Genomic DNA, 288,358 nt, shown 5'->3' on the forward strand with positions numbered 1-288,358 from the left:
GTTTTTTTTTTGACAACAATACATCACTCAGTAATTAAAATGCATTTTTGTTTTAAGTTGTGTCTCCTCGATTCGTCTGCCATAATTCTCAGTCATTTCAAAGTTTCAGTTCCATTCTTAATTGTTGATCCAGCTCGACTATAAAAACAACACTGTACTGCTTTTAATTGTTTACTTTTTCTCGCAAACATCGACACTAATGATATCCCATAAAACAACGTTCAAAATGAAATCAATTTCATCGCGAATAGCAGCAAAAAATAGCAGAAATATGCGAACGAGAAAATAAAACGACACAGCTCACACATAGACACCCTTCATCCCACAAACTATAACTATCGTGTAAAGTTTTACTACCTTTGAGTTCCGAGCTTGTTGAACAGTTTCGACATATCGCGCTCCCGACCAAACGACGCTCTATCCAAAACCCATCCAAGCTGACCGGGGATGCTCGCGTTCCGCTGTTCGGCCGGAGCGTTAAGAATGATGCTTTATCGCGGATCGCCACGAACCCACGGCCCTCGGCACGATAGCGAATGACAACTTTTAATGCCATCATGATCATAAAACACGATTATTCCCACCGTTCATCAAAGTTTCATTGTCGGTGGTAAAGTTTACCGAGCGAGCGAGCGAGCGAACGGGGCTGAACGCTAAATGATAGAACGATTTCCTCCCTCTCGCCCGGGGAGGTAGGGGAGCTTCGGACAAACGGGTCATGGACGGGTCCCCACGTTGCCATTAGCCGGTTTAGCTGGCGGGCTGCGGGGTAAAAATGATCAACTGCGAGCAACATCCCGGCTCTCCGCTCCGGAAGGCAAGGACATTTCTAATTATCCGCCCAGCCCGTGTCGGTGGTGTTGACCGTGATTTGCATAGCTGCAGGCGCTTAGCAGCTGCCTACTGCGCTGTTTATTAGTAGTTTATGCAACTCGCATGCATCGCAGGGACAGGACGCCGGAGCAGCTCGCTCGAATGGCGAAAGTTTGATACCGAGGGTGGAAATTTGTCCCTATCGAGATTGACATTTTGTGGGAGGGGGGAGCTATGAGTTTGACCGTGTGTGAGGGATTGCAATTTGCACTTTCTGCACATCAGTGGAAAGTTTCCCCTGTTTTTGTTGCTGCTGTCAACTAACTCCAACTCTCATGGCACATGGTCAGGGATCGAAAGGTTTTCGGGATAACCGGTTGAGCTTTCGTGTGCTTTTGGAGAGTGTTTGTTGGTTTTACGTGTGAGTGCTGTGAGTTGTAAAATATTGGCACGACCACTCGGGGACATGTGTGTGTGTGTTAATGTTTAATTTGTAGGATGATGAGGTGCTTATGCATCAATAATCCGTAACTTCAAGCGCTTTATAGACGAATGCTTTAGTGTGGAGTTGTTCGTGCGAGTTAAACATCAAGTGCCAACAAAAATCAATGATCGCAAAAGAAGAAGAGAAGAAGATGAAAAAGATCCCTGACAGAGTGTGAGTAAGAAATATAAAAAATCTGCCCCACCCTTGCCTCATCAATCCACCCTCCCGCGGAGTCACACTTTTGCCACCGGAAATGGCTTTTTCATTTCCTGCCGATGAGCTTTACCCGTGCTCGGGGCCCTGCGTTTCCGTTTCATTGGTACGGTGCCGGCACGATTTCCCCCCTCCTCCCTCCCCTCTCCCCCTTCCTCCCACCCCTCTCAACCCCTTGCCCTCGTCCTGATCGGCTCATTTACCACGGACAATCGACAACGGAACGCGCGTTGCAGACATTTGGGCGGCTCACAGTCAGTGTGTGTGTGTGTGTGTGTGTGTGTGTGTGTGTATTTTGCCCGTACACCACAGGAAGACACCCGGTTACTGGGTCTCCCGTACCCCACCCAGAGGCTGAACCGGATATCGGTGTCATTAAATCGGCTCGCAACCTCGCTCATCCTTGCCTATCGCCGTCACGCTAAAGTAGGTCACCTGACCATTGGTTGTACCCCGAATTGGGATTGCGGTTGGCCGGCTGTGGGGCCAGCGGTGCCAGCGGTGGAAATCCGCTGGCCGACATTTTATGAGTAATGTGCAACAGCGGCAATCAGCCGGAAAGCGGAAATGTCGTTCGGGGTATTACGAGCCAGCCCGGCCGGAACGGCATACAGACACACACACACACGCTGGGACCCTGACCACGGACAGGATCTTTTTCGCGTGCAGACCAATTAAAATGCCGTCTAGGGGTAGGAAGGGAAGGAGAGTGGCTTTTTATATGGCTGCACCCGAGCCCAAATGGCTGTTTGCCGAACGCCGCGTAACGTAAATCAATATAATTCGCTCATAAAAACTGGAAGCCTGTTCCTGCGCCACACCAGGCGTGGGGGAGTGGGACGATTTAGCAGCGAACGACCTCACTCGGATTCGGGTGTGTTTGATGACACGGGTTCGTGAGGTGCCCCCCCACACCCCTCCCCGTTCGCCACCCTTCTTTTTTTGTTTGCCTTTTCGCTTAACTGCGAAACGGTTAGCCGATGGAGAATTGATTTCAATTTACACAGGCGCGGCCACATATTGTAAGGCAGATCGAATTCGCATCGACGGACCAATGTTGTGCTTTGGTGCTATTGCATCGGGTGTGTGCATTAATAGCACAGTGTGGCGATTGTTTCCGTTCGTGCACGATTAAAAAGTGTGGCCTTTAATTGCACCCTTTTGCGTGTGGTGCATTCTGTGGTGCAGCGTGTTGGCGCCAACAAGGTGAAACTGTCGGGATGGGTTTGCGGCACAGTGGGTGCCCTTTTTTGGATGGGATTATGCATTTGCAGTAATGCTCTATATTTTTTGCTTTGAAGCAAATTTGAATCTTTTTTTTAACGAATATTTTATCCAATATCAAGCAACGATCCAACTACGTATGGCGCATCCTTCGATAAACCTTCTCCAGACGTACGTACCGCGCCATTTGGTCGTCTTATCATTGTGCATCCTTTCATCTGCAATATGCTGCCTGTTTACCACCTCTCTGCACCTAAAAAACCTCTGCACCGAAAAAAAAAACAAAAATTCGGACCAAATTTGATTGAAGAAAGCAGAAGCAAGTGGCGAAAAATTAATAATCCCCCGGTCGCTGGGTGGCGCAGTGCAAATTGCAGACATTCGGGCGATAAAATCTCAATAAAATATTCACGTTCGATATGGAAATTCGGAACAATTCGGAGCCCCACCCTATCTCTCTCTCTCTGTGTGCCATCAAACTTTACACCCTTCGATCCTGGGGCTTGGGCCCGGGGCTTGACCCATCCTTTTCGTTCGATGATGCATCGTGTTGATTGTGAATTCAGTTAGCATTTGGCAACGGAAGGGCGCTGAAAGTTTCCCTCAGCAAACAGCATACACACACACATACACACACAAAACAGAAGCGTGCTCGATCCGAAATAGTGGTGCCAAGAAAGTATGAGTTTTTTTTTTTGTTTTGTTCCTGGGTCGGTTTTGAGTCGTTACCGACACTCACCGACATTTGGTCGATCGATCCGGTGTGAAAGTTCACAAGAAATACTGTTTATCTGCAGCCGAGAGTCGAGAGAGTAGCAATGGAATTTTCTTCTTTTTTTATATGATTTAGTTAACGTGCCACCTCTCACACACTCCCTTTTTTTCTCGTGCAGTGCTGTGTGGACAAGTGGTGCGACACTCCGAAACTCCATTTATTGTTTTATCCGTTCCCGGCATTTTTTGTGTGTTGTACCAACCCTCGAGTAACATGACTAAAAAAGAGGGGGGGGGGGAGGAGATGGGACTAGTGGCTGGTTGAAGTGATTTTTCATCATTTTACTGCAGTGCCACTTCTCGCCCGCGGTCCCGGGTCCACTCGAAAATGCGGACATTTTTGGGACATTTACTCGTGCCGAAATTGCAATCAGAACGGAGAGGGTGCATTAGGTCCGAGGGGGGGGGGAAGTGTGGAAATCGCTTTTCCGTTCGTGCCAATATTGAAAAATGCATTTTGATAAATGTTGCACTGTTGGATGAAATTCAAAAGCACGCCCCGTGAGTACACTCGTAGTCGTCGTCGTCGTCGTCGTCGTAAATGTCACTTTTGCTGGTGTCACTTTTGGCGCCAACAACCCCTGCCCTTGCGTTTGTTGACAGCTGGCGTTTACTTATGCAAATTGCGGGGTGCAAAATTGTTGTGTGTTTGGGTCCAAGTGTGCGCTGGCTGCTTTGGCGGTAGAGAGAAAATTGAATCTCGCCGTTGTCCCGCAGTTGGCTCGTCGCCATCTTGGCAGGCTGTGGAAGTTTGTTGCTCCTTCATCGGTCGCGTCCTCTCCCCCCGTTACGGCACTGCAAAACATCCGCTGAATGCGGTACGAAGGCAAGGACGGTGGTACGTGCGTGCCGGAGCCGGATCCACGGTACGGTGGCCGCTTTCCGTGGCCGTTCACGTGGACGTCGGGCGTCCGGCAGCCGCCCCTGAACCCGGGCGACATGGCGAACCTGCACGAGCGCATCAACCACCTGCGGCCGGTCTGGTTCGAAGGGTTCCAGCTGAACGTGACGAAGGGCTGCGGCGTGAACCGGACGCTGGGCGCGAGCTGGAACCTTAGCCACGTGACGCCGAGCGGCTTCCGGTTCGGTGGACACTTCCAGCGCCGATGCAGCGATAGCGTGCTGGTAAGCCCTTTCTCCTCGCGCATTCCCGCGCGACCGGTGGCTGTGTTTTAACGCCCGGCTCGAAATTAATTTTTGCAGACCACACCACTTGTAGCGTTCGATGTGAATCCGACGACGCTCTGCACGAACCTGCTGCTGCTGTACCGGCCGGTCCGGTCGGTTGGACTCGAGCTAGCCCTGCAGCTTCGGCCGGGCGCGAAACCGTACGTGGACGAGGTGTCGCTGCAGTACACCGGGGCGAGCCGGACGTCCACCGTACGGTGCAGTACGCCCGACACCACGCTCGACTCGTACCGGGTCAGCCTGGATCATCTGGTGAGCGTCAACGATCGGCTCTGCTTCGGGGTGGAGCTGCTGTGCGAATGCTACCGGGGCGCTCAGCACACGAACGTGGCCTTTGCCGGACGGTACGTAGACTCAAAAGCAAGCTAGAGAGCGATGAGGATGATGATGCTGGTTTGCCACCGGGGTACTTTAGAGATAAGTGCGCGCTGCATGCGGATACGGGCAGGATTAATGCGGTGTACGGACCAAAGGCGGCAGATAATTGCTAACCCAGTGGTTGTTAATTATGGACGGAAAATGGTATTCCAAGTGTTGCCGTTTTTGCTGCACACAGCCACGCACTTAGCCGCCGGCTTAAGGTGTTTGCATTGTTGCATCCGCGCGTTGTTTTGCAATCGGACAAGGCTTTTCGCTGTAACAAACGCTAACAACAGCGTTCCCTTCGTTCCATTCCGTTCTCCGCGCAGTTACAACCGGGAAACGTCCACGCTGGCCGCAACCGTCTCGCCCGAAGCGTTCGATTTGAGCTACTGGCAAAAAGTGTCCGGCACGCTGCAGATGGGCTCGTCCATGATAGTGAACCAGCGGCAGAACCGGGCGCTCGGCACCGTCTGCTATCGGCTCGAGCACGAGGACACGGTGATCCGCGGTTCGTTCGACTCTGATTGGACCGTCGGCTTCACGTACGGCAGGTTAGTAGCAGTAGTAGTAGCAAGTAGGGAAGGACAAAACAAAAAAAACCCTCCATTGCTGCCCGACACAAAAAGGCTCAGGCAAAAAGGCTGGTGGGGCCTGATAAATTTCGCAGCAATTAAATCGGAAATCGAATCCCTTACCCATTCCCTTCCTGCTGTCCTCCCGCACATCGCCACTTATCTGTCACGTATCTCTTTTCATGTGCACCGGGTTGGAAAAATTCAATCCACTGTCAACCTCCGCCCGAACCCGAACGCACACGCCCACGTTGGCCATGCGGATGACGATGATGTTAATGATCGCACACCGACCGACCGACCGATGATGGATGGCTGCCGGTTCGAAAATGCAGAAAGCTTACGCCGGCCGCATTCACCGCCCGGTTGAGTTTGTTGTTTTGCGTGCCGAAAAACACGTTCCAGTGTGGATTTCGGATTGATTTGGATTCTAATTTGCTGTGAGTCTGCGGGACCGCTGTGCGGCGCCGACCGGTGCACGCCATCACCCGGATCCGCTTGATTTCGCGCAGGCAGCTACAGCGGTTTGGCGGGGCTTTTGCGTGCGACCTCAATACGCGCGCGCGCGCGCGATCGATACGAACCGCAGAATGGGAAAGCGAATCAACCTAAAAAACGGAAAAAGGAACACATGTGCTCAGAACAGTTGTGGGTTTCAGGTGACGGATTGGCGCGGGGTAAGGATTAAATGACACTCTACACGGGACGGCACTGCGCATTCACACACACTCGCTCTTCACACCTTGAAAAGGGACCGCAACCGAGCGGACTGGACGAGTGTGTATGCCTGTGGACCAAATTAGTCCGATAGCTCATCCGATTCGAAACCGCGTCCCGTTCCCGTCCGGTGTGGTTTTTGTTTGTACGTGTGTGTGTACGGAGACCGAGCTGTCCTGAAGCTGCCCTTATTACCCACTGTGCATTTATGTATTTGAATGATTCTGTGGAGATCGATCGCAAATGCAGCTGACCGATAGTGCGGGGACATTGCATATTCTTCTCTCTCGAGTTTTTTCTCGCGTTTTCATGGTATTTTCTACTTTTCCAGAAAGGGGAAGCTATAGAGTTGGGCAATTGTATTGATTTAATTTTAAATTCTTTCCTCTACCACGAAAAAAAACAGGGGCCGGGGCTTAAGGTGGAAAGCGACAGGTGAAAGCCACAAACAACGCACACACATTTCATTTTATTTTGCTAATTTTTAGGTGCAATATGGTGAAGTAATTTGAAGCTGATTTGAAATAGTTTTTTGGTGGAATTGGACGTTTTTATCCCGTAATAATAAGGTCCTGCAAGCAACTTATCGTTCAGCGTGCACCACGATCATGTGCGATAATTGATTGCAGTTTGTTCCGGCGGGCTGCATTAGCTACGATTGATTAAAATTGAATAGAAAGGCAATCCAATTTAAGGGTGACATCACTGTGGATGGTTTTTGTCTGTTTGTGTGTGTGCCTATGTGTGTCCCAATCTATTGATTTAATGAATAGTTTTTGTTTTTGCCTTTATGTGCGTTTTGTTGAAATATTTCGTTCACAAGTGCAATTTAAAAGGGATCCCGCGCTCTCATTCTCAATCGATTAGTGCGCCATTTGGGTAACAAAAAAGGGTAATGATGCATCCATCAAACGCATGGTTAGGAGACGATGAAATTGACACTCATTCTCGGATTTGCAATTGCGAATTATTGTATGAACGGTTGAATGAAAACTAACTATCGACACTGAAAGGTTCCTCCTATTGGATCTCGGACCAGTTATGATGGTATTTTACGACGAATAATGTGACTCACCGCACTCATCACCAGCGCCACATTTACATGAAACCAGGATTTATAGCTTATCAGCTGTGACTAATTAATTATTTATCTAAATGCCGCTAAGCATTGGATGATTGATTTGATTGCAAGTTATTTCGAAAGGATGAACAAAAAATACAAGAGAACACATCAGCTTTGGGTATGTATGGTTTCGGGTCCTTTTAAACATCTCTATCATCTACGCTTGCACTTTAATCATTAATTTAGTAAAAACATTTCCCCCGATTTTTTTTTACTTTTAGCTCGGACCACTACAGCTGAACGCTCGGCTTTGTGGTGTGACGGTGATTTGCTACGGAATTTGGCCAGAAAACCTCGGAAAAGGGATTCATTTTCCCCTTTGGCTCCCCATACCCAGGGTAGAGTTTTGTGGATTGAAGCGATAACTTTTGCGCCTTTCGAGCGCTCATCGTGTGGGTGTGTGTCCTAGCATGTTCCGGCAAATAGGCAGGTCAGGGGAAAAAGTTTGCCCATTTTTGGCTTGGCTTAGAGTTACACGCCGCTCTGTGGCTTTTGTGAGGCAGCGTAAACGAGCCAGTTAGGGGAACGGATGCCAGACCGTCGTCTAATGTACGGATGCGGAACGCTGGCCGTCGTCGGGGCTTAGGTTTCAGCGGTGACGGTGACGTTCGCTTAAACTTTCCTCCCGAAAATAGAGACAGACGACATGTGTCACTGACCACGGTTTATCGTGCCGGGGCGTTACGCAGGGTGTGGAAGTTGTTGTTGGAAGGGGAGGGAAGGGGGAGTGAAAGAAGAGAGCTTTTGCTTTCACTTTATCTCACCACTTGAAAGGGTTTTTGCCCCCCCCCCGGTCGGCAGGGTGGTGGCCCACTGGTAATATTATAACCTGCCAATATGTCATCGGTGGGGAAAAAGTTTTCCGTTCGCCAGCCTGTGCCGGGCAGATGCGGGTGTGTGTGTTTTGTTCTCTGTTGTTTTCGGCTCAATTTTGGGTTCCGGGAAAAGAATGTTTACCGAATTGTTGAAGAAATTGTTCTACGTATCGTAAAGCGGAGATGGCACAACGATTAAACCTCTTGTTTTTATTGCTGGGTGTTTCGATATAATCGTTGTAATCGTTGTGCGGGCATTACTCTGCCGGTAGAGGAAACGCACAAATAAAACCATCCGCCCCGCGCCCATCCCACGACATCATTACCGTAACCAAACATTATTGTTTTGTTTTATTTGCCCGGTGTTTCAGCCACGCATCGCGAGATACAGACACAGTGATGTGCGCGGCAAATGTCAGCATAATCGCGTTATGGCCACAATTAAACCCCCCCCCTCCCCCCCCCCCCTGGCCAGCAAGACGGTGCGTAGTGTACGGTTCGGTTTTCTTAAGGACAGTTCTATTCATCCTTTACCCCTTTTACCATTTGCCGGCTGACGCGGGCTAAGAATTATGGGGCACCGTTATTTATGCTCCGGTTTGCCCCTCTCCCTTTCCGACCCGTGTTCCCTTTGGCTGCTTACTTTTCGCCTAGTTTCCGCACTTGTTATCTGGGCGAGCGTTGCGCGTCCCGCGTGTCGCATCTTGCAATTCCGCGCGTTCCAAACAACCATTAAAGATTATACGTTAACGCGTTTTGGTGGAGTGAGGCAACTGACAGGGGGAAGGGGGGGGGGGGGGGAGAGTTTAATATCTTTTTTCCGTCCTCCGGGAGACAGGGGTGGCACGGCACGGGAAGAAGCTGGTATCCATCCGTCCGAAATGGTGTAAACCGAGCCACCCAAGGCCGCCATGTGTTTCATTTCGCTTTGCTTTGTTTGGTTGCAAATGTTTTGTTGTTCTGTGGGGACGCGATTTTTTACTCTCGCATTTTTTTGTTAAACTTCTTTTGAATTAGGCTGTTGAAGAAAACTTTTTTTCCCGAATGCCCCCCGCCCCCCATATAAACAGTGTTGGATTAAGTTTTCTTGCCCGGGAAAGATTGTTTTCCACCGCCATTTCCCTTTTCGGCACAAACTGCTGCGATGCGAGGATGATGATGATGGAATAGGAGATGCTAGGAAAAGGGGTGGAAAAACAAAGCGCAAGGAAACATAAAACCGACCCCCCGTCCATCGTTTTTGGTTTAGCAGCTTGCGGGGAAGAACTGTGGGGGTGGGGATGGCGGGTTGGTTGGGCAGAATGCTTTAATTACTCTCATTGGTGCGATTAAAAAATTAAACATTTATTATCTTCATTAATCCTCTCGCGGGATGGATGGAGAGCTGAGAAGTGAGAAGAGTGTGGTGAACATTTTCCCCATTCTGTGTGTCTCAGGAGGTCCCTCCTGCCTGGCCTGATGTGCAAGTGTTGGTGCGTTTTTAAGCTCGGCGCTCCGTACGCGTCGGAAAGTGTTTTCTTTCGCGCGATCGCTTCCCTCATGGTTCATGGTTCATTTGTTCGCTTTTATCTTCCCGGTTACAGCGTTCTTTTTTACTTTCTCTTTCCTTCTCTCTCCGTTGTTATTCCTGCTGTTTGCTACATCTCCGTGCCAGTTTTCCTCACATCACTCGGGGAGGGAACACGAACAAAAGAAAAGATTGTGCACAAAAAAAAAAACAAGAACAGGCAAACTTTGGCGTCTCGGAAAAAAGCACCTGCTCTTGACGGTTGAAGAAAACACCGCGCCCCTCCCCTCCCGGCCACCCGCTTGCCGACGGAAGGTTTGCTCCATTTTTCTTCTGGTGAAAATTTAATGAAGCGATAAATTTCTTTCCCCGAAAATGCAACCCTGTTGTTGTACCCAGCGCGCCCCCGGTGAAAGCGAATTTTCGCTGCCCGGGTGATAAATTCGGTTTTGCGCACCGCTCCATGAACGGGCGAACGTTTTACGACTGACTAGGCGGGAGAGGGGAGGCGGGGGGTAAGAGGAAGTTGTGGGGAGGAAGGAAGTGGTGTGTTGCCTTACGGTGTAGCGTTTCGTCGGTAATTAAATTTGATAGAATGCCGATAGCAGGAAACAAAATACCCGCGCGGATAAAGGCTTGCTAATGGGTGGGAGTCGAGGAAATGGGGCGGGGAAAAACAGGGGGCGAACGTAAAAGTTGCCACCGGAATTGGCCAGCTAATGGGTCATTGGCAGTGGGTGTTTGCTTGCGCTTAAAGTGTGCGGGTTTTCCCGCGGTTTATCCTTCACTGTGGTGCGCTGAAAGTGTAAAACGCCGGAAGGTATGCAATCGTACGGCACTGTCGTTGGCATTGAAACATTCGATGACTGGAAAAATACCATTATTAAAACCAGTTTGTCGTAATAATCGTGATAAAAGCTACAACACAGATATCAATTCGAAAGAGAGTCATTTTCTCCCACTCACTGGTTAACCATTGCATACCATTTTATTTCAGTTCATTTCTTGATGCTCGCATTAATTTAAGAATGTAGCTTTTCTTGTCCCTAATTTAATAAAACAGTAATTTATCCGGTTGAGGAGCATGCTTTATTCCTCCGCAAGTCCTTTATTCCCCGCTACGTCTTAAACAAACCAACGGGAATGCAATCAATACACCAAATTAGCATGCAAGACTCGTGCTGTAAGATTGTGTGATCATCCTCTCTACTTTACTCCCGCTGCAAGCGAAATGCATTTATAACCCGGCCCGAGCGTCCCGAGACGTTGCACCCGAGAGCGTGCTGTATCGGGCGTAACAGATACTGCGTCGGTTTGTACTGCTTTCCAGCGCGACACGGCAGGGCGATGTACTATTTCAATCCCGCACGGCCACAGTGTTCGACAGCCCGGAAGCACGTAGACGATATAAATCCTCCCAGCTTGAAGTACTTTTATGAGTAATGGTACCGACGGCATCGCATCGGTGGCAGTGCGGCAAGCTTCCGGCTCCGGGTAGATACATCTCCACATATTATTATTCAGTCACAAGCGGGCATCTGTGTAAGCTTTTGCGTGGAGGGTTTGGAAGGCTTCAGGAATCGAGCCCAACGGGACAACATTCTCTCCTTTTGACAACGGTGGTCCGTGCGCGTGTGTTGTGTTATGATTGAGGTTTTGCTCAACCGTACATCGCATCAACGGCGGATAAGCTAATAATCGAAGCGTACACCCCTCTCCTTCCTCCCCCTGTCCCACACATCGCACGAGCGATTCCGTACAGCGGTGGGCGCTTACTCGTCATGCTTCGGCGGCACAATTATGCTACGTCGCGGATGGTTCATGTTTTGGCCCGTTTGCGCTTTCTTTCTTCCCTCGAGCGTAAACGCGCCTTCAAAGGAATCGGCCGTTCACTTCCTTGTTCTTGTGTCGTGGGAGTCTTGTGTGTGTGTGCGTGTGTGAGCCCAGCTTTTCCGCCCACAAGTTTTCTTCGCGAAGTCTGTCGATAGGGCGAAGCCACCACGAGTGCTTGTGCCTCCCTTCGGTCGGTGGTCGGTCCCGTGGCTAAGTTCAAAGAAACAGTCAGCCGTTTGAAGGCTCACGCCGCACACTCGGCCGCGGATGAATGCCCCGAGTGTGCGCCGGGAAGCGGAAAAATTTACGACAATCTCATCAAAATAAGAAGAAAGATGCTAGATGTTAAAAATTTTCATCCGACTGATTCGATGGATTTTTTTTTTGCTGGTGGAACAACGGCACCGAATGGATGAGCCACAGCCGATGGATGAGGAAGCTGAGTACGGGCTCGTTAGCGGGACCTCGACACGCGTGTGTACGTTGGTCTTAGGAGATCAACAGGATGTATAAAATGTTTTTGTTTGTAACAAGCGAAGTAAAACGACCAGCGCGGATGAAATTTCCTTTCGCCAGTGCACACTTTTGTAATGCTTAGAATAAAGTCTAAATCAACTGTAGAAACTAAATTTTTTCCCCCGAATAAACGTAGTGAAGAGATTGCAGATTTCCGCTGCGTTATTCATGCTATGGCGCCTAAAGTTATGCAAATACCTTTCAAAATGTCTGTATTAAGAAGAGCATACGTCGTGTGGCACAGAACCATCCATTATATAACATGATGGTCCATTCATGGTGGTTGATAAAATGGCCGCAATGAAGAACTGACGTGAATGAATATATAAACACGTCTTCGTTATTGGATCGGTACTACAATTGTGCTTTAACTTTGATTTTTGCTCGAAATCAAAGCCTACATTTAAGCTGGATCATATATTTGCATAGGCGCTTGTTTTTATATTTACCTTTGAAACGCCTTGTTGGCTGGCGATTATACATTACATACTAGCTAACATCATCTTTAAATTAATTCTATTCCAAGAGATTTTGTTTTTTTTAATTACATAAAAGCTATAGAATATGTTTCAAAGGTGTTTTCATCACTTTTTTAAACAATGTTTTCATAGGTCAGATAAATCCTAAACTTAAAAAAAAACATATAATATTCCATTGCCTAGCTTGCGTTCACCGATGTCCCACCGATTGCCCCACTTGAACGCCTTCACTTGCACGCTATCACTCGACCATCATGGTGGTTAAAATCGTTTTTTCGCCTTTCCAAAACAAGCAATCTCCTTACTACCCCTCTTAAAATTAGAGCATCGAAATGAAAATGTCAAAAATTGTGCGAATAAACATGTGCTAATGTGTGTGTGCCTGGGCTGCAGGGGACGAGAGCGAATGGTTCGAGTGTTGCCACTTCCTCGCGTCGCTGGCAGAGCTTGGATGGAGCGTGAGTACACTTTTTAAAAGAGCCACTTTTCGGGACCGAGAGCTCGCCCGTCACCCGGGCTCATCGTGCCATGCCACTGCAGCAAGGGTGCAAAGTTTGTGTGTGAATCTGTTCATGGCTCGTGCCCGCGTTGAATTATGAATGTACTTTCAAACCGGAGCCGCTCGGCAGCCGATTCATCACGCGGCGGATGTTTTGTGGGGGAAGGGGGGAATGGGCATCGTAAGAGCGGCAAGGACTAATTATGTTGCCACTCGACGGTGCGATGCGATGTCCTTCATCTCTGGCGACACGTTAAATTCAATTACCTTTCCCTAATGTGCGTTCGGGCCGTCGGTGAGCGAGGAGGTGTGGACGCTCGGTTGTCCGCTTTTCCGTTCGCCCTAACTTAATGCCCTAACCGAAGGGTAGCTGCGGGAGCGGGCAGTGGTAGTGTAAGAAGGCGCATTACGTCCTGCCATTTCCGGGCGCAGGCGACGCTTGCGCGGCATCGCGGCCGTCAGACAAAGTTAGCTGATTAAATGAATGGAAAGCAGAGCGGCGGAGCAGGATTCGGTTCATTTGTACGATTCACACAGCTACGTGGCATCGAGCGTCTGCGTGATTGTGTGGGGCATGTGCGGCGGTGTGTTTTCACGTCCAACGGATAAATTGAATCTAATCCGAAGACATTCGGCACTGTCAAAAAGTTTCCAGCCTCTGGTGCGTGTCGCTCCGGTGCTGCTAACTAATTCATCTCCAGTGCGAAGCGCAACGGTTTGCGGCGCAACGAGCAGGTGGGGAGAGAAAGTTTGTGAAATTTCCACCGAATCGGGCCGTTTTCCCCTTCACGTACAACAGATTTCGTTCGATCGGCACGGTGCGATTTGTTTGCGCACGCCGGCAAACATGCTGTCTGCATGCGGGTGTAAAACTAATATTACTGTAATGCAAATTGCATGACTTTAGGCGCTTTTGCCTTCGATGGATTAAGTATGGAGTGCTGCTTCGGAAAAATAAAAATCCCATAAGTAGTGCAATACGCATAACAATATCATGCTATTAAAACTTTAATTACAGCCTGTTCATCGCAACTACAGTGAATTTCGGCTGTCGATTGTAATATTATGGCGAAATTTTCTAGGAAAAAAAATATTATTTTCCATTTCCATTAAACTGGCTTGTTCCATTTTCGAAGTAATACATCCCGACGGTTAGCCCGTGACTGTGGCGAATTAAATTTTAATTAAAATGCCAAAGATTTATTGACTAAAGCGCTTCCGAGGCGTACCTTCCAGCCGCGGAGGCCATAAATGGTGGCTTTTATTATTTCAAAAAATACCCCTCAATCCATCCGCTGCTTCTCCTTCTTTCTCCTTGCTCCTCTACCGTACACAATAATAATGGACGCATAAATATGCTTTATTCATCGCGCGCGCCGGCTCGGGCCCTCTAAATAGTTTGCCGAAATATTAGAACAAATCCCCCGTCTCGGGCAGCGGGCGGATGTGGCTGTGGGCAAGTTAATTAAAAATTAATAACTCACCTGAAGCAGCAACCCGAAGCGGCTGTTGCTGCTAATAAATTGCATTTGATCGATGAGACCATCCATCGGGATGGTCGTTGAAATATGGCTTCCGTGTTTAGGGCGGTCGGTGTGAGGCATGGGATGACCCTTGTTTGTGAGGTTTATAACTGAAAAAAACTGCCACAAAACCCCCCAAATACACAACCTGAAAAATGCGTTTTTGCTGCGTGACGGTGTATCATAGGGAAAATGGGCGAGAACGATGTCAGATAGATAAATGTAAATAAAAAGCAATATTGTTGTCCGCTTTCAAACCTGCTTCAGATGTGTACAATATGGTGCTCTTGTACCGTTGCAGGGGATTTGGGAAGATCGAATGTTGTGGCCAAACAGACGGTGCGCACGCTCGTAATGCGATTGGTCACACGGCGGTAGCTCATTTGTAGCCTGAAACAACGAGCCTCGTTTCCTCGTTTGGCGAGGGTGGTTTGTACGTCACGAATGTGTGTATCGAATTTGATTGCTAATGAAAACAGCCACACAATCCCTTCGTGTGTACCCAGTGAGGGAAGGACCAAAATGGGGGCAGAATTGTTCCTACTTTTATTATGATAATGCCCGTTTAATGGTGTTGCCATTGGCAGTGGAAGAAGAGACTGAGAAGGGCAGAACGCTACCTTTTCAGCATCCGTCTCAGACCGGTGGTGGCCACGTAGGTGGTGGTGGTGTCGTATCGCTGGGCGGGTAGGATTGGGAAGCATTTGAAATGCAAATCTTTTACTACTAAATACACTCACACACACACACACAAACCACCCAAGACGGAAGGAAAGGCAAAAGTTGGCCGCTGTCGTGGTATCTTCATTTTTACACGACAAATTACTTTTAGAAGCAGAAGACAAAAAAGAATTCGTTCGTTGCACAAACTGCTGGACACACTGTGAGAGTGGGAGGGAGGCAGGGGTAGAAGAGGGGAGAAGAAGACCGTCAGGTGTTGTACTGTCAAGCGAAATGTTGTGACATAATTTATGTAAAGTAGATTAAAATCTTTTCACTTCACTTCTCGGTTACTCGGTGCTGTTTTTTTGCTTTACTTGTGTACTGTGTGCTTTATTTTATTTTACTTTACTTTTCTTATTCTTTTGCCTTGCCTCTCTGCTCCTTCCACCTTGGTTTCGGTTTCAGCGCGATGAGGATTCTGATTTTTTCCTTTTGCCGCTCTTTCCTTTTGCCTTTTTTTGTTTTTGTATTATTCTTCCCAGCCACCTACTAAACGTGACGGATTTATGTGGAATTTTTGTGCGCTCGTTCTTGTTTTTTTTTATTTTATATTTTCTGTAAACTTTTGCCCAATGTTGCAATGTTTTAAAACGCCCCCCTCCCGGAAGTGTGGGAAGTGTGGAGCATTAACAAAAAAAAGGACAACGACGCAGAGGCTACTTACGCCCGAAGAAAGGGAACGGGTTTTACCATAAATTATGCAAAAATACAATAGATAATACCCCGGGCGGCGGCAGAAGACATACGGTACATTTTTGGTGGATGGTGGGCGTTGATACGTTTGTGTGTGTGTGTTCTTTTCTGTATGTGAGTGGACAAAACTAAAGGGACGCTTCTTTCAGAGAGTATTTGTCTCTTCTCTCACTCACTTAGTTTGGCGTTAAGAAGTGGAAGAAACTTTTCTTGACGAATTTGGCCCCGCCGCTGTGTGTCCTTTTGGCTGCATTTTTTTTTGTCCAAACCATTAAGCTGAAAGGAAACTTAGGGTACACCGAATTCGTATCACAGCGAAGAGAGGAAACGAAGCGAAAAAAGGGTTTTGGGTGCAGTTTTAGGTAAGAAAATCAAGACACATCACCAAACTCGGCAAAGCAAAATGGCCCTCACAGTGTGCGTTAGATTCACACTCACCGACACACAGCCACGTTCACGCGTAAAGTCTGAAATTACAGGCTCTTACCGCCCTCTGCGAAGCTCGACAGCTCACTCGTAAGTGATCTTAACATCGTTTCATCGTTTGCGCAAAGCGGTCCCGTTTACAATTCAAATCGGTTGCTTCTCACCGCACTCCCACCACCTTACCTGGTATAGGATGCGGCGAAAAGTTGTCGATTCGAGCGACTCTCTGTATCGGTGCTGTATCTCGAAGCCGAGGCAAAACGATACTGAAGGAAGCACCGTGGGACGTTCGAGTGATGGAATCTCTATTTTGTTTTGCCACGTTGGCCATAGTACACCATCGCCCTACCGGAAAAATAAAGGATGAAGGTGGAAAGCGCGAAAAAAGCGAACTTTTACCTACCGAGTTGATTTGCATTTGGATTTTCGTGCCCGGACCGCTTGCCCGCCCGTTTGCCAATGTGTGTCTGTGTGTGTGTGTGTTGCTTCACTCACTTACTTTCCATTCTTTTTAGAGCTGGGGAATGCTTCGCGTAAACTTCTTGTGTCCGCCCTAATCCCATTGGACAGTTTGGGTGGGCGAAAAAGCGAAAAGTTTTACCCCAACGAGAGCGAACCGTTGGGGGATGGTGTAAGCGGTTTGGGGCTTTCCGAGAAGTGATGGGAAAATCATTTACATTTTCGCCGTCACTCGCTTCACGCACGTGAACCAACCTTTGCCAGGTAGAGTGTCTGCAGCATTTTGAGTCTTTTGGAAACTCTCCTTAAATCAGTGACGTTTCGAACTTGCTGTCGCCAATGTTCGACACTTTCGCTGTTTCCAAACAGACCCAAACACACTCTAAATGAGAAGGAAAACCATACCGAGAGCACAGCGAAACAGTCACGCGGCACAATATGATGCTACACCGATCTGGATGACGCCTAAGAGGATCGGCCACCCCAAAATGCGCCTGTTGGAGTTGCATTCATTATCGAGGCTGTAGAGCGTGGCAAAGATCTCCTCAGACACAATCTCCTCACGATGGTAATGGATGGTAAACTTCCCTTTCGGCTGAACTCTGGTCGGTAATCACTGCGTGCGGTGCGGAACGGAACCGAATCCCGCACATCCGACAGATCCGTCTGATAATGAACATTAATTAGTAGTCCCGTGTGCTTTACCCCCATAGCATGCGCGCTCCGTACGTCTTTCGTGCTTCGAGCGGTTTTGAAACATTCGCTCGCTTCGCAGAACTAGTTAGTAACTTGCATTTCGCCTCGCAGCGATGGTACACAATGCACAAGAGAGCATCGGAAATGCGTCCGACACTCTTGGGCAGAGGAAAAAGAGCACCACCCCGGAAGCAGTGGATGACTTGATATCCATGAGTGAAGGGCACGGAAATGTCATCTGTGTGGGGGAAAAAGCAGCATCGTCTGAGAGGATTGTGGTTCATTTAAATGTTGAAATGGAGAGCGAGCAACGAGATTGAATGTCCTTTCTGCCGTGGATTAACGAAAAAATGGTTTTAAAGCAGCAGCTCCGTCGTGCCTGTGGGCGGACGTGAGGTTATTTTGACGTGTTTCTAGTTACAAGAATGTCTACAATAACATTTACCTTCAACACGAGCTACGTTTTAGCGTTGCTTACAAAGTAGTTCCCCATCCCATCCCTAAAAGCAGAAGAAAAAAACCCTCCCACAGGGAAATCCAGTAGATTGTAAACTATTGATAATGCGATCATTAAACAGCACCGGGAAGCGCCCAGCTTCGCCGCAAGGGAGGGCCGTAAAGCGTTGGCGGAAAATAAACATTTGACACCTTGTCCAATTTGTTTGCTCTCGAGCCCTCAGGGCGGGCGTGGGGATTTACTGTGCTTCGTATGCTTCAAGTTTGTGTGCAATTAATTTGCATCTTTGACGTTGGCGGTGCAACCATCGGATCGTACGTAGAGCCCGAATCTCGCGCTAAACGCTGCACCCCAGCGGCAGCGGATAAAGTTTCTCTGTGGACCGTGGAAAAGTTCTTCCTTCCCCAACAGCTTCATGGACCGCAGCAACAAACGCACCAAACTTTTGCCCAAGCGGAACTGGAACTGGGCCAGTGACCGTGGTACATAGTTTACTTCACTTTTCATACAGCCTCGGTGGGGTTTACATGCAGGAGCTTACACTAACGAGGCGCGCGCACACGTACACTATGACTAGGGGTGGGCTAAAACATGAATGAAGGGATGCTGCTTAGTATAGCAGCACAGCCAGCAGCATTCCCAGCAGGACGGCGAGCATGCTGAGGGCGGTGCGAGTGCCCGCGCCCGCGTACATCGGCAGGTCCTCGACGGACGTGGGCTTACAGTAGTCGGCCGTATGTATCGTCGCACGCCACTTGTGATCGGGCCGGGTGAAGCGCGACTCCAGGAAGAGGTTCACCAGCTCGACCACATTCTTCGCGAGTGCCGGTTGGCGCGACAGTACCCAGGCCGATTCTGTGGAGGGGAAATTACGCAAAGGAGAGGTTATGTTGTGCTGTGCGCCGGTGGACCCTTTGGCAGGGCCTTTTCGTTTGGGGGCCTGGGTCTTACCGAGATGGTGCGTGGAATTGATCGAGGTGCAGGAGTACACGACCGCGTAGCTGCTGTAGTCCGTCGCTACGATGTCGATCGAGATGTCTGCAAAGCGGAAAGGCGCAATTAGTGTGAGTGTGCCCTTATCAAGCCATTCGACTGTGCATCGTCGCCATTGCTGCTATCGCTTCAAGCATCCGCCGACACTGACAGAACTATTGTGCGACTGAGTGTGTGTGTGTGTATGTGTGTTTTTGTGCTTGTTATCGCCTATCGATCATGGGAAAGCCCGCGCAGTCACTGTCACCACCAACACCACTTACCCGGATCGGCCGGATCGGTCGTGTTGAAGCGCTCGAAAAACTTGGGAATGCGAGCGTCCTGGTAGACCTTCGGTTCGGCCCTGCCACTCCGGTAGATCGGTTCGCTCTCGTCGCCCACCTGGTACGATTGCCGTATCTCGAAGCTGCCCTGCTCGCCGAGCTTGTAGTTCATCACCACACAGTCCTCGTGCTGGGTGGCGCTAGGATCGCTCAGCCGCCGCACCTCGTACCACGTACCATCGAACTGAGGCGTGAGAAAGAGGATAAAGCCGCGTAATATTACTCCCGCGTTCGGGTGGCTTCAAACTGCTGTGCCCTACTTCCCACTTACCTTATCCTCTTTAAAGTTGTAATCCTCCTCAAACGTCATGCAGGAGAGGGTGAGCAGACCTCCTTGATTTCCATCGACGGCACACCAAAGGCACGCCATCGCGATCATCCAACAAGGGAACGTTTTCATACTGGCTGTGCGCTGTTCACTTTTAGCAAGTTTGGCAATTAGACGCCCCTTTTCTGTTCGTTTGAAGGTCACTAGGGCCCCGTTTGGCTTAGAAAGTGATAAATTCGGGGGTAAAATGTAAACCACTGCAAGCACTGTCACACTGCGCGCCACTGAACACCACGAACTGATTTGAGCCGCTCTGGACACTCCCGACAACCCTACATTGATCTAGCGGGAAGATCACAAAGCGTTGCATCTCACGTTTGTTCTATCGGCTCTGTACAGTCGCTCTCAAATGTTTGCGCCCAGGGGTGAAAAACTCTTTTTAGGACATTGTTGTACTTTGTGGATGAATAGTGTATGTAATATATTTAATATTTTTTCGGCAGTGACATCCATATTCAGTAATTTACTTTATTTATCTAGAGAATATTCCAAAGAAATCTGGAAGTAAAGAAAATAATTCTTTTTTTTTTTTGGGACTCATTGTCGCACTACAAACTAAAAACCTTTTTGAGTAAGTTGTTTCTCATGAACAATGGCTGGCAAAACAAACGCTCTATTATTGGATATTATTCAATCAGGAATATACTGGCGATCGAGTAGAACATTTACTGTTTTAACGGTAGAGTCCTATGAGACCATCCAACCACACTTTACTCTCAATAATACCTTTCCGCGAATTCCTGCCAGATTAATTCTATGTTTTCTATAGTTCGGTGACCCTCTAACACCTCACAATAGTTTATTAAGCCAATGTACTCACTTAAGCTTACTTTTGTTCAAGCCAAGTTGGAAGCTAACCCTTTACTTGGAGCAAGAAATGGTTTGGACCTACGCTCTCTCGCATTACTAGCATATCAGCGCGGTGGCAATGTAAGGGAAACATACCGGTCGAGTTCTAATCGTGCTGCATATCGAACTGATCTGGCTGGCTCATTGACCAATTTGACCGTCGGCAATTGCACTAGCCTTACTGTGAACTATTTAGTATTGGTGTTGTGCACACAACAATCATGATTATTAATACTGATACTATCGTGTTAGTGGTGTTCGAACAACAAGTTAACTATCTTAATCACAATCAAGCAGCAAATGAAACGTTGGAATATAACACTTGCTAAGATTATGTGGTAAAACCTTACTCATTAAAATTTACAAGATTTTTGGTATATTTTGGTAAATGGTTTAATAAATGGATGCAGGCTTTGATTAGGTGCCTTGGTGAATTTAGTTAGAATTTTAGTCAGTTTAATTTCCATATTTTTGTTGTAGAGGCTTTTATTCAATTTATTAATTCTAATCTTAAAACCATTTACCATAGCAGTGAGGACTAGACTGAAAGCCTAGTCTCCAAAAAAACTAAATTTGCTTTCTTGTTTGTGTGTGCTTCTTAAAGTAAAATACTTTTATCATCGTTCATCAAAACAATGTAGATACAGATTTTTTTTTTAAATCTACCTGCAGTTAAAAGTTAAACCACATTTTTATTAGAAATGTAGTTCATAAATTATGATGATATGTTTTTAATTTATCAAATTCTTAGAAAGTCTGTGTTTTTTTTTCTGTGCATCACTGTATTTTTGTTCAGAGCGCGGAGAGAGCGAGTGATCTTGAGTGAAGTGATCGTTTCTACTCTCTCGCTCTCTGGCTCTTTCTTTTTCAACATTTCTGCCCAGTTAGCTTATCAGTGAAACGTGCTGGAGCTACCGCCGACTCGTCTCTGATACATTTGCTGCCGTATGCAGTGTGCAGATACTCTGTTACCAGGTCAATAAAGTATCCCTAAGGGCTGGGGAAGAACACAATCCATGCTGTACTGTGTTTGCTACAACGCAGAGTAACACTTTAAACATGAAGCAGGGTGATTGGCGCAGATTGAATCTTCTCCGAATCGATTAACTCTTAGCCCCAAGTGACTTTCAAGCTCATTTCAATGGAATTTAAGAACACTACATTTTTACTCCTACTGCCTCGTTTTTCCACTAAATGAAACCCTAATGCTCGTCGCTCGCTCGCTCGCCTGCAGGGCAGCAGAAGTGGGAAAGCAACCAGAAACTAAAACACTTCAAAATAATCCAAAAAGTGAAAGCTCCAAGCTGGCCAAAACACTGCTAATTATCAACAAAAGTGTGAAGGGGAGCGTGCGCAGCGAGAGTTTTCAAAGTCCTAGGAAACTCTCCATCCCGCCCTTGCAGTTCCTTCCCTTGCTGTACACCTCCTCCCCCCCATTGGCTTTGATGGGGTTCGTTTTCACCAATTCACACGGCACAAGAACTGATTTCATAAACTTTTCATTTCTCGTTCGAAACTTTTTCCCTTTTGCCTCTACAGTTTATCCAGCGATCAGTTTCGCGGTTTTTCTGACGGACCAGAGGAGAGGGGGGGGGGGGAGGGGGGAAAGCACACAAGTTCTGCTCGTAAAAATTAGCCAAAGTCATCCGGGAGTCTGTGTCGGGTTGAGCTCCAAATTGAAGATGCTGGGTGGAAGGGCGAATTTTTCATCAGTTTTGATGATGATCTGCGGCTGTGTTGAAGAAGTGTGGAAGAGACCAGCGGATAGATCGAAAGGGGCGCGGTTGGGCGACGGGATTGCGCAATGTGAGAAACAATGGTTTATGTGCTACAACGAGCTGGACTGCGAGGAAACCCGTTCGGTCAAGTACTGCCAATTAGGTGAAACTTTGCTCGAGAAGTTAATTTCTGCTTTTATTTCGCTTGAAAGTTTAGATTTTTCCCTCCTCCCTGAATAGTTTGAAGCTTCAGAGCATTAATCTGGAAACGTCGAGTATTCGATTTATTCTGCAATGTTAGGTTGAAGATTCATTTACTTTTTGGAAGAGATTTCTAAACATCATTTGTGTCATATTTGCATCTAAAAAAAGAAAATGCCAAAGTTAATATTTGTTGGTTTTCTTATAAATCCCAAACCCCTTGCAAGATGCTTACTTTGCCTGACTTTGCTCCGTGATGCGCATATCCTGTCGCACAAAGTACTTGTCCACCAGCCCGTCGACAGTGGCTTGCACCGACGAATGGATCGTTCGCTGCTTCGACAGTACCCAGGCCGCTTCGGCCGACTTGCTCTCGGACAGATTCTTGCAGTAGTAGATCAGCGCGTAGTTGTCATAGTCCGTGTCCAGGATCCAGTAGTTGGAGTTTTTCGGTGCTATCAGGAAACGAAACAGCAGTTTATTGTTCGGATCGTAAACCCTTCCCTTCCACCACTCCCCCTCAACCGTTTCAAACTTACGTCCACCGAACGTGACATTAAACCTGCCTTCCAGCGGGAACACGTCCGGGTAGCTAACCACCGCCTTGCCGATGCTACACTTGACCGTTGTGTTGGGCAACCGTTCGCAGCAGTTCTGCACCCGCACCGACCCATCCGCCTGCGGTGTGTACGTGGCGTACCCGCAGTCACAGTCCTTCTCGAAGTGTTGATCGTACCGCGAGATCTCGTACCATCGGCCGTCAACGTACTGGCGAACGAACGCAAAAATGCCAACTATAGCAGCGAAGCAAACAGCAACCGAAGAGGCTTTTTTGCAATACCTACCCTTTGCAGATCGAAATACTGCACGACCGGACGGTTGGCCGGGTCCGGGCACGGTTGACTGACGATCCGTTGCGCCAGCGCAATCGAGCCGGCCGCCAACAGCACCACAAACAAACACCGTACATCGGCTACGAACGACATGATGTCCAGTTACACAGCTCTTATCGCTACGACAGCTACCGGCAAACTGGCACGACCCGCTGCCCTGAAGGTCCCTCGCCAAACAAACCACACTTTCAGTTTCTGTTTTTATTCCATCTTTATTGTGTGCGCGCTTGTTTACAGTACGTTACTAGATTAGGCTGACTTATCTGCTGATAATGGTTGCACGCGCCCGCACATACAGACACACTGTGAGGCTGGAGTGCTGACCGGGGGGCGTTCACTCGGGGATGGGGACAGTAACCCCGAGAGCGGCAAGGGAGGGATTGGCACCACTTAACCTAATTGTGGTCGGGCGTCCCTACGTAACTACAGTGGTGGCAAAATGACTAAGCTCGGTTCGGTGGGCAGCTTTTCCTCCTCTGGGCAGCTGTGGGAAAGTGGAAGAGCGAGAGAGAAAGAGAGATAGAGAGAGAGAGAGATAGAGAGAGAGAGAGATAGAGAGAGAGAGAGAGAGAGAGAGAGAGAGAGAGAGAGAGAGAGAGAGAGAGAGAGAGAGCGAATGTGTGCGTTTGATTAATAATGAACCTTCAATTGGCATGCTTCTTGCTTCCGGTGCAAAAGCACTGCACACCACTTACAGTTCCTCGGTGTGGTTTGTGAAGCGCATGTGCGACACCTGGAAGTACGTGGAGCGCAGGTATTTGACGCGCTCGATCACGGTCTGGTTGTCCGGCAGGTTGGGTGTGCGTGCCAGCAGCCAGTAGCCCTCGACGGCCTGGCCCATCTCGGCGAACGTCACGCAGGAGTACACGATCGCGTAGTTCACGTAGTCCGTATCCACTACCCAGTAGTTGGTGGCATTGTACACTGTGGGAGAAGTAAAGGGCATAAAACTAGTGTGGATGGATGCAGCTTTTGCAGAGGTTTGTCATATGATCCGATAAAGTTGGCACACATTGTGGACTCTGTGTAACATTAAAACATGTATGCCTTGTTTGGGATATAACGGCACCAGGTGACGTCCAGAAAGTGTACATTAATTATCCGATGCGATCAAGAACTGTCTACTAACCTCTGCCAAACGATACGAGCAGCTTAGCAGCCGTGGTAGGTGCCGTAGTAGTGTTAGCGGTTTCCTGCGCCGGCTCCTGGCTGAATACACCGCTACCGGTGAAGGTGTTGACGGTACCATTGTGCGGCAGATAGCCACGATAGTTCACGTCGAGCGTTTCGAGCGGTTGCTGCCATCGGTACACGATCGACACGCACTCCATGTTGCGCTCGTAGTCCTGCTCGTACCGTTCCAGCTCGTACCACTTGCCAAGATACTGCGAAAGCATGTGAAAGAGATATGTAGTGTCGCGTTTTTATCGCTTTTAATTAACAAACGAAACGTGTCGTCGGAATCGTAGAGAAATAGCCGAAGTCGAAGGTTAGAATACAGCCACCTTATTATACAGAGCCAGCCAGCCAGCGGTCGTATTGGCGTCGGGCTAACGCCATCATTAGCTCTACCCAGCAAGAGCCCCTCGGCCCCTCGTACAATGAAAAAGGCTTTTACGAAAGACCTCCCAAACGACCACCGCACATTCGCGAAGCGGCGCCCTTCTCGATGGATCGATCCGTCGTCTATTCATCTCCTCCTCTCGGGGACAGGGCATCGGGCGGTAATGGCTAATGTCGTCGGTGTCTTTATAAATCACCACCGCTAAGGCTGAAGTTCAACACACACAGCACGGTTAATCGTTAGCGCCACGGTAACAGCGGATGAAGAGAAAAGTATGGACCCGCGGCTTAACTATCTAACGATGGGATGAGGCATTCTTTCGATCTCTAGCCCGTTAATCAGCTGTACAAGGGAGAAGGCCCGGCTCAAGGCAGGTTATGCAAATTTTATGATCGAATGCCGGCCTTGAAACTGCGCCGTAGCTCTAATAACAACCGGGCCAGCGTGTGCTAGCCACGCATCCGATTTCAAGAGGTCGAGTTCGCCTAGTTGCCTCGGTTTGGCTGGTTCACTCGGGTTCAACCAGGTAGGCGGCTTCCCGTAAAGATGTGCTCCCGGCTCGAGATCGATGAATGAACCGGTACGGCATCGGGAACACTGGCCAATCGTTCACCGATGGTACGATTATGCAATTTTCAGCGACAATCGAAAGCTTTTTTTGTGGAGAGCAAATGGACGACGACGAGCAGGGCCTGAAACACTGCAGCATAATTAAGGCAGAAGGCATCGGTCGTTTGGTGGAGATGGCTTTTAACCGCGAACCCCGAACAATGCCGGTGACATGGCGAGATGGCGGGAAAATACGCCGTAATATTTATGTAATATGTGTGGTAAATTCGACCCACTTACGGCAAAAGGTTACCTAAACGGGATGACATTTTGCGGTGGAACTGTTTTCTACTCTTTTTTTTCTCTTTTTTATGATTTATTCACACTCACGGACACTCGGAGAAAGAGAAAAGTCTAGAGCCGGGAGTGCTTTCCTCTGCTCTGGTTGCCCTTTCGCGAACTCGCTTACCTGTTCCAGCTGAAAGTCTTTCACAAATGGCAGATTTGCCGTGGTCAGTGTGCAGTTTCCATCGCGTACCACAAATCCCACTGCCACTTGCAGGCTGCTGACGATCAGCACGGCTAATGCGACCATGTTAACTGTTTTACTGATCATAGTCAATGCTTTATTAACACTAATGTAAACAATACAAAACTACACTTGCAGTACCCTTATGGTGATAACTAAGTTAAAAACAAATCAAACAACACAAAGCTACGTGCTGTTAAAAACAAAAGCACTGTGTACCACGTGTGCCGTATGCCGTTTCGGACCTGATCCGATCCGATCGAGCTCTGAAAGTAAACTGAAGATGGGTTGGCGAATCCACCGTCTTAAGATAAAACACGATTACGACAGCAGTCTTCGGGCGCAGGAATGATGCTGCCCTCCCCAGTGTGGCTGTGTACCAGGAGCTGGCTGTAGTATTAGGATGAACATCGTTGCATTGTTGTGTCAAAGGAACGGAATTTAAATTAGTTTTTCTGCGGTGTTGTTAATAGCATTCAACATTGCTTCCTGGATTGATATTGTGTTAAATTGTTTTCATTTTTATTATCGTTCTCATAATAGTTTTTTTTTTGGAGAATTAGTATTCTATGAGCTAGAAGATTGGATCAGTTTCAGAAGCAATTTTTCATTTCCATCAATTTCAATAAACGATCTTGTATACATATGTCCACTATGCTGCGTCATGTGTAGCACTGTGCGCTATTTGGTCATGCCGATTGCATACCTTCAGGCGGCCTTTTTTTCTAATTCGAAACGTTCAAATTAGACTGTTGTGTTGTTTAATTGTTTAATTACACACCAACCCGCGTTAAATTGGTGTACAATTTATAATTATTTGTTACTATTATTGATTTCTTTACAAGTCATGCCATTGCTTGGTTTTACAGTATCGTCCATCATTTAATTTACGATAGAGGTTCATTACAGTGCAATGCAATAATTATACCATTATAAGAGCATGGTAGTGCAGTAAATAGAGATGGTAACTCTTACAAGATCGGAACCATCTCCCGGCAACAAAAATTATGGCCGCGTAGATCGTGATGTCTAAAAATTGCTTATCGCACCGGAATGAAGGTTATCAGTACTCTCTCAGTAAAATAATATAGATTGAGTTTTTTCTTATTTATTTTAGTATCTTTATTCGCACCTTATTGCTCTTCTGCTCTTCACCTTACTGCTCTTCACTGTGTACTTCGCTGTGTTTTTTACAATAAACCGTTTCGCTTAATGTTGCAACTGTGCAGAGATGAAATTCAAGCAAACGGAGACAAAAGGAAAGGTTCTTATTATTACAACCAATGCAATGCTAACAATCTGCACTTACCCTTCGGCAAAGTGTTCCGTAATGATGAGCTCATCGTCGATGATGCCGTTCTGCTCCTTGAGCATTTCAATCTTCTCCCTCAGCTCTTCGTCCTCCGGCAGCGCTGGGGTGCGGGAAAGCAGCCAATAGTATTCTGTTTCCATAGAAAAAGGAGCAAACAATGAGAAACCCAGGATGTCAAATGAAGCATACAATTATTATGATTATGTCTGCCCCTGGTCAGGTCGGGCTTAGGGGAAGGTGGGGCGCCTTACCGAGCGATCGTTCCTCTCCGATCGGTTCGCAGCTCCACACAATCGAGTAGTTCTCGTAGTCCGTATCCAATATCCAGTAGTTTGATTCATCATTCGCTGCTCGATGGAAAAAGGAGGGAAATTAGAGCTTTAGTTCCGGGGAAAGGAAAAAACTCCGTCACACCACTCACGTGCACCGTAGAATGAAACGTTCAGCTTTGCCTCCAGCACTTCCGCCTCCGGGTAGCTCAGCAGTGCCAGTCCGTCCACGGCGTACAACAGCCCGTCGGTGAGCCGGACGGCCGAGTTGAACACCCGGATCGAACCGTCCTCGTACCGGCTGTACTCGGCCGTTACGCAATCCGTGTTCTGCTCGAAGCTGGCCTCGTAGTGTTCCAGATCGTACCACAGGCCGAGATACTGAGGGGCGACGTCGCGTGATGTGAATGTGTTTGATTGAAGCGATAAGGAGGAACATATCACTCCCGTTCGACACTTACCTGATCCACCTGGAAGTCCTGCACAACGGCAACATCCGTACGGCACGGTCGCTCGAAAATCGTCCCCTGTACCAGGGTGGCCAGGAAGAGGGCACCACAAACCAATTGCTTCAACATTTTCACCGATGTAACTTTAAACCGTCGTGCCAAAACTTGCTTTCAGCTAATGTGTCTTCGTATCCCATGGCCGGCGCTGGTGGCACATCTCCTTTTTATATCATTTGCATAGATAAGAATGTGTTCCCCGTCGAAAGACAAACACACAAGCCACAAATCAATGGTGCGATAAGATTCATCTCCGTTCGATTCATATGCAACCACTATGTATCATTATCACCATCATCAACGTCATGATCATTGCCCTGGATTGGAGGGTGCGTTGTGTGGTCGCGGTGCAAACAAACAAGCTGGGTAGGGGATCGTGGGGCATAATGGCCATGAGTTTGGTCTGTATCTCATGGAGTAAATCAGTGGAGTAAAGTGATTTTGAGGCAGTAATCGATACTGTTACTTCTTCTTCTTCTTTTTGGCTCAACAGCCGTTGTCGGTCAAGACCTGCCTGTACCACTTGTGGGGTTGGCTTTCAATGACTGTTTGGATTACCCCCCATAGCAGGATAGTCAGTCCTACGTATGGCGGCACGGTCTATTTGGGGCTTCAACCCATGACGGGCATGTTGTTAAGTCGTGCGAGTTGACGACTATACCATGAGACCGGCACAATCGATACTGTTACACTTCAATTAAATCTGAAATATTAAAGCGTTATATTGAGCATTATTATTATTATTGAACGTTTTTTACACGTTTTTTTTTTTATTAAAGCCTCTCGGCTATGAAAATGTAATGCTCGTCAAATCGCCGTGTTTTGCGAGCATTATTCTCACCAACTCTCTCAAATGCGTTTTTCGCCTTTCTCTATTGCTGTTTATCTTTCTCGCTCCACGTTGGATTTCGCAATATACTTGAAATGATCTAAGTAACCATGTTCAGAAAACCATAAATGTTATTTCACAGTACAATGTCTGATGATATATGTCTGATGATATATGATATGTATGTAGTAGGATGAATCTATTTAACAAAATATCAAAGAAATTAGATATAACATACAAAAAATAACTTAAAAAATTAAAAAAAAACGCGTTTGAATGCACTAAAGTCAAAAATATTTTTGAATGAAAACGTGTTTTTAAATGTTTTAATTTTAATTTTTTAATATAATAATTTCCTCATTTATTTATGAATCATACGTTGCAGTAAGACATTTTAACCGTGTAACCAATAGACGCAGTTGACCATTTCGCTTGATCAGACCGTTTTGCCCCGCATTCCCCTTACAGGTGTAGGTGTAGCATGATTGGGAACCATCCCACCCACTCGGCAGAGGGGGTGGTAAGTGTGTGGTGACAAACCGTTGTGCTGTTTGTTCGAGAATTCATTTTTGACCGAGTCATGGCTGCCAAAAACAAACCCTTTCCTCCCGTCCCCCACTCCTACCGAAACAGCCAAAAATTGAAATATCATTCAACCGGAAGCCATTAAGGCAGGGCGGTTTCGAACTCCGAACACCGACGACGAGTGGGGCGACATTCCGGCTGAAGGCTATCTCCGTGTTTTGGGTGAGGTATGATAAACGAACGTTACATAAACTTGGTCGTGTCACTCTACCCACCGTTTCGGGGTTCTTATCGATAACCCCGTACACACATGCCACCCCTCCCGCACCCCACTGGGATGGGTGAAGGTGTAGCCGGGGTACAGCCGAACCGAAATTGCATCGCGTGTCGGAACCAATTTTATGCTTCGCTGAGAGCGAAAGAAAATTTCCGACGTCTGGCCGGAACGGGTTTGATGTGTGTCGCCGGTGTGACAAACACAGTGTATCGTACAGCGGACCCAAACCCGGTGGGTTGGGTTTTCTGAGAACCCAACGTGAGAAATGAGTAAGATTCTAATCACGCCATGTTCTTCCGCTGTTTCGTTCCCGTATCTGGCTCAAGAATGGTTAGGGCGCTTATCAATCGTTGTTGTAAGATATATTGCACCGGTAGGTGGTGGTAGGGTCACTCGCTATAAAGCCTTTTGCCGGTGAGTTGACCCACCACACAGTGTACCTGGAAGCGTACAGGAGCTCCTCTCTCCAAAGCAAGCAAGCGGACGACAGACCCGTTTTCACAATGCAAACTGTTGCACTTTCGGTGGCCATCGTGTGCCTGTTGGCCGGTGCCGTGTACGGCGGGCTCATGTTCGACCGTCCCTGCCCGACCAACGTGCCTGTGAAGCAGTACTTCGAGGTGGACAGCTACCTTGGCAAGTGGTACGAGATGCAGCGCTACGAGAGCGAGTTCGAGGAGAACTTTGACTGCGTGCAGGTGCGGTACACGCTGAACGAGGACGACTCGGTGCAGGTGTCCAACTCGGCCTACAACCTGTTCAACGGATCGTCGATCAATGCGCTCGGCCGGGCGGTGCTGTCCTTCCCGGACGAGGAGGTCGTGCAGGGCAAGCTGAACGTGTCCTTCTTCGGTGCACGTAAGTTGGCGGTCGGAAGGTTGTGCTGCACTAGCACGTTGGTGTGATGTTGACGTGTATCTCTGTTTGATCTCACAGCAAATGACCTATCGAACTACTGGGTGCTGGATACTGATTATGAGACGTTTTCGGTCGTCTGGAACTGTCAACCGCGTGGCGAGGAGCAGTCGGAGGAAAGCTTCTGGGTGCTGTCGCGAACGCCAACGCTGCCCGCCGACACGGACGTGCTGTTCCGCATACACTACATCATGCGGCGGTACATTGATCGTAGTCTGGTGCGATTCACTAGCCAGCTGGACGAACGGTACGTAGAAAACGTGAACGTTACGATCTTTGGGTTTTAGATCGGTTTTTAATATAACGATCTTCTACCGACTATCTTTTAGGTGTCCTGTGTTTTAAGGATGATCTTCTCCAGTGGGATCAACAGTGGATATAAACTTACCAATTAACTGTACAATCCAAGGTCTGTTTTTGGACAATAAACCATAATCAACTACGTTTTACATTCATGTGCATGTGATACCTTGAAAGTCCCATAATCTGGCTTTTTTGTGTCATACTTTATCTTATCGACACGTTATTGAGTTTAAGGCAGAAATCCAAAGCTTATCAGCTTGTTTTAAACCAATTCTCAAAAAAAAAAAAGAGTTTCGTGAGTTTTACCGCCTTACAGTCGCTTTATTGTTTTTTTATGAGAAAATCACTCCAATTACACACTGTTAGTACCTTGTAAGAGTTTCTAGTACGATCGGGGGCATCGTTCGTCCGATTGGTTCGGCACTTCGAACTTGGACGCGTCGGCGTACTTCTTCACCAGCTCGTCCACGCGCTTCACCACGGCTTCGTCGGTCGGGAAGGTTGGGTTGCGCGAGAAGATCCAGAAACCGACTAGTAGTATATTGATAGGATAAGATGTCAGTTGTGAGTGAGAAAGATCGTTCACTTTATTCGTTTGCCTTCCTCGATACTTACGGACATTCTTGGAGGGATCGCGGAAGAACGGCTCACACGACCAAACGACGGCGAACGAGGTGTAGTCGGTGTCCAGCACCCAGTAGTTGCTACGATCGGCCTCTGTGGGTTGATTTGAGATAAAACAGTAGCAGATTTGTTATACGCTCGCCCTGTCTCGCTTCCTTCTGGTCAGCTCCACTCACTTGCTCCGAAGAACGCGACGCTCAGCTTGGCCGGATGGGTCGTATCGTCCGGGTAGGATACCACGGCCGTACCGTCCGCCACCACGCGCGTATTGTTCGCCAGGCTGAAGGCACCATTCTTCACCGAGATGCTGTTGTCGCCCGTCTTCTGATACTCGGCCACCACGCAGTCCAGATCCTTCTCGTAGAACTGCTCGTACCGCTTGATCTCGTACCAGCGGCCGGCGTAATCGTTCAGCGAAAAGCCACTCATCGCCGTCACATCCTGTGGGCAGGCCTCGTCCGTCAGCAGCCCGGCAACACAGGCCACTAGTCCCGCTAGCAGCAGTACCGTCGGTAATGCACTCATACTGATTGTGCGGAGTTGGTTGTTTTGCTTTCCCGGAGAACCTTTCGCGCTGCGATCAACAGCAAGACTGACCGGGCGATCGTGTGCTGGCTGTGCAAGAAATGACCCTTAACGCTTCGCTGCTCACTGGAGCTCTATCATGCCGGACGGTTGTGACTGTATTTATTTGTATTTTTGGTAATGGTGAGAATGGGAAGAGAACATGAGGAGGAAGGAGGAGCTGATCAGTAAATAGAAGCATTGACCGTCGGACGGACGACCGTTCTGTGGTAGCTTCGAGAGAACGATCGTTTCTGAGTCGCGATAACCTCAGCACACCTCAGCACACCTCAGCACCTCAGTCTCTTCGTGGCACCCCAGGGCGCAAAAGAAACACAAAGCTGTTGTCCATGTACAAAGAAGACGATCATGTTGGGTGCGATCGTGAGAAACGACTAGAACAACGTATGACAGGTGTGCTAAAACGAATCGGATGAGAAGATTGTTTTCGATCGGCAAACAGCTCCCCCCCCCTCGAAAACAAAATAGAAACCATCTAATCATAAACACGATCGTATCAGCAGACGAGAGGGCAGACAGGTCAGCAACCGGTTTGATGGCACTTTTTTGGATAGGATTAGTGCGATGTACACAACCACTTGTCGTTTCCGCGCGCGTTTGTTTTGTGTGAATTGATCGCTCTTATCGCCCTTTGCATACTTTCGCGTAAGTGAGTTTGCCAATTGAGTGCGGTATTATGCCGGGTTGCCTGCTGTCTTGCTGTCTCTCGGCCTAATCGCGCATTTCGTGACCGCTGGCTGGGGGTGAGCATGGGAAAAAGGTTGGGCTGATGCGATTATGCAATGTATGTGTAGGTGAGGAAGCAGAGCAGCCGTTTTGAGGCGTTCGTGTGGCAAGGACGACTCCCATTAACCTTGGCAGCATCTGATCAACTCGCCACGGAACTGGGTGAGACTTATTCCGAACTGAACGGTGATTGATGGAGAAACTATTGGAAATTTTTTGAAGTAGCTTTCAGTGATTTTGTGCAAACACATGTTTTCGTATTTCATCATTGTCATTCTCATTGTCATATTAATTCTTCCTATTCAACAATTCGGCATAAACAATTATGATTTCTTAATTCAACGCTAGCTTATATCCAGTTCTTTACTAGTTCCCGAACAGTTTCTTGATTGAAAATGTGTTTGCAATCTGTTCCAAGACTGGTTCTGTATGAATTACTGGACCCAGCTTGGCTCTCTGTATCTGTTGCTGAACTCAGAATGGTTCGTTATCAGTTTCGTGAGTTCGTATAGATGTGAGGATTTACATTTACGGCTAGAGTATATTTCTGATCAATTTCTGGAACGGTACACAGCTTCTGTAACTGATCCTAGACTGTAAGAGGTGCATCAAAATCCTCATATCAGTTCTATTTATAGTCTTTATCAGCTCTTCTTGTTCTTCTTCTTCTTTTTTGGCAAAACAACTGTTGTCGGCACGGTCTATTCGGGGCTTGATCCCACGACGGACATGTTGGTAAATCGTACGAGTTGACGACTGTACCAGACCGCCCTGATCTTTGCCAGCTGCACATTAGGTCCTATGAAACTTTTTAGGCTTCGATAGGTTTATCTCTCTCTCTTTCTTTCTCCTTTCATTACCAGATCCAGCCAACAAACTTGCAGTGCTCCTCTGGAGCTGGAAGTCGCTGTCATTGTCCATCACTATCATAACAGGCACCAACCATTGTATTCCGCCGGCTTTCGCCACCGTCAGTAGGCCGTATAACTTAGCTTATAGCTTACAGGATGCTTATAGCATAGGATAGGATGATTAACTTATAGCATGCCCATCGTTCATCCTTCGCCTCCACACATCATGCCTGAACACACCGCCAAAGATGGTCCGGTGGATGCGTTGCTCAAATACGCCCAGAGTGTTTGCTTTCACCTTGCTTGCATAGCCCAAAGGCTCGGGTCCATACAGGATCACCAAGTCACTGTGCGGCATATGTTACATTTCGAGCAATCTTGAAGTCTTTTGGATCTCAGCAGTAGCTGAAGACCTTGGTGCAAGAGGCCTTAGACCTTAGACCTTAGGGACAATAGGCTAGAGTTGCTTAATCTTTAATCAACATATTATTAAAATCACATAAAATCACAGTTAAAAGCACTTCCCAATGCTTCGAAAATTAGCCCCCGATTAAAACTCATGCTTTAAATTTTACTTCATCTAAAGATTACATTTTATTGTCTTCCGGCATTAAAACATGGGATTCTTATTCATGGAATAAATTCTGTTGTTTTTGCTCAACCATCCAAATGCCCTTCTTACTGTGTTGGGCACTGCGGGTAAGCGGTAACTTCGGGATCGATCGTGCAGCAGCTGTGTAACAAGATAGAGAGCGAAGGTAGTGCATAAGACAACTGGTGGTTGCTGATATACAGTGGTGCTGAGCGCTTGGCAAGATTACTTACAAGTCCAAGTTCTGGACGGTCGGACGAAGGTCATCCTCGCTCAGGTACAGGTCGACGTAGCGCTGAACCTCGGCCTCAGCCTGCGGCGTCAGCGTGGGCGTGCGGGACAGGATCCAGGCACTTTCGGCACGCAGCGTCGTGCCCACTCCGAAGCAGCCCCACACGACGGCGTAGCTGTCGTAGTCCGTACCCAGCACCCAGTAGTTGGCGGAGATGTCGGTGGCAGCTGGAGTAGAGTTTGGGATTGGGTGCGATCGAAAGCGAAGAATTAATATCTACCGTAGCTCTTAAGGGAGTTCTGTAACTACCCCGATGGTGTACTTACTCGCATCGAAGGTAACGTTCAGCTTGGCCTCCAGCGGCGACTCATCGGGGAAGGCAACCACGGCACGGCCCACATCGGACTGGCGGACCTGACCGGGCGGCACCAGCATCGAGTTGAAGACGCGCACGCTGCCATCGTCGTTCAGCGAGTACTCGGCGGTAACGCACTCACCACCACGCTGGAACACCTGCTCGTAGCGGCGAATCTCGTACCACAGGCCAAGGTAGCGCGGCACATCGAAGTTCACGTGCACCGGAAAGTTCTGGCAGATGCCGGGCGAGACGAGCTGGCCGCTGGTCAGTCCGACCAGGCCGAGCACGAACGCTGCTGCGAGCAGTTGGATGGAGTTCATTGTGGCTGTATGGAGGTGGTCGTCTTCTCTGCTACGGTAAGGTACGGTAGTTTGTGATACTTGCCTTCCTCCAGTACAGCACTTTTATACGAACTTCCGCACAACTTGGTTATCGCATGGGTCCTCACAGTTCCCACCCTCCAAAAAAACCAAAAACATTTGGGTCCACTCGACTACCGGCCCAGGTTACTCGATCTTGATAAAACAGGGCGTCCTATCGTAAATCTGCAATTAGAAAAGCAAGATAAGAAACACGCGTTGCAGTTCGCGCCAGTCGCGGCAGTTTAGATAGTGAGCTTCCAATCGATTTCGGATTGCTGTTTTTGCGGTCAGCTATCTGATGTGCGGGAGAATCCTTCTAGAAAGTTCTGCATGTCGTACCACGGCCACCTACCTATATCGGTTGTTGTAAATCAGATTTTCCGGTATCGGAGAAACTGCCGGCGTTTTGGGGCCGTCATGTGTGTGTTGTCTTCTTACCTGGCCCGCCAGTGGCAGCAGTAGTTGCTCACTGTTTATGCGTCTAGTGTGGTGCGTACGTATGGTATGGGACTTTCAGAATGTCTGCTGTTATTGTTGCTATCATAACCTTTGGATCAGGTTCCTATCAGAGCGTGTGCAGGCAATAAACACCAGTCACCTTTGGGGATGGTGGTGCATTGGGTCGGGGGAATTTCGTTGCTTTGCGAAATCGATTTCTGATCATGGGCACGTGCTTAACCTAGTTCGATGCGATTTATTGTTACCGGCGATGGAATTGCGACTGAGAATTTCGGAGGTTCAATCACCTGCAAATGGAGGCGGCATGCATGGTCAGCCAAAGTGCAGTTTGTTAGACAATGAGCAATCCCCTCGATTTGATATCAATATCGTCGGATTTTGCATTTGACGCCGGGTTTAAGGCATTGTAAAAAGTATCTACCCAGGTGTGGCTTTTGATCAGAGTTATGGGAAAAGCCTAACAGGCTTTCTTGCTCTATAACAGGCGCTTTTACCGCTATAACTGCTACCGCTATAACTGTGGGTGTTCTCACTGTTGAGGGTTTAGCTTATTCGTTTGCATGGTTTTACGATTATTGTTCTGGAATGTATGAGTAATTGGTGCTGTGATATACTGTTATCTTCGCCGCAAATGATTGCTATTTCCTTTGCATCCCAATGCAGCTGGCAGGAACTGATAAACTTGCATTGGACAGGAAACCTTATCTAGCATAATTGAACGACAAGTTGTAAAGCTGTATGCACATGCGCAAAATTGTGCGATCTGAATGATTAAATTATGGTGCTTTTTGTGTTTCGCTATTCTGAAAAAAAGGTTATTCGAAGATACCATGAGCAATAGTGAATCATTTCACGTCGAGGATTATGAATAATGGTAATTGATGCGGAAATTGTGCAAGATCAACTGGTTGCACTTGAAATAGATGATGTGTATAGCAACGTGTAGATCAACGTTGTATTGTACTTTAAGTTTTGCCGACTATGGCATATTTTCAAACAGAAATTGAATCGTTTCGCCCAAATGCGGATGCCAAACAAATGGTCTGTAGAACTCGAATTTACACAAACTAGTTAAATAGCTCTCAACCTCGCGCTAGAGAGGCCTATCCGCGACTCGAGGGTGGAGACTACGGGAACCATTTTCTATAAGTCAACCCAGATCCTGGCATACGCTAATGATATAAAAATCATTGGTCTGCGGCTCTCCTATGTAGCAGAAGCCTACCAAGGGATCGAGCAGGCGGCAGAGAACCTCGGATGGCAGATAAACGAGGCAAAGACCAAACTGATGGTGGCAACATCAGCGGACCTACCAATAAATAGTCCAAACCTACGTAGGCGTGACGTACAGATAGGTGAACGCACTTTTGAAGTCGTCCCAGAATTCACCTATCTTGGGTCAAGGGTCAGCAGCTACAATAGCATGGTAGCTGAGTTGCGCGCAAGGATGCTGGTTGCCAACCGGTCATTTTACAGCCTGAAAAATCAGTTCACCTCAAAGAACCTGTCGCGATGAACGAAGCTGGGACTATATAGTGCCTATATAGTACCGGTACTCACATACGCCTCTGAGACATGGACACTGTCGAAATCTGACGAAACCTTCTTAGCCGCGTTCGAGAGGAAGATGCTCAGAAGGATACTTGGCCCCGTTTGTGTGGAAGGAAAATGGAGGAGCCGTTATAATGACGAGCTATACGAGATATACGGCGACCTCACTGTCGTGCAGCGTATCAAGCTCGCCAGGTCCCGGTGAGCTGGTCATGTTGTACGCATGGAAACGGACGACCCAGCCCGTAAAGTCTTTTTAGGCCGTCCACAAGGACAGAGGAAGCGTGGTAGGCTCAAACTGAGGTGGCGTGGAGGCGTTCGCCATTACGGCCGGGATAACGGACTGTGCGAGACCGTGAGCGGCATCGGACACTCATAAGGCAGGCCAAGGCCGCAGAGTATAGCTCTGGGTCAGAGACTTATCCTCGATCCATACCGATCCTTAACTTATACCGAACTCATACCAGATAACAGATACTGAGGCCTTACGGGTTGTGTAATGAACCCATCTTGTATATCGCACCAGCTGCTGTAACCGTGCGCCTAGACATACCGAGACAATTTCAAGACCGGAAAGGTGTGAAAAATTAGCCAAAATAAACAGGGTGAAATACTTCACGCCTAAATGTATGTACCCAACTGTCATTCTGTATGACATTCCTGCCCTGACATTCCTTAAAATGCAAAATTGTTCACAAGACGGGAAACTATTTCTTGTCGAATTTCTTCTCATTGAATATCATCGATTTTGGTTTCATGCTTCACGGCGCGACGTTATTTGGCGTTATATTTGGGTGCATGGATGTATGCGTGAATGTAGTGCGCTTCTTCTTAGTGCTTCTACCCTTGCTTGTATCCAATACAGCCTCTTGAACCATGTTTGTGTATCAAAGTAGAGCACACTTTGAGGCCTAAAGTTTTGCCGATTCTCGTTTAGCATGTTTGGGATGTTCCTTGGGAAAACTTCCTAGGGCCATACAAGAATTTGCATTACTAAGTTCGAATGCAGCGATTTTTTTAAAAACACTAAATACTTATTGCAAATAATTATTTTAGGTACTCAATTTGCTCAAATTTCTAATTTTCATATAAATGTACATTTATTTTTCATACATTTGAAAACATACTGTTTCGAAAATTTAAATTTTAAAGTAAAATAATGTGGTCAAATGAGCTACCGCGCACCGGCTAGTGTTACACGCATTACGCCTAAAGGTATGCAACACAAGCAGGGCGCAGCAGGTGGTTTGCTTGTGTTTAACGATTTTTCGGCGAACAAGAGTTAATAAAACGAAAACGATTAGCACAAATCATTAGGCCAGTGTAGGGTAAAACCTACATTCACTACGCAAACAACGCGTAGTGCGATAAACTAGCACCAATAATATTTATCATCAACATGCACAGAAAGGTGCAACTGAAATCACACTGCGCGATCAATATAAAACATTATTGATGCGTGTTTGTGTGTGTGTGCGTGAATCCTTTTTCCTTGAATCAGTAACTGTGACCCTTTTTTCATCCCTCAACACCCGCAGCCCTTCCACGAGCTGCTGCATCCTCATTAATTGTCCGGCATCCATCGTTTTTATTGAATTGATAATACCACCACCACCACCATCCATCCTCCTGTACTGCTATCTCACCCTTTCACAAGCCTATTAATTCCTTCCACCTCACCTAGCACACTGGCACTGGTTTTCCTTTTCGGCGGAATTTTGGCAACTCGCCTCCGCAGCACCTCCTGCCGCTAAATGGAAGTTAAATCGGATCAATATTAATGGGGCGCCCACTTACCCTCATGTGCTCTGTGTACTCTCTTTGTTCCTGCAGGAGGCTTACGTACGCTGCTGTGCATGGTGCGCGTACCCGGTTGCCCTGGGTAACCCACTCAATATTTTCCGAGCTACCCTGTTTGTCCTCTGCACTTTGCCCGAAACGTTAATGTACAACGAAATCGATTTAATTATTTATTGTCTTTCGTTTTGTGGGGATTTTGTTCGACTTTATTTTTACTTTTCTTTTGCATGCTTTCACTGGTTTTTTTGGTTTGTATGGTGTGTGGATGAAAAGTTTTCACAGTAGTGTGAAATGCAGCTGTTGCATATTTTTGTTAGATTTAAATACTTTCGAACACGCTTTGAGTGAAGCTTTGTAACTATAGCTTTCCCATAAAACTTTTTTCAATAACGAAATATTAAATAATATTAAGAATTTGTTTGCTCGTCATGCCGGAAAATGCTTACTCACATGGAAAATAATATTATAATGGGTACCATGAGTGTGGACTGTGCAATTGTTCATGTTTCATTATAATGAGCTTTCGTTCTTTATGTTTCGTTGGAACAAAACAAAGAAAAACTACATCATTTAAAAGCCGGTTATGGAAACGAACGGTCTTGTTGATATAGTTACAAAAACTACAAATACAATGCTACATTTCTTTCATGTTGATGAATAATTAAAAGAAAATAAATACACACAAACGAGCTATTCGTTTTATGTTATTTCATTTGCATTTTATCAATTTTATTAATTGTTTTCCACTAGAGTTTGTTCGTTTGTTCGTTTGTTGTTTGTTTCTGTTTTTTCTACACTGATAGGGTTTTTGTTTGTTTTTCACGACCGTTTTTTTTTACTTACTTTACTTTACTTTTTCGCTTTATGCTTTTTTCCATTGTAAGATGTCTTTGTTAGTTTTTTTTTCTTTTAATGGGAGGAGTTTGTTTGGTTTTCAGGGGGAAAAAAACAGATCGATGATAGAAAGAGAGGGACGCGAGCGAAAAGATTGATAGGGCTGGCTTGTAGTAGTTGTGGGTAGTGGTTTTTGTTGTGGTATTTTGTTTGCGATTAGCGAGCCTCTCTTCTTTAGAGAGTTTGCAATATTTGAAGAAAACTATCGCCCTTCTCCGAATGATTAGCGTTCGATTGTTTCACTTTTGCTTTATGGTTTTTTTGTTTCACTTTTACACCTCACTATGTACACGTAATCGACCTGCTGTTCCTTTATGCTTATCTTTCAATCGTTTATTTTCTCTCTTTCTCTCTCTGTTTCAGTTCATTTGGTTTTGATATAATTCCTACCTCTCTCTCTCACTCTCTCTCTCTCTCTCTCTCTCTCTCTCTCTTTTTTTTTCTTTATGTCTTTCGCTCTATGTTGTTTTGTTACGTTATTACCTCTTTTTGTTTGGCATTAGGATTGCTTTCGAATCAGGAAACTCTTCGTTTTTCTCGTGTTTTGTTTTCTTCCTTCCCCTGTTTAACTTCCCTTTTGCTACATGCTAAAATGATATGGTAATCTTTCTCTTTGCTTGTGTGTTGCACAGTTCTTTTCCACCGTTGTTGAATTTCCACTACTTTACCAGTTTCAGTTTTACCCACTCTGCTCACCGGCTTCTTCTACACACATATGTTGTATTCCCTGTGTTGTCTTGCTGTGAGTGGTTTGCTGTCAGTAATTTCATGTACACATTCTATTTAACCATATTGTGTTTGCTTCATCTGTTCGCTTGCTAGGTTGTAGTGATTTTTGTTCACTGTTTCGCAAAACACTCAATCACGACGATTTCGTGACAACACTACACGGTGTAATTTCTACTGAGGGAAGAACAGGGGGAAGGGAGAGCTAAGGTCGGAGAGGAAAGAAAGGTCGTTTCCTTTAGTCTTGTTATGTTTTTTTTCACTTACTATGCTTTCGCTAATTCCTTCCTGCTCATCTTAGTGGTAGAGGGAAGTGTGTGACGATAGGAACAGGTACAGAGAGTTGGTTGATTAAAAAAAAAAAACAGTTAGGAGGTTCCTGGTTCTCGAAAGAAAAAAAAACTCTTCTTCAGGGAATGGAAAGCAGAACTAAACAAAAAGAACAAAGGAAAAAAAAACAATAAAAAGTGAAAAACTTGAACGAAAACAATACAAATATTTCCATTACCGATTGAAAAGGAAACAAGCGCAAGAGAAACAAAGAATTTCCAAATCGGTCCAATCGAACAGAGCGAACAATTAAACAAAATACACACATACACAGAAACGGTTGCAGGAGTTTGCTTTTGTCTTCATTCATTCAGTGTTTAGCTTGTATTCTTGTTGACTTTTGTTTTTATTTTTTATTTCATTATTACGTTCTAGCCGCACTGTACAAGAGTATTTACACAGGGTTTTATTCTATCATAGTTTCATTATGTGTCGGCGCCATTTTACAATTTACCCGCGATCCCGCGTCGCAGTTGTAGGGTAGAGTTGTCCATTTCTGCGTTTCTTCTTACTTTCCACTCAAATTCTGCATAGTTAAAAAAAAAACACACAAAATCCATTTTAAAATCCACACATTGAACTGAAAATGTTGGGATACAGGCAAGCATCTCCAGAAAATGGTTAAAAGGCGTGGCTTAAAACACAAAACCCGTCATCAAGTACGCCATCATCATCATGCTGGCAGCAATTAGAAAGAGGTGTACGTGTAAACAAAAAAAAAAACAACCCAATGCATCATTATTTCGCTGTGACCATCTCCATTCAAGGAGGAGCTTCTTTGTCACGCAACCAACACAGCGGCTGCAAATTGGAATTGCGCAGTGAAAACAGGGGGGTAACTACTTGACAAAACGCAAGCGATGGGGTTTCCATCAGTCCTAAACACCAGATGGAAACAAATACAAAAAATAAAGTCCAAGTCCAACCACGTAATCCAACGTAATGATGATACAGAAATGTAGTGTAGCACACGAGTACCAGCACGAAAAAAAAACAGAAATGCAAGCGAATGTACGATCATCATCGCAGTGTAAGCGCCTGAAAGTATGCAACCCGCAAAGCAAAGCTGCTTTTAACAGAAAAAAATGCTAAAATTGCATAAAAAACACACGCTTAAGTGAGAAGAAACAGACGCAGCATGGAGCAGCAGATCGATCCCGCTTCCGATCGGTAAGGATCTATCGGCCCACAACAACAACAACGGACGCGGGGGAGGGGGAAGGAGGGGACAACCACCCTGGGGCACCGGGCGCCATTTTGCGTAATTACGTACAAATTACAACCACAAGAGTAAACTCACCGAAACCGAACACCGAATGTTCTGCCTAATTCTCTGCCCTACTGCCCCCGTGCTTTACAATCTGATCTGATCTGACCATGTGATCGTCAGACATTAAAAACGCGAAACAAAATGTTCTCAATACACGTGGGAATTGCTTTACATTCCCACGCTGGCTGCCGCGTTTTCTAAGACTAGGAGGGTTTTGTCTGAAAAGGGAGGGAAGGAGGGAGTGTGTAGTAAGACGTATATGTACATGACACGTGGTGTATGTGCAGCAACAACCACACAAACAAAAACTCCTTCCTTTCCCTAGTCACTTCGCTGCTGCTGCTACTACTACTGCTACTAAATGCTGCCTTTTATCTTCTCGCCATCGGCCTGCTTTTTCTCTCTCTCTCTCAGTTAGGATACGTGGACTGTGCTCTCTCTCTCTTTCTCACACAAAAAGTGGGGTTCACTTGTGTGCGCGGTGTGAGCGTCTAATGCGAGCGAGGACATTTGTGTGTGTGTGTGTGTTTCTTCTGTTTATAAGATACGATTATGTGTAAGAAAAGCTCTCATTTTGACTGCCATTTTTAAGTACCTACCGCACACACATACACGTCCGCACTCACTCACACAAACGACACTCACGCACATAAGTATTTCCCGTATCTGTACACAATTATTGCATCCTGCTCTGGAAGGAGCATAAATTACAAATATCTAGTAACTTTGACAGGACAGCATCCGGACATCGGGTCTTCCTCACACTATTCCAGGTTGTCTTCTTTTCCCGGGCTCCCATGCACACTCTGTCTCTCTCTCTCTCTCTCTGAACAGGCCGGGCAGAGCCTGTTTGCTCATTGAAAACTGTACACAAACGAAGCGTCTATCACTCACTAACCTCTCCTTCTTTACAAGCTATTAATTCTTCTCCTGACTACTACTGCTACTGCTACAACTACCACTACTACTACCACTACAAAACACCGTCCAATAAAGAGGGCGGCATTAAGAGAGATTGATACTAAAATTAAAATCACATTCTTGGTTTTTTTCTTCTTGTCCTTTTCTGTCTACTACTGCTCTAGCAACACATCCGCTTCGACCACCCCCTCCATCGGTTCTACTCAGACACTCAGAACCAACGCCTCTGCCTCTGTTTCTATTTGTGTGTGCATGTGTACAGGCGCTCCCCGCCGTGTTTTAGCCAAGTTTGACTTGTCCGCACACCTCAGAGCAGTATCTTGCCGTATACAATACTGGATATGAACGGTCGTCCGGGTAATACGGTAGCTTTCTCTCAAGAATCGACCACCATCGTTGATTGCGGTGGCTGCTGCTGCTGCTCGGTTGCTGTCGCCGCTACCTTCGGGTTGGCGACGGTGCCGGTCCCCGACTGTCCGCCAGCCGGCCGCCGATGGCTCCAACCGGCCACACTCCGGTTGGACGTTTGCGTGTGCTGACTGTAGCCCGAGTCCGACCCGAAGCTGGAATCGCGCGAGTAGATCGAATGACCACCGTTGGTACCGGCCGGATGCGATGAAGGTGGTACTCCCGCTACACTTCCACCAACACCACCACCGCCACCACCATTCCGGAAGGTGGTAAACTGGGGCAGAATGTAGGGATGGTGGTAGGCAACGCCGCCGCCGGTACTGCCGGTGCCGGTGCTGCCGCTGCCCCCGCTCCGATCGCTGTACGTGTGCGACAGGCACCCATCGTAGATGAGGCCCTCGTGGAAGACGGGCTCGTGGTAGATGTACTGCGACGGGTCCTGCGACGGTGCCGATATCACGGCCAGCGGTTGCTGCTGTTGGCTCCCGCTGTTACCATTTCGGCCGTGCCGGCGTGGATTCGTTCGCGAACGGCCACTGCCATACCCACCGATCGGTGCGCCTACAGTAGTTCCCGGCGTCCGGTGCCCATTGCGGAAGATGGTGGAGACGCCGCCGGCCGACGCGGACAGCTGCGCGTTGATGCGATTCCGCCGCTCGACCGGATCGAGCGGTTCTGACGCTGGCCCGCCACCATCGTCGTCGATCGTGCTGTAGTAGTTTGACCGATGGTTGTGCTGATTGCCGAGCGAGTTGTTATTGACACTGTTCAGGTGATGATGGTGCGGATGATGGTGCAGCGGCTGGTGATGATGGTGACCCCCGGTCCCCGTCGTCGTCGTGAGCGTATGGGCGTAGGCGGGCGGCGGTAACGTCATCATGCCCCGATCGTCGTACATTGGCGGCAGTACGACCGGCTCCCCGAGCGGTCCCCCGTCCAGCGAGCAGCTGTTGAATGCCGGCGCCGCCTGCCTCCGTCCGGAGCTGCCCAGCGTCGCCGCCGGATGATGCTTGCGCGACCGGAACAATCCCAACACACCACCAACACCATTGCAGTGCGTGGTGCCACCGGTTCCGTTGGGCAGGCTGGAACTGCCGCTGCTGTTACTATTATTGTTATTATTATTATTGTTGCTGTTGTTGTTGTTCCCACAATCCGTGCTGGAGTTGGAGTTGCGGTTGCTGTTGCTCGCGCTGCTGCTGCCGCTGCTGTTGCCACCACCGCTGCTTCCATTATTGTTATTGTTGTTGTTGCTATTGCCAGCTCCGTTGAGGCCGCCGGCGGACGAAGACGGTGGCACTGCCGCCGTTCCGCCCCGGTGGTGGTGGTGGTGGTGGGGGTGTGCCAGCGGATGTGTATTGTCATTCCCGGACGAGGACGAGGACGACAGGAGCGAGTTGCGCTCGGTGCGGTTCCGCTCCAGGTAGGCGGACGATGGGCCCGAACCCGCCGCCGTTGCTGGTGCTGGTGGTCCACCAACACTCCCCTCTACACCCGCAGCACAACACCCGCCAACGCCGCCGCCGTCCGTAACGGGCATGGTCGAGGCGGAAGCGGTCGTGACCGCACTGTTGCTGCTGCCGCCCCCGTTGCTCCGGTCGTGGTAGATGGTAGCGACCGTGGTGCCACCGTCCGACGGCGACTTGTGGAAGGACCGGTCGCCCGGCAAGCTGAGCTCGTCCTCGGCAAAGTCGTCGTCCGACTGGATCGGCGGCTCCGAGTCCGTGTCCCGGCCCGGCCCATGCTCCAGCTCCTCGTACACGTTATCGTGCGACCGGTACGGATCGGGGCCGGGCGACGAGCAGATGAACAATGGTGGCGACCGTGGCATCGGATATCCGCTCGGATAGTGGATCTGCTTCGCGTGCAGCTGTCAAGGGAGAGAGAGAAAGAGAGAGACAAGAATTAATGCTAAGTAATGTGCTTAAAAAACACACAAATTGAGATTGAAAGAAAAATGAAGAGGTCCGCTCAAGATGCGCAGCGCACTCACACGCGTTTCACACTTCCAAACAAAAGCGAACCACCTCTCCTCACAGGCACTCATTGTTGTTGCTGCTGCACCGCGATAAAATCACACAAGAATCCTTACAATCACACAAACCCTTCTTCCCCTGGGTTGGGCTCTGCTGTCGAACGCAGACGATGTGTGTGTGTGTGTGTGTGTGCAGAGGGCCCTTCAGAGGGCATGAAATGGTTCACACTTAGCGGGGCCCTGTGCATTTTCACACGCACACACAATGGTGGTTTTAAGAGTGTTCCATTTGCGGGTTTCTTTTTTCGATTTCATATGGTACAAAAAAGCCGAATTGTTATCCGATGCGGAATGCGTTTGTCCGGTGGTATGGCAAAGTGCTTGACAAACTTGTTCGTTGCTTCGCCTGCTTAATGGTGTATCAATTCAGTTTTCCCCCTTCCACATACACACACACACACACACACACACACACACACACACACACACACACACACACACCATATTATTGTGAAGTGCATTGTTACTGAAGCAAACGTTACTGCGATCGTTCGCAGTGTGTGCCAGCCAGCGCCAACTAAGAAAGATAATCGTTTGCAGAGTGAAATCGATTGGAGCCGCGCGTACGGTGTGTGACATTCCAACCACACACACACACACACACACACACACTAACCCTTTTGGGGACAGTTTCTAATGTTTGTTAACCCAAAACAGGACGAAAAGTCAACGCTGGAAAAGCTGGGCATTTTGGGTAAATATTCCCCACGGGGTTCGGGAGGATTTTTTTGAGCGTGGAAAAGGATTGCACATGACACACCACGAAGGTCCGCAGCGCATTTTCCCAGCGCCATTCCATTGTGCACTGGCTGTCGTCGTCGTCGTCGTTCGAAGTGGACACGAGGCTCAAACAGCTCGAGAGCGAGCGAAGAAAGTGTAACTGAATTTACCGTCCATTCTGAAGCCCGTGCCACAAAACACACAAGGGTGGATTTTGCAGCAGCCGCTCCACACTTCCGGTCCTTCTCGCTGGGGTAAGTGTTTGCCAGAATATGGTCCTGTGTGTGTGTGTTGCAGGCAGGATCTAGGTTTTTTTTTGCCTTAACAGTTAGAATAATGGCAACCATTCTCGCTCGAACGCTCTCTATCTTTCCTGCTTTATATTTCCCAAGATACCACACATGCACACACACACACACTTGGCTTGAGGGGGGGTTTGTGTGGCAGTGACGTTTGCAAAGTGTCTTACACAAAAGGAGAGAGGGACAGTCGTGAGCTGGCAGGACCTTTGCTGGCTACCAGGAAGGAGGGGCACACACAATTGTAAACTCGTCACGTTTGCTCTTGTGTTGTGTGTTGCGCCTTGCTTCCCCTCATGCTTGTTTGCTTATGCATGCACTTGTGTTTCCCTACTGCTACTGCTACTGCTGTAGTGGTGATTGGGAAACTATTCTTAAAAATCCACCAAACCGTGATGTATCTATCCGTCCCGTACGTTTCCTTTTCCCCGGTGTGCAGAGTGGTGTGCTCACGATTCTGGCATTACATTTGCAATTTACGTACACGTATGTGCACAAGAAGCACTGCAGCAGCAGAAGAAAGCAGTACAGGGGTTCGCATCATATTTGTGGGACACTTCCTTGACTCTTTCCTATTGGAAGTGAACTTTATACGATGGAAATTGGACTCTATGGCACCTTTATAGGACAGGCGCCTCGGAAATTCATATTGGGATTTGCCCACAAGGGTGCTATAGAGTCAAATTCCCATTCAGTTCATCAATAGAGTGTCTCACACCTATGAGAACGCCTAGAAAACCCTGTAAAGGACAGTTTGATGGCAGAAAAACACCCCTTAGAAAACGAATAGAAATGCAGAAATGGTACATCTCTATATATTTTTATGCACCTTTTTCCACTCCGCTGCTCTTTGGCGTACTATCGGCGCGTGTGTTTGCTAGAAAATGGCATACAGCAAAAGTGTAAAGTGTATGTGCCACACCTCGGTACAGCTAAAGTGTATGTACATATTAAGAAGGATCTGCTGCTGCTGCTGCTACACAAATGGCCGCACGTTGCTCGTACTGCTCGCTCGGTGGAATGGAATGAATGGGCAGGTTGATTGTTCGCACCCCATTTCCGGATATCATTATGCGCCGTAAACGAACACACGATGCCACTGATTTCGCTATGTCCCAAAGGGATAGAAAAAAAGCAGTAATCCCTCCCGTGCGCATTATTGTTGAGACCCCCGTGAGTCTCTCCATCAACAACCAAAAAAAGGGTCGAGCACGTTTTGTTCTGTTTTGTTTTTGGAAGACGAGCCAAAGATAGTGGCATTGAATCGCGGAGCGTTTGGAAAGCATTATGATAAGTGTATCTCTACACGGTACACCAACAACAACAGCGGTACTTGGCACTCGAGAGGCACTCTTCACGCCAAAAGAATGGAAATGATTACAATAAGAAAAAAAAGGAGGAAGGCATACGCGCGTAGCAGGCAAAACATGATCATCCACGATCAGCTAACACACATCACACGTGTGTCTCTTCAGTGCGAAGACACCACCAGACTGTGTTGTGTATGTTTGGACAGCAAACAAACAGGCGTATCGGACATTACCACTGTACAAATAATAATAATAGGGAAGCGAGCGCGGTCGCTGTTCGAGGCGCGTCTGTTGTGTTGTAATGTTTTCTACATCTCTTCAGCGAAATGTTGAGAAGAGTGGTGCGTGCGTGTTAGCTTGAAGCTAGATTTGCAGCAATCGCTTGCGCCGTTAAGCAGATGGCCATTTTAGGTGGCCAACGAATACACACTCTATCCTCTATCCGCCTCAGCGCCACCGTCGACCACAAGCAGGAGCGTCAAGGGGCACATGCTGTCCCAAACGTTGTGTGTGGTCCCTTTTGCTGTGTGTGGACGAAGAATCGGAGGGGAGGGACGCAACACGTAATAATGCCACCCAAATAGCTCGGACGCGCGCGCTCGCCCCCGGGAAAGCTTGTCCCTTGTTCGAATGCTGCGGTCGGTGCGTGAGTCCGAAGGAGAGGTCGAATTCTTACCGCTGAAGAGGAATCGCCGAGCCGAGCGCGGTCGTTCATCATAAGAGGCAGTAGTGAAAGGGGTGAAAGGGAGGGGCTCTCACTAGAAAAAAAAGAAAAGAACAAGAAAGATACAAGAAAACACACACACACACACCAAACGGCCGAGGTGTTGTGTTGTGGTTGCTGCTTATGTTGCGCGCCTGCTTTGTTGATATTAAATGCGCCTCCTCCTCCTCCTCCTCCTCCTCGCTGAGAGTGCAGGGGGTGTTGTTTTGCAGATAGGTAGGGACAGCTCCCTGACAAGATTTCATCTTTCTCCCACCGATCATCACACAACGGGAAAGGAGCAACATCCTCGCCAGCGCTCGCACACCACACACCATATTGCTTTACGGTCTAACGCGTACGAGCGAAAACAAAAAAAAAAAGCTGTGCGTCGATCAGTGGCCAGTGACCGCAAGGAAAGCTGCGCCGGATCGAGGTTAAGGTTTCGGATGAAACTAAATATTGTCCGCCTGAACCGAGTGGACAGGGTAGTGGTGTGGGGGCGTGTGAACGGTGTTCCACCGGTGCAGAGAGATAGAGAGAAGGCAAGGGCTGTGTGCTGTGTGTCTATCAAAGTGATATCGCTCTGGGCGGTTCGTTGTTGTGCCGCTGAAAATATGCAACCTGATGTGCGAAGACGTTGAAAGGTTTCACACACCGCGGCAGAACCCGCTTCGTTTTATTTTATTTTTTTTGTGCTGAAAAAAAACAAAACTCCCCAAAACTAAAGTGATTGTAGACGGAGTGGCTGTGAGTGAAAACAAGCCATTGTCTGAAGGACCTACTGAAACGAAACGCGGGAGTGTGCCGTTAACCTTAAAGAAGCTCATCTGCTCCTACGATTGGAAAACAAAATCCAATTAGATTTTATGATGCTCTTTTGCGCTCCATAAGCGTGTTCGACGGGGACGGAAAGAAGAGAAAAAGGCCATTTTGGTATGGTTATCAATTTTTAGCTAATTTTTACCGCCTGTCTAGGAGCTCCACAAAACGGCCAACCAGCTGGCTTGATAGAAAACACACACACACACACGTCTATCGCTAGCCGTACCTTTGCGGTGTTAAACCTCTTCTTCTTCCCATCATTCGCATCCACAATTTCTAATCGGAATAATTAGGAGTGATAAGCGTTTGAGTCGGATCCTTCGTCTTGGCGGCGGCATCACCGGCAATCACCCTTTGTAGAAAAATTCCATCCATCCAACATATTTCGAGGCGTATACAGTTGTTAATTAGCAGGCAACACAACAGCCCAGCAGGGGCAGAGGACAGGGCAGGGTCAGGACCGCTTGGAGGAAGACCTCTACAGCAACACCGCGCGCATGTACACTCCCATCGAAGGGGGCACACAGGTTCGCGCAGCATGACAGCGCGGACATGGCAGACAGACGCGGGTGTGCGAGCGCGCGTTCGACGGATAAGCCGCCGCGCTGCTCTCTGCCTTCGGAATAAACATGTTTGACAGCATTATTACACAGACACGAAATTTGATCATCACACGCCAATCATAATTCGCTTCGCACTCACCCCTAAACACGATGCGACACACACACACACACACACACCACAGAGCCAGTTTCTTGTGGTTTCGTTGGTAAAGAGGCTTGGCTGACCGGAGCAAAAGGAGCAGAAAATACCTTTTTTTTGCCTCACACAGCGAAGGGAAGCAGCGAACAGGAGAGTTATGAGCAGCGTGCCTCTAAAAAACCCCTTCGGTGTTCGCTTGCCACCTTTGCGCGAGCACAGACACACACACAACGGGGCGGGAAATACAGGATTATGTGTCTGGTGGCTCCTCCTGGCGATCCGGAACGATCTTCTTTCCACCGGCGCGATCTATTCACGGACAGACGATCTTCGCGTCTCTTCTTGCTGGTACGACGCAACACTACCCCACCGCACACACGCACGCGCACAGGGGTCAGTGCGCGAGCCTAATGAAATGTAAATGGAAACATATAAATTATCCCCTCGTGAGAGGCAGAAGGCTCGGGCGGAACACGAAGACGACCGTTTGTGTGGTGTCGTCCCGAAAATTATTGAGAAACAAAACGTCGCCCGCTATGCGAATGGCGCTGGGCCCAAGTGCCAGTTGCCGGTGTGTGTAGTAGGTCCCCCGTGATGAGATATCTTACTCATTGGAATAATTCAAAAACTGCTGGTCGCTAGGTCGGAGGTTCCCGCGAGGTTCTAGGCAAAAAGCGCGACACCTGAGCCAGCGTGGCTTTCAACAGCAACAAACGGGCGCGCACGCACGCACATTGTGGTTTCGTGGAATTCCTCCCCACCGAAATAAAAAGCTATGCTCACATTTCTATACCAAAACAGTTTTGGGGTAGGAAATATGATATGGATATGGTTAAACTTTCATTCCCAACAAAAAAAAAACCCCAGTGAAGTTCGGCATGGTGAAGGAGGATAGGACGAGGTTCGGGTTTGTCGTCATTTTCCGGCTCGATTATTATATTGTATGTCGCTCTTCCTCTCTACGATATGATTGAGCAATGGAAGCAACATCTTCTTAAGCTGCTTCGCACCATCTTGAGCATAAACAACAATCCTGGGCTGTAGTGGAGGAGGAACCGTTTTGATTATAATTCTACCACGGAAAAGAAACCCAACAAAAACGGTTAAGATTTCAGAGGTCTCTTTTTGTCTACTGCTTCGAAACCTGCAACGAACCACTTCTGCGCTTTTGTGTGTGTGTGTGTGTGCATTAATTTTGAAGATTTCATTCAGTTTGGAGAAGATGGATGCACATTCGGTACAAAGGATGCATGGCAAGGATAGAGAACGAGCGACAACCGTTGTCGTCTTCGTCGTCGTACGAGGGCTTCAGGTTTCAAAAGCCTGTGTTTGTGTTTGTGTGTGTGTGTGTGTGTCTGTCATTGATATCCGCAACAACAGAGAATTGGAATGTGTGTAGATCGTAACGAAGGTCTAAGAAAACGGTTCTTGAGCACGGTGCTGTGCCGGTGTGCAAATTCCACCCCGAAACCGCCACAAGCAAGCAGGATGTGTGTGTGCAGAAGAAGGGAAGGCGAACAAACCACGACCAAAATACACGGCGTCGCTATTGTTCCCCGTGAAACTGGGAGGGAAGGAACTTGAGGCTTTGACATGGATTGTCGTAATATTATGACAGTTTATCCCGCTCTCCGGACACCAAGCATTAGGACGAGCATCAGTGCTTTTGTTTGTGTGAGCGCGCGCGCGCAAGCGCGATCTTGCGCCATACACTTCGATCCTTTTTTTCCCACTGGTCGTTTGTCATTTCCCGCGGACTAAGATTTAACACACGCGCATAGAGAAGATCATGTGATTTTGTTTAAGTTTTTTTTATGTGTGATATCAAATCCCTCCCCATTGAGATGCATCCGGTTGTTGGGTTTGCGGTTGTGCCAGTTGACAGTTGTTGTGACAGCTTCAGATAGAAGGACATTTCCCCTGTTCCTGATCTGTCACTCAGGCAGGCAACTAGCTAAATCAGTTGAAGCCTACTATTGTTCAATTGTCTCTTAAAAACAAACTCGACAGCAAGACACGATCTCAAAATCCCAATCGGCGATGAGTTTGTACACACGTGAACAGTGAACACGTAACAAAAAAAATGAACAAACTTCCTTCAGTTCCACTTTTGGGCAGAAACTAAACGGTACACAGCCCGCTTTTGGGAGGTTCCGCGGTTTTGCATTCCAACGTTCAACACCACCGCCAGCAAGACAAGAAGACGAGCCTGCATTAACAATGATCGATAGGGAAGGGAAGACGTTCGATTACGTTTTCCAATTCATCAAAATTGGACATATTTCTGTTGTTGTTTTTTGGGCAACTAACTTTTTGCGATGATGGCCAGGAACAGAGAGACAGATGAGACTGCCGATGGGTGGAAGCGGTGGAATAACATTAATAATTAAAAGAGAAAACCGAAAACCAGTCCAAACACATGACACATTTTGACATTGTACGTACACGTTTGGACTTTTTTTGCAGACACTTAGGACCGTTTTGGGACGAGAACCGAGAGAAACACCGGGACGCACAGGACACACCGTCATTGCGGGATACGAAGTGCGCTGTTTTGAAATTAAAAATTGATTACTGTAACCCAAAACCTTGCGTTGCATTGCTCAGTCTCTTTTAAAATTCACTCAACACACACACACGCGCGATTGCGTGATTGGCTCAATTCCCAACGGTTTGCGGGATGATGTGTGAGGTGAATTTTTAAATGCTCTTAGCCGCCGCCAGTGAAGGGCGAAACCACCAACAAACGCGCTCCCTTTCTATGCTCTCCCACCGCACTCGGCCAAAAAATATGTCACTTGGAATTATCCAATTTAAAATGATTCAATGTAATCTGACAGAGCGAATTAATTTTGACAAGAGCGATCGAAGAAGGGTGCCCCCCGCAGCCAGTTCGGTCGTTTTGGGAGGAATTTTTGAGGAGTGATTTTGTCGAAGTTAATGAATGAGTGCACAAGAAAGAACCTCTTTTCTTTTCATTTTAAACTTAATTTTAAAAAACATGCAACACACACACACACACTTACCTCCATGTTATGATGATGGTGATGATGATGATGGTGCCGCATAACGAGCGGATGGTGGCCCAAGTGTACGTCCGGGTCTTCGTACGTCACCGAGTGCCCGGTCGGTACACCTGTCGCATCGAGATGGGGCGGACCGCGGGTTGGCGTCTTGCATGGCAGGAAGTTTTGAACTTTTCGTTTGTGTCTGTGGATGAGAAAAGGGACGCGAAAGATCGAATTAATAATACTGTCAAACCAAAAAAACACTCTTCTCTGAGAGTGCCTTCACCAACCGAAGAGATCGAGTTAATTAATGTGCACGACGTGGGCACATGGGTGTACTGTGCGTTCGCATGGAGAGGTTCGAACATCTCCCTTGGGACCGTAGCCCCAAGGCAACCCAAGAAGTCTGCTTTTCAAAATCGACCACAAGAGCCGAGAGAGCATTACTGCATTTAATTTCAACAAAACCCTCCCAAGTAGTATAACCCGCTGAACCGTTTCTTACAAGGCAAATGTCAAACGCAGCCCAACACAACGCGTAAACAGCACATTAATTTCTCCTCAACCCTTCTTAAGCGCGGAAGGGCGACCAAGTGTGGCACTTCAATCTGTGGCGTACGCTCCGTATGGAGAGCCACCATGCCACTACTGCTTGCGAAGAGGGATATAAAGTAGTTTCCTTCGCGTTGAGAGTTTACAAGGAATTGTCGCACCGGGTTGTCGGCGGCAGCAAGCAGCAGCAATTAGAGCTGTAAATTAATTCCACTCACACAAATTCTCCACTCCCGCAGGGGACCGCAACCGCTCGGGGGGGGGTTGAAGTTGTGAACGCGCGACGTGTAAAGATCCTTTTGCCGACCCCCGCCGCTTAGGATGACGACGGTCGTGGAATCGAATTCCTTTCGATGGGTGTCGTCGATGTGCAAGCGATGCAGTCCTGTTTTTTGCTTTGGTTTTGGTGCTGTTGCTGACTTCAGGAGGACTAATTAACATTCTAATTATCATAAGTATGCAGCAGCAGCAGCAGCAGCAGCAGCGAAAGCACGCTAAAATGCGGTTCTTGGTTACTCCAACACTCACTGCCCCCGCTTCTATCATCGCCCCCCTCAGCTACCGCAAAAGAAAAGTGAACTTTTAACGCTTTTCTGCCCCATTAGGCATTCAAGTTTGCTTAATAATGTGCAGCGGGATGGATGGGGTTATGTTTGCTTACTTCAAAGCACTGGCAAACAGGACATCTTCCAAGTGACACCGATGTGTTGTTGTCCACACGTTTCACTCTTGTTGTCCTTCTCGCAGGCAAACCATATGAATGGGAAAATATCGATCGATAACAGGGCAAAGGAGCAAAACGTTAATCTTTCAAAATCCCCTTCTTCTAAGCCAATGCGTCCGTCGTCCCTTGTTCCATGCTCGTTCCAGTGCGTATGGCGAAGGAACAGCGTTGACGGAACGATATAGTGTGGCAGCAGGTTGACGCAACCACCACCACCACTAACCCATCGACATCACACGCATCACTGTCGCTCAATCTCCGCTCCAAGGGCTTCATGCGATCGAACACGGTTCAAGTTAACGAACCAGCCTTCATCTTATTTAACGCTTGACAGAGTATCCTTTTCCCGTGCTCTACTCTCTCTCTCTCTCTCTCTCCCCGATGAATGGCCATGAATGGCAGCGACGTCATCTTTGCGTGGCAGTCATATCGCGTGTGTTTGTGTGTATGGGTGTACGACGTCCTTGCCGAACGTCCTCCTGAAAAGTTGCGCTGGTTGATGGGCAACCGAACGCGGCTCAACAAACCGACAGCCGAGCAAGGACATGCTGACAGCACACCAAAAAAAAAAAAAAAGAAAAAGAAGGCAACACATAAAGTCGGAAAAAGTCACAGAAACACATAAAAAAAACATCAAATCAAATTCATATCACTGCACCCCGCACCGGTTATGAGGTCAGGCGGAGAGCAGCAGCGCTACAGACGCGATTTCGATTTCCCCCGGCGACAGATATGAGGACAGATATCGCGCGTGTCGTGTATTTTGTAACGGACTGAGTGTGTGTGTGTGGAGCGTGCCCCGGAGTGAGATTGATGGATGATTGTGAGTAGCAGCAGGGAAATAAAGTCACCATCAATCCATACCAGTTCCCCACCATTCGGTAGTGTCACTGTGGAGGCACAACATACAGTAGTGGCTCCCATCTGTCGCCCGGGTCGTTGTGAATCGTTCCAAAGCGGACACTAAAACCCCTGTTATTGATTAGCAAGTAGTAGTCGGATCGGGTTGCAGCATCGGTTGAACCTACTCTTGCAGGTGATACTTACTTTTATTGCTACTACCCACTGACCCTGCGATATATATATATATATAGCCGCGCGTCTATTATCCAGAGCTATTGCTGCTAATGAAATGGTGTTACTTTACACAATTCATCGTACGTATCAGAGCTCGCTGCGATGAAGTGCCCGGTTTAGATGAACCCGGTTGAAGTGTGGCGTGTAAATATTTGATTTATCCCTATTACTTACACTTGACGCGTCCTCACGCGTCTTCGGGCGCCCACTGCACGGGAGAGTCTTTGCTTGAGATGTGAAGTGTACGAGAGCGATCGATCGATTAAGGTCAAATGTCAGCAGGTCGAGAACAAGAGCCTATCAGTCTAGTGGCTTTGTCTAGAAACAGCGAACGCTTTGGGGACAAGGATTAGGAGGAACTGTGTGTGTACACAGGCCTCGTCTCGCCGGAAGAGCCTAAACGGATGGAAAAGGTACACTCTTTTGTCCGGCTATTAACACACCGTTGACTTTTGACGCAGGCGACGAAAAGCGACTGTCCAATCGAAATAAATGACACAAACACACCGTCACCGTCACCTTCAACCCCCCAGGACGACAAACTGACGCTGCTAACACACGGGTGGTAGCAAACGGTGCTGCTGCTGGAAGCAAATAAGAACCAACCTTGATTGCAAGATACGCATCTCGTCGTCGTCCTCCGTCGGTTATGGCGCGTTTTTTTGCTCACTTCCTGTCGCACTCGGGCGCGCACAGTAATCTTGCTGTCACTAAAAACTGCCTGCCTGTCTGACCGACCGAAAACTAAAGAAAAGGCTCCACCCGTGTGACGGACCCGTGTTGTCCGGGAAGGTGTCCGCGAGCTGCAACGGATCCGTGAAGGATTTATAGTGCAATTTTCCTGCCCCGGGGGCGCTACCAGTCACGGTGAGCGGAGAGATCTCTCTTGCCAAAGGAGCGCCCGGTGTCCGCGTCCACCTCCAAGAGCCCAAAGCTTTGGTCGGGTCATTTGACATCTTATCACATTCGCTGCTGCTACTGGTGGTGGAAAAACACTTTCCCACCCCGGAGGAACCGAGCAACACACCGGTCGTTGTCGGGGAGAAATTTAATAAAGTTAATTTATCTACCGTGCGACAGGAGGCAAGCTTGAATGTCGGGGATTCGCAGTCGTTTTTACTTCACTTCCGTTGTGCCTTTCCCCGTTTTGCCAGCTCTAGAGCGAGAGAGAGAGATAGAGCGACACTGAGATGCCGAACGGAAGGAAGGTCGGTCCAGGGGTGCGCTACAAGTTTTCTGCCAGAGCTTTTCCCTTCAATCTGATTTTTTCTTTCTCTCTCGAGCGATGATATCACGTTGGGTTTATGTGTGATGACCCAACGGTTCCCGGGTCTGTGGGTGTGTGTGTGTGTCTGTTGGCTTTTATTAAACTCGGCACAAACTTTCCCAATTTTGCCACCTTTTCCATTTGGTCGCTTTTTTCCCTCCCACTGTCCTTCCCACAGATGATGAAAGGGGGAGAAAGGATGCATGCTTTTCCGGCTTTGCTTGCAGTTTCTAGCAGCGGCAGCTCTCGTTCACCTACGGAGCACACTGGTGCCGATGCACCGGCGAGCGAGCTGCTCGAATCTTTTGTGAAGAAACTTGCACAAACTTAGATGTATCGTGTGGCCTTTCCCAACCCAAGGTTAGCGCCCCGGAAGCAAAGGGTCAAAGGACGCTTTCTTTTTGTGCCATCACATTGCCAACTGTACGCCAGGAACCGGTACGGCACCGACCGAAAACTGCCCCCGTTTGCCGTAAAAAGTTAAACTAAAGTCAATTTTCTCCTTGGCTCAGTTACGTCCGGTGTGGTGTAGAGGGACGAGTTGCAGCCCAAAACACAGCGAGAGAGAAAGAGATAGAGCGGAGCAGGAAAGCAACCTTCCGGGTGGGGAGAGGCGAGAGATTCAGTGTTTGCTGTAAGTATTAAACCGACCGGTCCAGTCCACATCCGGCCACCTGAGTGTGGGTGTGTGTTTGGGTGTGAACAACGTCCGGTGCAAATCCGAACTTACCGGCGGGCGTCGTGTACTGTCGTGGCACCAAGTGTAGGGAAGGTGTGTATATCATGGACCGGATTTTCCTTCCAACCAACAAAAAAAGGACCGCCCAAGACAAGAGGAAAACCTCGGGAAACCCGAAATCAATGACAACTATTTCGAGCTGGAAGTTTTTCCACCCCGGGCGGCTTTGATTCCGGATGGGGTGAGAGTGGGAGTGGGGGTGGTTTTTATGGTCGGCGCCAAAACTTTTTGCACCGAACAAACCCGACGACAACACACACACACACATGTATAGCCGCTGTTAGAATTGTGTGTCCTGTGTGAAGGAATTTCCGGATGAAATTTTCATCAACCATGATCCCTTTACCTTCTTTCCTGTTACCGTTGAATGTGTATACAAAAAAAAGAATACACAACCCCCACGCCGCCATCGCTAAACACATCCGGAATCCCTTCCCCCTTCCCGAGAAACCGATATATTGAGACGGATGGAGGGCAAAGAAAAATTGGATGAAATTGGTCGGTAAAAGGTAGGATGATCCATTTTATTTTACGTCAAATCGTAGCATTTTCGGCAGGGAAGGGGGGGGGGGATGGTTGAGGAAAGCCTGAAAACATTCCAGCCACAGCATAAAAGGAATAGAAAGAAAAAATTTCTCCAAAAGAACGCACCACCGAAAGAATTCGCCACCGCGGGCGAGAGGGAGAGGGATATAAATGGCCCGGTGTTAGCTTGCTAATCCTTTAAAGCCGAAACGGATACAGCTTTAATTGTGTGGCGGTTGGGCATTTGGTCGCCATTGGTTGACACATTGAGCAGCGGACAATTTCTTGCCCTGAAACTAGACATTGGCCAGGAGGAGAGGTAGGGTATACACTTCATCACCTTTTTTTTGGTTGTTCAGAGAGTTTTGGGGCTACATCCGGTCAGTTTCCGCTTGGTTTCGCTGGACAGAAAAGGGGATTAGTTGTGTCTGCGCCCTGCCCTTTCCCCACCACATCTCTGAAGTGGGTGGGAAAACTGTGTGCAAACCCTCCCAATTCATTCGCGACAAGGGCCGGCGGCGTTCATTTTTGTAAGGCCCGGTGGGTTGGTTGGTTTCGGGGGGTTTTAATTTCTCGCCAACAAAACTCAACCAAAAGACAAGGGTTGACATGTTTCATGTGCCCGACAGCGCACCCGGGTAACAGCTTGTGCACGACGACGATCACATTTCCACAACACCGGAGAGGCCGGGCCATTCCTTTTCGTTCGGGGGGGGCCACAAAAGCAAACGCCGAAAATGTGTTGCAAAGCGTAGGAGAAACGTCCTTGGGTAAACGAATTTTTACGCAGCCGAAAGTCACGATGAACGCATGAATGCGGGGGCGGGAAAACAATAGAAAGTAAAGGAGTAAAAGGGATAGTGCGCACACAGGAAACCAACTGTCGAGTACTGTAACAAATATTATTCCAAGTTTGCAATTAAGTAAAGCGCTCAGTAAGAAATGAGATGAAAGTAATTTGCATACTGCAACAAGATGTTGCTCCGAACGGGAGGGTTGCTGCTGGCAGAAATTTTGGCGCACCCGCCACCCCCGGCAAAAGCCAAAAGATTCCAGATTTCTCATCCACTAAAAAAACCACAAACACACAGAGGAAGAGGCTACACAACCACAAAGCAGCGGCAGCTCTTTATCTCTTTCGCTCCTTTCGCTTCTTCTCCGGCACGGCAGCTGTCATCTGCATTTGCGTGTCGCAAGTTTTCAACCCGATTTTGCAGGGGGATGCTTTTCCATTACTCTTTGTGTCAGTGTGTGTGTTTGTGTGAAGGCGAGGGGGAAGGTAGGGGCGCCTACAAGATGCACAAACGCCGGCAATGACGGCTGGGCGTATCAAATCCGCATACGAAAATCCGTTTTAACGCAGTCGATTGCAGCTTTCCTTTCGAAAGACACTGGCGCTGCTGCTGCTGCTGCTATGGAAACCACATCACACTTTTATCGTCTGATTTTCACCGAAAATGTGTATGTGTGTGTGTGCAGCAGGCAGGGTTAGAGAGCTAGTAAACACGCAGCCACGGCGGTGATGGTGCTGGAGTCACCCACCGTCACCCGAAAAGGGTTTATCTTCATTAAATGGATTTGAGCTGCTGATACGGTTCTTATACGGAGTGATGGTGGCTTTTCCCCTCCTTCTTTCTTTAGTCTTAATCAACGTGCCATCATTTTCCATCCCTTCCGACTTGGGCAACAGACTGTGTCACACGACGAGCGTGTCATTTCGTTTGCGCCGCGCGGTGTGCTTCGGAGCAAGCCGCAGCAATACGAGCGTGATGACAATTTTCCTACCCATTTCCCAAACCCTGTTAACCCCTGTTTGTCGATGCAAATTTTCAAATCGTGGTGGTGGTGGTTGATTATGGCAAAATACCATATAGTTTTGTGTATATAAAACCATCTGTGCTAACCAAACCGCCGGTGCGTTTGCAGTCAAGTGGGGTGGGGGCGCATCCTGTTAACACGACGCCCAACCGCAAAGAGCGTGCTGAGATTTAATAGCATGGGAAGGCTCATAAAAAAACGGACCGAAACATACGATTTGTTATTGGATTTTCCTAACGTGAAAATAGGGCTCATAAAATTGTTTTGGATTAAATTTACGTACGGCGCGAGGAAAGGATCGCACTGTCGCTGTTTTAATGCTCTTCCCAATAGGTCGAGCAGCTGCTGCTACTGTTGCTGTAAGCAAAAAAAACAGGACCTCAATTCCTTTACAGCGTATACAGCGAAAAAAGAAACGTTAAGGGGAAAGAGAAGACGAAAAAGAGGTTTATTACATCGATAGATTCATAAATTAATCACAACGCGCGCGCGAGCGCGAGAGAGAGATAAGCTCAAGATATACCTTTATCCCATAAATTATGTGTTCCCGGCCCGGGAGAGAGAAGATTGGTGCCCACAAGCATAGATGGACGGCTAACTTGCGTGCAGCAGAAGCAGATAGATGAACAGTCAAACGATCAGGAGGAAGTAAATATATCATGTGGGGAAGTGTGATCGCGAGAGTGAGTGCTACGAACGAAAATGGATGATCATTATTTGAGCGTTTCTTTGACTGTACCTACAGAGATTCGTAACGACGATTACGCGAAGGGAAGTTGCGCAAAATTTATGGAACCAAACCGTCCAAAAACACAACTGCGCTCGATCGAGTTGTCGATGGTTTGAAATTATGTAAATGTCTTCTGCGCTGCGCTTATCAGCCAGCTCGGGGCAGGCTCGAGACAACACCACAGCAACCACTTGTTTTAAGCATTCTGCTGCTGGGCTTCAAAATCGGCCACTTTGGTGATGGAATATTATTATTAGGCAACACGACAGACGCACCACACCGGGAGCGTTTGTGTATATATTTATGGAAATTATCTCGTCCAAAAGGAAATAACAATAAAGCCGCCAGAGCCGGGCAAGCAACAAAACCCCCGTCGTATTTTTAAGTGTGATATCGATCAAAGTGAAGACATTCCCTTTTTTGAAAAGGGGGAAACGCACTCTCTATTAGGAACTTGTTCTTAGTATGGGAAATTTTGTAAGACGGATGTGCGAAATGTTTGTGAGTGTTCCAGTATGTCGCACTACCATCCCTATTGGAGAGTACAAAAAAACGAAGATGCAATCATCGCCCTTCTTTCCATGCCCGTTTATTGCAAAATTCCTGCAGGCCAGCGTCAAAGCATCGGGGTGATGTGTGTCTGTGAGAAAACATAAACAATGAACGTCTGCACCCCAAAACAACGGGTATAAAACGTTAGACGCGGTAACACTCAAATTCCCCTCAAATCCACCGCGTTTGCAACCAAAGTCGGAAGTCGGACGAAACTTCCCCCCACCCCCCAAAACACACGCTCGATGAAATCGCGAACTACTGCTACTGCTGCTGCTGCTGCTGCTCCAAAGTGATACCACGCCAAAAATGGCTATTATGTTTAATTGACCGAAAAGCGAAACACGCCAAACAGCAGCCGGCGGGCGGACGGGCGAAGGCGCAATTGGGAGTGACGACGAACCCGACGAACTGGTTGGTCTGTCTGTAATTTATCTTGTTATCTCTCGGATTTGAGCCACCAGAACAGAGCGGCTGTGGGATGGGGACGGTCACCGCTTCCTGTGTGCAGCGCACACGAAAAAGGCTTCGCAGCAGGCTCCAGCGAGCGAGCGCGCGCGCGCCTGGAAAGCAACACAACAATTCGTAAACAGGCGAACAAATCACCGAAAACCGTCGTTCGTTGAGTTCGCTCCCGCTTTTCCAGCCGTGATATCCACAGCAGCAGCAGCAGAGGTTGGCAGGCAGTTGATAAATCTTCTTCATCACACCACGGAGCAGCGTGAGGAGGAGTTCGTGCGTCTCACGGAAGGAACTACTGTAGAATTTTGATGAGTTACCCAGTGGAGGTACTGAAGCTGGTGAGGAAACTGGCGCAAGATATGAAACCTTTTCCACCCCTCCGACAGTTCAGACAGGAGTGTTACTGTGTTTGTGTGTTTCTGTTGGATAAAGGCATACATTCACATACACACAACATTTTCCATCACATTTAACTCGCCCAATGAGTCGTGGGGTGATTCACGACACAGCGCAGATATGGCTCGCGCAGATAATGCTTGCAAAACCGCGCTGGCAAACATGTTGCTGGCGCTCCAGGCGCCAGCCAAGCCGCCGTTTTCTCCAGCAAGAAGTTGGCAGGTGCAGTGTGTGTCCAAGCGTCTGGACGCGTCGAACCGTATCCGTGTGTCATAAATTCTCCTTCCGCCCGAATGTTCTCTGCTGTCTGAACCCCGGAGCCTTCTCCGCGACAGAAAGAATGCACCGAGAGACATCGGTGCATTAGGATCTGTTTGGTTGGAAATAAAAGTGTCACATTTGGCACACCATAACTGCCGTTGGATGCGATGTTGGATGCTGGAAAAAGCGTTAGCGCCGAGAGCAAAACATCTGTTGAAAATTATGCCCTACAAGAGCTTGGAGATGAAGTAACGAGATGATCTTTAGAGAAGTTGACTGATCCTACACCGATCTGCTATTAAAAACCACCCGAGATCTTCCATGATTCGTCGGGATTGTGATCTGTTTGCGTTCATGGAACGTAGAAAACAAGCTGGAAATTGAAAACAATGCTCTTCCCCAAAAAAAAAAAAAACTACATTCCAACACTTCCTTACGAAGATACAGACACGCGTTTCTTCCGGAAGTTACACAGTGCGGTAAATAAAAAGGCACAGTGTGCACAGTCCCAGGTTCCAAAGGTTCATTCGGTTCAGTTTTAATTACTGATAGTCAGAGTCGGAAAAACGGAATGGTGACAACGGACAGCGGTTCGTTCGCCCGGTTCGTTTCCACTCCATCAAACCCCTTTACAACGGAAGCGAAATGGTTTCTTCCGCCCAGTGCCATGCCAGACTGGTGGAAACTTCCAGCCGTACGAAAATGGAGCAAGGATTCCCGGGAGCAAAAACGGGAACGGGCTCTCTCTCTGGTGCGCAATTTTCCGCTTGATGTGGTGAAAGTAAAAATCACACAATGGTCGCAAAAGAGCGACCGGGGCAAAAGTTTTCTACAATGTCTCTCCCCCCCGGGATGCGCCCTTGTGCCGGTGCTGCTTTTTTTTTGTTGGTTCAGGACAAACTTTTCCGTTGTCAATAGAGAGGGCGACGACGACGACGAGAACGGGAAAAGATGATTCCTCCCTTTTTTTTTTGAGGGAAGAGGGTAACTGAAGGAAAAGTGCCGCCACATTCGCTGCGGAAATAACGCTGAAATCCTTACAGCATCATAAATTAGGCCGCCCCACATCGCCGACCACGGACGCCAGCTTCCTCCCGGGGAAACTTTTGGCGAGGAAAAGCGAGAAAATGGGATACAAACGCTTCCATTGTCCATCCTTCTCGTGTGCTTTCGTGAAGCGGCACACGCTTGGGGCTTCAAGTGGGTGGACACAAAATCCATTTTGCTCTGTGTGTCAAGCCATTCGAGAGTGGCTCCCCTTCGTTGGCCCTTCTCCTCGCTCGGTTTAGCGTACTTTGTCGCTTGACCATGTCGTCGTCGTCGTCGACGTCGTCTACCGTCCAATTGTAAACCCGTCTCATCATGTCGGGAAAGGTTGTTGGTTTTGTGTGCACACGGGAGAGAATGGCACAAAAAAAGGATGTAAGAATGGCTATTATTCGCGTATTTGTACGGTGCTGAAAGAAGGGCAAGGACGGGGAGGGCGAGGGCTAGAGAATTTAAAAGAATGTCAGCTCTTTTTTGTTATTATTGTGGTTTTTGTAGCGCTCGGTGTGGCACCCGAAGAAAAGGTCGGTGGAAGGGGTTGACGAAAAAGTAAATGTTGCACTACACACCGTAAGGGGTTGGCGGCGATCGGTGGACAAACTGCTGGCGTTTGCGGCGCACACGAAAAAGGGTGCATAGTCGACGATGAAGATGACGCTGTCACTTAGTTTAAAACAGGCGAACAAGTTAGACAAGTAACGTGGTATGGCAACGTGCTGCTTTGTTCATACTGGCAACTCGTCAAACGCTGTTTGCAACGCTTTGAATTAAGTACAAAACATTGGTGGAACTTTTCCGTTTCTTCACAAAAAAAAACACTTGAGTTTTCAATTTTATCGCCCAAGGCCCGGGAATTGGCGTTTCAAGGTAATAAAGAATTAATGTTACTACCAGCAGCATCACAACCGGATATTGAATTCTTCCCACGATGCTGCCAAGAATCCTCGAACCACACACATACACATACAACTTGCAAGATCACAGCGAGAGACTCCCATCCCAGGTCGGAGTGGAATGCTTACATGTTTGCCAAAATATGTGTCATTGTGCCAAAGAGAAAAACAAATCAGCATCAGCAACACAACTCATATACTGACAAGAGCCCCACAGGAGCGCTCTGTGGAACGTCAATAAAGAGCATCTCCCATGACAACCCCTGCATCAAAGTTTGCTCCACAAAACAAACTCCACAACGGGGCACAACGACACCACAGAACCAAGCAATTGCTTCTTGATGGAATCACCCAATTCAATTTCTCAGCCAGACATATGTCAAACTGATCCTGCCGAGGAACTTGTGTGACAGTCACTGTGTCTGTGTGTGTGTGTATGTTGCCGTGTGATGGCAGAAAGTTCGTGCCTTATCGCTTATCACTCCAGCCTCCACCATTCTGTCCGAGTTCAACCCCGCTGCCGGTTCGTGGCGGAAGAAGTAGCAGTAACTGGGCAACCATGTTCTACCATTCTTGCTTCCGGAGTAGGAGAAACAGGCACGGAGATGGCTCAGTGCATGAGTGACTGCGGTCACTAACCACCATGGATTGTTGTTATTAAATTGGGTCCCCGGGTTTTCCAAGCCCCGGGAAAGGAATATTAATAAAACTGGGCCAAAGGAAAGCATGGAGGTTACTCTCTCCGATCGCCCCAGCAAATAGCGCGCCGTTTGATTGTTTTGGAGGTCCTTGGGGTGGTGGTTTGTGTTTCACGTTTCTCGCTGCCGAAGAGATAAAAAGAGACAATATCCATCATCAGACAGGATGGGGGGCGAGGTTTTGTCCTCTCAACCCATCCAAGGGTTGATACCGGGAAGGGACGTGACACAAATTCTTAACCAGCGAGTGAGATAGACAGACAGAAAGGGAAGAACACCACGCAAGCGATAACGACACCACCGATCCTGCTCTCGTGGTTTTCCCTCGTCAGCGCCGACGAGAAACGCGTTCGAAATTAATAAACAACGAACGTGAGAGAGTTTTTCCCTCCCAGGGATGCGACAAGGGTTGCAGGAGGGTGGAAATGAAGAAAGATCCTTTCCAGCGACCGTAAACATGCACTTGAAAATTAGGATGGCTTTGCCTAGACCGAGCTGCTTTACTCGAACGTTTCTCTGGAAACCATTCCACACAAAGCCAGGCACATGTGCAGACGTATTGGGTGAAGAGTGCTTCTCCAGCTTGTCCTCTTCTAGCCTTTGTTAGCGGATAGTTTTTCAAACACATCCAATTCAAAGATTAATTGTCAACAGCTTTGTCGTTTTGCTTTCCCGTTCGGTGTGTCTAGCAGCGAGCAGGATTCGGTGGATGACGGAAAGAAGGACAAACACGCTAGCATAGCTGGGAGGGACGAGTGAGATATGGTATTAAACGGGAAACTTATGTTGAGTTTCTGTGAACTTCACTGCACAACATCCTGGATCGGTCGGGTCGGGTGGACGTGAGACCAATTATCGGGTCGCGCCCATGCTGATGACAGCAGCAGTAGCAGCAGTAGCAGCAGCATCGAGGTTCAAGGATCTACGGCACCATGGGAGTGAAGAAATGCCATAAATCACCAAACCAACCCCAAAAAAATCAAGACAATGCGGCATTTTAGGCGTTTGGCCGTGTGCAAGCAAACTTATTAGAGAGAGAGAGTGCGCACCAGACGGCAGGCAGTCGGCGAGCGCACCGAGAGGTTTGTTTATTTGTTTGACCAAGTAAATCATCTGCCATTTTTGTGCCGTTTTCTGTGCCGTTTGTCCGCGCGACTTCCGGTGTGTTTGTGTTTGTGTCTGGCGGCTCCAGAAAAAGCTGGGCTCTGCGCAGAAAGAAAAACATCCTTTCTCTTGCTCCGTTTGCGTACCCTACCCTCTTGACGATCATTTGTTCGGCAGAAGCGGAGGATCATCATCGTCCCAGCTTTCGCTCGGTGTCCTTCCCACAGTCGCGCGCGCGTCTCGTTTGATTGATGATGTCTTGGCGCACTGGAAATTCAAAGTGAAAGTGCATTCCACCACTCCGCGCCCGCTGGTCGGTCGGTGCAGGATGGAAAATCAATTAGAAACAATATTTATGCTTCGTGTCACCGCTCATCAGCAACTGGCTTGGCGGGGTTTCCCCATTTGCAGTGCCTCGCATCGTTAGGCATTGGTGGTTTTACTGGTTAGGTCGTGAAATTTGGCATTCGTTTTCTTATGCCGCTTGGAAACCCACGCCAACAGGAGGCAGTAGACTGTATCAACACAACAACACACGCTGCATCTCTTGCTGGTGGGTGTGTTTGTTTACTTAACAAACCTTAATACACAAAGCACAAGCAGAAAGTTGTTGTTGGAGGACCGTTTGGAAGACGTACAGTGGCGTTTATTATTATGGTATCTGCTTTTCCCTTTATCGATATATTTCGAGAAGAGATCCAGAGAATGTTTCATTGTGTTTAACCACAAACAGATTTGACAGATGTCAAATTCTTCCATTACAAATTGACAGTTGGACACGCTTTTTGAAGATCACTTGTTTGTTTTCGTTGAAATTCACACAATAATATCCTTTCAAAGCATTTTAGTACATCACAAAATCTCATTCTTATCCATCATACCATTCCACAAGCTAGTCACAATGCCAGCGAGCAGTAGAAACGTTTTGTAAAGATATCCATCAAAAGGGCCACTCAATGTACTTCACACTTCCTCTCACACTGATTGTGCCGCAATTCGAACGTGCACAGTTAGTTATTATTATCTGCAACAAAGATTTATGCTTATGCAGTACACCGCCCCCCCCATGCAAACAATTGTTCGTGGGCCACTTTTCAGCTTAGCTGTCAGGGCGTGCATAACAGGCACCGAGGCACCGAGCACGGAAAACAAAAGCAAACACAGAACTATGGCACAAAAACTATGGTACAGGAACCACCACCGCCGCCGGAAGTGGTTGGGTTAGAGCGACTTTTCTCCTCTTCCACTCCCACTCCCTAGTACACAGAGTGCTGCCGGCCGCTTTTATATCGCCCGGAAGTAGATCGTTTTCCCTTTTCATCGGGACCGCGGTGCCAAAGTGATGAACGGTGTTGTTGTTGCTGGCTCAAAGCGAACACATCACACACTCCCGGCTGCATCATCTACCTTTTTATTGCAACCGGGGTACTACCACCCCCGTCGCGAGTGCAACTACTACTACCACCGCTTACACAATATGCAGGAATGCATTTCCGACTCTTCCACGGGGCAGGATTCCGCCGGCAGGCAGCGGAAGGAAAACAACTACTGTCAACTTCAATTGTTTCACCATTCCAGCAGTGAACCGCTATCGCGCGCGCCGGCAGTAAATCGTCTGACTCGCCGGGGCGCGAATAACGACTGACAGCTGATGGAGTGGAGAGAGTAAGAGTGTTTTTGCTGGCTTCTAAACCTTACGAGAAACCTCAACATTAGGGTTGTGTGTGTGTGTGTGTGTGTCCCAACAGTCAGGAGTCACAACAGCCGGCAGGGTGATTTAATGAACGGTGTAGTATGATGGTGGCAGAATTTGCAGATTCGCGAGAAATGGCACGATTGTGTCTGCACAAAACGTCACTCTTTCTCAGGGCGCGCACAGGATTCATTTCCTACCCAATGCTGCTCTACGCGACCAGAAAGGCAGCCCGAGCATTGCAATTGCACCCGGAGTGCTGCAGCATGCAAAGCACACACCGTCGTCATGAATATTCATAGCCGATCAGTTGTTCCCATGGTTCCTTTCCCGCCAGCATGTTGTTGTTGTCCCTAGAGTAAATCCCAGCATAGCCGGGCGCTGTTCGACGACGGTGCAATAGATTCTAGTCCCGATCAGTGCCGTGTGCTAGGAAGTTAGACGACCTCAAACCACCTCCACCCAAACCAAAGTCAAGCTAGAGCATGATCGTCCGGCCACGGGAGGGCAGAATGTTAAGGTGTTAGGGTGCATTTTGCGGAGGAGCGGAGGTAATTGAAATATCTCAAATATCTTAATTCGTTTAATAAACATGTAAAAAGATTTAATTAAACCCTTTGCAGCTAGCGCACTGCCGGGCGAGAAAGAATCTCTTTGGTCAAGAATGCGTGCCAAGCCCCCGTTGCCTTTGAGGAGGGGGTTTGGGTGGGTACATAGAGGTAAGCCCCAAACACGCGGCAACCAGAACGCGAAATATGTATGCGGATGTGAATTGAATTGCAACGAGTGCGCCATCATGACCAACTACACCGACCGACACTATCGCCTGGAATCGACTTTAAGCCGGCTCGGAGAGAGGGAGAGAGACACACACACGTAATGGTGATGGGAGATATACACCACACTCACACACACACACACACACACACACACACAATCACACCAAAGTGGGAAGATTTATGAAATCGTAAAGTATTGGTTCATTTAAATAATTGAATATGCAAATCAGGTGCATGTGCGAAAAAAGCGTTACACCACCACCCGACCCGACCGATTTGGAATGGGTTTTTTTTTCTTCTTTTTTTATGTGTGTCAAAGCCTCATCCCCTCGTCCTTACCAGCCCACAATCTTCGAAAGAGAGAAGAAGGAGGGAAGCAAAAAAAACCCAGGTGAAATTGTTTGTTTGTTCACTCTGTTTGCGCATTGCATTTCTGTTGTCGTACAAGTGCAGTTGTGCGCAAAACGTTACGCAAATATGTTTTTTGACTGTGTGCGTGTAGTGTGCATTACACTGAAGGCTCGGGGGATAAAAGGTGCGTTTATAGAATTGCATTTTTTTCTTCGTTTTCTTCTTCTTTTTCTTATTTTTTCCATCCCTCTCCTATTTGTCGTTACCATCGTTGCATCCAGGTGCGCGCTGCTGCTGATCCTGACGCACGCTCTCTCTCTGTTTTCTCTTCCTGGACACACATTGTATGAGAGAGAGACAGAGAGGAAGAAAGGAAATGTGACACGCGGGTTTTACGGTAAAATCCGCTTGCCTGCATTCATCCGGACACGGAAAACACACTCCAATGCTCGTACCACAACCTTTCGAGGCACTGATTGCACCCAAACCCGGCCGAGCGCGGAGCAATGGCCAACAGAGCACAGCACTTCAAACGATTGCAGTTCAAATAAATCTTCCGCAGAGCAGCAAGCTCAGCAAAAAGGAAGCCCCGCGCCTGTACATACACGCGGGAGGGGATACGGTAATTGAAAAGGTAAACATGTCGCGTCGATCTGGCGACCGATTCCCGCTGCTCCGACGTTTTAAAACCGGTGGACTGGAGTCGAGCGGGGGAGGCCCGGGGACCGTAATCCATCTTAGATGGATGGATTATTCATACCCTACCACCGCGGGCCTGCCGGTCGGACGACAGGTCTGTGCATTCCGAGTGGCAACCGTTTCTAACCCGACCGTGGAATGTTGTGGTGCGTGTGGTGCATTTGTGGCGCGGTTGGCTGGCGAGGAGTCGTAGTGATTTGCGAATCGTCCTCCAATCTTGACATGTTGTGAGCACGAGAGCGCTGGGTTACACACACCACTAGTAATCCCATCACTCTAAATGTGCGGCCCGAGAAGCACGGTAGTAGACAACAAATCAGTGCCACCACGGCTCTGTGGCTGGAGGAGAGCAGGAGGCCGAGGATCGGGTGGAAGTGTGATTGCATATTTCACGCCGGCTGAAGTTTGCAATAAATAATTGCACATTATCGTGACAGAGGGTTGGCCGGGTCGACAACACAAAGTCGACATTTCCACGTCCCACCAGCAGTCGCTGCTGGAATCAAAGGCGACGGGCGCTGGCGTATGGACACAATTAGGTGCATTTTAGATTTGATATGGAATCTTACATTCGAAGCTGTGGCATCAGAGTGTACACGTTAAGATGACTTTGATCTGTGTGAGTGGTGTCTTTGCATAAATGCATCGGACATTGGGCAAAGAAGAGAGAGTTTATGAATATCTCACTCCCCACCTGTATGTCCTGCCAGCCAACCAACTACCCCAAAAACGGTGGCAGACGGCAGATGGACATCACTGCACACTTCGCTTCCGATCATCGTTGGGCTATTAATCAAATGACCGGTTCTGCTTTTTGTGCCAACCATCGTCCGGAGGTTGTACTCTCTCTCTCTTTCAAACCATTTCGAAATGTCATGTATTTGGCTGCAGCAATTGCTTCCATACACACACAACACAGAGAGAGAGAGAGTATGGGGAATGGATTTTAAAGTGCAGGAAATCCCGGCGACCACTGGACTGGGAGAGTGACTCGGGAAATGATTACAAACGAGCAACTAACTCCAACACAGCATGGGGGCGCCACCCATCATTTGCCTCCTTCACCTCCTTCAGGCTGGCAACTAAGATTATTAAACTGCTTTAGGGGGAAGGCGTAGAGGTGAATGGGACCATGTCACGGTGGTCTTTCTATGCGATCGATTAGACTAGAAAGAGAGAGAGAACACGAAGCACTACAACGGTACAACCTCATCGCATGATCATCATCATCTTCATCATCATCGTCGGGGGTGGTGTGTCGTTACGGTTGGGGGAGATATTAAATTTATACTCGTGACTTTGTCTATCGAAGTTCTTCGTCTTCTTCAGCTGCTACTCTTACTTCTCTCTCTCCCTCTCTCCCTCTTCTCCATCCCCATGGTGCGCCTTAATGATGCGATTCATCGATCGATTCTTTACCGAGGTCGATCGAGGGTGCGTTCGACCTTTTCCTCCTGGTCCCTTGCCGGGGCGGAGAAGAGCTGCAGCAGTGCACAGCAATGCAAATAGCATCAGATATAGGGACGCACCATCGACGCTCCAAGGCATGCGAGAACATTGGCGAACGAGGCGAATCACACAGAGGCGGAGGTCATCGCTCATCGACCCGGACGGGGGGTCTGCTATGATGCGAATTTTTCCCTTTGCCAGCAATCCGGCTCGAAGGACCAAAACCAAACAGCATCGTCCTCTCTCGCACTCTTCTCTCTCACTCTCTCTCTCTGTCTCGGTGAATATACCTACGGAGTGGACCTTGATTTAAGATTTGTTTTCCGTTCCCTTCTTCGTAATCCACGCAATCCAACAGTGGGGTTTGTTGAAACAAAACCCACCGCTACAGTGTGCGCTTCTGTGGTCTGCTTCCAGAACCGGCCAGCCACTTCCCTTTCCCTGGGCATAATGTTGTGGAGAGAGCTGGCCAGCACCAAACGCACCGCTATGAGGATGGATGGATGATGAATCCCGATGTCGTAAGATTCATCATCTTTTGCGATTCTCTACCCTGAGATGGCAGTCCCGGCAGGGTGTAGAGAAAGCGGGGTTACACAACACAAGCCACTCGGTAGTCGTCAACCGGCAGGCTCTATTTTTTTTGTTCGTTTCCCGCTGGAGGCAACGGTGCTGCTGTGTGCAGTAAGTGGAGAATAATCATGAAATATGAATCGAGCAAAATGCGTACTCCGCTTATTAATGCATATTTGATATTGATATATTGTTCCGTAATGACGTTACCACACGGCCCTGTGGCGCTTCCGAAAAGGGTAGCCGGGCGCGCAATGGAGGGAGAGCACTGATGTAAAGAGCGATTGTGGTTCTGATTTTGAAAGAAGAAAGTACACACCGAAGCAGGGCAGAAGGAGGTTGCCTTTTAAAGGGCTATTGTTTTTTTTTTGGGGGGTAGTAACATTTCCTTGCCGGATTTACTTCCACACCAGCAGTACGAGATGGGTTAAATCATTACACAAATATGAGGGGTTTTATCCCCTTTTCGGAAGGAAACGAAACGAAAAAAAAGATCACAAAAGTGTGCAAAACATAATAAGAAGTGTGAATCCTGAAAGGAAACCGAAAGTGTTGGATGTGGGGTGGGCAAAATCCATTATCACACCGGAAGTTGTGTTGCTCAAATCATGGAGCAATTTAACCAACCAAACCCACCCGCCGCGTGTGTGTGCCGCAAAAATGCTTCCACAGCTCCAGGCCCCACTCATTGAATCGTCCCAGCAACTTCTAACTTTACGCCACATATGCTCCCCTCTTTTCTGTCGTCACGATGACTTGCGCCGTTGATCCTTTCTTTCAGCAATACACACAGGCAGTAGAGTACACAAAACAAAACCGGAGGAAATCGCTTTTAAAAAGGCAAGCGCTACTCCCCCATTTCGGACCTCTCGTTCTTCGTTTGGAGGTGTTTTTTTTTTACTACACAGAACGCATTTTATCAATCTCAGCATCCTGTATCCTAGCTTTAGGAAGGGGAGTAGTAGGCCATCTCCTACCCTATGGATTTAAAATCTCAGCAGTAAGCGCACATCAAGCGCAATGGGGTTGTGTTGTGAGCGCGGCGGCATGATGGTGCAGTTAGTTTCCAAATAATAAAACGTCAAAAGATCCTCTCAGCCGTTGCCTCAGCCGGTACACACCGATGATTTCGCAACACGAACGCAACCCACCACGGGCGCGCACGAGAGGAATCGTCGTCGTATTATTTTCATTTTAATTCAATGGGAAAGCATAAAATTTCCAAGCAACAAAAAAAAACCCTTTTTATTTCCCAAAGCCTAGCTAAGCAGCAACGACACAGCAAGAGGGAGGGGTTCGGTGTGTGTACTGACGGCAAACAAACGGTCCCCTGCCGAGGACACACGCACACACACACAGAGTGCACAAGTGTGTCGCCTTGCCGTTGTTGGTGGCTCTTGTGAAGCCTTGGTAGGTTCTACAGCCGTGCCTCGCTGCAAGAAGCACATCAATGTGTTTATGAGAAGGATGAGGCTTTGCGCTAGGCTGTACTGGTACCGGGGTTCGCCGAGAAGCGACGTTCTTGACTCAAGCAAGTACAGCGCCGGGGATGGATTTTATGCGCGGCTGCCTCCTCGCTTGGCTGGAAATTGGTACGAGGGTTAAGGCACACACACACAAACACACAAGCTGGTGGGCAAAACCCTTTTGGGTTAGGTTCCGGTACTCTCTATGCATGCTTTATGTTGCCCTTGTTTCAAAGCAAAGGACGACTGTGTAGCAGAATAGGTCGCTGCTAGGTCCGCTTTTTAGATCAAGATTTGTCCGGCAGGCGATGATGCGTTTCGTTTTGATTTGTTTTTTTTTTTTGCTTCTTCCCTGAGCACACTGTTGATTGTTCTCTTCCTCGCATTGTGTGTGCCATCGTGATGCCATCAGTTTATTTTTACATTTTTCCCGAGCAATTCGTCTCTATAGCCCTTAGTGTCGTCTAGGGCACAGGACATCTTCAAACCCAAAATAAAAGTATCCTAATGTTCTCCACTCTTTGACGTTTTGGGGTAAATCACGGACGTCGGGCGTGTTTGTTTCCCCGTTTATTGGTACGGAGGACAGGGCGTGCAATTGGACTACTTAACGCCACTGTCGTGATTTTTCGGACCGCGTAGCCATTGTCCCGACCTTAGGGACGTTAGGATGTGTTTATCCCTGTGAAACGAATTTATGGTCCTGCGGCACGGGACTGTACTGCTTTTTTTACAGGCTTGTGCGTCTGTCTTTCGTTGGCAAAATAGATGCGTGGTCTGTCTATTCTGTTCATGTTTCAATTCCCCCCTCATTTCGAAACACCACACCAATGCGAAACGGGAAATAAAACCTACACCATATCTCCATCTCCGAAAGAAAATGGGATGAACTTTGGTTTCGTTTCTTTCGCTCGCTTCAATAGTGAACCTTCGTTTGTTCTGGGATGTTTTCCTCCACAACGCGACCCTTTTCCCGCGTGTCCTTTTCTGCGTACTGTACACAGGGGCAATCTTTTGCCCGGTACTTAATTTAAATTCTAGCGCACGCTACAATGCACCACACACCGCACAAAAGGGGTGTGAAATTGAAACCTCGGCCACCTTGGAAACCCTTGGAAGAGTGGGGTGTTTTGTTTCAGGGGTTTTTTTTATGCGTTCTCCCCCCTACGGATGGGTTTTTTGATTAAAGAACAACAATCGTAAAGGAGCATTCTGCACGCCGCGCTGTTGGGTTGCTGAGTGTTTTCCCAGTTTATGCGGATTTTTCTTTGCAACGTTGCCCAAAGACGTGTTAATCATAGAACTACACCAGGCGAAGCTGTTGCTCGGGACTTTCTGACTAAACAGAAACACGGCAGGCATTAGCGGGTTTGGCTTTTCGGAGATAATAATAATGAAGCCGCAGCTACTGGCAACAACGCCGACAACAACAAAAGCACTGCGTGAAAATAAAACAGGGGAACAATGACGAAAGACGATCGTGTTTTTTGTTTCGTTGTTTTGCTTTCGAAGGGGTCCCCTTGCACATTTATTAAAATGTAACGGGTTTGAGGGTTGAAGGATAAACAAGGACGTGTCTTACAAGTGGAGAGCGGTATTAAACGAACGGATCTGGTTACCGTTGTGCCCTGCAATTCAGTGCTGTGTGCACACGCATACGCAATTGTTAAAAGGACATTTGAGCACCGCGAGCAGGGGGAAAAATAATGAGCGAAATAGTAGTAGCAGCGCTCCAGCATCCATTGAGATTCACCTGAATTGTGTCGTCGGGATCGTCGGGACTGCTCACTAAGAAACATTGCAATATAAAATACACATCATTGAAATCATAAACCATTGCAACCAACTTTCACAAACGGAAAATGAAAAAAAAGGGTTAAACTTGATAATTTGTTCACCAACTACGTGCGAGCACACAAACCGGCTACCGACCGATGGTTAAATTATCAAAGCAAAATGAAACCCTTGTTGTCTGCTGAAAGGAAGGCAGCAAAATAAATTATGTCACGCGCGTTTGACAACCGGAGTGGTCTCGCCATACGGTTCAGTGCTTTCCTTCCCAGAACAACCGCCAGCCACTTTTCACCATTCGGCACGCCAAGAAAACCACCACTTGGCAGAAGAGTGGCAACAACAGCGCTCCCACCGATGCAAGTTCCTCCCTCGAAGCCTTCCTTCATCGTGGAAATGAGTGTGTCTTTAACTTTGGACAGCATTTTCGGAAGCAAAAATTTAAGAAACCAACACACCCATCACAACGCAGTCAGGCGACGAGAAGTTGCGGCACGTGAAAAATGTGGCTTTTTCCAAAACCCCAGGCCCGTAGGCGGCACACGAAGTGGAAATACCGCCGCCCAGCACAGTTGCCGGAAGGAAGGAAGGAAGGAAGAACGGAAATTGCTTAGCATTACAATTTTGTGCTGTGCCGCAGAATGTGGTGGAGGATTTTGGGGGTCGAGCGAATATCATCTGCATCATTCATATTCTCCCCCAGCAGTCGAAGGGCGCTTCTCCACTAGGCCCGACAAGAAAAGGACGAGGACGAATTTTTTAAGTACCTTCTTCTTAATGACATTTCACATTTTGGCCCCGCACGCGCGCACGGAAGGAGAGTGTTGTGGTAAGGAAAGTTTTCCATTTCTTTCGCTCCGCGGCGCGACGTGCATCATAAAGGCAAATCATTTCCTTCCATACGACTCCATCGAAAACCGTTCCGTTGGTTTAGCGCGTTGAGGGCTGTGGAGTGAGGTGCTCCACTCGGTGAACGATAGAAACCTGAGCAAAATGATTCTTAAGAGTGGAATTTATGATTTCCGGAAATGCAAACTGGAACCGACATCGCGTGCCGTGGCGAAGACTGCTTCCATCATATCGGGCTATAGATGATGCTATGTACACCTAGTCATCATCCTAGTGCACAAAAGGGTGGTAAATGTAGCAGGAGCTAACAGTGACAGGTGGAAGAGTAGGAGCAACAAATACACTGCGAAGCTTCCTGTTCCATAAGAAAGAGGACACGAAACCAGGATAATGACTTCAAATGCTGCTCCGATCGAATCGGAAACGATGATGATGCGTTTGTATAGCACGGCCGTCGTCGTCGTCGTCATCGATAAGTACCTTCCAATTTACTACCGACAGTATTAATATTATCACAAGCAGGGATTAAAGAGGAGTGAACATCTTTTCATCCATCGCAGCGTATTGGTGGATAGGGCGTGGTGAGTGTGTTTTTTTTGTTGCTTCTTCGTTGATCTCATCTCGGCACACGACATCCGACAACAGTAATTCTCTAATTCTCCAACTCCTGCTGTTAGCTTTCCTTTTATCGAATCGATCTCCGCTTGAGCTCGTCCTGCGATACACGTACCTAGGCAGCGTAGGATGGGAATGTTTCCAAAAGCGGCAGCTAATAATCGAACAGACGCGCACGCGGCTCGTGCGGTGACTCCCTTCGGTAGCATATTTCCCTTTGCATCAATCACAGTCTCTTTTTTTCATCAGCATAAATGGGAAACAAAATTTACTCTTGTTTCATATCCCACCTCCGCTTTCTACCTTTTGCTTTGAGGACTGATTTGCTGTCCAACCCGAAGGACATTTCGCGTCCCTGTCAAAAGCATGCGTCCCCCGCCGGAACTGGGGAAACTCTGAAATGCGAAGCCAGAAGCGCGCGTGCACACCGCACCGACCGTTCGCCGCTTAGCAGGCAGTTATTAGCGGTAATGAAAACGGATTATTATCCGTGACGGCGATGAACCGTACTAGCGCCCGCCGGTCGCCGGGAATCTGTGTCCCCTTCTGGCGCACTCGGTTGTGATTAAAAGCGAACGTTGGGAGTATATAATTCACCAGCTTGCCGCGAAAATAGAAGGGCGTTAGAGGACGAATTTGGATTACGATGGCAACCGGAAGGATTCCACCTCCTGCATGTGTTTTTTTTTGCGAGTTCTGATGGCAAAACTCCACGGGCGACGGGTGCAAATGGTACGATTTGTGGGCGATGCTTTTAATTAACGTTTCTAGCAGCGAGTTTTGCCGGCAGACAGTTTGGGCCGGTTTGGGCGGAGTTGTCCGTCCGTTGACAGCTGCTGCTTGTCGATGAGGTCTCCATGGCACGGTAATTGCAGCGCTGTAACAGTAACAGTAGCACGGTAAAGGGTTAGAAATATGGAAAATTTCCTTTCCCCACGCAAAAGCCCTTTATTTTGCTTTGCCAAATCTTGTGTAAATTTAGCTTCTGAAACCATTTGTGTTCTTTGTTTGAAGAAAAATTCCTTTAATGTACTTTTGAGGTTATGTTGTTTGGTATGCGGTAAGTACGTGTGTTTCAAGGGCGTATCGGTTACCACTTTTTCTCGGGTTTTTTTTTCCCTCCAGTGCTTCTCGACTTCTTCCAATCAATCATTCACGAGTGCTGAACTCGAGGGAGGAAAAACCTACCAAATCTACCCCTTTCGATCGCAACCAGCGTGCTAGCAACGACCCCGAAAAAAAGGGGCTTACACACAACCATGAAGAGAGCCCATCAACAGCTGTGTTTTTCGCCGTTTCCCGAATCCCATCCCATCAGCCGGCTTCTGGTAGAGCAAAAAAAAAACAGCACCACGGCGGGGGAGATTTGTGAAAAACCTCTGTTGATGGAAATTAAACGTACTTGATGCTGTCGCTCTAAGCCGGCACACTCCTTGTTGGAGAGTGAATCTTGATTAACGTGATTCTTATCGTTCTACACTTAAACATGCACACACACACACACACACTGTTCATTTCAAGAGACGACACACGTGCTGCCAGCACTGGTGGTAGTACCCAATCAGGGAAAAGGGTCAGAAGAGAGAAGAGTTTAGTTGCCTACTTTATGCAGCGAAAACCCGTGCGATGATGGAAATGTGATAAGTAAAACATCATGATGCACTTTGGCCGATAGAGAGACACAGCGTAAGCGATGGTCCACGAGTTGCGGCACGTGTTGCTTTGTACCCGTGGTGCTGGTCTCTTCACGAGGCCTCCAATTCCCACACTGTCCGTCCCATGTGAGCATTCTCCGGCAACATAACTGGTAGCGTGAAGCGCTTTTTAATGAAACTAACTGACAGTGCGCTGCTGAACGATTTATGAATCGCTGCTACCTTTAAAGCCCACTTCCCAATGTTTAAGCTGATACAGATTATGTAAATTTTGGCACTGGGTGCTCCTCACTCCTTCCCCATACACTTCTTCATCTAGCGCTAGAGCACGCGCGTCTTCGATAATCAAGTTTCGTCGCTTTTCAACTGTAAAGGCTTGTCATCGTTTAAGCGGGGTTAAAAAAAAGGTAGATTAATTTTCTTTCTGGAACTGCTTACGATGATGATGACAATGACAGTGTGTGTGTGTGTGTGTTTTCATCAACCAACATTAATAGAATTATATTGTAAGTACCGAAATCTGTGAAGCTTTCCCTGTCATTGCCGGTTTTGTGCAGCGCTTTCCCCCCTAAGGGGTTGAGAATAAGCGTAATTAAAAGGAATCAACTGACTAACGCAATGACAACAGCCCACCCTCAGGCGGGCGATGCGACGTGGTGGGACGATGAGCTACAAACATTCTTTGTATCTCTCTCCGCGCGCGTTTGTGGACGGCTGTCGTGGAAAAAGCACTTACACACAAACTCCACACATCCCCACACTCCTGCTGCTGCTTAAGGCAAATGGCGTCGGCGAAAATAATCACCACCATCAGGAGGAGCTCGTGGAAATCCGCACACTTCCGCGGCAGCGTGAAACGCCCTTCCAATAAGAGTGTGTACGTGTGTGTGTCTGTGTACTACTACCCTGGTAATCATTATGAATACGTCATTATGCAGCATAATACCCGTTTTGATGGGGCGAAGGTTTTCAACAGATACCAAGAGGGAGAGAGGGAGAGAGAGAGAGAACGAGGAAGAGCACGAAAGGGTCGTTTAATTCCAGCAAAACCTGTGCACGGGATGGAGGAAAATCGGAGACGCCTGCAGCATCAAGCCAGCAGCGTACATAAATGGTGTCGTCCTTGTGGAAGCTTCCCCGGACCGGAACCGAAAAAGCTCGTAAGTGTGAGAAGATCATCCCGCGCGTAGGCCAGAGTGTCTGGTGCACAAACACACAGACACACGCATACTTACATTCTGCCGTCCAAAATGGGCACCACACACACGGAAGCGCGCGGGGAAGTATATTAAAACTTTATTAAACACATTACGATAATGACTTTCATCTTCTCGGTCTTCCGCGTGTGTGTGTGTGTGAGAGAGGATGAAGATGAGAATGCGCCGCTGGTGCGTGCAAATTTTAGGCAATTTCCCCAAAAGCACGGGATTTTCCGGCGGAGCGAAGACTCACACACACACACACACACACGCACCGTAAATTGGTTGACTTTCTAATGGGCATCACGCGGCCTTCACAGACAGGCCAACGACGCCGCAGGACATTCCTCTACACCGGGATAAAACGAAGAATCACGACGGCGCTCATAATAACGCGCGCGCGCTTCGGCCCCAAAGTGCGGCCCCTTTTGGGAAGAGGCCGAAAAACCGAAGGGCCACGCGAAAGCTTAGTGCTTAGCCGGAGCGCGTTTGAGGATTTGGAGGCTGCAAAAAGGGATACATCACTAAAAGCGTTCACTCCGTGTTGCCATCGCGGGTAAGCAGGTACTAGGGAGGAATATTTAATTCATTTAAGAGCATGTAAGTTGAAGCTTCCAACCGCGCCGTGATCGACCGATTGAGTGTATGGGGGGGCGCTCGCGCGCGTCGGCAATCTCTTTAATGAGAAAACGCGGCTACGAGCGTAATAATGTTGGCCTCCCCTGATTGTGTGTGTCTGATAATCATGGGAGCAGCAACGCTCTACACCCTTCGCAAGTGCGCTGGCGATAGATGATGCTGCTTTCCACGGATGTATTTCGCCGAGTATGAAGCTTTTCAGTTGAAAAATTGATTGAAAGCTGTTGAATTAAATAAGATTATCTCCGTGACATCTCAGAACCATCGCACAGAATCACATGGAGTGCTTGTGTGTATTTGCACCGACGATGCGCTTCCATGTAGTCTATCTGTTCCCCGAAAGTATGCATATCTGCATGTAAGAGGAATAACGCGGCTATGCAACGACGAACGGCTACTGTACACACGTTTGAAGTCAGAATTACATGCACAAACACACTGTTCCACCCCGTGCAGCGCACACAGTAAGAGATTAAATTGCAATTTTAATTAAACAGCTCATAAAAGTTCGGGTTTTTGCTGTTGGTTCCGACAAAACCGGGATAAAGTCGAGTGTACGCTGTGATAATAATTCAGGGGACAGCGGTGTCATAACGGTGCGGCTCATACAGTTTTCCGCTTTTGCAAGATTTAATTTATCTTCATGGGTTTACTTATTTGCCGAGTATGGTTCTATCCAATGAACACTTTGAAGCCGATAAAACGATTTCATCCAAGTGTAAAACTAAAACATCCCATCGGTGTAGATGTTGGAACGTTGCAAACACTCCAAACGAACAGAGCACATTCCCGCAAGATCCAAGAGCTGTCATTTGATGGCTCATTTCATTAGCACTTACTTACACACGCAGAGCAGAGCGCAACGCAGCCTGTTGCCCATTGAAAAATGGTACCACCAAGATGCTAAAAGGTCCTTCTTGCTTCCTCTAACCAAACAAGGAGAAAAAAAGCACAAACACAGATTGCACAAGAACGGACCGGATTCGGAAAAATGCTGCTTAACGAACCGAACCGGAACATTGCTCCAAAAAGTGGCATGCGACAATAATAAAAATAATAATAATAATGAAACGAGGGCACGAACTCTCCAGGCACGTGCAACCAGCGAAGGAAGCAGCACACGAGACACGCGCGAAAATTGAATTTAATTTCATGAGAAATGTTATCGGCATTTTGTGTGCGCTTTCATGATGGGAGAGTCCACCATTCCTGGGCAGGCGTGTCGTCCTCGTTTGTCCTGGCGCTCCTATACCCACACACAAACACACGCACACACTGCCCGGATCCACGGAACAGAGCTACGGGAGGAAGTGGAGGAGCACATTATGACGAGCTTTTTTTTTGCGCATGCATCGCGCGTCAGCTTTTTTATTGCTTTCATTTAATTTTACGTCAAAAAGCCTGGCCTCCCGCCGCTATTTCCGGGTTGGTGGTTCTTGCTGTGTCGCTGCGTTTGTCTCCTTTTTTGTTTGAGGTTGTCTACCTCTACCAACACAAAAAAGGCCACATCAAACGTGGATGCGCGAGAACTAAATATTGGATTTTCTTTTGCGTTTTTTTGTTGCCACAGTGTCACAGTTGCCTTCCCATAATAATGATTTGAGCTTTGAAGACAAAGCATTGTTTCTGCTGACCCACATTTAGCACCCTTCGGGACGCTTATTGGTGGCTTTGATAAGGATAATTGCACGACTGTCCGGGAAGAAGGCAGTTAAAAGAAAGAGGCAAAGTATGCGGAGAGAAAAACTAGGACCAGCAACGTGAGCAGGGTTTGAAACTCAATTATAGGTCTTGGGTGGTAGAGAAGAGCGAATGCAAATGCAGGCGGGAAGTCTTCACTGCCGGCTTGTGCTTTATTAATAACCGGAACGTTGCCTTTTTGCTTGCAAATAAGATCACACCCTCTCCCTACGGCCTCTATTTGTGCTCGGTGACAGACGGGCAGACAAAGTGCTAGAAATTCATTTTTATTTCACACTGCCAGCTGATGGTTCCAGCACCAAGAGCCACACCGATAATGGCCACACAGCGCACCATTCTCGTCTTGGGCATGAATGGTCCTGATGTTCCACCATCATCAAGAGCATCTTTGCCAGCCGTGATGCAGCTACAGCAGCAGCAGCAAGGCGCCATTTCGCAAACTGTCAGCACGTTTCATTCGAAGGCGCTAATTTGAGGGGAGGCGGTCGGCTGGCTGGCTGGCTGGCCATCCCCACAAGCAGTTTGATAACGTTCCGGAGAACCTTTAAACCTCGTAGTGGCCCCCGGTGGCGCGTCTTCTGCCCTTCTGTTGACGCTAATGGTTCTTTCTGCCCTTCTGTGAAACTAGCTAAGGACTAGATGCGCGCGCGTCACAAACAGGAATGCAAAACTTCTTACCAGAGTTTTTTGGGGGCAAAAACACTCCCTCTCAAGAGGAGGCGCGCACCACACCGAGAGACATGGCACAATCGACCGAGGTGACACCGAGAGGCGAAAGTGTAAAGCTTGGTCAACTTTCGTCCCCAGTGAACCCCAAATGTCCTTAAAAGCCCACCGAGGGGGCCGCGACTGTGGTCCAAACAACACCCGGATGTAACGCTGGCACTAGCGCGAACGAGCGGGCGTGCAAGAGTAAAGGACATTAAAAACATTTTCCTAATGGCCTCTAAAACCATTACCCATTATAAATCATTTTAGAAGCTGTAGCCGTGCAAGGGCAGCAGCCGTGTGACCCCTCCCCTGACCGTCGGCGTACGTGCCCGTCCTGCTGGTGGCCCCTGCTCAGCGCCGTGAAAGTGATAGTTGCTTGGTCGCTCGGTTGGTGTGCACAGCCACAAAAAATGCCCCCTCGACACTAAAGGAGTAGCTCGACCGGTCGAGAGCTTCCTCGGTTTGCACGAAGAAAGACAGCACACAACGCCAGACGGAGATGTTGCCCCTACACAACGGGCCTGCGCTTCGCTCTATCTCGTCGCGTTTCATCTTCACCGTCAGCCACAGCCCCGCCCCGTGTGACGGTGGCGAACGAAAGTGGTTTGACCGAACCGAGAAGCACACAAGGACCACCCGGGCTTGTGCGCTTCCCTATGTTCCGCTGGCCACGCTTGCCGCGACCAAAGACCAAGTCAAAAGCATCCAATGAATATTCCGATAGTTTGAAGGAGCGGGAGTTTTGGTGTGAACACAATGTACATAGAGCCTCCTGACAGAAGATTGCTCCTGTGAGAATATCCCCACAGGACGGGACGGTTTTTACAGAAGAAGACGTAGTGCATCGTCAGCACTATGAAAACTGTCATCACCTTGTGAGGATGGAAAATATCACTTTCCCGAGATGTTTTTTTTTGAGTGTGGGTACAACGTGAAGATAACCAGGAACTGGGCGCAACTAAAGCGATCCTTGGAGTGAGGTGTAAAGTGTTACTACCACTTGAAACAGCAGGAACTCTTGAGGCATCTGCTGGGCGTGAAACAAAGTTGACCTTTTACCGATAGTGCCATAATCTTGGCCTCCATTGGTGGCGTTTCAGTGAAATGAAGTGGATGAAAGGATTTGGTTTTTGTGTGGAAACGTCACCACAAAAAAAATCCACGTCAACTTGAGCGTTTTGAAGTAAGATGGATCAAATGCTAGCAAGAAATTATTCCTGATTGAGCGTATTACGTTGCTCCAAACGAGTGTCAGTAATTGTCTCAAAACCCACTCTGCTTTCTGACAACCACCCACCAGCAGCTGCCAAAAAGGCAACCGACAGCGCCCCGTTATCAACTCCATCAATCAAGTTGCTTCAAAATAGCTATCACGAATAAATTCGTTCGGAAATCTCGCGCCTGTCGAGAAAATGTATTCTAATTTCCTCCACCCCTGCAAAGCCTCGCTCTCTCTCTCGCTAAATCCAATGCGCGCGTGCAGCTGTACGTAGAAGCGGATATTTCCCTTCATCGAAATAAAGAAGGCATACCTAATACGAAACGAATTCGGAAATTGATCTTTGCTTTCTTCAGGTAAGCCTTCGGTCGATCAGGAAAAAAGAGAATGCTATGTGGTATATCCCACACACACACACACACACATAATGTTCACCTGAATGAGTTTTGTGCGAAACACACGCGATGATAAGACATCCCCCCCTCCCCCCGCTCTTTGGCCAATTTTGTGCCTATCACCAGTTTCCATTTGATTGGATTTCGAGCGATTTGTCTCGGGTGACGTTTCCCACAATCGCAGGATATTGGCGGTAAAAAAGAGGGTAAGAGAACCACGCGGTGATGTTGGTTAAGAAGCAAAGATTCATCTGTCTTAGAAAGCGACAAAAAAGGGCAAGATGCGACAACAAAAAAAAGTGAAGCCGTGCGGTTTCAATTTTTGGTGGAAAATTCTTTCTTCATCTTTGAGTTTGGTTTTTCTGAGTATGGCGGCATAGGTAAGATGAGCTTTTACACAAGCCAACGCCTTTTATCCGGGGCCATTTTTCGATCCCCACAAAAGCTAACACGCCGTACTGGGGGGAGGGTGGTGATAAACAAAATGGATGTACGGCTGCTGGGGTAAGACTCACCACGCCTCTTCTACCCCATATCTCCTTAATCCCAACGATGTGTCAAACGAAATCCCGGCCGCCGCTTCGTGCGGCAGGCTGGAATTGTCTTCGCGAGAATGCGACTTTCGACTTTGCTCTTTGATTGATTGTACCACACGCGGTGTTGGTGATCGCTGAAGGGCCTCTTTACTCGTGCTGTCGGGCTCTCTTTCTTGGTTCTCTTTATGCGGTTCGATTAAGTATCCACGAGGGGATGGCGTTCCCCGGGATGTTGGATGAGATGTTTCTCCAGGAAAAACTCTTCCCAACCGCTAGACGCGCCAGTGCGTTTGGGGGACATATTTTCCCCAACATTCGTACACGTTACCTTTTCGCGCAAGGGACAGAGAAGCCAGCCAATGATAATGGATGCCTTTTCGTTGATTCGGTGAAGGCTATGGAGTTTCCGATTGGGAAGAACCGAGCTTCGTGCGCCGAAGCAGCAGCAGAAGCCTTTCGCTGGAAGTTGCTAGCGGTTCGTCATTTTCGACCTTTCGACTTTTGCGAACATTAAACGATACATCCTTCAAGTGGCCACAGCACAGCACAAGTGGCAACTTCCTGGAGCAACAGCCGTCGTCCAGAGCCGTGAAGCGTATGGTTCCGTACGTTCCGGTGAATTTCCTGGGCCACTGATTTGTTTTTTTTTTTGTTGTGTGATCCAAACAATCTTCCTGCAACGCCAATACCCAGATGAACAGCCGTCAGGACGAAGAGCTTGGATAGATAGAGGAAAAAACACCCACGAAGCCTTCACCTACAATCAAGGACGTGGTCCTGAAATCACGTGCCGGATGTAGTGGTGGCGGTGGCCGTTTGCTTTTTTTTTGGCTTGTTTGCTTCGCTCCCTGCCGCTTCGCTGGAAGAAGTGAACGAATCGCTACAAATCTAATTTAGTATCAAGCGAGGGTGGCTGCTTTGTGCTTTGCGTTGCGCGTGGCCTTTCCCATCTCTCCCGACGTACTCTGCCATCTTTGCTCCCAGCGTTATCGTCCCCCCAACGGGGCGGCGTTCAAGTATGCGCCACTCGAGCGTTAATTTGACAGACAAAAAGGTAAACAGTTGACTTTTGACTAGTTTGCCGCTGCTGCTGCTGTGAGGCTGCGAGGTTACGTTTTTCCGTTCGCTTTCCTTTGGTGTTTGAAGCAAGAGAATGTGATGGAAAGAAAAAAACATGCACACCCACACAGAACGATCGAAAACACCGTGACCGTTTTGCTGCGAGAAGTGGAAAATGAGCAGCTTTAAGCGAGCGGAGCGAAAAAGCGTTTAACGAAGCAAATCATTTCGCACTGGGGGGAGAGCGAGAGGATAAGGGTGGGCGGGCCCGCCGCCCTCAGGGGCAGTTTTGCACGGCGGAAAGGACAGGTCCGCCAAAATTGGATACCAATATTTGATTTTCCGCTCGATGGAAAAGCATTGAGCGCCCCGTTACCTCCACGCTCACTGGCGCTTCCTTCCTCCATTTCTTAGCTTCCTGCTTCTACGACGGGTTCGCGAAGGCATCCAATCGTAAGCACATAACAAATAAAGCACGATTATAGGGACGACGCGCGTACGAAGCACCCCAAAAAGGAAAAAAAGGCCCAAGAACCCTCGGAGGGCCGCAGGGAGGGAAGGGATACACGGGACCCTTGTCAAGATAAGTGTGGGACAGAAAGGGGACGGACGTGGACGGTCGCGTACGTGTGGCGCACGTTGCTGGAAGAAATTACATCAATAATTCATGTAGTACAGCGAATTTTCTACTTTTTTTCTCTCTGTGTCTATGTGTGTGTGTAACGTTCATTCGTGACCGAAGTGTTGTCACACCTGTCTCACGATTTGTGGCCCATGTTTAGGTCCGTCCGTCCGTCCACTCGTACCAACGTGTCTTCCTCCCGGCCAAAAGAGGCTCCACCATCAGGCCCGGGAAAGGTCAACGGAAAATACTGACGCTTTCGATGGTGGTGGTGGCGACTGTGCGCTGGGTGGTTCTTTACGCGCTCGGGGTGATCGTCGAATAATTTAGCAAACGTTTCGGAATCGGACCGAAAGCAGCAATACCCGAACCCCGATGACTATTTGTTTATTTAAATTGGCTCGTAAATGGAGAGAGTAGGACCATTTTCTTGCCGTGAATGGTGAGCGCACCAGAAGAAGCTCGCCAAGAAGCAGCAGCAGCAGCAAAGCAGACACAACCAAACCCGCATCTTATGCTTCCAAAGTGGCAAACGGAATGGAACACAGTGCGATATGATACGCGATTTGCATATAATAAGCCGCAAATCGTGTGTGTGCGCGCGTCCTTTTTGTGCCACCCGGGGTCCGTTATTATTGATTCGCAAACACAATTAACCGTCTCGCGCGCGGTTTTCCACGTTGTAATAAATGCTCGCCCCCTTCCCACACCCACATCACGATTCGCGCCGCAAACCCCGCATTTCGCATTTCGGCGGCAAGAACATTATGTTGCAAATTTGCTGCACTGCAAGTGCATTCGGCGTGCGCCTGTGTGCACATAAACGGGTTCGGTTATCGAGTTCGGTCGTAGCACCGTTTGCTGCACAACGAGAAACAACATTACATTTATGGTCTTGGTACAGCGGGGCACAGGAAGATGTCACCGGGTACGCGCGCGGAGAGGCGCGTACGGTGAAATCCTTTGAACGTGGTACAAAACCGGAGGCACCGGATATCGGCGACACGGTAATAAATGAAATATGATTTATTTGTGCATTAATGTGAATTAATGCAGCAGTCGCAGAGGAGGAGGAGGAGGAGAAGAAGGGGCTTAAAAGCCTCGCGAAACTGCATTTCAATGAGGTGTGCATTGCATTGGCCGGTCAAATGTTTGGCCAACGAAAAAGGCCGTTTTGTTTTTTTAATAATAATGCATGCATGAGGTCAAACAATTGAAACTGTTGTGGCCAGGGCCGAGGGTTGTTTGAGAGTAAAGTGGAATATGGCCGCTGATAAGTTTCACTGTCAATGAAGCAATAATTGATGGGTGTCGCGCAATAACAAGAGGATGCATTTATTATGAATTTTGTGCGAGCGCTTTTAAATGCTATGATGGACAGAGAGAGAGGGTAAATTTCGTTTCGTTTATTGCACAGTGATTTAAAGATTGAAATCAATTTCATATCAACAGCATCCAGCCAGACATTGAAGCTAAGCATGAAGCAACTGGTCAACTTTGTCGTCTGCAGTAAAAGTGCAGTGTAAGCTTTGGAAGTTTGTTCGTTTGACACTAAACATGAGCTCCATCAGCAGCGTCTCGGCAGATTTCCCTCCAGAGGATAGCAAATCCCGATTCCATGATGCACTTTAGACTTGCAACGTGGTTCTTCTGCCACCGGTAGCGCTCTGCTTCCGGTGCGCACAAATCGTCCAGCTTATGAAACGTTACACACAGCCCTCGTGTAATGTGTATGTTTCCTCGCCCAAAAGGAGGTGCTTGTCCGTCGGCACTTTTTCTTTCTCTATCTCTCTCGACCAAACCACCACAGTGACTTGAGGGAGCACACCAGAGCTTTATGGTTTATGATAGCGCCCGAAACACCAGGACAGTGGTGAGGGATTGGAAGCAGAGTTGACAGCTTTTATATGTGCTCTGCTTCTTTTTTGACTTTTCTCCCCTGGTGCGCGGCGTTCATGTTACAGCAGGGAGCATTTTTCACCAGATGTGCTGCGCTTTTTCTCTTCCCTTTCCTGTTTTCGGCCGGATCTTCCCGCCATGGTGAGCATTTTATTGCTCTGGGCAGAAGAGCGAAAGCGCACCAGTGCCATAGCCGAAAACGAAAGTGGTATGTTGTATCGGGCGCGCAAACCGTCTTCAACCTCATCGGCTGCTGGTAGCACAAGCAGCGAGCACCATTCCAAGACGCCCATATGGGTGTGAGCAGTGCCGGGCTAGGTCTGGCGCACTAAAATAAATCACAACATAATATACATATTAACATTCCTCGGTCGGCTGTTTGTGCCAATACCTGCCGCCCGCGGGTGACAGTTTGATGGAAAATGTGTTGCATGCCACGCACACACACACACCCGTTCCTTGCTTTAAGCTGGTTAAGCGCTTATCCGTTTGGGGAAAGGAAAAAGAAAGAAAAAAACACCCATGTTAACACGTCTGACGCATTCGGGTGTGCGCGCACCGGGGCAAACATAAAAGTGGAACCGACATATTTTGATTTCCATGTGTTTGTTACCCATGCTGTATGCGTTGATGCTGTTTGCGCAGTAAAAAGCAAAAAAGCGAGGCGAGAAAGCAAACGACGATGAAAACAAGCTTCCAATCAATTTTGGAGCTAATCGGAATGAACACACACATGGTCGTCGTCCTTCCCCGTTCCGTTCCTGACAGGCAAACACGGGGAGACTGTGCGAAGGAACGCGGAACACACCAGCCCGGTTACTCCTGTGCTGCTGCTGCTGCCCGGCGCTCTACATTCACTTGATTAGCATTTTATTGGAAAACGACTCATGAGGGCCCAAAAAAAAAGCATAAAAACCGTACAGCACACACACACACACATCTTGTGAAAACGACAAAAAAAGGATCCTTTTCTCGCTTTTCCGCTTTTGCACTCCACATGTGTTGGGGAGTGTGTGTGTGCTTTTGCTGCAGCAATTTTCACCATCATCGACATCGGATCGGTCGTTGAGCAAAGCCCGAGATGTTCCCCGAGCATCCTTCACCACGCTTATCACCACCACCACCACCACCACCGCTTTTCCGACCAGTCACACACATTTGCATTCGATACATTTTTCACGCCCCGTTATCTCGCCAGCGCATAGGGATTGAAAGGAACGGACGGATATCTCTCAAAACGAGGTTTGGAAGCAATTTTCTTTTCGTTGGAATGATTTTTCATCCTACCGATTCGGATTTCACATACCACCCACTACCGAAAACTACTTCCGATTCCACTTGGGCGGGTTTTTGGGGATTTTTTATCCTAACACTCTATGATTTCAATGCTGCTTTTCCGCATTTTTCTTCCATTTTTCAAAGCACTTTTAGCATCACGAGTGTGGCACGCCGCTCGATCGAACGAGCTAATTTTGCATCCACATTTCCTCCACGTGTCGTTTGGCGGAGGGTGCAGTAGTTTTCTACACTTTGGCTAGAGGGGAAAAAAACACAAATATAACTACTGGCGAGCTGAGTTTTTCCTCCTGAGCACGGTGTAAGCGCGCCCGTTAGTAAGTAAACACTTGCGGCAGTGTATGTAGGAGTTCCATCCTACGCACTAACACAGCCGGAAGCGGAAAAAGAAAAGTGTCCCAGCTGTCTCGTTATACTTCTCTAGCCTATCCCCATCCACCGTGGGGGTAACGAATGATGAAATCTTACTTTGTAAACGTGGAAAACCGTTTTTTTTTCGCCCCAGTCCCCGTGTGATGTTGCGAAACGGGACGAGCAAATGTAGGTTGATTAACTACTGTTGACACTTACCTGAAATGAGAGTAAATAAAAAGGGAAAAGAAAGCATTAGTAAGGGCTGTTGCTGTGGTAAGCCTTGTGCGGAAATGAGAATGTTTTGCTAGTTCAAGCCCACAAGGACAAGGGAAAGAGAGGTATCGGGAGTTGCTTGCTCTAGTGTTGCAACATCAGAACGGATCAGGAACGGATTTATTATGCAGTACATACACACACTTCGCGGAAATATAGCTCCTCTTCAAAGGGCGGCCTTACAGTTGGTCGACCAAGTTTTCACAAAAGATGACCTTTAACACTTACTGCTCCCTATTTACCTAAGCCATGTATTTGCACGGCAGTAAACATCATCGCTTCGCACACTATGCACACCCCCTGGGCAAAGGAGCTGACGACCAGTCGTCATCCATTCAGCAACTGATGTTTTCCTCGCTTTATAAACTCCGTGCACTTTTGCATTCATCATCGTGTGCCAGTATCGTGCGCCGTAAGTGTGCGTGTGTGTGATGTTTATGTTTTGATGTGCCACTAAGATTAGATTCCCACCGAGGGGAGGGAGTGTGTAAGAGGTGCAAACACACTTGTACCCACTATTTGCATTGTGGTAGTAGTGGTGCTCAAACAGAAGGCTAAGAGAGTGAGGCGCGCGCCTGTCCGCCCGAGGGAAGAGGAATGATGGATTCTGATTAGTTCACACCCCACTACTCCAACCCCAGATTAAGCAATGCGAGTGGGCACACACATCTTACGACCCCCGCATCTAGGTCAGCTTGGAATGGGTGGAAATGTCTGAATGTCTGTGACAGAGCTTCTTCCCTATTTCTTTTTGCGATTATGAAAGGTGATAGAAACGGCTGCCAAGTTGGTGAAGAGATGCATTACAACATCAAAAACATGAAAGAAGCCGGGTCTGGTCAATTCTGGGTCTGCTACTAAGAAACAGAGAACTTCTGAAATGTATTTCAAACGATGCTGGAAACTTCTTCAGAACTACTTTTCCCAACAAATTGCGAAACATTTGTAAGTCGTTTCTGTTCACGACCTCGGGGAGCAGCTTTGTTGTTAACGACCAGCAACCGACCGGGACAAGTCCAATCGATTTTAAGCCATAAAAAAGGTGTCTGTCTAATTAAATGTTGCCCCTAATGAAAGTAATCGAAACCATTACCCACCAACCGGGAGGTAATCTGGAGCCGTGGTATCTAACAACATCAAACGTATATCCCCCCGACAACGATGACCTGCTCTGCAACGATGTCCCCAGGTTGATGTTTGGAGAAATTCACGCTGCAACTCCCCATCGTGCATCTCCTCAAAGTCCATGTAGCAGGCGTGCGGTGGCGGTTGCTATCTATTCTAGAGATTCCATGTCACCGGGGAACACCGAACAAGCGGGCCCAGTGCCTATGCCAATGCTAGCGACTGGTAAAATTGTCTTCTGGTGGCCCCCGAGGACGAGGACACCACACGAGCGATAATGATGGTGATAATGGTACCATTAAAGCTAAAAGCAGCAGCAAAACCTCTCCCCCCCCCCAAACTGGTGATTGAATGGAGGAGAAGCATCGCTTGTGAAAAGGTAGACATACACAAGCACCCTACTCTTTTGGATGGGAGGCTCTCTTATGTTCCGATGTATCTGATGTGACTGGGACTAGTCGCCAACTACGCGTTAGAAGACACTGGCGGCGTACAACATCGGCGAAAGAGTGCAAGTCGCGACAAGTGCCCAGTCTGACGATCCTTTTTCCCTCTTCTGATTATGTTTAGCTGCAAGCTTCTTTTTCGACGAAAAGCGATTTAGTCGATCTCGCGCAGAGTTCGACCTGAAGGAGCGTTCGGAGCGGATATTGAATATCATCCGAGGGTGTGCGCGCGCGCCAATGTGCGCTGTCTGCCCTGCTCCGTTGTTGTGGGGTTTGATGCTACTGCTGCTGCTGTTGCTCATTAATTTGCCACCGTACCCTTTAGCACCCACACTATTGCTGGGATTCACTATCTTTTTTTTTCTTTTCCGAGCTGTGCTGTGTTGCACATCCCATTGTACATACCGCACGTCGCAGGACAAACAAGCAGCATTAAACATCAAGTGACATCCCCCGCTGGAGTTGGAGCGCTTGGGGGATTGGAAGATTGCAAAACAGAGTCCTACACACACACGCGCACGCTTGCTGCACTCTTGTAGTGATCTCGGGGGAGAAATTGTACCCCGAAGCACAACAGCGCGCCATGGATACACACATGCCCTAGCGGTGAGCCAGCCTGTGCGGTGTCGTCTTCCTCCCAATCGAAACCTCTCCGAAACAAGTAAGGGGAGTGGTGGCATGGAAAGGTTAAATTAAGCTTACATTATGCGATCGTAATTAAGATTGTATAATTTTATTAGTTTAACGTGACAATCTGTTCCGGGCAGCACAGGAGAAGCTTCGTTCGTTCGTGTGCACCCACCAAAGAGCACCAACTACAAGGCGGCGCCAGCATCCGAACGGTGTGTCGCCTTCTTCCGCATTGGATTTAGCTTTCTTAAGCCGGTGTTGGTATCACGGTCGTGGTTGCTTCTTGCCGGGGCAGGTGTCACACTCTACTATCGAGCAGTGTTGTGTTGTGCAGCACCCAAACAAAGCATATAGGGGCCTTTTTTTCCTTTTACAACAAGCAGAAGAGTATAATATCGTCCCTAATTTCTTCCGCATTCCCGAGAACCGGGACAGAGCTCCAGCATTTAGGGAAAGGGAAACAGAGCCAAATCTGCTCACCCCCTCCTTAAGGGTATCGATTAGTGTGCGGTGAGAATACTCTGCGGTTACGGTTTAAGAGCTTATCTCGACCATCGAGGTACAAGAGACGACACCCCCTCTATTGCTCCTCTGTACGCAATAAGTCTTTCTTCCCGTGGAGGGGCAAAAAAAAGGACAATGGTGTAGTCTTGCGCAGGATCCCAAAGAAAACGGGATTCGCTTTCGGGGGATCCGCCCCAGTACACACACTAACGAAAAAAGTGTGGGGGGGACTATTACCGAAAATTAATATTTGAATTATTTATCACAACCACACGGTCCGCGAATTCCGAGCCAGAACGTAAGGAAGGGCGAGATTCCCTCTTCTGCCAATACGAACTGGCACATTTTTTAGCTTAGAAAGAAGGTTGGAAGTTGGGCGGGGTGGAAATGCCATTGTGGCCAGTTTCGGGGAATGCCAAACATTTTGTGGAGCGGTTTTTCCCCAGCTGTGCACAGTTGGCATCCGTTGGTCCATTAAACGATAATCGTCGGGTGTTTGGGTGGGTTTTGTTTGTTTTCCTCTGCAGCCTGGTTTGCTGCTTTGAGAGGGGAAGCGTCGGTAGAGTCAATGGAGCTCGCTCTTTAATGATGATTTGATTTGAACATTTTCCCCACTTCAATGAAGAAAATGAAGATAAATGAACATGGTCATACTATTTCAAATTTTCACTCAAAAACAATGCTTTTTTTACACAGCAATCCTTTCCACTTGTATTCCCTTGAAATCATTTTGTAATGCTTTTTTTAAATCAATAAAAGCCTCACACGGTCCACGGCTCCCCCGTTTAGGAATGCTCCAGTGGAGGTGCAAAATTCGATAAAAGTTTCCAATACCTTCCAAAGCTTTTACGGGGCAGAGAAAATAAATCCTCACACCAAAAAGTCTTCTTCCTTCTTCCGGACGCAAGAAAAACCAAACTAAATAGCAACCATGAAGCTGTTTATCATTGAAAGAAGCTAATAAAATTGGCGACCTTTCCGGAAGGACGATCCCTGTGGCATGCTTCCTTCCTAACTTCTACAAAAAAAAGGAAACAAATGCACTAACCATAAAGGAAAAGCTCCAACGCACCGACGGGAGCTTCCTGCTACGGCGAGAAAATGTGCTACGTGTTTTTCTTTCCAAATTTTTAGTCCTTTTCTCGATCGCTGTAAAAACCAAACCATCCCTCTCCTCTTGAAAGGCACGATGACGATACCGGAAGGGAGGATCTGAGGGGTGAGGAAGCTGTGTACACAGCGTTCGCAAAGCCGGCAAATGGGCGACCGGAAAAGCGGTGGCAAACTGTTGGTGCAGAATTTTAATTACTTCGTATCGCGCCGTATTTTGGCCGGAAATGCCGGGAAAAGGTCGCGATCGGTCGCACACACACACACACACACAAAGACAGCAGCAGTGCGGGTCGAAGAAAAGGCAAAATTGAAGATAAAACATTGCAAAACCAAAACGTTGCCACTCTCACTCCCTTTCGCTTCTGCTTCCTTGCGCGCCGCTCCATTGTGTGCGTTTTTTTTTTTGGAGTAAATGCTAACGGCTGAAACCCGAACCCCGACGAGCTGGGTATCCCTTATCCTTAATTTTAGCAGCCAAAGAACGCTAATGAACCATTTAGTGGGTACCTTTTCGTCAGGTGCAGGTTGAGAGAGAGGGGGGGGGGGAACGAAAACAATTTGACAAATAAGTAGCACAATGGGGTGCTGCTCCACACTGCCACGTCGGCACCACCGGAAGGAGAAAAGCAAAGGAAGGAAGGTTGCACTTTTCCGTCGCCTTTTAAATCACACACAAATAATCGCTTCAGAATGGCGTCATTTTAACGTTGAATTTAATTTTCTTCCAACTTGAAAACACACACAACCATACGCCAACACAAAGTGGCTCATAAACGACACCTGCACAAGTGAGAAGCGTCATAAGCTGTGTGTGCTGTAGGCGGTAAACTTAAGTTTTTCGTTTCCCCCCCCCCTGAACACATGCTGCTGGATTAAGACACGCGCGTTCGAGCGATTAGAACATGTAAACCAATAGCTCCAAAGTAGCGCAGCACACAGCCAACACACGTAAAGTGCCTATTGGTTTTATATTCGATTTCCAATAGGACTTCCGCTCGCTTCACCACACGAAGAAGCAAGTGGCAGCGTTAAACGTAAGCCGCAGTCGTTCTATGGATTCATAATCCTTCACAATCGGCTCTACGACGGAATTAGCTCTTCCTAGTGTGTATTCCGTGTTGCTGTATGCTGTGCGCATTGTGGAGCAGAACGGTCGTCGGACAAGGCAGAACATAGTGACAAGCGATTACCTTATGGTTGAATAATCGTGCGGTCATTCTATATGAGCCTACTTCACAGCTAACCGAGAGAACCGACAGCACACACACAAAAAACCGAACCATAAATCATCGTAACTTAATTCCTCTCGTACTGTACTGGCAGCTCATTTGTGTGCGATGTACGTGTGCGTTGGAGGGTTTTTTTTTGTGCGTGTTTGTTTCAATTCCAAGAAAACATGTTTAGTGATTAGGACACACCACGGACGCTCTCGAAAAGCGTTCCTTTGCTTCGACAGGTTCCCCCATTCTAATCATCACTTAAGGCGTTGACAGTTTAAACCAAAAAACAACACACACACAACCAAAACCTCTCTATGAACGCCTCAACGTGTGAGTGTGGAAGAAATCTAGCACCAGAATTGCCCTTAGAAAGCAGACAATGACCGCACACACGACTGGAACGGAGAAGTAAAGGGAACTGATGATAAGCCTGTAAATAAGCAGCATTACATAAACACCGTCGCTGGCTCGAACGCCAACCCCTCGGTAAAGGGATTAACAAATCATCGGCTACACGAAGAGCGACGAGAGTACAGGAGGGGGCCCGGCCAAGAAAAACAAAATTCGATTTAGAAACAATCGACCCCTCGGTAGGTGGTTTTGGCAAAGGTAAAGGAGAGAAAAGGAAAAAAATCGATTTATGTTACAATTATAGGACATAAAGTTGCAGCCAAGAACGAAGGTTTTTGTTTTTAATCGTTTGCCGTACTTTTTCACTTCCCTTCCCTTCACCGAGGCAGCACCACTGAGGGCAAACTTTAGAAGGACATTGGAAAGCAGAAGAAGATGTAAAACATCAAAAAAGTAATCCCTTTATTCTTTGTTACTTTTAACACGGGCAAAAGTAACAAACCAAAGAGCAAACGTCGGGAAGTACCATTGTTGGAAAGGAGAGCAGTTTAGAAGAATTGTGTAAAGAGCTTCAAACAACATAAAAAAATAAAAAAACATTGAAAACAATCATAATCATCACACTCCATCCATCCTTCAACAGGGGATGGGAAGGAAACGAGGAGAGGAAAAAAACAACGAGAAATATACTGCAAGAAGCCATAAGATAATAAAAGTCGAACTTCTTCTTCTTCTTCTTTGGCTCAACAACCGTTGTCGGTCAAGGCCTGCCTGTACCACTTGTGGGCTTGGCTTTCAGTGACTAATTGATTTCCCCCCATAGCAGGATAGTCAATCCTACGTATGGCGGCACGGTCTATTTGGGGATTGAACCCATGACGGGCATGTTGTTAAGTCGTACGAGTTGACGACTGTACTACGAGACCGGCTCGAAAAAAAGTCGAACAAAGGCATGAAAACCCAAAACGGGGGAAAAAGGAACCTCAGACGGAAAGCAAACGAAGAGAGGATTTTGATCGAAAGGATAAAAGTAAGGATGTAACCAACTTGATTTATCAGCAATACCGAATCAAATACATTTGGATGAGTTTTCAATTCCCCAGTCCCCGGTCACACTTACCCTTTCCTCGGGTGTGCAGCACAAGAGACCCTAAACAAAAGTCAATGTGCCTCCTCAAAAAAAAAAAAACCCAAATCGAGCGCTTTTTTCGGAGTTACACGCAGGGCCTGTTGAGTTGAAGTTGGTTCCTGGGAAAAATCACTGACTGTTCCTGTTGCTCCTCTCTAGTAGCCCCCCCCCCCCATTTCCCAAACAGGAGTAACTTCCCCGGGTGTGTGTGTGTGTGCATGTGCGTGAGTAGCAAACCGTCGTGGTTCGCATTTTCAAACGGGGCCGAGATTTAGGATCAATTTGGGTTGTGTTATGTTAGGATCAAAATCTTTTACCAGAACGTAACCCGCCGCGGCATTTGGTGCCGGTGGTTGGCACTGGAAAACAACCCCCTCCACCGACGAAAACAACGATTTTGCGCAGGCTTTTCCGCCCGCTAAACATTTCGGTTCACTTTTGTCGGTGCGCTCGGTGCGGGTATTGTTTGGCAACATGCTCCGGTTCCCACACCGGTGCCGACACGGACCTATGACTTTTACATTTTGCATACTGATTTGCGTGCATCACAAACCAACACACACACACACACGGTTCTGGTCGAGTGTTATTGCTTTTTGATCGGATTTACCGCAGCACTGTGTGGAGAAGAGCGCCACACGGAAACACACATCAAACACACGTCAATTTAATGGTTCCCGCCTGATGTGGCGGTGCAAAATTTCGATCCTAAAAAGCCCATTTTCCGCTGAAGGTTGTTCTGCGGAAACATTAGAGCAGCCGGAAGATTGGGCTCATACTGTTAACACGACACGGCCGGCGCTCGGTGAAGCTCTGTCACGTGTCACACGGAACACCAATGCTCCGCTTCCAGGAATTCCGCAGCAAACACACATACACAAGGCAAGCGACTTTATATTAGATGTACATATTTCCTGTCGTCAAACACAGAGACACGGCCACAATCTCTTATCGTAACGCAGCGAGAGAAGACACACCGCAGCACCTGAAGAGATGTGACACACCAGACAAGAAGGTGCCGTCGTTTCACTCTTCGGTGCTTCTGAATGGAGAAGATAGCGCCTTATGCTTTTCCGTGTGCGCCAACACCCAGGGCACCCACTCACCCATCCGACCCGTTCTGGTTCATCAACGAGAGAGTGGTGCATCGTGTGTCTCCCGGTATGCATTTCCGTTTAGGTTGAGTGTATAGCATTACGACGGGCACCACACATTGTCGTTCCCCTCCCGACACCGGTTTCGCTTTCACTGTTTTTAATTAAATTTAATTACTAACATACAAGCAGCCCTCCTGCCCTGGTGTAGGGCTTTCCTGCATCCTTTCCACCCCCAAAACCTCCAACCCATTCCATCCCTCCCTTCGCTGTATGTTCACGCGGTGCTGCAACTCGTAACGGTAATGCTTTCTAATTTAGCTGAAAAAAAAGAGAACGCAAAAAGTGAACGAGTGTTTGCTCTGTGACGGACAAAGGAGCAGAAGCGCTTTTCAACGTGGAGTGCTTTTAGATCGCGCAAACAATCCTTTGGTTTCAATGTTCCGGTGTTTCCAAAAGGAGACGCAAACAAAGTGGAATGTGTGGCGACACCGATGAGCAGCACGCCGAGCTCTCTTTCTTGCTGTGAGTGTATAAATGTCATTTGCAAATGGATTACATTTCGTTAAATTAACGCAGCGATAGATGCTCGTTATCCTAAATCCTGTGTATACCTTGCCTGCAACGACAGACACAACTGCAATCAAAGCTGCAACCGGCGGTAGTTAAATTATCACGAAACGGTTCATTCTCTCCTCTCTCAATTCCTTTTGCTTCCCGAAAGCTGAGTCCGGCCAAATTCGAACTTTACCCAGTCGAAGGTTTTCGGCTGCTAGCGCCGAGAGCACATTCCCAATCTCTCGCCTTGGGATGCAATTTCTTGCCCTTGTGGTTAACACAGCCACTTTCCAAATTTGCGCCCCCGTGCTGCTGACCACGAGCCTGGCGCTCGCTTTTCCCGTATTCTTTTTCCCGCCCTTCCCTGGTTGGCAGAAGAGCAAAAGGAACAAACCAAACGCTGCAACTGTGCGCTCTGCTTAATTTCAAATTTATTGCAGTTTTACTAGTTAGTTTTACTTTTAATTATTTTAACGGGGGGATGCTTTGTCGTTCCTTTTCTGCACACTCACAGTGCAGCGCTGCTGATATGAGAAGGCGAAAGGGGAATGCGGAACAAACATCCGACAGTGGGAGATGATGTTTTCGTTTTAATTTCTCCATTTGCTAGCGTTTTCTCCCTCCTTTTCGTTCATTTTCCATTCCTTCGGGCTAGTTAGTTTGCTGCACCATTTTGCCAAGCTCCCTTGTGTGCAACATTCCTACACACTCGCAACCCTTTCCGGGGTGGGAAGTTGCGCGCTGCTGCTGCCGGCGCGGCTTGTCACAAAACACATTGAGAGTAAACACAGTGTGTGTGTTTTTGTCCCGCCCTGTGTGTTTGTTAGCGTGATGGGAAACTTTGGCAGCCCTTGTGCTGCCAGTGGAAATCAGCCCGCGTCCCCGGAAGCTCGTGCATTCGCAGCGTCAAACAAAAAAAAGCATAAAAACGATCCCACTCTGTGTGAGTTTGGAAGAAGTGGGGGGTTTTTTTTGTTGCCAAACAGTTGCGCTGCTTCTTTTGGAATTTTTATTTCCCCCAGCAAGAGGTGCAGGAAGGAGCATAAAACTTGCTACCACTTTTCCCACTTTTCATGGTGCCGAAACAAAAAAAAAAAAAAAAAACTCCCCGAAGCTTCCAAACAAGGCTCTCCTCTTCTTAACCATTCTTCATATATCCTTTAGTCGGGAAAGAAAAAATGCACAGCAGCAGCAGCAGCAGTTTGTCTGTTAGTTTTGTTGATTTTTCATTATGCTTTTGGAAGGTACTAAACCCGTATGGTTTTAACCGGGAGCAGCAATAGCAGGAAGATTGTTTGCCACGGGCCGGGAGGGGAGCGCGCTGCAGCGGGAGAAGAAAGCATGATGGGCCAATTTCGCAGATATTCGTGCAATTTTTCCGCAAAGAAGCTAATGCTAGCAATTTAGTGCATTCTGGGGTGGAGCAGCTTTTCGTTTTCGTAACACACACACACACACTCACACATCCTTCCGGTTGCTACAATTACGTTACTTTTCACAAGCGCAGGGTGGGTTTTCTTACCCCGTTTTTGAAGGCGGAAGTTTTTCTTTCTGCCTTTTTTCTGTGCGCGAAATGCACGCAAGTTTTCCAACTATCGTACAAAGTTTGTGGCTTTGCTAAAAATGCTTAATGAAATAGCGTCGGCTCCCGAAGCCCCTAGAAGGGGCGAAAAAAATAAAACAGCGCCCAAAATGAGTGTGTGAGTAGTGTGCGCGTGGAAAGTTCGGTTGCACTTTTTTGTTCCCTGTAGCGCCGACAAGCGCAACTTTTGCTAGGACTTACGCAATACGGTTTCCTGCCATTGGCGTTTGCTGCTGCTCTGTGTGTGCAGTGTGCTGTGCGCTTGACGATCAGATCGTGAAAATGATTCAACCGTAGAACGATAAATAACGTAACTCGCTCGAATTCCACAACAAAAAAAAAGCATCTTCCCATGAGCACATCCTTCATCTAGAAGACACCACACTGCTTCTCAGTCCAGAGCAAGCACAGGCTCAATGTCGACGGCGTGAGCGCAACACAAACGGCTTCACAGATCGCGAACCCAATGGCGATGGCAATCAAGGAGGTCCAGACCAATCAAAGCCTCATCCCCGGTACGGCGTTTCTGTGCGTCTGTCTTTTTCTCGCGCCAACAAAACAACCCCTTTTGGAGCAAAATTTGTCTGGCCTTTCAATCCCACCTGCGCTGCAAGCGCCTTGTGGTTCGTGGTTTTTTTTTGTTTTGCTTTTTCACCCTTTCGGCGAGGATCGTGATGAAGACATTTGCTCGTAACTCGCGTGACCCGATGCTAAATTACCGCAGAGCGGAGAGGCTAGTACTGGCGCTGCCAACGGTGCAAAGATACGAAAACGGTGGGATAAATGCCCGAACCGGGGCGATCGGCCCCTTGTAACGCGATAGATGATGCTTACGGTAGACGCAAACGAGCAGCCAGGGGAACGACGACGATCGTGATGAACCGCGCTGCAGATCACCCGAAGCATAAGCGAGACAGTCTGGTCCTGTTGTTGTTCGAGCCATCATCAACAACGCTTTGATTCGCGAGGAAGTGGCAGCGGCTCTGCAACGTGAATTGTAACATAATCGATTTTTCATGAGTCGCTTGCGAAAAAATAAAGTGCACCAGCCCATCATACCTGACCCGGTGTGTATGTCTGCACCTAGAGGCTGCGCGAGTATGGTTATTGCGATCACAATAGCGAAACGCTTTTTTTTTTTTTTTTTTTTTTTAATTTTTGAAGTGGTGATGGTGATCATGATCCTGACCTTAAAGGTAATCTTTAACCGGCAATCACCATATAACCCGACCGCGGCGGAAACCGATGAAAGCCACCAAAGAATGTTGGTTGAACGCGAGAAACATTATATTTACGGACACTGTTTTTCGGGACGCGCTACACACCGCTGTTTCCTTTCTTGGTACATTGTCGGCGCGGACGATACACTCACCCTTTCACTCGCCACTCGCGCGTGTGGCCGGAAAATGTGCCGATTTTTGTTCCGCTTCGAAGTAAACAAAACGTTCGCGATCGGTGTACGGCGGTCGGTATAATATCTGAGAACGAACACATATCCGTCGGTTGTTACTGCTGTTAGGTCGGGGATAAACGGGGTAGTGCAATTGTTTACTTCACCCGAGCGCCCGCTCTCGCTGGAATACTCGGGGGCGATGATCATCAGGATGGACGCGTTTGGGGGACTTGTTTTCTAGCGCGTTTCGTAGAAATATCATTCTACCGTCATAAGCACACACACATGCACACTTTGCCAGAGGTTGGAATGATTCCGAAGGGTTATTTTTAGCGGTAGCGATTGTTTATAGCACGCTTGGGGGACCTCCAAACATATGCTGTGCCGTCGCGCTCGAGTGAGTTGGAACTTTGGAGCAGTTGTTTGTCACTCTTCTTCAATTTCAGCATCAGTTCAATCGCTTCCAAATGACTAATCAAGCGAAAGGGAGAGAATGAAGGAAGAAGGTGTCCTTTACTTCATCAAGAGGAACCAAAAACTCGCAACTGGACGTGAATTATCTCACAGATTATACGTTCGTCGCTAGCTGCATCCCGTGACAACGCATTAGCTGCTCCAAACGAAATTATAATACAGGCAGCACTTTTTGCACGGCTTTTGATGATGATAAACGGTGCTGGGTGGTGTACGGGACGCAGGTAATTTTGCAGTTTTTCTCCAACCTCGACACAGCGAACGACGATTGTATGCTGTGCATCCTTCCACACGAAAGAGTAGAGGTCACTATAGAAAGAGTATACGCGAGGTGGTGTGATTCTACGTTGCGTACTTTATACATTTATTTTTAAAACTCTTTTTAATATCTCCTCACCACCAGCAACACAGAACGGCGAGCACTGTGGCAATTCCACCCAGAAAATGTGTCACTCACACATACAGACACTTGGGGAACTGGGCCGTCACTTCAGAAAGCGGTTTGAAAAGGGCGGCCAAGAGGACACACCTTGACTGTCCCCGAGTAGTGTCTCTCTCTTTTCACACCGGATATAGTGTGATGCGAGTGGGGAAGGGAGAGGCGTGGGGGCTGATTTGATGGTGGAGAATAAAATTGCAATAAATTTTCTGAACTTTGCGATGGTGTTGTTTTTTTCCTCTTGGTTTCGTTTGTTCTCGTTTCTTTGCTGATTATTTCGCGTGTGGATTTCAAGCGGAGGACGTTACAGTTTTAAAATGAGCTAGACTAGAGAGAGAGAGTGAGCGCTCGGAAAAGCCACATAGCGACCGTTGCTCTTGGAAGATGCCGTGTTGAAACTCATGGGCATTGCGAGAAAGTGCAAAACGGAAGTGAACTCTTTTTCGGTTTCTCTCAACCGTTTAGTCTAGTTGAAGCAAAATTCGACACCCGACAAGAGCGGAAGCAATATACCATCAACATATTGTGGAAGCACAGTACAAAAAAAAACCAACATTCAAAACACAACCATATGACACACAAGGCTTGTAGCCATGCTTAGAAAACGGAAATGAAGTACGAAAAAGAAAAAAGAAATGCGCATGTCAACCACAAACCGATTGGTCGAGAAAATCGGTCGTTTGAGTGTGCAAAAAACAAACCATCTGCACGATCTGCAACATTGGGGTAAGGGGGCATTAAAACATGAAAAAAACAACACAGAAATGTTGTGAATTCTCGACCAAGCAACTAAACGTGCTGTTGGGAGCCAAAACACGACGTAAGACGCCAGGCGCAACCCCCCGGGAGAAGGGAAGGAACGTGTGATCATCTTTTCGCAGAAAACACACGCGCGACCATTCGCACAGCATAATAAGCATAATAATCTCATTATCATAAATATGCTAATGCTGTTGGCTAGCAATGGCTAGAGCGGGATGGCCGATGGTGGGTTTGCAGAAGACGGGGACATCATCATCGACGGTCACACGGATGGGCGCGGGTTGATGCTGTTTGTGTGTGTGTGTCGCGCGTATTGGCCACAGTCCAATCCAGCGTACAAAAATGGAACTGGAACCGTATGTGGCCGGTCGAAGTGGGACAAGCCATTTCGCTTCTTAAGTGTTTTGTTCCCTAAAATCGTGTGGCCGTTAAACTACTGAACATGTTTTTGAATGTTGCCGAAGCAGGAATCCTACCAGGAGCATGTGGAATATTTACAATTGTGGTTATTAATATTGCTGTATTTGTGGTGCGTTTCTTTTGAATACAGTTCAAACACGGAAGCAGAAACAAAAAACCTGAACCGCAATTGAACACCACAATTGACACGTTGAAAATGGGAAGTATTGGGCAATCAGCAGGCAGCCGCAACTGATACAGTGCACTAATTTCATTAAAATATGCATCACCTTGCACCAGAGCACAATCAGTGGAAGCTATCAGCGTCCGTCGCGCTGTTTGCACTACCGTAGGCAATATAATTCAAATAATTGCTTGGTCAAGTTTGTCACACGCGGACGGCGGCTTCATGATTGAAATATTGTCACGTTCCCGGGGAACGAAACTGGTTCACCCAGCATCCAGTCTCGAGCGATAATAACGAAAAAAATAATAATTCCGGCATTCAAAATGGAGCAAAATAAAATGTGCTCCGGAAATAGCGCAACCCCAGCCTCTGCCGTCAACGTTAAAGCATTTATATTCAAGGCTAGAGGCGAATGGAAAGCAAAGCGGCGAGCTGTGTAAGCGGGCGTGGTAAGGCACAGGAAGGGACACAAACCGAGACGACAATAATAATTTGAGCATCTTGTGGCAAAATTGAATTCCCTTACCGCACACAAACAAAATACATACACACATACAGCCACACAGCTTGTGACCCGATTGCGGGAATGTCAAATTTGCATAAACAATTCGTGACCTAAGCCATTTTGCAGCCTCCGTCCTTGGTGTTCCCGTTTCGTCCAGAGCAAGGTCGTCCTTTAGCACACTGGAAGGATGGCTCGGTAGGAGGATCCGGAAGGGAAATAATAATTTGACCACAACACACCAATAATTGTGTACGCCGGAAGCATGATAAGTAGATATGCGGCAGCACTAAACAATTCAAGGAAATTTCTTCATTTAATTTTTTTTTTACAATCAATTCAGTCGCAACCGTTTAAGTGCAACCGTCGTCAATAAAGCATCACCGTTTGTTTGGGTGTGGATTATTGCCCCCTCAGCCGGGTGAAGGAGTACACTTACACGTTTCTCGTACCAGCAGTGTTCACAAGTATTTAACGAACCGAGACTGATCGGTGTTAGCCACCTTACACAACAGTCTCACCAAGGACTCTCCGTCAACTGCACCACCGCACCCCACGCGTCACCGGCAAACTCGTCAACGTCAACCCGGCCGGCGGCTGTCATCTTGGCCACCCACACGATTATCCCTCACCGCAGGGAGAGAAGAAGGAACAACAAAAACGCTGCCATTCGCTCAGCACAGACACGCCAAAGTTGGAGGCGCTGTAAGAGCGTTACGCACTGTCTATCTTAATTACTTAATTGAGGCAAAAGTTCGTTTCGTTCCAACGCTCGACGACGACGACGGCGATGATGATGATGTCCGTGGGATTTTGTTTTCTTTCTAACGTTTTTTTTTTTGGAGACTAAAATCGTGTGGAGATGGAGGAGTTGGCTGCTTTGGCTTGACTTGTCTCTTCCGCGTTCATTGAGCGGTATCTCTGTGTGTGTGAGAGAGCACTCGATATTGTTTGGGAAGCTTATTAAAAAGCAATAAGCGAACAATGAATGACAAAATAGACACGCGGGGCCAGCCGCCCAGGTCCAGCCGCCAATGGCAATTTTGGGGGATGATGCTGGATGGCATAACAACACGCCCGTCGAGACTGATTGAAGGTAAAAGCCTTCGAGAAACGGTTACGGCTGAGAAGTTCCTCGGCAAGAAGTTCCGTGTCCGCTCTATCACTCCGTTGGGAAGTTCCCGGCGTCAGGCGAAAGAACCTTTTCGAACGAGTGTTTCTAATCTAAATCATAGCTTGAACAGAGTTCCTTGGGGATCTTCCACACGATAGCATTTGGCATTTAAACATCATCTCCTGCGAAGGCCATTGAGAACTCCAACATTTACGACGTTCAAACATGAACCAATCGAAATTCTAACGGCTCGAATGGTTTGCGTTAGTTTTTTAGTTAGTATTAAAACTAAAAAAAAACATTGTTTTCTTCCTCTTCTTTTAAAACCCCAGCACAACTGGTTCACAAGCTTTCGGGAACGAAAGATTTTTCAATGTTTTAATGAGCCTCATTTCGGGGCTGATTGGGTATTTTCGCTGAGGGAGGGAGAATTTTTCGATTAACGCACCTTTTACTCTCCACCCGCCGGACCTCCGGACCCCATCCTGTGGGGGAGCTCGAGAGGGCTTAGAGAGCGAGATCCCAAAACCAAACAAGGTGCCGCCCGAAATGATGATCGTCTTGTCCCGAAAGACGGTGGAAGAGTAACCGTTCTTGTTTGCTGCTGCTCTGCCAGCGTTCCAGCTCCACCGCACAGCTGTTGACCGATGAAAATGAACCAGAATCGTACCGGCACAGCGGCAACGCAGTGTGTGATGCTTGCGTTAATGATGCGCTACGAAATGAGTATTAGAAGCTTGGATGAGCTAGTACGAGCGGCGAGTTCGGGGAGGCGTTTGACGAAGCGTAGAACAAAATACGATGACAGTTATCTGTGCGCGAGGAAATCATCTCACTTCTACGCCTTTTGGGCAGCAAGGGCAAAGTAGGCAAAAGCACCAGTATAGGGGGGGGGGGGGGGAACCACCGCTGGACCGTCACATAAACAAAAGCCAATCGGCTCCGTTTGTGACCTGTTGCTGGAAAGAAGTCGAGGAGAACTAATTCTAAACCAGTTGACCAGTGTGCACTGTTCTGTTCTCATTCTTATGCGTTTCGTTTCTGGTGCAACGGTCACATTCTCGCTGCGTATGAGCGTTTTTTTTTTTTGGTTAGTGATAAATGTACACACATAAAAAACAACTCATCCACATATCATTGGGTAATTTAACGAATCTCGCACGGGAGAGAGAGAGAGTCCCCGAGAGACGTGCAGCATCATCACCAACATGACAACCGCGTTCGAACGATCAGACCGGGGGGACAGAAGAGAGCCACACACATGAATCTTCTCGCGGTCTTTACCTCGCACACGCGTTCGCATTGAAATCGGTGGTGTGTTGGCTTTCCCATCTTTCAGCTTCTCCCTCGTCTTTAATGACTTCATTTCAGCGTGGTTCGTCCGTTGCTTCCCTAAAGGGTTCGTCTTTTTTTTATTGTCTCCGCTAATCAGTCCAGTTTCTTTCAGAATAGGTTCTTCCCTTTTTTTACGTGCGTGTGTGTCTGCTGGGTGAGTGTGTTGCTTTTCGTCTAAGTAGGACATAAATATGTCCAACAGTGTCGTTTGCTGGCGATTATTTATCGCTCGGTGTACGTGGTGCTTTTAATTCTCTCCACGAGCGAAGAACTAGATTATTGGCTCTGAGGGCACATCTTCATATTAATAGCACGTAGATAAAAAAAAAAAACAGAAGAATCAAATCCTATTCAACTGGAAATGGGTGAGATCCAATTTATTCCACAGTTTAAAAATGAAAGCTCAGAACGATGAACTTTGTAGTGTGGCATCTTTTTTTTTCGAACTTGATATTGTTTACAAAAACCTGCCACCGAACAATTTACATCGTTAATGAGTTTTCACTCCATTTGGAGGATTTTCCATCCCACCAAGCAACCAAGCATGGGGGAAAAACTATCACTCACTATGATTAAACGTACACTTTTAACTCTGATTAAACCGTTTCTATCGACCGCACATGGACGAATCAGCTTTCATTGATGCGAGAGAGAGAGGGAGAGAGAGGTTCAGAGTTCAATTTTCCTCCGAAAACCGTTTACCAAAACCCTTTGGGTGAGGTCTGCAAGAGGAAGAATGGGGCTGTTTCCAGCTTCTGTTTCCAATGGCCTTTATGTGTGTTCCAGGAAATATCGTACATGTTTTTTTATGCTACCTCAAATTTATCCCCAACAAATGTAGCTTACAAGTTCTGCGAAAGGTAAAATGGTTCACGCGTACAAACAAACACGATTACCCGAGCATGTTTTTTCCACCACGAAAAATTCATACACGATGGAGCATTTGTACAGTTCAAGAGCATAACTGTACAAATGCTCCATCGTGTATGAATTTTTCGTGGTGGAAAAAACATGCTCGGGTAATCGTGTTTGTTTGTACGCGTGAACCATTTTACCTGTAAGCATGCGTAAACAAACAAGAGTTACTGTGATGAGAAAAACGATCCTCTGCATGCGAATTTTCCCTTCACACGTGTGTGCAATGTAATCAACTCATAAATTTTCCCGATAGATCGAAAAAAAAAAAACGCAAAAACCAAACAAGAGAGGGCGGGTGCGCAAAGCAGCAACGAGAACCCAAAAACCTGTCGTCATCTGTCGTCGTATGTTAAACGGTTCTCGATCGTACTGCCAGCCCCTGTCCGAGCGTCTACTTAGCGCAGAGATGGACAGCTGTCGTCCCCACAATGATGGTTGCCCTTTTGACAGGCGCACTACTACCAGCACCAGTTGATTTCCAACAATCCAACAATCACAACGGTTGTAGTGGCCTTTGTCGAACGGGATTGGAGAGAGATTTAGCTCAGAAACCGCGTGCAACTTGGTGATCTGACGATCGTTTCTTTTATGTTTTAGCCCCCTTAACTTCTCCACTAGGCCGATTATGATGGACAAAGCGCATCAGAGGTTGGTACCGAACATCAATTTGACTTCAAAAACACACATACACAGCTGTCCATTGCTGCGCATACGAATTACGAATGAATTGTGTTTGATTGGTGGCAGGTTTCTTCGGTATGCCGATTAAAAGCAACTCCCTCTCTCTCTCTCGCTCACACAGACACACACACACACACTGGTAAGAGGTTGAAGATGTTGCTACGCTAAAGCCCGGTAGCTAAGTTGGTCAGCTCATTAGAATCAGCTAAGCCCGAGCGCTCCGAGAGTGGTAGAGGAGGAGAACGAGAACATAACTCCCCCCCTCCCCTCCCATCCCGCATTCGCGTTTGACGACCTGCGAGAGTTATTAAATCATCTTTAAGCCATCGGGACGACCTGCGAGAGGGGAGAAAAATAATTCCAGCAGCTTAATTTCTTGCTCGAAGATGGAAGAATTGCCAAATCTGCCGGACCACCACGTTGTTTTGTGTGGTCGGCGGGTTATGCATGGAAACATCTGTCCGCTGCGAGGATGAGATGAGACACGCCTCGCTCTCGCAGCTCGTGCGTTTGATAAATGCCGCCACCTTTTGAGGGGTTTTTGTGTGATTTTATGTGTTCTGGCTGTATTCAGTTCACATTTTCATTCCAAAATGGCCCGGTTTTTTTGCTTCTTTCTCCAAAAGCTCCTATACTCCAATGAGATTATCTCCCACCGGGAGCTCCCTCCACTCCACTCGAGATCGACATCGAAAAAGGAATTCAAACTCAGCACCGAAGTCCGCTCAAAATTCGTGCTGCAAAAGAAGAAGAAAAAAACAAACAAACACTCGCTACTGTTTGTGTCTCCTGCCCGAAGGTCAGTGTTACAGTAGGAACAGCACTGCAACTCCCTTGACATCCTTTCCCCTGCCCAATTCCAAACGAAATGAGCATTATTATTGCAGATGCACACGCTCACGCGTTCGCTTTTCCCTTTTCCGTACCATTTTCGGAATTGCAATCTACCATCATCGTGTGCAAGCGAATAAAACGACTCAAACAGCAACAAAAAAAAAAAAACACATACACTCCCCAAAATCCCTTTTTTACACTGTAAAGGTGTGTGTGTGCAGCTCAAAAGAACACGGGAACAGAAAGGATGGTTGGTATAGCGAGCGGTTTTTCGGTACAAAATTTATGGTTCTTTTCTGATAATAAATTTTAACCTCCGCTAGCACCGAAACTGCATCCAACCCCTTGCTCCGTCCATCGCATGGGAAAGGTTTGGACCGTTTTCGGCGTGCACACGAGTGGTGGTGGTACACAGATTTTGCCACCATCACCGGTACCGCGAACGCGCGAACTTGGCAGTGAAGGCGTAAGGGAATGTTCGGGTTTTCGATATTTCGGGCCGAACGTTACGACCCCAATGTTTCTTCCTTCCTGTTTCCGTTCGTGCGCTGCTGCCACCGATCGCCTTTTTCGCATTCTCTGTGTGTCGCTCGGTCGGTAGGTTTGTGGAGCAGTTAATGAGCGATATTGCAGCTTTGGCGTGCACACTATAAACACACACGGCTCTTGGTGATGGTGGCCAGGCCGCTTGTAATTTCTCGCGTGTGCCACCATCCGAGGGGGTGGGTAGTTGTCCCCGCGTATCGCAAACAGGATGTTGCACATTGTGCAGCACCGAAAAACGGTGCACACACACACAGTAGTGTTGCTGGCACACTGAAAGAAGTGTTTTTTTGGGAGGGAAGAGCGTCGTTTCGCTTAGTTGCCTGTTTCCGAGATCGATAAAAAACATAACTAATGGCATGTAAGCGCAGCTATTAGAGTTTGCGTTTCGGCAAGAGCTTCCTGCACACGCAGCCCAATCAAGCCGACATATATAGGGCACACACATGCAGGGATAGCAAGTATAGGAACCACTTTAAAGGTGGTCATGCTTGCTCGGCACGGATCCCTGCAAAATGGCACGTCAGAAATATTGGTTTCATAGTTTCTATTTTATAGCTCGCACTGGAATTATATCGATTTTGCTGTTTGTTTTGAGGACTTGTTGGGCGGAGAGAATCATTTAAATTTTAAACAAAAGTCAAAAAGGTAAAACCTTGCGCTTGAAACGTACCAACAGCTCCAGCCAATGCTGCAAAATGTGATGAGCATCACGTGACGGTTACCACCGAAAACGATGAACATATTCGTGGTAGCTTGAGGTTCATTTGCTGGTACTCATTTTTCGAGCGTCATGACATGCCCAACGTGACGTGCGAATGCTTGAGTCCAACGCGATACTCTCACTGACAAGCTGAGCTTAATGCCGTCGCAAGCATAATCATGACTTTTTTTTGACGTGGAACAGTGCTGCTAAATCCCACTGTTTCAGTCATCAACAACCATCACTGAAACGAAGTTCAAGTCAGCTCACGCACACAACTGAGATGATCAAGGGTGAGACTCATACAGTTGGAGAACCTGGCTTGGTGACATTGTTTGTAGCACCCAACTCTTGGTCACTCACTTGATCATGACATTTTCTCCATATGAGAATCACGACATTCTTTGCACATACTTGGTGAGAGGTCCCAAGAAACAAAATGAGCATACTTTCTCGCTCTGTCTGCTTTGATGGTCTGAAGGGTAGCATGTTAAAGCATTTGAGCGAGAAAGTATGTCCAATTGGTTGCTTGGTACCACTCGCACGCACCTCATATCACATATCGTGGTAATCACCGACAGAAAATCTCGCGACCAAGTGACTGGCTGACCAAGAGATGGTTGCAAAAATGTCACCAAACATGTGATGGTCGCAACAACTGTTTGAGTCTCACCTATGATCATCACAGTAGAGCTTGAGACGCTGACATGATTTTGTTTCAGTCCGAACTTGTCATGACTATGTCAGTGACATTTTGCCGAACTGAACGCAGTAAAAAAAAAAGTCATGACCAAATGAGTGACCAAGCATGTATTGGTCACACCAATTGTTAGAGCATCACCTCAGATTATCTCAATTGAGTACGTGAAGCTGACATAGATTTTGTTTCAAGCAGAATTTTTCATAACATTGACAGTGACATTTTGCTGGTTCCAGCAGACCGATCTAGTGCCATTTAAACCAGTGACTCGCTTCGCACTTGTTTGTACGTAATTAAATCACACCTTTGCATAAGGCTTCAAGACTCTTGAAAGCTTTATTTACAAGCATTCCTTTGTGTATGTATTAGTGTGTGTGTGTGTGTCGTCGACACTATTGTTTCTCATACAGCACTTCAGCGAGTTGTAATTACAGCGCTGCATAATGAGCCCGCGACGGCGAAGTGTATCCTTGCATCAAGCCCATCCCTCTTCTGCGGCTCCCGGTGTGTGAGAAAACCGGCACGCCGTGATTTGTGCAATCAGCACCACCAGTCAAAAAAGTGATGACTCACTTAGCGCATCGTTCAGCAGGCACCGTCATCATCATTATCCACTCGGCGCGAACGAGAGGTTGACACTTAAACCACGATCCCACTTCTCCGGCTAGCAAAAATGCATCTTCCCCCGACCGAGCAGTAGTATGCATTTAATCACACAAACCAGCCAGTATGCTCTGTTCCTCCTGCTGGTGGTGGCAAGAAGGAAATCGAGCATAATGAAGGTAAATCACAAACTGCCATACTTCGCCAGCAAAAAGCGGTTGGTATCACAGAGGAACATACACAAACAGAGGCACATACAAACCACCATCGGTGGTGTCTCAAGACAAACTGCAGCATAATTGCAATTATCGTAGCCCTTTTCACAGGCATAGCGCGCGCGCACACCATGTTGGAGCATCGCGTGCAGTTCTAGCAGTAGTAGTGGTAGCCTGTCTGTGCCACTTCCCCCCAAACGATGGGAGAGTCGCCAGAGCATAACTAGCCTTGCTTGCCTCGTTTCCAGCTTATGAGATGCCACACTGTCATAAATTTTCCGCTGCGCTCTTGCCCAAAACACACCGGGCCGGTTATTCTTCAGCCAATCGCCTTACGCTTCCCTCCCCCGAAGCACCTAAAGCCGCGTAAAGTCAACTGTGTGGCCCGGCGACACGGGCGACACAGGCCGGAGGACACGGTATCGCGAAAGATGGTATTTAAAAACCGCAATTATTTTAATTGAAGTGCTCCACGTAACAACATCATCATTTTTCACCAGTTGGGTGTCTTGTCTTGCAGGCACCTTCACATTGTCTGTGTGTGTGTATGTGTCTGTCTTCCTGCAGGGAAAGATGCTGTTTCGTGTGCGACAGTTTGCAACACAAAAAAAAGGAGGAGTATCCATGGTAGCATTCTCCCTTTGCTTCCAGGCTGCTTTTACGTTTTTTGTGTGTGTGCTGTGTTTGCTTTTGCACAAGCCATCCTTCTTCGGGCTGAAATCGGGCGATGAATTTTCCCTACGCACGCAGCAACCAACTCGAGAAGAGTGCAAATAATTGCGGCATATCTCAATAAATTTCTTTCGAGCTCTACACCGAACCATCATCATCATCATCCGAAGTGATCTCGCGTGTTTTTATTTTTTCTTCGTCATGTCTCGTTGTCGTCCTCTCGTCAGCCTCACGCTAAAACACGACTCCCTGAGAAAAACAAGCCAAAACGGGTGGGGAAACAAAGCGCAGTAGAGAGCTCGATCCCTTTTCTACAGGGCGACAAGTACAAGAAGGAGAGAGAGAGTGGATTAAAAATAATTTCTCAATTAAGAAGCACCCATCCACCGGGCTCTCTCCTTCCTTTTCGGCTCCCCGCGTTCAGTGGTGCACTCAATTATCGGGTGGTCTCCTTACAACCGCGAAACGAGCCGCCAAGATGCTGATTATGTTCGCGATGATGCTTCACCAACAGACATCCCAACTGCCCCCTCCCGTTCGCTTTCCTCTTCCTCCACGCGAAAAGAACGCGCAGACGCTTCCTGCAAATCCGCGTTGCAGCACACACAATTAAATGCCGTAGCTTCAACCCCAAAATCGTACACCATATGGTGCGCGAGCGTGTTGGAACGATTTTCGCTTTACGGAGGAGATACTTCTTTTGCCCATTAGCTTCTGTTCTGTCTGCCGCGGCAGCGGACAGAAACCCATTACTCATGCTGCCACATTGCGAACAAACTACGCGCGCTACTTTGGTGGTAATTAAACGACACAAAACCGGGCAGACCCAGGAGGACCCGGGAGGACGACGAAAGTGCAAATAGACACCGGCAATCGATCAGTCTTCGGGGCAGAGTTGTGGCGAGTCGATCAAAGGTACGTCACGTGTCTGGTACGTCTGGTTCGTCTGTGTATCTCGTTGGGTATATCCATAGATCTGTTGAACCTTACCGTGCTGGTTTGTGTGCCGCATGTCGTGATGCTGTAATTCTATACACCGAGCGCGACCTGACCCACCCTACAACCATCACGAAACATGTGCCCGCGCTCGTCCTAGCGCAGAGCATACTCTCGCTGGTGGGTCTGACATATGCACTCACACACTTCCGAACACGAACACACACCGCCGGCAAAGATAAGAGACAGGAACGCTTTGCACCCGTGTGGCCATAGATAGATGGTGCCCTGTTCATCATCGAAAGGGGGAAAAACATGCCAGACGTTTGTCGGTGTCTCGGGCTTCTGCCGTCGACGAAAGAGACAATCATTTTGAGGGAAATTTATCGCCAACCTCGCGTGAAGGTACACGGCGACGCAGCAAAACACGTGAGCAAAGAGACTTCTGATTGATAAATCACAATATTTTAAAAGAAAATTCCTATCATGTTTGCCTCCGTACATCTCACGCCTGGAAACCACGCCACGTGATTTCGAGAAGTCGCATAAAATGAAATAAATCGCTCACGGTGACATCAGTGACTCGGTCTGCGGAAAACCTAAAACAAACACAAAAAAGTACATCCCCAACGGCAGGGAGAGTTCAACAAAATCAAATCTCAAAACCAATCAAGATTGGTGCACGGTCGGGAAATGCAAACCTCTCGCCAAATTTCCCCGCTTTGGCTGCTCCTGGAACACAATTTAAATTCAATCCAAATCAATGCCATACCAAATTTAAACTTTCTCCTGCCCGTGGTGCTTCCCCGACGTCGGGAAAGCCAGGAAGCGAGGGTTGAATCACCAGGCGCGCAAGCAATGCAAAATAATCTTAAACAACAATGCATTTCCCGAGCGCGTGACACTCAACGGTGTGTGTGTGCCTGTGTGGTGATGGCAGCAGCTACGCAAACGAACCCACACAAAGCTGAAGGTCGGGGAGCGTGGTTTGATAAGAACCGTAAGAAGAACCTCATCAGCCAGCCACAGTAGTGCGCCTTTCACGTGCAGCGACGAGATCGAAATCGAAATGCTCAACTTGCACCCTGTGGGCTGGGGGTATGCAGCAAACGAGACCTCCACTGCTTGGAAAAACGGGAAAATCGATAAAGCGATCCAAGGAAAAGATGGTTCCGAATAGCAAACAAACCAACACACACAGCGAAAAAAAAAAAGCTTAACATCAATAGACAGATGACTGTGCGGCCTCTCTCTGCCTGGCAATGTACCAGCCAAACCGAGGGCATCGAAAGAGACGAATGCATCGCACACACACACAAAGGATGCAGAGAAAAACAACCGATGCAAGTATGTGGAAAAACAATCCTTAAAAGTTTCACCCGTACCAGAAATGGAAATCCGGCAGACACATCGCGGGAACAACTGAACGATGCTGACAGCGTGAGCTTGGAGGGGCGGGCTGCTGCACCGTGCCCAGCTTGATTTTCCTCTGTCGGGGGAATGCTCACAAGGACAAGCGGATGGGGGGGGGGGGAGGACAACAAGCGCGAGATCAATGCAAGTACTTTCCACAAACTATTCCATTCCTTCGCCCATTAGCTATCCCACTCTTGGGCGTACGACCTTTTCCCACATTGCTTCACATCTAGTGGCGGAAGGCTCGGGACGGTGGAAGGAGTAAAACTTTAACCAACAGCTGAAGGGATGGAAAATTGCCAGAACGACACACACACAGTGAGGGAGAGTTGGAAGAACGATAAATACCGTCACATGGCGCTTCTTTGCATTGTTCGCTATTTGAATAAGCGCGGCGCGCGCTCGATGCTTTCCAGCTCACACAAAAACGGATGCACTTTCCAGGAAGGATTGCCCACCACTTGGAGGGGTTAGGTTTGGGTAGAAGCAGTAAACGGTGTAGAAGGAATCTATCTTCCCTGCTGGCAGCTGCTAACAAAAAGCTTTTGCTATTCCTATGAACGGTGAATGCATCAATTCTGCCAACGTTCGATCACCTTCTTTAGGGTTCCATTCTTTTGGTCCTTCGAACCGGATCAATACAGTTAGAGGGCTCTGGGGATGGGCCATAGTGGCGCAATTTCAAAGGCAAGGACAATGAATGCAGAAGAAATTGCGCTCAGACAAAAAATACTTTCACTTTCACGTTCACGGGACCACTGCAAAGGAATGAACTCAATCGTAATCGTTTACCTTTGGAGGTAATAAAAAGCTACCCGCTCCGTTTTGCAAATTTGTGATTTTTTTTTCATGAAAAATTACACCCAAAACCGTCCACTCTAGGAGCTATAAGGTTTGCGAGTGTGTATTGAATTGGTATGCTTCATACTTTCCGGCTGATTGTACTGTGTGTGCGCGCGCGCTTATTTCGCCCGAAAGCTTTCTAATGATTACGACAAGAAAGCTGAACCCCGATTGCACGGAGCATTTATTAATTTTCGTTATCGTCCATTGCTTCTTCCAGCCGTGGCCCGTGTACTTTTGGAACTGCGGGTGATATCTTACAATTACAATCCCGTGCGTCCGTGCTAGATCGAGTCGCATTCCAAGACGCGCACCACGAGTTTCGAACTTTCATGTCGGTGTCTGCAAGAGGGTCTGCTCTCTTCCAGGCCATTTATATTTTATTACCATTTAATCTACCGATCTACCGATTCTCGGGTGAAGTGTTCTTCTGTCTTGCCACATCCAGCGTCTGGGACAACCTAGGACACAACCCACACACACACACACACACACACACACACACACACACACACACACACACACACACACACACACACACACACCCACCATAACCTATTATTACCTTTATCGAGCATTTGCAGGCAAGGCAGAACCGGGCAGAATGGAATCGGGTTGTAATCCTTAAAACCGTTCACAATCGTTTAATATCCACTTATTGATAGGAGAGAACGAGCGCACACGCTAGTTGAACTTGCGACCAATTTTGTGTAGTATTTGTCTCGATGTTCTTTCCAGCATCCAGTGTGAGGGTGCGCCGGAGCGACGCAAGTGGTCCTGAGAGTAAGAATATTTGAAGCAGATTTCCCAAGCTGGCTAATGGTGTAATCCTATGCGATTACCAACCTTCACTTTGCTCGCCGAGTGCTTGCCCGAGACTTTGCAGCACTGTACGAGCTACAAGAGCCAGGTTTCTGCTCCAAGGGGGTCATCACTTCCAGCGAAAAGGATGATGTGTGTGTATGTGTACGGCCCAGCAGCCCATCCTCCGGTATCGAAAACCCCAGAAAGCAATCGAATGCGCCATGTCTGATTGTGGCATGACACAATCACACGATGCAAGAGTGTGTACAAGCAGGGTGGGGGGAAGAGAGGTATGGTCTTTTAGTTTTACTCTACAGTACATCTCGGTGGCATCATACACTCGACGATGTTGACCCCCGGGAGCAAATCCAAGAGTTTCGCCTGCTGGCCGTCCTAGTCTATCAGCTGATAGAAGCTGCAGAAGGAAAACCGTCCCTGCTACACAGAGTTCCTGCACCGGAACACGTGTGAGAAAACTCTGTCATACTTGCCGCTCCCTTTCCTACCGCGCCAGAAAACATTTTATTTCGAAACCGTGCTCTCTGTCGACGACGATCAGGCAGAAGCATTTGGTCAACATAAACCGGACACACACACACACATTCGGTGGTTTGCAATCAAATGGAGCAAACGATCCCACTGCTGACCACTGTTTGTGTCAGAACACGATTATGTCCGAAAAGCTTTGTTATCCATTATCTTTAGTTGTTTTCAATCACGTTTTATTGCTCACCCTGGGTGTATCGAGCGGGAGGTGCGATTGATATTAATGATCTAAGTGCAACGTTTTCTGCAGCAGACGAATCTTTTCGACGAGGTACACAAAAAACTCCCAACTCAATCGAGCGGTTAATACACTTTTAAGTCTGATCAAAGACTTCAACATTTTTAAAACGCATCAAGACGGAGCGTTAGTGAATTGAAAAGGAAAGCTCAAATGAAATGGAAACCGAATCTTCATTTAGAGAACCCTACGACCATCGCCCGTATGCAAGATCGTCACACAGCTGGACCGAAAATAGGGAGAGGGAGAGAGCGAGCTGAACAAAAACCACGACAATCCGATACTTTAATGTCCGGAGAGTTCTGGATTTTGGAATTGAGAAGGATTCAATAAAATAAAAAAAAATACCAATCCATCGAAAACAAAAACCAACCTTCAACAACTTCCTCAGCAGGTAATCGATATAGGTGCGAACGTGAAAAACCACATTAACGAAACGATCTTCAACTCGATCGATCGAAACCACGGTACGGTAAGCGATACCTTCTGTGATTTTGTCGCTGTGGGTCTGTGGTTCCTTTCATCGAAATCAAACATTCTTTTCTAATGCAGCGTGACACACGTCACATTGAACCGAACACCGCAGCTCTATGCACGAGCAGAAGATTTATTGACCGGACCCCGGAGGTTCGGGAAGCAAAGCGGTATTGGAGATCCGTCCGTCCGTACGCGCGCGGGTTGCTTTGCCAGAATCGCGTAATAGGAGACCCGGCAGGCACGTCACGCACACGGGGCGGGTGTTGACTTAAAATGGATGTTTCTCATTCCCCCGTTTCACGAGCGCAGCTTGTCAATCGCCACATTTGATGGCGGTGTACTATCCCAAATAATCCTCCAAATCCACCAACAACTCTCAGCCTCGCAGCAAGTCTCCCAAACGGACCACTGCGAGCACCCTAAAAAAGGCCCGCTGAAAATGAGACCTTCTTTATTGGGAAAAAGTTTATTTGATTTAAAGCGGGAAATAAACCCATTAAAAAAAAGACACACGATTATCGCTAAAGAGCCGTGTTAATGGTGTTGATGGTACTGGCTCATATGTCCGCGGCAGGACCAAATCGATTTTCTAGTGGAGGTTCTGCCGTCTGCGACACGAAAGAGATCGATGAGCATCGGTGTTCGGTCAGACGGCGCGAACTGCGAGCTCGCGCGGGTGTGTATCACCATCAATTGCTACGCGAGACGGCTGGGTGTCTTAGACGCGAGCACGTATTAAACAAAGGCAAACATACAAACCATTAATCTTTCATTTTGTCATTGAGCACGGGTTTTCATCAGCGTGGCGCAGCGCATTCAATACAGTTTTAAAACCCGTCAAATCAACGCCACAGGAATGCGCGTACGCTCAAGCGAAGGTTCCGATGCTCCAACACGAAAGCGAGACAGAGATAGCATGTCTTGTCGCGTCGCGTATTGTTTTAAAACAAACCAAAGACGCGCTAAAATGCGCGTTGTGTGTGGTTTCGAAAATACCGAAGGAAACCGCAGCAACAGCAACCCTAACCTAACCTGATCTCCGGCTGACTGGCTGATGCGGTGGAGCACGCACATTAAACGCGCTCCAACCGCATTAACCATCGCGCGTCAGTCTTTCGCGGCGGCGACGGGAGTGCGCGCTCGCTTGTTGGCTGTGTCTTTGCACCGAAATGGGGCGTGGTGTTTCTAAACTGGCATCATTGCAATGAGACGACACAGGGCTGGTAAAATTCCACACCCCAAAATACCAAAAAAAAAAAAACACTCACGCGAAAAACGCTACCAGCCACGCGCGCGTGGTAGCATCTCGCTTGCGCTTGCCAAAACGGTTGGAAGAAACTTTCCCCAGTCGCCGATCTTGCTTGTTTGCAGTACACACGCGCCCATCAAACGCGGGAAAACCACAACCGCCCGCCCATTGATTAACGATCTTTGCCAGCGAGAGAGGAGGTTTTCTTTTCCCCGGTGCGCGGTTTGGAGGGAAATTTCAACTTCTTGAACGGTTGTGGATCTACACCGGTCGGGTGTATTTTCCTTAATGCAGCTCGACGTGTCTCACACACCGTCGCCATAAAGAGACGTTTATTTTTACACAGCCCCTTGGTCACACAAACGAACACGGTCGGTTTGGTGGGCCAGAGTAACCAGAGCAAGCATAGTAGTGACACGCAGGCATAGTTCGCTGCTGTCGGGCGGATATAAGTACATCGTTTACGACCACGCCCAACAGTGATATGTCGCTGTCGTTGGACTAGAGCAGCGAGGGATGGATAATTCCCACAAAAACCCTTCCCGTTGGTATTCAAGTCGTCGATTTCACAGCAGTGCCCTCTTTCAAGCGCGTTACGATATCCTTGGGGAGTCGTTAACTCTTTCATTAAACGCAAAAAAAAACAACGAAATCCAAAGCTGGTTGAGGCAAGATCCTGTGTCTTGAGAGGCCGGCTCTTTCGTGAGCGAACGAACAATTAGATGGTTTTGCTAGTAGGCAAGAACGAGAAAAAGGCTATTAAAAGGTCATCAGACATTACACCAAGGGTCTTTTGGATAAAAATACATCATTCCAAGCATCGCACACCTCAGCAAGTATTTCAATTAAGGAAACAGATCCCTCGAATCCCGCGATCCCAAAATCTTGTAACATGCATTCCTAGAACTGCTAGGAAATAAGGTAATCCCGAGCATCGAATATCTCCTGAGCATTGAGTTTGAAAAGAAAGCAGAATTTGTCTATTACTCAACCAATGTTAGACATATAAAGGCTATTATTCGGTGCTAGACTGCATTCTCCTCATAAATAAATATTTCAAATCACGTGAACATGTGCAGTGCACCACCAACTTCAACGGCCACACACCGATCATAGTAGAATTACTTTCGTTAATTGAATTCTGTCCTTGGAAACAAATGTGCAAAGTAAATAATTGTGCACCCATGCTCGGTATGAAGATGTCTTCTGTGTATCCTTACCACTAGAGAAGCGTTTGGAAAACTCGTTTGCACCTCCTACCCCTCCCCCCCCCCACTGGTCCCATTACGATATCTGGGTTATGCGTTTCATTCAGGCAAAAGTTTCCTGGTGCAAAATACTGTTTTCTGCCTTTCCGTTCAGGTGCACAATGGATATCCACGTAGGAAGACCCGTACAGGAGGTGAACAAATACTTTAAGCATTCTGCCGAACTTCTGTGTTTGTGCTGATGCTGCTTTTGGAAGAAATTCGAAACCCAAGCACATAACGGCTGCCTTCGACCGGCAGCAGCAGCAGCAGCAAAACATCCCCAAACAGAATGCTCCCAAAATGCCACCGGAACTTAGTTCATTCCACTTGGGTACCTGTCAAACGAAGCGCACCGTCAGATCGGTTGGTGCTGCTGCGTGTATACTCTCCTGTCCATGTGCCTTCCGATCACATACCCTCTGTCGACTTCTTTCCCAGCACACAGGTTAGATATTAGAGCCCGAAAAGTATGAGTAACTCTCAGCGTGTGAGTGTGTGATTGCAAGTGAGTTTGTTTGCTGTCAGAATTTTCGGGCGAAACTTTCACCTTCGGTCAACAAGCACACTTTTTGCTGATACTGAGACCAATGGAGGAACAACACTTCGAGGTAACGGAAGCAAGTAGAGAAAAAATCTACTACAGTTCCAGCCAGAACAATCACACTCTGGTCTGGGTGCTGGTCTTCGTTTGAGCATCAGTATTTCCAATATTCTTACGAAGCATTCAAAGTATGCCCCCGCATAGAAACAGTCCCGAGGACGACCCAATGTCAGCTCCACTGCTCGAACAGCTCGAACAGGGTTTGTGTTTCTTGTGGCATTCTTTTCCTCCGCTCCTACAGGAAGTTGGCGACGCTTCCAGTGGAACAATCGTTTCTTTAATGTTGAGGTTGATTACACTCGACAACACGCAGGACGACACTTTTCCTCTCACACACTGAGACGTTCGTGTCACAGCTTAAACACACATACATTTTGCTGTACAGTTTACTGACACGCGTTGAGACAACAAAATAAAAGAATGACAAGTAAACTTGGAAACTTGGAAATAGTTTCAGCAGTTCCAGCGGGCGGTATGAAAAGCATCAAACGTGGGATGAAAAGAATTTCGTTATTGTAGGGCTCACTCAGCAGCATCCCAGAGCATGAAGGTAAACGAGCGTCAACGAACCGTTCTCGACACGCGTAACTGTTACAGAATTTTCCAGGAATGAGGTATATTGATATTGAATCTGCTGTCGACTCACCAACGGCGCCTCGCTTCGAAGCTAAGAGGAAAAAAAACAAGATACTAACTAACGTTCTGCTATCCTGAGGTTAGCTGGCAGACAATGGTTTCCGTTTCGTTCCAAGAAAGGCTTGATGTATTTGCACGCCCTTGCCAGCGACTGTATCACAGTGCTTCGCTTAACTGATTAAAAATAATATCCATTATGCGAATGGAGAAGATGCTGGGGCTTGCGAGCTGATACCGAACAACTTTCATGAAGATGGAAAGCTTGCCCTACCGAATCACGTCGCTTGTTGCTAATTGATATCGCACTATAACACCTGTTCCTAGAAATTCGCAGCCATAGTTTGCATTTAAACGCAAACTTCACACCAACAACAAAGGTTTAAGGATACACTCTCTCTATCTCAGTCTCTCTGTCTCTCTCTCTTGACGTTCTACAATTGATGATTAAATATTTGCGTGTGCCGCCTTATAATCAACCAACAAACCCTCTGTCAACCCTCGACCTCGACAGACAGCACACACTTCATCTTGTGTGTGTGTGTGTGTGTGTGTGTGTGTGTGTGTGTGTGTGTGTGTGTAATCGAGCTTTAATGCCGACCCGAAAGCTGTAATGAACAAGGGCGCGCAACTTCTTCAGCTAGCGCAACGATTACCTTCGTCAGCCCGAACAAACAGTGCGCCAAACACCGGAACACGCCAGCATGGCCGCATCACGTAACTCGGCCATCAATCACGCCAACCCAGTGCAGCTGCTGGGAGCAAGTGGTACAGTGCGCGCAGCAGAACCTCGCCAGTGTTCTCCTTATCTTTATCTTGAAGATCTTCCGGCGCACCATCGGAAGGCAGGACGACTTTCAACACTTCCTTGCCGCACTAGGAGTCAATGGTGTTAGTGGTGGTACAAACTATAATAGTCTATCTTTATACACAAACACACCAACACAAGTACAGACTATCCAAACAAAACAATCAACCTTTCTCAAACATAAATATCATAAAACAATCTGCACCACTCCCCGCAAGGTCTCTCGTTTGCGGAACAATGAGGAAAACCCCGTTCAAGAAAGCTCGCCAGAAACACGCAATTTATCTACATTTTCAGCTCGTGAAGCGAAGGAACCTCTTTCAACGGTAAGGCAAGCCCTTCATCTGACCGTCCGTCCTGGTTCACGCGCTAAGCAGCATCAGCAGCAGCAGCACATTGTGTGTATGTGTACGGAACGGACGCGCAAAGGATAATAGCCAACCCACGGGGGAAAGCGTTACCGGACGCTCCTTTCGCTGGACGGACTTTGATAATTTGTACTTTGTTTACACCACCACCAGCGGATCAGTTTTCCTTCCCAGACAGTATCTGCCTGGGACCCATTGTTGAGTTGCTTCCGGTTTTAGGGAAAAGTCGCACTGCAGGAAGAACAGGACCCGCAACCAGAACGGCCAACAAACAACGAGGACGGCGGCTCTTGTGAGTGGTTTCAAAATGGGATGTGTCACGACGGGCACAGGGAAAGCTTGTTCTTGTTGCTTTTTGTGGAAGCTTTCCTCTTGGAGGTTTTTTTGTTGCCGGCTTTCCTCTACCCCGAGGCGAGCTAATTAAATTAATTGAAGCATATTTACAACAAACTTTGCTGCTGCTCTATTCCGCCGCTCGGGCGTTCGGGTTAGAGAGCACTCAGCAGTAGGATGATGCTGAAGGAGTAGGAGGCCATCTTTGCTCAAGCCATTCGGAAGAAAGCTCCACTAGCAACACAAATTATAAAGCATTACACGAAGGGCCGAGTGGGTTCAGAGGCAACAACATAAGCACTCTTGGAACTGGATTGAAGATGTCGAGAAAATAAAAATGATATTTTGCAAACAACTCGAGCTTTAAGGAGAAGCACTGGCACTTCATTTACTGAAGAATGAACACTGATGATGAACCCGCAGCTGGCAGGAAACCACAGTCAACAGTTGAATGGGGCATCTCTGGGTAGAGATTAATCCATATTTGCAAACCCATCGTATTTACAGCCGATCACAAAGCAAAGACACTTAAGATTGACGAGATAAACTAAAGAGCGCGTGCGGGTTCAATCTCCGTAATTGCTTCCACCACCAACGACGTGTTTGATGTCCCATTGAGCACAGGCGTTAGAAGGGCAGTTTTTTACATCTTCTATTTCTGAGCAATAGTTTGAAGTTTTGCTAAGTAATTATTATAAAGACATCCCCTTTCATCGGGGTCATGTGTAATAGCATTTACTTTGCTCTCCTTCAACAAGATACTCTTAAGCCCTCAGTTCACCGCTTTCTCCAATAATGAGGCACGAGAAGCGCGCTAGAAAACGCTATCGCAAGTACAAATGTACGTAAAGATGATGATACTTACTTCCACACTAGTAACGATGAAATAAATATGACTAACAACAGTAGCCCCGAGCACAGCACTATCATGGCGGAGGTTTGGAATGATGGACCACTGTGGTAGCTGGCGTCGATGATCTGTGAAATGAGAAAGAGAAGAGAAAAATATGACGTTAGAATACTGCAATATCACAGCCAGCAGCAGTCAGGCTTCGCGCTCGGTCCGCCGTGTTTACACTTTTAATTGATGCACAATGGAGGCCTGCTGCTGTTGCTCGGGGATTGAAACGGCAGATAATTAAACCTAAACCCCTCAATTAATAACTCAATTAAGCCGACCTCTCGGCCTGTACTGGTCACAAAGGCACACACACACACGAGAGTTTCACTGGAGCAAACGAAAGTTACAGCCAGATGGAAATTGTTTTATTTGTATCATTTGAGATACTTACACTAAGACCATCTCTTACTGCAGAACGCGATAGAGAGCGACATTGCGCCGTCTTTATGGGAAAAGTTTTCGAGCAGGAAATATGTTGGGCGGGAGAGCACCAAAAATAGGCAACACACCGCTGATGGACGACATTTCCTCATCGAACGCTGATAGCATGTTCTGCTGGCTTGCATTACTACCGTTCCTGTTACCACGGTAGTGCTATTTAGTGGCCAGGCGCATGGCCAGCAATGGGGCCGGCGCCCGCTGCCTCGTCGTCGCAAAACAAGACATTAAAAATAATTTCTGTAACAATTTTTAATGACACAACTTTTCCGTTGCTTCCAATAGAGGAAGTTTCCTAAGAAGCGTTTTCAGTTTTCCACTCCACTACAAATGACCGAAGGTGCAGCCCACAACGGGAAGCAGAACATCGTGGGCGATGCGATGTAGCATAGCTCTTTGGAAAACAGCATTTTCTTCCCCCTCCTCTGTCTCTCTCTCTCTCTCGCTCTTGCACTTCTTCTCCACTGCTCCTTACATTGGTAAATGGTGAACGTTTGCCCGATGGAAGGATTTATATTATATTTTCCTGTTTTTTTTTTTTGGTACTCTTTTTGTTTGTTTATTGTGGCGTTGTTTAAGTGGAAAATTGCAATGAGCCGTTTTGGAGCTTTTTCCTATCAAACAAAAACAGTATAAAAGGAAGGCACGGTAGAAAGGAGGAACAGTAAAGGCCGGGCTACATTGATCGTACTCTCTGGTGTAATTTTGATTTTCACTAGCGCACCTGGCGGCGGCTGACCGAAGCATTTTTCCAAACAATTTGGAGCCGCTTCAGAAAATATGTATTTTTTCCATGTTTTTAACTAAATTTGAACGAGAAAAGTTTTGTAAAAGGTAGATGCACATGTCTTGCACGCATTGCATCCATTTTCATGGCAAAAAACGAAAGAAAAACTACTTAATTTTGAGATCCGGCACGACCATTCCCTCGATGACCAAAAAAGCTTCCACCAGCCGCCGCCAGATGCGCTAGTGAAAATCAAAATTACACTTGCGAGTACGATCAATGTAGCCCGGCCTTAAAAAGGCACATTTGAATAGCCCCGATTGTTGGCGAAATTTATAGCCGTAAGTGAAAACTTTCGAGATAAAAATCCAACCAACAGGCCTTATTTTACCATTCTCCCTGGCTGGTAGGCTCGCCTAGACGAAAGAGAATTTCATGACAGCAAAAAAAAAAAAAAACATATGCCAACACGTGCTATACACTTCAAGATAACGCGCGGGTGGTTCGTGAAAAATGGCACAAAGATGATGCTCGCACGGACGGGCACGCTGCCTGGGGAAGAAAATTGCATGTCGTACTTATGGTTCGACTACCCGCACATCCGGAAAAGCTTCCGGACGATACAAAAGGCAGCGAACAAGACAAGGGAGAAAAATCAAGCAGGCAACACGGCGTGCGATCCATCCTTTTAAAAGTTTTACAATAAAACTTTCTACTTGAATGGCAAAGCGCGTCCTCGCGGGTTCGTCCCTTTGTGCGCCCGCAGCGCCCCCTTGGAGGTGTAGCGATTGTTTAAGAGCCTGAAATACACAGAACAGAGAGAACATGGAGCCACATCAAACCAAAACAAAAAAAAGGGAGAAAGAATCACACCATAACAAATGAGAATTCGAAACGGAACATCAGTTCGGGCAAACCATGAAGAACGGAAGCTGGGCCATTTTGTGGCAGGAAAATGGCTAAAAATTTATAATTAAGGGCCATAAAAACAGTTTGGGAATGTCGTTTAAAAGCAATAGAGACTCGCACACACACACCCACATACACAAGGGTGGGAGCAAAGGAAAATGATACGCCCGGAAAAACTCGGGACGGTTTCAGTGAGGCATGAGACAGTGCGACATAAATTTGTTCCACTCGTGTGACACGGAGAAGGGAGAGTTATTCAATCAATCGTTTTCAGTGAACCGCGAGCTGGCAAGTGGAATTCGGTTCCGGATGGCCATATTGCCTTTTTAATAGAATGTTTGAGCAAAAAAACGAAAAAGAAAAACCTTTTTCGAGCCTCACATTTCTCAATTACAAAAAAAAAAAAATCCCAAAAACCAAATTAATCATATCGAGCGTCAATCCAATCGAAGGCTAAATCTAGTGCGATATAATCAAAACGAAAATAAAATTTGATTAAACATTAATTATTCATGAAAATTTAGGACACCCAGGCTGATAAGTTTGTTGTTGGCGGACGGACGCAATCATTGACGCAGAAAAAGAGTCTCCAAATTCGGTCGCCAATTATGAAATCAATGCTTTGATGAAATAGATCCACCAAATGTTGGGCTTCTCCATTTTCATTTCGCAACGTGCCAAGATGATGAAAACTACCTTTTGTGGTGTTTTTGTTTTTTTTAGGTCCAATTAAAAATGCGATACTAAATACATAATTCATTTTTAAGGCAGCTGTGCGTACGACGGTTTGGGATCCTCTGTTTGATTATTCCTCCACGAGAATAGGCACAAGCTTAAATGATAAAAGCAAATGTCCGACCCTTATTTGTACCAAGGCAGCAGTAATTGAATAGGAAAATCCCTTTACGGGCCTCATTTTCCAGGCATTTCTTACCCACCATGCTTAGGACTGTACGCATACAAACATGAGCGAATCCTCTAATCCAATGCAGCACTCACACACACACACGCCTTCCTGACAGCCGTAATGGATTAAGCTGAACTGCAAACGCGGCTAGCACACATGCTGTAAAAGAAGCACGCCGGATAACTTTGCATTACACAGCGCAAAGCGGGCGCACAGACACACAGTAAAAATCGGTGCAAATCGTACGTTCTTGTTCGGAATTAAAGCGCTAACGTGTGTGCCAGACGGAGGGGGTGGTTTGTACGAAAGGAGGAGTAGGTTTTCCGGCTTTTATTCTGTTAGTTACTTCCCGTTACTTCGGCGTGGACTGCCGCGGAAAGCAGCACGTATTAGCTCCTGTGCGGCTTAGACCGCACACGACGGAAACGAAAATTGATCGCAATAGGATTGGAAGCACAACTCCGCACAGCCTAACTCCCCCCGTCATCCCCATCCAAATAGTGATCCTTTCGAAGGCGGGCAATAGGGGTTAAATTAGAGGACGAAAAAAGCATTTTCCGTTGCCTGCAAAGATGGGACAATCTAATAAACGAACGAAGAATTGAATCTAAAATGGGTTTTATTGGTTGTAGCTTTTCGGTCCCGTTATGGTACATTTAACAATACACAAATAGAAAGATCTCCAAAAAAATAATTAAACATTACAAAAATGTTTTGAAAGTCTTTTTTTATCCACAGAAATAGCAATTCCAACCTTTACCAAGCTAACCGGGAGGTGAAGCAAAACTGCCACAAACCTAAAGATCGCAAACAGATCTATCGAACCTGATATCACCTGCACAATATAACCTCTGCAGCGGCCAGCTAACAATGGGAACGCGATGTGATGATTCCTATAGTGCACCACCACCTGAACCCCTTCCTTCAGCCCTTCTTTTTCCTATCACTCGATCGCCATCTTTGGTGCGTTCCGGGACTGAGCGAGCGAAAAGCGTTCCCTGATTCACAATGGTCACTCTGCTGCTAGTCGCGTCGATTCGTGGACCACATTCATCTGAGCCACGTCCCCACAAAATCCCGTTGCCACGTAGAAACACCAGTACCCGGCGAGTGGACGGGAAATCGCAAACAGCCGATAAGAAAAAGGACACACCAACCTCAACACGCCCTGCCATCGCCTCACCGGTGTGTGTGTTTTTGTTCGCAATTGATCGCGCGCGCGAGCGCTTTTCCGCACGGAGAGCTACGGGAGGGCTGGAGGGTCAGCCCTTATGATTGTTTGACCATCATCAAATCATAGCCGAAAGGAAAAGGTCGCAACATACAATAGAGCCGGGCAGCCCCCTCCTCGGACACGTACAGCATTGGCTCCACCGATATAAAAGGTTGGCTCATCGGGTAAGGTTTGATTTATTATGATAAGGAGAACAAAGGCACAGTGGAATGAAAATAGTTTTCAGGCCGGATGGGGGCGACGCAGGGGGAGTGTTTTCCTTTCGTATGTTGACTCTACGCCCGCGCAAATATCTCTTTCCCCCATTCATCTAGCGCAACTGGACATTCTGTGTGTGAGTGTGGCTGCGTGAAAATCCAAGCGAAAGGGGGCCCATAACTCATGCTTCGCAACAACAGGCTAGGTTAGAAAGGTAGTAGAAAATAGCAGAGAGCTTAGAAAGAGCTTTTTGTAGGTATTTTTTTTTTTCTATTTGTGTCTGTTTTCTCCGGTCAAAGATTTAAGCCTTCGCGTCCTGCGGGTACGACGAGCTGGCCGGCGAAAGCCGGGCGGGATTCGGTCGATTGTCCGCTAGCCCAAACAATAAGGTCCCAAGTTGGGGTTGGCAGTATCTGCTCGCCTTCACCACCTCCTCCACATCGGAAAAAATGTTTCGTCCGTAGCACGAGATGGCCAGCAGCAAGATAAGCGAGGCGACAATGTGATGAAAACGAACTTCTTGCCTTGCACGGTGTGTGTGTAGTACTCGAACCTTTGATTTGGTGGTTCGATTTTCCTTCTTTCTTTTCGATGCAGTGATTGAGTGAAGGGAAAATGCTGGCAAAAAGGGGTCATCTAATGGAAAAGATAACAATGGTTTGAAAAGTCTACTTCTGCGAATTGTCCACACTCATCGCTGCCCATGAGCCACCCAACGCCGTGTGTAGAGAGACGGTTGTGTGAAAGAAAATCATGCTATTGGGGCTCGTTTTTTTGTTGTTCGCCTTTCAACATGGTGGAAAATTTTCAATTATGAAAAACTGTACCCAATCCTTCCAGCGAGAAGATTGTGCGGAGGGTCAGGAGTCAGGACAGGCGGTTCAGATAAAAAAGAGACTAGGCTAGGATCCTAAATGGACGTAACGCTGACCGGGCAAACGCCTCCTCCCACAGAGACAGTTGCATCCAATGATGCAGAGGTAAAGGTATCGAAACCGAGCCAGAGACAGGGGAAACAGGCTTTCAATTACACTTAATCCAATCGACGAGACGACAGGCCGTCCGTATGCGTCCGAAAACACAAACACAACCTGCTAGAGAGCATAGCGCCATCATCGAGCGGCAGTGTTGTGAGGATGCATTTGGAAAGAAACGTTTCAAACGGATTACCCGGCATTTGTACAGCATAGTAGCTCAGGAAAGGATGCGGCTACCTGTCGACTCTTCCCCTGCCCGTTGTGGATGAAGCTTACCACACTGGGATTGGAAGGATTATTATCTAAAGCAGTCTACATCGCCTACATGCTGAGCCGAACTCGTTTCGGCTTTTCAAGTTTTCACCAAATCATGTACGCAATATGCTCTGTACTTTACCCTTTCTCTCTCACTGTCTCTCTCTCACACCGCTCCTCTATCTTCATTGCACAAATTAATCGATATTTTACTTACCGGAAACGCCTCGCACATGTCGACCTCGGCGAAGGAACCGGCGGCCCCGCCGCCTCCCCCGCCGAACGGTGCCGTCGTCTGCTGCAGCAGCAGCTGCTCCTCGTTGCAGTTGACCAGCTCCGCCAGAAACGGGGGCCGGGGTGGCGGTGGCACGAGAAACTCGGGGGGCGGCCCCGGCCCACCACACTCATTGCCACACTCTAGGTCGGGATCTAACATTTCCCACATGTAACGCCACCACTACACACTCCCCTCCTTCCCGCTCTGCCCGGTGGTGCTAGTGCCCCGGGTGCAATGTGGCGGCAGCGGCGACGCGGGGTGGGCTTTCTTCAACCCCTGGCGCACACCACTACTGCTTCCTCTTCTTCCCTACAACAACGGCTTCTTCCTTTCCCTTTATACTGCCCCTCATCCACATTCACGCATGCACACTGAGGAGGGGGAAGCACACAACTACACTTACACAGAGGTGAACAACACACAATCGCAGCACCTTAGCATGGGCACCTTTCCTTCATGCCATTGTGAGACACAACACACATTTTAACCCCACAAACACCAATACACCCCGCAAATGAAAGCTTGCTACACGCACTTCCGCACTGCTGCTTTGCCTGGCTGGAAAATCTGATACAAATTACATTTGCAAACTTGCCACCGGACACAGAACCACTACACTTTACATTGAAGCGACGCAAAACCACATATTAAAGAGCTGGGCGGGGGCTGGAGTTGTGTGACAGGACTGTGTCCTCCGCAGGAGACGCGAACCAGGATGACGACCACGTTTCGCCGTTTTGTTGTGCCAATTAATCAGCAATCTGCAAATGAGAGAAAGAGAGAGAGAGAGAAAAGCATGAGAAAAAGCTTAAGCATTAATATACTCGTCAAAATCAAAGAATTGAGGAGCGAAAAACCTCATTAAAACTTGGGTTGCCTAGGTTATGTTGCCTAGGCAGTGTTGGGGCCACACGGCCATCACGACCACTACATGAACATAACCCAGAGAGGGGGCTTAGACCACGCTTCGCAGTATTTTAATTAATTATTAAAACTTTTTAATTTGTTCACAATTAGTCAGCAGGAATGGGGAACGCAATGAAAAACAGAAGGCACCGATCCGGCTCGAAGGACCAACAAGTGTTGCGTACAGTGCGCCACGAGCGATGGGCGTACACTTTCAATGTCTTTACTCCCGATAGCGATCTCGTTGTGCCAGCCGAAGCTTCTTCTTCCTCTTCCTCTGCTCTGCTTCTGATGCCGGCTTCATAAACGTCACACACAATGATGGGAAGCTCTGTGCCAAAACGATGTCTATCAGGAGCGGAAATTAAAATCATTGATCCGTACTGTATCGGACGCTGTGTGTGTGTGGGTGTGTGTGTTTGTTGCTGTCATTGTACTTTCTCTCCCTTTCCGCACACACCTGATACAGCACGACAGCTTTCCCCCGACAGACGTCGTCAGGTTGATTGTCGTTGAGCCGTTGTTGGGCCGAACCCTCGTCAGCGAACCACAGAAACTAACCCGAGAGAGCCTTCAAGATCGCTTTCGTCGGTTGAGCTTCAAAAAGGGGTTATGGGGTAGGCAAAGATGGCTAAAGGTCTAGGATGTCTGTGCGGGTTGCCAAGACGCGCGAGAAGTGATGATTTGGCGGGCGCTAGGGCTTCATCACCACGACCACGAGTGGCGCCCCCCGAGAATGATGCGAGATGGAGAGAGAGAGAGAGAGAGCGGATCCCTAAAACCGCCGCAAGCGATTAATTACTTCATCGTGATAATTGGAAATTTTATGGCTTAATTAAGCTTTGTACTTTCTGATCGATGAATTAGACAAGCCGGGCGGCAACGAACGAACGCCACCAGGTACTCCCACCCACCCAAACCTTCCATAGGCCTGTTTCCTATTTCCTTCCTTCGCTCGGGAAACAAAACGCGCACCAAAAACGCTGATCATTGATACACCGCATGGCGTTAAAACCCGGCCGCGCCTGGAAAGCAACGAGCAACCAGACCACATTTTCCATTATTTGATAGTAGATAATTTTAAACGCCGTAACAACAACGCGGTGCTTTGAAGAAGCAGCATTTACAGGAAACTGTAGCAGGGCTAAGTCCGCGCCATCGTCATCCCATAATGGAAACGGCTTTAAAAATAGCGTCCCCCTGCTGCCTTGAGGGAGGAAAATCATATTACTTTCTTTTTTTTTTTACTTAGGCACACCAAACAAAAAAAAAAAGAAACAGTCAGCAAATTCTTAGCCGAAATAAACAACAACACTGTGACGCACAAATACAAGCAAGAAAGAGGACCCGCAGAGCAGCGGCTCAAAACTTCTTTGCGGATCAGAGCGTACGCAACACGCAGCGCGGCAAACAGAAAATCCTTTATAAAACCGTAATCAGAGCGTGATAAAAATAAATCATATGATAATCCCTTAAAATTGATGATTTAGCAGATTGCCGCCACTGTTGCTGAAGGGCGCGTCGTCACCGGCGTCGCTCGTTTGTTCGTTTATTTATATATTTTACTGATTTTTCTTTCCTTATTCTCATTCTCTCTCCCTCTCTCTGCGCTGTGTGCTGGCTTTGAAGTGGATGAAATCCATCTAAATTTCTGCCCCTGCATGCTACGGAGATTGCTTGCCAATTTCCTTTTCCCCAGCAACGCACAGCAACAACAAACAAAAAAACGGAAGCTTTCATCATTTGTTTTCCGCGCTTTTACTTTCCCTGACCAGTGTGTTTACATTGTAGATCCGCCCTTATCGCACCAGAACACAGGACACACGAACACACACACACAAAACCGGTGTCGGACGACCGAATATTAATCCATCGCTCCCGGCGTGACCCACTTATTTTCACCATTTTTCCACTTGAAGTCGGCGCGCGCGTGAAGAGCGACGAGGAGCGGGCGTTAGGATGCTGAGATGTACCGATAGCATTCTGCTGAATCAGTGTCCACACAAAACGCTGGGAAGAGGACGCTCAATAGCGCACCAAAAACTCGCTAAGCCATCACCACTGACCCCGACGACGTCACACTTCCTGTGGCGAGTCCTTTCATAGAACTGAACGAGAAGATGGCGGCAAGAAGCTGGGTTGTGTGTGTGTGTGGAAATCCAAACAAAATTAATTTTTCAATTAAATATGACGAGTTGGGGAGCGGCTTTACGTTTCTTTTGCCTCGTTCTTTCGCTTGGAGTGTCCTCAAAATGAAGGTAACGCAGCGAAAAGAAGAGTTATTAAAAACGAAATTCCGCACAATCCGCGCTTGTCTGATGATCTCACTGGCTCTGGGGACGGGACGGGGAGGGTTAATAGAGCCGCAATAAAGGCACCATGATAGTCCTGCTTTGGAATCGGAGGAGAGAAAAAAACAACACTGAAACTGTCCCGAGCATGATGAGTTGGTGACGTATGAATGGTAGACACCTCTCGCCCGGAGACTACAAATTTATGTATCGCCGCGACTATTCTGTGATCCACCACTACTACACACAGCACTGCACAGAGATGTTGCGTTCCGTTTCCATTGCAATATCATCACACTGCAAACAAACTGGTGGTCAACGCGGAGAAGAGGGCCATCATAACAAAAAATAAACCATCGTCACACTTCGTAGCCAAGCGAACTACCCAAAAACCAACCAAAGCCAGGAAGGAGGGCCTCCTCACTGCCACCACAACCGAAGGGCTCTGGCGGGGACGAGATTTGCGCGCGCGCTCCGCACCCGCATCCCCCAAAGGGCCCCACCGCCATCATCCCACCGCTTCCAGGCTGGAGAAATGATTCTGCGGCAAAAGGTTTCCGTTTATCCGCCCGTTGGCATGCTGCTCACGTTTTCACATACCTCGGCGCCCGGCTGACCCTCCCCCCGTGTCTCCATCAAATTCTGCAACTTGCCGGGTAAAAGGAGGATGATTTTCGGTTCGAAAACACACACACCCACACACGTGTGAGCAACAGCGAAAATAGTAGCAGAGAACACGGTGAGCAGGAAAAATAAATTCCAGTAAGTTAACCGGTCCCTTAACTCACGTCACACAACGGAACACATCAGCGCCGAGGGTACACACACAAACACAGAGAGCAGATGATGAGCTGGCTCGGATGGGCGATAAAAAGGGCCACAATGTGCGGGCGGGGAGGCGGGGCCGGGGCGCGAAAGCGAAATAAATATTCACTGATATGTGTTGAGGGTGGTGAGGGATGGGTGGGGGCTTTTTTATGTTTCACCGCGCCACTTTCTCTCCCACACAAGATCGATTTTTGGGGCTTTTTTCCTCGGTGATCCGTTCCAGTTCCGGTGGCATTTATCGGGTGAAAGAATCGATATTTTTAGGACCTTCGGGGTGTGGGTGTGAGTGCCACAGACACACTGCACTGCGAGAGTTGTTTCGTCGGCATCCGCACACACACACACACACACACACACACACACATAAAGTGGCAAAAGTTAAGAACGTGTCGATTGGAGTGGATTATTCGATTATGATCGATAAGCATGTGCAGTGGGGCTGTGGGATGGTAAATGAAAAACGGAGTGACGTGCGATTGGTTCGAGTTCTTCTGTTTTATTTTTTTTTTTCGACATTTTAACATTTATCAATCGTGAAGGACTGCTAGTAGAGGATCTATCTTCATCAGCAGCTTCAAAGGAAATAGTCTTAGACACTGGCGAAGGAACGTGTTTTTGACACGCGTACATCTTTAATTGCTAATCCAATTACATTTAGTAGACTGGATGTTAGAAAAAAACAACAACCCAAACACACAAACCGGTGTAACAAAATACATCCCAATTTCCGAGCCCACCAAATCCGGGAAACTCCCACACGAAAACGTGCCCGATGGCTTCATCACACAACTGTCACGCGCGTTTGGCAAGCATTTGTGCAGACGGCGGCGACTGTCACGACCAACCCCTCTCATTCCGCAACCCCCTTCCCTCGATGCGAATTTGAGACGCGTGTAACATAAATCAGCAATTGGAAACAATCCCTTAAACCCGTGTGGTGCTATCTACCGGCAATCGGGCACACGCGATTGGTAAACATCGCCCATCATTGCCACGTCGAAAATCAACTCCACCAAACAACCAACCAAACATAAAAAAAAACAACAGAAATGAAAAGGAGAAACATTCGTTGTTTCAATTCCATCATCATCAGCATCATCAGTGTGTGTTCGGGATGGTTCAACCACTTTGCCTAGCTTGATGGAGCAGCTGGAATGATTTGGTAAAGCTGTATCGCGTCGAAAGCCTACCCACATGACAGGCGGAGGCGGAACATTGTGCTCCATCAAGGAAGCAGCAAAAAAGCCTACTCAACCACACATACACACACACACACACGATGGTGGGGAGGAAGGCATAGAATCGAGCTAGGATTGGATTTCCAGCATTCGACTTTCGTTGCTCGCTTTTCCAACAACGGCAGCCACCAGGCCAGGCAAAAAGGAGGCTCCCACCGTTGGCATTCGAAACGAAACGGTAAATCGCGCTTCGTACACACTTATGCAAACGCATGCTCTGCTGCAAAAAAAAAAAAAACGTACAAGCCAACACAGCTGCCGAACCAGACAGTAGAGTGAGTGGTTTGGGGTGGGTTTGATTTTGGGGCCTTGAGATGGAAATTTATGCTGCGGCAACGTATATCACACGCACGGCATGTTCGTTCTTATTCTGCCGACCGCGGCAGGTGACTGATACACACACACACATACACATACAGACAGTAAGGTAGTTCGTTACCACGTGGGGTGGAAAAGTGGGAAAACAAAGCTCGAAGTGCGCACCGTTACTGCGTCCTAACGACTGCGGTTGTGTATGGCAACGCAGCGCAGACACAGAGGAGGGTGAAAAGGAGCAGTACAGTACAACGACTCCCAAAAAAAATTCTCCCCTCCTTTCTACCGTCGAAATTCAAATGAGCAAAACCTTCGTGAAGAATTATGATGGCAAAAAGTTCTGTGGAAAAACCCCGAAACCTAGCCGCGGTCAAGGATGATAAAGATCTGGCCAGCAGGGCGTTTTACTGGGCAAAGGGGCGTAAAGGTTACTGGAGTACTTATTCCAGGCACTGGTGCAATCGCTTTCATAATGGATATGCGCTAGAAAACCCCGCTTAAATCGACCCAACGGTGGGCAGCTTTCGAAAGCCAACACAAACGGTGTGCGCTACCGACAACACACGGAATCGGTTTTGTTGTCTTTGGAGCTGGAGCGCGAGTGCGAATAGCATGCGGTACTACAGTAGGTGTATTCCTGGCGGGCATCATCGAACAGTGTTCCGAAAATGAGTGGCCGAGTGTAGCAGGAATTTCATCCAAACATGGACCCTGCCAGAAATTGTGCAAGAACGCAACATTTCGGACTGTAAAGCAAATAGGCCTAACAGTGAACGGAGTAAACGCATCGCATGAAGAACAATGTTGCATCTGGGTGCATCATGTTGCTATTGTTCCGATTTTAGAACCTTACCTTTGTGGCAGCAGCAGAGATTAGGGAAAATGTGCGTTGTGCGCTGAAAATACTGCCGGTGGACACGAGTTCGTGGAAAATTCTCTTATCAATTCAATGTGGAGCTCACGGAAAGCGAAATATTGAACACATATTTCAGAATTGAAACTGACGCAACACAGGCCTGCTGGGCGACTGTATCAAACAACGAGGCTCTGCTTTTACTCAAATTCGAATTAAATGAAATGTGAATTCCTTCGTGGAAAGTGTAGAACATTGTTTCAAAGCCTTCCACCGGCACCACAGCAACCACCAACGTCGCTCTCACTGTCACGCTTTTCTACCGCTCTCGCACGTTTCAATGGGAGCAAAATTAATGAACACCAGGTGTACACACCCAAGCTGACAGGTCCTGGGCACCAAACACCTCCCTCCCCCCATGTGCACCAGGCCTCCATCAAATTGGATAAATAAAATCATTCTAACCAGAATTAAACTCTCTTCACTTTCTTTGCGATGCCACACCCGCACCATGTTGATGGAAATTAATGAAGGTTTTTCTTGAAGCAATTTTTACACCTCCACCCATAGATTTGTGCTGCTCCGGAGCAAGATAAATGAACCTGCCATTCCAGCGCGCCAGGATTTTTGTGTTCCGTGTAAGCGCGCATCAAAGAAAAAAAGAAACTACTTAAAAAGGCAAAAATTTGATACGATTTGATTTCACAGGGCCGAGGGTATATGGGCATGAGGGAAACAGGAAGGCAAAGAATGCGGTGGGAATTTTACCAGCAACTATACGCACACACACACTCACTGCTGCTTCGACAACACAGCTCGGGACAGGTATGTAAATTATGTTTTCCAGCACTCACTACCGTCGCGCTCGGATAATGCGTGCTTGTAAGTGCACGATGTTAATAGCGGCTGTAAACACGGCAAAGGTTCTTCCATCCCCATCCCTGCCACCCTCTCTCCTGATGCCCTGATACGTCACACACCCTCCCCACCGCAGTGCCGAAAAATCTCGCTTTCACACATTGTCGTCCCTGTTTGTGCTGCGACCGACGCACAGCCGCCGCACACTTCCAAACCCATTTTTCCATTCCAAAATCCGCGATAAATGAACCATCCTCTAGAGCACTGCTATTGGGGGGCGTGAGGAGCGGGAGTCAGTGGCAGTATTTAACTGAACACGAAAAATGCATTTAAATCGACTGTACAATGGGCCTGCGTGAGTGCCTGTGCCTTTACTGGAAAAGTTCAGCGTGTTGTCGCGTAATTGCTCCAAAGTGTCACCACACCACCCCGCGGCCGTTGTTGCCGTCGCCACGGAGTTTAACAAACTTCGGAAAGGTGTTTTGGGTGGGAAAGGTGGAACGGTGCCGGCGACGACACACGCATACACACATACACCTGGGTGGACAAAACATTTACAAATGACGCTGGTGTTTGGCACGGAGCGGAACCATTTGTGTGAGCCGATGGTGGCCGAAGGGGATCGCGCAAAGGGAGCGAAAGGACACATGGCGGTGGAGAAGCAGGGGGGGGCGCAGGTTGTTGCGGACCCCGAAAATACCTGTTGGAACTCTGCACTCGGCATGTTTAAAAACAGCGGCACACAGGGGATGGAAAGAGCGCGTTGGAATGCAAACAAAGCAGGCGCGGGTAGGTATATTAGGGCCGTTCTACTGCTGATGCACATTACAACACAATACACAACCTGAGGCCCTTTGTCCCAGGGGCATCAAGTGAATGCGCGTACAACACGCATATGCAGAAGTTCGGTTCGAGATGCGAATGGGGAAAACGGGCCCAGAAGGATGATTCAGGATGCGGCAGGATGGTCTGTACTGCTGTTGAGAGGGAGATAGACACACATACATACGTACTGTTTCGATTCACTTGATTGCAAAGGACGGAGGGCTTTCTATTGTGAGCGTGAACAAGCCCCCTCCTCGCTCCTGCAATACCAATTAATCGATCGTTGTTGTACATGCCGGTGTGAAACACAGGGATTGGACAAAGTAAAAAAAAAAAAAACAGCATCAACATCCTTTCCCCGTGCTCTCCACCATTACAAGCCTTTACACCGAACACTAATGGGCATCGGTATTGCATGTGCGGCATTTTTTTGTTGTAAAATAACGAGCAAACAATACACTAAACACAGATTTCCATTGCACCACTAATCGCAATGTTAAGCTTCGGTGGGGCGAGGCGTGTGAGGGCACAACAATGTGCATGGCGGACGCGCACGGAGGAACATGATAAACGAATGTTTGTCTAGCACTCATGTTGACAGCACAAGCTAGTGCAGCGCTGCAAACATAGAAACACATCTACACAGTGCACATCGAACATTTATCATCGAACGACTTCATTTCGTACCAAAATGTCCTCCCCACTGTTCCCATTTTTTGGGGGGCAGAGTACATTACAGGGTTTTCCAAGTTACTTTCGACAGGGGTCGCCAGACGATGAGATCCGGCTTTAAACCCCGGTGAAAAAACGAATGCAACGGAACGTTAAAGTGTTGAAAATCATGGTGAAGAAATAAAAAATATTATGATAGAAATGAAATATCAGAGTATTTAATTTAGAACGAGGTTGAAACCAATGTTGACATTCATAATTTACTTCCTGACACAACGGTTCTTCTGGATTGTAGGGGTTAAGACAATGCAGGGGGTTTCCACTTTATAGGGCAACATTATCGGCGATTGAAGAACACAATTGAGTTTTTCCATTTAATATTTAAAAAAATGAAGAATTAGTCAAATGGTGTTGTGTACTTTCGTACCATACCATCACAAGAAACTCCATTATTTGAACGTTTGCCATTTCAACTGAAAGCCCCTTTTCCACCTACAGCTGTAAGGGACAAAACAGGATATGCACAACATTCATTTTTTTTTTTCACCACAGCAAACAGGCTGTGTTATTTCGGTTTACCAAAGCAATTTCACTTGGTTTCGATCGTGTGGGGAAGGGGTTTTGTACCGCAGCGCTACAGTTCTGGTCAAACATTGCCCAAACCCATTTTCCTCGAACGAACACACGATCAACCCGAGGTGTATTTGAACAGCAAAACGAGCAAGCAATACACACACACAGGCACACATCGAGCGGGAAAGCATCAAACTTTCCCAATCGATTAAAAACAAACCACACTACACTGCCCGTTTGCGCAATAATTGATGCTTTACGATAGTTGGGAAAACGAAGTCAAGTAAATAAAAACAAAAAAAGAGTAAGCTTTTGCAGCCCCAAAAACCAACCGAAACTGACGATGAGAAACTTTGCCACAAAACGAATTCATTTTCTCTCGGGCCAGGAAGAGTGCCGATGCCATGAGGGGGTAGTATTTGGACCAGCACACAAGGCCGGGAGATGAAAGTTTTCAAATTATTGCTGAATTATTAGTATCGGAATTGTTTTTAGTGCGCGAGGGTGAGGCATTTTTGGTGGTCGATGCAAACGATACACGGCGGGGCAGCTGGGGTAGCGACGCTATCCGGGCCGTCGAAATTGTGTTTGTAAAGTTTGCTGTGCACTCCTGTCCCTCTCTCAACCTGCTCCAATCGAAGAACACACAGTGCAACGGGGGAGATTTATTTAGTAACAGTGTGTTTTTGTTGCCTCCGCCCCATTTGGCGCTACCAAATCAATAGCCAATGCTATTGCAGCATCGGCATTAGCTTCAAGACGAGTGCGCAGCCTGACCAGGAAAACGCAAGCACAGTTCCAACTTATCCAGGCAAGCTTTTAATCCTTGGGGGTTCATCGGTTTAATGCGGCTCACCGTTGGCTTACTGCTAAGTGACTGAGTGTCCATGCACGACGGGGGACTGTGCAGGTTAGAGGGGGTACACGCTGGGTCCGAGGAACAAGAACCAAACGAAAAGGTGACATTCCACACAACCCAACTGCCACCATGTGTGTGTGTGTCAGCGCGTCATTGTCGACTTAAATTGGATTTCCAGCACTCCTCCGGAAGGCGCAAGCCAACGGCATAAGTCCCACCAATATGACTCGGTGTGGTCAACCGGCTTCCAGGACATGGAAAATCACCTCGTCCCCACCGGGACCTACAGCCCGGGGTTGCCTTCCCCAAAGTGGTGCAATAAAAGCAAAGGGGTAAAGGATTAATAAGGTTGGCTTACGGTTCCCGCTCGGACTTGGTTTCGGTCGATAAGTCCTGAACAAACCTTTACCCGCCGCGCACCCAACACTGGAAAGCGGCTGGCCGGATGCTGCACTGGGTGGGGGGGTGGTGATGGTGATGGCAGTTCGAAACCGCAGGATTTCTGGAAAATCAATTAAATCCTGCAACCGGTCAGCATCCATCCCATCGCCGGTCAGCAGTTCATGGCAAGGCAGCTTTGCATAGCGCATACGAGGACTGATGCGCCAGCCCCTCCCCTGAAGGATGGGATGGGCGGACACTTCAACCTGCTCCGGAACGGATAACGATGGAAGGCGATAGTCCCACCGGGGAGGACGACGACAATGATCCACGTGTACCGTCGTACGGTTCCGCATTCGAGAGCTGATTGTTTGTGCTTGTCTTCCCATTGCTATACCCACTCACGGTCGTTGGGAGATGTGTGTTGTGTCGAGACATTCAACGCTTAATGGTCAGCGCCGGATCGTTAGTGTGGACACATGTGCCGGTGTGTGCAAGAGGCAGCGTCCCGACAACACTCTAACCACAGAACAAACGACCCATTCGAAGGGACATAAAAAGGTAAAGCGAGATTTCTTCTCCACTGTTTGAGCGGAGCAAATACACCATTACTTACGCGCGCGTTCGGAGGACACGAGACGCGGGGACGAAGTACCAATGCTTCTGAGTGCCAGTGTTTTTGGGTTTCATTATCATCTCCCAAAAGGGGGTAAGAATAGTTCAAAAATCAACACTCCCGGCCACCTATTTTCCGGACGAATTGTTCTGGACGAGGCGCCTCCCAAAAAAAGAAACCCAAAACACGCACACACCAATGACACTTTAGGTCGATGCAACGGGAAGGAGGACACCCTGGGGATCACAGGGCGGACGCGGAAACGCTAATGGACATTCTTCCCAGTAGGAACACAACAAAAAAGCGCAAGATGCAACGCACCTCGCCGGGAGAAAAGATTTTCTCCCGGCCCAGCGGAATGCATGCTGTGTTCGTGGCCCCGGTTAAGTAAATACAATTAATGCGCCTCACCCCATACATACACAACGCAGGGTGCGCTCCATGCGGCGCTAATAATGGACGAAAGGCGAGAGGAAGAGATAGAGACAGCACCGAGACTGCCAGGGGTTAATGGCAGTGCATCAACTCAACGGAACCGTAGTCGCTAGAGTTTGTTGTTTGTGCATCAGGGTTGTTCATCCCGGCTTAAGAGCAAATCTGTTCGCTTTTCCCACTGTCTGGTGAGGTAAAATGTGTTGAAAAAAAAAACGAGGTAAATAGTATCTTTTAAACAACACAGACACACACAGACGGAAGATGCTACAGTGTTGGAGTTGATGCACCAAACTCGCCAGTTAATTTAAGACATTAAGCAAGGGTACGCGATTATTGCGAAATTAATTTGTGATTAGTTGAAGGAAATGTGGTTCCGTTTTGTAGAAGCCAGCAGCACAGTACATAGCAGACAACCTGGCACACTGCTGCCGCTCCAATAAGGCAGTCTCCGCGCCCAGAAGTCCAACACGAAAGTCGCACCAAACTTGGAGGCTGAATATCCGCAGTGTTCGCACCGTCATGCTAATTATGGTTGGCTTCGTTTCCCGAACACACCGAGACGACCGTTTTGGGGCATCCCTTTTTGCTCGGGTTTCCTTTTCCGACAGCGCGGCCAAAGGGTAGGGGACCACCGAGACGAACAATAATCCAAACCTGGGACCTGTGTCTACTTTCCTCCGCTTTGGGCAGTGCGCGCGCGCCCCGTTTGGGGCGGTTTATTTAAATGCCAGCAGCCTTACACACTACAGCACTGCGCCAGTTACGGTGCTCCAAGCTGAAGCGGAGAGTTTGCATACCCTTCAAGGTTTCGCCGGAAAAAAGAAGAAGGTACACGCGGTGCTGCTACCGTGCTGCTGCTGCTGTTGTACACTTGTATTACTTGTGTCCGGATGACTTATAAATATTGAAAGTCTTACCAGCGGCTCTAAGGCTCGTGTGCGAAGAAGAGCACTCTGCAAGGAATGACCCGAACTGTCCTCCCCGAACTGCGCCCGTGTGTTGTCCACAGGCTGCCGCCAACTGCTTAGCTGAATTTTTCATAATAATCCCTACATATTTTATGATAAACTAGACAGACTCCGAGTGTCTGCGCATTGGCCAATTCTCGGCCAGCCAAAAATGGACTTTCCGGACGAATGCACTCCTCCCCGCCAACACGTTGGGCGGAGAGCCACCATTAAGATGATAGAGCGAAGGTACGGGGAGTTTGTCCTCCCAGCAACTGGACCTGGGGGAGTTTCAAGATGACCCGGGCAAATAGCACGAGAGAAAGGGAAGATATGTTTCGGGCTCGGACTGCTCGAGCAGGCAGAAGAAAATTGTTACTGCATAAAAACGAACAAAATATGATATGCTGCTGCTTCCTTCCCATTTATGGCACACCAGAGGGCAGAGCGCGTACGGGCACAAAGTCGGACGGATTTATACGGCGGATATATAATGCTCGTCCCCACTTGCATATCCCTTCCCGTTCTTATGCCCATTTCCTGCAGCTTTGCAGTCAAGTAGCGCGGACGGGCATCGAGATGCTGATGGGAATGGACAGGACTTTCCTAGGCCGAGCAGAGTGTGAGACGATTTGCTCGCTCGTTCTTCGCGAAAAAAGAACCCAGAGGGAAGAACCTTACACAGAGAAACAAAAAAAAACACTGTTAGACACACTCATACGCTGACCAACAGCACACGACGACCACAAGAGGGAGAGAACACTTGGGCATAGTGGATTGCTATGGAAATGGTGATAGGAAAAGCTAAAGGCTCTCTTCCTTGTCCTCTGTGCGGCATAAAAATTGCAACACCCAAGAGTTGGTCAGTGTCGGCAGGGTGGGAAGGGTGGAACAACAAAAGAATGAGCAATAAAGGTGAAATTTATATTTGCTCCACTGTAATGGGCGCGCTGCTACCACTAGCCTAACTTCCTATGCATTGCTGCTGTGTGGAATACGGAATCAGGAAGCAACGCCACGCTTTGGTTTATCGGACAGCGTTGCCAGAAGAAGAAAGGGCACTTATGGTTACCTACGATTCACGGTAACAAAAAAAAAAAAACAGTGGAGAAATTTCCTGTGTTCGGCACTGCGGCAACGTCAGGTGCGAGGAGCCCGTGTATCTCCCCGACCGGATTGAGAGCTGGAGGATGGCCTAAACCACTGTCATACCAGCTGGCAACCAATTCTAGAACTCACCGATCTGCGCCCTCGCTTATCCGAAAGGTACCGAGTGTGCAGGAAGCAAGACAGGAGAATTATTTCCTTCTTACCGAGTTGAATTATTTACTATCAAACTATCTTTCCCGCGGTTCGCCCTAACACTAACGAGGTTGGGTTTTCCATCTGACTTTTTTTCTTTTTTCGCCTTTGCAGAGTAATAGGAAACCGCCCGATAACTCCAAAACCTTCGCGCCCTCAGTGGCTTAGCATTGGGAGTTGCAGCAGGGTGATCTGTGGGAAGAAGCAGGAGAGCATATCCTATTCTTGAATACTCAATTCGGAACTGACCGCAAAGCCGGGGGCCTGTTATGGATATCGGCAAACGATATGCTCTCTTCTGGAAATGGGGAGACCACCCATTCTGTGTCCGGGTACGACGACAACGTTATTACAAAGCGGCAAACTCCCAAGCCCCCAACAAGTTAACACCAACGGCCCATGGAGAGACAGGGGATGAAAAACGGGAAGAACCTTCTTCCCTTAACCTTCCGAAACTGGAACTATGGCTCGCAAAAGAACAAAGCGCGTTCATACCTCTACTTCTTATGGCAGGAACGGAATGTTTCTTGGGCTTGTTTTTTCTTTCTCCCCCCTAGGGGACAACACCCCGGTGCCATTGACAAACCGGGAATGGAAACGCAAACGAACTCGGGCAAAAAACAAAAATAAAAACAGAACCCTTGTGACACTCTACTTCACACCCCACCACAAGGTTTTGCCGGAGTAGAGAGAAAGAGCGTCACCTGGGGCTGGGGCTGTCACCGCTTTCGGAGCACCGAGTGCTATCACCATTTTTGGATCGGTTCCGTACGACCGTCCACCGCTCGAAGGGTGCATTGATTAACGCGCGAGAGTGCACCGTCTGGAGTGGTGTGTCCATCCTGCCACGGCTCCCAGAGCACCACTCCCAAAAGGAGAGAGTCTGAAGTGATAATAATATTCAAAGATAGGGCCAGCTGCCCTCTGGTCCATCCAACCGCCTAGACGACATGGTAAAAAGCGTCAGATTTGGGAATGCCTTGCGTCCAGTGGGGTTCTGCATTTTTCTACCCAGCGAAAAGACATCTCTTGAGTAAGTCACAACCTAAGGGGGACTCGCCCTGACGGGACACTACGGATACAAGCCGTCTCGCCTTCTTTGCAGTGCGCAGCAACACATCGTCAAATCGTACTACCCCCGTAAAACACACCCAGCAACAGTCGTTTCCCTTCGCTGGCTGTCTGCGCGCAGAATGTCCGAAAGGTGCGATAATGACACCTGGAATAATGGCGTAATTTTTCTCCCTTTCCTGCTGTTGCTTTTTAATGAGCGCTTAAGATTGGCCAGACTCGGTCGTTCCACTACCCATCACCCAGCGCTAGGTCTTCTCGACAGGAAGTGGTAACCACTCCGTTGGTACAAGCCCGGAGGCCACTGTGCAGCATCTCTTCATGCGCACTCTGGGTGGATGTGGGTGCTGTGCCGTCCGCCATCACCGCAATTATGACTTTGTTTATGCCTCGCGCGCCACCCCCTACTGTAGCATTTGGTGTGAAGAATTGCTACTCCATTTTTGTACTCGAATGTCCCGCGCGCTACTCTGCCTGCCCGGCGGGGGTCTTACCGGCTGACACAGCGCGCGATTGCAACAGTCTGGTTGCAGCAGGCCCAGCGGGACAGTTCGCCATTAGCCCGTGTACACGGGAGGCGAGCCAATCCATCCAGCGCGCGGATGGCCACCTCCGGTGCGACAAGATGCTGCCGGTTTGCTACTTCTGCCCAGCGGCAGCATTGCATTGCGATGTGTTGTTCTCGCGCGAACGTTTTATTTGCCTAATGCATTCGGATGCGCACCACTGCGAAGGGTCTCTCGGTGTTGTTGCAATTTGTTAAAGGAAGTAGTTATTGCAATACACGTCGTCGCTGCCGCCGCATTCCAGCAGCAATGGATAGCGAAAATGATGGCTACCAATGACTGTTTATCTAAACAAAACAGTGCCTTATGTTATTCGTCCCTAGCGTACCTTTGGATGTGGTTTGCGCATCTCAAAGCAATGCCCTTATCCAGCGGCAACGATGACTTCTTCCGCCTACACACACTACGAGTGACTCACAGGGACATCACAGAGATAGGCAAGAGCCGCCTCTCCAATGTGCTCACGGGGGCAAACCGATTGGGTCATTAAACTAAAAATATCCGACCATAAAACAACCGCAACTCCCACTGTATCGCGCAGCACATCGGTGTCTCCGCCTTGAAGCGAAAGAAAGGGCGTTCATTTTTCGTTGGGCAACCGTTACGCTCAAGTAGTTAGTCCCACTTCAAAACCAGCCCCGAGGTCTTCGATAACCACAGCGAACGGACACTTGAAGTCCCGCGTATCGATAGAAAACGCAGCCGAATTCGGCGAGTCAAAAAGCTGATGAAATGAAACGATCGCTCAAACCCTTCTTCTGCTGCCGGCGAAAGTATCTTAAGTGCACACCACACGAACGTTCGTAAATCCTACATTTTAACTGCCTTTCTTACGAGGTGCATGATTACAGCACGGAGGCTAACAAACCGAGGCCGCTACCGGTTTGATGTCTCTATCATGGGGTGTGCTTTCGTAGGAACAATGGCCAATGGTGCGAGCAATCGACACCGACCAGATACAACACCGGCGCGCAGGAATTTCAAACCTCTCCAAAGTTCTTATCAGTTCTAAACCCCGAAGGCCTAAGTAGCCGAGATACACCGACGACGCAAACATTTTAATCCCAGAACAGCAACCGCATCTACGTCCAATCCAACGCGCCTTATACGTGGCTTAACTTACCGAAATTCTTCCAGATGTCCCCGGGGTAGAGCCTCAAAAAGACTACACTCCCGAAAAAGGGGCTTTAGTTTAGATTTTAACGCGCCCGGTTTGTTAGATAAAGCGATTACACATACTCCAACAGCTCATCCGTCCAATTAGGAGTCAATCTTTTTCACGTCGGAATTAGTTCCGAGAAGTTGTTTTCTGCGCGAGACTTGGTCCGCGAGAATAATGAGCTGCCTCGTCGGATAGGAGAAAAGGAACAGTGAGAGCTGATAAGAAAGACAAAAAAAAAAAACACTGGAACCAAGATTCTTTCAAACCCGAAATCAAAAGGCACACAAGATTAAGACGCAACGCATAAAGCGACGCTTTTTTTTCTAAACTAGCAGAAAACCTATAAAACAACACACCTAAAACACGCACACACCGCACCGAAAGCCAGGTAAAGGCCGAACTAGAAGCAACGGAAAGGAAAAGAGTAAGGAAAAAAAAGGTGATCACCAACAGCACCCATTAACCGAACCCAAGGCCAGAGTGACGACCAGAGTGATCTGAAATGAAATAATTTACAAGAGCAAACGAGAACCAAAGCAAACGATCGAGACAACGGCGTCCGCGTGTGGAAGCAGCGGAGGTTGCTTCGGGGGGATTTTTGAGTTCTTAAATGTCTTAATTGGAGGGACTCCGATCTCTTTCCGCGTAATGATCGGGTTCGGAACAGATCCCTGGTGCACCCTTTGGGTCTTGCGTATTGTTGTTGTGCTGTTTAATTCGGTTCGATTCGCTCTCTGAGGTCTGAGCGCACATCAATGCTTTCCAATGTCTGGCGGGACGCGTGCACAGGAGTCTTTTTTGTTGCTGGGATTGTTCCTGAATTACAGATCTCAACTAGCTGGTGGGTAGAATGGAAACAGCATCGGGAAGCTGCTGTATGATAATACCATTCCAAACGAATCGCAACCGGGTACGATCTATTGAAAGGCTCCCCACTTATGCCGCGTGCTCAATTGGAGAAGCGAAATGGCGCTGCAAATGTTCCAATCAAAGGCAACAATGGTTGAGATCATCTTGTAGCGGTTGTTTTTTTTTCTCTTTGCCACCGGCCACCATTCTCCATGCAAGCATTCGAAGGACTTGAAATCGTTGTTGCCTCTTGGTTGCTCCTGGTCCGTTGGATATGTACAAAAATCCAGCCGGGATCCAGCGTGCCTCGTTCAGTTGGATACATACCAACTTGCTGTCCCGGTCAAGTGGCTTCGTACGCAAGTTGCCCATCTTGCCAAAAGCTTGCTGGCCACACGTGTCCACATCCTCCCTAAAAGTGCTTGCATGCATCTTGAGAAGGAGATTATTTTTTGAACAAACAACATAATCCACCTTATCCCCAACAGAGAGCAAAGCTAGCACAACCTTAAAGATCCTAAAGAACACAAATACATCACGACGCAACAAGGCAACAGCAGAATGAGGGGAGAAGGTTCGATTATTTGCTTTCTGCATTTTGAAGTTTAGCTTCGGTAAAGTTTAGCGCTGACTTTTCGCACTCCGCTCAAAGCGTACAGAGAGGCTAAACGTGCAATATTCTAGATCCTGATCCGGAGCGAAAGTAAGAAAGAGAAAGCAACAATGGCTGCCGGTATGGTATGCAAGGTGGAATGTGGAAAAGAATCCACAAAGCCCGCTTCCGGGCCGCCGAACATAGGGGCGAGGATTTCCTTTGCTTACCAGAATGGCCAAGACGAAAGCTGCCGGCAAGAAGTTTCCAAAAACCCTCACACAACAAAAGTCGAACACGGCATGCTTGAGGAATTTTAAAACATTCTATGTTGCGTTCGATTTATGTTTCTCGGTGCTTTCCCGGTCGGGTGCCCAACGAGGCGGAAAACCCGGCAGCACACAACTTTTGTGCGGAACGCTTTTCCCGTTCGCGGTTCAATCGAACTGTCTCTTCAAATTTACCTTCCGAACGCGGAGGCACTTACTCGTTTTGCACCGAAAGCGGGCGGAGAAAAAGGGAAAGCCGTTTTCCACGCGAATAGAGAATTCTGAATTGTCTTCGCACGGGCTCTGTTGCGGGGTGGTGGAAAACACGCGCAGCATGGTGGTTCGGCGCAAGGAAAAGGCTTCCAATGACGATGATCGGCACTGGGCGCACCGCTGAAGACGAATTGCTTTTCCGTTCCAGCCGATTTCTTTTCCACATTGCCTGCGCATTCGGGGCCTGGTGCGAAAGTTTTCCACTGGCAGGTGGGGGTTAAGGCAACAGGGTGGAACGAATAAAAACAAAAGCTTCGTCGCGGGAAAAACGGTGGGGCACGCTGGTTTTAGCACCAACAGCAAAAGCACCGAACAGTGGAGGACGTGTGTTTGCATTATTGATTGGTTGTTTCGCGATTGAGGCGGCTGGAGTTTTTTTTTCCGCGAGGTTCAGCTTTTCCCACACCATGCACAGGTTACGCAGCACGCCCGGGCCTTCGGCCGGGCGTTATGCGGTGGTTCATCATGTGCGGAAGACAGTGTACGGGAAAAAGCACACGAAAATCGGAAAACACACTTATAGAGCAGCTACCCGTAATCAAAACGATGCTTATGATGATAATCATGATGATGATGATGATGGTGATCGGCATTGCGCCATTGCCGCACAAATATTCATACAGCAGGGCACGGCCAAATGCAGTCACAGAGACACAGAGAGAAAGCGAGAAAGAAAACGAATGGGAATGGACTGGAAAAGCTTCATCGTTATTCGCTCCATTATTGTTATGATGATCAATGCTATCACATTGCGGGAAAATAGATTGGTGAACGTTCGTCTCCCTTTTGCCGCACACACTGGATCGGTGGATTGAATTTTTTTGGGGCTTCCCCTGCTCTTGGTTCGTTCGTTAGGTGGGTTTTCCCCGTCAGATTCACCTGGCGCACACACTTTTTTACACTCCCTCTCTCTCTCTCGTTCGCTCTATCGTTTCAAGGACTATTGATGATTGAATTACGAAAATATACCGGAACGAGCAAATTGCTGTTTGTTTTGGCCAAACAGAAGACATATAACAGCATCACCAAACCACACGGGAAACAAATCGATCATACACCAACACGAGTGGCATATACGGGGTAGTAGGGATGACAAGTACTTTCTTTCCAACGAAACAATACAAAATCGGTATGGGGTTTCGTCTCTCTGTTTGAGAGATTTCTAGCAGCGTGCACGATTACAGCATGGGTGTAATAAACACCGCATTTCTAGCAGCATTTTGAAGCCTTTGAGGTTTTGTCCAGCAAATCACGGTAAACACGATTGCAGTTTTCTGGACGCACGCAGAAAAGATCCAAACCTACAGCATCCAAATGGGACCACTTCTTGGAAGCCATAGCGCCCCAACAGCGACTCGTTCAAGAGCATCGACAGACAGGCCCCAGGCCGCACGCGTGGCCTTGTCGAATTTCGATCTTGGTACAGCCGAGTACGAGGGCCACCACTTTGTGCTCTTCACTGCAGTCACCCGTAGTTACGTGCGCTAGAACGATCCCTCCTAACAAGTGGAGCAGCAGATGTACAAATGTACACAGTCATAGCTCGTGGGCCGAAAAATTCGCATTAAAACCCATTTTAGCCGACAATTTTCCGAGAAGGTGCCGTGCCAGGCCTGTCTGACCCTACGAAGCAGCAATCGGGCGTATGTTTGGGAGTGTTCCAGGCTATTGAAGCCAACGCAGCTACGCGGGGTTTTTTTTTTGCGCAATCGAATTCACGATCCCAAAAGGGCGAATTGGGTTCTCGGAATAGCAGAGCATCCTACGGAACTCCGGATGTTGGAAGCGAACCATGTACCGAGCAAGGAACAGCAAATCGATCTATAGGAATTATCTTGCGTTTGCAGATGGCTGAGCACACCCAGACCCACACAATTAACGTCCACTTAAAATTTGTTTCGGTTGTGGGGCTCCTTTGCAGAGAACGAATATTCATAAGTTCCTGGAAAACCTTTAAAATGCTTCAAATAACCTTTAGGTTAGTTAGTTACATTAAATGTCTGACTTATCAACACTTTCCTACTGTTTCAGAACTAGAAAATATCATGACCAACCCCAATAGAACCTCTCCTTACTTTGCTTTCACATCTATGAAATGGGCGATAAATTAATAAATCTCCCAAGGAACTAATAGAGATACCTTTCATTGGAGTATTACGATTGCTTTTGTGCTGTGCCGACTGTAACGGTTGTACACAAACACATGAAGTCATTCTTTCTGGCCCCTTTTCCTTCGTCCAAAATGAAGATCTCCTTATTAAACTTTCATCCCTGGACGGTTACCTTTAACCGTACGGAGCTTTTCATCAATTACTTGGAACAGGACATATATGTGACAATGGCGGCAAACCTCTTCGGCACTTTACCACAATCAACCCGCGTTCGACCTATCGTTTCGGGATACGGCTACATAAAGCATCGATATCTGTAAGGAGAAAGGTACACCGGGACGCAGGAATCAAACAATCGAAAGGGCTTCCTTCGCCTCGAACCTCAAGATACAAATGGGGCAACGATGAAACGAAACAAAACCGATCGTCCTGAAGTCCACCGGGAAACTAAACCTTTAGGCAACTGGTAAAATAAAACCTTCTTCCTCTCGTGTACCTTTGTGCTTCACGGTTCGTGATATTCAAGTTGCTGGACAAAGCAGTACCGGTGCTGCCCTGCTCCCTTCGAACCATTTCCAATTCTAATAAGTCATTTCACCATTCGGAAATGGTGACGAGCGCGCGCTCTTCCGATATTGGTTGGTAGCCAACACACACCCAGCAGCACATTTTTCCACAGCGACCTATTGCCATACGTAAAAAAGTGCTCTGCTTTTTTAATTTTACAACCACTGGCCACAGTATCGCCTGCTGGGTTTTTGGAAATTGGCCCGAAAATTGGCATTAATTAAATGACTGAAAAAGCCCTTTCAGCAACGCGCACACATACCGCTGTGCCTTCGGAGCGCTGTGTTGTACTTCCAACCGACACCGACTCCCAGGAAGCACTGCAAATACCTTAAAAAGGACAGAAGGTCCAGCGCAAAGCGTAGTCGTCAGAGAGCACGACTCACACAAAAACAAGTCCTCAGGGGGGGACCGACCTAAAGCGAGCGAGATGAAATGAATATTCATGATCGATTTACTTTACCTCTCTCCAACACAGGTCGGTGTGTGTTTGTATGTTTCAAACCTTCAAGAGCGGTTTGTGTAAATGGGAAGTTGTCTCCGAGTGTAGTTTGCTGTAATGGTCCGATCTAGCTTGTACCGCTTTTGTACGATTGATCGGAAAGTTCAAGAATCACCGAAAAGGTGGAGTTTGTTTTTTCCCTCTCTTCTTACTCGCTGAACTTGACCTGTGAAGTTGTCAACCTGTGGCACAACACTTCATCAGAGCGGAAACTCCCGCTGGGTAATGCCTACCGTGTTGTACCGGGGCACCGGTAAGGATTCATTCGCTAACGATCGAAATGAAGCAATTGCCAGGCATCGAGAACTCAACACAAACTGTCGAGCAAGAGTAATTTATACAATTATTTCCCTGTCCAAAAGACCTACGTAAACCGGTTTTTTTTGTGTCCGTAACTCCGAGTTGCTGTCTGCGCAGCGGCGAAAGGGCAGGATTTTGCTAGAAGAAGAACGTCAAATGAGCTTTTTTATGAAGTGATTGATCGATTGATCCGAAAAGGCATTCCAGAACTTAGGTAAATAAAGAATCTGAACAATTTTGTGTCAGAAATCTCATTATTTTAGGGCATTACAGTGTGACCTGGTCTTTGCACTTGCAATAGAACACTTTCCAATAACAAGCTCTACAATCTTGAGATGTTGAACATTCAATGATCCCATTAATTGCATCTCCTCTTGAAAAAAAAATCAGCTTCACATAGTGAAGAAGCGGCCTACTATCTATACGGCATTCTTTTCAATACCACCCAACGACTAGGAAAGCTCCTGCAAGATATACCCATCAGAAGAGGCCTCAATACCTTCTCCAGATGATTCAGGCGCTGCAAATGAATGTCTTATTGTTTGATTAATCATAATCTGACTCCTCTTCAGTCTTATTTCGAGGTCATCGCCTAATTTACCTTCCCCGCTACCAACCGATTAGATGATCTCTCCCCCCAAAAATGGCACACACCCAGAAGCAAAGCAATCAGCACAAACAAATGCTTCAATGGCGTCCCAGTGGAGTAAGTACCGTAAACGCGTGTTGTGCTGCTACCCGACGACCAATGCCGGCCAGAAGCATCGTCAAGCAGGCAGGGCAAGCAGGCCGGCAGAGCGAATGACTATATCTTCCCCTGACTCGGACATCAACCCACTTTGCGTTCATGATCGGATGGAAATTACCGCCTTCCCTTGGGCGGAATACCCGCCGCACTCTCTAGAAGATGATATTGGTATATTGGTACCCATAATTAGCCTCACCCGTTCACCCACTCTCTTACCTTCTTACTCCACGCGCAGGCAGCCAGAGCTTCACTTCATTCCGGCTTCGTCGTTGAGGTTCGGGTTTTGTTTCGACCAACTCCGGACCTTTTTCCTAGCCGCGGTGCTCCTGTACAAAATGAAAAAAAAAAAAAGAAAACAAGAGAGACCGGTATGAGAACACAAGCACACACAAAAAACTGGGAAATAATTAGACGAAAAACGTTGCCACCCATTAGAAATCTTGTTGCTCACTGGAATTGATGAGGATACCCATATCCCAGTACCCTCGTTTATGCTAATGCAAACCTGCAGCCGCTTCGGCAAACGCGAGAAACAGAGCAGAAGTAGCAGTGGCAAAGACAAAGGTGTCGACAGGCCACTCTCTCTCTCCACTGCTCCTCTACTGCTCGAGTATCCACACACACTCGCGCAAATAATGATCGGAAAATTTAAGACGCTCCAAGGTGCTATTTTGGAAGCCGCGAGCCTCTCCGCTCACAAATGGGCTGCTGCCGCTGCATTTCGATGTGAAGGGACAAAACGGGGGACTTCTCCCTGGACGGCGTATTATTGGCTAATCACACGCCTGGGAGAACTTTTTAGCGGCACACACTCGCGTGCGTACTCTTGCGTAGAGGACGTCCAATTTTCGAAATCCATTAGCATTATGGAGAGAAAAAGCCCGCCGGAAAACAAGCTAACCCTGAAGGCAAAGCTGTGATGAGAGGCACCCCGAAGAGAAACAGAGGCAGGGTAGGGCGCAATTAATTTACACCTTAACACAGCACACACACACACCAAAACACAGGGAAAGAGAGTGAGGGAAGCTTTCCCGCTCAATCCGGTCACTGTGAGTCGATGTTTAGGAAGTTAAACAGCAATAAATAAATAGGATAGGAGCAAAACCTAACACCATAGACTGGGAAAAGGCGGCCCCGGGGGTGAGTTGAGTGTCTTTTCCTGTACGGTGGCGTGGAAAACCCGCATGTTGATGCTTTCATCACGTGCTACGGTTGGTATAGAGGCTTCTTTGAGTTTTTTTTTCCGTTCTCTTTTGATAAAAAACTTCGACTGCCTCTGTTTTCCCGCACGCCCACGGCCGAACGGTACACAACACTTGAGAGCGCGTGCATGTCTCCCCACCACCAGAGTGTGTCCGAATCAAAATTAGACGAACGTCAGAACGAATTTCCAAAGAACGATTCCAAAAGCAAGCAGAAAGGAAGCCCCGCACGGGCGCACACAGCCGAAAAATTCCCTCAGTCGGAAAATAATCGGCTATAAATAAAAGAAATAATAAATTCCACTCCACTCCACCACGGATCGTTCGCTATTGCCACACGGACGTCAGACCGCGACACGGCTGGTTCCAAGAAAAATTGCCGACCTAAGGGAAACCGCATCAACATTCACACACCGACTATGCCACCAAAGTCAAGATCGTTTTTCTTGGCGTGTCGCTGCTGCCCGCCGTGATATTTATGCGCGTCGCCTAATTATCACACTTATTTATTTGTTTTTCGTTTTTTTCCGATCGGACTCGGATTGCCAACCTTGTGTCCCCCCCTGGATGTGTGTTTGTGGGTTCAACACAGCGTCTTGTTAAGTAATAAGAAAATAAACCACCAAAGATAACACACTTTTATTGTTAGCGAATGAAGGATGATGGTGGATGCATCGTTTATATGCAACTTGAATTAAGAATGCAAATACAAACTTACACACACGCGTGCGAGGGAGAGCATCAACCCCCCTGAGAAGCAACCCCATGTGGTGGGGGTGGGAAGGGTGAGGAGGTGATGTGTGTAATATATAAGGCAGAGGATAATTCTCTCCTCAAGTGGGCAACACACTTGGTAAAACAGGTAAATTATAGCCGCATTGTACGCAGTTGGCTGCAATCGCACTGGCATGTATATATAAAGGTATGCGCGAGCACTGCTACACCCTCCCAACCCAGCATTGCGGTTGATCTCGTTATGCTCGATGCGTTTTTTTTTCTCAGCCCCAATTTAATGGCCCGTTTGGTGCAGACACACACACGCCAAATAAAACACACATAAAGCATACCGAATTATTCGCCACAGGGGATAGTGAGTGTGCACTATAAACCGCGATCGCACACACACATAAACAACCTGGTGGTTATGGGTGGGTGATGGAAGAAGTAGAGGTTAATGGTCAGCTTCTTTTGAGCACACGGTGAAGATAGTGGGAGTCATTGGGGAAGGGTAAAACTTTGCCATTTGCTCGGAGGTCGGGTCTTACAAAAGCTTCCGACGAAACCGGGGGGAGGATCGAAAAGCGAAGAAGGCTAAACTTGCCAAGAGGGGAGCCATGGCAACAAGGGATGCCAATCTGCAGGGAAGGCCGTACTTGCTAACCTTCATGCTTTCGCCCGCTGATCGTATGATGGTGTGTGCGCCTTTTATATCTCACTGGAGCCCACACAGCCAGCCAGCCAGCCTGCCTTGGCTTGGGCGTACAGATAATTTATGGAAATTCTGCACACTCCAGTTAGCGCACCGTTTAAAAGGCTTCAGCAAGATGCTTTCGCTCTTTGCCTTGCACTTTCGCGCGTGGGGGAGAGAGTTTGTGTTTAGCGAGATTCACTACCGATTCCACGGACCTTGCACCCTCTCTCCGCCTTTCGGTTTCATTTTCGCGCATGGACGTCGGTTGTAATAAAATGCTTGCCCCTTTTCTTAGAGCGCCGGAGCGAAAGGGCTTTGTGGCGTTAATGATTTGCCCTCTCACGGGGAGCTTTCCATGAGGGGTATGCGAAAATTGGTGCAATGTTAAAAAACAAATCCTAGAAAGCGATACCAATTTCTAATACATCTCACTTCGACCCGAAAATCGATTATGGAGCGCGCGTAAGCAATGCGAGATTTGAACGCGGATCGATACCCGTTCATCATCAGAAGCTTTGTCCAAAAAAAGAGAGAAGAAGTGAATTATTCCCCAACCCGAAAGGAGAAGCGGCAAAAAGTGTGAAGATGTGGCATTTCACTCAACGGTCCGAAATTTCTCATTTCGATTTCAATTTGCCTACAAATGATTTTTTCTTTTGAAAATTGATTGAAACAGATGCTGACTGTTAGGACATAAAGGTTTCCTCTTGTAAAAACCCCTAAAGTATAGGTACTTCTCTGTGTTCTTTATGGCTTTTTTTTTAGTTCTGATGTTTCTCCATGCGATGTTAATCACGGAGAAACTCGCCGACTCGCGTTGATTTGTTAACGTATCCCGCTGGGTCCTTTCGGCGCCCTGCAAGACTCCCCGCCGGGTGCGAGATGATGTTTCGAGTGGGGGGAGTGTGATATTAAAGAAAATGAGAGTTGTCAATCGAACTCCACAGAGTTCGACAATGCAAGCCACTGAGCGCACACCCACACACCGACCCGTTACGTTATGAATAATTTCAAACTAATTAACGTTTTTGCTTTCCACGCCCGGCGCTCGTCTTTGCCGAGCATTGGGATCTTCCAATGTTCCCAATTCCGTGCCAGCAAAAAAAGGGACCGCTCAAAAAAGGTCGCTTCCATTCGCTTCCTTCCAGAAGGCTCTTATAAGCGCCTTCATTTCCTGCGCGGCAATAAACTAAGGTTCCGAAATGGCTTCCGTCATCGCTATTTCTTTTCTAGAAGCAAGGCTGCCAAGGTCCGAAGAGGTCCGATAGCGTGCCATAAATCCTTCCATGTTGTTTACCAGAAGACGCACACTCAGTGTTTATTATCGTGCTATCAATAAACAAATATATGAGCCCAAAAGTTGCAACTGCATCAAATCGAAGGCGGCGTGAGAAATTTATTTCCTTGGTGCATCATGCTCAACACCATCGTTTTTGCTTATCGCAACCTAAAAGCCGGCTCTGAACAAACGTGGCAACGCCACCGGTCGTTTATTTGTTCGGTATGCGATTACGCGCTCCGGAATGATGATATGTCCGGAGAAGAAAATTCCACAAATTGGAACTATGAAGATAGTCAGGCACACACACACACACACACGCCCAATCATTTTCACCCCGATAACATCACGTACGTAACAACTAACACCCAATATTTCCCAGGAAAAAAGGGAGAATCTAGCAATGGTCATCCATTTCTTATTTTGCTTGATTCTGAAAGGTCTGTGAAAGGCCCAAAAGGAGGTCCTCAGTCGGCGCAGTAAGTCAGATATATACTTGGAATAAAGCCAAAAAAAGAGCAGCAGCGGCAGGATATATTTGTTGGTTACGCAGCATGACGACGACGAAGATGATGATGATGATGATGTTTGAAATTGATCACTCAATAACTTCTGCCACGAACAAGCCATACAGAGATTACAATTTTTCAAACAAGCGGTCCACCGCTCTCGCTCACGCGCATTCCCTTTTCCAGCAGGGCTGTGATGCTGCTGCTCTCGCCGAGGCCAAGCGGGTTGCTTGAAAATTCCCTTTCGAACCATGCACGTCCCGAAGAAAGCCAAACTCGTTAATAAGAACCAACGAAGATGAAGAAGAGAATCATACAATAAAAAGGATCTTCCAAAAAGGATTCCCAAAACGAAGCCATTGCGCTAGGCTAAGCAGAAGGGCAAGGAGATGCGTCCAAGGTGAGAGAGGAAGAGAAAAAATTATCCCACTCACAGCGGGAGGCCACCTTTTTACTTTTTTTTCCCCCGTTCCATTACAGGACCTTGTGCCATGGAGCCTTGTGTTCACGTCACGTCGCCCGTACGTGTTTCCATCGCTGTTTTCTGAAGAAAAAAACCCCGGCAAAACTCCGGACAATATGGTCGGTCCGCCGTCAACCGGAGGACGGAACATATGTCGCCGTTCTTTTGATGGACTCACTCGAATTGTTGAAAGAATTAGCACAGCCGGCCGTCCGGAGGGAAGGAGGCCCCGATCGGCTCAAAGGGCGAAGGCACACATGGTTTCAGGGACATGGACAAAGGTCGTCAGGATAAGTAAACCATTTTCCACCATCTAATACCTTTAATGAAATGTACTTTGGTTTGTTGTGTGCACATTGCAAAGGACACGGGAACGTGTTTGTGCGGGAACGTGGCGGCGCATGAAATGGGTACAACGTGCTGCGACACAAAAGGATACGATACCCCAGTCAGTTTCGATCGTCGGGCAATTCGTCTTCCATTTTCGGGACCCTCTCGGGCCGCAAGAGAAAGCCGTACAGGACAACAAACGGGACGAATCGCCACCGATAAACCTATTTGAGGAAGCTAATTTCCTACAGCGGATTACAAGCACGACTTCGACGCACCAAAACCTCCTCCCTTTCGGCTTGGGCGGGTGCAAGAGGGGTAGTAGTAAATGGCAATTCATAGGACAACAGCACACGGAAACACACGCACGGAAAGAATTTCGTGCCCAATCGCCCCGATCGGGCTTATGAAGGGATGAAATGAAGAATGGGCACCGCAACACACAGGCCGCTAGAGGGCGGAGATTAGCAATAAAAGCGACCGAACGAGCACGCACACACGCGCTGCACGGAGCGAAAGCAATCACACAATTCGCACCTGGACACCCGAAAAAAAGGGGATTTATTTGTCCTGGGCTCAATGGTCCCCCTCCCGCGACCTGGGCGAGATTGATGCAATGATACCGAGCGAAGTGTCTTAATTCAAACGGCGCAGTAGCAGCAGCAGCACCACACACTCCCCTAAAACCGCGTCCAGCGACTCCCATTCGGTGACGGCTTATTTTACTTCCTCCAAAATCCAGTTTCGCTCACGCAGGTATAGAGACGACGGCGGTGATCAAGCAGCAGTTGGTTACCGACAGAAAACACAGACCACAACCGAAAGCGACGCTAGGAAATCATGGCAAACATGACTAAGCCAGTATGTGGTCCGGGGCCTAATAAACGGTGCGCCGACGGCGGCGGCCTCAACCGACGATCTCAATCAAGTTAAAAGCGAAATATAAATTACACCAGCCCACCTACCTCTCAACATATAACATACAGACACACACACAAACGCATGGGGCCAACAAAATGTTGCTACTTTGCTCCACATGGTAGCTTGGCACACGATAGAGAGGGAACCGCTGCCACTTCCTACTGCCCCCGCCCCAACGCGCACGCGATGTATTACAAATCGTCCATTTGATCCGCAACCGAATCTACCGAAACCGCTTCCTCTGTGTCTCTCGGCGAAGTAGGCGCAGTAGCGAAGGCAGCAAGAGGAGAAGAAACAGACCCGGAGGCGTCGTGTATATACATCTTTGGCCGATTCCGACTACTTCGAACACTGGCAATAGACACAGCATCCTCTGCTTGCTCTGGCTAATAACGGGCGATTACAATTGATTCTCGTATTGCGAAAGGAAATGGACGGGCGATGTAGTAATGGCAATGGTCCTCAGCCCAATGCTTCCTCCTTCTCCGATCATGATCACACACACACACATACATTTGGTGTTGCAACACTTTCCGGTGCACTCTCGTAGATGTGACCTCCACCGACGGATGACTAGAACCGTTTCCGTCCACCACTAAAATGATCGACGATCGGTGGTGGTGGCTCATCTCGCTTCCAAACTACTTGGAGTTGTGTAAGTCTTTCTCCGGCAGTGAAGAAAACACCTTTGGGTTGGAGTTGTTGCTTCCTCTAGCATGCCGCCGCGGGCGGATTTAGGGCGTGGAGCCCAGGAAGTCATGCTAATGGAGCAGAGAAGGAGATGCGATCCTTCTCTTTCCAAGACCCCCTGGTCTTTTGCTCCTGGTTTTTTTCAAGAGGGCGCCGCGCGTGCAAATTCGTGCCTTGATTACACTGCGCAAGCTTGGATGGTGGTAGGTACAATTGTAGGGTACGTGCTCCGGAAGAGATCTTTCGAGTGGAGCAGCAGTGGAGATGCCGTCGAAAGGTATACCAAGATTATGATTATCGCGTAAGAAACCTCTTTCTGGCTTTTGTCTGGCTTTAGGCTGAAGATATCATACTAGACGCATTGGGGGCATTGGGCTTTGTAGTGAATCTTTATTCAATGTGACAGTAAAGGGCAGCTCCCTCGGTAGATTTGTCTCGCTCTGGTCAACACTGAAGTGACGATGAATTATTTCTGACACTAAAACCCGCGCACTTCAACTCCAACAGCACCCGCAGATAAAAACGAGAGCGCGACCATAATTGCGAACAAATTATACCACCTTTGCCGATTGGTCTTCTGCGTCCGTGGCACGCCATTGCTTCCCTCTTTTTTTTTTTTGTTTTACGCTTTCTGCAACGGCAAAGGTGTGCTGGAGCTGTGCGTGGTTGTTGTTGTTTTTTACTCCCAAGCAGGACCGCTCAATTGATCAATAAAAAATGGCGCCCGAAAGCAGCATGGCGAGGGAAAAGGGTCTCGGCTCTTTTGCGTGTTGAAAGGATTGTGTGTCGGGGCGATCAATTTGATCGCATGCCATTAAGCGCAATGATGCCCCGTCCAAATAATGAAGGTTGGCGTGCGACCGGACCACATATTTAATATTGACAAATCGTGATCCTCTCCCCAACCCGGAGACGCTCACTGCACAGTTCCGCGAGCTTCATTTGTAAACTTATGTTTCTTGCAGGCATGCCAAGGAAGCGGGGTAGAAGAGAAGCTGCTCCTATTGCACGAGGCCGGGGTGAACAGCACGCAAACAAAATAAATAAATAAAAAACGAACTGAAAAAACCTCGCACCGCGGGCGCTCAGTTCAAAGGGAAGTGTAAGAAAATTATATCGTTAACCACTGCGCGCGATCGTTCAAAAACAAAGCGACCTTTCACAAAGTGCAAACATAGAGAAAAACTACCTTGTATACATCTAATAAGACAGAGCGCGCTCCGGAACCACCACCAAGACGACTACGCTTCCAGGAACGCGACGCCCGCTCGATGCATGAATGAAACGAATCAAACAAGATAACGAACAGAGCTGTGGAGAAGAAAGAAGGGAGCGAGAGAGAGAGAGAGCGGACAAAAAAAAACAGAAACTATAACAACCACATCTGATAGATCAGCGCGTCCGATTAGTACGCCGATACACACACACAAACGTCCCATGATGGAAAGACCGCGACTCCGAGATGAAGAAATTAAATTCCCGACGCTTCGTTCTCATCATTCCAAGCCGTCGTCGTCGGTTGCAATCCGAAAGTGGGGACAGCCGCCGCCGCCGGCTAGTGCGGCGGTAAGAGATATCCGCGGTCATTCCTTCATTGTCCACTCGCACGCTTCCCATGGTCACGGGGCCAGTCTGCGTGTATGAGCGCGCGCCGATACGAAGGGAGCAAACACGCGTGATCGTGTACCAGAAATCATCATAAAAAAGCCACCTTCTTCAAGGGAAAAAAGCAATTTTTCAGCTCACACCCCAACTGATTGGCGTTTGGTGACTTGGGTATTTTTTTGAATGGAACACATTTTCCCCCCGGCGGGGGTAAGCACACCGGTGAAACATCAGCAATCGGTCAAACTGCCATACCATGTGACGTCGGCTCGTCGCTTCGGCGTTGATTCCGCCCAGAAAGAGAAAAGTCAATCAGAGTAGTGCGCACGCCACCACGTGAGACATGGTGAGGTATGTCCAGCCTGGCAGCTCTGAGAATTCAGTGTCAGTGTGCAGTGAGTTCCCATTGGCCTACATTGTGTGCCCTGGACAACCCTTGGCCGAAAACAATCAATTAAAAGAAGGGCAGTTTTCCCACCTGCAAAGTCATTTCAGACTGGCACAACACCGAACGAACCTCGTCTATCTTTGCTCTATCGAAAGCCCCAAGTCTCGGTGTGTCTGGAGTTAGTGGCCAGAAGTTTGTGGAATTTTTAATTACTCCATCGGTGTCACCCAATCGCTAGTTTCTGATGGGCTAGAGACGAAGCAGCTGGACTTCAGCGAGTGGTGGCTGCGAAAGAGGTTGAACGGTTTTAATTACTTGACACCGAAACAAACAAAAAAAAAAACCCTCCCCAAAGAGTTACGACCAGCAGAGCTCAACAAGTCAAAAGTGGAAAAGTTAACTGGGAAGCTAAAAGCTAAATTGGAGAAATGAAGAAAAAAAAGCTGGATAATATAAACAGACTTCAAATTAAAGTCCGAAAGCCTTGCGATGCTGGTGGTGGTAGTGGCGGCGAGTACACAGTGCGTTTGTGGCTTCAAAAGGTTGCCTGCGGCAACGATCAGATGTCAGTGAAATTACTTTCGACCTGGAAAACGGCTCTCCAAAACTGTCAAACAACACCGGCTCGACCGGTGTGTCAATGGTTGGGAAATAAAAACCCCCTGATAATGGGCTCGAAATCGTGCCCAAGAATAAATATTTGCGCGCCCTGAAGCGACCACAAGCGGGAACAAGTGTTACAGGTGTGCATCTCTTAAAGTGGCCTCTTCATTGCGCTGCTTGAAAGGGCGCGTAGAGATAGCTTCAAATTCAAAGCTCTTCTTCAAAACATACCGCCGCCGCCTCGCGTTGCTCCGGATGTAGCCTTCTCGCTCGCTTCGTTTGGTGTTTGGTTACGGCAAACACAGAGCCATTCCTTCACAGAGCCCGAGGCGATGAAAGAACAATGCAATCCCTTTACGCACCAAGCTCACACATCATCACATAGGAAGTGGCCCAGAGACGCAAGTGGGCGAGACGGCGGCACGGCGACTTTTTCTGAGGATCAATCGGCATCTTTGTTCCGCAATCGAGCCGGCTCATCTCGCACCTTCGGATAATGTACACGCACACTGGGTCAACGGGGCAGTTGTCCCGGAGAAGATGTTGCCAGTTGCCAGGTAAATCTCGACACACAATCGTTCCCTTTTATCGCTCCGTCCCCGGCCGGCACGAGATGTTTGTACAACTTACTTTGGTGGAAAATTAACAAACCGCCGGTGCTTGGGTAGTGTTGCTAGTGTTGCTAGGTGGGGTGCTGCAGTAACCAGCAAGGCATAGACGAACGAATAGCTGAATCTTTCCACTTTACACCCTTCATTAGCCCAGAGCCGGCGATCAATGAAAATTCTGCATACCGTCGTACATTACAACCTACTGTACACATACACCGCGAGAGAGGTTGTTAACCCCATGCTGGTGGTGCACAGCAAACATGTGAAAATAGGAAACCATGTCCTCCAATTACTGAGAGGGTCGGACGCAGTGATGTAGCAGAAATAAAAAGCAAGTGCTACTTGTTCATCCCACACCGATCATCCCCTGGACCTGGTGCTGATTACAGCACCAACAGCCATCAACGGTATGCTGTTGTTGTGGTGTAGCGCTAACCAACCGGGGTAGAAATATTGGCACTCAATTAAAATTATCCTCCCATTCAGCACTGGACGAGTGGCCGAGGTTGAAACAAAATCCACCATATCATTATACCTACTCCTACTTCCCCCTGCTGTGCCGTGCTGGTTCATGTGCTAATGGCGTACGTTGGGCAGTGAAAACCGCTATCAGAGAGAGACAGGGAGATGATGTTTGTATTTACCTAACCCCAACAACGAACACTAATCAATCAGCTCAAATCACCAGAGAGAGTATTCCACTAGTTTCTAGCTCATCGCACAGTTGAAAAATAAAGCCCAACCGAACGATGAAGTGGTTTTCTACCAGTGCACGTCTATAGAAAGCTTTCCCAGTTGTAGCATAAAGCTTCGTCCTCTAATCTCAGTAGCTCGTGGAAAATGCAGGACGCGAGACAGACGTGAGGAAGGAAATGAACCTCCAACGCCGCCAACTGCCGTTGGCAAGGGTTGCCATTCTGTCACACCAAAACAAAAAACGCGAACCTTACCCGGGCCGGCAGGTCAGGGGTGAAGGATTCCGACATATGCCCCCTGGTCCGGGGAGGTGTATCCGTGGGTCGATGGTCGAGCATTGGAGCAGGATATAAAGCAAAACAGTTCTTCAACCCAGCTAGGTATATACAAAGGTTCTGCTGCTGCTCACTCGTTACCGTTCTAACGCCATCAGAAGTGGCGATATGTATCGTGTGCACCCCACGCGGATTGCCTAGCTTCGGATCAATATTCATATTCATCCGCGGTGACGACCAGGAACAGCAACTTCACCGCCACTAAATGGACATTTTTTCCCCCAGACACTCATTTCAAACATCCATCATGCAGCCAGACAACAAACACACCACGCTTTTTCAATACGCCACCGCGTATGTAGTTCGCTGCCGCTGTGGATCGATGGTACCCTAGAGCAGCGGTCGGCAAACTTTTGCGGCAAAGGGCCAAATTTAGTAAGTAATCTAAAGCCGCGGGCCAGGAGAAAGCGGGTTTTCTATTATTATGATTTTATTATTACATTAAATAATTTCAGAAACATAATAATTGGCTAATGATATCTAGCATTGCTATTGGTATTATTTCTGTTTTCCTATAATTGTGTCATCCAAGAATGGTTCAAAATTGATAATACTTAAAAAATTTATAGACAAATTTTAAAATCATAAAATTTTGTATGCGACCTTCATTCCGATAGTCTTATTGTGGTGTTTAAATAATGTTAATATTACATAACGATTACATTAAAAAATGGACAACAATTGTCGATTTTGCATGGATTTATCTTGACCCGCACTAACAAAACGTTAATTGTTCTTTGAGTAGTAGTATCCCATTAGTTAGCAGACAAAATTTGACACTTCTATCAGTCGAACTCTAACCATGATGGCCAAAAAAGTTAATCAAAAGCGTGCGCGATCAAAGAATGGCACCCCGTAGCGTCCAAAATGGACTCCGTGCGGAAGTTTGTGGACGTCGTATATAATAAGTAATACCCGTTTTGGCATTTTGGTCGCCAACATCTTGGTACTATTAGGCAACAATCAAATAATGGAAAGAAAGCCCAGGTTCATTTTTGAGGTTTCAAAAGAAGTTGAAATGAAGACAGAGGGACAAGTGACTACATTACTGCGTTAGCATTACAAGTCGCTACATGGGGAGATCGATGCAACCCACCAAACAGTAAAATAATACCTGGGAAACATGAAGAAACAGATCTGGAAATAGAAATCGCATCCTCTGGTTTCGCAGTAGCAAACAATCACGTGAAAACTCGATGCAATCATTTCAGGTGAATTTCGACAGAATTTCGATATAACACCCTAGTCCGCAAACTGGTCCAACATCCATCCGTCACCTGTGTCCCATCATTTTTTTCTACACCAACGTGATGCAAAAACTCCACTCTAACAAGTTTGTAGCGATAACTTAGGAAGAATTTATGAAAACTGAAGGTAGAACTTAAATCATGCATGTCTTCGTCCACCATGGTGAAAATCCCTAATAACTGTTGAAAAGTCAATTCGCAAAGTCTTGAGCTTATTTGTGCAAGTTATCTGAAATAATTCCCTTTCGACAGACGTAAATAAAAAGAAATAATCTTTCCTAGTTTTTTCTACAGCCAGCCGAAAATGGCATATTTTTTCATGCAAAAGTTACGGACATATTGACCTCAAGTTCGAACCATCGTACTTTTTTACTACTTTTAATTTAAGACTAATTTTAATGTTTAAGTTACTTTTTATTAAAGCACTATGGAATGCCAGTACCAGTGCCTTTAATTAAAAATTGAAAAAAGTACGATGTTTCAATATGGTATACTAAAAGATCTTCAGTAATTTGTGTACGAATCGTTTCTTCTCATCTTTCAAAATCACTCTAATCCTTTCGCGGGCCGGATTGAATGTTGCGGCGGGCCGCATTTGGCCCGCGGGCCGGACTTTGCCGACCGCTGCCCTAGAGGATTCAGCTACTGCCACAGGCTGGACGAACTACACTACACCATACAATATTGCCATTTTCCAAAAGCGGAGCAAAAGGCGGACATTTTGAAAAACACAGTTGTACAAAAACGTGCAAACATCATTAAACGCGGTTATTTGTGGCACCGAGAGCCATTCGGAGGGACACAGCGAGAATAACCCTTGAGCAACTAAAATACCCCAAAACTCAAACCATACCCAAAAATTGTTCGACCCGAAATGAATTTCTTCGACAACTTCCGCCAGGGGAAAAAAACAGTTTCACCTCACTGATTCTACCACCAACCAGCCCCAGCCACGCGCTTTGATGTACAACACAGCCTCGCGGTCAGGCAGGCAGCGCCAGAAAAACGACGGTAAAGAAGGAGCAACCTTTTTCTCGTGTCTGATTCTCTGCTCGATTGCGGTGAGTAAAAATCGTTCAGAGACCAACCAACAATCGGCGACCGAAACCGGGCGACCAACCGAGTGCTTGTTGTTTGTTGGCCAGGTTCCGGCTGCCCGCCGTCGGTTGTAAAAGGGCCCGCTTTGCTCGCCTGAATGGACCTGTTTTACTCCAAAGTAGATAGATACTTAAACGGACGAAACACGGGCAAATGCAAAAAAGAAAAACGAAGTCCCGCACGCTCCAAACTAAGATGTATAAGAGAGTGGAACCCCGAATGGAAAAGATCCGAATCAATCGGAAATGTACCATAAGCAACAAGTCCTTTTTGTTTGGTGCTTTCTTCGCTTGGAAGGATCTTTTTTTATTTGGCTCCCCTCGAGAGACTTGCTACTTGCAGAAAAGCCCACCCAGCATCAGGACAATTCCCCACTGCTTTTTGCTTTCCCTCCTTGCTGACAGATGTTTTATCGGATCTTTCAAAGGTTCCACACGTTGACGGGCGACTTCCGGGACGGGGGCAGGCACACCAACAAAACCCAACTCGTCCAGGAGGTTCGCGGTCGGTGAATCAACTGGTCGGCGATTCTCTGGTTGAGGCGGCGGCAGCAGGCGAATACAAACTACACGCCACCAAACTGCGCTTAACTTTCTGCTGCCCGCTACTTCCCGCCGGAACATTGGAACATTACCGGAATCAAGGTACCGTGTACAAATGCGACCTCAGCAACATCGTTGTGCGGTACCACAGGAGAGAACGGGTAAGTGAGAGGTCCAGTGAGGTCTAAGAGATTCGCAAACGAACGAGCAAATAACCAGCCCAATCCTTCTTCCTCAAAGTGAGGGCCGCGTGGCCGCCACCACTCCAGGAGTCATCCGTCCCACTCTGGGTAGAAAGTTAGCAAGAAAGTTTTCTCTATTTCCCCTTTCCAAAAGGGACGATATGGCAAGGGATGCAAAGGGAGTAGATGAAGTAAGACGTACAGAAAAAAAGCTGCTTTATAACACTCGCTTACCCTTCTCATCCTCTCTCTCTCTCTCTCTCTCTCTCTCTCTCTCTCTCTCTCTCTCTCTCTCTCTCTCTCTCGCTCCCTCTCTCCTCCCGTACTTCCTCCACAGCTTTGCCCTCAAAAGGGGAGTTGCACAACATTTTTCCGTCTGAATGGAAAACAAATTGAAAACGTCAAAGTTTTGCACGGTGAAAGATCGCCTGCTGCCGGGAGGGCTTCGGGGGACATTACCCTTTTAGCCCGCCCGCGCTGTGCAGACATCAGAGTATGTGTGTTTGTTTGTGTGAAAAGCTGCTCTTGTTAAAGCAGCAGCTGCAAACAAAAAAAGAGTAAGCACACGTGTACCGAACGGATTTAGGAGCAACTTTAATATCACATCTCCTCCCCAGGCTCTTACGCGAATATACGTTTACGTAATTTTAAAGAGGAAAATCTAGCAGCAGAAGAAGCATATACGATATCAGTTGCCGCCGTTAAGTGGGAATTAGTGGAAAAGCCCCTTTTGTTCTATGCTTCCCAACGGGGACCGTACCGATTTTCCCAGCGACGACAAACAAAGTCGGTAGAAAAATCGATACTTTTAAAGCCCTGCCCTGTTTGTACCTGTGTCGATGGCCGTGTACGTACAGCATGCAAAAAGTGGGAATCGTGTGGTGGAATAGCTGAAGCAATTGCGTCACCGAAGCAGCTCGAGGAAAAATGGGGGAAAAAAACAGTGGAAAAAGTCCTCATTTACACCCGCGACCTGAGAGAGATGATCTTGACGGTTCGGTGATTTGATTGAGGCGTGGTGGTGTAAACACACACACACTTTCAACTCACACATACGCACGCAAACGATCAACATCATCCATTTACCCTTCTTTTCTTTTCCGACCGACAGGTGCGGCGCGAACGATGGGCAGGAAAAGTGGCTGGAGAGTTTTTCCGCGCGAACCAAAGCGAACTGTTGCTCACAAAAGCTTTCGACAAGTGGATGCGAGTGTAAATGTGAATGAACCACACGAACCAGCAGACCCTTCACGGAGTACAGTTTTCCTTTCCGTGCTTTTCCCACCTCTCGCGCGTTTTGTGGTCCAACCGTTGCGGTGTTGAAGGGGGGAAAAGCGCAGAAAAGTGTTACTTTTATTTCCACGACTTCTTGTACCGTGCGTGGCTGATGCTGGCCTTTTTGCAGCCCACAACCACAGCCACCGCGCTGAACGAGAATGTGTTTATCCCTCTGTGTGTGTGTGTGTGGCATTGTGGTTGACGCTTGGTGGGGAAATCGTGTACGTTTCCTTCACATTTCCGTTTGTGGTAGGATGAATAACGCATAATGAGGAAAAAAAAGGGCGTAACAGCTCACCCACACACCAGTGCGTCGTTATGCGTTGTATCCTTTCCTTCACAGCTCTTCAGGTTGCACCTTTGGTGCAGTTTTCGTTGCCAAAGCCCTTCCAGTACTACTTGGTTTTTTTCATCAAGCAAAGCATCGCATATCTCTGTTTACTTCACAAATAATGAAACAAAGCTTAAGTGCTTTTTGGTTGCTAAACGCATGGAGCCGTACGATGGCTTCAACTGCTCAACAAAACAGCAAAGCTTTGAATGCAAACAGATCTCCCTCGCCATCACATGGGACAATTGGTCGATTCTTTTGCAGTGTGCAGCAAAGGGAATGTGTGTTTTCTTCGATATTTTATAGCCCTAAAACATCCCTGCTTTTGTGCTTCTCTGTCTGTGGATAAGGATAAACACCAAGCAGACATGTTCTTAGCCATGCCAAAGCAGCCGTATTGTTGTCAAAATGGATTTAAGAAAAAAAAAGGTTGAATTTCAAATGCTTGCATTACGAATTTTAATCCATTTTTTATTCACTCTGACAGCTTCTGGCTCTGTGTGTTGGTGTGAGCGGGGTGTTTTTGTGTCTGACTGGGCAACCTGAAGGATCAACGCTTCAATCGATTCAAGCAACAAGCAAGCATTCGTCCCGTTCGTACCCTCTACTAGTCTCCGGTCCGTCCGGACTCGACCGATTCGCATAAAACATTGATCCTGGCGGTCTTCTCCCCCAAACGAACGGGACAACACCACCATAAAACTTTCAACCAGCAGTCTCACTCTCGGTCTAACCGCAAGCTTCCGAAACCGCATCCCAACACCACCACCACACACAAACACACACCAAACACACGAGAAGATCCGGGAATGGGGTAGTAGTTTATTTGCAAGAATTTCCCAGGCTCTCGTTACAAGTAGGTCAGTTGTACCGATGCCTAACATCCGTGGAAGATGCGGAGAGTGAAGATGGAATCTTTCAGCAATTTATCTAAAACATGACAACAGTAGCTGTTTGTGGCTGTTTGGGTGTGTGTGTGTGTGTGTGTGTGCCTTCAAGCAGAATGAAGTGTGTTTGCACATTATCGTGCTTTATGTGTTTGCGTACTGTACCTAAGAATTTATGCTAAGAATGCAATTTTTCGTTCCAGAAAATGTAAAAGGTTACAACTTTTACCAGTCAGTCTCATTCCCTTGTCCAGAAGATTCATCACTTTTGCTCTCTCTCCCGCGTTATGAATGTGAAAAGTCATTTTACCCTTTGCACAAGCGGCAGAGGTATGCAAAAACGAGAGCATCATATTCCGAATCATCATTATCACACACACACACACACACACACAGCAGGGAGTGGGATTCGCATCTCTTTTTTATCAATCCTTTTTGTTCTACTGCCTCTTCGCTTCCTCCCTTTTTTTCCACCAACCGCCTCCATCCGGGTTGTACTCAGGGTTTCTCGGCCACTCTAATTAGTGCGGTTTTGTTGCAACTCCCGCGCGCTCTCTTTGAGCAGCTCACTCCACCCGTCCCAGCTCACCGCCAGCTCATGTGACGCGCACGTTGCGCTCATTTCAAACCCCGTCCCCGTCGACTGGAGCGAGAGCACAATCGGGTATCAAATGGCAAGTAAGGCCAACATTCGCGCGCAGCAGTGGAGAAGCCATCGACCGAAGGTAATTTTGCAGCCATTTAGGGGCCGAAAGGCTAATGACAATGATGATGATGATGATGATGATGCACCGAGAGCCGGTGAAAAGTCGGGGAAAATGCGGGAATGCGAAATGGAAAAGACCTGACCTGAAACTGGACCGGATGTTACCGGCCAGATCCTCTCCCCTTTTGCCTCTGTTGCCATTTTGCCGGATGATTCCGGAACACACGCACACACACACACACGAAAGCCGAAGTTCATTAGCTTATTTGCATTTGCGAACGAGGCGCATGATGATGAGATGACGTCCACTAGGGTGCACACACTCACACGGCACCCCGCCGCCCGGTGTCATGGGGAGACAATGAGGCGACGCATTAGTCATCGCCAGGGTGCACACTCTCCTACGGGGAGTGCTGGTAGTAGTAGTAAATGTCCCCTGGTCGGTCAGGGTGTGTGTCCTTCACAAGCGTTTCACTGAAAAGGATTAAATTAAATTCTACCATAACCACCAGAGATTCATGATAGTCACGGGGAGGGTAGAGCACATCCATCCATCCTCTTTCCCTCTCTCTATCTCCGTCTCTTTGGAGTATGTGTGCACGCTTTAGCATCTTCATTTACAAAACAATAAACCAATGGAGCAACACCACTTTTCCCACGGCTTTTCCCGTGGGTGTGCGTGGCTAACGCGAACAATATTAATCCCTTTTCTGCCACCCTGAAACTACAGCGCACAGCACACGGCAATGAATAATGCAACGAAAGTGCACGGAAGTGGTGCACTTCCGGCGAGTGCGGGCGATTTATTTGCACCTGTTGTGTTGGCGGGGCCGCTGTTCTAAGGGGAGGAGGGGGGGGGAAGGGGGGGGGAAACACGGGAAAAATAATTATGTTTACAGATCAACCGTTCAATTACAACCGGGCGTTAAGCTGCGCCCGATCGGTTGATTGATTTTTCCCAGCAAAAGAGAAAATCGCTCGAACGCGAACGCAAAATAGCGTGCCATAAATATTGACCCCGTTCGAAGGGAGTAGTAGGTAGTTCAGAAATCGCGTTGTTTATTGATTTTTGCACACAAATCTGCATCGAGTGTGCTCAGTTATTGGCAAACCAATTAAAAAATAAACAAACATTGTTGACTAAATTGGTAGCAGCAGCGCTGAAACCGGATGAATAATACTTTTGCACAACACCTCTGAACGGATGTCACGATGCTTGAAATGTATATTAGTAAGTGTCTGTTTAAAAATCAATATTCTACGGCAAAGATGCGACTGCTTGTGCACCAACATTCTCGTAAAAGCTCGCTCTTCCACTCTAATCTAGCCTTCTTAACCTAAATGCAAAATTCGACCCAAAAAAAAAAGAACTGAGTCGTGTCTAACACCGAAAACGCCCATCCTTGGCTGGGTGGCAGGGATTAGCTCGCATTTGCACCGCAACACACCGTGGCAATTATTTCGCATCATAAATCCCACGCACCGACCGCCCATTAGAAGAAGAGCAGCACTAGCAGAAAACAGGCAGAAAAAAGACACATTGAAAAGCGTTAAGGATCTCGACGCGGCTGTTAAGCCCTACGCTTTCCCGTTTTTTTTTTCAACTAGATGGCTCATAAATTTCCTCCGAATGGAAAACGCCAGACACCAGAAGAGATCTTTCTATTTTCTTTCTGTTTTTTTTTTTTGCTTTCCTTGTAGCTTCTGGTAGTCCAATTCTGTTGCTTCGTTTCTGCTCTAATAAACGAGGCAAAACGGGAGTGGAAAACAAAACTCCAGCGACAGAAACGGAACAGAACGATCGTGGTGGCGTTATCAAGATGCCATGAATCTTCGCGCGATTCTTCCATCTCAACCATCCCTCAACACCGTTGTTCCCGTTCTCACTTGTCAGGATGATGGTGCGGAGGCGCGCGCAACAATTTTGGAGCGCTTTGGCCTCACAGACCCGGAAACCCACAGATCCCGGTTGAGGATGACACGCCGTGATAGACCACAGGAGAGAAGCGTTTAAAAATCCAGGAGTGTTTTTTCTTGCGTTCCTTGCTAAAGCTGGATGCTTCTCCAGCAAAAGCAAGGGCTTCATATTGTACCGCGTCCCATATATTGCGAATTGGAAACGATTAGAACATCCACCAGGAACTCACAAGCCGGAGCGATCAGGAAGCTTCCCTGTCGTGTGCGTGTGTTTTTTTGTGCTTTATTAAATTCGACCACCCAACCTCGAAATGCCTCGAAATAAAAACCATGATTCACAAAAGCAGCGCGCACTGGAAGCCAAGACAGACACGATGCAACTTTAGCACCTTCCAGAAAAAGCAGCCGAAATAAAGCTGCCTTCAAAAAAGTGCCATAAATAATGCAACAGCATAAATGTGTCGCGGGGCGTGTGAGCTTCTTCGACTTTGCATGCGGCCCGAGAGGCAGCCGGGTGGTGGTTGGAAGATGACTGCAAGTTGTGTGGTTTCCTCCTCCAGTGTTGCTCAGAAAGAGCAGCAAGAATGCCGCCTCCCGATTATTCTGCGCGCGCGTCCGGAAGCGGTGGCAGCTGAGTCTCGGGGAGCCGGTACCCGTGGGTTTGAGCAAAGTTTGGTTTTATGACCTTGTTACAGAAACAGGCAAGCCCACAACCTACGCACATATCATCCCTCGCTTGTCCACTGGCGCTGTATCACCACCGAGACAGAGAGCCGGACGGATAAAGAGGGATAAAGAGTGGCTCGTTCAATTCATATTTGATGAGGCGGCAAAGGAAGACGAAGAGGGAAATTTGTCTTTAACTTTTCCACCGAATGTCCAAAGATGCATGCTGCAAAAAAAAACCCCAATTTCGGGAGTTTGACGGCAGTTTTATGAGCTTTTTGAATGCGCTGGAAGGCCGCTGGAAGGCCCAAACGTGATTGTAAGATAAAATGATTGCACTTTTGTGAAGAAAATGCGCAAACACAACACACAACAGACGTCAAAACTCGTGCTGATGTTGATGCATGAAGAAAGTTTAGCGCGGATCAATTTACAGCGGCTTCCTTGCCCCGCACGGAAGGTATGGCATTACACAGACGCCTTTTTTCGAGCCGGGAAGATATCTGTCTCTCCATTCTCTATCCCCTCAATACCGCAACGCTCATCCCCCCCCCCCCATCGATGCGCCATTACTCATCTTTCATCTTCCACAAGAAATGATCGTGTGTGGGATCTGTTCCACTATCTCTCCCAAGCGCTCCGCGGCTCAAGGTAAAGATCAGTTCAGCGACGAAAACATGATACACACGTCACGGTTTCTTCTCCCGGTTGGTCCTTCCTCCTCTCACGTGCCTTGTTTCCCGATGTGGGTTCTTTTTTTACTGTGGTGCAAGAAAATCTTCTCAGCTGTACTTCGAAACTCCGAAAAACCACAAGCCTCCTTTCTCCGTGCGCTCGCGGTTGGGCCCGGTATTCAACAAGCAAACCCGGCGAGAGCTCTAGTTTCGTTCCACAGCACACTCCAGCTGGTTTGTGGTGGGGTACACCGTCTCTCGACTGTTGCCTACAAAGCCTGCTGCCCCAGAACGGTGGAAAATACCAAAAATACACCAAGCGGGTAGGAAACTTTTCCAATCCAACGGAAAGCGGGCAAAAGCCGCCATGGGCTAAACTGCAGGGCGGGAGAATTGTGTGGTTACACACGCGCCTACCCCCAGTGCGGCGATAATGAACGATAAATTATCGATGCAAAGGAAGAAGATACGACGGGACCTACGGTACCTCGCAAGCGAACGAGGCAGTGTGTCTAGGATTTTGGGACGAATAACATCATAAAACCATCCCCTTGGAAGGTGGAAATTTTATCCCATAGATTAAATTGGGAAAGTTTGCCATAATGGAAACGCTGTGGGGTAGTTTTCAGCGTACTTTATTAGGCAAACTACATTAAAGCGCCTACATTTCCATAGTATTTGGCGCTATAACCACCTACGATGCAATGTTGCTATATAATTGATTTCCTCCTTGGTGGGTGTGGTGGCATACGATGCCAAAAAAACAGGACCATTTTGCAACAATTGCTCTCTTCCTAGACCCCTTACACCCCCCACCAACCCCTTACACCCCCCCTCCCCCCCTATAATAACATAAAAATCGATTTGTAAAGGACCTCTCTTCGCTGTCTCCGGCTTTCCGATCCACTTCCGAGGCGAGATAAATTTAAATAAATTGCAATTTATAGAGCACTTTTGCCAGCACTTTGCATACCTTTTTTGTTGCTGTTTCGTTACTGTTTATTTTTGGGATGCCTGGGAAGAAGGGGCGGCGAAGGCATACAACACAATGTGTTGCCGCATTTGCTAAAATAGAGCAAAAGCAGCAGCAGCTTCTCTCGGCCTCCATAAAATCCACACAAGCGGGACACAACACCATGAATATATGATTTGTCGCCCGTGCTTTGGTTTTTTTTTTTTTCGTTTGTTTGCTGCTTCTATTTCACTCCACCTCGATTGTGTGGTTTGAGCCGCACGAAAAACATGTTGCTGATGCAGCCGTGTGTGTGTGCCAAAAAACCACGCTGTGTGTGGGGGGCGCTGAATTTATGCTGACTATTTACGACCTCTGCTCGCGGTGCGCCATGCAGGGGCCCCCATGTTTTCCGGCGGTACGCACTTACCGAGTGATGAGTGAAATTGTTTCACATCATCACAACATAAATGATTCGATTAAGGTTTCACCATTAGGGGGGTGGTGCGTGTGGGTGTATGCTCAGGGCCAGTGCCATTCCACCGAGCAATAATATGGCACGAGCATTGGCAGGAATGAATTGGTGTACCGAAATGTTTCCCCATTATGCAGCTGCACTGCAAACTGCAATACTGGGTGGAATGTGGGCAGCAAGCGACCAGGGACACACACACACAAGCACCGAGTGAAGCAAAATGAAAAAAAAAAAAACCGTCACAAACACAAAACTAAAACCCCCGCCCGTAGGATATGCGGCCGCGGGAAGGTCAGCATAAAAAATGGCTGCAAGCATACGCACACGTATGCACGCGCAATGACACGCTGGACTAGTTTTTTTCTTTTTTTTTTTTATGGCCTTGTTCTACCCACCTATTCCCGTTGCAAAATTGTCCCCTCTGCCAAGCTCTTCCCGCATCACACAGCGACGAACCGAAAAGGCAGCAGCAGTAGCCTGGTTGCGATAAAAATGCGACCCAAGCGTGTACAAAATAACTGCACCCGAATAGCGCGAGAGGATGTTTATGATGATGCTGCTCATGCAGAGGGGAGGAGGAGGCCGGCAAAGGCCCGCTTTGGTCTGTGGTGCAATGGACGAGTGCTACTGTGCGTATGATACGGCACACGATGTTAATCAGCACCGGGCCGCACACCAACGATGACGTGATGCACAAACGCACAAGTGCGCCACACACACACAATGCGGATCTCGTGGCTGGTATGCGTGTGGCACCCCCTTCCGGACGCTCGGTTGGAGCCGTTCTGTCGTTACGCACCAGCATAAACGCACCACCGAACCCCCGGTAAAGGCCGGCAAATATTAAGCAACAAAATGCAAAACACACACACACACTCTCTCTGTCTCGCTCAGTGTTTTGTGTAGCAATTGCAGATTGCTACGAATGGTGCTTGCTCGGGGTGGCCGCGGTGGGGTGAGCGCTTTCAAATTACTTTCCGCACGGGCGATACTTTTCCGTTGCTTCATTTTTAAAAATTTTGTAGAGCACTTCGATAAAAATGCTTGGCAAAGCATACATAACTACACACGAATAACAATAAACGAGCCGTCAAACGCTCGAGCACGCGTGTCTAGGAAGCGCCCTGTGCAATGACGTGTTTTGGTCCTTCGAGCCGGAGGTTAAACTCATTTCTTTGTGCTTCGTGGCTTACGGTTCTGCAATTTGGCAATCTCCGAACTGGGATTCGGGTTCGTGTTTTAGTTGAACAAATTCCCTTCCCAACTTTAAGATACATTTGCTTTCAAACTTACAGGGTTTTTTTTCTCTCCTAATGTTATCGATGTATTTTTAGTGTAGATAAAATTGGCGAAACCCACAACTCGGGTCGCTTCCGACGTTAACCACACGTTGATGATTGTTGGCTCCTGCTGCTACTGCTGTTGGGCTTTACCGGCGAATCGATGGCAAGCAGAAGCTCAGCAGACACTGTAATTATGCTGTCACACACACACGCACACTCGTTTGGCGCTCCTGTCACTGTGAATTTACACTGTTGCTTTTCGGAACACATGAAAGTGGATTTCAATCACTAACGCTTGTTTTGCAGGAGCGTTTTACAGCGCGAGAAAGGCTTGTTGTTTTGGGGCCTCAAAAAACAAATCGCTTGGTTTGGTACGCTTACTTCAACACTTTTTTTTTGCACACGTAAATATGACACCAACTGTTGTAGAACACTGATTAGCGAAAGGGTGTAAATTGAACAGAACCAGTGCAAAACTATAAAAGATCTAGTAGTAGAAAGTAGTAGAGTAGAGGAAAACTAAAATTTTCATTAAATTGCACCACAACAACACAACACATGGGACGACAAAACTGGACAATAGTAAGAAAACCAAAAACAATACACATATACACTCAACACACACACACACACATACAAAGGACATTTAAAAACAAGTGAACACAAAACCACACAAACATGACCCAACAAAAAAACACATAAATTGGCATACAAAAGCGGATAAAAACGATAAAATAATCAGCTTGAACGTATCACCAAGGGAAATTCCGCAAAACTGAGAACGACAAACCGTAACACACAGATGCGGGGCACAAGCACACACAAAACAGGACACAATCCGGTGGTGGTGGTGGTGGTTCTGCCGGCATTTTCGTTTTGTACTCTTGTTTAGGATTTACCACTTTTGTCGCACTCGTGTGGAGCGCAAACACGACCGAACATGTGTGGTACGGCTGCTGCTGCTGCTACTACAGCCGTTGTTGTGCTGCTGCATGGTTTTTACCCGTAGGCATGTGGGAAAACCACCATATCCCGTGTACAGGAGCGGCGTTCGAGCTTTTCCCAGTACCCTACACACAATGTATACACACACACACCACCAACACACAGACATGCATTCACGTACACACACACACACCTACAAGACCCGGTTGGTTAGTCTGGCAGCAGGTGGAAAAGTAGCGATAAGGAAATTCAATTCAACCAACTTGATTTTCCACCATCCGGTGAAATCCGTTCGTAGTCGAGCGCGCCACGTGGAAAGGAGCTTTTTCTACCGTTCGCCTGCTGCCTTCCACAATGCAGTGGCAGCAGCAGCAGCAGCAGCGGAAAACTTCATTGATTTTCTTGCTCACTACACGCTTTTCCACCCCGTTTTTGCCGCCCGTCCCAAACTTCACAACAGTTGCCCTTCGTCGCCGTATCGTCGTTTAGTTGCCATGGCGATAGACTGAGCCTGGGGCGGAGTAAGGGTGAGGCGCGTCTTTTGGAGGATTATTTCCACCAGAGAAACCCGGAATGTCCGGCACACACACACACGCGCACACACACGAGGTTCAACCAACCACACCCGATTTTACGCTCTTCTGAGCTGTTTGGAAAACTGTTTACTTCTTCGTTTATTTACGGAACCTCGCGCAAGAGCGGAGGCATGCGAAACGTGTTTATAGGAAAACACCGGGCAAAGGCTTCCCCTTTCGATTGCTTTCAATTGTGGGTTTGAACTGTAGCAGCACACACTGTTTTTTTCCTATTTCTGCCGGAATTTATAACGAATAAAATGAAAGCGTTTCTTTTCTTCACTTCTGCACCTTGTAACTTTTACTGACGCCGAACACGTTTGTGGTACGACTGCCCACAGTAAGCAGCATAGATATGGTGCACGGTTAAAGAATCACTTTACTCACACTGTATGGTTCTTCTCTTCAGTAGAATGTACACTTTTTCATACAACACGCACTATCGAACCGTACCGCTCCAACTGAAGGATGCGCATAAAACTCTCCAGTGTGTACACGCACGAGAGACCGCTTGCTTGCCTTCCGAAAAACTCGCCCGGGAACGCGCGTAGCACACCCTTCCCGTTCGACCGCTAGACGACAAATGCTGCCGGGATGAACACCGGTGCGCTCACGAATCATGGCGCGGCATGAACACTACACCCGAGCGTGCGGGCCGAGCTGCGGACTCGGGTGAACGGTACGATGCGTTCGGGTTTTGCGTGAATCGCAGCATGTGCAGCCGCCGCAGCAAGCAGCCCCGGTGTTTCGGTAGAAAATTCATGTGCGATGCGGTGCGTGAGTGTTGTACCGGGTATTTGACAGGGAGTTTTGGGCAAAATATGTCTAGAGGCGGTAATGCAATGGTGCTAACTTCAGGTGCTGTACTCTAAATGAATAGCACAGAAGAAACATCGGGGCGGCGATTGTACTGTTTTGTAGCTTTTTTCATCTATATTTTGTTGTGAACGTGCTATAGAAAAAAAGAACATTAAAGAAAAAAAAACATGATCATCATTGTAATTTAAAAACAGAAACACATGTAAATATACTACTTTACCAGTACACTGCCTATATACCAGAGAAGCTGTTACAATTGAAACCATTCTTCCGGGAACGAAAACATAAAAAAAACAAATTTCGCACCATCGCCTCGAGGGTTCATTTCCCGTGCGACCGGTTCATTTACGCCGGGTTCGGACGATGCGACGAGAAAAGCATGATCTCGCTATCTCACTTGCAATCGGCTGTCAGCTTCGGCCGGCTTCGGCGCAAAGTTCATTCTGTGTTTGCCCAACAGCAACACATTCATTCCAGAGCTGTCAAACACTGGTTGTGCAAGTGCAGACGCTTTGATATTATCCAATAAATGTACATGGTGATTCCTCGTGCGTATCAGTTCCAAATTTCATGGATGGCACATTTGTAACTACGTTTGCGCCAGCATTTTGTGCAAGTCCTAAGTGAAGAACGAACGCACAACAAAGAAGCGAAGCTTTCTTCGTACTTTGCATTTAAATCGAAATCGAATCAAGTAAGGCAGCGTGTTTCACGATTTATGCTCTCTAATATAAATTTCCCGCTCGTTATACCATTGATTTCTTTCTTTTTTTCTTCTACTTCCTTAACATATTCCACTTACCATAGAGGTGTAGTTGATTTCCATGTTCACCGAAAACCGTCACACCGTGACACAACTGTCAAACGAGCCCCAGTGTTCTTTTCCTACTCTTCTGCCCCCCTCGCACGACGGGTTTCGTGAATATACGGATTTGCATTTATGCTACTAATTATCTCCAACCTTCTTCTAACCCCCTTCCATCCCCCCCCCCCCCCAGATCCAGCAGCAGAACGAACAAATGGGAAGAAAAGCTTACAAAACCGTACACGCACCCAACACAGAGTCCGTCGTCTCCGTTGTCGTTTCGCCCCAAAAAGGAAGTCCAAAAATTAAGAGATTCTCCATTCTGTCGTCTTTTCTGTTTCGGGGGGAGAAGGGGGGGGAGGACTCGAACGTTCATCTCCCCAACTGGTGTGCCCACCGCGCTGGCGAAGCGGGCGTTTGGGCGGGCGACGCAACTCCAAGGACGCGAAAGAATGTAGCCGGGGTTGGGACTTCGACTTCGATGAATTTCGAGCACGAAACGGCAAGCCGCCGATGCACACACACACACCCCGCGCAAAAGGCGCTGAAAGAAGCATTGGGCGCGAAACGGCGGGTCACCGACGCAACGGTTGATGAGGGAAAAGAAAATCATCAATAAGCAAAGAAGAGGAAGAAGAAGGAAAAAATACAAAAATCGGCCGCCGTACGCCCCGAAACAAAGCAAAGGAATGAAAAAAGACAAAAGTAGATGAAGACGCGAGGCAAACGGTAAGAATGGAAGAGAGCAAGAGAAATTGGTGTAGAACGATAAGAAGGAGAAGTAAGAAATCAAACTATAATCAATAGTGTGTGATAGCGATAGCGAGGGTCAGTGTACAACCAAAGGGTATGAGTAAGAGGAAACAAGGGGAAAGGTAGGAAGGAGAAAAAAAAACACATAAAAACAAAGGGAAAACAAAAGAAACACACGCACACACGCAACAGAAAGGGCCAGTTCGGGGAAAAGCGAAGGGAAACCGAAGCAAAAGTGAACAAGAAACAGACCCAGAGAGTGATGTTGATACGAGCACAGTGAGAATGGTGATGATGATGGTAATGATGATGAACAGCGAAAGCAGAGTCAAAATAAAAAAGAAAGAGTAAAACCCAATGTGCTACGCCGGGTTGCTTTGACCACTGTGGTTGCTCTTTAGAACGCAACTTTCCTGCAGGCTGCACGGGTGCATACAACAAACCCACTCCGTGATGGGTGATGACGCCATTTAAGCGTAGTTAGTTACTAGGCCCAGGCTAACTTTGGAAACACTCCGTATGACACACTGGGCTTGGAGAGAAATACCTTGGCAACCAATGGTCAAAGGAGAGTGGTGTGCAACGAAAACAACACGCACGAAAGAAAGTGCCCACAAAAGGGACCTTCTGTCTACCCTCTCACCATTTTTCCGTCTCCACACTCTTCCTAGTTTTCCTCGTGTCTTACGTGCGAGTGAAGTAGAAAAACGACGCACCAAAAATCGTAAAATGAACGAGTGTATATTTTTATGTATATTTATTGGGGAACCATAAAATTTTATGATTCAATTCAAGAGTCCAAACACAAACACAGTGCGACCCAGCGCACAGCGCGGGGCACCCATTTGCCCGGGCATTAAACCGATGCATATAAGGCCACTCCCCCCTTACCTCTCACCATCAAAATTTCCAACAGTTGCGAATTGCCAAGCTCCCCGCGCGGTGTTTGTCGGTGACACATGGATTAGAAAGGGGGCTGACACATGGTGGATTGGAACGAAATAAAAACAATCCGTGCGCGATCTGGTCCGCTGCTGCATGCCGAAACCGTTGCCATGGGTAATCCAACCCCCACGGTAATAGGCTCTGCTTATTGCACCTCGCTCGGTGACGATGATGCGCGTGCAAAATCCCCAGGCAACGTAATTTAAATCCGACCGGAGCCGTTGCTGATCGAAACTAGGGAAGGGAGAAGAAAAAAACGTTGCAGAAATTGCAGATTTTTTTGTTGTTACTTTTGATAAATTACGCATCAAATCGATTTGCATTGCAAAACAAAAAGAGCAATCCTTCTCGCGGTGGGCGTTAGCCAGATAGCTTTCGGATTGACGGTGCTTTGCGCTGAACACAATCGATTATTTTTATTGATTTGCCAAGAACTGTTTTGCACATGCCAGGCACACGCAAAAGAGTAGGAAATTAGCGAAACAACAACAAAAAAAAACCTTCAAAAGAACAAGAGCGTGCCGCGATGGCGGCAGCTTAAGGGTGGAATATCCGACGCTTTCCGACACCAGATAAAAATGTGTGCAAACGTTTTTCAATCGCTCGGTGTCGTTCCGTTCCTTCTTTCTGTTCTGTTTGTTTAATTTTTTTATTTTAAACTTTTTTCTTATTAGCTTGTTCTTTTTTTTGTAAGTGCCGATTGTGTTTCTTTCATCTCACACTGCCGCGATTCGCTTTTGCTTTGTCTTTTTTTTTGCTAATCTCCGTTCCGTTTTTGCTTCTTCCTTAGCCGTGTTTAGGTGCAGTTTTAACGCTGTTTTAAACTTTGTTTTCTTTCTGCCGTTGGCCTACCCTTTTCGTCGACCGGCAATCATTAGGCGGCAAACAAACGGGTTCATTTCAGCACGCATTTATGCGACGCGATCATTACCACCCGCTGCCATTTAGATTAGTCATGTCGGGGTTTTTTTTTTGTTCGTTTGTTTGCCTTTTTCACCCTCTGCAAGTATGGGTTCTTTGCTGTGGTTGCTGTGCTGCCCATAAACCGCACCACACAACCGATTCGTCCCCGGGCGGTGTAGTTAAAACAACACCAACCGGAGATGCATTAACCTCGAAACTATATCGAATAATATATAAACTCACGCCGTCAACGGTTTCGGGGTCTTGCTTGTTGCGGTTGTGGTGTTTTGCCCCGCTTAACATTCCTAAACACTCCACACCGGGTCGTGTGCGTATAACTGTCACCTGAAGTGCGTTACATCGCACGGGTCTTCTCCCGTTTGAGCAGTGCGGAGGGGAGTCGTCGTCGTCGTCGTCGTCATCGGTGTCCCGCACGGAGTCATAAAAAGAGAGAAAATATTTCGCGTCCAGCGCTCATTGTGCCGATGTGTGCTCCGGATGCCAAGGTAACACAGTGCCAGCAAAGGCCCCGGGGGCCCTCCCATTTTCTGAATGGCTTAACCAGACCATGTCGCCAGAACGCACGCGTACCCTACACCCTCTGCTGCTGTTACTGTTCGCCATCGTTTGGCGATTGATATGCAAATTGGTTTCTTGGCCGGGAAAGGAATTTAACTGTTTCCGAACGAAATGTTTAAAAGTTCTCGGAGGGTGCGAAACGCATTGCAGAATATTCCATCCCCAATGTGTGCAAACGAAACAATAAAAAAATACACAAAACTACCCAAAACAGCAGCCTACAGATCAAGACCAAGTGTCACAACAGCGTTCAGATTTATGGACAATTTAACTTTGATGCGATTGACTACCGGGATAGGATATTAAAGGAGTACTCAGGATAAAACGCTGCCAATACCAAAGCATACCCAACAACGTCACACATCAGGTAACTCTCACTTCGTTATCTCTTGCAAAGAGTATAATGCCTACTTGGAAGGAAGACCGTTTACCAATCTCTAGATTGTTAAGTGCAGAATCCCATGTTTACAGTTCTTTTTTCACATTCAGCTGGGCTGAAGTCTGGAAAACAAATAGTTATAAAGTCTTTTACTTAGTCTGAAAATTAAGAACGCATCATATGGCATAGACTTACAAGATCCTTTATAGAACTACGTCTGCGACCTGCCTTGTGCTTGCGGGTGCTCTTACGTACGACGCTACAAAGATGGTTCCGTTTGATTACGCGAAAGCGCAACAAATAGCACTACAGCTCAACATTACTACCACAAGTTACTTCAAAACATTCGAAATGGTTGGTGCTTTCCTCACTTTCGCCAATAACCTTCATTTCAACAACTTAAAAACAAATTGTACAAGAACAACCATGGCTTTGCTAATTAAGTTCATGTCGCACAGTTAATTGAAATTTCCCACCAAGTGCCTTACCGGTGTAATTAACTCATTTTCATATCTGTTCCAATGAGTACCACCACCTTACCCCGGCGTACAGGTTCTTGCACGAGTCGAGATTCCAGCAATCTTGTTGGGTTTGACGCCAAACGGTCAAAGTGGCCAATCTGCTACAACTAAGGCGCACAGTTGACAAACAACTCGCCCCAGGTCCAAGTGTTTGCACACCGCAACAGATCCCTGGGGCCCTTCATCTAACATCGCCTTCATCAGCCTTCTCCCAAAAACGAGCTCCGAAAAAAAAAAAAACGCTACGCCTTTGGACGTGTATTGGAACATCATCAACCTACTTGAGCACTTTAGTCCCACACTCCCCAAAATAACAAAACAAAAAAATACACCACCGCTTAAGTACTCATAAGACAAACAACTAAAAGCCGGCACACCGAAAGCCGCCAGTGTCTGCCAACGTTCCAACAAACCCTGGCAAAGGTATGGGAAAGGTGGCCAACGACGATTCAACAACATTATTGACACTCAAGTGGCGTCGTCGGCTTGAGACACGGAGCCTCCTTCTTCACGCTTCGGGGCTTCGGGGCCTTTTCTAGTGCGTGTGTGTGTGCGCGCATCTACTAGGTTTCCGTCTGGACAGCATTCCAAAAGTGACGGCAGTCATACGGCTGTTGTAAGCGCTAACGGGAATTCACAAGATCTGTTCCAGCATCAGGTCAGCATCACAGCATCAAACGATTCCATCGCCAGGGTGTAAACAGTGCGCCTGGACATTTCGGGGAAAACGTGGTGGTAGGTGTGTAGCGGATGTTTAATGATTTTTGTGTAATTAATTTCTCGATTTGTCTCGTCCGCAAACCGTTCCCTCACCTTGCAGCACTAACGTCCGAAAGAAATGTTTTGGGAAGAGAGTGAATAAGAAGGAAAAAAAACCGGAATGAAACGACAAGGTCGGTTGAATGAAATGCTCCCCTACAGCACGCTCGAGAGGTCATGCTGGGGCGACTACGATCATAAAGTTTATTACACCTCCAGAGTGGGGCGGTACCACCACCACTTTGACCCGTCAAATCCCAACGCTGATGATTGCCTGCAGTCAAAACGCGCCATGCCTTTTGCTGTGTTATGTTGCGTTGTTGAAATGTGCGTACGGCGGGATTCTTATGCTCCCGCGACGCGACCTCTCTACGCACGCACAATCCAGGGATGTATGCACATTGAACTTCTTCCAAAAGAACTACCTGCTGAAACAAATGTCAACAGTTGTAAATTATTTCACCGTACACTTTGGTTTTTTTTTTCCTAGCATCGTTTTACCCGTTGATGCTTTTATGCTGCAATTGCTGACTACGCATGAACGCCCGCCCCGGGGAATTCTATGTTTATGGTGGAGAATGGCTTCCGAGGTTTTATTGGTACCTCCTTTCAATGTATACACGCGCGCACTCTCCCACAACAACCTGTCATCAAACCGTTCGGTGGACGTTTAATAGTTCCGTACGTTCCTTCACAATGCACCAACCGCGTGTGTAGTCGTGGAACGAAGCTTTATTTTTTCTTCTTCTATCTCCATTACTGTCAGCCTAACTGTTGGAGCTTTAGAATTTTGAAGCTACACGCTAGAGTGACGCCTAATAAAGTGACAAATGCGTTGCGTCGTTGTCCCGGGGCACGCAATTAAAGGGAAAAAAGAGAGAGAGAGAGACGGGATACCCATCACCCTTGTGCGACTGTCACCTTCCAAAGCCCGGTGATTTAGGCCCTGAGATTGGAGACAGGTGTCTACGGTGAAAAGCACCAGTTACCAGTTTGCTCACTTTGTGACACTTTGTGTGTCTTTTGAACTTTGAAGTGGAATTTTGAAAATAAAAAAAATTGGAAAAACTTTTGAAAGCGTCAGTAAAATTGTGACACCTTATCAACGCCGTGACATTGCTCTCGAGGTGTAATTGAAATAAGTTTGAAGCAAAGGACAGAAGCTCGCGCAATAATGTCACAACAAGAGCCTCAGGAATAATTCTTCCAAATTACATATTGCAAAGCAAGGCTGTGAGTTTTGGATGTTGCATTCGGAAGCTCTCGGCGACTTGATGCGTTGGCTGCTCGTCGCTCCAAGCTCAATCGTGAGACGGTCCGATAAGATTAATGATGTCGTTAATTGCACCGAGCGACTCGATCTCGTACTACCAAACACACAGAGGTGCGCTTGAAAACTGCAATATCTCCTTCCATCCATTTGTATGCAGATAATATTTTAACTAACGAAAAAAAACTGAGAGTATCTGCAAGTTTTCCATTTGGGAACCTTGGTAATCAATTTTAGCAGTCGTTTGTCATCGATGTGCGGCGTCAGCTTTTTTTTTATTTTTGTTGCGGCATCAGTATCAGTCGGCGCGGTTTTTAACTTTTTTAGCGTGCACAGAAGGAGATGGTTTTGGCATTAACCGTCAGCACCACACACTGCGTGACCCCGTTCGCAGTATGGTGGCAAAGTTTTGGGACGCTTGTGCCCTCACAGTGCTTCTCCCCGGGTTGCCGGGCCGGAGTACCGTAAGATACGACTTTTGATTGATACGATGATTGATAGTCTTGAGGTAGAGAGGAGAACCATGCAAAAAAAACAGCAGCGCAGAGGCCTCTACATCATTGCGTGATGACGGCAATGACGATGATGATGAAGAACCATTTCTTAAGCTTCTTAACTCTTGCGTTCTTCTTGCCCACTATAGTCCTCACCGTTCAATCAGGGCAAAATTTCCCAGGTGATTTCTGCCAGATCCCTTTGCTGGCGTTCGTCCAGCGGGCACAGGTATGAGACACAGTGTCAGTAATTTAAACTTTTTCTCAGCACGAACAAGGATTGCAAAACTGGGACGCAAAGCAGACAACAGTGAATTTGTAAGTAAACTGGTCTGAACCGGCGTCGTTGAAATTGTGACAGAAAACTCATTTTCAATTTCACAAAAGCATGGCCAGAACAGCAAGGTCGATCGAAGAGTGCGGAACGCGGATACAAGGAACCCGTCATCCAACCCGATAACCCGAAGGCATGCGAAGCTCATTAAGCATAGCCAAGAAGATGCAGCTCCAGACGTCATTCCCTAGTGGCCAACCGCTCTGCTAGCCCGTCCAACACAGCCGGGCTAGCACAGAGTATTGGGGAAGTAGCTTGGCCATTGAATTTGAAGCGTTCGTTACAAAATATCCCCGAACGCTGCCGTGCTCCGAGTGAACCAACTCCACAACGAGGTATCGATACCACAGGAATGACATTTTTCCGTCATCATGCTCATCATTTTTCCAGTCGGTTCTGTCCTGCTGTCAGCTATTTTTAGCTTCGATAGAGCAAACCGATACGGAGGAGCAGAAGATTGCCCTTTCGCTCTGCGCTCTGGGGACACGCAAAAGCGAAAGAGTGGACATTTTCCACTCACACCAACCCCAACGGTACACAGGAGGAATGGGCGGTAATATTGTCAAGCGAAGAAAGCAACCCCCTCCATTAGGTGGAGGAATGCGCGTTTTTGAATTATAATTGCTGGAAATTATCAAGGTAATAGAATTCCCTTCCGGAATCCCGAGCCCTTGTACGGTGCCGCGGGTCACCCATCGAAAGCTGCCACCGAAACCAACGAAGACGTTTACGCTGCGAACCACGGGAAGAATGAAACTGGTTTAATAAAGTGTTAAAAGTGTTTTGCACTTTGCAACGCAGAATGCCCCCTCGGGGTGGATAGAAGGGCCGTCGGTTGGACGGTTGTTCGGGTTGGAACGGGACGCTAACTACCAACAAAGGAATGGGATGGAGAGAAGATCGTGGAAGCGGGGCAAAACAGGACATCTTTTGTACACCTTTTTCCGTTAACACCGTGGAAAGTCATCACCGTGTACCGGGGCGGGCCCTGTGTGTTCCTGTGTGCGCGCCGCACAAGTTTTTCATCAAGTCGTGAATTGTTATGATAATCATTATCGCCCGGATTATGATACCCAGTTACGTTTGCGCGTTTACGCTTTGCGCACCACTCCGCATCTTTATTATAAGCATCCCTCCTGCTGCTGGTCGTCGGATTAGCACCTCGTGCGACAAGATCGGAGAGCTTGGTTTTAGGTTGGCTTTTTTATTTGTATGTCCATGCATTCCATTTCGAGCCTGGCTGACATGGTGGTTGTATGCAAGGATGGCAAAGTGTTTGGATTACATTTGCAAGGCAAATCAAAATCAATGGGCGTGTTTATAGTTTTGGGTTGAGACGTTCTTGTGCAGGTATCTTTCAGAGTTACTAACCGATTTAAAGATATTTCCATTTCTTTCCTGTACATTGATCCTTGCTAAGGTTGGCGTTACATCCCTCCTTAGGGTGTAAATACACGGAAGAAATTCGCTTCGATCTGTAAACCGGTAGCTTTGGGTAAGATTCAGATTAAGTGGTTCTACATCATCAGGCTCTTTTAAAGTGCCCAGAGCATTGACGTCAACACGAGTGGCATTGACTTAATCTTGAGTTTCAAAATTAAGTGTTTGGAGATGATTAAAACATCATTAAGAATTGAACTCTCCGACCACGATCAGAGTTTCGATTGATGTTTGACGTCAGATGGAACGTCTGGTATAAGCTGATGTACAAATTATGACCAGGAATTCAAGGCTTCGGAATATAAAATTCAGAGCAATTTCGAGTTCTTAAAGTTTAATGGGGCCAGACATCTCAGACACAAATTCAAGTCCAGACTGTATCCTAGGGCTGGGATTGATACGAAACACCGTGAAACACACCGGTGAAAGTGTGTACTTCGTGTACAAACATCTTAAGCAACCCTTATACCTTCAATACGGGTTTAAAACGATATAGCACAACAGCATCTTCCTTCCCTGAGGCAATCAATTTGATCGACTTTTCATGCCTCCCTTTATGCCATCGGTTGCTGAAAGAAAACCGCGTCGCTATAAAAACACCCCTAACATCGTTCCATCAAACACCTTCCTCACGCCCTGTAACAGGTGTCCCGTGTGCCCGTGGCAAAAAAAACAAGGATGAAAGGATGTACATACCCACCTTCATCCTCTTCATCATCACCGAAATTTTCCCCACGGGAGCCCATTTTACAATGGGCGTGTGTGTGTGCGTGTTTGAGTCTATAAGTCTGTTACACCATCGCGTGCACACACACACACACACCGGCTTACCGGTGGCCAAGGTATCGAGCGCGCCAATACCTGTCGAAATTAATTGAAAATGACTTTTCGTTCATTATCCGCGAACAATCTAATTATCGTGGCTGCTGCTGTTGCTGTTGCTGCGCGCGGAAAAACAACCACCAATCGCCGCATCCCTCTTGCACAGTGTGTCCAGGCAAAAATGGAATGAAGCTTCACAATTGTTTCGCGTTGTTTAAGGACCTTAATGAATATGTAATCAGTAAGTGGCGCGCCCAATCCCGGCCTCCCGGGAACACCAACGTTAGCGAGGGGGACATTGGTAGCAAATGCTGCCCACTTTGTACAATCCGAAACCCCTTTTTAACGAGCCGTTGCCTATGGACCACGCCGGTATGGTGGTGGTCGTCACTAGTGCTAGAGTGCCGAGGAGCGAGGATTAATGATGATGGTTGATCGCCTTCGTTAAAATTGATCCGTTTCAGTTTTAGGGCGATTTGTTGGTGGACGAGAGCATCGTTTAAAGGGTAATTTGATCATCGGCGGTGACAGCTTTGAAAATAAAGTAAGGAGCTGCAAATACGTGAAACAAAAAAAAAACACAACTACTAATTGCATTAGCTGGACACTGCGGTAATGATAGAGTGTGGAGCTATGAAAAACGAAACCTCATTTAGTGATTTAATTACAGCGGGTTGTGTAAAGCGTTCGTTAAAATTGTATCTTTATTACTCGTTTATAACGTAACCACAATGAAGCCTTTTCGTGGTATCGAGTATTGTTTTGTCATATTCCTATTATCAGGCGCTATTTGCTCTATGCAATTTGACACTTCAGATCAAGAGTTTTAAAATATGAACAAATTAAATAATTTAGATCTTAAACAAAATTTGGTCCTTCGAGCCGGATTGTACAGCTGATCACGTGGTCGTCGTTGAAAGGAGTGAAATATTCAACATATGGACACAAATACAATCATATAATTGAGTGAAGAGTCAACAAACGATACACAATAGCACTAGTTAGCTGAATCGACATTCCATAGAGAGGCCACAAACAACCCTCCCTTGTGATAGAACAAACAAAAAAAAATCCCCTAATTTTTATCTTCCCTGTAAATTCCCCATTCGAGCAAAATTCCGATGGCTCAGCTCTGCTCTGTAAAAGGTAAAATAAAAAAAAATCTTTTAATTGTTTTTTTCACCTCCCCTAACTGAGAGAGCAAGCGAAATAACAAACAATACCCCCAACAGTTCGCCAAAGAGGCAATTGCTGCCACAAACCGATCCCAAAGACCACAAAAGCTGGAAAGTATATGAAAGTTTTAGTTGAATAAAATCGATTGCTTTGCTTCCAAGGGGAAGGAAATTGATTTATCATCAAGCCCGGAGACACGGACGGAGGGATGGGCCTGTACCAGTGTGTATGCGTGCGCATTAGATCCTTCCGTCCGTTCATATACTGATCATAATTTATGGTCAAAGATTATGTGCTTTCATACCTTCGGCATTCGGCAAAACACTGTTGCTTTCCTCTGCGCGCGCGCGTGTGTGTGTGCCGTTTTCCCCCAGCTTCCACACTTCGGTGGACAGTTTATCATTTTCCATTGCTCCGGGTGAAAGTGCAATTGACCCGCAGTGCCACTTTTGCTGCATTTCCTGACCGTCGTCAGGCGCTATTCTTCTCTGTCTGCTTTTCACACTTTGTTAAATCTGCACTTTTAATTGTTACCTTGAATGCGCGCTTGTTTGAGTGTGTGTGTGTGTGAGAGGAACAAAAAGGTAGGGACAGTGCTGATTGATTTTTATCCGCACAACCACCACACCGCTGTCCGGCTTTTGGAAACAAACACACACACACACGCACACTTGATAATGATTTACGATTCGTCGTACGGAGGAAAAGCAAAAATAAAAACGAAATGGAAATGGTCGATCCGAAACGATAATGATGAACAATTGTGCGCAAATGTTGCCGATTTAATTTCACTGTCCGCCGGTCCTCTCCGAGGGAAGCGTGTGACTCAATTTGTGCGCTGCATTTCCGGTGCGGTGGCGTGCGCAAAGCACCGAGCACCGACACCAGAGAGAAGTCGACAGGAGGCGCTGGCGTGTGCATAATCGGGTCAAAAGTTTGCACCGGCAGTAAAATGGACGCCCAGCACGTTACGGGCGAGGACACTTTCCGGAAGTGAAATTTTGGTAAAAAAAGAGACGAAGCAAAGTTAACGGCACAACATACCAACACACAGGCACGTCAGCATTACCACCACCACCTCGTCTCGTTGCGCGGTGGTGGTGTGTAAAATGTTTCCGCCCAACTGAACGCATTGCTGTGTGTATAATTTGATAAAATTTAAAGTGAAGTGATTTCGTCCCATTTTCGGTGCTTGCTCGGCGAGGGCTTCCGGGGGTGCCGGGAAGCCTGTATTGCTGCACACCCACACTGCAGAGCAAGCAGGTCAGTCAGAACGACCGGCAGTTGACCGATTTGGAACGTAAAATGGTTGATGCTTTTGCCTTCCTGCCCATTCCTAGAGAGAGAGCGAGAGCTGGAGTACGATGGCATTACTGGGTGATACTTGTTGCCACCACAGTGCCACATTTTTGGAATGCATAATGCACATGCAGTTGGTGCGGAGGAGGTGAAGAGCGTCGGTTTCTCTTCCGACAAAACGAAGCGCACCGAAGCGCAATGGATCGCAAAGGACCCCGGAGGGAGCCCCGAGTTGCAAGCAAATGCTATATTTATGATCCCGGTTTTCCCTTCGGCGGAAAACTTGGTTCCGTCCATCAACCGGACGACGCTCTGTGATCAACGGCAGACAAAATCGAGTAGCCCACAGCAACACTGACGGTGTGCGATTGTGTATGGTTGTTGCTGTGAAAACTGCGGCTCCCCCCCCCGACGGGCATGTAAAGCACGTGTTGCAGTGATACACGAAAAAGCTACCCACCGGAGAAGGGTGACGGTGTTTTCCATTGGTACGACATGCATGCCAACACTCGAACATTTATTAAAAGCTCGGGCATCTTTTGCACGCCGGCGGAAAGAGGGTGTGTGACCATTCCAGCGGGGTGCTGTCGTTTGTGATGAAACCGGAATAAAAGGTGGAAGGATCACCTGGGAGCTCTTCACAGTGTTTGTTGATGATTTAAATAGTTAAAATATTCTGTGGAATTGACAATTCATAAAAGTTATATTATTAGGAGAGAAAAATGTAACACCAAACTAGCTGTTTCTAGGATGATAGGGAGGTTTAGCACATTCAGCGAACATTCGCTCATCTACCAATTCCAGATCGTTGGCCGTAACGATCGACAGACACCGCACTTACCTTGCAACTGGCAGGCTAGGTGATGCTTTGCCGTTGTCTGAGCTAAAACAACACGTTGCTGCCGTTGCCATAAAAGCCACAGCAACAGAGAGCTTCGAGGCAAACAAATAAACGAACGAGCACAACGAGCACACTGTACCAGAAAAGCGCTTTACTGTCGTCTCTGCCTGTAAGCGAAGCGGAGGTGCAGTTCCGGAATTGTATTTTGCCCAACGTTACATCGCTAAGGTGTATGCTTGTTTAACATGCTGGCATTCGTACGGTCGTGTATTTCTTTTTACGGGATTTTAGGGTGGACGGTGAATAGTTTGATGAAAGCCAGCGTCACATAAGTGGAAGACACAACGTGAAATATAACGCATTCCTACACCGATAAAACATCGAAGAAACAGAGAAAATATGAGTTTTATATACCGTTTGCTAACAAGAAGAGCACGAGATGAAGATAAGGGTTATTGTTATTTTTAAATCTTCCTTGGCGTACTACGTTTTCTGTTACTTTGAGCGAATTCGTTAAACAACATCAATTAGTTGAAACAAGCTGGAGCACTTGAGCTGATGGATGTAAACGCAACTAGTATCTGACGGTACCTGGAGTAGACAGTAAGAGCGCGAATGATTAACAATATGCCTCTACTCCAAAATGAAGCCTCTCAGCTGCATTTAGTCGACTAATTTAATAAGCTACCAAGGCTACACAAATAGCTTTCCGTAAAAGCTTCCCATTCTTTAATCCGCCCTATTCTTAGCACAACATAAACCCTCCCCTGCACCCAAAAAAGCACGTCGCTCAAAGAGGAAAGTTAAACCGACGTCGTAGTACCTCCGACCTGCTGATCGGTCGGGGAAGGGCCCGCCACGGTAGAATCAAATTTGAGGAAAGCGAAATTCCTCATCATCCGGATAAATTCCTAGAGCACTCATCAACCTATCAGCAAGCGCGGCAAACCTACACCACAGTCAGGCTGGAAATTTGTAAACGACGACGGCGGCGGCGGCGAAGACGACCGACTTACACACACACAAAACCGGCACAGGAGGTCTGGGACGGCAGTCAAACGGGGAGACGGGCATCAAGCTGAAAGCAATTGATTGGGAGTGAAATGTGGCAGCATAATTCGCATCAGCATAGATTGATTGTGGTGGCTGTGGCGGGCTTTTTTTTTTGGCGTTCTTTTCGCAAGACACAAATCCTGTTCTCTCCCCTTCCCCTTTCTGTTTCCCCGTCGTCGCTGCGAAACACGCGGATTTACAAAACGTCAAACAAATCGTGGCTGCCGATGGGCTCTGCACAGAGGGTTTTGTACGGCGGGCGCAGTAGAAGCTGCGTCGAGCCGCGCACCGAAATCGTAGCCGCCGTACGCGTAGTAGCGCGGGCAGGCGCAAGATTTATAGCGCGTGCTTTCGGGACTAATTTATCATGAAATGAGCAGCCACGGTGCGCGCGTAGGTAGGCATGCGTCCAGCCTTCGAAGGGGCACTGATTTGGAAATGGGAAAATCACTGGCTGGGACCGCTGGTGGATTCGGATGGATACAACGCGCGACGTCCATCGCTCGGTACCATCGCATCAAAGCGATTCAACGAGTGGCTCTTCTGGACCATTGGGTTGACTTGGGCGCAAGGGACATCCGTAGCGAGTTTTGGAAGAGAGAGAGACAGAGAACAGGGAAAAAAGGTAGCAATCCCCAGCTATGATAGATCGGTGATCGGATCCGCAAGATAGATGCTTGAATAATAACGATATTTCTGATGCTACGCGGTACTTTTTTCCCCCCAAAGTCCGGCTAGGCCACTTGGGTGGACGTTTTCTCGTTGACTGATTTTGTTGCACTTCTCCGATGGTGTAATGCGGCGGGGGAATTCTCCATCGTCCATTGATGGTGGCGGGACTGCGGGAGACGATCGATTAGTTTGCTCACTGACTGATGAGTGTTTCACGCCATCCTGTGTGCGTCGGAGCACCGCCGAACCACAAACCACCGTGTCTACCCCGGCACGCATTAATCCTCCACCCCGCGAAGGTTGATGGTTGCCTAGTTAAAACTGCTCGTGGGAGCTTGGGATCCCCCAAAGCCTATCGCCGCATACATTGAAGCAGAGAGAGCAATCTTTCCCACTGCCACTGCCGGACAAAGAAGCTCAGAATCTCGCATCGCTTCCAGCAGGTTGTTGCCCACCAATGTCCGGAGCTAGCCAACATTGAAGGCATTGGAACGCAAAGAAAGAGGTAAATTATCTTTGATTATTCCGTTAAAAGGCAGGGAATTCTGAATGCATGTTTGATTTGCTTTCAATGGTCTGTGGGTCTCTGTGTGATCCAAACACCGTTGACGGATCACCCGTTGCGATCCGCTAGCGTCGTTCCCTGCCGTCCCAAGGTTGTGTGTCCCTTAGTCCCAATCTCGACCGGTACGTTCCGGTACTGTAAACGTATCGACTGTGCGTACACATTCGGGGCTTCAAGCTTTCAGACGGACGACGCGCCTGTCAGTTTGACAATAATGAGCCGTCAATGTGTTTTGGTTTGGAGCTGCGTACACGCTTGCCTGGATCGGTTGCTGATGCTCCGGCTGCTCCTGCTGCTCACAACGTCAAACAACGCAATCGTCGCATGTTAATGAACTCACCCTGTCTAGCTCACACGCACGGGAACCACATCGGCTAGGGTTACGATCGTTCTTTCTCTCCATTCCAGCAAATGTATGCACGCATGGTCCGGCATTTGATAAATATTCAAGTGAAGTCCAGCAACGAATCGCTCTTTTTTGTTGTTGCTGGCGTAGGGTTCGCTTTTCGTTCGCTTAACCAGAGGAGGTGTACCGTGTTTTCCGTTTGGTAACATTTTGCACAGCACCGGCCCGGGATCGGTACGGTCATCCCGTACGAGCCGTTACCGCGTGCACCGTTCCCGGGATGCCGATGAGCCGTTCCAAAATAAATATTTGCATATTATGCTGCCGGAATCCGGTGCATTCTGAGCGTGCCCCGGAACTGATGCGTTGCGACAAACGGTTGGATGAGATTTTTCGGCCAACGGGACCGTCAGGGGTGCCGCCGTAAGAGGCGTTTGGGGGAAAGAGAATAGGGCACACGCATGCGACATAATGGGTGAGCTTAAATCGAATCGGGCCGCACAAGCATCCGAGCGAGAGCACCCGCACAGCAGCAGCATCATCATTCTCAGTGAATCTGTTTATGTGCTTTCCATTTTAATTATTTTCACTAGATCCTGGAGGGAATCGTTCGTTTCGGGGAACAAGAGGCACGCAAGATCGCAATGGATAGAGTGCTCGTTTTCGCTGCACGGTGCGATTGATCCATCATCAAATAATCATTACGTTCCAACACATCTGCTTCATTACTGCCGGCAAACGGCACCCGAACGAAGAGATCCTGGGCGAGCGGGAACCAAAAAAAAAAAAATCCACCGACATCTTCTCAAATTCGGTAGGTTCTGGTGCAGCAGCTGCGAGGCAAAACTTATCATCTTCACCGCCCTTGGTTGAATGGTCACAGTTGGCAACAGTTACCTCATCCTCAGGGACGGCGGTAGAAGCTCAAGAAGGAGCAAAAAACCGAACGATGGAAACACATCTCCAGCATTCGGGGCGGATAAAATTAAAGGATCACGGACGCGCAAAAGGGTGCACGTCAGATTTCCTGCTCCAGAAAAAAGAAAAACAACCAAAACAACCCCGATTGTCCAGACTCGATCGTCCAGGCCCGATCGTGTAACACACGCGACGCGGTAGAACACGGCCAATGATGGGTGAAACGAGAAATTGAGATCTGAAAAATGCTAACTGACAGGTAGCTCGGCTACCTGATCTGTTTCGGAGGTTTTCGTTATTATTGTTCGCGCTGCGCCATGTTCACTACATTCTCCAAACACGCTGCTGGGTTAACCCTCGCTGCCGAAGTTGATTGTAGTCGGCACAGGGCGACGACGGCAGTGCGGCCTGCCTCCCATACATTTATATACTTACGGCGGCCCCTCAATTTCCATTCAATATCTCCGTGCGCATGATATAGTTATTATCGTGCCTTTCTCCTTGCCGTGTTTGGGCGGCGTTTTTTGTCGATCGCACACGATCGCACCCTAAATCGAATGCATCGGACTGCAGAAAGCGGGCTAGGTTTTGCACACGATCGGCAGGGCTGGTATGACCACAACCCTTCAAGCTGAAAGGCCCGCAGAGATCGTGCCTCACGCAGATCATAATCGCGATGGAATGGACTGTTGTGGTAACTGAAGGTGTCCGGCAGTGACAAGGTGCCAATCCAGCCACAGCGCCTTCCCAGGCAATGCGGATGACATAATATTTACCACTGGCCGAATGGATGAACTCATCCGTTCGAGATTTGTGCAAACTTCACCTGAAATGGACTATAATGATGTCCGTGTTTGGAGCGGAACGTACAAATGTACACAGGAGAAGCCATTTCGATTCCGATTTGGTGTTAATTAAAAACTATGGATTTTTCTTGTTTGCGTCTATAGCGAATATCACACGTTCAAGCGGCATTCCCAATTCCCCCCAAAATGGAGCTGAGAGCACAGGATCACTCCTACGCGGAACCAACAAGTGTAGGTATAAAACAATCATCAGACAAGCGTGAATTTTGCCACAATTCAGTGCGTGAACGTTTGCTGCGTTTCCCCCTTTTTTCTCCGCTCTACGCCACATCGCTTCAAACGTTTTAAAGCTTCCTAGAATGTTTAAAGCCCTAGCACCCACAAAAACGAAACTATTATTAATTGATGCGTTTCCTTCTCGGGCTCCCATTCGCGCGGACTTTCGCTGGATACACACTCACGCTCCTGCTGAGTGTGTATCACACAGTTCTATCCTGTATCTAGCATCTTTTTTTGTCTTTGGTGGCTACCCAATTTGGATAGATTTAATTTATTCTCGCAGTTCAATAAAAATAGATTTTCGAGTTCTAATAAAATGCTTACCGCCCTCGATCGTTTTTTTACCCCGAGCGCCCAAGAGCAGCGACGCGGTGAAAACAAGCCTGCAGGCCTGGAGAATGGGCAACGTGAGAGAAATTAAAATAAAACAACCATAACCTCAGCCAAATGCGCGATCGTACCACCAGTCCCGCGTCCGTCCGTCCGAGTATGTGTGTGTGAGTGCTGGTTCGAGCGGTTTTTAAAGGTTTTAAAAATTCATCTTTTACGACCCCTAGGTCCGTATATCAGCGTGAAGTACGGGCAAGTTTTGTTTTGTTTCCGATACTTTCTGCCGGGTAGCCTATCCGGGACGATATAAACATGAGCCCGACTCGGGCGCGGTGTGTATCGATACGAATTTACCGAACGGTTTTGTTTGGCCGGGAGGACGGTAAATCATCGCGGTTTGCCCCAAACGATCGCTGGCGGGAAAGTAAGGCAATATTTGGACGGTTACCGTTTTGGTCTTTCGAACCGGAGCATCCCAATTGCGTGTGTTTGTACGTCTTTAAAATCTATTAACGTGCTCTTACCTGTTTACGCTTTAATATCGCTTCAAACCAAACATAAAAGTGGGAAAAAATAATGATTGAAACTTTGTTACGGGTTCTTGAAATACTTGTTGCAGGTCAGGGAACGGGCCTCAGAACCACAAACATGTAAAACCCACCTACCTTTGTTATCCTTTGTCAAAGCAGCTTACCTCGTAAACGAACGAAAACCGAAGAATGTGTGTGTTAAATTGAAAGCAAAACATTTTCGCTAAACGTAACTTTTCTAACCAATCCCTTTCCGATCCTTTTCCCGGTGCGTTGCGGAATAGAGTAAAGCGTTCGAGCATCTATTGCATCATTGTCGTCCTCGTGGAAAGATCCTTCTTCACGGAAGGGATAAAATAGTGAAAAAGAAGAACAAGCTAAAAAAATGTGTACGGTCTCCTCAAAACAATGGATAGTGCAAATCCAAAGCACACGCATACACACACGCAGGCGGGAAGCATGGTAACCTCATAAACTTCGTTATTTGTGAAAAACTTTTTTTTACTTCCTCCAGGATAATTGTTTTGCTTTCTAACGAAGCGTAACGTGGTCGGATGATCCAGGATAGGGTGAGAAGGGTAGGGCGGTTTTTGGGCGCGTACCTTTCGTGCGCCTAGGAGAAAATGGATCCAGACAAACACATGTACAATACACCTGGAAAGAATTGCTCAAGAATTCCGGAACTTCGGGGAGATTTCATTCAAATGAAAAACGGAAAAAAGGAAGAAACAAAGAACATCCTTCTCCCGGTTTCGCTACCAATTGTACGGAGAGCTTTTTGCAGAGGTCGAAGGACGCTTTTCGGGCGAAAACTAACGAACCAATAAGGTTTTCCAAGGATGAGCTCGCCGTACGCTTAGGTACATGTTGAGGAAGGAATCTGAGGATGACAGGATTTGTGTTTTTTCTCCCATTATTTGATGTCCTTGTTTGAAGTTGGTGAGTTATTTATTTGTTTGTCTCCTTCGTAACCCTTACGCTTGGGATGGGCTTGAGAAGCGCCGTAGGAAAAGCACTTAGTGCGTGTTTAGAACATTGTTTCTGTTTTGTAAACGCTTTGGAAAACTTTTTAAAACGATACATACAAAACCACGGTACAAAAAGCAACAAAAGGAGCCCCCATTTAAAGCCAATCGAACAATAATTGAAGTAAGCAACACGGAACAAGATAATTACAGTGGCTTTGGCAAGATGAAGACGTTACACATTTGAATCGCTCCAGGGTCACGACGGTGCACGTCTTCCGTTCCCAGTCAGTTTGGAGTGGCCGTCTTGCCGTGTGACGAACGCCGTTGCCTGCACAGGGCGATTATGGTTTCGCCAGGCAAACCATGTTTTGTTGGGCAGTCGGGGTTTTCGGAAGAATTTGTTGATAGTTTTACATCAGCAGATGACTCCGCACAAAGCGGCGCAGAAGAGCGTGTGGAAGAAAACACACGCACACACAAACCGACTCCTTCCTGTTGGATCGCCACAGCATCGTTGCCGCGACAGGCAGGGGACTGCCTGTGCTTTGGCATTTCTTTTGTGGCGACGACGAGCGCTTGTTTTGTGGCCGTGTTTTCGGTCATCCGTCACAGTTGATTGTTGGCCGGACGGACGGAAAGGAAAGGGCAAAGGGAACAGTACACTTTTCGGTACTTTCTGTGTGTAGCGATGCGATGGGCTTGGTTTGCGAAACGGCATCAGAAGTCGGGCCCTCGCTTGCCAACATTCGATGGGATGGGATGCCGCCGGAAGAATGCACGCGTGTGAGAGTATGGAAAGAGATGCCGAGAAGCGGGGTGCGGGATTGTTGCAACCTTTCAAAGCTTATGGGTTTTAAACGGGAAATTAAGCGATTAAGATCGGTTTCCGTAAAGGCAACCGGGGTTAAGGTCGGGTGCCGTGCGTAGCGGAGGCATGGAAACATATGGCAACCGAGACGATATCGAACGAACCGGGAACGTTGAGAGTGAGAAAGGAAAGTTTGTTTTTCCTTAACCCCGCGCCACACCAAACTTGCCGAAAACCTGCCGACAATTGCGGGCCGGAGTGTGCGGCGAACGGCGTAGAATGCCAACACCCCGCGGGGTAGAGAAGGTAACGATCAAAGAATCGAAAGCGACACAGGTCGATATGGCCGAATGTTGCTTGGAAAGCAAAAAAAAAAATATCGGATTGAGTTGTCGGTGAGATGATCCTTTCCGACCAAGGCAACAGGATGTTGCGCTCCGTAACGGCGACGGATGCGACGTACCGTAACCGCAGCGTGAAGAAGGCATCCGTAATCGCCTGGAGTTGCTTGCTCAGGGCAGCATGCTGTGTGAGGACGAAGTGTGTGCACCCTCCGTGTGTCGAATCGCATTCTGTCGGATTAGCCACGTTTCATTTTGTCGGGTGCCGGGACCTTCTTGTAATGGACTGCGCCGCAATCGGCTGATTCGGTCGAGTATTGTCCAGCGAAATGAGTGCAGCGAATGCAAACTGATTGCCTCGGGGTGGGTGAGGCCACAAGAAACAAGGAAGGAGCCGGCATTAAATTGACTGCAAATAATTTTTGAATAAGCTTGTGATCGCATTATGAGCAGCAGGCCGTAACGTACTGGCCTGATGAGGTCATTTGATGCGTGGACAGAAAGAGCCGAGGATCGGTTGTAATTTTGGGAACGATTATTGGACACCTTAGTAATGCAACAAGGTTCGAAGTTACGAGCGAAAGGTATCGATTATGATTAGGCATGGTTCTGTTGTTATGGTTGGAGTGAGATATCAACAAAGTTCTGGATAATTTCTAGCCTATTGAATGGTTATTAAACATGGATTCCAGTTGTCAATTGTTCAGGTTGTAGATAAGATAAGAAGATCACAGAATTGGATCACAGATAGTAGATCTGGAAACATTTCTTCCAGATGAGTACAACATTTCAAAGTGCAACCATTCCAAGTCATCAGAAAATTAGATATTGATCAGATATTCAATGTTTTGCTTTTTTCCAAAAGCCAGGCCATAGGATTTACCCATTTCCTAAAGAAACCATCAAGAATTCACAATTGAATCAACATTAGTCCTCAGCTCATTCCACCCGGCAACCTTATCGCCGTTTATTTCAATAACAACTCCGAACATAAATACATCTCCCAACCGCGCGAATGATACGGCAGGTCCTAAGCTACACCTTTTTCCCCGTATTACCCGGCTTCTGAAATAGATACAAACTAGCTTCGGCACGTGGAAACAGCTGCTCCGGCCGTACAATCTGAACCCGGCCGGAATGACCAGCCGGTGGACTAGATGGATTACACAGCTTTGCGCTTCCTTGGCGTATTTTACCATAAGCCCGCCTTCCCTAATAGGATGTCCGGTGTGGGCAAGGAATGCGTAGCCCCCAACGGACACAGACGCACACACACACATACACATACGTACAAGAATCCATTTGCTCGTCCGTACTATCGGAGATGATAAACAACGTTCCCTTCCGCCCGCAGCTGGCGGCTGGATTCGCAGGGAACGGAAGCAAACCTTCGGTTGGCAAGCCGCGACCACATAATTAGCCCTTCTTTCCCATTAAGGGGAACGGCCAGGAACGTCCCCGCGTTCGTGGAGCAAGTGAAGACACACACGCACATGGACATCGGGGCGATGCGTATCCCATTACGATAAGCTAAACGGAGCGGGCTGAAGGGAAAAACTTCATACTAATGATTAAGTCATTACTTCGGTTCCCTTTTTGTTGCTGTTGTTGCTGTTGGGGGAAGAGACCAGTGCCTGAGCGACAGCATAAGCGAGAGAAAGTAAGGATGCGTGCGGTGGAAGCGAGCAGCGAGAACGGTTTCGTGAAACAAAACCATCAATTTTCTTATTTTCGGACTAATTGTCAGGGTGGGTCACCTCTTTCGGGGCACAAGGGAATCAAGATTGCGGGGGGAGAGCTAATACAAGCGGAACAAAAAACGGGGGCATTGGTTAAGGATTCTACGCGTTTCTTTCGCGACCGTAACAGGACTCTATCTCTCGTTCTGGCTACTTTTGGAAAAGAGGCAAGCGATCAGGATGGAAAATCGGAAATCAGTTTCAACGGCAACTCTGTCCAAGTGGTGCGCAGTTCGCAGAGTGCCCAATTTGTTAAAAAGCATTTTTTCGGGAGCGGTTCCATCGTACGGCGAAGAAGTTATCGCACCATCGCGAAACATTGCCCGAACATGAGATAGCACATTCCGTAGCGTTTACAGTGTGTCGCCTTGCGAATGGCACATTTTGCTCGTTATTTCAAATGCTGCTGTGCGCAGTGAAAGTGGAGCAGAAGATGAGGAGAAAGAAAAAAAAGCCCCGACTGGACCTCCAGTAGGGCCTACCCGGATGGCTGCGTGACTAACTCGGCAATCGCTACATTGTTTCAGTATCGCTACCGCGGTACGCCCCACGGGTCGGGTATTTCCATCGATAATTAACGGGTTGGATACAAGGCAAGTTCTGGTAGACGCAGACAAACACCCAGCTCCGGACAACAAGACTCCGCGCGGAACAAACGAGATCGGACGGACGCTTTGACGGTCGTCGCTCGAAATGAAGTAATTAAATAAGGCATCGCGGGCGGCCATCGGGAAGCTTTATGCGCGTATCTTACACATTGATGCGCGGTTTGCGTCTCGAAAAGGGGAACGGTGCAAGGCTGTGTAAAGTGAATTGTAAAGCCCCTCGAAACAAACCCCAAAACCAATGCGTCGTCTAAATCCTAGGGATATCTGCACCCGAAGCGGAGCGTCGGCCGAGCGCACTGATAGCGTTAAATTAATAATAATGATAAATAAGGAAGCATTAATATTGGTTTATCCTTGGAGCCCGGCACTACAGCAATCTCTCTCTCTATCCATCTCACTCACTCTCTGCCTCTCTCTCTCTTTCCCAATGTATGTTGAGAACATCTTCATCTGCTGCCCCCTGGAAAGGGTGTCCAAAAGTTTGGCTCCCAGCACCAGGAAGGAAAGGAAGGAAGGATTCCCAAGCACAACGGAGTTGGTGGCCCCGTCTGATTGCAGGCAAACGATAAGACGCTGCTCGGCGGCCGGTTATTATTTATTCACGATTTTCGATGCGGACATTTGGCGAACCCGCTGCAGCATAACCGAGGCGGGCTTCCGGGCGAAGTTAGCGATAAAGGTTAACCGCGCGCGTGTGTGCGTACTGACACTGCTGCTGGGAGGTGCTTCCTTCCCAGTTAACTCGCATGGCCTCGCTTTAGTCAGCAGTACAAAGAAGTTCGTTTCCTTCGCCGGCTGTCTTGTTAAGCAAACGAAATTATCATCCCGTTTTCGGCAGGACTCGCAACTTCTTTCGCTTCACAATGTGCTCTCTCTCTCTGCTGTGCGCATGCAGCGAGAGGGCGACAGTTCGGTTCCGTTCCGGCGTGATTGCACTTCACGTAATTTGACTGCGCCGTCGGTCGCTTGTGGCAAAGGGCAAGGGCGGCGCGTGTAATTGTGTTACGATGCACAACCAGCTTCGTTAAGGATAGCTTTGAAAGCCGTTTGAAAGAGCCGCCTAACGAACGCGCACCGATAGGTGTTGTTGTTTTGTGTGCGTGTCGTTTGGTGTTTCCTCCTCTTCCTTCTCCCAGTCGGTGGGCCGTTGCCGAACACTTTCAATACACGAGGCGGCGGTCTTGTGATCAAACATCGTGCTAAATAAACAGATCTTCAAATCCTCAAAGTCAACAGATGCATCAACATGTACAGCCGCCTCCCGGGCACATGTTTACCCGTTCCGGTACCGTTCGAGCGTTTATGGAATGGAAAACCAAAAACCAAAACAAAGCAATAGGAAAAACTGCACCGGAGTTCGTTTTTCGGGCGCTTAAACTTCTAATCATATTTTCCCTTGCCAACCCACGCGACCAACCGCAGACGGGTGCAGAGATACACGCACGATGCAACCCACCCCACTGGCCGGGATAATTACTCACAAATGCAGGCCGTAATTGCCGCCACACTGGTTTTTCACGACCTGCCGCACAGTTGTTTTTTCTCTCTATCTCCATTCAACTAGGGGTCGAGAATCCATTTCCACGGTTTCCCGACGGATGATACAATCCAGAGCAACCAGAACACATCTTCCATTGCCGGTGATGGGGGTTGGCAAAAGCAGACGCGGACGAACGAACGCGTGAAGGACGCGCACCGTGTGTACTAACCACGTGACCGGCGTGGCGCACGTAAACCGCGCACTTTCACGGGCGCATGGTGTTTCGCGGTCCGTTAGGATGTGGCATGTTTTCAGTGTTTGTTGATTATTGCAAAATCATTTTTCATTCCAGTGCGCGGGCAAAGGGCGGGCGGTTAAATTGAGCTGTAAAACTCCCGGTCCCCGGGTTGCCTAATAGATATGGACGGGATAGGCCGCAGCAAGGGTCGACCAGTGTTGTCTCTTGCCCTTAGCAACGCCGTTACCGTTCGCAGCAGCAATACACTAGCCACGTGTGGGTTAGTCGGGGGTTTGGCTCACGTCCACTACTTGTACTCTACCACGCGGAATGGGGGGGGGGGGTTTTCAATATGGCGCGTTTGCAGTCTAATGAAAATGATTGAATTACTCTTGGCACGCGCCGGCTATAATTTATATACCATGGGATTTTATTAATTTTTTGCCCCTTCCTGGGGATCACGGTGGTCATTTTTCGGGAGACGGTACGTTAAGACGGGTAGTGTATTTTGTTTTTCAAAATATGGAAGAAGGTTAAGTAGATTGACTTCTCATCGGGGTTTTTTTTTAAATAATTTGTTCTTATTGTTTGTGAGAAGCTCATTAGAGGAAAATGGAAATATGACCTGAAATATTCATTTAATTGAGTCGCATCAGCAAGTAAATTTAGAACTGAAAAGCAAAAAAACAAAACAAAACAGTTGTTTCGAAATTCTAATCCTGGAATGAAAAATTTGCAATTAAAAAAAAGATAACAGAAGAACAAAATTGACGAAAAAATTGATGAAAAAATTGATGAAAAAAATCAAGTAAAACACAAACCCATAAAAAAGAGCAAAATTTGTGCAATGAGAAAATGTGAAGTGAAGAAAAAAACATAAAAAATACATAAGGAACTGTAAAATAGCAAAAGATCATTCAATTTTAAATTAGTTATGAACAAACAGTAGAAATTGACTTTTTTTTTCAAAATAATAGATCAAAGAAAGAACTTGACAAAAATTGAACCAAATCTAAAACTTAATGTGTTTCACCCTACTATGAATATAATGTCGTCCTTGTCAACGTTCAAATAATTCTGTAATGAAACTACACCTCATTTAGCCTGGTTGTTTCAATGCTTGTATATATTTAAACCTGTCTATACAAAACAATCGATAAGCTATTGCCCTCTTGCTGCATTGTACGTTGCCCACCAAAAGGCAGTTCTTCCCATGCATCTAAGCCAGCCACAGTCCTCAGCAACGCAATCACCAGGGTCACCACCGGTAGCGTTTAGGGTAAACACCCCCATTTCCACCGCGTTTCCCTGCTGGCACACGAAAAGGAAGCGGAAAATAATTTCGTTAAGTGTAGGCGGCTTTTGGCCGCCATTTAGTACACACCCGACCGCGACCGAACAAAGCGTCCCTGAACGGAAACCATTCGCACACAGGAGGAACTGGTGGGTGGCTTTCAGGGGCTGCAAAATATGGCCCTCTACGTCGGTCGGTTGGTCGGTTTCGAGGTGCTGGAAAACAATTACATTCATTCGTAATTTCGGGCCATTTTGCCTTTCTCCCGCGCGTTTCGAACAAGGGAACGAAGACATGCGTAAACGGCCACGTTGCGTTCGTTTATTGAACACCATACACACAGACACACGCGCGTGCCGTGGCACAAAGTGCATCATAAATTGTAACAATAAAAAAGCAACACAGAAACGGAAAGGAAACAAACAGGGCACTACACTCCGTTCGATATTTTCCCCCTTTTTCACCCTCGCTGTGTTCCGGTGGTGCTGGGGTAAATGGTGCCCCGATTGTTGATCGCCGTTGGTGCAATCGGTGTGGAAGGGCGTAAACAGTTCCGAACCTGGTAGGGTGGCAGCCGAATAATCATAAAGATATTTATTAACAATTATTACTCAAACTTCCTACCGATACCGAAACCCGGAGGGGCTTGCCGTTGTGCGTGTAGCGTTCGACAAATGCGGGGAAAAAGGGCAGGAAGGAATCTGCCTTCAGGAAACGACGAATCACCACCACCAACGCCGATCAAGGATCACACACAATCGGTCATGCGGCTGCACGGTACAACTTGGGAAATCAACCACACACACACACCCCAGTGGTTGTGCAAATATTTATTGCACTCACGTACTTTGGCGCAATTTAGCGCCCGCTTCAGAAAGTTTGCCAAAAGATTTTCTGGGGCCGCTCGGAACGACAACATGGCCTCGAGACGCCAACTGTCACCGTCGCCCAACAACTTCTGCCCCAACTTTAGGGCCAACCGGTGTGTTTGCCAGGGCACGTCGTCGTTGTGGTCGTCGTGGACGCCGGCTTTTGTATCCTGGTTTTCGCATCCGGGCGATTAATGTTTAGCCGTGGGTTATAAATATTAATCAGGTCAGCGTGAGGTCCTCCTCCCTGGCCGGCAGGATACGCTCGTAAATCCCCGGCCGCTGGTTGGTGACGGTGAAAGCACAAACAAGTGCAGCATGTAAACGGAAAGCTTTCGATAAAAATGATTTCCGTGTCTGAAATTGTCGTCCTTGCTGCTCGGAGCAGGGAAGAGGTCCTGCGCGTTTGATGGACGACGGTAGTATAGTTTGGTGGAGTGTGGTGTTCCATTCCCGGCAGTGCCAGGAACCGGGAAATAACTTGCCGTTTTTATGGGTGGTGTCGCATGATTGTGGTTGTGGCCTATTGGCGTTTATTGCCTTGCCGGTTTGCCATCTAACCTCCCGGGAAATGTATAAATAACTGGGATAGTTTACAAACAAGCCAAGGATAAACATTTAGTAGCGTGATACATACAGTAGCAATGCAGACGACAACTATCGTGATCTTAACAGTGCTTGAAAAACTCTGATTGGCATCAAATAAAAACAAAAATTATGTTGTTTAATCTAGTAATAACCACGCGCTTCTTAGAGCCCTCTTTCGACGAATATCTAGTCTTGAAGTTAGTTCAGTTAAATCAAATACAAAATAATTCGGATGCCAAATTTCAAGGATTTTGCGATTCGTATCAGGTTTTTTTGGGCCGGTCTGGTGGTACAGTCGTCAACTCGTACGACGTAACAACATGCTCATCATGGGTTCAAGCCCCGAATAGACCGTGCCCCCATACGTAGGACTGACTATTCTGCTATGGTAACATTAAGTCTTTGAAAGCCAAGCTCACTTCACTAGTGGGTATAGGCAGGCCTTGACCGGCAGCGGTTGTTGAGCCAAAAGAAGAAGAAGAAAATCAGTTTTTTATGTAGAGTTTGACATTTCATATATACAATTATATCAATCCTCTATGTAAAACCTCTATTCTGAAGTTTTTAGTTCGATTTTTATAGCCTAAATATGTAAATAAATAAATGCCATGTTCTTGATTAGGTGAGCTCATGTTTGTTTGAGTTCTACTGAAACAATACTTGTGTTGCCAATCAAAATTAAAAACCAGTTCTAAACGATGTTTCATTGTATAACGAAAGTATTACAACAATTATGAAGAAAGTTTGGAGAAATCCAAGATGATGGAACTCAATTAGGTATGGTAGTACATCCCGGCAGTCGAATATTCACAGTGACAACTGCTGATATATCAGTTTTACATCTTAATTTGCAAAAAAAAACAAGTTAAGGTTTTCTCAAAATGAATCAACTGCCACGGTTCGTCCAATTCCAAAAAGAGATCCGTTTTGACCGCTCGCTTCATTCGCTCTCACTACAGCAATGCATCACCATTGCTGGAGCGTGTTGTGGTTCCGCTTTAGCCGCTCACCGGAACCGACCGGAGCCAAGTTTGCCCTGATGACTCCTGTCCGACGGCAAGATTAACTTCTCGCGCGCCAACCTTGGCCGAAACTCCGGCATGCAGTCGGTAACTAACTCGACACGGTGGCAGGAAATTAGTCACCCAGCAAATCAAGACCTACCTCAAACGGTCGCGCCCGTCCCGCCATCGCACACGGACCACCGACCGACAGCACGCACTCGAAACGATACCTTGAAATGTCACCCCTTTTCAAGACGCTGTTGATGGCTTAATCTCCTTAGCCTTCGGCTCGAAGGGAAGATGATTGCAGACGAGCGAGGCGAGCTGGTGTGCGGCTAGCCCGCAGCCAGCCAGCGGGCGGTCTTTGTTCGACCCGGGTGGCAACGGCGGCGGTGTCGGCCGCCTGGCTTTTCGCGGGTGAGCGAATGAGAAATGTGCGCTCGCTTCGATCGCGATTAATCAGTGGGTCCCGCAGACAATCCGGTGTGTGTGTTTCTACCGCCGGCCATGCGAATGTGTAACTGTGGCACATCCACGGGCAGGTAGAGAATAATTCATCACCAACAGAGGAGCGTCCGTTCAACGGGGGAGCGGAGTTGGAGTTTCAGTCGCGACCACCAGCCAGGAGGGGAACCGGTTTAGTTTTCTTGCAGATGCTCCCCGCGGCCACTGGGACAGGAAAACCTTGAAAGAAAGGTTAGTTTTTCGTACCTTTTGTGGTGTCATGGACGATCCTGCCTGCCATTTGCTGCGGAAGGAAGGTGCCTAAAAGTTTGCGTCTCCTGCCATGGATTCCTCGATCCGCGCTCCCCAAATAGCGCACACATCCCTCTGCCTAATGTATTCTAATGAGTGATAATTAATGACTATGATGCGCGTTCTCGGTCGCGGCCGTGATGCTTGCGCAGCCAGCGCTTCTCACTCTGCTTCGGGAGGGGATCCCAGAACAACAGGGATGAATATGTTAATTTCGCGCGCGTTTCAAACGGTACGCCCCACCACAACGAGACAAACAACAATGGCAAATTTCGTTACGCCCGAAAATGACTCAATCACGAGTACTGCGCAGGTGGGGGGATGGACGCATGGACGGACACAATGTTCGTTGTCTTTTGCTCTGTGTGCACAAACGCGGTACGAGCAAGCAGTGACCGTGTTGGAGCCGGCCACGATTGGCCACCTGGGGCTATTTCCAATCGTCGCGTCGGTTTCGCGTCGTTGTCGTCATCGTCGTCCGCCGCAGTTCGTTATGATCCCGCGGTGCATCAATATGGGCGAACGAGCGACACAACTAACCCATACGCACAACGCACTCACAAACAAACGTGCGATTAGGTGGTGGCCTGCAGCCGGGCACCCCATAATTTAGCCCTTTATTGATATCGGTCCCTTGGGCCGCGCGAATAGAACACAATCGTGCGCGAAGTCGGATTTTCGCTCGAATTTGTCGCAGTTGCTACACACGGCACACGGTTTGATGCGGGTTTGATGTGAAGCGGAGACAGTAGGCGGACGAAAAGGGGAATGGTAGTTTCCGGTCCACTTGTCCAATGGGCCAAGTTCTATTAAAAACCAACACGCATTGTTGCCCGAGAGTGGCGCTGTTGCAGGATATACAATGAGCGCTCCATTCCAGCCGATAAGGAAAAGCCCTTTCGATCCTTTACTCTTGCCCGCTGTTGCAATCGCTTCGTACGGCTACCGTGCAACCAACAGCAGCGAACCGAGAATGTGTTTTATTTCACACACACACACAATTCTTTTTTTTCGTAAATGTTCACACTGCAGTACTTTTGACCGAGCGGTGTGTGTGTGTGAACGTGAGCATGGTCAGTGTCTCGGAAACTTCATCCAATAACCCGGGCTTGATTTGTTGACCGTCAGATAACCTGTACCGGTCACACAGGCACACACTCCAGCACCGTGGAACCTTTGTGGTGTCCGGGGCCAGGTGAAAGGACAGCCCAGCCACCTGCAGTAAGCCTGTGCGCGTCTGTGCCGCGTGCGTGTTTGTTTTATGGCGATTGGAAGTGGACGGTGCGGCGGACGAATGTGCTAACAAATTAGTTTTCTTATCCAGATCGTTCACACAGTAGTGGCGCGCGGTTTGGGCACGCGATGCAGCAGGAAGTCTTGCGAAAAGCCGGCTTTGTTTCGGTGGGTGGGGAGGAAAATTCGGTGTAACAACCGTACCTGCCGTCGTGTTGTCACACGTGGTACACGGACAGTACGGTACGGTGGCGCTGGGGCGGTCTCCGTTTGGGGAGGGTTCAATCTCACGAGAGTTATGAGCATCGGGTGGCCGCACGGGCGTGATTATGGTGATTATTTGCTTTACACTTGACCGGCCCAACGTGGGACTGCTACACTGGTGCCGAAGGGAAGGCAAGGAGACAGCAGGATCGCGGTTTGTATAGAACCGAGCCTAATGCCAGGGAAAGGCCCTCTGAGCCCAGGCCAGGCCATGCGCGCAATTTCCGTAATCGCTTTTATAGTCCACTTTAGGATTAAAGTAAATTGGATACGCCATTGATGATGGCTGTTTAGTGTTATGTTTCGATGCCGATGTAAAGCGATTTGAGCCCATGCATATGTGTGCGTACATGTTACTATTTTTTGCCTATCGAGAGAGTATTCAAAGGAGGTGCAATTCGAGGCAAAGCGTTGTAATAAAACAATATGTCGTTTCGATCGTAAATTACTGGATTAGCCGCAACAATTTTGAGGGTGCTTTGTACGCGATAGGCGGATTCGTGCAAACCAAATGGCTTACTAGGGCATTTCACTTTCGTTTTTTGTTGCCCTGAACAAACATTGTTTTAATGAAATTGCAACTGATTTTGTTTTTGGCTCCGTTCATTTTAGATTAGAACAATAATGATGGTATTTGGTGGTTTATATTGGACATTTGGCGTACCGATAACTAGCAGACGGATTAGTCGAACCGGTAAGTGTGTCTCGTTGCATCACGCCAATTCCTGAATCAAGCCTGGTTTGGAGCAGTTTGAGGAGATTTGTGCTAGAAAATTATCTTAACGTGGTGCTCTGTGTCAAATTGTGAATTCTGATGAACTCTGTTTAAATAAAAAGCTACAAAAATTCGTCCAATATCGAAACTTTTACAGTAAACGAAGAAACTCTTCAATAAAAAGCATAATTAAACCTTTTCCTATCTACCATTGTCCTCCATAGAAACACGTTGGAAGCTGTACTTAAACGATAACTTGTCCCAGTGTGTGTGTGTTACGTTCCACCAGATTATCTCTGATAAAAGGTAAAGTAAATTCCCTCCACTTCCATCCACCTCCTCAAACAACATGTTAACCTTTGCGCACTCCACATGATGACCACTGCGACACTGGATGCATGCCAGCAGACACAGAAGTGCTGTTAATGCGAGAATTTTCCACAAATTCCTAACCTCGCCTCCAGTGACCGACCGTGTGTAGAGCCTTTCACCTCTCGTAACAAAAAATAGTTACACTAGTAGGATGGTTTAAAAATGCATCCTTGCCCGACTATCCACGACTGTCGTCTCCTCTCACCGTGCGATGCAGCACTACTAACGGCGCGCGGAGGCTTTCACAGATTCTTCTGTTCGCTCCAAAAAAGCGCAGACACAGACCGGTGTGTGTGTGTGTGTGAGGTGATGAAAAGTGGTTTGGAAACTCGAGAGTGTCCCTTTCAGGTCGCGGGTAACAAGTAACAATCCGGGAAAATCTGTCGCCCCATGACCAAGACCCCGAAAGTGGAATGGATCGGAGGAGCAAATGGGAAAGAATGATGAAAACCACATCACGTCAGCAAACCACGTTCACACACAGCGGCCAGGCGACAGCGAGTGCCAGCCAAGCGGTTACTCTCGCCCGTGGCCGGAAGTTGACATGAAACCACAAATTGCTCGTAAGCCTCGTCGGCCTTCTTTCTCTCTTTGCCAGAGCCGGGGGGAAGAAAATGTTAAAATTACTTCCTCCACTACCGAACGAATCGCTAACACTGGTGGGGAGAGAAAGTGTGTTGGTCAACGGAAAAAATAAGCCCACCCTCCAGGGGGTTGCAGTAGTGATTGGTGTCAGAGTCAGGGCGAGAGGGAAGGACATTTGCAAAAAATCTCTTAGAAGTCGCTGCCAAGGGAATAAAGCGACTAATGCACATCAGCAGCAACCACCGGCTGGTGTGATGAACGGGCGGCAAACGACGTCACGTTAGCCGCGGCTGACCCATCGGCGGAGATGGCTTCAAAAAAGGTTTGCACACGATGAAGTAATAAAAATATTTTACTAACGCCTCGTGCTTTGCTAACAGCGCAAAGCGCGGCCAACAGCAACAAAAAAAGGTAAAATTTCCATCAGCACAGGACGAACGTGGCAATAAAAGTGATGTGCTGCACAAACCAGCCCATGGAGGTGGAGCGCTGTGGACCACAACACATTTTCCCGGGCGGCCATTAGGGCAGTTGCTTAATGAGTAATAAGAGCCCCCGACCAGCAAAGGCGATGACCAGAAAAGGAAGCTCAGTGGGTGTAATTGGAGAGTTTTACAGCGTTTTCGAAACATGCCCGGCGAGGAGCAGGTGTGGCTTATCGATTCATCGCACTCCGGCAAGATTGAGCTTAGGTTCAAGCTAAATCGCAGCGCGTGATGAAAGCATCAAAACGCATGGCCACCGCCCCTCTCATTTGGATCGTGTTCTCTCTTAACGTTGAACCATGATCCCGGTGGTTGAAAGCGGAAGCAGTTGAAAGGGCAAGCAGCAACGAGGAAAACATTTAGGAAATGTAAATTGTGCTCGGTACATTGCGTACGATGGCCGGCGGCGCGGTACCACAGGTCGGTTATATTGCTTGTTTATGTCCGTGCGTAAGTGCCTGGGAGTGGTTCTTGCCTGCCAATTCCGGGCTGTTCGGTCGGGCAGGAGCGAGCAGTGGTTGGTGGTGGTAAAGTTTCATTCTTTATGCATCCTTGGGGAGGAATGCGTAAGATCCGGTTGGAGGACGTCCTATCGAACTGCCGTGCTCCAAACAACAGGCATGGTCAATAGGTTGCGGGATTTTATGAAACCCAATGCCCGAGTAGGCCTAATTCGGGCACCATCTCTGGGTTGGAGAGTTTTAGCGGAGCAGTTTGGTGCTAGGAAGACTAGGCTGTCGGTAAGTTGTAGCTACACATGTCGGAAGACTATACAACCAAGTATCACCACCAAGTCCTTTCGGCTACTAATCTCAGTTTAAGCGATGTGTAGCAGCTACTGGTTGGGAAAAGGGATATCCAAAGGCCAGCCCAAACACATTAACACAAAACCTCGTCGCAACAAATGGGGGGGAGAGGTTTTGCAATCGGACACTAAACGTCTCTTGGTAGAAAAGCGGTACACACCGGGAAGGGTGGCGTTTATTGAAGCAAAGGAAACCATGCTGTCGTCGATCGAGCCTAGTTTATGAGGGGGAGTGGGAGTCGGTGTGTAGCACAACCGCAACCGAACCTATTCCTGCAAACCACTGCCACTACCTCCGGAGGGCGAAATGAAGAAGTTTGCGAAGGTCTTAATGTGAGATGTATGCATTACCGGGGAAGTTTGTAGCTGGTGAGGAATCTTTATTGAAATTGTTTGCACCTTTCATGTAACATATTTTAGACATTCTATGGTGGGTTCGACACAGAGTGTTTCTCGAAGAACCTTGGGAAGGTGTGTGTTTTCAGGGCGATAGCGTACATGGCGTCATATAAAACTTTAATGTCCCTTTAAAGTTAGCCGTTAAACTATTATGTACGGAAGTATACAATTTCATCTGTTTAAACATCTGTTTATGATCCATCACTCTTGCAGGCCATTCCAACAGCAAGTGAAGTGTATTAAAACAATAAAGCGAAAGCGTCGTTAAATTCCTTAAACAGGTAAATACGATTGAACTCCAATCCGAGCCCTTAAGTACACTACTACCTGAATGTTGAACCGTTCCCAAGTTACCGTTCAGCAGCAGCAGCCCGTTTATAATTCTACTTAACAGCTCGCTTCCTAGCTGCAATTAACCGGCACATTGTGCACGTTAGTGCTCGTCTTCAATCAAACCATCTCACTGCTCGGAACTCGGAAAATCGTCATCGCTGCCGACTCCGAGGGAAGTGGCGACCAAATCAGACACTTGACGCGCTTACGGAGGATTGGTCGAAATCAATTTATCGGCAAACTCGCTTGAGTGATTAGCATTCACGGTTCTCGGCCGGTGACCGGAGCGATGATCAATCTCTCAGCCCGCCGCCAAGACGTTTTGCAAAAGGATCAAACGGCAGCAAAACGGTTGCAGCAGCCGCCAGCACACACAGGAGAGCCCGCCAGTTTGGTGAATGGTCGTCAACCACAGCGGGAACACATTTCATCGTTAATTATCTAACAATTATCGTCCAACGGTTGCGGCAGTGTGGCAGGGAGGGGGATGGCAGGGGATTGTTTGTCTCTCGAATCCGGCAGGTCGGTGGAGAATTCAGCGGATAAATCATTCCAACACTTCCATGCGCTACCGTGCATTGGGGAGGCGAACAGTCGGAATGGTAAGCGTACCAGCACCGTGCCTAAGACGAAGACGAAATCGAACGAATCCTGGGTGATTCATTTGCACCTGACAGTATCGTTCGTTTCAGCAGGTCGGTGCGGCTAGCTTGCAGTGCAGCTTGTCGGAAAGGATGGTTCGGAAGATCGAACGAAATCAATTTACCCACTCGAGAGAGCCCGCCCGAAACCTAAACCAGCTCAAGATCGACTCCGACGTTCGGAAGCGACCCTTTGCACGAGGCACTCTTGCACCCGCGGCGGGTAAGTGGTTGAGAGTGCGTGAAATTAGATTATAAATTATTCATTCCCGCCTTTCAAAGGCTCCGGGAGTGATTCATTTCAACCCCCGTTTCGGGGTAGCTTTCCACCCAGTGCCAGCCAGTAGCAGCATCTTCGCCGTCGTAATCCCAGCTCTCCTATGTTAACGTGGCGTGGTAAAGGTGGTAAAGGTGGATTAATCTCACACACGAAACGCAACTCGAAATGTGTGTGTGTCTGTGCGTTTTCACTCGTATGCTTCGTATGCGTGCCTTGAATGCAGGCACGCCGTAATTTGACTCGCCCCGTTCACCCTTCTCGTGCGCGTGCTACGCACAAAATCGGCCGAACAAATCATCCATAAATTTAGCACAATTAACATCCCGTGCGTAATCAAGAAATATGTTGTTGCGATGGATGCCTTCTTCACACTGCCCTTGGTAATGTTGATCGTCTCATGGGAAGATCGTCTCAAACCGGATCCTTGCCCCGTCTTATCGTTCGTATCGCTCTGGGAGTGTTGGAATGCAGTTGCCGCGAGGGTCATACGAACGCGGAAAGCGATTGTGCGTGTTGCCCAAGAGTCTCCCTGTACAGATGCATAAGCCAGAAGACGAGAACATGAAAAAGATGGTTTTAATTTAATAATGATTGCATCTTTGGCACTCTAGAAAAAAAAAGACTCAGATTGAGTGCTTTTTTGTTTACCTTTACGTCCGGTGCGTAAGTTTGTTTACAGCGCAAACGCATAAACTATCAATTTGTATCAATACAGGGGACACTGTTGAACCCTGAAAGCTGAAGCTGCCTGATTAAACGCCATTTTTACAACGTGACGACACATTGGTGACATCGCCGTAATCAAGGCTTTCGCCGGGGCCGCCGCCGCATTAGTGTGGTGGTGGTTGTTGTTTGGGTGAAATTAATGAAGCTAAAATATTGCTGATTAATGATGTGTTGTAGTGAAGAGCAACGCCATGTTTTTTTTGTGCATGCATGTGTGTCGGATGTTGCTATTACTCCCACTCTGTCTCTCGCTTCGTGGCCGGATGCAATTTATGCTATCGTCGGCTGCACACCGCACTGCACACGCACATCCGATTGTGCAGCGGACACAATAGAAGCGCATCAACACTCGAGCGCGCGCGCGCGTTGCCACGTTGCGGTCCGTATGGTTGAACAATAAATTAGCGATTGAACATAAATTAATGCAGCATTCCCCCAGCCCACAATCTTCTCCCATTTCGTCTGCCTATTGCTCCTTTTTTGGAGCGGGGGCAGCTAAGTGCACCGGGTTTGTCTGGAATTTTGGGAGAGTTACGCCGGTAGCGTGTCCTGGCAACAGTTGCCATTGGTGCATCCGGATCGATATCTTTCCCATACCACCCACCGAATCTCGCTGCGTCTCATCCGGATATCCGGGGCATGGTTCCAACTCCCCCTGCAACTCCCAAACCTCCCTCTCACATCGCCCCGAGTAAGGTGCGTCTCGGGGTGATGATTAATGAATGGATTGTTATTAACTCTTAATTTGTGAGATCCAATTAGATTCCAGCTTACGGTGGTCGTATCTTCCCCATCCCCTCTTCACCATGCGAAATGTCACTAGCAGCAGCAGGAGCACGAGTTGATGCTGCTTCATCGTCTGCCTGCCTGCCTGACTGTGTTCCGGTCGATTGATGAGAGAATTAATCAAACCGGATTTCAATATCTGGCAGCCATTTTTAAGGCATCACACCGTGGTTCGGTGCGGCGCGGACAGCAGGACGCCTTCGACTTTCGGAAGTAATGACGGAACCGGCCCGGGATACAAGGGCAAGACGTAATCCTTAGCATACTTCACTCACACCACCACCACCACGCTGGAATATCGCGCGGGTGGAAAACCGACCCCGAACGGCACACAACAGTGCGGAAGTAATTTATTGCTCCATTCAAAAGTGCGTTCCGGTGTGAGCCAGTGCGCGATGCGTATTCGAGCGCATTCCTGTCCCGTAGCCTCATTCTGGGGGGTGGGAAGAAGCGCCGGGGGTTGGGTAGTGGACGTGTCACTTGAAATTACAAGCAACCGGAACGGAAATGGTCTGGGCGCCAGGGCAGTGCGCGTTTCCTGGCTGGGCGATTCGGTCTGATGAGTTGCCTTTCTTTGTCACCCTTCCAGTGAATGCGCCCACCCTCCCCACACACACACACACAGGCACACAAATCAATGGTGCATTGTTGAAGTGGTGAATATTTGCTCCAGAAGTTCCGGTGCTGCTGCTGGCTGGGAATGGATGGAGTAGGTACGAGTTTAAAGCATCGCTCACAGTTTAAAGCGCAAAAAAAGGCAACGAAACAGATGCTGGGGGGGAGGGGGGGGGTGAAAAAAGCCTCCCATAAACCCTGCACCCATGCCGGTTGGGCCATAAATCGTTTGGCAAGAGCATAATCATGTAGTTGTTCCATCGACAACACAACACAGAGCCTTATCTTTCGTCGCATAACAGTGCGAGAGCAGGAGAGCGGTGTGTTCCAATAAATTATTGACAATCTGATGTTTGAAGGGGGTGAAGAAGGGAGAAAACGCAAGCGGATTATTGATTAATATGTTACCTTTTCGTACCGGACCGGGTTCCACAGGTCCACAGACCCAGCGGTGCCCAGTGCGCGGAAACCCCCGGGAAGCGATCGAAATCGAAAAATGTGTATCCGCACCGGTGCGAGCGGACTCCTGAATATTCAAATCGCACCAGCAGCAGCAACAGTACCGCAAACTCCCGGGCTGCTGCTGCTGCTGCTGGTGGAGGATCCATCTCGGCTAACCCGCCGGGTATACGGTTAGCAGTGTTGATCCCAAAAATGGCACCGAGAGCAAGATAAGCAGGTCCGCTCGTCGTTTCGTTTCGCCATCGAGCTTCTACCAAACCATCCCGGAGGGCGGGCTAATGATTACGTTTCCAGTCGCTATCTATTCGCGTTGAAGTTGCCCATCTCGTGCGCTCTAGGAGGAGTTCGGAATAGGGTGAGGTAGGAGAGAGGCGCATATTCTTACCCGAAATTCATCGTACGAAAGATAAACATCACACTTTTAATCGGTCTTAAATTAATAAAAGAAAGGAGGCAGAGGAGAAAAAAGCGCAACGGCTAGGCAACCTTTTTCTGCACCTTACAGACACACTCAGTGGGCATCTTGCCTTCTACCTTCTTTCAGGGCGAGAGCGTTTAATCATGGAACCGTATCTCCCAGTTATTTATTGCATTTTAACACTACGGCTTCCCGGGCTGTACCACGAAGCAGAAGGACGTCGGACCACGGAGTCGAGGAGCGGTATTGGGCCCTCTCGGCGAGGTCTCGGCCACATGCACACCTTTTGCGGGCGGAAGGCCTGGTTCACTTGTGACGCGAGGAGCGCTATCGGTTTAATCTAATTCTCCTGCACAGGTTTCAGGGTGCCGATCTTCTTCCCACAAGCGTTCTAAGGCTGTTCGAGCCTGATTGCTGGGCTAGGTTCCGGAGGCGGATACCTCGTAGATTTGAAACGGTTCTTCTCGGCTAGGATAAATTAGATTATAACAATCTTCGCTTCTTGGGAAATAAAGAAGATGACCAAAAACGAGCGGATGAGAATTGGAGTGTGTCGGATGTGTTGAATTTTCGAACATTCGTATCACACACGTACTGCTAATCCACAATTTAGGAGATGTCTTAATTGTGTTCTGATTTCTGCATTTGTAAATGATTTTCGTTCGGATTTGAATGCCAAATGGAAGTCTGTAGAAGTCCCTCAGCAATACATTCCATGGCAAGATTGATCTGCACTCTTTCGATAATGCATTTTACCAATTAACCTTCCCATTTACAGCTGAACTGAACGAGCTACTTAACCTTGTTTCCGATTTGTAAATTACCCCTCCGTTTTCCAATCGCAAACGTTCATTAAGACATCGATACAACTGGCCGATTGACTTCCTGGACTTGCCTAGGCAGGCTACGCACATTGCCCAACGCCCGTTGCTGCGCTTCTACCTGGCCCGGAGGTCGCCATCCCGCTGACAAACGGGTCGGTCGGTCGGTCGTCGCTTCGCTGCCACACGTTCCCCGCCAGTCCTGCGCGTTGCACACAGTGGGTTGCCCAAGGGGCCGTCGTCATCGTCGCCAGCAATAAATATATCATTAGTAATTAAGTTGAACAAAAAAAACACACACACACACACAAACTAGACCTTGCCAAAGACTTCTTTGCGCAGACTCGCCGAGGGGTGCGTTTCGCAGAAGGAAGAGTAGCAGGCCTTTCGGCAAAAAAAAACACAAGTTTCAGAGGTCCCAGGACCGGGAACAAGACGTCACGGAGCAGGGCGCTTCGGTAAGCTTGCCGCCACCTGGGGTTTCGGGTCAGTCGGGGGTGAGTGAGTAATGATGGCTGTATCTATTTCGGGCGGCCCCGCATGTGTACTCGCCGTTTTGCGTGGAGTGGTTTTTTGTGTGTGTGAGTGTATGTTACTGCTGTTGCCCCGAACACAGCATGGGCTTTGGGATTTTGCGCTAGTTTGTAGAGAGAAAGGGGGCAAGTACAGAGGGCAGTGTGGTGTCCAGTAGTTGATCCTGTGGCGGACAGAGCACAGACCGGCGACGGCGACCGGAGCTTGACCGATGGCTGTAATGGCCCTTGTGGGTTTTGCAAGCGTGGGAATTTAATGTGAAAAGTTGCGAAGTTGGTTGCGGCTGCGTTGGTGGACATTGAGAAACAATGGGAATGTTTGAGCGTATTTAGATATCAGTGGGGATGGCTAGGGCATTCATTTGCGCAGAAACAGTTCCAACTTCGGGAGCAATCAGTTTGATATTGATTGAGCAACAACTACTCGGCTTGTGATACTCGCACACATCTTGCACCTTGAAAGCGCATAAACAAGATCCTCTTTACCAAAACGCATGCTCCTGTAATGCCTTGAAGAATACGTGGTTCAAAATAATCGTCTATTTATTACACCAAAGTTAATTTTGTATCAGCTATTCTAGTCTCATGCTTAACTTCTTGCTCGACGATAAATTCCAATACACATCAACCTAGATACAAGCTGTTTAAATCATGCTCAACTCGAGATACCAAATCAACCCCGGGAATGTACCTGCTTTCACGATCAGCTTCCACTACACACTATAAACGGGGCGAAAATCCACCTCCGATAACGAATTGGGTCCAATAGCTCGCTGCAGTAGTAGTTATGGAAAAATGCTAACGGAACCGGCAACAGCAAACTGAATTATTTCTCCAGTACCCAGAGCGTTTATCTCCAGCCGGCGTAAAGTATCGTTTCTCAACGAAAAAAACAGGCCGTTTTACGCCTGCACCTGAGGATCTGCAACCTGACTCAATCATCGGAGCAGGTTTGGTCTTCAAATTTTTCGCAAGATCGCCTCAAACCGAACACCTTCCCAAGTCCTCACGAGCTGCTGCTTGCAATGCCTTGCGCGATGGAAAACATTTTCGCCGTAAATGTTGGTCGTAAAAATAAATCATTCAAACCGTGCACACAACATTCCAGTGTCGGTGGAGATTGGATGTGCAGCGAGCGTACTGCTCGATTCGCCACACGTGCGCATACCCATCTCGGTCCGGTGCTGGAGCACCAGAGAAACCCACCGAGCGTCCATCCCATCCTGCAGGTCAAGCGATTAGAAGCTGGCCGGCCGGTCGTAATGAGCCTCGCGCTCCCCACACACGAAACTGCGGAACAGGGGGGCAGCAGTTCAAGGGCCACTGCAAGGGACCTGAGCAACACCGACGTGGCTACGTGGTTACACTTCATTTATGATCATTTGGTGAAAACGGTTGGCCCTGCAGCAGCCCGCTGGACCAGGAGCAGTGCTGCCGATGCCACGGCCGATGAACTGCTACTACACCCGGCGGTGCTATGGTGTATTGCGCCCTGGCTGCAAGATTTATGACACGTCCCGGGGATGAATGCGAAGCGTAGCTGCACTCCCAGCACTCCGGCCGACCTTAGGCGGAACGCAGCTTCCACCACAAAACCGAGGTTTCCCCGGCTGATAGATAACCGATAGATAAAACGGGAGAGAAATCGATTATCGCCGGCAAGGTTCGAACCGTGGTAACCTTCGCTGCCCAGCCACTTAGCCCAGTGCACAGTGGTTCTCTTTGCGTACTTTCTTCCAAAACCGGTGGGTCCGCAGGTAGATAACCGAGCCTGCTTCTTTTTGCAACAGTTGCAACAGTCTACGACGCCAAGAGGCTCCCGGAACGAATAATGCACGGGCAAAAAATGAACGGGATAACCCTAACCCCTATCGGTTATCGGCCGTGTTACAGCCCGGGACTTTACGGGCCTGTCGGGGCCACTTATCGGTCAGCAAAGAAAACCACCCGCGCGCGGACTCCCGAGCTGCCGATGACTACCACGCTCGAACTAATGACCCACGCCGAGGGAGATTGGGCAGGCAGGCAGGCAGGCAGCAGCAGCAGCACGCTTTACCTGAAGGCAATTTTCGAATGCCCGTGTTCGCATCCTAGCGCAGTCGGAAAGGGGATGAGAGCATTTTTTTTTCTTCTTCAAGAAGAGCATCCTCGGCACAATGCAGTCCATTGCATTATGTTCGCATCGACCTCTATCTTTCGGGCGTCCCCAGGCCCACTTGTGCACTATCTGCCCAGTGCAGCGTCACTTGCACGCTTGTACGTTGGGTGGCTGGGCTGCGTGAAGGCTATCGACAGGCTCGTAAATTGCGGCGAAGAGAAGCTCGCACTCACCGAAATAGATTACTGGCAGTGTGTCGAAAGTACGGCTCCACTGTGCCGCCGCCCGGTTTCGAGTGGGATATATGCACTTCAGCTGACCGTGCCGAGGCACACACACACACAGAGCGCGAGACAGAGTGCTAAGTGAAGTTTCCAGTTGGCTTCCAAACGACCCCCACGAGGCCGGGATAGGGCAACCAGCAGCAGCAGTGTTGGCTGACGTGCTGGTCGACGTGCTCGAGATGAGAAGCTGTTATTATTATTCATTGATTCTAAATAAAATATTATCATATCACTCTCCTCGGCAAACGCTCTCGCCCGGGCAGCACCGGAATGCTTTTAAACGTTTATCCTTCGCCGGTTTCGCTCAAGGACGGTGGGCATTGCTGCTGCTCGCCAACGTCCAAAAAGGGGAAGACGGGGATCAAGTCTGGGAGTGTGTGTGTGAGTGTGAAAAGGGCTATGACATGCAAAATGGTAGAGTTGTGAATGTGTGTGTGTGCAGACCGTGTTTCGTAGAAAGCCCGCAGAAGATGCAGAAGCTCGGTGGTAATGCACAGCCCGGTCGGTCAGTCAGTCAGTGCGCGCTACGTTGTTGAGCTCCCGAATTGGGCCCAAGTCGACCCCACGCCGCCGACTTCAGCTTCCGAGGGCTTCCCCGGATGCAGTAATTTTGAGCCTCTTGCATATTCACCGGTTTGCTGCAGTTCCCCTCTAGCTCTTCGCCAAAACCGGTGCCCCACCGGTGTATGACGGGTGTATTTATATTAACAAATGTTACATCAGACAACCGGGATCGCCGGTCCAGGAAGTGAAATGCTGCTTCGCCGGGCGAGGGAGATTGACCACGGCTGATATTAGAGGGCACTTTCGGTTGCCACACGGTGCATGTTCGGTGTGGCTGCCCGTTTCCGGCAATCGTGCTGCTGCTGCTGCTGCTGCTGCCGTTTTGTAGTGCTTTTCAAGCTTAAGGGCAGCGCACAGCAGTCGGCTCTCTCCAGGTGGAATTACGTGCCATGTTTTCCGACAAGGCTACACTCAACACACACGCCACCAGGAGAGCGGGATTGTTGTTTTTACCACTGATAAGATTATTCGCTCCCCTCCCACCCGGCCAGCACAGCATAATGAGAGTGCTGCACTGCACCGCTTACAATGCTGCTGTTAAAACATGCATTCCTGCCAGGAGCTTACCCCGGCGCCCAGGGGCGGGTAAGGATGCCCTCCCGGCATTGCTATCAAGTGTCACTTCCGACACATGCATTGGCACCTCCTTCCGGGCGGCATTTCGAGAGGGGATTGTTTTCTCATCGCTGACCGACCGCATGCACAGCATATCGCATCGTGGGTGAGGGGGCTTTGAAAGCCTCATTTCAGCCCTCTCAACCACAGAAGTTGGTGAATGTGGGCGCCCTTTACACAGCAAATTCCGAGTGGTTTCGTCGGTATAAAACTCGTACTCGAAACTATTGAACGCGCAGTAAAATGGGTGCATGGTTTTTGGGGGTATGAAAAGGCACATCACACTTCCCCTGCCCGCTCCAAACCCCATCCCGTCACAGAGTGTAGAAAGATTCGTCAACAAAACATCATCTCGTTAGCGGAGGCAGCATCACACTTCGGTGGGGAAAGTTTGGCGCAAAGTTTAAATTGCGCGTCTAAACAGCACATTTGCAGGATCATTCTTGGCGCCATTCGCTTCGTGCAGCAGCGATTTGTTGAAAGTGTTTCCGACAGTAAACGTAATACACACACACGCGCGCGTTTTGCCATGAAAACTTTACGCTAAAGCGTCAAACTTTCGACTAACTCGCGCAAGGTGTTGTGTGGGTGAGATTGCTATCGGGGGCGGGCATAAATGTCTGGGAGGGCATTACAAACGTGCTCCGGAAGTTGCACAGGTGTCGAATAAATAAGCAACACACACACACACGCGCGCACACACCTGGCTGGGAAGGTGTTTGTCAAAACTCATCAAGAAGCAGCAGAGAGTTCACGCAAAAGGGGTGTCAGCTGGTGGAGATAAATTTTAAAACTGAGCTGCGTGCCAGAACGTGTTGCTCAAAATCAAGCGCACACGCGATGGTAAATTACCGTAAATCTAATGCCATTCGGCAATAGCCAGCAAAAGCTATCATCACTGCGGAAACGTCCTGTACAACACGAAAATCGGTTTCCGTTTTCTCGCAAGCGTCCACAGCGCGATGATCCCGCACAACTCCCCGGGATCACTCTCCGCCGGCCCGCTGTCGATTCTCGATTGGACAAAGTTTGCGACAAATTTAATAATCCTCCCGGGAAATACTCGAAACAAAAACTGCCACTGCCGGATGGATGACTTGCAGGCTTGCGGGAAGAAAGCGCAAGACGGAGATGGCACCGAGAAGGATAAAACTAAATCAAAACTCAAATCAAAGTTTGTAATCAAATGATGCCATAAAGTGTCGTCCCGTATCGACACGCTATCGGTGAAAATTGGTAGCGATGTGATAAACAGAAGCAAGGGGAAGACAAGAGACAGCTGGGAGAGCAAACGCAACAAGAGGCTAGGCTAGAAAAGTTGGCGTTATTATGTGATTTTAGAAATTTTTATCTCAACTTATTCGACTGTCGTTGGCTGCCCCTATGTTCGCTTCTTATTTGCACAAGAACGAAAATTTGATTCTTTTTTTTTTGCCCCATATTTGGTTGGTTTTTCCTCCAGGGGATATTGTGTGTGTAGGTTTTTTTTTGTTTGTATTCTTTCGAAGCTCTACATCGAAGCTTATCAATGTCCCTTAAATGTCCATTCCAGGGAGAGTTTTCTTTTGTAGATTGGATAAGCCCGAAGAGATTGCCCATTGGCTGAATCGGCTCTGTGTGGGTGTGTGGGCGACCGGACGGAACAGAATAAAAACCCATTTCAGGTGACAGGAGCAACATGTTGGAAGCCGAGCAACATCCGCAAAATTCGAACGCATTCCAGTAAATTGTGGGCTAAGTTTCGCATTTGCTTCATCCCGATGGAAACCCAAATCAAATGACATTGCAACGTACCTTCGTTTCGTTTTTTTTTTATTCTCACTCTCTCAAATCTAACCTTACAAACGTCCTAGTCGACCATCATTTGGAGCTGGTGTGATCCTGGAGTCCTTAAGATTCTGGTCCACGTCCATCCACGAAAAACCGTCTGCACACCGTCCGTGCGGAACATTTCGGTGTGGCTCTTTAAACAAAACACCAACACACACACACAAAAACCAACCTCGGCCCACAGAAAGGCTGCAGCAAATTTTCATCTCACCAACAACCGGGGTAGATACAGGGCGCGCGCCACCCCGGAGGCAATAAAAACGTCATAAAATGGGAAGCAATCTTTTTTGGACCGAGAGGTTTTCTCCACGTGAAACGTGAATTGAATTTTGATTGGGAATTGGGAGGCCGGTTCGGGGCTTCGGGAACGGTTCTGGAGCTGGGCTGGAGAGTGATTTGGATTCCACTGGGCGCGCGGGTTGTGGCAGTTGTCCGCAGAAAACCTTCCCGCACAAACAAACGTATCGGAATCGTCTTGAAATTTGATCCCGTGGTTCTCATCCCAACGTGGGCCAACTAGTGCTTATCACGTGCCTTCGAATGTAACCGGGAAAATACTGCCCCCCCAGTAACCGGGTGAGGATGTAAAGGAAGTGGATTTGGATGATCGCGGAGAAGATGTTTGCGAAATTTAGATTAACCATCGTACACGCCCCCCGCATATGCTGGTCGGAGCTGTGTAACCCGGCAGTTCTGCTGGTCGGCGTAGATGACAACGGCGTTTTAATAGGCCCGTCCACAGGGAGAATGGTGTCCCGGGTTTTCGCGAGACCATTTTACGGCCAACTGGATTGCCAGCTGTCGGCGGTTAGGGTCGCCGCTGCGTTGACTGCAAATGATCGAGACCGCTCTGCGAATCAATACATTAAACAACGGTTGAGTTGTGATGGGAATTGCGAATGCGAATCGGTGCATTAGTTCAACGGTTGAAAGGAGCTTGAGAGAGAAGTGCTTGCAAAAAGACTTGACATCTTCGTTCCTATTTGAAGTCAAACATGATTTCATCCCATTCCAGACATGAGTAATTATTTTGAGTTATTTAAAAGATTCCTTAAAGCGTTGATTCTGATTACAAGTACCAACTTTTAAAGTTCTCTCCAGAAGCCTTCAATCGTATAGCAGCCCCGATTTCGAGCGCAGTTTTTGGCTGTTTGCTCTAATTATCAATAGCATACACTTTGTGGTGCCAACTTTTTGTGCGTGTGTGTGTTATTTGCATTCTACCCATTTGCTGACTTTATTCAAACCGCATTAGAGCAGCACCAAGGTTTGTTCCATGCGATGCCATGCCCAATATTCCTCCCGATGCTCAACCCTCTACGAGCGCACGAATGAAGAGCTGTTTCATTATCGGCAACAGTAATCGGCATGTTCAATATTTGCACCCGTTCGACCCAGCGGAAAATCGGAAATCTAGGGTTTGTCCTAATTAGCATACCCGCACCAATAGCAAAATCAGACGCACACACACACACACAAACACAGTCACTGCCACCGGTTGCGATTCATCTTGAGAATTATGATTAGCTTCCGAGCGTTTGAGTAAATACCGGGCGGGCGGACGGGCCAATTCCCCGTCCAAAAGGCAAACAACACTGTACGGGAGGGAGGCTCAAGTGGACCAGCAGCTTCCCAAAACCTGCGGGCAGATTGCAAGAACGCACGCATGCTCTGTCCCTTGTGCAATGTTTCCCCGTTCAACTACTGTAGCAACTGCTACTGCCTTCAAGATTCCCGTGTCCGAGGCTTTTTGGTATCGTGTCACCCGATGCCGTCGCCACCACCGCCGGCATCAAACGTTGCCATTTCGACAGTTAACGTTCGTATCGTCAGAGGAATGGTCGGACACTTGCTCGCTCGCTCGCTCTGTGTTTTGTGGGCAGCAACACGCACAGTCAATGCACCCGTGCTCGACCCCGTGGTCGCCACCCGGATGAACAATATTAGCAAATCGTGACTAAAATTACACACACACACACACACTGGTACTGGTCGCGAATGTCAACGCAGGGCACCCCGTCCTTCGCCCTCGTGTTACCCATTGGACACACTGGGGTGTAATATTGGACCTCGATTTTCCGGTGCACTGCCCGCCGATTGTGTTTGAGTAGCAAATTTTGAGCGTCGGTTCCGGGGCCGGAACGATACGATTTGGGACAGGGGAGTTCGCTCGTCATGGTTATTGCTCTGCCATCTGCGGGTTTCATTAGCTTTGTTATGTGGTTGATTTGCATGCTAAACAATGTACACATGCGTGTGTGTGTGTCACGCTCTACACGGGCGAGGCTGGGGCACAGAAGGGACGATTTACGCGGTGAATACTTCTTGTAAGTTATGTGGCATATTCATTATGCAGCCCTGAGCACCCCGGACACGCACACTGCTGACGAGCGAGCATTGAATCGAACGTACAACATCATTCGATTGTTTGCCGAAACCTTGCGACCCTCCCCACGGGATGTTACAGGGATATTATCAATATTCATCGGATTGCTCTCAAATTTGCGCAATCCGTTTGCTGGCTGGTTATGGTAAACATGACAGACTTGGTTCGTAACATGCTGGGGGTTTCCAGGAATCGCAGTTACCGCTGAAGGATTTTGAAAGGTATTTCATTCCAGATTGGAAATTCATTGAAGTCGAATTCTCTACTCATATAAAAACCAAATCGAATAGCTCTGAATTGTGGAGTTTAAAGACGTCGAGGCCCAAAATCTGTTGTAATTGACGCCGTAAATAGTTATAATTTAATTGATATTGTTTTTGAGGAATCTCTAAAGTTTTCTACTTATAGCTTTGCCATAAAATATTTAAAGGAACACATGTTAGTTCAGCTCCTTCAAAGATCCCCTGAATTCTTCATACTCTAAATTCCAAAAACCTTGTTCCTCCATACAAATGGAGGCAATCAGTAGATCTCGCTCACTTGCTACCTCCGAAACGCAAACCGTTACCAGTTTATCAATGGACCCCTATTGCACTGGAACGTGTCAGGCCAACATTACCCTGCCTCCCCCAGCTTCTCGCCAGATTCGGTGGACATATAATTGAGCGTGAATATATGTGCGGTCGCTACCTACTGCATTCCACGCATCGAACAAAACCTCTTTCACGCACGTCGCACAATAAGCAACAGCAACAATAACACGTCCACCCGACCAAGCCAGCATTAATTTCCATTCCAGAATGTCAAAAATAACGAACCCACATTCCGGGACGGTCTGCGCTTACGCGCACCTATGACTCTATTCCTGCCGGCAGACCCCCATGCTCCACCATATTCTTCATCACTTCGATCTTGATAATGTCGGATGACATTGATCCATCAGATCTGGTCGGTGCGATCGGCATGATCGGACCAGAGCTTAAAAGGTTGCACGCATGGCTTATGCCGGCCGGACTCTCCCGGCTATCGAGATGATTACGAGTGCTCCCAGTCTTTGGTCGCGGATCACTCGGTGGCTTAGCAGCAGCAGCAGCAGCAGTCGATCTTTGACCGATTGGGTCCGATTTTCATAATACCTCTGTGGTTGGCTGGCTGTTGGTCAAGTAACAAGAAGAGAACAAAACGGAAAGACAAGGGTCGTCTATCTGCACTTGCTCACTCTTGCTCTCTCTATCTCTCTCTCTCTCGGTCTTTCTTAACGTTCAAGTGGCGTGAATAATTTGGCAATCCGGTATTCTGACCCGCAAACGCTCGGGTTCCACCGCTGATCTGGCCACCCGATCTCCGGTGGGTCCGGTTCCAAAGTTTTGATGAAGTACCGCCTTTTCCCGCACATCCACAACTCATTCCGCTTATCGATCATAAACGATCGCTCCAATCACACGCATCTTGGCATCTCGACTTGCGCTTGGGCTACGTGTGGTAAGCTAATCCTAACTACTGCCGAACCCCAGCGCTACGGCGGCCAAGGTGCGGACGGGCAAGGTAGCCCCGAGACACGGAATCGAAATGATAAAATTGATTAATGATTTTTAATCGATTCGATACGGGTCGACAAAGGCGAGGAGGGGAGCGCCTGGGCAAGACAGATCTAATAGGAATAGCAACACCGTTGCGGACTCTGGCTATCGTCGGCCTCGATCTCGCACCCGCGTCACTCTCGCATCGCCCTCGGGGGATAAGTGGGATCAGCCGTTTTTTTCTAAACGGGGCACCCAGCGTACAGTGTTCCTTCAGCGAACGGACGGACGGGGTGACGAGATCGAAAGCGATTCCCGCGCACATTCGGAAGAAGCGGGTGGACGACTACTGGTGGCTACTTCTGCCCCGGTTCTATCCGGGACCGGGCAGCAAAGCGATCGCTTTGCTACGGACAGCTAACGACCATTTATCTGATGTGAGAAATGGATCAGTTATCGAAATGGGATCACTCTAATCGATTGTCGGATTGTTTTTATTGGCATCGAATGGAAAATGACAGTTTAGAAACGCTGTTCGGTGCGCTGGGAGGATCGCCGAGGATGGGCGAAACACGGGCGAGAGAGAGAGCGTTGAGGAAAGTGGAAGAAATATGATTTCGTATTACGATTTTTATTTTCTTCGTTCCTCCATTGGCGTTAACCAGTTTTGCTTGGCCGATGTTCTACGACAAGGAAGCATGCGTTCCATAGCACGTTCTTATATTGATTGGATGATTCATAATGGAGCCGGAGTAGACTTTAATGATGCTCTCTAGTAAATGGATCCGGCAATGCGGACAGCCATGGACAGACACAAGAGCAACTCGTTGCCACAATGTGGATGCTGTACAAAAAAAAAAGAAGAAAGGAAGCAAGGAATCTTCAGAGATCTCCTACTAACAGACACACGCAGCGCCATCTGTGAAGAAACTCAATTTGAAATCTGGTTACAGCCTTTTTGGGAAGAAATGTTTCAAATTTATTCAATAAAACTCGCTTACCCAAAACCGTTCGCTAAAACAACATCATCAGACAATATACAACTGTACAGGCAATCATAAAGAATTAAAATCATTTCCCATTTCTCCCTAATAATGCAAACGATCTGGCATTAGCTGTGACAGACGAAATGCCGTCTCTCTGATTCGCTCCGCCCGGGGGCGCTGTTGGCAGCACTGGCGCACATGCCATAAGAGCGGATGCAAATGTAAAATAGTAAACATGATGGTTTAGTAGCGCTCGGGCGAACCTTTCTTCCAATCGACCGTAACCTGTCAAAAAGGTAGAAGTGCATCATTTACCTTTTTCCGTAACCGTAGGCGACACCACACACACGCACACACGGAAACAAATGATTTCGTACGCTCGGTGGCACTGAGCCACCAAAGACAAGACAGCCTCATCCTCTGGTTCACCCTCCACCTTAAACACGGCACGAACACTTGAGCCGTGTCGTTTCTCATGTGCTTTATGAGCCTGAAACGATTACATCCGCTCAACAGCGGAGCGGTCCCGTGTCGCATATTTCGGAACGATTCCGAACCCGGTGGTGGAGCGGTTGTCACACTGAGCAGCTCTGCACTGAAGGTGTACAGCAACAAAGCAAAAAAGAAGACCAATATGTATCATCACAAGCCAGGGCGCAAAAGCCCGAAAAGGTAGACCGAAAGCGGCAGGCGATACGGAAGAAAGGCTGGTCCTTCTAACGCGAGCCGCGTCGTCAGTTGTTGGGCCTCGCCGTCAAATGTAGAACTCTGGCGCAGCACACATTAATTCGCTTCGGTTTGTTGGTTGATTGTGTTTTTAAATTCGTCCCATCCCATGCCCGAAGCGTGTGGTTCCTAAAAACAAACAAAACATTCTAATGCCGGTCTGCCTGGCCTCCTGGCCTCTGGATGGTACTGACGATTGCCGAATTGTAGCCGCGATGTCGAGCCGGTGCGATGAAAACTGTTCCGGAAGGCTTCACACGCTGCAGGGCCGGCTTGTGTTGCGCGATTCATTTCCGTTTCGAGTGGTTGGCCAGAAAAAAAATGGCCGCCTGTCAAGCCAGCTGTCAGTGCAGGGTGACAGCAGTAGCAGCAGCAATAGTCGCGGTAACGTTCGTTCATGTGCTTTGCCAGCTCCCCCAGCACGCGGTTGGTAATGATCCATAAATCGCAGACCATTTTTATCACCGTTGTCGACCGCGGTACCGCCAGTACCGGACCAAAGTTCGATTCTTATCTGCGGCGAACAAATTATATCCCATTAAGCTGAACACCGCGTGCTTGTGATCCGGGGGTTTTGCACGCGACGATGCCCAACCGAGAAAAAAAAAAAACAGATTGGCCGAACTTTGGCCACCTAGCGTTTTGTGGTCTTCTATTCCAACGTTGCCCAGTGAGCTCAATATCACTGTACAAGCAAACCACCGGCAAAAAAAGAAAAAGAATGGAATGGTGCAGGGTTCCACCACGGTCACGCTATATGACTTCCAATGACTTTTTGTGGCCTGGCAGAATTGAAGTTGCCCCTTTTTCGTTTGATGCCCCCGTTGACCCGTATCTGTTCGAAATTTGGGTTTGCCAAATTTCCGGAGCTCGCGCGACCGATCGCTGAAGAGTGAAGAGTGAAGAGATGGATGAGGAAGAGAGAGCGAGAGAACAGAAACAAAAATGTAATTCCCCTAATAAAGTCATTATCCGAAATTAATTTGCTGGAACACCATCGGTCCCGTCCGCCGGTGGGACAGAACCGACCGCAGGGAGTTCGCGTAGCGCGACATTTCAACCGGACGTCATACGCGCGCGGAGGGGAAACAAAACAAATGATCGTGCACTATTTGTTCTTTGTTGTGCATCGCATGCGTTCGTCTAATTGTCACATGGGAGAAGGTGTGTTGATAGGCATGTTTGTTTCTTTTGCGTTTGTATGATTTGGGGAAAAGAGCCTTTGCTTATTATGCTTCCATGTCAGTGAACGATCAAACTAATCCTACTCTTAGCTGTGAAAATCGTCATAAATTTAAGCGATAATGCAAGAAATTTTATTGTATATTCAGCATAAAAATCGCATTTAAATACAAACAAGCTTTTATTTTGTTTCTACATAATCGCTTCAGCTTATACTAGGAGTAATATGGAATTAACGCACAAGGCACGGCACGACAGCAAGGCAGTAAAAATCCACTTCAAACACAATCCCATTGAACGTGTGCAGTGTAAAACGGGCGTTAATAAAAGTCAGCCAATAAACAAAACTATTTTCCACCAGGCAAATTCCGAGGCAAGCAGTATACGGAGCGGCACCAAAACGGCGGCTGTGACGCGTTGATCGATGAATGGAATAATTAATTCAAAATAATCATCATTGCATATTCATTTGCCAAAGCGCGTATTTATTCATCAACCGGGCCCAACTCGGTGTGTCTGTGTGTTACCTTTTTCCGGGATTTTTGGAAAAGCAGGGGAAACCCCGTACAGTGGTGGGAAAGGCAAACGCGAATGTCTTTGTTGCGCTGCCGTCGTTGTGTGTGGCTCGGTTCACTGCGGGCATGGACGCATTGATGATCGCGCCTGCAAAATAATATCGGCTCCCCTTTACACCTGGTGTTTCTCTGGTCTAATTATCCCTTGTTACACCTTTTCCGTTCGTGATGCAGGGCCTGAACAGTGGAGACCATTGAAAGCAGATGCTTGCATAATGAACAGAAATTGATGTACACCGGCAGGCGCGTGTTTGGGTGTGTCTGAGTGGCAAAGCGCCCATTGATCGCATTTGGATTTCAACTGTACCGAAAATCGATAATGCGGATCCCATTGAATACAGTTTCGTTTGTGAGCGGCAGCTCCGGTGCCGGATTGTGGCGCTTTCCGCATCGAGAAGCATGGCGATTGGGTGCTTATTATTGTATTCAAAAAAGATCTTGCCAGTGAGCACATATGATCTAAAAAGAATCAAATGAATAAAATGAATCTCCAACCCCAACGTGAAGAAGATGTAATGTTTTGGGGCCTTTTTCAGGAATAGTCACAGATACAGATAAATGTTTGCTTCTCGTAAAGTACTCGGAGAAAAATCTATACTGCAATTCCTCTATTGATTGAATATCTATCCAAAACCAATTCCCAAGCAACGGCCCTATTTTGAACCAATATCGTAAACCATGACCTAACGATGAAAGAGTTCAACTCCAGCCAGCTTTTAAGCTTTTTCACGGTAAGGAAATTCAATTTGTGATTAATAGCAGTACCTGCCGGTAAGACTGATACGATAGATTGGTAGTAAGATTGAAGCCTAAATGTCTAGAATGTCCCGTTGCACTTGTTGCCAGCTCCAATCTAGTGGCCGTTTCGCTCCGTAAAATGCAATGCGCTTTTCGTGACGATCAAAGTTAATTGAACGAGCCACAATACCCGACACATCTCACAAGGACGTATGGTGAGTTCCCGTTCGACAAGCAAGCAGTCTAGAAGCCTTATGCTACACGGCGGAATTAAAGTTGGCTGCCCAACAGAGGTGATGGGAGAGTCTTATCATCGCTATCTCTGCAATCGCGTTAAAAAAGTTTAAAATAACAACAGTTTTAGGGAAGAAAACAAAATCCAAACTCATAACTTTGAAAAGCCAATTTTTGCACAAATGCTTCACAATCTGCAGTTCCGTAAAGTGTGTTCAATAAATCGCAACCCATCCCACCCAGGGCAGGCGCGAAGGTTCGAAGAAAAACAAAAACCAAATTGGTTGTTGGCGCAGGTGATTTCCTCCTCCCATCCCACTGCCCCCTCACACTGGGGGGTAGATAAACCTGTTAAGCGAATTTATGTTAATTGAAAGAAGATTAAAGGGCCGATAAGGGCGAAGCGAAGCGATGTCGAAGAAGCAACCGGAACGCACTGCACCGGTGAAAGGAACACAAAAAGCCGTTGCGTACGGACGATGGACGATGGTCATATTTCTTCGACCATCCTCTTCGACTCGTGCTGTGGCGGCGGTGGGCGTACGGGGCGCGCTGCTGTCGATAAGCCATCATCATGGGGCTAGTAATAATAGTAATGACAATAGTACCACTAACGATGAATGGTGAATAAAAAAAAAAAGGAACCACGGTTGGAGGGTTGAGAGTGACCACCAACCATTCGGTGGTAAACACGATTGATGAGCCCAATCTACGGGACCCAACAGCTGCGCTGGGAAGCGTGAATGGACGCAGAAAGTGTGTTCTCGTGTTTTGTGCGAGTCGATTTGCCCGGCGCGTTCATTAGTGCAAAGGGAAATAAATCCAATCCCTCCATTCCCGATCGCTCCACCGCTTTCCACCCGAAATGATGATGAACCATAACTCACCTGCAACAGAGCAGTGGGGGGAAAGCCGCCCTGAATGGTAGTGCTGGCGTGACACATAAGCATAAGAAAAACAAATGAGACCATCATGCAAATCAACCGATCGGTCTTTTTTGGTTGCGGTTGTTGTGGTTGTTGACCATTCCTTCTGGGGTTCACATCCTCGTGGGGTTTGGATTTTGGGGTTACCGGGCAGTGAACAAAAGTAAAGAAAAATGTGTAGGTACATGGGTGGCGGCTTTCTTGTGCGTTCATTATGGCATAGTTTGGGCCATGCTTAGGCAGACGGGATAACAAACGATGCGGACGATGAGCCATTGACATATTTTACGCGTGCATGCCCACGTCGGGCACACACAACCACACCACTTGTTTGGGCCGTAACCATAACTATAGATGAGCCACTCTTATCGAAAAGAGGTTTTATTTTGCACCCCAATGGCTTTTTTGTAACCCAGACGAACTGGAGAACGGAGACGGACGAGTAAAAAACGAGGCAAATTTCTAATATAATGAAGCGAAAAGAGGTGGAAATTTATTGAACATTAGTGTGTGATGCCGCTGCCATTTGTTTTTAGCACCCTCTCCGATTTAGCTGATGGACACACACACACACACACACACGTGGGAAGACATTGTCATAACCAACAAATTCGACGCGAAGAATTTGTGAGTTTCGCTGGATGTGTATACGATTTGCATAATTTATATGCATCTCCCGGCACAACAAAAAGCCCAACAATTATAAGCGCATTAAGTGTGTGTGTGTGGAAATTTAACGTTCACACACACAGACGATAGTCCGTTTTAAGCTACGCAATCGAACCTAACAAGCTTCTCATCATGACGTTTGACAAATGACTACTAATGCCGCTCTAGCGGCACCAAAACGAAGCTCCGTAGCGAATTCTTACCGCCGCCGCAGCAGCAGCAGGCAGATTAAGATCGCACCGAAAATTGTACGACCGCCAAAGACGTTGCTACCGTCTGTCGACAGATCGGCAGAAAGGGGTTACAGATCGCCCTCCCTACTGCGCTGTTGCGTTGGAGTGCTCGCGCGATCGTAAAACTGCTCCAATTCTACGCCCTCTCTCGGGAAGGTAATTAGAATTTAATAACCGGAAAATGTGTATGTTTAGTGTGAGGGCGCCCCGTGTGTGCTGGTGGAAACGGGCAAAAACAGACAGGCACCGGCGATGGAGTCGTAACAAAACGACGGGCGAAGAAAAATGATTGGGCTACTCGACTCAGCTTTAATTCTTTACACATCGAGAGATGTGTTGAAGTTTTCGGAGGCGGCAACAGTGACACTTTTACGACGCGCTCAGAAGCATCTTCCTTACCCGTGCACAGTGTATGATTGCTCCGTTATGGTTCATAGACAGTGTTTAGCTAGGAACATTGCTCAGGCGACCTAAATTTCAAGCAAGTTGGTGACTTTATTAGTCGGAACTCTCCACCCTTAGGTTCGCTCAAACATAAAAAAAAAAACTCAACTCCGTTCGAGACGCATTGTTTTCTTTTTAATGTGCTTATAATTGTGTAGAAAAACGCGTTGCTGTTTGATGTACTTCTGCCGATTGGCAAATGGACTTTGTTTCTCGTAACTTCCGGGAATGGGTGCCTCTTTGCGCTGGGAGTCACACGAGCAACAAAAAATAGAGGCCCACCCAGCAATATTCTGAACTGTTCGCCCCCCGAATATTCCCCCACAAAAAAACGCTTCTTCACCCATTTTTTAATTGCCAGTGCCGGGTGAATTTAAAATTCAAACCTGGTGATAGTGCAATGTTTATTCATGGTGCCTTTGGGGGTGCCGTGGCGCCCGTCGCTTTTTTTGTTGCTGTTACCAGATCTGCTGACCCGCGAAAGCACCGCCGGTACGGGCAAGAAGTTATTTCTTTCAGACCTCCGCGTAGTTACAGATGATACGTTTACAACTCAGCTCAGTTGTTCCTCGGCTCAACGACCCCCACCCACCTACCAACGGGACGACCCTTGTGGAGTTCGTGCGACCGGCGCCGCCGGAGTGTGGATGGGCACACGGGGTGCCCACGGGGTAAGTAAAGTGAGCGCCCTCTCTCGCGTAAACACCTCCGAAGACGCGGAGGTGTCCGCCGGAGCGGGTCTTTGTTTGTTCTTGGCACAAAAATGCTGCCGTTGAATGCCCACGGTCGGTGGTGGTTTCAGTTCGATGCGCGTATCGGAGGGAAGGGCCAAAGGAACCGGACCGGGACACACAAAACACAACAATGGCTATAGAAAAGTGTGCCTCATAATTACTTACTTATCTGTCAAAGATATGATACTGACCACCCGCCAGAGACAGCCCCGAGCAGCAAGCCTACGCGTGCAGGTTATGTTTCTGTCTCAGTTTGTTTGTGTTGATTGTTTTTCGGGTGGCCTTCATACCTCCACCAAACAAAAAAAAAACGCGAGTGACTGATGAATGTGGTTCTTACGCTGCGCTAATTTTCCAAACGAGATGAAAAGCGTGGAAATAAATGGGAAGTCATTTGCGGACAGCAGGTCAACAGATAGGAGATAGGAGGCCGAGCTGCGCACACACAAAGAAATTATTGTTTGTTGCGCCGGTTGGTGCTACTATCTCTGCTGATGCTTAGGGCGTCGTATGGCATCGTTTTCGACACGGATTCGGACCCTTGATAGGCTCGAAGGCATTGGGTGGCAAGCAAGCCCCGATTAGTTGCGTGCGCACATAAAGCATTTGTTGCGATAGTGGAGCTTCTTTATTTGGTGTATTGTTTCAGTGTTTTTTTTGCCTCAAAAAGGGATGGATTACTGTATCTTGTTGTGTAATAATTTTGATAACACATGTTGAATACATTTCTCAGAGCTGGAAATAGTAGATATGTCGTTAAAAGTTAAGTCAATCTGATTAGTGCAAAGAATTCTAGCAACTTCAAATGATTGAAATTTTCCCACAGGTAATCTATATTGTTGCTCTGCATATGTGACGGTTGTTTAAAAACAGTGAAATAGCTTGATTCTCTTTTGAAGTGGCTATATATTTGACAGGTATATGGAATCCTTTGTTCCTATGCAAAACCTCAACTAATAAAAAAGCACTTCATTCTGACAGTACTGTAGACCCGGACGTGGCGTGGCAGCCATAAACAATTTAACTTTGAGACAATCAACTTTACATATTACTTCAATCCCGGCAGTTTCTACGATGTCCAAGACAAAAGACAACCTAAAACTAATCCAGCCCACCTACGGATACACTGATTGTAAAATGTAATAAAATCCACATTAATGAATTGCTTTGTACGATGCAATTCCAAGCAACTCCTGTTATTTCACTCAGTGAAACTAGATGAACATGTCCCAAACAACAGAACGGGTTCACAGCATGTAATATCATCAGTTCGGGATACTTTGACACACCAGGTCTAGAAATTTGGTGCACTTTTGCCGATCTTATTGCACTGAGAATGAAAGAGGGTTCCCGGGATCAATGTCACCGCCACAGTGAGGGTGCCGCTGCCTGTGGCACCTGATGAACGAATCAACCCGCCCGAAACATGTCCATTCGAATTCAAATGCAATGAAGCTGCATTCTTGTGCATCCTTCGAAGGTTTGATGGATAAGGGGAACCATCGTGCGTCTGGGACGCCGCAAAGATTGCCACACCAGGACTATCCCGGTATGCTGCGAAACAAATCACTCGCACACTCGAACGATAGGCATGATGCTGGACGCGGCTATCGATATCCTTCCGCCCTGGACTCACTCGACCACTGGTGTCGTTTGATCGATTTGGCAATGTTTTCATTTAATTTGCAGCTCTTTACTGCAGGCTCTTGCAGAAGCAGAAGAGAGCGGGATTCATCAAAAGGGGAAACAAAAAAAAATGGCGAAAAAACAGTTGGAATGAGAAGTTGGTGGACATTTGAGACTTCACTCCGGTGCTAGGGCATCTCATCCTCCCCTTTTAACTCCATTTCCCGTCCTGAGGACAGAAATAATCATCCGAAAGCAAACTCAACGCTCAATTCGTCGAGTTGAAAGCGGAGTCTCTCTCTCACACTCTCTTCCTGTCCGGTGATAGCTTCATTGACTGACGGGGTTTTTTTTTTTGGCACAAGGGTGAGTTCAACTATTCATTGATTTCGAGAGCCAGTGTCCCAGGCGCACATTCCAGCTGATGCTAAAACAATCGAAATGCACCCGCTCCTGTGGCGGAACGTCACTGAAGCTTTCTTTGTGCAACGAGCGACTCGGTGCATTGTTTAGGTACATTAGAGCGCAGCAATATGGATGGATGGTAAATGCATTCCTTATAGAGACGCACATTCCGTGCATCTGTACCGTTTGCCGTTGGTGAAGGTTTTGCGGTAATCGAACATATCCTGGCCGCGCTTTTGATGTTGGAACTGCACAGCACAGAAGCATTGCAACTCCGACTCCGGCTCGACAGGGATAGACACAATGGGGCACGAGACAGCGCAAAACCACACGAGCGTGTACGAGGTAAGGGTGCGTTGCACAGGGCTGATTGACGAAATTAATTACCGTTCGGGTTGAAAATAATTAAACCGTGTGTTATAATGCTAGATGAACAAATTGATCATAATTTACTGGAAAGCCTGCAGGCAAACACACGCGCAATGTGATACTGTGCATCAATTGTGAGTTCGGTAACGGTCAGGTGCAATGATTCAATACAAAAAAAAGCAAATAATAGCAATTTAACAATAATTGCCATTTTGCACATACTATTGCGCCGTCTTGCTGCTCTTATTCGTTAAAAAGTTTGGTTAATTTTCATCGCTTTGTGGTGTGTTTCTTTTTTTTTCTCCTAAAAGCGCACCCTTTTTCCAACCATATCCAACGTTCTGCTTCAAAACAACCGCGATGCAGTACCAATTTTCCACAACGGCACGGGTGTTTTCCGGTAAATTTCTCCCAAATAATGCGTACGCTGCTGACCACCCTGGATCAATTCCACGGCCAATGCGTTCGGAATTGTTGGTTTCCGTTTGCGTGCGCGTGTGTGAGTGTTTTTTTTCGCTTTTCCCAAAAGGTATTCTGTACACCCTAAAGCTATGTTTACTTGTACACAGCACTGGGAAACTGTTCAACGGAGGAGCGGGCACGGTTGTTTACCATGGGGATGGGTCCTTCCCTGTCTGTCTGGAAGTTTGTCTGCACTGGACGGCGTCGACTGTTCCCCGCTCGCTGCCATCCTGCTGCCATATTGGGAGCATCGGTTTTGGGAGCAAAGCCGCGAAAGGATGCACGCACGACCGAGACCCGCCCGTTGTATGGCGGGCACGATGCGTCTCGCGCCAGTGCGAAACGGTGGTCGCCGCCAAAAGCAGACACAGCAATGCAACTACCAGGCGATTGCAACGGAAACAGCAGCAGCAGCAGCAACTCGGAAGCAAATCCTTTGATGTGGTTTTACAGATGGGTGCCTCTTTTTAATTGTATGGAAAATTGTATCGCGCGGACGGGCGATACCGAAAAGGGGGACGCCGTGTGTGTGTGTGCTGGAGGAATGGAAGGGATAGCGTATTTCGTGTCCAGAAAGGACGTGCGTGTTTTGAACGGCTGATGGATGCACTGTTTGCCGAAATTGTTGAAAAGGGATTAAGTTAAAAAGTTGTCCATTGGTGAGAGCTTTTCAGGGGTAGAAAACCATGCAACGGACACCAATTTGAATGTTTATAATAGATGAAAACGGTAAGAGGTAATGCAGGTAATTCAGGTAAATTGCTAAATGTAATTTTAGCTTAATTTAATTGATTTTTTATGAGTTTGCGACTATAGTTGCACCATGTTTGCCATTACAGAGTTGCACACATTGCTTCGGAACTTTAGCCGTAATTTTCGTATCAGTCTGAGAGTGAAGTCTTTTACATCGTTTATCCTTTGAAAACGTGAACAGTGTACTTCCGAAAAAAAATCCTTTAAAAAGAGTTTTTGGAGATGCCGGGTATCGATCCCGGTACCTCTCACATGCTAAGCGAGCGCTCTACCATCTGAGCTACACCCCCTGGTGATACTATGGTGTCCACCAGCGTTCCAAAAGCCACCCAGCTGACCTACATTTTAGAAACGCGATCGATCGTATTTTTATGCTAACCCCACCATAACAGACTGCAAGGCGTAACGGTGCAGCAGCGCCCCACCCAAACGCGCAGAAGGAGATATCAAGGGTGGGAGAATCGAACGCTGCGATACCGAGCGGGAAAGGGCAATGGACGCCCGGTTGGAAAGCTGTAACCGATCGCCGTCGTTAAGATCGATCGCCGTTCGGTCAAACCGCAAGAATGTACCCATACACGTACACACTCGTCTTTAACACGATGGAGTGCGAATCATTGCCCGCAGCAGTGCTCACCGTTGTCCTCCGACAGTTCCATACATCATCGATCAGAGAGCGAGTACACTTCGGCCTGTTTCTGCTTCGCCTGCACTAGATAAATCAGCTCGCTTAAGAAAATATCTGATTTGTTGGGGCTTTCGATCTCAGAAAAGCCAACACGCTGCCGTCCCCAAGCTGGACCTGGAAGTCGATTCCGATAAATCCCTCTCTCATCCGACCATTGCCAACATCCCAGGGTGGTGGTTTTGTCGCACCGGAATCCGATATCCTTCCGAATCATTTATCAAGCCTAAAATGTTCCCGCACGGGCGCTCACGCTCGCACGTACGTGAAGCTTAGAGGCGCAACAACAACGCGTGCTTTGGCGTTTCGGAAGCAACTGGGGGGATCAGCCTGTTCTGATCTGTTGGAGTTACCGAGAAGACCACAGTGTGTTCTCCATTATTTATCAACCAGCTAATGGAGGGAGCACCGAGGGTACGTCAGGATACCAAGGGGAAGTGCGGGATCAGTACGACCGCGTTCCGAGCGCTCGGCTTCATAAATAATCGTTAGTAGATTTTGGTGACAACTTCGAGGTTTTGATTGATAGGTGGTGGTGGTGGTGGTGGGCTGTAACAGTGAGGCACGGGGAGGACCTCAACCGGCAGTTCCGGGCCCCGACTGAAGGCTATCCCGATTTGTGCTCGGTGGTTTATCATTCATTTCGGAAACTGTGTTTTACCGAGCACCCTCAGCAAAAAAAAAAAAAAGGAAACGTCTCTCCGAAAACGGAAAGCAAACCCAGGCCAGATTCGGACGAGTGAAAAAGAGTGCCGATACAATAAAAATGTTATTACTTTGTCATAATTTATCGCTTTTCGCTTGTGCCTGGGATAACGCGGCTGTCTTAGCGAAGGGTGAGTGTGTCTGTTTTGGTGAGTTGCTTTCGACGGGATTATGAATTATGAAGCGATTGTTTTGTGAAGCCAAACCAAGCAAGACCAGCGCATTCTGGTCCGATTGCACTTCAGCAAAAGATCTTAACTCAAAAACGAAAAACGACTTCAATATCACGAGATGATGGTAAGTGGTGGTAAGTGTTGCTTCCCTTCCAGTTCTTCCCAGCAGCTAGTTTTTTGTTTGTCAGTTTAGCCTTACTTTATCAGTCATCATAGCGGGTTCAAGGCAGCAGCAGCATCAGACACGTCTGGCGTGGAAACATAAAATCCACACAACATTAAACAAAAGCCAGGCAGTGGAACCATTGGCATAGGTTTTTTTTTCATGTCTGTCTTCTTCACCACCCGCACACACTTTAGTACATCTTTAGTTGCAGTACCGTAGAAAGGGAGGGAGGACATAAATGCATTCTGTCCCTGAGCACACTGCTGAGCGCACCCGCAGCAGCAGCAGCAGCAGCAGCAACGTGCTTATTATTGCACGTGTAATTTATGGCTATTTATTTCAACTAATGACATAATATACGAAATGAATTATGACGCATGTCGGGAATGGTACAGTAACGAAGCATGGCCCCACCGAGCTACTAGTGTGTAGCTGCAACCTTTAAGCGATTCGCAACGCCAACCCCGCTCCGACAAGAGGAAGCCACCAGCGACGTCTCAACGCTGTTGCTGCACAAAATGAAACGAGCTTCAAAAGTGCGAAATAGTAACCCCTGCTGTGGTGGGGTGGAAGTACGCCACCACCATTTAGCGGCTGCATTCCCGCAGAGTGCGCAGCTCAGGTATAATCCCCGTCCGCTCGTAATGACACTCGCCCTCACCCCCGTTCGGTCACGGGATCTTAGGCCATGGGCAAACGGTCAAACGGGAAATTGTTGCATGCTTCCCTTAGCAGGACGCATGCAACAGAAATGGGATAGGAAATCTAGGAAAGTGTGATGTATTTCGTGCCCATTTAATAGCTTACAATGTGCCGTTTCTTCGCCAGGGTGTCCCGAAAATGACACAATGTGTGAGCGTGCCGGTGGAAAAAGTCTTTTGTTTGCATTAGAGTAAAACCGAAACATGCTCTGGGTTCTGTTAAACTTTTGCCCCCAAAAAAGCGGACCAATCTTCCAGCTGAGAAAAGAACGGAGCAAAGTTTCATATTGCACACACACACACACACACACACACACACACACACACACACACACACACTCTTACCCAAATCCCCAATGTTCGGTCCAGCTGCACGTGGTGAACATCTTGAGCCGTAATATCGGTGGGATGCTATAACGTGTGCCGAATAGTATGGTTAGAACAACTTTGGAGCTCGCACACCCGGTGTGCTGTCCTTACAGTAAAGCGGTCCACACGTCCACCACCAAACACATGTGTAGCTATGAATTCTTGCGTGCCACAATAATTGCCTTTCTTTGCCAGCTTCACATGACGGCGACAAACGACCCTATGGGTGGGGGACTGAACCCACTCACACACATACACATACCAAGCTGGAAATGAGCAAACCTGTGGCTCATCACAGGTTCGTTCTCGACTTCACGAGGTAATGGTGGTCTCCGCCACAGGGAGCCCATCCGGATGCGCTCAGAGCCTCGTCTTCTGCCTCCAGTCCCCAAAACATAATCAGCCTTTATGTTGTACCATAAAAACGAAGAAGCGAGCCTGCAGCCTGTTACAGCCCCGGGACCCGTGTACCCCAAAAGCCACTGCGGGGTGTGGGCCCGTCCCGCCGTCGGTTCCGGTTCCGAGCGAAGAAAGCCAAAGGGTTATAAGGCGAGAGAGCGCAACCCGTTGGCCAGATGGTCGCCGCGAAAACAACCATGCCGAGCCGAGCGGGCGATAATAATGCGTCGCCGAAGCACCGGGTGTGGGATCGCTGTAAACAGGCCATTACTTTTGTACACTTGCGCACTGCCGCCACCGCCGGCAGTCGTCTGTGTTTCGAGCGGGAGCGAGTCCATCTCTTGTGCTGCAACTAACAACACGGCCAAGCACGGCTCCGGACCGAAAAAACGGTAGGATATTCTTCAGGAGACTTGAAGCTCTCGGTTGGTGCTGTGTTTTTGCTTTGCCTCCACCCAGGATGGTATTAATATCGAGTACCATCTGCAATAAATTGGCTTCAATGAGTGCGCCCGATCCCGGCCATAGAGAGCTGCTGCTCGAGGAGAATCGATCTCCCGATGTGACGCGCATTTGATGAGCCGACAGACGACGCATCGCTTGGTACCTTTTGTTGCCTTTTGTTGCGTCTGCTCGTAAATATTCCCAATCAGGTACGAAATGGAATGACTTCTTCACTGTTGAGGTTTCGATCGCAACAGGATTTCCAAGCAATAATTTAGCATCCAAACGATGTGTGAGTGAGCGCGCGTGCACTATCATGTGTGTTTAATAACTGTTTTAGCAAAACTTTTAGGATCCCTTTGCTTCGGTGTAACTTTCGCCCCAAGCCCGTCGATGTCTAAGCTGATTAGACGCATTACGAGTTTCCTGTGTTTAATTTGTGCTACGTGTGTGCGGAACTTTGCCAGCTCGCCGGTTCGATTGCAAATGTAGTCCACTCCCTCTACCACCCCTGGGATATCCTAAAAACGATTCGTTTCTTGTACAGATATTCCCGTGAGGCGTTAAGGGTCAAAAGTTTTCCCTCCCTCGCTCCCCCTCTCTTGCTTCCAATTCGTCGGGCTTACCGGCATCAGGGGATAACTCATTATCGGGAATTATCGGAACCGTGATATCGTTATCTGGCTTGCAGTATGGGAGATTGCCAGTACGTGACTGATTTATTCGACCATTGCCTGCTGCCTAGATGTTGGAGCCGGAGTAGGCTTACCGTCCTGCCTGTCTTCCGTGGGCCGGGGCAAACAAACAGCTCTCTAAGCAACGCACGGCTCCGATATCGTATTTACAGTAATAATGAAGATAAAATTTATTCCACAACATACACACACCAAAGGGCCTCTCGAGCTGCTCACCGCTGTCCAGATCATCAAGCGAAAGCAGATTAATTAGTGTCGGATCTTGGAACACCACCCAGCAAAGGTCCGCAAGACAACACCGTTGCCATTTCCTAGGAAACAACAGTGCAGCCCGGATGGCAAGTGTAGCGGTCAGTGTTAGAGGGTTCGAAAAATTCCCAATCCCCAAGAGGCATCTTAAGGCTCTGGTCGGAGTTCTGGAGTTCATCTTGTCTGCTCGCCTGGGCAAGGAAGTGACGAACGAAATGTTCTTTACCATTAACACAAAAACCGCCAAGTTTGATGCGTTGTAAGCTGGGGCCGAGATCCAATTAAAATTTTATTTCATCCAAAGATGCTGCGAACGGTAACTGGCCACTCCTGGTGCCGATGGGCGAATAGGCATTCGGGATGGCTGCGTGGAAATGATTGCTGAAGCGCAATGAAGCATTCTTGGGCGCGCTACTTTCGGTACGCCGGCTTGACAGGCTTGAAAGCGTTGGTCCCTCCACTAGTGCACTCATAACCTTGGAAGTTTTGTTTCACCAAATCTTCTTTGAATTGGTGTGGTGGGTGATGCCTTTATACGAATTTGCTTCTTCTAAGAATTCAAATGTCTCGAAGAGGGGGAAAAAACACACTGTACAAGTGTCTCGAGCACTGCCTATAACGCGCCGCCGGACAGCGTTCCTGCTCCCAAAAGAACACTTCTCTAAAGACATCAAAAACAGGTAACAAACCTCGTAACAGTAAGGAGGGGACGGAAAACAAGATGCAAGGTTCTAACGACCCGAGAGGGTACACAACTTGACAACTTAATTCCGTCCTAGTGATGATGTCTAAATTAGTGTGAATTTACCTCACTTGACGCTGTGGACCCCGCCGTCGGCCGGTCGGCTCTGGAGATGGGAACAGCATGTCTTCCCCTATACCACCCACCCCCTTTCAAGCCATTCCGTCCAGCTGCGAGATGATGCTGGTTGTTTTTTCTGTTTTTTTTTTTATATATTTTGTTTTAAGTTCCTCGTTAGACAGATCGACAAAAAAAGTCTAACCTCGCCGCACTGGCCATGTCGAAAATGGCTCATTTTATTTTAAGAAACGGGTTAGGTGTTTATGGGAGGGCAACGATTCCCGATTCCGATCGAAGCCAAGCCGCACAAACATGCAAAACATTTACTTTTCTTTCCTTCGGTCCCATGCAAGCCATCCTTTGAGTTTAATTTATCGTTCTCCGAGTCGTTTCCTCGGGTCGGCCCGCAGAGTCGGTCGGAAACGGAGCGGTCGATTGGCATAATTAATAAGGGTGGTCCGAGCGCGGCGAGTGTGTACGATGTGTGATGAGCTGATCGCGAGCTAAACAGCGATCCCCGATGACATCAGAGTCGGCCGGCTATGCTTGGGGGCTTCGTAATTATCAAATTATCTTGTATTTTACGAATCATCTGTGCTGATGATGGGGAGATCCGGATCGGATGGATTGGTTGGCCGGGCGCGATGTATCAGCTTCGGGTTCCAGCTTCCAGCCCCAGAAGATTTACGACGATAGGAGGGAAATAAATATTTTCTGGCAGATGTTTTATCGGGTGGCAACAGATATTCAAGATAGGATTGCTAACGTTTGATTCATCACATCTATCAACTTTGCAAGGCACTCATTCAGAGAACATTGCACAAACATATCAACAAGTGATCCTGGACACTCTGAACACAAGCTCAAGAATCATGTCCCAATGTACCAAAACGTCTCCAAACGAACCCACTTTTCGAAAGTGACTCCTTCACGTTCCGGTACGCCTTCCAGAGACCAAACCCCAACAATTTAGACACTACAATACTGGCAAAAGATCTCTCCAGAGTCGTTCAACTCTCTGCAGCAAAAAAAAACCCACTAGAGACTAGTTAATAGTCCGTCGATTGTGTAGCCAGTGTGTGTGTGTGTGTGCTGGTAGTATCCCTTGCGCAGTACGTTACATCGTTTTATGACGGGCAGGCAGGCGAGCAGAGAATGGAATATAACTAAATTAAATGTACGAGCAGCTACAACAGACGGGATCGTGTTTGTTTCGGGCCTAATGGTACATGATTGTATACCGTGGTGTTGTACCGTGTAGGCTAGCTTTTTCCTCTACCGAACGCCTACCAACCGCTCGGTGCTCCAAGCAGCAAACCATCACACTTGGTAAACAACGGCTTCAGATTGGGCGTTTTGTATCGGAGTGAAAGTCTCTTATCCTTTACGAGCCTTTCTACGAGTTCCGGGCGGGAAGGGAAATCTACTTGCAGCACACGATTGTCTGAATTTCCTGTCCCTGGACATAAAGGGAATCAAAAGGAAGGAGAGAAAGAAAAAAACAAACAATCGAGCTAGGTGGAATGGCGAAAACTATTTCTAGAAAAATACGACCACTTAAAATGTCCATCGCTGTCGTATGTCGCATTCTGGTGTGGTGCGGTATCTGGCCATCCGGTAAGCAATGCGCGCGCCTTTTGTGATGACTGCGAAGGTCTGTGGCTGCGGTCGATCGTTGCGGTTAACGATGGAAGGGAACGGATTTGGTGGATTTATTTGCTTGCCGGTGATAAAACCCACTCCCACAACAGCCCGACAGAACGATTGCAGTAGAGTGCGCATTCACACAATCAACTCCTTTTTCATCGAGTGAAAATTATTTTTATGTCAATGGTTTATTGGTTGATGTCTTGGGGACGTCTCCAGTTGAGGGGGTGTAAGTGTCATGCTTCTTTTTTTATTTAATACCCCCGCTCAGACTAACTTCGAAACGAATCGCATAATTCTTGGTGGCCCGTTACGGACACCCCGTGCACCGCGCCACGATTCCCAATGATCGAGCTGGTAAACGATTAAAAGCACAAACACAATGCCCAATCAGGCAAGGTAAACAAACGGTATCCACACTCCACTAAACACGCCAAAGCCACACGCCACCGAACCTGATCCATCATTACTATCGAATGCTTCATCTTTCGGCCCAAGACGGCGACGACATGTAAATGAACAGTTACCCAAAGCGGGAGAACAAGCGCCAAACCTCTGCGGAGCCAACAGACTGTAGTAGAAAAGCACTGTCATTAGCCAGCCGCGCGAAGCGTTTGGAAATTGTTTCATCGCAACATTCTCCGGCGAGTTCTCGCATGATGCCCACACAGACACACACACACACAAATACATTCGAACGCACGCCCGGTGTGATGAAAATGGAGGAAAACAAATCACCTAATGATCCTGATGAAGACTAATGAAAGTTGCTATCAGTTCCAATTCATAAATCTCCTCCCGAGATGACCTCACGTTTAGCCGCGCGAGAAGGGAGAGCACCGACGGAGCAGTTTATCGTTGCTGTGTCCGTCCGTGGAAGATGGGAAAAAATATGTCACGTCATTCCCGGCCAGCGGCCGCGCTGATGGTGCCATTAATCGGTGGCGAAGCCGGAGGCGGCCGATATGGAAATGGAAACCTCGACGGGGAAATGAGCACTCCTCCCTCACGCCCGGGAGATAGATTAGTAGACACGGGTCCACGTGATGCACAAGAACGGGAGGCTATGTACTGACCACAGGGCAGCCGTCCGGGTGGAAAAGCATCATTAGTTCCAAATTCAAATAGCTGATCGGTGTGTCTCTCCTCCTACGAGGCTGTGCGTCGAACGACAGGGAGACAGTGATGAGTCCAAATACGAACCCTCCTACTGCTGCTGCTGCTGATGCTCCTAAAGTGCCTATTACGACAAAATGGAATGATAATGATCTTTACTTTTTTCCCTTGTTTTAGATCCCTCAGACCCTCTGTCTATCTGACACGGTCGCCTGGTTCGTTTCGACGTCAGGAATTCCTCAACGAACGACGAGCGACGCGTGCATTATGGCACTACGAAAGGCGTGAGGGCAACAAAGTGAATTGTTCAACTGCTGCTTGGAGCAATTAATCGACGGTTTTGTATGGCAAAGATGGGAACACCTTAGGCACGGTGTTGATCGGTTCTGCCATTTCCAGGGAGACTTGCTCCGACTGCCCCAGGGTCCACCACTTTCACCTTCCGTTCGATACCGGTTTGCATAATGTTTAATGCATTGCTTTCGTAACACTGTCAACTCGCTGAGGCTTTCCTCCTTCCCTCTCAATCCCCCTTCTGCCAACTCCTAGGGTAGGCCTGTGGTCTATTGGACGGAGCACGCGGATCTCGCTTACCCGAATCGTGCACCGTGATCGGCGTAAGGCGATGCGGATTGAAAGATTAAGTGACTAGGGGAGGCACTAGCAACAACAACCAAACCATGGTGGCGAATGAACGATGGAAATGAAGGGAACAGAAAAGATACCTGTCATCACGATCGCGGTACCATTCGGTGGGGTGGCGGTGGTGTTGGTGGCGAGTCCTGCGAGATCGTGTGCTTTGCGATAATCGATCAACAATATAGCGCCTAATTAAAGATAGAAAATTCCCCGTTCTCCGATTGTGGCTGCGATTGGGTACACAAATGGTGTTCGGCGGAGGAGGTCGGTGTACGGAATGGAAATATTTTATATAATAAATTTCAAAGCAACATTGTGTGTTTGAAGCAGCGGGAACGAGCGCACAGTTTCGCATCGCTTGATGGATCTGTGTATTAAAAAAAACGGGAATGCTTTCATCAGCTCCATAAAAGGCAGCTCGCTTACCTCTCTCCTGATCCGACGCCACGTGTTTGTTGGCTTGGCGGTGTGAAAGTTGTTTCACTCACCTTTGCTAACCCGATCTTTTGGTGGGGAGAAGACCTCAGTCTTCTCGCAAAAAGCCTAAGGACCTTCAAAAACAAAGCAACAAAAATTAATCCCAACCAGCTTCTGGATAATCAATGGTATGGACAAACGTGAACGTGAAATATTATAATCTACCGGGCTTTATGTTTTCAGCATTTATCGACGAAAACAATTATGTCGTATGCAAATGGCTCTTCGGTGGAGCTCGTTAAAACAACGCGACGATTTGGCCGGGGCCAATTCCACTAATCAGTACAACTTTCTCGCACAATCTATCGCGATCGGGCCAGCACAGATCGACAGTTTCGCAACAGGCAAACGGACGCAGCACAAGTAAAAAAGGCCCGTCCACCTAGAGGGTTCACCTGCCTCCGCCGAACCATCTGTCCGCGGGGCGCTTTAATAAATGCCAATCAATCAACCTACTACTACACCGGCAGCCGGACAGTGCAGGGCGCTGAGCGTCCATCGTCTCATCGTTTTGCCGTATCGGTTGTCAGCGCGGACGCGGATCATTGGGTGAGCCGAGCAATTAAAGTCTCCCCATCCGATGACCGACACAGGGTTGCCGAACATTTTTCGCATCGGTTCGCTGGAATTCCAGGCACTCCGGACTCTTCCAGAGATGTTATGATTGATGTCCCTGCCCCGGCTTTAGAGTCCAAACGTGAATCGCGCACAAGCTACAGGACAAGATTGTCTTTTGCTGCGAAAGGAGCGTTTTCCGATTTCTTTTCACTTCAGTAAAGACTCCCACAGACAACAGCTGTGCGCTCGCGCACCCGCTTGTGTCAGCCGAAACTCCGGGAGTCGGTTAAGATTGCTCATCAGCAGTAAAGATTTACGACTTGCGAGACTCTATCAAATCGCTCTCGCTTGTCGCATTTGATGAGTGGAGTCATGTGTCGTCGAGCGATAGATTTGAGTAGCGTGGAAACAAGGGAGGAAACCTCCAAGAAAAACATCGTACAGTAGCCAAGAACCGTTCCAAAGCCAAGACTGCAGAAAAGGGGCTGACTTGTGAGATGATTTAACATTTCTCGAGCGTGCGTTTAATTCTATATGGCGGTGTACTTGTGGACGCTGCTCTTGGACAAACTAACCTCATTTCTAAAGCTAGTTCCCGCCCTGCTCTTGTTCCGATGCTCTAGCCAATCAACGACCCAACAAAAAAAAAAAAAGAGCCTAGCTCTAAAGGTTGATCCGGTAACATAAATCAAACAGTCAATGAATAAAAATCAATCGTTAGCACAATCGCTCGGAAATGGCGGCCGACGCAAGGGCGGCGGCGTGTGCTTCGGGCAAACAGATTACATTTCCACCGTTGCCGTTGCCCGGGGAAAGGGGTTACACCGGTCATGCCGGAGCCACCGCGTCCAGAATACATAATTAACAGCGTAAAGTAATTATTTGCGCCCGCGCTGAGAATGAATCATCCCGCAGGACCGTCGCCGTTGGAGGAGTTGCCAGGAGCTGGAACGGCGTGGACGTGCTGAGCGCCACAGCACGAAAGTGATAGCCTGGGCTCGGAGAACTGTTTTGCCGCCGGGCACCGTACGACCGTCCGAATGGTCGTTAGGATGGCAGTGAAGTGATAACAGCGCCCCGGCAGACGTGGCACGGTGAAAAGTCGAACCGTTTATCTTCCCGGGGAGGTTCGCCCGGTCCACTCGGTGAAAGTGACGATAGTCTAGCATTAAACTTTTAATTGCTTCATTTCATCTTCTCGGAGGTTTTGGAGGTTCTTGTTTTTCTTTGTAGTTTCTGTTCTTTTCTTCGATCGCCATGAAACGTTGGCAGCAGTGGAGCGGGCGCATTTTTCCCCCCCTAAAGCCACCAAGACGTAGTTAGTGGACGCTTTGTCCGGGGAAAAGGGTTTGGAAAGAAGGCAAATTTGGCATTCGTTGGCTGTGAAAAACAACGCTGGGAATGTTTTCTCTCATTACGAGCGAGCGGGCGCAACTGGAATGGGGTTGGGAATAAGGTCAACCCGTTAATGAAAGGATCGACCGATACGGTGACATTTATTCGCTATAAACCTCTTAAATTTAAAAAAAATATAAATTCGAGAAGAAATTAACGCTAGTTTAATTTATTTCATTTGTTACACTGTCCCGAAAATCTGGGAGGGTCAACGTTTTATTGCGTTTCAAAGCCACTGAAACCACTGCCATAATTGAATCATCCTGCAAGAGGATTACCTCGCCGGACGTTCGGCAAATTTCACGCTTATCGCCTTATACGAACGATGACTCGGCGTACAAACTGCATCGCGCCGGACCAACATTTCAATCAGCGCAGCCCGGGAGACGACGCCTTCAGTCCGGGGCCGAAACAGCAAACCGCACAAAAAGGTAAAATAAAATCCCACCCGAAAAAGGATCGTCTCCCGGTCAAACACAAACACACGCACAAGGATTGCCTGCCGTCTGGGCCCGGTATCCAATCCGGATGACAGCTGTTGAAATGCAATTACACGAGAGGCTGCCGCATCCGCGGCTGCACTCGACTCGCGCCTTAAGCCGTTTTGGAGGCGTAGGCAAGCGTTTAATTTTATCGTTCCGTTTGATGAGGGACAAACACAGACACACGCACAGGCTGATGAAATAATCCCAAAACCGTTCAGTAAGCCGAAAAGACTCCCCATTCCCCAACCATTGGAGGATCAGGTCTTATCATGTGCAAAGGTAGAAAAAAATGCTCCAAAACTGAACTTCTCAAAACTGATGTGCTTTAATAAGAGGGAGTAGGTAAGGGAAGAACACACGCGGCTTTAGTCGCGGTTTCTCGCTTTGGACTGTTGCTTTGGAGGCTTTCGGGAAGCCCCCCTGGAGGCTACGGTCATCACGCACACACACGCAAACCCGCCTTTGCGTTCGGGCGTTGATGGGTTGTCAGTTGAGCGTTGGTACATAATCGCACCTCAAACCTTCAAGACCGAGAGTGTGTCTCGTGGTCAGGGTGCATCGCGGGGGTCAATTTCATGTTGCTGTCAAGGAGGGGACGGGCAGGTGGCAGCGCGTTGATGCATCCTGACGTGCAGCAACCCCAAAATCCGTACCCAAAAAAGGGAACAATCGCACAGGAAAGGCAAAGCGGAAGCGGAGAGTGCGAAAATCTTCACCCAGCGTGGCAGGGCGTTGAAATTGAGGCGCGCTGTGCGGTGAATTCAGCTTTAATTTTCGTCCTGTCAGAAACAAAATGGGTGCATCATAGCCGCCCACATTCGGAGCCACCCAGGCGGGGCGATGGGAGCGGTGGGGAGGGCAGTTGATGTCTTCAACAACTCGCAGAAACGCTGCTCTTCAGCTCTTCAGCAGCAGCGAGGCGAGATCGTGCCTTGTAATGTAGAATTCCAATGACCGAGAGCTCCGGAATGAAGGCATACCGAGACGAATATTGCATCGTTTTGTACCAGAGAAACGGGTGGCGTGAGGTTTGGAGTGCCCACGGCACAGGGGTGTAATAACCTTTGGATAAAGTTTTATGCAAATAAGACAACACTCATGTGCTCTGTGAATGGAGCAACGAGAACTACAGACAGAGGCAAACGAAAACATTTAGAAAAAAAAACAAGCCGTGAAACCCTTCCGGTCGGACGGTGATGGTGAAGATAGGTCATTATCATAACACTGTTAGATACTTATCATGAATAGTGAGTGTTTTTTTGTACAAGCATTTACTTTACCTTGCTGCACCAATGTGAATAAAAACAAATACATAAATGGTACAACATCTCACCAAGAATGATGCAGCAGGAGGAGGAGCAGTGATCTTAGTTGACTTGCCCGCAGGAGAGGATTCGTTGCTAGACACATCGCGCCATCTTGAGCGAAGTATACAAAACTACAAGCATTGCAATCCCCTCCACCGCAATGCTCCTTGGACATGAACGGTTTTGGAATTAATTAAAAACCAAAGTTCCAAGATAGCCAAGACAAAGCTCTTCCGAGTGCAGGGAAGGGTACTTCCCACTGCCCGTGCGGGTCAATCGAATCATTGCGGCCAGCGCGCATTGCAGGTCGCAAAAGGTCGTCTCGATAAAAGATCTTGCCCAGTGTGCTGGACAGGACCAGCTACCCAAATGGAGGACGCAGAAGCATCGGCAACGGGTTTAGCAGAAGATGCAACAGAGAAAATGAAAAGTAAAAAAAAAAACAACGAAGAAACAAATCACTCATTTCTCTGCGCGAGCGAGCGAGCGGGCGCACGCTAGGATCTCTTCCGAAAGTGTGTCTTCCAATTCCAGTAACGACGACAGCAACGAATGGTTTGTGGTATTATATCAACCAACCATTACAGAACGGATGCTTCCGGGAGCCAGGGACGGACAATTTCACCCGTTCTGGACATTCTTCTCTCAGTTAACTTATTCGCTACCAGGTACAACATGGTTCCTGTACAAATGTCAACGCGAACCTTCTCCTCTTCCTCTGGTGCGATTGAACACCCGGATAGGGCGACCGAAGATTCGTCCGGGGGAGAACCTCAGTGCACCTTTAAATGGGATGTTTCGTTATGTCGCTTCACTCTGGATGTACTGGTTCGATGCCGGTTTGAAGCGTGGTGCGGTTTGTGCCTTCCTATGCTTTGTTCTAAAACTTCCGTGTGCACCCTTTTTGTGTGACAAAGAAACATCGCGCAGCTCTCCTTTCTCTCGATTGCGGTGTTTAATTTAGTGCCGTACAAACTGGTGACTGGCAGCTTCACGGACGCAAGGCTCTATACCGCTGGCATCCCCACAAGACGAATTGTTTTTGTGTGGGATGGTGCGAGCATTCCAGCAAAGTTCCCGAAATCCTGACTCAGCCCCACTCGACTGGGAAGCCTTGCCACCGATTGCTGTGCGTTGCACCAGCGTTGCCTGGGAGAGAGAGCTGGCCGGGTCCTCTTGCCATGGCGCAGGCCGAGTCTCCTCCTTCTGGATCGTTCCCTTGTAAACGATAATGTGTCACCGAAACGGACAGTCTATATGTCTCGTCATGATTAATCGCTAAATCGTGGATATTTACTCAACATAATTCCACTCCCAGCCCGGACAACGGACTGCATCGTTGGGCAAGGCGGCGGTTTGTCGGTGCAGATGGTACACACAGTGTACGGTGGCCAGCGTTGGTTGCTTGTTTTTGGTTTCCGTTTTGCGATGCAATCGCACTGATAGGGCGAGGCAAGGTCCACGGGCTGGACTTGCGCCTGTGGACAAGCGAGAACTTCTTCAGCAGCTCGCCCGTCTTCATTTGAGCGGTGTGTGTGGCTGGTGGCCTGCACAGTTCCTTCCAATGTCTTCCCGGGTGCATTCAGGGGTGCTGTGTGTTTATCAAGGAATTGCTTTTCTTGCTTCGGAGCAGCTGGGAGAAGAATTTGCAGCGCAATTAATCAGCTGCATTGTTTAGGAACAATGCCTAGGATGCAGACTGAGGAATCGGTACAAGGCACACGGTAATTATTCCTATTTTTATCCGGTACTTGTTGGTCGTTGGGCGGTGGCTTTGGAACAGCACGATGCCGTCTGATGATGGTTGGGGGCAAAGGAAGCGGTATGCTTTCCATGTAACAATGGCTTGTTTTTAGAGTTACGAAGATACACAATTGAAGATTTATTGGCTTGGCTTGAGAATATTTTACAAATTAAGAAATAAAATCTATCTAATTGTCGAACAAGATGTTAAAGCACTTTTGCAATTATCAACATCCATCAAGTCCTTCTTTAATAAAATAATGTAATACAAAAAAATAAATTTCCATACTATGCCTCTACCTCAAGGAGGATCGGTGTGAACTGCAATCAGTCAGAACAATCGGCGAAACATCGATTCTGTTCCAGTGCAAGCACATTACTTGATTGGTTCGAGCGTGCCTTACTGGAACCGAGCAACCGCACCAGCGCAAGGAGGAGGAAGTTGTGCAACATCCACGAATTCATTTTTAACGATCATGTTTGGGTTTAAATGATCGACCATCGTCGTGCCCACACGGTTTTCTCCAGCCCAGTCCAGTCCACCCGGCAACCCGTCTCCCGGTTTCTTCACCTTGACCCAAAACAGTTAACAACCGGTCGTCAACGATTGGAGCGCGATAAAGATTACGACAAGAGAAAAAAAAACGGTCCAGGAACGGAGCCCATCGCCCATCTCCTTCGTTGCGTTCTGCGGTCTGTTGTGTCTGTTTGTTTTGGTTTAGCTTTGGAGAGATGGGGTTTTTTTGTGTGTGTGTCTGTTTTGGTTTCGTTTGCTTATTCATCTTGTCTTCATCTCCCGGTACTGCTGCTGCGAGGCGGTAATTGAAGAAAACTCAGGCTGCAGTTTGCTTCGGTGGATGACATTTTCGGGTACTGTGTCGCACTGTGGAAGTATTCCCTCCTGTCCCTCTGGCAACTGGCGAGGATGGAGTCGTTGGGCGGGATGGACGGCCGGGGAATTTCGTGAGCAGCGAGTCACCGTCTGACAAATTGTTTGCAGAAATGGTCGGTTGCATTTTGTCGTCCAATCGGGTGCCCAATCGGTACATCGTTCCGAATGTGTGTGGGGTGTGTGTGTGTCCGAGTGTCCTCGTTGCTTGCTACTCGTGCTGCAACAACCAAAACCCACGACTTTCCCGGGAGGGTTTTACAGTTTGTATGTTGTTTCCTGCTTTTTTTTTACAACTGCAGCAACCTTTTTTTTACGTTTCCTCTGCTCGTTCAGCACTGATTTGCTCTTCTGCTGACGGTCAGCTTTTGTCCAGAAGGAACGTCGGAGCAGGACACGGTTGCTGGTGGAGCTGAGCAGCCTTCCTAGGCGGGTGGGCGGACGGAGAAGCATGAAAGCTCAGCTTTGATACTGTGTGCAGGGCAGGGAGAGAGAGGGGACGAAACACAGCAACAAAAACAGGAAAGAATCTTCCCGCAGTCTGCCACTGCTGTTGCTGCTGCACCTTCCAGTAATGATGCTCTCTCCTTCCCCGCTAAGTTTCCCCCATTCTGGAGGAACGCGTGGTGCGATTCAAAGGCCAGCGATGTCGGTCCCTTGCCGGGGCTGAAGCTGATAAATGGAAGCGGCCGACTTGCTGGCGAATCGTGCCGGAACCTCTCGCGCTCGGGGAACGTATGGAATGTTTGATTAATTATTTTTATTGGACTCTAACGATTTGCCAGTGCACACTGGCGACCAATATGCGGTCAGCGCTTTTTATTGCGCTGCGTTGACAAATTGCACGGATAAAGTCATCGAGCAAAACTTCATTAGTTGTGTTTCAAACTAGCGCCCGGCGAATGGTTTGTGGAGGATGGCAGGGGTTCGGTGGTTCCGTTGCAGGCTATTAATGGGCTATAAAAAGAGAGCGGAAAGAATATTGGCCCACGGCTTTGAACGGTTCTCATTGGCTTTTGTTGCGAATCTTCAGCACACCGTTCGAAAACAGTCAATTAGATAATTTGCTTGCTCGTTTTTTTGTTCTTTTTTTGAGAGAAAACGTGAAAGGTAAATGAAATGTATTGCATTTACAGCTTCAGACATTGCCAATCAACTCGATTCCATTTACTACATTTAAGGTTTTTTTTTGCAATTTTCGCACAAAAACTTGCGACTGTCGCACAAATATTTTGCGAGTGATCTATTAGACCAACTATAATAAATGCATATTTTCTTTCAAATTCCAACAGATAAACCAAAGGATGGTCTTTGCTAGGGAAAAGATCGATCGAAGATAAGAATTGAACTCCGGATCTATTGTGTACAAGATCACCACGCATGGTACGGCGCTATTGAGGACCTCATGTCCGTGTCGTTACAAGTGAACAATATGAAAATAATCATAAGCAACATTACATTATTTCATCAATTCGAAATCACAATAACGGTTCACGAAACTTCAATGAAAAATAAATGAATTCATACATCACTTCGAAAACAACTACTCCTCCTATTGGATCACTACGATTGATACTCTTCAACTGTTTTCTTTAATTAAGCCACATCTTTACCATAAAATAGATAAAGCTCCCTGTACCATCCCATTCCAGCTGTAGGATGCTATTGACCGAAACATTACACCGATTTATGGTGAACACTTTTTCTAAACCGGCAATTGACAACCCGCTTAAGACACCCCCAGGGAACACAGGCGGGAATGCCTAGACGCGTACCCATTAACACGCTGCAAGCCGGACCCCAAACACTTAAATTAACATATCCATTTAGGAAGTGCACGTCCACCGCACACCGGGAGTGTGGTTTGCAAGCGCATCGTCTGCCTGGTCGTATTAGCTTACCGGACCTCGTGTAGCTCGTTCCACCCTGGCAACGCTCCCCAAACGGCTCCCGCGGTCGAGCTAAATTGGATCGTACATTCTTATCGTAGAGCACTACACTTTGATTTCAATGTTTCCTCTAGCTTCTTCCACCTCTGTCCAATACACCATGGCATCACGGTCTGTTTCTGTGTGTAGCACCGAAGGATGTTTTGTTTCTTGTTGTGCCATTCCCTGCGTACCTGCATTCCCGGCGTGTTCTTCCCGGTGTGTGTTTGGAGTTCGAGCTCTGGTCCACTGGAGGCGACCCACACGGAGGTGTTTGGAGAAGGCAGCACAACCAGTGGCACAGTCATTAGCCGGACGACGGTCGCCCGGACGACGACCACAACGATGACGACGACGATTGGATTTCACGACGGTCCAGCAATCCGCACTGTGCACACTTCGGTTGCGCTCACCCGGTAATCGAAGTTAATAAACTTCCCACCAGAGCCGGATCCCGTGCGATGCGTCTCCGTTGTTGGGGCGGGCATTTTTAGCATGTTCGATCGGGGCTTCCGGAGCAGATTCCAAGTCCTCGCTCTCTCTCTCTCTCCGCTGCCCCATGCTGTGCAGCTTTCCTGCGCGCGTTCTGGCTTCTGACTGGTCACAATCACAGGTTGCGGAGTACGTGAAGGTTGAAGCGACTACGTACGTACCCGTCAACCTTCACCGCGTAACTTGAGAATGTTTCAGCCACCGCACACACACACAGACGCATGTATTCCTCAACTCGCCTAGCCTAGGCTTCATGCTTCATGCATTTTCGGCTGATGAGGATCCCGCACTGATTTTGCCGACTCGCTCGCTGGATGATCATTCAAGCCGACCTGCCACGGGTTCCTGTGGAGCCACACAGGATGCGCACACGGCTAGGCCAACCGCCGGCTTATAAATATGTACCCGTCATGTCGTATGGGGGCATGATTTATTGAGCTATTCTCTGCACATTTTATCTACGGCCGGACATCTTATCGGTGTGGCGATGCATTCACACGGCCAGATGCTCGGCGGTCCTGGAAGCGCGAGGACTGGGAGTTAAAAAAATTCCCCTTGTGAGGGGAAACATTACATTACTGATATCCAATACTACAAGCCGTGTGGTGTTTGTGTGTGAAAGAGCGCTCATAATTTACAATTGCACAGCATCATCATCAGCGTCTGCTTGTTTCGCGAGCGGGAGGATTTGTAATTGCTCATCGGATCGGATTAAATGCACCGTTGTACATGCCACTGCAGGCTGCTGCAGTCTCTCCAGAAGTCGTTCGCCTTAGTCGCATCCGTTTGCAGATCAGTTTACTAATTTGTGCAAAAGCTGCACCAACGTGCACTTCTTTTACTTCATCCCCTTTACCGATGGGGGAAGGTTTTAGCGTTCACCCCAAACGAAAGATGTGTTTGAAGGAAACGCGCTAAACATTGCCAAATGCTCAATTCCGTTCCAGCTCGCTCAGTCGCTACTTGCACGACCACCCACGGAATGTGGGCGCCGTGTCACCGCCGCACGCCGCACGGGTCGGCGGAAGCATGTTTCGTTTAATTAAAACAAAGCACTGTCGTCAGGCGAAATCGTGATTCGCGGACGGATTCGTTATTGTTTTCTGATTATCTCGGACTGGCGAAGGCACCGCTAACACGCCGGGAAGGATCCCCCCACAGATCCACCAGAATGCAGGCAGTAAGGTAAAGGAAGCGATCGAAAGAAATGCATGCACGGCAAGGGCAAAAGACACTCCACGAAAAGATGTAACTTGTAATTGTGTTCGATTGTTCTAGCCAGTTCGGGGACACCGCACCGGGAAGTTGGGCTAACATTGTTGAAATAATTAGTCACTAGGTAGCCGGCGAACGTTCGTGAGTGCTGCGCGGCATCATTAAAAAGCGTCCCCGTCGGCACATCATGCCGTACGACAGCGAACAACTCCCGTTCGGTTGGTTGACCGGGTGATTGATTTCGTTTAATTTGAAATAAGCTGAGCAGCTTTGATGGCATGACCCAAGTGGAAAGGGATCAAAACGTGAGGCAACGGCAATCCATTGGCCAGAGTGTAAAGTGACACCCGGGCGGATCTCCGGGGAACCTGAACCTGGGGGCCTAAACTAAATGAGCAACTGACGGGTAGTGGTGCAGCGGCGCGCATCGTCATGTTGTCTCTTAATTAGCATAGGTTTTAGAGCGGTGACGCTGGGTTTCGCGCGCAGCAACCAAGGGCTGCAAGTAATAATGATATTTATTTGCACTGACAGGCAACCGAGTGGACGATTCTCCTACCGAAGGGCCACCCCTGGCAGGACTTGTGGAAAACCATTGGCAGACGATCGGCTAGAAGCTGCCAAGCTGATTGCAGCAGCTCCTGCGCACAGCGGGAGCTCACGGGCGGGCGAATAGGTGCTCTCCTTCGGTTTACCGAGAAGACCCTTGGGTTCATTTATTCTCATTTGCTAAAGCTTACGTCCCGTGACATGGTCGTCGACCAACAATCACATCTAGGGTACCCCATTCCCCCTCACGGGTACTCGATCATTTCGGTGTCGGCAAAACGGTTTCCGTCAAGGGCATGGGTGCCGCCACCTTGCACTGGAGTAAGTGCAACTATTTTGTGAGTGAGAGAAAGAGAGAGAGAGAGAGAAGGAGCGATAGCGAATGCAGGAATGCATCTACCACCCTGTCGCACAAAGAGAGGTAATGAGATTATGTGCCCGAAGACTGAGAAGCGTTACAGAACCATTAAAAGTGCATCCAAGACAAGTCACCGTTCCTTTTGCTACAATCTACAACGCAAGAACATGGCCTCGCACTGTAGAAACGAGTGGCGAGGGGCACTGTGCTAGAATTAAAAGCACATTTTGCAAAGGCACGAGCAGTGACGAGCGACGAGCCCCAACACGAGTTCAGGGGATGTGAGGCGGTTGAGGCCAGGATCAATTCTTTTACGATTGACAATATTAAAATGGAATTATTGTAGAACAAGCGCGCTATTTACTCTGATCGAGGGAACAGCTGGGAGACTACTGGTAGGATGCACGTGCATTTATGTAGAGCTGTTGGATAATATGAACATGAACAGTGTGTCTTTAAGATGCCGTTTGAGTTGCGGTGCATTTTATGGGGAGCAAGCTCGTCGTTTAGTTTAGTTTGTTGCAAGGTTGTGGGGCGGGAATGTATGCAGCATAATCCACCAAGAGGCCGCAGAAAAACAGTTTAGTTCACCGAAATTTATATGCAATCCAATGTACAACCAATTATGGTAGAATGTAAATATAAACCATTTTTCCCGTATTGAAAGGTTTTAAGTATTAGAATATCAAAGGATAATATTGGCCATTCTTTCTTAACGATCTTCTTGTACTTAAAATAAAATAATACTTGAGCTGCAATGTAAAACATGATTTTCAACAGAGTTTCATCCTTTTCATGGCAGTACAAAAAAAAACATTCGACGCGTGATTCCGTATGACGATGATGTTGTTGAAGCTATAAACTTTGTCATAAATATGCACAAAGGTAAACCTATGCAATCAGAATCAGATTGCAAACTCTTTTTGTGCTTCAAATGAAAGATATTTTTAATCGATTCCCAATACACTGCAGCTTGCCTAAGCAAACTTACACACACACACCTGGTAATATCCTTTCACCTTCTTCCGCTAGCGTAATTGCAACATCGTACCGTACCCACTGGGCGGAGGGAGAATCGGCAAAGTCGTTAAGAATTATCGCACATGTAATGCACTATTTCTTTGTGACTAACGAGACCGCGTCTTTTCCCCAATGCCACAACCATCCTCCACAGGCCGCCCGCTCCGAACAAACAGCATGGATGCGCATCCCATCCGCTACAATCTGCCACGCAACGCAACTGCACCCTACGGCACACCTCAGCTAACCCAATACCACCACCGCCACGGTCTTAGCTTCTTCGATCAAGTGCGCCGATTGGGTCGCCCGGGGGATTCGCATCGACTGCAGTATGTGTTAAGGCGCTTTGCTTCACAGAAAGAATGATAATGGTCTTCTTCTTTCTCTCCCCCACCCTATCTATCCCTTACTGAATGGATGTGAGACTCAAAAGGAAACCTTAACGCATTGCACCTCGCCGTGTGATCTTTGTTCGATTTTGCAACCTTTCCCATTTACCCAAAACGTGCGACAAATGGATACGCGCGCCTTGGAGAGTTGGTTACATCGACCGAAGTGTGTTACACCGCCATTTGCAAGTGAAGATCCTTTTTCTCACACTCTTCGCACTGGGGCGGCAAAGCTGGGGTTATGCGCACCAAGCCGATGGTACTTTATCGTTCCCGGGGATGGGGACGCTCGAAAGAAACCCCGATTTTTCCTACCAGCGCGTTGACATTTTGCTACAATAAGCAAGGGTATAGGTTGGTTTCGTTCGTTATTGTGTGACACTGTATCTCCCGTCCTTGCCGGATTTCCTACCCCCTAGGGTGCGCGAACACGTGGAATGGAATTTAAATTAAATTTGCAAAACCCGCGCGCGTACTCTCACCAAACAACGCAACAACGCTGACAGCGCGAACAAAGCGGATCAATAAATTTTGGCACTTCCTTCCATTGATTTCGATGCACACACACACACACACACACACACACACACACACACACACACACACACACACACACACACACACACACACACACGCGACCGGTGGAGTGCATTTTGATACGCGCGCCCACTTGCCAACTTGCCTGATAGCGGCTGTATATTTGACTTTGTTTTCTTTCTCCTTTCCCTCGGTTGCATTTCCTCCACATTGTGATGCACTGTGCAGTGGAATGGTTGGGAGAAAGGGATGTGAAAAATGCACCGCACAACAGACGCTTCTACTGCGGAAGCTGTAGCAATTCCAAAATACCGATGATTGCGTTATCGATGGGTGTTTTTCTGTTATTGCACTGCAGCCCGGGGAGGGATTTGTGAACGGTAGTAGTAGTGTGTAATAGTGCCCTCTCTTGATTTAATTGGATGAACACGGCTTCGCACAGGTGAAGGCACAGTACAACCCCTTTCATCACCCCATGATAGGGCCGCTTGTACCTTTTGTAAAGGTGGGAAAATAATGTTCATTAATTTATTTCATTCCAATAGGATAGGAGAGGCTGTAGATACACTATCGTAGTGGCAGCGTTCAGTTGATGTTGATGGTTGTTTGTTAGCGTCATTGGTTTCGTGCAAGTGAAGGAATGAATTTGCATTTTAAAAAAATCTCCTTTTGCACGAAGATCTTATTAGTGTTAGTACGCATACAGCATGGATTCATTTGATTTTATAAAACGTCGATTTTGAGTTAATTAAAACGTGTTGAATTGTATTTTGGTTCCTCATCAGTTGAATCAACGTTTGTGATTTTTTTCGTAATGGATGTTAGTGTAATTTTCCAATCATATTGTTGATTTTTTTTCTCCAATACGTCCTTTATTTTTTTCTATTTTGTTTACTTTTGAAAGCTTTAAGCTGCTGTACCTGCTTTTTATTTTTCTTCCTTCTGTATTGATACAGTTTTTCGTTAGTGTTCTTGGTCTGTTTTATTATTCCAAGTCTATGTTTGAAACATTATTGACACTCCAAACATTATAATAGCAATGAACCTTAAAAAAGCTTTAGACACGCTTTAGACTCAGTTGCCGTTCGTCAGTTATCCGGAATTTTCTCCATGTCGGACGAAGACATGCGTGTAGGCATATTTTAAAGATTTTTATCCATTTTTCCACCTCAGTTTTCACGACAAAATTGTGGGACATGTTTGTTCAAACAAAATCCGATTGGAAACAGTTGTGGGATGTTGGACCAGTTCTAGGTCTAGGGTGTCTTACTGAAATTACTAGAAAATTCGCCTAAAATGATCGCATTGAGTTTTGGGGCAATTGCTTGCCGCTGCAAAGCCATTGGGCGCGATGTCTGCTTCATGATATGTTTGTTCATGTTTTGTGTTCAGAAACGTAGGTCATCCTGAAGTGGGCTTTCATTGGATGATCTGATAGTTGTCCAACCGTGCCAAGATGTTGTAGATGCCGGAACAGGCTTATACTACGTCCACAGAATGTCCATTTTAGACGCTACGGGGTGCCGTTCTTTGATCGCGCACGCTCCTGAACGAAGTTACTTCACTTTTTTGGCCATCACGGTTAGAGTTCAACTGACAGAGGTGTCCAATTTTGTCTGCTGACTCATGAGATACAATTATTCTGCTATTCATCACCATCATTCATGACTAAACGCATCAGACTTCAGAAACAGATCGCTTAAAAAATGTAGCGCCGTATCGGGGCAATTTCAGTGTAAACAGTTAAAAGTTAATTGCAACAACCAAGTTCTCAGCATACAGCAGTGTTTAAAATTTACACATTTTTATTGTTTGTTTCTCAGCTACAAACCGCGAAAATGTTTCGGCTTACTTGCTGTAAAACTATACCATTCTAACAAAGAAAGGTTTCCCCTTTATGCGTTGGCCATGCTACAATTGCATAAATTCCACACAAAGAATAAACCGTTCCAGGGAGAGAGCTTACACAATAGCGCACTATATATTCGCTTACACACCAGTTTGTGTGTATCGATCGTAAGCCGATGCAACAAGCATTAATTGTGATGGAAATAAAATTATTCAGCTGTGCTCACTTTGCCCTCCTAGCTAGCAGCGAGCGAGAAAGAGCCATCGGTTACCTGCCACAAACGGGTGTCCGGAGAACGTCCTGCACACGATTCCATCAAGCGTTCCAGTGGAATGCGCACAACAGGAAGGTTTCCCTTACGACGACAACGACGACGACGACACAGTTCTCAAGACTGCGCGTTTCCCCAGCACATGTATGCTGGAAGGAATCTAATGCTGCTGCTGCTGCTGCTCGAAAAGGAATTGCAAAACTGTTTGTCCTATTAAGCAAATGCACCCGAGGTTGCCCCCGTGTAGTTGCCACCGGGTGCAAGGTGTTGCACTGTGCTGTTGGTTTCTCAAACACACACACACGCTGCCACTTTCTGCGGCCTGTCAGCCTGCTGCTGCTACTGGGCACACATTTTACAATCATCTTTCTGCCAGCTAGGGTTTGCAACCTGCCACCCGCTTCCAGGAGCCGATGGCCCTTCGCCGTACGCAGACGAAGGCGGTGGGTGGGCAACGCGGAAACGATAAAACCAACGGCAACTGACACCTCCGATGCAGTTTCGTTCTATTCAATTCAATTCAATTATGGAGAATTTATAATGCAAACTGTTTATTCGGGCCCGGTACGCTTTCCGAGACCCAGTGACCCCCGGGAAAGCACACCGGAACGCACCATTTAGCTAGGACTGTTGCTGCTGCTGCTGGTGCCCTTGTTGGGAAGCTTGACGTTGCTCTCTAGCCCCAATGCATCCTGTGCCCCCCCTCACAGACTTCAGTCAGTGAAACAAAACATGCATTAAGTAAATCGAAATCGTACTGCACAATCCGATGCACTGTAGCAAGGGGTTTTCCCATGCACTTGCTGGCGAACGCTAACCCTTTAAGCTTTTTCGGAGCCGAGCGTTGCATTGATTTCCCGTCCTGATAAGTACCCGGTGGCTGTGTTGCTGCTAGCGTACCCGGTCCAATCGGTGTGGAGGAATAAAATTAATCAACTAAAACACACACACACACGAGAGTGTGGGGGAAAAGGACACAAGGTTGCTTGTTTTCCCTAAAAATAAACACAGTCGAAAATAGAGTAAGAGATAAGTGCAGCAGTTTTTTGATAATTGCCCACCCTGCAGTACGTTTCCATTTCGTTGACGCTTGGCCCTACTGTAGCCAATCTGCGATAGCTTTAAAAGGGCCGCGTACTAGGAATAAAATGAAACGGATTGGATGAACCTCCCCCCGCTCGGGCTCCTGTGCTTTCACGTGGGAGTGACTTACAGTCCTAAAACGGGCTTTTGCGCTGTTGACTCACCATTCGTTCTGCAATCATCATCGCTTGGCCAGCGTTTAGCCAGCACAACACGGACGCAGCACTCCACCCGACCTTCGCTTCGCTGCGGAATGGTGCGCTTATCTAAACGTTTGTACAATTTTCGCTTTAATTTGCAGCGAAACTATTTTAATCAATTTAATCTCGTCAACGAAACGGGCGACGACCATCGCCAATCGCCAACCTATGCCGAGGGCCCGCGTGTCCGCGGGTGTGTGTGTGTGGTTTGAGCAAAGGATGAAGCAGTACAGTAAAGAACGACGTGCAAAACGGAACGAAACGGTAAGCAAACTCCGGGCGAGCTTCGCAGTGCATCGTGTAGACACACACACAAACACAAACAGTGCACAGAGAGCATAGAGGAGATGCTCGACTTTACTGGATAAGCGTTTTAGGTCGAATCAACGACCTAGGCGAAGTTGGAGCACCAACAACAAAAAACAGCCGTGTAGAACTTTTGCTTGCGCAATTGGCAGAAAATAATTGATTTCCTTTTCGGAACATCGATTCGTGGAGAAATTAAATTTCGTAATTAAAACAATCATTGCCGAGTTGTCGCAGCCGACACGGGAGGGCAAGGACTGATTTTATCAGCCACATCAATCAGTATAATCCACACACTAATGGAAAAAGGTGAGTTTTAGCAGATTTATTGTACGAAAGCAAAGAAAGGACTTTAAATTAAATTTAAAAGAATCCAAAAGAGTCAGGTTTAAATAGTTGCAGCAAAATTGTAGTTTCAAACCCCTTTTGCAGGCGAGCGCATGTTTGAATTTCTCAAATAAGAGCAGTTATGCACAAACGGTTGCATGTATTTAGGCGTTCTTCGATGCAAATACAATTCTCGCCATAATCCACACGTGCCATGAAGTTAAATTTCGCCGTAAAGTATGCAACCTTCGAAACAAATCATGATCTTTAAGGGAAGACAAGGCATACCTTTGCAGAAGTGATGTTACTTGACAAGACCCCGATATGACGTGATGGTGAAAGACCGTTTCATCTAAAAGACCAGTTCGAAATCAATTGATTGGTGTTATTTTAAGACATGTCACTACTGTAACCTTATCCAAACGGTGTTTCTTGTGTTAAGGGGCCAAAATGTCCCATTTGCCCGTGTGCAGTAACAGAACCCAACTATTACCTAACCTATACACCCCTCAAACGACCAGCTGGAAAACCCCTGAAAAGACAAACCTATGCCCCCTCCCTAGCTGATCTTCATTGAAGAGTATTTTCGTGTTTCATTTGCATGAACAGAATCCATTTCTTGAAACAGCTCACATCAAAGATGACGTACTGTGGTGGTGTGCCTCGTCCTCCACTTCATGTCTTCCTCACGCTCTACAGCAATATTACCGACGCCTGTGTCATGTTTTGCCAACGTTCCGACATCGTCTTGCACTCTCTGTCTCTCTCTCTCGAACTGGCACATTATTGGGAGCACAAACTTTTTGACAAAGAAAAGCCAACCCCGCGTCTGCAAAGCATGCCACCGTCGCCTCATCCCGGTAGAAAACCGGAGCCGTTTATTTTCTTTGCGTCGAGGTTCATCTGTACACCGCCGTATTCGTTCGTTTTGTGGAAACTCCCGAACCCAACAAATCCATGCTTTCATACAACGGAAACCTTCTTGCAAGAAGGTTGCTGAAAACATCAACCACTCCCCCCCCCCCCACTGATTGCTAGGACGCTTGTCTCTTTAGGATTTTACATGTGCAAAAGTTTTGTTCTAGCCTCAAATTTCCTAGTGTGCCCGCTGGTACCGACTTCTTTTGGTTTGGCGGGAAAACCTCGGGGAAGAGAGAGCTTTGAGCAACGCGTTGACTTTACAAGAAACCTCACCGTAGGTCCAATGTTCGGGATTCTCAGTGGTAGTTATATTACACGCTGAACACACAGACAAGCGCATCATGCAATGACCATGGGGTCGGAGTTGCGAAATAGACCTCGTTCGACTACCAAGTCCTGCCGGGTTCGGGATAGGCAGCCTGCACCACACAACAGAGGCTTCCCTTGTCATGGCAAGCGAAATGGTATTGTGTTTGCGAACGCTCGGCATGGCTCTGCTGCTCATTTCGACGTAGCGTACACCAAATCCATCCATCCACCAAACACCAGTACCGGCATAGGTCCGCTATCTCGAGCGATGGGGGATCATGTTGGTAAACTAATAATGAAATGAGTTGTGTTTTGCTTGTAGCACCACCAGGGAGAAGTACCACATCAGCAGGGGGGAGCAGCAGGAAGAAGGATGAAGCTTACAACGTGCGTTATTTTTGGGATGTTGAAAAATTTTGAGAACTGTTGAATCCCCGTCGCTCTGCTCTACATGACATACAACAGCTCTCGTACTGCTAATGGAGTTGCTAAGGATGAATGTGTTCAAAATAATATTGTGAATGAGCTTCAGTGGCTGAATTTCCACACAACACCGTTGTTCCCTTTCAATTAACCTTTAAAGTGGGGACCCTTTATCAACATGTCGGACACACCGATATGCATACATCCTCTTGAAAGGATCACACTGAAAGTGTCCAAAGGCTTGAAGCTCGGACCCACCCACCCCAAGGCAATGGTTTCTGTTACCAGGAAACTGATAGCATTATTGAGATTTTGTTTTTAATGTATGCATATTAGAACAATGATTGTACTGTGCCATTGCTCCGCATTCTACCAGGGCTACCCTTCTCGTTACGATGCTATCGGGATCCAGAACCCTTCGCCTATTATTCTGGGGGATGAATATACAGGTCACTCGGGCCATTTTTGCACCCAGGCTCAGATAACAAAACCTGATGATTAAATTTTAAACCTTTACAAAAGACGCTACTACACACCACTCTGTGTCCGAGGAGTGTGAGAGTGCAGCACTATGCGCACAGCAAGCTCGTGCGGCTCGTGCAAATCCAGCATGGAAGCCGAGCTGAGGGAGTGCTCGGTTGGTCTTCCGAAATTAGGATTCCCATTAGGAGTCGGTTAGAGTGCTTCGAGAATAGCTTCGGTGGAGTGCAAGATTCTAGTTTTTCCAGGCTTTCATGAACACTGCTCAGACTCAGCCGTGTGGGTTGAAAGTTACACGCTGTAATTAGATGGAAATTGCGTCGGACGAAGACCAGCACACACGCCTTAGTCGGGCAGACACTAGCGCCATCGGGCCATGATGCTACGTAGGCTACGATGGTTTGCGTATGAAACTGAGCCCGGGTGCTTCCAGCTCAGTAAAGCTCTTAATTGGATGTACGCAAGTAACGATGCAATTTATGCACATGCACTTGCACAAATCACACTCCCCCACTGCAGGCTGTAGCAGCAGGGGCTTTACCGGGTTTCGGGATAAAACAAAGGATTCATTTTCAAGGTATAAAACTGGCAATAACTTCTAATGCTCTTATCAGCACACTCTTAGGAGTTGGAGAAGAAAAAGGAGCCCAAAAAAGGCATTTCTGCACCAAAGTGCTGGTGCTGCGGCACCAATTAAAATGCTCCTCGCAGCGCATCATCTTGACCAAGCGGCAGGAAAGAAACCTCATTTCTCGAACCGTTGCGTACCTCAAAATGAGGACATAAATTATCTCGAGGCAAATTCGTTACCAAACCCGCGCACAGTTCACCCCATTGGACAGTACACTTTAACTCAAAGCGGTCTCACAGTTTGCGCCAAATCCACGCATCGCTTGCAGCAAAGGCGTCTGGGCAAAGATAAAACAAAATACAACCTGGGCATAGGCTCGCGCGCGCGCCACGCTGCGCCTTGTAGCGAGTGGAGGAACCGATCGCGAGGATTGGTTTTTATGGGGGAAAAAAAGCGCAATTTTTATGCTTCTGATTGGCACCGCAGCCCGGCACCGCCGCTGTGGTGGTCCCCCGTGGCGGCGACGTTAATTTAGGCACTGTAACTCCCGCTGCCTTTGCGGGCAGGATTCGCGACAAGAGAACCAAGACCTGTTGAAACGGTCCACCAGCAATGCAGCGGCAGCAGCCAGTGCGCGCGAGATGCGACACGAGTGCGGATTGGCACCACCGAAACCTACGGATAAAACCAGACCGCGCGGATCCGGTCAATAAAAGGACTGGAGGGAAGGCAGCGACCAACCGATAAGTTTGGCCCCGCGCGGTCCGAAAAAGCTGCGAAGGCCCAAAAATTGATAATTTGACAATTGTCTACTTCTTCTGCTTCGGCTTTGGTCGCGTCTCGTCCTGTTCCCGTGTACTGTTTTTCTCCCGCGGGCGACGATTCTGGCCGGGGTCTCCGTTTGTTTGTTTTGTTTGCAATCCCGCGCACCGGACCGTTTAGGTTGTGTGTGCATTTCATCGGGTGTGATATCAAATTTTAATTTATGGGCCTTTTTTTGTTGTGTGTCCGCTGGCTGCTCCTTCAGTGATTTGCAAACACACCAACACACCTATTATAAAACGCCGAGTGGAGAGGAGAAGGTTTCTCGCGAAAAGGGCTAAATTGAAGTGGATGAAAGATGGAATAAAATGCAATCTGTGAGCTTTTTTTTTGTTCCCTTTTCGAGAAGCTAACAGGATAAAATTACACACGGTATAAATCAGGATGTCTTCCTTCCAGGAGTGTTGCTCGTTGTCGTCGTAGTCGACGACGACGTCGTCTGGCTCACGATAATTATGGCTTGGGGGGCAATCGGTACCCCCTACCCTCGCCGCCAACCAGGCCAGCGCGATGGGAAAGAATCAAACGCATGCCTGCAGTGGTTGGTGCGTTTGTTGATAATATAAATAACGAAAGAATGCAGCAAGATTTCGGTTTGAATGGCCATTTGCTGCTGAAAAGTTCGATGAAAGCCAACGAAAGCCTTGTGGCACGAACACAGCACAACAAACGGTGAAATGAATATGCAAGCAGCGAGGGAGATTATCAATTATATTGGTGTGGGGTTCGAAGGCATGGATCTTCTTGCTGACTGCTGAATGACACTGGCACGAGGTAGTTCGCTAAATGTAAAAAGAGATGATGATGTGCTGTTTACCACACTGTGGAAGCGATTTAATACGCACAAAAAGTGCCACTTTTAAAAAGATACATTGTGTGCATTTTGTGCAAATAATTGCAAAATTATCCATCAACATCACCAAAGGGTTACTGCTCCTACTGTGAATCTTTAAAATTATCGGTAACAGCTCGTTCGGTAACTACCTTGCTAACTGCTAATTGAAATGGCAACCATGCGAAGCTTGTGTCACTACAGTCGATGGCCTTGTCTCTGAGCCAAAGGCAACAAAGACGGCTTGTTATTTATTAAGTGTTGCAAGAGTTAGCACCAGGGGTCGGCAAACTTCTGTACAAAATTGCCGTAAGGAACAGTTTAGACTAATTTTAAAGAACTGTTTTGGAATGTGTTAATGTATCTACTCAGAATTTAATCAACTCTGCATTAAGAAAGAATATATAAATTGAACAACCAGAGAACTGAAGAAGTGGAGACTACTTAAAAAGTGGCAAACTTAACAATAAAATGAAAAAAACTAAAGAACTGAGAACTGACGAATAAAACAATTTGGTTTTTAACTGAATCAATAATGCACTAGAGAATATAACATAAGGATAATACTACACTGAACTACATGATAAAAATAATTAATGAATAAAAGTTATTAAGAACTGCAGATTGAAATAACTTCACTGACTAAAATTAGACCATTCTGTTTTATGTAAAAGACTTATCTAGTGGATATTACATGCAACAAACCATGAAAAAGATACGCAAATAAACTTAAAGAGCAAATATTTAGCTCAGAGTTTGTGTCCCCTGGTGCATGATCTTCGACTGACTCGTAAAAACCATTTCACACTTTTGGTTGGTTGGATGAGTTTTGTGTGCTTTCTGATGACAGAACTCCATGAAAGGTGCGGACAATGGTGCATCGGCCACTGTACAGCCATTTTTGCAGCTAAAATGCGCAATATATATATTTTTGCATATAGATGGTTAACCCAATTTTGTTCTAGATCGAGAAGTATATTCTGAAAATCCAATTAAAAGAAATGTTAACCTAAGTTTTGATCTCATTTGAAACCTTTTTCACATTTCAACCATCGGAGCATACATCCACACGAAGAAAGAAACTTCATTACTGATATTTCAAATGCGAAAATCGTACAACTCTTTTCAAAACTAACCAACGGTTGGACAGCTGCACAGCTGAACTTCAACAAAAAAGAGCTCAACTCAGTCGTAAAATGTGAATGAGCAGTCCTCCCTTACTGTCTTCTGACTCTGTACTCTCGTGCACGTTTATCCACACATGGCTTTGATTTACTCTAATTTAAACCTCCAACTCTTTGCACCACGATTCGTAGCAATTTCGCGCAGTTTCGTTTGTTTGACGGACGCAAATCATGGCGCTGCTGCTGCCGCTGTCTCTGTCGTCCTAATTCCCGCCAGCAGCGGCACAGTCTTTAATGTCTATAGTGTACGTTGAAGAACGAACGGGTTGAAGAATTTTCATCGGCGAAATCTAATACCAGTAGCAGATGAAGCGAGTTTTCTTAATGAGGAAAAAGCGCATAACGCTCAACAAAAAAAAAACAAAAAAAAACAAAAAAAATATTCCCCAAACCTGGCGCCATATGTGGGCGCTCGAGTATAATTTAGCATCGGTGATGAAAAAGTTTAATTATGCTTATACGACCGCAACAGAGGACACACGCTACAGCGTGTGATTCACTTTTCAAATTTGAAAGGAGACGGAAATTTAAACAAAAAAGGGAATAAGATCCGTCACATACCGAAATAGAATAGAAAATGTCATCACCGTCTATGGGAATAGGGTATTCCGGCTTTATAGGAAACAAAAAGGCTCAAAGAAATGCAATGTTTGATTGAAGAAACGAATCACCGCACGATAAGACAGGCCTCTTTCTCTCTTCATGCCGATCCGATGCAACGATTGCAGTTGTTAGGTACGACCCCGGGGCTGCCAGTCCATGCTCATCTACATAAACTGTGACATTTCATAGTTTTATGCAAATCAAAGCTCCACCGCAGCACTGTCCGCCGCTCCATCGGCCAGCGATGACGAATGTGTGCACATATTCCCATCGGACGTGCATTGTGTATTTGCATGTCCGAAAGGATTCCGAAAGGTAAAAGATGCTGGATATGCATCTGCGTACAAATCGCCAGTCAACGGTGATCCTCTGACAGCTCCACGCTCCTTCATTGTGACATTGAAGGGATATATCTGATCGCTGATGGCTTGATGGTCTCTACGGAGGGGGGGGGGGGTCCGTCGGATGAGTCCCGCACGAAAAACCTTGAAACGAAGATGCAATATTGAACCGCCTCCCTTCGATAGGATCTTTTTGCATATGCACGGCTGAGAACGGTTTTGTGTGGTGTGGCAGAAAGATTCATACCACCTTCCCCCTTTGTGAGTTTTCGGGCTTGACCTCGGTCCAGGCGGATGTGCATTGCTGCACCAGTAACTACGCACCCCAAAGACGCACGTGAAAATTGCAAGTTACATCGCTTCCCCCCAGCAGGTAACAGCTCAATAGCTGGTGTTTAAACAAACATTAAGAGCGTTTTGCGGGGTTCTTTTTTTTAGGGTTTTCAGATTCCATGATCGCATCTGCTTGATAGTCGCCCATCGCCCGTAAGCTTTGCAAAGCCGCCCTGCGACCAATGCCGAAATTCCGAGCTGTGGGAAAGCGAGCGTTTGCGGTACGTAGCCGATTGGAATGGCGCCTGCACGCCTTCCACACAAACGAAAACGGGAAAGGTGTGGTCCGCATCATCTACTACCGCTAAACAACGGCTGAAGAGAACTCGAACAGTGTACAATTGTGTGCGCACACCGTTTGGATTGGAACTTCAATTAAGCGTTTGCAAAAGCCAGCTGGGCGTTGGTGAAATCCGAGCCCCGAAGGCTTCCACTGCGCCGAATATCCTGCCAGTGATGGTCGTTGGCGTAGTCGTCGTCGTCGTCGTCCCGGAGTTGTGGGGGTTGTCCATGAATGAATTATGTTGCGTTTGTGGCGCGTCTGTGCTGACTGTGAGAAATGACTGTTTGCTGGGAGAAGCGCACGGCCCCATGGCAGCGTGCGTAAAGGCCGGTGTGTAAGCAGGCGCAGGCCCGTCCGTGTGGGATGAGACACTGATCGTGTTCGTCCTGTGAACGCGATACTGGCGGGCATACCTCTGAGGTTGCAGCGAAGATTCGAGCGGGCGAGCGAGCGAAACATTATTTATTACCTTTATTGATTCTTATGTTCATTTAACTTTATCATTTCAATTTTGATCACTGTACTAGGGGCTGGGGATTATTTCTTTTATTCGCTTTATTCGCCCCCGAGAACATGGCAGTGTGCTTCTTTGGGCAGAGTAGTGGATTTGAGGGGTACCACTCCTTTCCCATTTCCAATCGCACTTGGGGTCAAAATAGAGTGCTCAGGCGTTGGCTCTGCATCTTGCCTTACCCTCCATAGTGCGTGTCTTTCGATACACGATGTCTCGTCAGGCGAGAAGGTAACGCAATACCGACACACACTCACGCAAAAGACAATCATTAATGTACCGAGATCGGGCATGTCTGGCTGTTTTGAGCAGGATGGAATACGTGTAGTACGCCGGGCCAGAGCCTGAATAATGCATTCCCGCGATCGCTTTGATGTCGGTGCGCGGTCGCTCTAGGTTCTAGCGCGAGCTAACAATTAATTTATCACGGCCAAGCTAATTACACACGCTTGCTGTACTTTGCTTGCCGATGGTGACGTGTAGTCTCGCGGTGCAGATGATATGAAGATGTGACTTTTTATCGCCTGCTGCCAGCCGCCGGCGCTGTCCGTTCATTCCGTCAGCAGAGGCGGAAGATAATCGAAAACCGACGTTTGCCGGCCGCTGCAGCATTGGTTCGTCTTTCGCGCCGTGTCTATTTATGCAAGCAGACGCCATTTGATGGCATCCAGGGGGGAAAGGTCGGAGGGAATGGGACAACATTCCTTCCACCAAAGAACACGACAGCAGACGGGGACAGCAGACTATTTTTGATTGCGTCCAGGGGAAGACATAATTGAAACGTCATCAGAAGCATTCACATTAATTAATGATGGTAAGCTGATAAATTATAAATCGCACAATAATGGATTCAAGCGATACGGTGAACAGTGAAATGGCTGATGGGAGGGCAGATGATGTGTTGTGCAAATTGCTAATGAATAGGGCTTGTTTGTGATTATAGAGCGTAGTTCTGAGGGGGAGACCTAAGAGAGGAGCGAAGAGGTATTTAATTCTTCGGCTGTGAAGATCCAACAGAGACGACGCTGCGATTAATCACTAGCCAACTAGCTTTATGAACTCTTGTACTACAACAACTTCAGCGTTCATGGAACAACAGTCAGTCAAAAACGAGCGATACGTTGTGAGCATATATACACATCCGGTCAGATTCATTTCCGCTCAAGCGGCCAGCAATTTCCAATTCCAACACGAATCGAATAACACCATCAACCTGACTTCAATCAATTCAACCACGCGTGCTAACACTAACACGGTTGTCGCACAAACACACAAAAAAAGCATCAATTCCAACTCAAATCGCCCCAAATTCAAAGAAAAATTCCAACATTTGTGATAGTACACCACGAGCAGCATTGTACAGAAGGAAAAAAAACACCATATGAACCGCCTTCTGCTACTAATAAATCACATGACCGAGCTATTTCACAGCCTCGTCCCAAAAATATCGTAAAAATAAACCATTTTTTTTTTCCAAAATATAACACCCAGACACAACGGTGACCACAATCACACCATGACAGAGAGACCCCATAACCGTTGCCCACGCTATGATTCTTTTATAAGAAAAAAAAAAATAAAATCATCAACCAGGTCTCGGGTTGGTGTGAATGAATCTGCCTTTTTTTTACTGAGATAGCGGCAGCAGCCCTCTTCTTCCCTCTGTTTGAATGTGGTTCGAAGAGCCGATTGCATTTGAAGTCTTTGTTTGAGCAGGAATGTTTCCCTGTACACTTTCCACGAAAATGAACAAAAAAAAATTACAAGGGAAATCTACCGTTCTAAAGGCACACACACCCACAAACTCCAATTGGCAGGCATCTGATTCCGACACACACACACATCAGGGGGGAGGGAAGGGATGGACCACATTCGGTTTCACACACACACACATACCGGAGTTGCCGCTTTTTTCATCACCCTGTCAGCGGTTGGAAAAAAGCAACAAAACGGAAAACATGTGCTCGGCAGCGGTTTAACATGTCATAAATAATTAGTCCTTAATTTGTTGATATCTTTCTACCGCGCCGATCTATTCGCACCAATTGTCACGTAGAGGAGGAGGGGGAGGAGGAGTCGGGAGGGTCGAGGAAGGTTCTATCTTTCATCATATCCACACATTCGCGGGCCCGGGCTGGCTTGAAATGGTTTGTGCGGTTGTGGAAATTCCTTTTCATTAACGTGACTTAACGCGCGCGCGTAGATTAGGTGACGATGTGGGGCAATGCCGGTGTCTTCCCCCTCCATGATGTGTCAAGATGTGCCATGTGGAGCATGCAGGCAGTAAGGGTGGTGCGTGTGTGTGTGTGTGTGTGTGTGCAGTGTAGCTAATTTTAAGAAATTGGCCGATTTCAACGCTACCGTCTTTAGTGTCGGTTTCGCGCTTCTTCAATTAATCTGATTTCGGATGCCGTCAGTCTGCGCCGGCGACGTAAACGTCGGTTGACATGTCGACTGTCGGGGATAGTGTGTGCAATATGGGTGACAACTTAATTTCGTACAACTCCCTGACGTACGGCTCACAGTTAGGGAGGAAGACATTGCTTTGGGGCATTTTTTGTAGCTTGCTTTTTCCTATTCAATCGGGGTTCAGTTGTTTAAATTGTAATAATCGAAAGTAATGGAAAGAGTTGTTTCGAAATACATCAACATTTAGACACTCTATTTCAACAATTTAAGAACAACCGCTCGTGTGCTATCGAATTTCCCTTTGTAGCACCCCTTGGAAAAATTATTACGTTTTTTGACATCCTGTCAAAGCAAAGCATTACCCAATAATCCCACCACTGTCAGTTGTGGCTGAATGATTTTTCCAGCCCTGCCGTTATCTACGACTAACAGGCGCACACAGCTCCCGGTGGTCTCTAAACAACCAACCAGACATTTAGGCGAAACATTGGGATCATAATAATTTCCATCCGGTTGCGTCGGTTAATCGGGAGTGAATTTCCTTCGACCTCCAACATTTCCGTCACAAATCCGTCGATCACCGGAGATCCTACCCAGGAAGGAAGCAGCACGAAGAAAGGAAGAACTCAAACTCCTTCCTGGCACCAAACAACTGCCACAACCGCCTGTCAACACATCCGACATGACGATTGCGTCGGTTTGCGTGTTGTGAGAAAATTGGTGGAAAGTTCGCCTCCACCGTCGATGAAAAGTGATATTTTACCTTTCCCACCCCGAGGGGCTCCTCTCTCTGACACACACACAGAAACGGAAACAATCCGTTCCGTTTGCGCTCGCCAAGTATCGTTTAACTCCGACGACCATTGTGTGCTTTTACGGGGCCTTCGATGGTTTCGGGTAACATAGGCCACATAAATTCTTATTATGGTGACAGTGGTTGAAGTATCAAATTGTTTATTTCCTCTTTATTACCCTTCAGCTAAAGAAAAACTGTAACGAAAAAAAAACCCTTTTTCCCCGATTTTGTTTTCCTTTTCCACACCACCGACACACACACACATGTGTTTAAAGTAAAGAAAAATTATTTCCTTATGTTGTGGTTGCCGATGGCGCTCGATAAAAATGTGGAGTGGAAAAAAGGAAAAAAAAACACACGCTCCACCCGCAAGGAGCGTTTTGGAAACGATTTTGTTCGCTTCTTAAAAAATAAACACATAAATCATAACACGCACTGGGGCCCCGAATAGATAGATCGTACCGGAGGCGAAGGAGCAGCATAGCGCAAGCGAAGCTTCTGGAACGATTTTCCTTCACCGCGACCAAACACAACGCCCCAACTCGCACACATTAATGCGCGTTCCTCTTCCAGGTTAATGTGTGACATTTTCCGAAACCCAGAGCAGAGCAACAACCAGGCGACACAGTTCCTTCCTTGCGGGGCAAAGAAAGACGAACACAGGACACGGCTGCCCCGCCAGTTATTTATGACTTTTGAAAGGGTTTTCCGACCAGTGCTTGAGCTGTGATTTTTCTCCCAACCATTCCTAGTTGGCCATAGGCCTGTCCGCACGACTTCCCTCTGTTTTGCCTCACCCTGCCGAACGAAACTTTGATGTGGGTTGAAGGTGACTTATGCGTTCCGGCGGAGCAAGCAAAACCCAACGAACACATCATAATTATCCTTCACCCGCACTCTAATGCACTCTTTCTCTCTCTCTCCTTCCTCTCGATCATAAGGCATATTAATTCATTAAAAACAAATTAAAAGTATCATTTTTCATGCAATTTGTTTTTGGCTTTTGTGTCACGATCGCTTCGTTCGGCCGCGGCAATGGCATTGGCTGCGATTTGAGCTGGGAAGCGCTGGTAGTGGTTTGATTTATCTGTGCGCCTCGGTACGCGCCTAGTTCAGCATCGGCCTGCCGGGAGTGCAGGAGAGCAAACTGTTCAGCGCGCACTTTGAAGCATACATCACCCGAAAAACGTATGACAAGCGCGCTCACCCGCTGAGGGAAAGCGCAAAGAAGAGGTTTGAGTAATTATTTCGCAAGCGTTATTAATTTATTGTTTCCGTTTCGGCAACGTGTGTGTGCGTGTAGCAGCACCGGGTGCATAAATGTCTTCAATTGGGATCTGTCTTTTTTTCTTCCTTATTTTGTGCCCAAACTGCACCTCAATCGATGGCGTGCGAGCGATGATGCCGACGACGCGCTGAAGGTAATTAGGTTCTGGAGGACGGTGCATAAATTTTACATCAAACAGCCGCCGTTCGAGGGAGTGCGCCCGGGCAAGTAGTAAATTGTGTGCAACCTCTGGCAACTTTGGAATCAAATTACGTCCAATTACCTGTATGCACTGGATCCATTCCCGCTTCGGGGCCGGCTGTGAGTGGTTTCATATTTTCGGCACAAACTTCGTTAGTGCACTGCCGTGCCGTGCGCGTAGTGTAAAAAGCATCTATCACCCTCGAATCGCCTAGAGGGCGCGCGCGCGCACAATATTGAATGCTATTACCCTATCCCGCTGCACATGTGTCTCCTTTTTTGGAGCCTTCCCTTTACTGTTTCCACGCGCTTTCCACGCTCTTCACAGTCCAATGTGCGTTTGACCTCAATTATTGGGGGCTCGAAAAACAATTGATACGTGCCGAGTGCTTGGTCGTGCCAGCAGGAATGGCCGCATCGGGAACTTAAATGTCATCGACACACACGCACACAAACACCCAAAACGCAAAGAAATATGGCGCCCAGTAACGAAACTGTGGCCTTCGGGTAATACATTTTTGCCCCAAAACCGCTGCATCTCCACCTGGCACACCTCCTTCTTCACAACTCGCGGGCAGTTTTGAAAAGAGAAAGAAGAAATGATAAATGTAAAAGTGGGAGAAATGGGAAAGACCCGACAGTCGAGATCTTCCTGGACGACGAACGTACGCGCAAAACGTATGAAACAATGCAAACTCCCGATAGGCATGCCCCAAAAATGCCGCTCGTCTCGCGCCGTTTCTTCACTTTGAACGGGCAGCGGACGGGGCAAGCGGGGAGCTTGTAATGAATTGAAAATTTTCCATCCCCCGGGGCCTCCAAAATGCAGCGGGGGAATGGATTTTTGGGGGCAAAATGGTTTTGCGCAAAACCACTCAGGAGACAGCTCTTTCATTTCTTTCGCAAAAGCCAAAGAGCCAAAGAGGCCTTAAGGTCGAAAAAACAAAAGCCAAAAAACGAACCATCCACTGGAAGGGTTTTGATTGAGCTTTGCTTGGTCAAATTTTAACCTTACACCAACTGCTTCGAATTCATGTTATCGTCTTTATGGCCAAAAGGGATGTAAAGCTTACGCTTTGTAAGGGGGCGAGAACATATATCTATCGCGCCAGATCACCGAAGATCACCGAACCGCACAGCAAAGAGCGCGCGCAAGATCGAGCGGTAAACCTTTGCCGCGGGACGGAATACCGGGCCCAAAGTAACGAAGCCGATTTTCTTTGTACAGTTTGCTGGTTTTTTTTAAGTTCGTTTTGTTTATCGCCCCAAGATTCCATTCTTCGTGCTTATATCTCTATTAGGCCGCAGCCAGCGCGACCCATGCGGCATCACCCATCATTCGTGATCGTAAGGCGGCGCGTGATAATCGTCCCCGATCGGCCTGGGACGCGGAACAGGGCGAAAGGAAGGGCGGTCGGGGAGAGAATGTGTACCAGGCCAACATTATTTATCATTATTATCGCGCCCGCGCGTCTCACATTGTTATTACACATCGGGAGAGCAATTTTTCTACTTCGCCCAGGATGATCGCGCTTATCTGGGGTGTTCGTCGCTAGGCCCGAGATTGCCGATGGCGATCATGCGCCACATACATACATGGTTGACCAGTGGGGCTTGTGATGCTGCCCTTATCTGCCCGCACCAGGGGCGTACCATTGGAATCGTTCTGGTGAGGATTTGAGGCAACTTTTCTCATCAAACATACGCCCAGATGAAGGTCAGGTAAGGGTCTCTCTCCTAGATCGTTTGATCGCTTGTCCATCTTGCTGAAAAAAAACGAAACTAAATCAAGACGGTTAAATGCTAACCAAACGTTAAACAGTTTCCACTTTCGAGGAAAGTAGCTCCGACAGCCCTCAAGGGAGGCAGCGTTTAGCAGTACTGTGCCGGTTAATTTCGAAATACTTCCGCCATTCTTCGCATGCTCAAAATGCTTCCCCGTGCAAGAAGCCAGTCCCTTCTTCTCCGACGTCCTGCATTCCCTGGCGCAAAACTGGAGCCTTACCCTCCAGGGAGAAAAATAAAACGAAAGTGCACAAAACACGCTCCCAACCGTCGGGAAAGGGTTCGGGGGAGCAGGGCACTCTTCTTACAAGGAGCAAGTAATAACTCGACGCGCCGACACGCCGGCCGGGGCCCCGTGGCAGGAATACATGTACTGGGTGAGAAGAAACAAGCAACAACAACAACAACAACAACAACAAAAAACGAACATCAGGCTGCATGGGAGCGCAACAAACCCCACCCCGAAGGCAGCAGCAGCAGCGGCAGCGAATGGAGCAATTACCGGCCAAGTCTCGCGAACACAACTCCTTCACCGTACTACCGAGCAAAAAACAAAAAACAAAGGTTCGGAAACAAACGCGTCGGAAATTCTTCATCTCAACAAAACAACCCTCTCCAAGGACGGAGAAAGAGCGGGGCAAGCAGAGAGTGAAGAGGGTAAAAAAGTGCACAAACCCTGCATTTCTTCTCAAGTGCTTGCGGGCGTCGCTCGAGATGCATCTGGAGAAGGCATAGGCCGTTGCATGGCACGTTCGAGGACCAGGCTGTGTCCCCCTTACCGCCAATTGGCAAGCCACCCAGTTGGCGGTGTTGGCCACTGCACACCTACCTCTACCTGGCGCGATGCTTAATTCGAGGCGCGATAAGACAACATCTCTTATCCGGCACATTTTTCAGTGCCCCATGCGTGCAAGGGGTGAGAGGAAGGCAGGTCTGCTGCTGCTAGGAGGAACGTGCAGAACGTGTACGACGAGAGGTAAGCACGGCAAATCGTACAAATGGGGTGCCGCGTTGGTGCAGCGCGAGCTAAATAATGAGCCCGCACGATAATGACTTAATCTAGTTGACCACTTCTTTGCAGCTACTTACAAGGTTGAAAATAAGATTATTGCTTGTTATCTGCTCCGCCGCTACACGCGACCCACCACGTTCTGTGGTAATCCGGCCCAAGCCACTGGCCCAAGCAAATGGCGAGCGGTTGTAAATAAGCCTCTCGGGCGCAAGATCATCACACAGAACGCACTACCACGAACGCTACTGGTGAAAAATTGGTGCCCGTGAAGGGGGCCCAGACACAGTGCGCAGGAGAGGTGTGATCGATGGTTGCGTATCGTCATCACTCATGCCCATGTACGGTGGCACCGGTATGGACACTTTGCCGCACACTGACGACGGAGTGTGCCCACCAGTCTCTCATCATCGCGTACTTGCCGCGGCCTGCTGGAAGGTCTCCACCGTCTCAACTCCAATACTCCCTAGGCCAGTAATTATGCCATCGAGGCGGATTGTGATTCAGCATGTTTAATATGATTGCGCTTTTTTGTTGTGTCGCAACCCCTTTTTGCTTGACAGACGAATAGGCCCGTATCAATCGTCCTCCAACGGGGTTGAGTGCGATGATGAAAACATTGTGAATTATTATTGACAAATGAGTGAATGCCGAAAGCGATTATAGCTCCGTGTTCTACGGAAGCAAAGCATTTGCGAGCGCGAAGAAGCTTCAAGGATGTGAAGGCGGTCTTTCTGAAATAAAATGGACAAGAAAACAGGTTTATTCGCATTTGTCAATAGTAGTACTTTTAGGGGAAATAAATCAAACATGAGTGTTTTCTCACACTGGCCGACGCCTCAGAAACTGGTCGAAACCATTTCCTATCCTTCACTGTCTTCGCGGAGCTCTCACAGTGCCCAAGTTAGAGTTCCCAGTGCCGCAACCGAGTAGATAAGCACCGGATTACTCACGCTAATGTTTCGTTGCTGCAGCCGGGAGGAAGCAGCTTCGGCGAAACATCTGTTCCACTTCATTTTGCCCGCTGGCCGTTTGTAGTCAATGCATAATTCAGCGACCGAAAAAAGCCACTTTCGCAACAACCATCTTCATGCTGCTGGGCGGCGACGACGACGACGGATGCGAACCGTTGCCATTTTAGAATGAAACATTCAAAAGCATAAGCCGTTGATGATGTCGTGAAGGCGCCGTCCGAGGTCCCCAAGAAACGGGAACGCTACTCCTTCCCTCTACGCCCGCGAATGTATTTTATTTCGGTTGTACAGGCACGAGTTTTGGGAACTATTTCGGACCACCGAATCCACCTTCCCTTCCGTACACTACATCCCGAACAAAGCTCAAAGAATCCTTTCCCCGTTGCGAAAGACGATTAAGTGGAAAGTGGCGCTTGGGAAGAAAGTGTTAATTCTCTAATGCTTAATCCATCTTCCTTGTATATTGTTTGGTAGGCCGCCCCAGCACCCCCTCACACACACACGCCATAGGTTTCGGGTACGGTGCCAACAAGAATTCTCGCAATCCTCGTGCGCCGCAGAAGGTTCCGGGAATGCTCGATGCGAGCCGGGAATGGTATGCCCAAAATATCCTCCCTCCTAACGCCCAAAACTGTCCGGATTTACAATACTGCTTTGTGTCCGACCGGGCTGTGTCCGGGCGAAGCCTTCAAACCCACTTCCAGTTTCATCCTAGCGAAGGCGAGGCGAGAACATTGAATGGTTGAAATGTGCGGCTAAACCTTTCCATCCGAAATCGGCCACGAGCTGTCTAGCGTGCTTCGAGCAAATGCTTTCAAACTTGGCATTCATCGTTTCGTGGAAAGCTTTCGCCCGGTTCCATCTCCTGCCCATCCAACCCATCGCAACCCCATGCCGGGGGGGGGGGGGAACTGTTGGTCCTGGGCAAATACTTGAGAGCAAACCCATTTGGCCAAATCCTTCCAAACCGTCCGCTGACCGGGCACACGGCCCGAGCTTCTATCCCGTTAAATATTCAAAGTTTTCGCCGTAAAAACTAACGACTGCCGGGCTTGTTTGTACGTCTGTTAAGATCTGCTCCGAAGTAAAACCAAACACACTTGGCCCGCACTCTTTTCGCCTCAACCCGCCTCCACTGAGTTGTGTGAAGCCTTCGACAATAGTGCTAACGTTTCTGTGTGTTCACAGGGTTTTTCCCACTCCACCGAAGAAACGGAGATGGAGAGTCGTGTGCGCTTGATGCGATGTTTGGAAACTGCTGATGTCTTAAAATTCGAGCATTTGCGGCTGTGGAAAGAAGCTGTTTGGGGGTTTGAAAAATAACTGCAATACCGTACGAATGGGATTTGTTTTTGAGCAACCACATGCACATGCAGTTCTGCATCATAGATGCACTTATTTGTTGGGTTGGAAGCGTTGGGAAATTTAATTAAGCTCCGGCCATTAGAAGGCGGTGCCGGGTGGAGTGGAGTGCTGCCGGATTTATTCCAATTTGTGTCGAGTGCTTTTTACTCTCTCTATCCACCTAGAAATGATTGTGATCTACAGAAAGTTAGCTGTAAGGGTACAAGAAAGTTTAAATGGTAGATTATAAATATATATGTGTGTACCATGTGCAGAAAAAGGCCCTGTTGAATAGTGAGTTTGATTTTTTCTTAAATCTATATAGATTCATACATTATTTGATGGTTTGAAATGCCAAAACTGGGCTAGCGGATGAGAAACTCGGAAATGCAGATTAAAAGCATGAGTGGCACTGCAAATGAATTTCAGTTTCAGAACCGAGCTGAGTTGCGGTCATGCAGGACGGTGAGGTCGTACTACTAGCATTTCTAAGACGTACTGTCGTACTGAAGAACCACACTCTAGTGCAAATTTCAGTGTGAGGCTCTGCTCAACCCGTCTATCCACATGGACAGAGAAAGTGTACAAAGCCCACTCTGTGTGTACTAGTGATGGGTAAAGTTGACAAAAATCCGAAGTCGGCTCCGGAAGGTAGATCAGCTCATAATTTTTCCGAGTTGTTCGCAGTCGTTCGGAATCGTCCGGAGTCGTCATGAATCGTCCGGAATCGTTCGGAGTCGGAGTCAGCTGAAGTCGTTGGTAGTCCTAATCATCCGGAGTCATCCGGAGTCGTTCAGAGTCAGTAAAAGTTGAAGTCGTACGGATTCGGCCTAGTGGTTCGGATTTGCCGGAGTCGGAATCGGACTAACAAAAGCCGGGATCGGATCGGAGTCATGGGTACGCTCCAAAGAGCACATCACTACCATGTACAACATAATGGTGAAGACCACAGCCCCCCCAGTGCACTAAACCGTCATCGGTTCTGGAAACTTCTGAAGTAATGTGATGTATCGTGTGATAAGTGAGTGGCTATTTAATTAATATAGTGCTACAGAAGCAAGAACTTACCTCAGATCTCTTACGTTAGCAACATTTACCACAGAATCTTGATGGCACTCGGATTGCATATATGGTATGCGTACAATCCATGACGCTATCTTTCACTACAATAAAGCACACACTACATGATGTCCACTAGCTCGTTTGAAGTCATTCGCACTGTATTTGTACAATAAAAGCATGTTTTTCACTACTTTATCGCAATTTTTAAGTAAGAACGCTCGGCAGTACCAATTGTGCTAGTAAACAAATGTCGGATGCAGCTGTCAAATTTGTCAATCGATGGTTACCCGATTATCCGGCTGTCACTATTCCATCGATTCATCGAGTTTGTAAACAAATAGCGATTATCGAAAAACGATAAGATTATCATTTTGTTTAATTCACAAGGAATGCGTAGTGTTTCTTGTTCCAAGTCAGTTAAAATTTGTGATTTTCTGAATCCGCAATCCTCGAACAGAAAAAATACATTTTTCTCATACGGATACACTTCACTCGCACTAATCGCATCAAAAAGGTTCTGAGAACTTGTTGAGAGCTTTTCAAGTACAGTTTGCGCAAACCAGAGTGATTATTTGCGGCTATGGTTGAGCTCATAAAACCCCGGCATGTTCGCTGGTACCGTCTGCATCTTCTGCACCTAAACACACGGCCAACCCAAGATGCACGCTTTCCGCACCATCTGCCACCGTGAGCGAAATGAGGCGTGGGGATTAAATTGCCAAAATACCACCTCGTGCACTCAGCCCGCTCATCGCCCAAAAAGGTAATTCAATTGCCTCGCCGTTCTCGTGCGCAAGAATTGATGTGGCCGGTCATGAAGCCATTACTTATCCCGGGAGTCCGAAAATACATTCCTGTCTTTCACAACCACCCACAGCTCTTCTCTCCCCGCAGGACAGGCGAAACACGCGAAACAACCGTCCACGATCCCGATCCACTCTGTGGTCTGCAGTACTTCAGTGCACAACCCAGTGCAGCCAGTCAGTCAGTCAATCGACCAGCGCACAGAATTAAGTCATTATTGGCGGCTCGCAACTTCCAACTCAAAACCCGGTGGCGGCTACAGGAGAGGGTGCCGCAACTTCCCAAACAACCACTGACACGGTAGGGAACACAGGGCGCTGCACCGTCAACCACACACTCAATCATCGGCTGCACGGGAATGTGGCCGGCGGCCAATTACAGATATTACGGACGATGATTACGAGATCGTTTGCGGAACCGAGACGAGCACGCTCGCCCGACCCCGGACCGTGATCTTTCCAGTTAGTCGCCTCGAGTCGAACATGCGCTGGTCCGCAATTTGGCGATCTGACTGCAATGGTGCAGACCTTCCGAGGAGGATAAAGGGACGCAAAGGAACCCGGGAAAACCCCGTTTGCAATTTGCTGCGGTTTGCTCGTTACGTCCGATCGCTCGATCGGATTCGATCGTGTTTCTGTTTGCGATCGATTGGCGGCCATATCTAATTTCTGCGGCCATCTTCGCCGGGCCACCTCTTACCATCCACGGCGGCGAAAGCTGAGCCCGTGGACAGCCGCCCGTCTCGAGGTTGCTTAATTTTAATAAATAATCAATAAATAATTTTCAGCATGCTTGGCGGTTCGGGGCGACCCGAGGCCCATCTGTCGTACACCCGCGCCGCCGTGATCGCAGCCCAGCGTTTGAAAGGCGGTGCATCCGTGCCGAATTCGCTTGGGCAAAAATGTTTTGCTTCGGGTGAGCGTTGCCCTTTTGCCTGGCGAATCGCATCAGTTCGCCATTGGTCGATCGCTGTCTGATCGAGGCTCCAACTGTTTGCTTCATTATTTTACTGCCGGAAGCCACGCGAAATGGCAGCAGGAGCCGCAGCAGCAGCAGGGCTTCTTCCGGGTAGGGGAAGAGCCACAGCCGTAAAATATGCATTTGAATTTCAATTTTGGGAAGGGCTTACTGGCAGACGAATAGGTTAAAGGTTTGTGCACCACTGTTGAGCCAATCGTTGAATTGCATTGCGGTGCAATTGCAAACGGAAGCAGGTGCGCCACAAATTCGTGCGAATGTTGCAAATGGTACCGAGCGAGAGAACCATTTTGTGCGCTGGTTGGAAGGTTTTTGGAAGGCAACGTAACGCGAATTGCGCAAAGGGTAGAAAATATTGGATAAAAGGTGCAGCTGTAATTGTCTTTGTTGAGCAAGTGCATGTTTTGTGCAAAAAAGGGGGGTGAAAATGGCAAGCTGCAATGAAATTATTCACAACCAAGTTTTGGGTTGGTTGAACTGGTTTCGAAGATCGTACTCATGTGTGACCCTGTTGAGCATTTAATTTCATTAATTAAACACATAATTAATTAACGTGTTAATCGTATTTTGTAGTACTCAAGTTGCTCTTGTCAGAGATTTTCTGAACGAATCATGATCTATGTTTTTATTCATCCTCAACTGACCGGTCGCCGCCACCGAAAGATCTTCTAAGCATCAGCGTGTTGAAGAAATCCGTCAGCACACCACCTCCACCGCCGGACTTCTTTTCCACAGCTTGCATATCTTCGTCGGCTGCCTCTGAAGTCCGTTGGGGAGTCCCTGTACCGATAGAAGTACGCGGCAGCGGTTCATCTGTTTCTGCATCCTCCTGAAGCTCTTGCTGCAGCCTAGCAAAGCACGCCTGCTCATCTACAGTTTGAATACTACGGTCCAGCATATACTTCTCGCGGGATGGTTGCCCAATGACACTGTTGTAGTCGTCGTCTGGTTTGCAAGAGTACAGGCTCTCATACAGTATGCTGATTTTCTGCACACTGTCCCAACCAGCCGGTATAAACACGGCATCCTTCTCCACTACCGAGGCGGACGTTCCGAATGGCAATCCGTAGATCCGATGCTTCAGATATTGGAGAAGCAGATCACAGTTGACGTTATTCTTCACGCTAGTGTAAACGAGCGATGCACCGTACTGTAGACAGGCTCGTCGAATCGCTTGCTGCATGAAATCGAAATGGTCTTCGCGGTAGTTTAGCTCTCTTCGTAGTGTAGCCATCTGGTCGCTTCGCGTCACCACCACGATCACTTCCATGCCAAGATTGGACGTAAGAACTGCGCCCTCCAAAGGCAACGGAACAGGCTCGTAGTTTCGCTTGCACGGTGAATTGCGAAGAGGATCACTGCCCAGATCAGAATAACTTTGCCATTTCGCCATCAACTGTGCCATACACTGATGGTTGAGTTCTGCATCAATCTCAAGCCCACCGATGTGATTGTCTAGCACTTTCATCCAGTATTGTAGCTGATCCATCCAGGTCCACGGAGCTGCCATGGAAAGGGTTAGCAGGATCAGTGTGTGTGGGAAGGTGCGCTCGTTTAGGGCGAACTTGAGCAATCCATTGAGCTCTGGATCTGCGGCCAGCGTCCAAATGCTTAGGAGAGCTGACTCTTCCCTGTACTCGTCCTGCACTTGCAGGTAATCGTATTGCAGCCCGGAACGCTGAGCCGTCGTAGCCTTGCATCCTTTTAGCTTGGCTATTAGCGTGGAGTGGTCACAGGAAGTGTCACATAACACGAGCACTGATTTGTTCGAAGGCATTTTCGTTGCGTTCCTGCTCTGGTACTCACCCAGAAGAGTCGTCCAGAAGTCGTTCTCCATTGTATTGGAAGGTAGATCACCAGACGTGATTTACCTAACTTTGGAAACTTTTTGTCGTGGGTCAGGATCACTTTGTAAAGATCCTTCTTCGCGCGTGGTTGTTCCTCTAATCTTTTGGAAAAGTTCTGAAAATATGAAATAGTGTTAGAAACGCAAGCGTTTTAGGATAAACTAATCATACTTACACAATACACAATCTTTGTTACTTAACGAGCGTGTTTTCAGCAGCTTTGCTGAAGGTGTTTGCACAACAAGCGGGTTTTTGGGAATGTCAATGCTAACTTTGATCGTTTACATATTATTGTATTGGTGTGGTGTTTTGCTGCGTTCTTTTTCACTCACACATTCACATCGGCATCCTTGCATTATTCAAACCTAACCTCACAAATCTCATTTTTTTTTTAAACCATTAAAATCTTCGTTTTAGAATCGTAAAAATAAATAAGTTTCTAAACGAAAAATCTCTAATTAGACAAGAAAGAGATTTCTAATGAACCAAAACCGGCTCCCCCATCCGAAGGAATGTCGATCGATCGCTACAGAAGTCATCGCTCGTACTGGGAAAACCATAATTGCGCATTACTCCTTCTGCTTGGACGAAACGGACGGACGCGCGCGTGCGAATAGAGTAACGTTCTGGGGAGGGTTGACCTCAACCGTTGAAATGCACGGTAATTAAAATAATTCATCCACCAGTCGGACAAAAAGCCGGTGCGATCCTGGTAATGAAAATTCTTACCATGTCGGTGGAATGTTGGCGGAATGCTCCAAACGGTTCCATGGCGTACGCTCCGTGAAAAGGTGTGTAAGTCTGGATGTAACTGATTCGTGTGCTGGTGGTAGCAAAGGAGTAATTTTAGCAAATGATAGTGGCAAATAATGGAAAGTCTCATAAAGAAAAAAAAAACTCATAAAGAATTTTGTGTTCCTGAGCGCGCAATCGATCGTGGAAATGGAATTTGGGTTTGGAAATTGAATGCCCCAATGCCACATCGCTTTGGCCTGGGTTGGCGGAGGATTGCAAAAGGTGCGTTGGCGAAAGCACAAAAGCTTCCCGCTGTTCTGATGTTTGGAGTATTCTTGCCAAATATTGCAATCACTCAAATGTTGCTGATTGTAGGCAAAGATAAGAAAAAATCTAATTTATATCATCACAATGAGTGTCATACAATTGAATGCTTTTTCAATCTGCTTGAGTACATTTTTGAGTGCATTTGAGTGCTATAACCAAACAATGCACACTGAAAACATATCGTAAAAAAGTGTCCCTACCTTCTCTCTGCCCTTACTCTTCATTAAACCCCCCCCCCCCCCCCCATTTAAGCATCATCCGTTAATACGGTTTCACCGTTTGAGCCAGCAGCCGTCGGCATTTTTTATTCCCTCTTACCGTATAACGAGATGCACCTACTTCTCCTCTCCATCCAGTGCCAGCTCCTAAAGTGATTACTTGATGTCACTGAAACAAAAGCCAGCGCTGCATTCTCCGGTGCTATTGCATGATGATGCGTGAAACCCGCGCAAAATGATGGTAGCGAAATGCGCCGGCAGTGCATCCCAAACCCCTTTCCTAGCGCACACAAGCTTTCCAATCAATTGCCACCCCATGGCAAACTGTAGCTTGCCGTCCCTTCTATTCCGAAAACGAGACACTTCCGCAACAAAGTGACGACAGTTCGTGGAGAACGAACACTCTTGGCGACCAACGCTCTGGCGGCTCTTGGCACAAATACCAAAGAATG

The 288,358-nt window shown here is 47.7% G+C and overlaps 8 protein-coding genes and 1 non-coding gene across 16 annotated transcripts; 2 read left to right on the top strand and 7 right to left on the bottom strand.

The window, feature by feature from the left end:
• The first annotated feature begins 4,163 nt into the window (after positions 1 to 4,163).
• LOC120897256 (mitochondrial import receptor subunit TOM40 homolog 2) lies at positions 4,164 to 6,626 on the top strand. The gene is made up of 4 exons (XM_040301981.1): positions 4,164 to 4,636; positions 4,715 to 5,043; positions 5,389 to 5,613; positions 5,970 to 6,626. The coding sequence occupies exons 1-4, from the start codon at positions 4,325 to 4,327 to the stop codon at positions 6,076 to 6,078; spliced, it is 975 nt and encodes a 324-aa protein (XP_040157915.1). The 5' UTR covers positions 4,164 to 4,324; the 3' UTR covers positions 6,079 to 6,626.
• An 11,916-nt stretch (positions 6,627 to 18,542) lies between these two features.
• On the bottom strand, positions 18,543 to 32,243 carry LOC120897391. Its single transcript, XM_040302239.1, has 17 exons — positions 31,784 to 32,243; positions 31,599 to 31,700; positions 31,369 to 31,514; positions 28,090 to 28,155; positions 27,781 to 28,009; positions 27,611 to 27,706; positions 27,357 to 27,489; positions 25,988 to 26,126; positions 24,535 to 24,790; positions 24,101 to 24,329; positions 23,358 to 23,508; positions 23,052 to 23,280; positions 22,753 to 22,967; positions 19,688 to 20,026; positions 19,357 to 19,600; positions 19,052 to 19,138; positions 18,543 to 18,955 (listed from the first exon to the last, which is right to left on the bottom strand). Exons 1-17 carry the CDS (start codon positions 32,130 to 32,132, stop codon positions 18,711 to 18,713), a joined length of 3,255 nt encoding a protein of 1,084 aa, XP_040158173.1. The 5' UTR covers positions 32,133 to 32,243; the 3' UTR covers positions 18,543 to 18,710.
• On the bottom strand, positions 23,598 to 26,331 carry LOC120895032 (apolipoprotein D-like). Its single transcript, XM_040298021.1, has 4 exons — positions 25,988 to 26,331; positions 24,535 to 24,790; positions 24,101 to 24,329; positions 23,598 to 23,889 (listed from the first exon to the last, which is right to left on the bottom strand). Exons 1-4 carry the CDS (start codon positions 26,132 to 26,134, stop codon positions 23,829 to 23,831), a joined length of 693 nt encoding a protein of 230 aa, XP_040153955.1. The 5' UTR covers positions 26,135 to 26,331; the 3' UTR covers positions 23,598 to 23,828.
• On the bottom strand, positions 27,145 to 28,260 carry LOC120895034 (apolipoprotein D-like). Its single transcript, XM_040298023.1, has 5 exons — positions 28,090 to 28,260; positions 27,781 to 28,009; positions 27,611 to 27,706; positions 27,357 to 27,489; positions 27,145 to 27,268 (listed from the first exon to the last, which is right to left on the bottom strand). The coding sequence occupies exons 1-5, from the start codon at positions 28,204 to 28,206 to the stop codon at positions 27,238 to 27,240; spliced, it is 606 nt and encodes a 201-aa protein (XP_040153957.1). The 5' UTR covers positions 28,207 to 28,260; the 3' UTR covers positions 27,145 to 27,237.
• LOC120895035 (apolipoprotein D-like) lies at positions 30,036 to 31,129 on the top strand. Its single transcript, XM_040298024.1, has 3 exons — positions 30,036 to 30,623; positions 30,702 to 30,927; positions 31,010 to 31,129. Exons 1-3 carry the CDS (start codon positions 30,269 to 30,271, stop codon positions 31,023 to 31,025), a joined length of 597 nt encoding a protein of 198 aa, XP_040153958.1. The 5' UTR covers positions 30,036 to 30,268; the 3' UTR covers positions 31,026 to 31,129.
• Positions 32,244 to 34,332: 2,089 nt separating the features above from the next.
• Positions 34,333 to 35,321, bottom strand: LOC120895033 (apolipoprotein D-like). The gene is made up of 3 exons (XM_040298022.1): positions 34,920 to 35,321; positions 34,595 to 34,820; positions 34,333 to 34,502 (listed from the first exon to the last, which is right to left on the bottom strand). Exons 1-3 carry the CDS (start codon positions 35,269 to 35,271, stop codon positions 34,448 to 34,450), a joined length of 633 nt encoding a protein of 210 aa, XP_040153956.1. The 5' UTR covers positions 35,272 to 35,321; the 3' UTR covers positions 34,333 to 34,447.
• Positions 35,322 to 40,332: 5,011 nt separating this feature from the next.
• Positions 40,333 to 177,781, bottom strand: LOC120894929 (uncharacterized transmembrane protein DDB_G0289901). 7 transcript variants are annotated; one of them, XM_040297828.1, is made up of 7 exons: positions 177,660 to 177,781; positions 175,697 to 176,173; positions 152,622 to 152,731; positions 129,437 to 130,257; positions 123,539 to 123,651; positions 53,296 to 53,479; positions 40,333 to 45,545 (listed from the first exon to the last, which is right to left on the bottom strand). In XM_040297828.1, the coding sequence occupies exons 4-7, from the start codon at positions 129,662 to 129,664 to the stop codon at positions 43,641 to 43,643; spliced, it is 2,430 nt and encodes an 809-aa protein (XP_040153762.1). In that variant the 5' UTR covers positions 129,665 to 130,257; positions 152,622 to 152,731; positions 175,697 to 176,173; positions 177,660 to 177,781; the 3' UTR covers positions 40,333 to 43,640. The 7 variants fall into 7 exon arrangements, with proteins under 7 accessions (XP_040153762.1, XP_040153761.1, XP_040153760.1 ...); XM_040297827.1 differs by having other exon boundaries at positions 175,697 to 176,106; positions 177,594 to 177,781; XM_040297826.1 differs by having other exon boundaries at positions 175,697 to 176,119; positions 177,594 to 177,781.
• Positions 177,782 to 238,586: 60,805 nt separating this feature from the next.
• On the bottom strand, positions 238,587 to 238,659 carry Trnaa-agc. The gene has a single exon. It is a non-coding gene; the product is annotated as a tRNA-Ala (tRNA).
• A 46,735-nt stretch (positions 238,660 to 285,394) lies between these two features.
• On the bottom strand, positions 285,395 to 286,881 carry LOC120894583 (cytoplasmic dynein 1 light intermediate chain 1-like). 2 transcript variants are annotated; one of them, XM_040297269.1, is made up of 3 exons: positions 286,802 to 286,881; positions 286,586 to 286,741; positions 285,395 to 286,282 (listed from the first exon to the last, which is right to left on the bottom strand). In XM_040297269.1, exons 2-3 carry the CDS (start codon positions 286,614 to 286,616, stop codon positions 285,405 to 285,407), a joined length of 909 nt encoding a protein of 302 aa, XP_040153203.1. In that variant the 5' UTR covers positions 286,617 to 286,741; positions 286,802 to 286,881; the 3' UTR covers positions 285,395 to 285,404. The 2 variants fall into 2 exon arrangements, with proteins under 2 accessions (XP_040153203.1, XP_040153202.1); XM_040297268.1 differs by having other exon boundaries at positions 285,395 to 286,741.
• Between the last annotated feature and the right edge of the window lie 1,477 nt (positions 286,882 to 288,358).

The sequence above is a fragment of the Anopheles arabiensis genome, chromosome 2 (genome assembly GCF_016920715.1).
Source record: "Anopheles arabiensis isolate DONGOLA chromosome 2, AaraD3, whole genome shotgun sequence".
Classification (NCBI taxonomy): domain Eukaryota; kingdom Metazoa; phylum Arthropoda; class Insecta; order Diptera; family Culicidae; genus Anopheles; species Anopheles arabiensis.

What these genes read in the sequence shown, in the direction of transcription:
- LOC120897256 (XM_040301981.1), top strand. Translation starts at nt 4,325, where the DNA reads ATGCGGTACGAAGGCAAGGACGGTGGTACGTGCGTGCCGGAGCCGGAT. An exon ending in AACGTGGCCTTTGCCGGACG is followed by an intron (nt 5,044 to 5,388) that starts GTACGTAGACTC and finishes TTCTCCGCGCAG; the next exon opens with TTACAACCGGGAAACGTCCA. An exon ending in GTCGGCTTCACGTACGGCAG is followed by an intron (nt 5,614 to 5,969) that starts GTTAGTAGCAGT and finishes TCGAAAATGCAG; the next exon opens with AAAGCTTACGCCGGCCGCAT.
- LOC120895033 (XM_040298022.1), bottom strand. Translation starts at nt 35,271, where the DNA reads ATGAACTCCATCCAACTGCTCGCAGCAGCGTTCGTGCTCGGCCTGGTC. An exon ending in GAACGTTACCTTCGATGCGA is followed by an intron (nt 34,821 to 34,919) that starts GTAAGTACACCA and finishes ACTCTACTCCAG; the next exon opens with CTGCCACCGACATCTCCGCC. An exon ending in ACCGTCCAGAACTTGGACTT is followed by an intron (nt 34,503 to 34,594) that starts GTAAGTAATCTT and finishes CTTGTTACACAG; the next exon opens with CTGCTGCACGATCGATCCCG.
- LOC120895035 (XM_040298024.1), top strand. Translation starts at nt 30,269, where the DNA reads ATGCAAACTGTTGCACTTTCGGTGGCCATCGTGTGCCTGTTGGCCGGT. An exon ending in CGTGTCCTTCTTCGGTGCAC is followed by an intron (nt 30,624 to 30,701) that starts GTAAGTTGGCGG and finishes TTGATCTCACAG; the next exon opens with CAAATGACCTATCGAACTAC.
- LOC120895032 (XM_040298021.1), bottom strand. Translation starts at nt 26,134, where the DNA reads ATGATCAGTAAAACAGTTAACATGGTCGCATTAGCCGTGCTGATCGTC. An exon ending in AAGACTTTCAGCTGGAACAG is followed by an intron (nt 24,791 to 25,987) that starts GTAAGCGAGTTC and finishes ATGCTTTCGCAG; the next exon opens with TATCTTGGCAAGTGGTACGA. An exon ending in GCTCGTATCGTTTGGCAGAG is followed by an intron (nt 24,330 to 24,534) that starts GTTAGTAGACAG and finishes CTTCTCCCACAG; the next exon opens with TGTACAATGCCACCAACTAC.
- LOC120897391 (XM_040302239.1), bottom strand. Translation starts at nt 32,132, where the DNA reads ATGAGTGCATTACCGACGGTACTGCTGCTAGCGGGACTAGTGGCCTGT. An exon ending in AAGACTTTCAGCTGGAACAG is followed by an intron (nt 24,791 to 25,987) that starts GTAAGCGAGTTC and finishes ATGCTTTCGCAG; the next exon opens with TATCTTGGCAAGTGGTACGA. An exon ending in ACAAACCACACCGAGGAACT is followed by an intron (nt 23,509 to 24,100) that starts GTAAGTGGTGTG and finishes AAGAGCTGTGTA; the next exon opens with ACTGGACATCATGTCGTTCG.
- LOC120895034 (XM_040298023.1), bottom strand. Translation starts at nt 28,206, where the DNA reads ATGTTGAAGCAATTGGTTTGTGGTGCCCTCTTCCTGGCCACCCTGGTA. An exon ending in AGGACTTCCAGGTGGATCAG is followed by an intron (nt 28,010 to 28,089) that starts GTAAGTGTCGAA and finishes GTCGCCCCTCAG; the next exon opens with TATCTCGGCCTGTGGTACGA. An exon ending in CGTTTCATTCTACGGTGCAC is followed by an intron (nt 27,707 to 27,780) that starts GTGAGTGGTGTG and finishes TCCATCGAGCAG; the next exon opens with CGAATGATGAATCAAACTAC.
- LOC120894583 (XM_040297268.1), bottom strand. Translation starts at nt 286,616, where the DNA reads ATGGAGAACGACTTCTGGACGACTCTTCTGGGTGAGTACCAGAGCAGG.
- LOC120894929 (XM_040297828.1), bottom strand. Translation starts at nt 129,664, where the DNA reads ATGTGGGAAATGTTAGATCCCGACCTAGAGTGTGGCAATGAGTGTGGT. An exon ending in ACATGTGCGAGGCGTTTCCG is followed by an intron (nt 123,652 to 129,436) that starts GTAAGTAAAATA and finishes CTCATTTCACAG; the next exon opens with ATCATCGACGCCAGCTACCA. An exon ending in ACCATCATCATAACATGGAG is followed by an intron (nt 45,546 to 53,295) that starts GTAAGTGTGTGT and finishes CTCCCTTGACAG; the next exon opens with CTGCACGCGAAGCAGATCCA.